We start from the raw sequence: 288,358 nt of genomic DNA on the forward strand, positions 1-288,358 counted from the left end.
TATTCAAAGCATGTTTTTCTTGAATTGATATCTGAAATAAATTGTTGGTTGAATGGAATAAAGAAAATGTGAAGTAAAAACAAGGCTTGTTTGTTATAATAACCAACACAAAGTGTTACTCCAATGCCACATTTACCCACTTTGAATGTTTCTTTCATGAATAATAAAAGTTAACAGACCCTGTGTCATGGAATGACAGACAGGGTATAACGTTTTTATGATATTCAAAGACTGTTATTCTTTGGTTCAGTTGATATATCTAACACTCACACCAGTGATTGATATGACACTGTCGAGGTATGACTACAGCAGACGACCAAGGCTAACACTCAACCAGTGATTGATATGACACTGTCGAGGTATGACTACAGCAGACAACCAAGGCTAACACTCAACCAGTGATTGATATGACACTGTCGAGGTATGACTACAGCAGTCAACCAATGCTAACACTCAACCAGTGATTGATATGACACTGTTGAGGTATGACTACAGCAGACGACCAAGGCTAACACTGACCCAGTGATTGATATGACACTGTCGAGGTATGACTACAGCAGACGACCAAGGCTAACACTCAACCAGTGATTGATATGACACTGTCGAGGTATGACTACAGCAGACGACCAAGGCTAACACTCAACCAGTGATTGATATGACACTGTCGAGGTATGACTACAGCAGACGACCAAGGCTAACACTCAACCAGTGATTGATATGACACTGTCGGGGTATGACTACAGCAGACAACCAAGGCTAACACTCAACCAGTGATTGATATGACACTGTCGGGGTATGACTACAGCAGAAGACCAAGGCTAACACTCAACCAGTGATTGATATGACACTGTCGAGGTATGACTACAGCAGTCAACCAATGCTAACACTCAACCAGTGATTGATATGACACTGTTGAGGTATGACTACAGCAGACAACCAAGGCTAACACTTAACCAGTGATTGATATGACACTGTCGAGGTATGACTACAGCAGACGACCAAGGCTAACACTCAACCAGTGATTGATATGACACTGTCGAGGTATGACTACAGCAGACGACCAAGGCTAACACTCAACCAGTGATTGATATGACACTGTCGAGGTATGACTACAGCAGACGACCAAGGGTAACACTGACCCAGTGATTGATATGACACTGTCGGGGTATGACTACAGCAGAAGACCAAGGCTAACACTCAACCAGTGATTGATATGACACTGTCGAGGTATGACTACAGCAGACGACCAAGGCTAACACTTAACCAGTGATTGATATGACACTGTCGAGGTATGACTACAGCAGTCAGCCAAGGCTAACACTGACCCAGTGATTGATATGACACTGTCGAGGTATGACTACAGCAGACGACCAAGGCTAACACTCAACCAGTGATTGATATGACACTGTCGAGGTATGACTACAGCAGTCAGCCAAGGCTAACACTGACCCAGTGATTGATATGACACTGTCGAGGTATGACTACAGCAGACGACCAAGGCTAACACTCAACCAGTGATTGATATGACACTGTCGAGGTATGACTACAGCAGTCAGCCAAGGCTAACACTGACCCAGTGATTGATATGACACTGTCGAGGTATGACTACAGCAGACGACCAAGGCTAACATTCAAACAGTGATTGATATGACACTGTCGAGGTATGACTACAGCAGACGACCAAGGCTAACATTCAAACAGTGATAGAAATGACACTGTCGAGGTATGACTACAGCAGTCAACCAAGGCTAACACTCAACCAGTGATTGATATGACACTGTGGAGGTATGACTACAGCAGTCAACCAATGCTAACACTCAACCAGTGATTGATATGACACTGTCGAGGTATGACTACAGCAGACGACCAAGGCTAACATTCAAACAGTGATAGATATGACACTGTCGAGGTATGACTACAGCAGTCAACCAAGGCTAACACTCAACCAGTGATTGATATGACACTGTTGAGGTTTGACTACAGCAGACAACCAAGGCTAACACTGACCCAGTGATTGATATGACACTGTCGAGGTATGACTACAGCAGACAACCAAGGCTAACACTCAACCAGTGATTGATATGACACTGTTGAGGTATGACTACAGCAGTCAACCAATGCTAACACTCAACCAGTGATTGATATGACACTGTCGAGGTATGACTACAGCAGACGACCAAGGCTAACATTCAAACAGTGATAGATATGACACTGTCGAGGTATGACTACAGCAGTCAACCAAGGCTAACACTCAACCAGTGATTGATATGACACTGTTGAGGTTTGACTACAGCAGACAACCAAGGCTAACACTGACCCAGTGATTGATATGACACTGTCGAGGTATGACTACAGCAGACAACCAAGGCTAACACTCAACCAGTGATTGATATGACACTGTTGAGGTATGACTACAGCAGACAACCAAGGCTAACACTTAACCAGTGATTGATATGACAGGGGTAGAAGTTTGACTACAGGAATTCTTTCCAAAATATTTGGTTTAACATATTCCAGTAACATGAATTTGTGGGACACCAGAAACAGCATTGTTTTCACACATTGTGGGGGAGTCGAGCTCAGATCTTTGACATGATGAGCCAACGTTTTAAACAAACAGGTACATCACAGTCCCACCATGGAAATCATCCATGACATTAAATATAAAACGTGTTCTGCTTGAAGTCGAACCATATCTTCTACGTTTGTGGTAATCCCCATAGTTTAACATAGACATACGACAGTCGTACAGCTGAATTTGCTTTGTTGAACATCGCCGGACTAATAGGGAGGTCGTCGGTGGTACTCATGTGCACGAATAGCATCAACGACAGTCATGCAGGAGTGAGGGTTTTCTTTGTCAAAATGCATGTACACAAACTTCAGAAGAACACCAGACCCGTGAAGATTCGGTCTTCAGCAACCCATGCTTGTCGTAAAAGGCGACTAACGGGGTCGGGTGGTCACGCTCGCTGACTTGGTTGATGCATGTCATCGTATCCCAAATACGTGGATCGATGCTCTAGATATCAATCACTGGATTGTCTGGTCCAGGCTTGATTATTTACAGACCGCCGTCATATAGCTGGAATATTGCTGAGTGCGGCATTAAACAACAACCAAACAACCAAACAACCAAACACACAGTTCACTTCTGGACTGTCCTTTCTGCAAATACTTCCATTGATTTCGTGTTTGAAATGAGTGCGGCGTTAAACAACAAACAAACAAACAAAAGAAGAACACGAAGCGGACATAAAATGTTCCAAGTTTAACAGCATTTCTCAAGGGAGAACTCCGGATGTGGAATATCGGTCGTCAGCAATCTATGCTGGTCGTACGAGGTGAGTAAATGGATCAGGTGTTTAGGTTCGGTCACTTCGTTGATTTTATGTCATTGTATCCCAATTGCGCGTATCGTTGCTTTCAATATCCATCACTGGATTGTCTGGTCCAGACTTGATTCCTTACAGACCGCCGAAAATATGAAAATACAAGTTGGGGACAAGTGATACTTGTACAAATATTTGAAATGCGTGTTATCAAATTTGACACAAAGTAGATTCTCACACTAAAATCATTTGTGTGCCCTTACGAGATCCAAAAAAGTATCTGGGAATGTCATGTTTGTAAAAAAAGAACACTATTAAAACCGACGACACCCAGTCAGTCCTTCATTGCGGGTTCCGTGAAGATCGGGGTTAGAATTGGTCTTCAGCAACCCATGCTTGTCAAAGAGGCGACTGACGGGATCGGGTGGTCTGGCTCGCTGACTTGGTTTGATGCATATCATCGTATCCCAGTTGCGTAGATCGATGCTCATGATGTCAATCACTGGATTCGCCGTCAAATTGCTGGAATATTGCTGAATATTGCTCAAGTTCTCTCGCACACCACCCATTTATATGACAACTAGCCGACTGCATCTAGACAATGTGTGTGTGTGTGTGTGTGTGTTGGTGTGTGTGTGTGTATGTGTGTGAGAGAGAGAGTGAGAGAGAGAGAGAGAGAGAGAGAGAGAGAGAGAGAGAGAGAGATGATTCGATTATGTTAACGCAGTAACCTGTTGCTATTTGACGTGTGTCTCGTGATGTACATACCAAGGACAATAAAAATATAACACCACTGTGGGAAGAAAGAACTCTCCGCTGACGACAACTGTAGATGAAGTCTGAAGTCTGGGTCGATGACGCAGATTAGGGTCGGAAATAGCCCAAGCAGACCAGTCTTGCGTCAATGGCGTCGTGTAACAGGTTGACCCCACGCTACGGTGCAGCTTGCTCCCCCCCCCCCCCCCCCCCCCCCCCCCCCCATCAGCCGATCTTCCGTCAGGTCACCATCAGGTTATGAAAATAGATCAGCGTTTTGGTATCACTATGGCGTATGATTCATATGAACACACAATGTCAGATCGCTGACTTTGAATGCTGGCGATTCGGTGCCTTTCTCTTGAAGTGTATAGGTTCGAATCCCGGATGGGACTCAACCCCAAAAAGTACGAGAACCTGTACTTTAATTTTGTTTGTTTGTCGTTTAACGCCGCACTCAGCAATATTGGAGCTATATGACGATGTTCTGTACATAATGGAGTCTGGACCTGACAATCCACTGATTGACATCATGAGCATCGATTCATGCAATTGGGATACGATGACATGTACCAACAAAGTCCCGTTCCATAGTCGCCTCTTACGACAAGCATAGTCGCCTTTTACGGCAAGCAAGGGTTGCTGAAGACCTATTCTAACCCGGATCTTCATGGTGGTGGGGGGGGGGGGGGGGGGGGGATTAATATTGAATAATGTCATTCGCATAAAGTGCACTCAGTGACCGACGTCAATAAGTGTGAGATTGCGGTTTATAGTTTTATTGAACCCTGCGATTGTGAATATTTGCCATGAATTGTTAGTCAAAGCTGTGCAGAAAGTCCTCCATGAATGTCACGTTTTTTTCTAGGTCGCTGATAACTGGGTAGATGGTGTAACGAAGTGAGTGAGTATGGTTTTACGCCGCTTTTAGCAATATTCCAGCAACATCACGGCGGGGGACACCAGAAATGGTCTTCACACATTGTACCCATTTGGGGAATCGAACCCAGGATTTCGGTGTGACGAACCCTTCAACCACTAGGCGACCCATCGCCCCCGGGTCATGAAATAATCGGATAATAACATGATGTAATCGAGATATACATGTAATCGAATAATGCAATGAAGTTATCGAGTAATATGATAACCACAGCACGAAAAGTCACGTTTTAGTTTTTGACGGAAACCTTCGGGACACCTTCACAGTTTGGATCCGGGGTATTCCTGTGCATGATACCCAACTGATACCTTCCTAAAATGACAAATATTTAGTTGGGTATCCCGTGCAATAAGTGTGAAACATTAAAAAAAATCTGAAAATTATCACATCGTTTGTGCTTCTTGTAAAGTCAGACAGAGCGTCACGTTTACCACACAGATTAGGTTATGACAGACCAGGGGCGGTCGGGTAGCCTTGTGGTTAAAGCGTTCGCTCGTGACGCCGAAGACCCGGGTTCGATTCCCATTCCCGACATGGGTACAATGCGTAAAGCCTATTTATGATGTCCCCCGCCGTGATATTGCTGTAATGTTGCTAAAAGCGGCCTAAAACCATACTCACTCACTCACAGACCAAGGATCTCAACTGAAGGAATCTAGGATTCGCAGACGAACAGCGGAACCTTGTACGACAAAGGTACGCAACTCTGCATAGCAGACCATCTACCGACCAGTTGATATTCGGGAGGAAGGGGTTGGGGAACAAACTGTCTGCCCCGAAACTACATTTTGCAACATGTTTTTTTAAGAAAAAAAAACTTCGACTCATAGTTTTAAATATATCCGATCTGCAAAAAAAGACATAACATTGACAACGGAACGCCTTGATGGATTGCAATTCATTTAACTCAATCAAACATCAAGAGGGGAGCCACCCTTCGCGTAATAATTTGAGACATCCGTGGCTACAAACACACCTATCCAGTAGTCTGAATTGTCTTGGGGATTGTCCTGTTATTGTCTCACAGAGGTGTGCAAGTTGTCATAGCTTGGGAAGAAATTATTTACTTAACCCTTGGGGTCCATGTCAACTGTCGCAAGGAGGTGCAATGTGCATTGCTACACATACCGCGCTGACGGCGTCTTAAGTCGCCCGATAACTGAGTGCTCTAGCCTGGTACATCACACCCACAGTATTGAGAACAGTAGACTGAAATGTACATTGTAATATGAACGGGACTGTGAATCTATTTAATAAAATAAATCACTGAGTATGAATACTTTTCTTGAACAGTAAATCATGAAATTGATGCTTTACTCGCAACTCCTGAAACAAATAAATTTATCGGAGTACTAGAAGAAGAAGAAGAAGTCTTTATTTGTACTAAGGCCACTGGCCCATAAACAATACATACATTTGATATAGTGTGGTACATGAAAAAAAGTTAATGTCAGGTACAAATTTACAAATTTACAGGCTTTTCATAATTACGTCTTCTTTCATAGCTGTAATACAGGTATTTACATAGTTTTCCAAGTAATTGTTTACATGAAGATGACAGGAGCGTTTTAAATTTATGCATATTTGGATTATGGCAAAAGGTTGTTGGTAAATACAGTTGTCTAATATCGTTGTAATATTCACATTCTAAAGTAAAATGATATTCATTCTCTATACTTGTTTCACATATGGGGCAGAGTCGTAAACGTAAATCAATATCAGCCCATCTACCTTCGTTTACCTTAAGTCTTAGTAGCCCGGCTCTAAGCCTTATCATAACATTTCGATACTTTATTTCAGTAATAATGGAAAGGTATTTTTCTGGTTCCAGGAGACTTTTAAACTCTTTATACAGAATGTACCTAGAACTAGCCTTGATAGTACTATTCCATGATTGGTAGAACATATTTATGAAAACGTTTTTAAAACTATTCATGAATGATGGTTTGTCGCCAACAGCTTGACTGAGCCAAACTACTCCAAACTACTAAACAAGTCAACAATAATTTGACAAGTCTATGTTTTGTTCAGTGAAGTGAAGATTGTTTGTTTGTTTGTTTGTTTGTTTGTTTAACGCCGTACTCCAGCTATATGACGGCGGTCTGTAAATAATCGGACCACACAATCCAGTGATTGACATCATGAGCATCGATCCACGCAACTGGGACACGATGACATGCATCAACCAAGTCAGCGAGCCTGGCCACCCGATTGCGTTAGTCGCCTTTTACGGCAAGCATTAGTTGCTGAAGAACTATTCTTCACGGGTCAGGAAGTAATGAGACTCCCAGGGATCCTACTGTATATTACAAAACAACTTAACGCAACAAAATCATCAAATAATATTTTACTTTCAGAGATCCCATGATAGTCTAATGCGACACCAATTTGTTGCAATTTCCGACCCCATGTCTATAAAATGCGTCATAAGATTATATTTAACGGCATGTCAGCTTGTTATGTGTTATAGGCATTTATCTCCGGGAACTTAGCGAACTACTGGATAGCTGCGTGTCTTGTCAAACATGAAGACGATCTGTTACAGTGAGTGAGTCAGTTTAGTTAACGCCGCTTGAACAGTATTCCAGTTATACCAGGGGGGCACGGGTGGCCCAGTCGTCTAAGGCGCCGCGATTCGCTGTGCAGAGTTGCGTCCCTTGGACACGCCAGAAACCTATGATTGTGGGTTCGAATCCCGGTTCGCCCCAATTATGTTTCTAGGTTTGTCAGCACCATACCCGTGCTCGTGGGTTTCACCGAAGTAGTAAACGTCTGAGACCTGCATCACTTCGGGCTTTCCTCCCACATTAAGCTGACACGCCGCGATATAACTGGAATAATGTTAAAAGCGGCGTTAAACCCAACTCACTCACACACTCACTCATACCACGGCGTGTCAGCTTGGTGTGGGAGGAAAGACCGAAGTGATACGGGGCTCCGTTCCAAAATGCGAGCGTTGCGCTACGACTGTGGTAAGTCTGGGTTAAAACATGGGAGCTACGATTGTCTTAGCGCTACGGTCGCTTTGTGAAACTGGGTGCGGTTGTACAAAACTTAACGCTACGGCTGTCGCAAGTCCATAAAGGTATGGGAGTAACGACAACCATGGCGCTAAGATCGCTTTGTACAACAGCACCCTGGGCCAGGTCTTGGAGTTTACCTCTTTGGTGAAACCCACGAGTACGGCTTTGGTGTCGACAATCGGGCGAACCATGCAGGGATCGAACCCCGTATCCAAGATGTTTCTGACACGCCCGTTGGGCCACCTGTGTCGCCGCTATCTGTTATAAGGTTTACTGTTAACGACCAATCATTAACATTCCGCCTTTATATTATGCCAATAGAAAATATGAAAACAGTCTTTGTCGTCAACGAACAGTCGTTTCCTATTTAGGGAGTCGCACGGTATCTTTTACAATGCGGTAGTGGGGCGGTCGGGTAGCCTAGTGGTTAAAGCGTTCGCTCGTCACGCCGAAGACCCGGGTTCGATTCCCGACATGAAGCCATTTCTGGCGTCTCCCGCCGTGATATTGCTGGAATATTGCTAAAAGCGGCGTAAAACCATACTCACTCACTCACTCGTAGAAGTCCATCAGTTTTGCCATGTGCCATTGAGATATGAAGTCAATAGAATCGTAGATACTGTATCATGTTTAAGGGTCATTGTGTTAATTCGCGTATGCAGGTGGACCCGTAAAGATCCAGGGAAGAATAGATCTTCAGCAACCCATTCTTGCCGTAAAAGGCGACTATGCTTGTTGTAAGAGGCGACTAACGGGATCGGGAGGTCAGACTCGCTGACTTGGTTGATGCACGTCATCGTATCCCAATTGCGTGGATCGATGCTCATGATGTCAATCACTGGATTGTCTGTCCCTACTCGATTATTTACAGACCGCCGTCATATAGCTGGAATATTGCTGAGCGCAGCGTTAAACAACAAACAACAAAACAAAACGTATGCAGGTGTGTTGCTAGGTCCAACACGCATGCAAGGATTGAACACGCAAATCGAACGTGGCTCACATCAAGATGGCGACCGTCTCCGCCATTCGATTAAAACACCAGTCCGCACTTTGTCTCACAAACTCAAACTCAACTCTATTGTTGAGGTATTTATAGCACAAGGTCTAAAAGTAACAGCATTTTGCAGGGACCTATTCACACTATAAGAGTGGTCATGTCTATTGATTTAAATCAAGAAATGTGTTAAGTCACGTGACCTGACGAATGACGTAGAGTGCGGGCGAATTTATTTTGGAGAGATCTTTATCGAGCACAAACGAATGCAATGGCAGGTCTCCCCTGCAAAGATAAAGTGACGGCGAAATGGAAACGACCGAAACAATGTCTGGCTACATGGAAATTGACCCTTTTTCATTCTGTCACATTTGACCTTTATAGGCTTCGTGCTGTTGTACTCCATAACTATACGGCAGGCGCTTTCACTTCGGAGTCATTCCGAGGCTCCCAATCTAACCTTGCATCCTCGAAGTTCATTTTTATAAGAGCATTAATTTATAATTCGTTACCACTCGCCCATTTAATTTAAGGAGGTGAGGGGAAATTGGGTTAAACGTCGCGTCCAAGATTATTGCACTTATATAGCGACGTGCATGCACGTGTGTGTGTGTGGCTGCTTGTACTAGTCCGGACTGATGCCGATTTATAGTGCTAGCTCACTGGGATACCATGCCGCAGTTTAACATGAATACCCCACTCAGACACAGTATACTGACTCCGAGCCGACCAGTCCTTGTTTTAGCCCCTTAATGTCGAGCGCCAGACAGGGTAACAACAAGTACCATCTTTTTACGTCTTTTGGTATGACGCGGCCGGGGATCGAACCCCGGACCTTCCGCTCTCCGGGTGGACGCTCTACCACAAGACCACGGAGGCGGCTTAATATAAGGAACAAAGCGCCCAAGCTGATAAAGGTATTGATGCTCTTATTTTATAGTCAACGGATCACAGATTTGTCACAGAACACAAACACATCAGAGCATTTCTAATGGGTGGACCCGCGAAGATCCGGGTAGAATAGGTCTTCAGCAACCCATGCTTGCCGTAAAAGGCGACTATGCTTGTAAGAGGCGACTAACGGGTCCGGTGGTCAGACTCGCTGACTTGGTTGATGCATGTCAACGTATCCTAATTGCGTGGATCGATGCTCATGATGTCAATCACTGGATTGTCGGGTTCAGACTCGATTATTTACAGACCGCCGTCATATAGCTGGAATATTGCTGATTGCGGCGTTAAACAACCAACAAACAAAGAAATAAAATCATAATGAATGAGTTTGTTTTGTTGTGGGAGGAGACGGAGGCAAAGGATAGACGTTTACCACGACGGGACCACCCGTGCCGCTATATAGGAAATGTTAAGGGATACAAAATGAATTCCATACACGCAAACAAGGCTTCTTCTGTGTCTGTTTATTTGACGAGCTTCGTATATTACGATATTACTGTCATGCGTGACGGTGAGTTTGGTCAACAATATGTCAGTTTGGTGCGGTGAGGTCAAAAGGGATTTAACGTCGCGATCTGCAAGATTATTGCGCTTACGTAGCTCCATACATGCACGTGTGTGTGTACTCCTAACTTATGCCGCTTTTATAGTACTAACCCACCGAGATAGGCTACCTTGCCGCAGTTTAACATGGATACCCCACTCAGACACAGTATACTGACCCCGGGCCGGCCAATACTTCTTTTATCCCCTTAATGCATCGAGCGCCAGGCAGGGTAACAACAAGTACCATCTTTTAACATCGTTTGGTATGGGGGCTCGAGGCACCAACCTTCCGCTCGCCTGTCAGACACTGTCCACTACACAACGGAGGCGGGTTTATGTACATGTTAAGAGAGGGAAGTGGTGCTTTTCTAAATGGAAATTGGTTCTCGGACGGTGAGTGTGTAACAGCTTACAGAAGTGTAAATATGAGTATGCACGGAAATGAAGGAAGGGCTGTTTTTGACTGGCGATAAACAATTAAGTTGGAATCTCAAAGTGAGACAGATTTCTTTTAACATCCTTGTGATCTCGTAATCGATTCCCCGGTGATATGTCTCCCACGTTGTAAATTTGGTCTGGTCACAGATTCTAAGAAACACGGAAATGGGAAGCTAGTCGAGATATTTGCAGTATAAGTGTGACGTCACGCATGTGCACGTGCTATTGAGGCGGTAATCCGTCGTTAATGGTGCGTGCGTATCTCTCAGAGCCGGTCGATATCTGCATATTACAAATCTATTATTGGCGGTTTTCAACTCAAGAAGAATTTGTTAACAGCGGAATTGTTCGCAGTATAATTGCCAATTGTTGCAAGCCACTCCGTAGACAATCCGGCCAATTAAGAGACAGAATGGGAGAATGGGAGTTATCTCCCTTTATCTTCTGATTGAACTTTTCTCTGACATGATCTGGAAATGTGCATGTTAATGTCGTACGGTGCCTAATATAACCCAACAGGTTAGAGAGAGAGTAGTGTGTGTGTGTGTGTGTGTGTGTGTGTGTGTGTGTGTGTGTGTGTGTGTGTGTGTGTGTGTGTCAGCGTAGAGTGTGTGAGATGCCGCTTTTATCAGTAATCCTATTATATCACGGCGTGTCAGCTTGATGTGGGAGCAAAGCCCGAAGTCTAGTACTTTACTTTAGTAAAATTAACAAGCACAGTTATGAGATAGAGACACAGAGAGAGAGAGAGAGTGTGTTTGCATGTGTGTGTGTGCTTGTGTGAGTTTGCGTGCGCGTGTGTTAACGCTACACTCAGCAACATCCCAGCCACGTCACGACGGGAGACTGCATTTCATCTAGTCCAGACCACACAATCCAGTGATTGATATCATGAGCAACATTCCCTGCCGTCGGGCACGATGTCGCACACCATCATCTAGACTGACCACCCGATCCATGAAGTCGACTTCTACGATTCTACGACCAACATCTACGTTGCTAGGGATCAGTTCCAACCCGAAATCCCCCAATTTACGGTTTGATCTTGTGTGCGGATCGGGAATTCCATATGTAGGTCACGTGTTACTACCAGCCTTCGGGTAAGGTTCGATGGCTTCCTATAAACCCCAATCAATCACTGTTCGGAATTTCGTTTCAGCTCCGATAAGTATACTGCCGTTCATATAGCCGACATCGGCAACCTTCGGCTGCATCCGTATAGCATCATAAGAAAAAGGTCCGAAGTTTTTTCTTCCTAACAACAGTATTCTGCACGGCAATTTTACATTGTCTTGCTGCAGTCGTTCGAAAGCTGCACATCACCAAAATCTTGTAACTGTTTAAATGTCTGTAGGCTGGCCATACGTGCATTTATAGCACGTGCTGATCTCGTGCCAAGTACCGCCTTCCAACGATTCATTACTGTCTATTAGTATTGATCCTTTGAACCCTGGCTCATCAACTTTCACCTTGCACTACTTTTCTTTCAATCAATACGCGATGTAATCCAGGATGAGTACAGCAAGGCTGTTGCGGCAGTATTCGTTTTACATAAGCTTAGTTTACAAGTCGGTTTCCATGTGTAGGTGGAACTATTTATATTGCTTTTGTGTGGTGTTGAGGTAATCATTGGGAACAAATACAAGAGGAAGGTTAATAGAATACTTTCTAATTATAACTTGTCATGTGTGTCGTTCCAATATTTGAGCATTCAATTATTCAATTATATATTGCATTGATGTTTCATGCACGACAGGTCTAAGTCGATGTTTGCATATGGTGTTTGTATAACAAGAATAGAAACATGCAAAAATGAGAAAACAGAATTCCAATGTACTTAGGCAGCTAAAGTGGAAAGTCTGTAGTGCTTAGAAATCGTCGTGTATGTGTGTGTATGTGTATTGTTTAAATGTTTCTGAGGGTGCCAACCCCCTCTCCCCCGAATCGCGAGTACCCTCTCCACTGAATCCCGAATATCTCCGCGGAATCCCAAATCCCCTTTCCACAGCATCCAGAATCCCCTCTCCCCTGAATCCCCACTCCCCTGAATCCCGAATACCCACTCCCCCGAATCACGAATCCCCTCTCCCCCGAATAACGAATCCTCTCTCCCCTGAATCACGAATACCCTCTCCACTGAATCCCGAATACCCTCTCCCCCGAATACCCTCTCCCCCGAATCCCCTCACTATAGAATCCCGAATACCCTCTCCACAGAATCCCATATACCCTCTCCCCCGAATCCCGAATACGCTCTCCACATAATCCAGAAACCCCTCACTACATGTGGAATCCCGAATACCCTCTCCCCTGAATCCCGAATATGCTCTCCACAGAATCCAGAATCCCTTCTCCCCCGAATCCCGAATACTCTCTCCACAGAATCCCGAATATCCTCTCCCCTGAAACCCATCTAATTTTCAATCCGAGTCTCATTTGCTCACCTCTGAATCCCAAATACTAGAATGTCAATCACAGACGAAAGCCTACAGACCACGTTCCTAGGTCATGAAAGGGTGCGATTTAGGTAAATATAGAAAGGAATTTATACCAGACCAATATGTTTTTAAAGCCTTGATTCTTTGTATCTACTACGATATTATTTGTTTCTGTTGATTCCCGAATACCCTCTAGACAGACCCTCGAAACCCGTACACTGAAAGGGGTTTAACAGCCTCTTTCTCATCCACGTTAGTTCACAATGGTCGATGGATGCTGTTTAACGCCGCAATCAGCAATATTCCAGATATATACCGACGGTCTGTAAACAATCGAATCTGGGCCTAATGTCATCAAAATCAGACCTGGGCCCACTTGCACAAAGGGATCGTAGCGCTAAGATGTTCGTAACTAGCATACTTTAACATAGGCTTACAATAGTCGTAGCACTAAAATCGCTTTGTGCAAGTGGGCCCTGTTCATTCCGCTGCGACGCCTCTCTGAGTGAGGATCTGACACCCCCGCCATAGAGATCCCCCAGTCTGAACGAAGGATGAATACGTTCTTGAGCCAATCAGATGTTAGTTTTCAAAAACGATTCAGCAAAATTGCTCAGACACTGCAAAACTATCATAAGGTATCTGTGTCGATCTCCCGCCATGATTTGTAACCAACACCCCATCTCGAGGTCAGGAAAGACATATCCACAACACTATAATAGTTCGGCCTTTAATATTTTGTATTCGGAACTGACCGTTTATTTTCGTTTTAGAAACACACGAATCCGATATGCGGCTCTGAAATGCTCGGGTACTCGTACTAAGACTTGAGAAACCTCGGAGCTTCTTGACTATTCTGTGTTCAGAAAGCTCATAGGGACGCGACCTTCTATGGGGGGTTTTCAAATCTTCAGTTTGAGCGAAAGACTGAAAACTGATTTTATTCGGGACAGTCAAACCAGTGACTGAATTCATGAGCAACGACCCATGAACGACGACACCAATCAATCAAGTCACCGAGCTTCACCACCCCGATGGGGCGGCGGGGTAGCCTAGTGGTTAAAGCGTTCGCTCGTCACGGGTTCGATTCCCCACATGGGCACAATGTGTGAAGCCCATTTCTGGTGTCCCCTGCCGTGATATTGCTGGAATATTGCTAAAAGCGGCGGCAAAAACTATACCCACTCACTCACTCACCATCCCGATCGGCTCTTAGGGCAATCATAGCGTGGGACAACAAGAAAAGGCTTCATTCAATGACACAATTGTGGAGAATCAAACCTTCCAGAACGTAGTAGGGCCACGGTGAATTTTTTTTTGTCTAAGTATCTCCTACGTAGGACTTATTATCTCCTACGTAGGACTTACTGAACGCCATTTCTAGCCCGGATCTTTACGGGTCATCGACCGTAAGTGTAGGGCACATTTTAATGTACCTGACGAGGCGATTCTGAGTGAGTATGCTTTTGCGTCGCTTTTAGCAATATTCCAGCAATATCACGGTGAGGGACACCATAAGTCAGCCTCACACATTGTACCCATGTGGGGAATCGAACCCGAACGCTATTGAGTACCCAATCGCACCCCTGAGACATTGCTAAGTAGTTTAACTCTGCAGAGTTGCCTCCCTTATTTGTCAGGGTTGGCTGATCGTGGATTCGAATCCATATTTACCCAGAAAATGGTCTTTGGGCTGTCTCGGTATTCACCAAAGTGACATAAGCGTTTCGGAATGCCCTCCCATACAAGCCGACACTTTGTGATATAATTGTAATGAGACGGTGAAAAACATGCAACACGACGCATATCATATTTATACATAAAACTGTGTGACGTTTTTTAATGTAGTCGTAAAGAGACCATTGTCATCATTAATGGACGACATCGATTAATTACAACGCGGAACAATGATGTACATTTCTCGCCGCGAATAGCTGCAAGATTGCTGAAACGTCATGAACTAATTTAACACACTATACATGCCGTGTACCAAACACCAAACACTGCCAAAATCCTACCCCCCCCCCCCCCCCCCCCCCCCCCCCCCCCCCCTCACACCTTATCCAATCGCCTGAGGGGGCACGAGTTGCAGAGTTGCGTCCCTTAGGCACGCCAGAAACCTATGATTGTGGGTTCGAATCCCAGTTCGCCCCATTATGTTTCTAGGTTTGTCAGCACCATACCCGTGCTCGTGGGTTTCACCGAAGTGGTAAACGTCTGAGACCTGCATCACTTCAGGCTTTCCTCCCACATTAAGCTGACACGCCGCGATATAACTGGAATACTGTTAAAAGCGGTGTTAAACCCAACTCACTCACTCACTCACTCACTCACTCACTCCAATCGCCTGTATCCCTTTGTTTATTTGTTTGTTGTTTCATGCCGCAACAATCTTAATCTATGACGTCATTTCTAGTATGACGTCATTCCGACCTTATGTCACGATAAGATTCGAATGACGTCAACAATGACGTCCGGATGACTGAAACAATACACCGGGCGGGAGAAGTGTTTGTTTGTTGTTTAACGCTGCACTCAGCAATATTCCAGCTATATGACGGCGGTCTGTAAGTAATCGAGTCTGGACCAGACAATCCAGTGATTGATATCATGAGCATCGATCTACGTAACTGGGATACGATGACATGAATCAACCAAGTCAGCGAGTCTGACCTCCCGATCCCGTTAGTCGCCTCTTACGACAAGCATAGTCGCCTTTTACGGCAAGCATGGGTTGCTGAAACCCTATTCTACCCCGGATCTTCACGGGTCGGGTGCCCCTATGTGTAGTATTATGAAATATACATCCCTATGTGTGTACCAGTACTACAACCAGACTACAAAAAAAAACAAAAAAACATCCAGACACGACTTCTTTGCATCTCTCGTGTTCCCCAAAACGGCATATAACAGTTCACATTATACAAGCCTGAATGAAATGTCTCAACCCTCTCGAAATAACGTGAAATACATGAATTTATTTACTCCGTAAAAACGTTCCTAATAAAATATTCATCGTATTGAAAGGAAGTTGGAATCGACTAAATCAAAGACCAATACTATCTCCTATCTCCTGTCTGAATAACGGGCACAGGGTGATTAATCGCCCAACAATTTAGGATCTTGACGTCATTTAATAGACGTACTACCCCAAATCGGTGACGTCACCATATTGTGTGTAAGTTAACCTTCCTTGTTCAGATCTCGTGATGAGCACAACAAACTATTCCGTAATGTAGGTATATTTGATCTTGAATACACACATATAGAGAACAAGCCTCGGATTTTTTTCACTTTTATCAACTCGTGTTGATATATTTGATATCAAAAGACACGAGGGTGAGATTTTATTTATCATCCAACATCATTCTTCCAACTTTTTCAGTTTGTAGACAGTAATTAGCAGTGTCTTCAGTGTAAAAAGTACTGCTAACAGCTTCACTAGCAGAGCCATTATGGTGATGTCATTTGATTGTGACGTGACAATGGTGTGCAAAGCATTGTGATGCAATTTCGTTGCAGCGATATCTACAGTGTAGATATCGCGTGATCTCATCCAAGCGATATCTCCTGTGGGAGCCAGTTTTGGATGATAAATAATGTCTCTACATTAACAGTGACTTATTGAAATAAAGGGATGAATTTAAATTGAATAATTTGACTTGTAGATAAATAATTTAATAAATGGATTCGTGTGAAAGCACTGAAAATTTAATAGAGACATTAAATTGAAGGTAATAGTATTTGAATGATTTAAAAAACACATTAACCGAAGCTATAGAAAGCTTAACGACAGATAAGCAGTGGGATGACAGTGTTCACGATTCTGTGTCGAAGATCAATCCTCGTTTCGACTTCCACGTTTACACTACTGTTCTATACACCATATACAGTAAACTACGGTTATAACGAACTCAAAGGGACTACTAATTTTAGTTCGTTATAACCGTAGTTCGTTATAAGCATATATACAGCATTACTACAGCAAATAGTTGGGACCAAAAAGTAAGTTCGTTATATCCGTCAGTTCGTTATAAGCGTGTTCGTTTTAACCGTAGTCTACTGTACTACATTATCAGAATATAGCGTATCACACACTGAATAAAACATCTATGTTTAGAAGAGGGGTGCTTAAAAAAGGAAAAGACTTCAACAAACATTGCATGGCATATCTAATAAGTTGTCATACAAGAATAGTTCCAGACCACGTGCTGGATATAGCGTTTGGTATTCTGGGGTTGGCTAGGACTTTTGGTAAATAATATTTTTAAAATACTGGAAAAAATAACTTTTCCTTTGGGTTTATAAGAAATATATATAGTCCAGTGATTGAAAAAAAATCTGTCTCGAACCAAAAGAATACCCTTTCCTTCAGAATATCACACAAACATGAAAGGGTCAGTTCCTAAATATTCGTAGTACAGTAGACTACGGTTAAAACGAACACGCTTATAACGAACTGACGGATATAACGAACTTACTTTTTGGTCCCAACTATTTGCTGTGGTTATGCTGTATATATGCTTAAAACGAACTACGGTTATAACGAACCAAAATTGGTAGTCCCTTTGAGTTCGTTATAACCGTAGTTTACTGTAATAATCTAGCCATTCAAAACTTTGGTCTCCTTATCGCTATGCAAAAACCATGCATCTCTATAATAGGGAGAATGTTTCACAGCCACATGCGAAATACCCACAGCAATGCGCCCAACGAAATACTTGTTCTATATTTGATTACATGCTTGACCTTTTCATTGTATTTATCGCATTGTTCCCCAAGTGCTATCTCGGCGGTAGAATATGACGTCAGAGAGTCAGGCGACGTTCCAGTATTTTAAGATCCTGTTCTGGATACATAATACACATAATGCTATCTATCTGGTAATCAAGGGAAGACCACGCGACGCTTACAGTCAGCTTGAAATAATGTAGCTTAAAAAATACAAACGTAAGAAATTAATATGTGTGGATATATGCAGAGTCACGCATACAATATAAATGACGCGTTGGGAATATTCCTAAATTGTCTTTCCTGTCTGACGTCAAACAGTTTCATTTAGAAGCAGAAGTGGTAGATATGACACAAAAGACGGCCATTACTCGTAAATGATTTAACTCTATTCCATGGCAATATATTAATTTCATTATCAGCGAAATAGTAATAATCCTACATTTTATTAAAAACCGCAAGAAGCAATAATACATTATTAATACGTCATAGTAACTATAGTAAGTGAGTATTGTTTTCCGCCGCTTTAAGAATATTCCAGCAATATCACGGGAGGGGACCCCAGAATTGGGCTTTACACATTGTACCCATGTGGGAATCGAACCCGGGACTTCAGCCTGACGGGAGAACACTTTAACCACTAGGCTACCCCAACGCCCCAATAGTTACTATAAGAATAGTTTGTGGTATATCATTATTCATTATGATCATCATACACGTTTTAATATAATTTTATGTACACATGATTATAAAACGTGGCTCCATATTCAGGATTTCCATTGTTCCTTATGAATATCGTGACAACGCCAATATAGATTAGGCATTGTTCAAGTTTTTGCGCTGCTGCACATGGCCAAACTGATGACTACATCACGAAGATAATTTAGTCCGCGCCTATATGTATCAATGAAAACACAAATTAAATATTTCTTCATTTGATCTCCATTTTATTACGATGTACATATTTATCATAATGGAATGGCTAATGATATGCTCAATGTGGATATGATACTTCATGTTCAGTGTATTAAATATATAATATAATTAGTGAAATTAATTGGATAGGAAATATGATGCTGAAAATATACTTTTCTGAACTGACTTAGAATACAGTTTAGGGGTAACGACTGTAGAGTAATAAAACATTTGTTGTTATCAGAAAATAATTAAATTTTCGTTGTGTTCATTGAAATTCCTGCATTCTGATTAGCTGAATTGGTCACATGTTATTGCATTCATTTCCCAATGAATGTAAAAAGGTAAGCCACGCCCACCGAAGCGGACTACTTTTATTACTGCGGAATATCGGGGAATCCCAATATTTCTGCTCACGTGTATCGTCATGCACAGGACATTTAGCGACATTCATGCATATTCATTGTCCAAACTAAACTTGAAACCAAAGGCCGAGAATGAATGAAACAGTAAACGTGCAGGCTCGCCTGTTTTTTTCCCCGCTCGCCTCGGTTCAACTTTCATGTCTTCGGGTTTCATTTCTAACTAGCATTTTTCCAACTGTGTTTTCCCGTTTTCAGGGAAGTGGTGTTTGAATCTGGCGGTAACTGACCATGTCATTTGAAACAGCCGCCTTCTCCCGGACATATTTCTTCCGGTTCGTTTGAGTCTGACTGTTGCAGTTCTTCTCTCCTCTTGCCTTAACTGACAGGTTCAATGAACATTGTTCTGATCCTACTCTCCGTTGATTGGCTACTGACAGTGTAGGCGTGTCAAGTTATGTGCATAAATTAAACGATCACCTGATTCATGTCACGCCACAGTATGTATTCATACACCTGGAATGTTTATCAATGGTCATTTGTGTCTGCTTTGATATTTACAACTGTTTTTTGTTGTTGCTAAACTATTGTAGATAAAACATGTTCTACGTTGTCGAATTTAATTATAAGCATTGACTGTGTATTGTTTTTCGCTTCATTGAGGTATGAATCGAAAAACCCGATGTGCAAACTTTTGTAAGAATCCGCTACCTCAATACCGAATACCTCAATGAACTCACGGACTTGTATAACTTATATAGGTCCGTGATGAACCGAAACAAATACACAGTCAATCTTTAAATGGCGTAGTGTGCAAGTGCGTCACAGTTAAACTAGTTCCCGCATCTTTCAGCGCGATGTCCATAAAGCTAACCTAAGCCGTATGAGACGTAAAAACCGAGCTGGGTGCCGTTGTACAAAACAACCAAAGCCCGAAGACGGCCGTAAGTCTATGTGAAGGTATGGGTACCATCGCCTTGGCAGTAGTATCCCTTGTACGACACCCTGGGCGTTATAATGGCGTATGCGCCTAGCTTGCGCAAGGGGACGACGCGCATCGGAAGCCGACAACCAGCTTACAAGAATGGAATCTGGAAGAAAAAAAACCAACCAAAATAACCCCAACAAAACAACATCAACAACAAAAAATGGAGTCTGCTACGCCAACAATCATACAAAGTACTGAAACCACGTGAATGAGTATTGTTTAACGCCGCTTTTAGCAAGTATTCTAGCAATATCACAGCGGGGGACACCAGAAATGGGCTTCACACATTGTACCCATGTCGGGAATCGAACCCGGGTCTTCGGCGTGACGAGCGAACGCTTTAACCACTAGGCTAAACCACCGCCCCCTGAATGAAATGAGGATCACACCCGAATGTCTTCTGATAAAACATATAGCACGAGTCAGGGTATTTGTCGATTGGTATTGATATCCAGTAAACTACGGTTATAACGAACTAAAAAGGACCACTGATTTTAGTTCGTTATAACCGTAGTTCGTTATAGGCACATATACAGCCTATATACAGCAAATGGACGAGACCCCAAAACAGTTCGTTATATCCGTCAGTTCGGTATAAGCGTGTTCGTTATAAACGTAGTTTACTGTATTTGGAAATATATTTGGTTATATTTATCATCCAAAATCCTCCTCCCAACTTTTTCAGTTTGTAAACAGTCCTCGCTTTCGATTTCAAAACCCCGGACAAGCCAGGTGAACCCGGGTTAACTGTGTAAACCCACGTTAACCTTGGTTGACCAGTGTTAGCAAGTGTTAACTGATTTACGCCATACATCGGTTGACCTAAGTTCCACATACCCAGTACACAGGCCAGTATTATAGCCTTCGCGTGACGTCATCGTTAAAGCTATTTCGTTTCGTTTATTGATTCAAACAAAATAAAATATACTTTAGAATCAATAATTAAACTTTGATGATGGTTGTGTGTCTCTGTTTCATGTTCTTTCGTACTTTCTTGTCGTTTTGAACACATTAAATAGAAAAGGTACAATGGCCCCTTTGTCAAGAAATGTACAACATGCAATACACATGTCTGTTGTGTTTTTCCCTCTCGGGTCGCCATTTTATATTATATCTACCGTTCGGATATTGCCTGAGTGAGTGAGTGAGTGAGTGAGCGAGTATGGTTTTACGCCGCTTTTAGCAATATTCCCGCAATATCACAACGGGGGACCAGCAGAAATGGGCTTCACACATTGTACCCATGTCGGGAATCGAACCCGGGTCTTCGGCGTGACGAGCGAACGCTTTACCCACATGGCTACCCGACCGCCCCTATGTTTGTTTAACATTAGTTAACTCGGGTTGAATCTAGTCAATCCTGGTTGCCAGGTATTTGGTAACATCTCGTGTGACTCAATACTTAATAATCCAAACCCAACCAGTGTCTTGAGTGTATACTGTAAAGAACCGATAACCAACTTCATTCGTCACCACTCGCCCTTTTTCCGTAACCTGCAAGAAGACTCGTCCCCCTATCGATGAATGTTATGTGCGAAAATACGACAATCCAATCAAAATGCGCGTATGAATCCAAGCACTTCGCTCAAAGAATACCCATGGAATTTTTTTTGATTTTACACATGTCTTGCATCTAAAAATGTACCCTAGATACAGTTAAATGTGTTTATTCATGTACTGACAGTGTATAAATACCGTAAGTCCCGATGTGTTTAAATAGTATCTTGAATATATATTACATGGGGGAAATATACGTGAATCATTACACAACGAGTATACAATTAAGTATGCCCGTTTTGCGCTTAGACGGAACCCAGTCGCAAAAATGGTTGTGACGTCATGATGGGGATCACATACCAATGGTCAGCAAAGCATTGTGATGCAATTTCATTACAACCTTATCTCCCAATCTGCCAACAGAGGGCGCTGGCATAACCACGTCTTTTTTAGGGGCTTGACGGAAATTGCACCCGACCCGTGAAGATCCGGGGTAGAATAGGTCTTCAGCAACCCATGCTTGCCGTAAAAGGTGACTTTGCTTGTCGTAAAAGGCGACTAACGGGATCGGGTGGTCAGACTCGCTGACTTGGTTGATGCATGTCATCGTGTCCCAATTGCGTGAATCAATGATCATGATATTAATCACTGGATTGTCTGGTCCAGACTCGATTATTTACAGAGGGCAGTCATATAGCTGGAACATTGCTGAGTGCGGCGTTAAACAACAAACCAACCAACCAAAGCAAAGCATTGTGATGCAATTTCATAACAACTTTATCTCCCAATCTGCCAACAGAGGGCGCTGGCATAACCACGTCTTTTTTTACGGGCTTGACGGAAATTGCACCCGACCCGTAAAGATCCGGGGTAGAATAGGTCTTCAGCAACCCATGCTTGCCGTTAAAGGCGACTATGTTTGTCGTAAGAGGCGACTAGCGGGATCGGGTGGTCAGACTCGCTGACTTGGTTGATGCATGTCATCGTGTCCCAATTGCGTGAATCAATGATCATGATATTAATCACTGGATTGTCTGGTCCAGACTCGATTATTTACAGAGGGCAGTCATATAGCTGGAATATTGCTGAGTGCGGCGTTAAACAACAAACCAACCAACCAACCAACCAAAGCAAAGCATTGTGATGCAATTTCATAACAACTTTATCTCCCAATCTGCCAACAGAGGGCGCTGGCATAACCACGTCTTTTTTTACGGGCTTGACGGAAATTGAACCCGACCCGTAAAGATCCGGGGTAGAATAGGTCTTCAGCAACCCATGCTTGCCGTTAAAGGCGACTATGTTTGTCGTAAGAGGCGACTAGCGGGATCGGGTGGTCAGACTCGCTGACTTGGTTGATGCATGTCATCGTGTCCCAATTGCGAGAATCGATGATCATGATGTCAATCACTGGATTGTCTGGTCCAGACTCGATTATTTACAGACCGCCGTCATATAGTTGGAATATTATGGTATTACGGTAGTGCGGCGTTAAACAACAAACAAAGAAACAAACGAAACGATGATCACAATTATTGTATTTCCCGAGCGAGAGGGAGGGTAATACATGCATTCTTGCGCGAGTTTCGTAAAATCAATTGGACACACATGCGAGTGTGATAATTTCTTTATTACCCACTATGTCTTAATCCTTTTGAGCTCCCTTTAGAAAAATGCACTGATCACCACAGCTGTCCTATAAAACCACTGTTTGACGAATGACGTCAACAATCTTAAGGTATTCCTATTTCATTTCTATTGTGACGTCATTCCGATCTTATATTAATATATGATTCGAATGACGTCAACAATGCCGTCCGGATGACGGAAACAATACACTGGTGCGCGAGAAGTGATATTTGCACATACTATTTTTATGAACTCTGTTATTTCTAATCCTATGGTTAATAAATGTTGAATATTGATGTCGATTACATGTATAATGTACATGTCACCGAGTGAATGAGAACGTTATATATTATTTTAGTCAAATAGTCAGCTTTTTCTCATTCACAAAAACACATACTTACATTTTAATTTTCATTTCGATAGCATTAGAAGGCAAATGGTGATTTCGGGGATTTTTTTCAATTTTCCAGAAATAATGTTTCTCGTGGCAATCCATCGCTTAGTGACGTCATTGTATTATTGGGTGACGTCATAGTGTCTGCAAAGAGACGATATCTGATATCACACCATTGTAAAGGGTGACGTTGTCAGTGCGTGGAGGATTGATTTGACCTATACAATATGCCAGGTATGCTTTTAAGGTAAATGTGTGTTCATTACGAAAGGGGGTGGGGGTTCGATACAGGGGAAACTAATTTCAGTACTTTCCACAAGAAATGTCACGTATAGGTTAATCTTCTGACGTTCGATTGTTCATATTGTTTGCTGAACGATCCCAAGCAACGTACGTGACGTCATACTGCTCTACTGTTGCGCAATGATGCCATTTCATGGTCGTGACTCATCTTTCGAATTAATCATGGGCCCAGAATACTAGTATTTATCAAGATATAATTGAGATACAACATACTGGATTATCAATGATGGTGAATCAGTTGCGTACGTGACACCATGCAAATGATCTCGCGGGAAGTCCGAGTTAGAATAGATCCACAGCTACCGAAGTATGATTGTCCTTCGGGGCCATAAAATGGATCGGTTGTTAGCTTGATTGAGTGTCATCGTACGACGTGGTATGATGCTCATAATATCAATCACTTGATTTTCTGGACTCGATTATTTATAGGCCATCGCTGGAATTACGACGTTAAACAACAAACAAAACGTTGCGATATTACAACGAAACAAATAAAAACAAATTGACCAAGTAATCTCTGATTAGAATATTCGACCAGAGAGTGTGGTAAACATTTATATGTTTACGATTGTCAGCTTAAATCACACAAATATCGCAGATTACGAGAATTAATATGATTGCTCCTGCTGTTGTTTCAGATTAATGACTAGGCACGAAACACTGTATCAGCCATGTGTTATATGTCTTTGATACTGGGCTTACGCGTGCTAGTTATTTATATGCCAACGAATAATTGAACGGAGACACGGAAGCGTAGATATATGATTTTATATATAGACTAACAAGTTGCAAGATGTTATTTATATGCAATTTGAACACATACACAAATTATTGATCAGGTTTTCACTGATGATGCTATAAGCGACACACAGCAAGGCCGTAGTTAACTTTTTTGACAGGGGTGGGGGGCAAATATTTGTTCAAGTATCACTTGTACCCAACTTGATTCAAATAAAACTGTTTTCTATTAACACCCCCCCCCCCCCCCCGCTCAACACGGCACTGTACAGTATTTGCAAACACGCACCTGTCTAATTTTATCATTGCTCCCAACATAGCTTATATATCCACGTTATGCAACACCAATCATGATATTATATAACAAGTTCAGCCCTTATTTCTGCCATTGAAGATACAGTATCGCCCCGTCTACTCGTGCGTGTTGAATACCGACCATGTCGCTATTGTGTATGCGACTAAGTATCTCGGCAGATGTAATCGTGAATATCATTTTGTTATTTTTAAAGTGCTACGAAGCGTTAAGTCGAGGTATTCTTGACGTGCCGGCGAGATCTCAAACTCAGAGCGCTGGTATTGAGGATATATCGGTTTGACGTACAACTGACATCGGAGGCGGCAAAGCGATTGACGTCACAGCAACTATAGCGATATGCCAATGAATGAATAATGCATTCACAAACCAATCAGAGTTCAGTCCCCTTAGTCACGTGACTATCTCATCCAAGAGGAGTTTTCTCAATTGGAGTGACCTTCAAGGTGAGGCTTTTATTGCCGCTTTAAAGCCCAATTAGGACTGTTTTTTCGTGCAACGTTAAAAGTAATGCTTCATGTACCCGTATACAAAAAATGGTAAGACATTGACCCGTATTTATGCAGTATCGGAAAATTCTACCGGCAACATCAAGTACTCGTATTCCATCATGGCTGAACTGTCTAAACAAGCGTGCAGTTAAGCTCATATAGATATGTTTAGCCGGCGTACGATCACAGTTTATGCTTCGGTGTCAGTTATAACGCTGTTTTGATACTTTTAACCAAACTTGTTTCAATCTTATGGCTACCATATCTCACCGATCGCCATTGAAGTCGCCGCGAGGAGTTAATGTCGTGCCCATATTCCCGGCTGTGTCGGAAATGGGTATTATGATTATCAGGAACTCGTTCCAGGTTCAATCGGAATTGTTTTGACATTTTGTTACATTTGCACATATTCCATAACCAATATGAATTTATTTATCTAACATATGTATTAGAAATGACGCTATTTGTATATAGTCAAGATTAGTCAGTGTTGCATAAAGAGGTCATGTTTATATTTTATTTTTGGCTGTGCCAAACTTGTGACATTTGTATTCGATATTTTTAGATCTAGGTGCTGAAAAAGCGCAAAGGTGGCCCAGAAGGTAGACATTTCGCATATTGCCCCAAACGAAGCAGGCTTATCGTTCTGAATGAAATACATGAATATTTAATGTATCTAAGAAAAGGTTTATTAACATATTTAACTAGAACTAACAGGATATTCTGAAATATTCGTACCAGCAAAGAAAAATTGCCCTGTAACAGATGTATTGTCTATGTCAGTATATACTGTAGAATCTGTTTTCATTTGTATTGTTCAGGCATTTATGTCATGTGTTCGGTTGAATTAGGTTTTCTTAATCTGATAGAATGTCCTCTTTCTGCCAAGGTTGAATTGGTAATTACACATTATAACAGTACTGTATGACTAGATTGTGTATATTGTTTCACTTGGTTATTTGAAACATGTTAAATATTTTGCCACAAATTATTGAAATGTGTAGGCAACGTTTAAAATGGAGTCGATATATGAGGTTTTCTGTCATAGCATTTCACTGTAATTATAGGAGCCTCCAGCTGTTTGATCGGTAACATAACGATTATGGCAAACACCCCCAGACATGTGATTGAATTGAACTGAACACTCTTTATATGCTTTGACAGTTCGAATGAACTGTATGTACCGATGAGGATGATGATGATAATGATGATGATGATTTTGTGTGTGTATAAGGTGTGCAGTTCTCAAACATTAAAAACAGGGTAATGACCCCTGCTGACTGTAGCTCACTAATTATCATCAATTAATGGGTGTAAATTGGTTCATCTAACAATGACCAGTGTTTACACACTGGCATTGCTCTGTCAAGTCACCCAGTGACAGGCATCATGTGAGCTGCAGATGTTTGATTGGTCAGTAGTGTATGATAAACAGTTGAAAAGTTTCTATGACTCAATCAGTCATACCATTTGGAAGGACTGTTATGATTCACTTGCGTATTTGGTGAACCGAACCGTATCGCTTCATGAATTGAATTTGTTATTCATGGTCACAAGAATCAAATATTTACCAAAAAAGACGTGTATTTTAGTTGAACTCATCTGTTATTTATAAAAGTGAGATATGCAAAATGGAATATATACAAACCATGTAGAAGCGTAATTTGTGTCGGTTTGGCAAGGCCCCTTTTGGTACTATTTTTCCCTCTGCGAAAAGACATTACCATCTGATTACCGAGATCACGTAACACCTGAGTACCAGTAAAAAAATCTGAACTGAATTTAATCCTATTATTTCACTATTTATATACCTACTATATATACTACTACCTGGATAAGTGCAGTATATAAATGTATAATAATAATAATTAACACTGACAACATTGTCAAACCATGTCAAATAATTATTTTTTTTATTGTTTCACTGATTATAACACATGATACATCAACTGCTGACTTGTTATTGTATTCGGAATAAATATTCATATTTGTTACCCTGTATTCGTGATACGTATCGTATTTGCCTCATAGTGTATTTGTAGCCCTTCCATTTGGTCGTCGCTATATCAGTGCAATAATCTTGGACGCGACGTTAAACCCAATTTCACCTCACCTCACCTCACCTACTATTTGGTGTGTCATTCTGTGACTTGCAGTGAATTGTATGATGTTCTCAGCCAAAGTATCATGATTAACAGATACCTGATATTTACCTGTAACCACGACCTGTGTATATCCGGGTTAGAATTGGTCTTAGCAACCCATGGTTATCATAAGAATAGACCATCGGGATTGGGTGGTCAGACTCGCTGACTTGATTGATGCATGTCATCATCCCGTTTTCGTGGATCAGTGCTAATGATGTCAATCACTTTTATTGTTTGGACCAGACTCTATTATTTACCGACCACTGTCATATTGCTGCAGTGTTGCTGAGTGCGGTAAACAACAAAGCAAAACCTGGAACCATGAGTATTCAGATCAGACTTTATATGTTTTTATGTGTCATTAATTATCAGTCATGTTCATTATCAAAATAAGTGCATTTCTGCAAATGGCTGATGCAGCATTAAACAATATTTACTCACTCATAAGCCAGACTCTCATTCTAATATATCTATATTCAAGTCAGGGGACTCTCAGTAAGAATTTGGTGCGGTCGGGTAGCCCAGTGGTTAAAGCGTTCGCTTGTCACCCTGAAGACCTGGGTTCGATTCCTGACATGGGTACAATGTGTGAAGCCCATTTCTTGTGTCCCCCGTTGTGATATTGCTGGAATATTGCTAAAAGTGGCATAAAACCATACTCGCTCGCTCACTCACTCACTCACTCACTCACTCACTCAGTAAAAATTTGAGTGTGTGGGTGGGTAGGTGCAGGTGTGGGTGGATGGGTGTATTGAATACACTATTCACTTATTTTCATAACATTACACCTGCTCAAGAGACTTATGTCCGTTATAGATGGTGATTTCAATATTAGACCAACCACTGACACTCAGAACGTGTGTATTTCCTACCAGAATAGAAATGCCAGATATATGAACAGCTATGCATTTTTGTCGCGTCAATTTGTGTCCTCCTCAATTTGTACACACCATTTTGCATCCTGTCAAACCCTGATATAGACTTCCCCACCATTGCTGTGGGAATGGGATTCACAGTTAACTAGCTGTCCAGTCTGGTGACTTCCTGAGAGAGGCTGGAGGTGGTTGAGTCCCATTTTGCTGTGTCCCCATTTGCCTAAACCCCAGTTTGCTTCATAGTAATTGAAGGGATGGTGGGGTAGCCAAGTGGTTAAAGCGTTCGCCCGTCACACCGAAGGCCGGGTTCGAGTCCCCACATAGCTGTGAGTTACAACAGCCAACAAATTTGGTGAGTACTAGAGTGTCACAAGACAATGAAACCCGTGAAGATTCCGGGTTTGAATAGGTCTTCAGCAACCCCTACTTGCCGTAAAAGGTGACTATGCTTGTCGTAAAAGGCGAGTAACGGGATCGGGTGGTCAGGCTAGCTGATTTGGTTGATACATGTCATCGATCCCAATTGCGTGGATTGATGCTCATGATGTCAATCACTGGATTGTCTGGTCCAGACTTGATTATTTTACAGACCGCCGTCATATAGCTGGAATATTGCTGAGTGCGGCGTTAAACAACAAACAAACAAAACACAAAACAATGATTATGAGTGTCCTCGGACCTGTTTGCAGACTATTACTTGTGTCAACTTCAGTTGGAAAACCTGGTCATCACGATTATTACTCTGTGGGGACCCAGGCCTGAATAGGTCCCAAGGTTTATTGCTTGATGCAAGACTAATGGGCGACTAAATTGGATCAAGTGGTCAGGGCTGGTGTTAAAGGTGAAATGATACACTACAATACATAGGCTTTGATACAATACACATACAGACCTATGTCGCATTACATGAGGATGCAGAAATACATATGTTTTACTTAGTGAAAGAATAACCTGATCTAATGTACAAAACATTCATTAGTCTACACAGAGGATAACAGCCTATACAACATACAACAGTCTATACAACACAACAGTATACAGAACATACAATAGTATACACAATGTACAACTGTCTACAAAATGTACAACTGTATACAGAACACAACAGTTTACACAATGTACAACTGTCTACACAATGTACAACTGTATACACAATGTACAACTGTATACATAACACAACAGTTTACACAATGTACAACTGTTTCCACAATGTACAACTGTCTACACAATATACAACTGTCTACACAACGTACAACTGTCTACACAATGTACAACTGTCTACAAAATGTACAACTGTATACAGAACACAACAGTTTACACAATGTACAACTGTCTACACAATGTACAACTGTATACACAATGTACAACTGTATACATAACACAACAGTTTACACAATGTACAACTGTTTCCACAATGTACAACTGTCTACACAATATACAACTGTCTACACAACGTACAACTGTCTACACAATGTACAACTGTCTACACAATGTACAACTGTATACAGAACACAACAGTTTACACAATGTACAACTGTTTCCACAATGTGCAACAGTCTTCACAATGTACAACTGTATTCAGAACACACAACAGTTTACAAAATGTACACTGTATGCATAGTGTACAATGCATAATGTGTCAATATAACTGTTATTCAACACATTCGTGACCAACTCGTGTTATTCCAGGACAAGCCGAATAGCGACTCGTGGCCATTTTTGCGACCGGGTTCCGTCTTAGCGCAAACGGGCATACCTAAAACAATTGTCAACTCGTTGCGTAATGGTTCACACATTTTCCCCATATATTATTTATATTTAAGATGCAATGTAAAGCGCATCGGGACGTGCGGAATTATACAGTATGATTGAACACATTTAACTGTGTCTTTGGTATATTTTTAGATACAAGACATATGTAAAATCAAAATTATTTCTGAGGGATTCTTTGACAAAGAACTTGAAATCATACGCGCATTCTGATTGGTTTGTCGTATTTTCGCGCATAACATTCATCGATAGGGGGACGAGTCTTCTTGCAGGTTACGGAAAGGGGCGAATGGTGACGAATGTTATTCAACAGTGTAACCTAACAATGGCTTGGTAGTGTGAAGTGGCAACGACTGAGTATCAAAAATGGTGATGTTTGGACTGTAATACTGATCAATATTTGCATGTATCATAAATAATTATATTGTACAACATCCCAATGAACCTCTGCCCCTGTCTGGCTTCCGACTAGGTTTAACCCCTAGGCCTTTAATTGTGTGGATTACGGTATTTATTTCAATGAGGGCCTAGGCTATTGTTTGTACTTGGTATTACCTTGAGAAATCTGAGAAGCTCAGTTCACAGGACTGCAGTTGGCATAGCTGTAATTCACTTGGTCGGCTCTATATATAAGTGTTACATAAGACATTGGGAGTTACTGATAGTGAAAAGTGATTATTGCCAAAATTATCTACAAAATATTACACCTCAATTTCTGCAAGGCTGAATGGACAGCATTGTATGTATGGGTTTTAGATCGGCCCATACTTTATAACCCATGGTAGTTGACAAGACTGCTTTCAACATTGTTCAAAATAAAGTTCACTTTTTTGTTGAGTTTTACAAACATAAATGCAATCTGATATTTTCTCTGTTAAAAGTAGGGGCGGTCGGGTAGCCCAGTGGTTAAAGTGTTCGCTTGTCACCGAAGGCCCGGGTTCGATTCCTCACATGGGTACAATGTGTGATGCCCATTTCTGGTGTCCCTCCGCCGTGATATTGCTGGAATATTGCTAAAAGCGGCATATAACCGTACTCACTTAGGCCTACTCTGTTTATAGCATCACGTCAGTGAAATCCTGCAGTGTATTTTGGTATTCTACCGTTGTTTTGTCTGTATCAGACCGCCTCCGTGGTCTACTGGTAGAGCGTCCCCCCGGAGAGTGGAAGGTCCGGGGTTCGATCCCCGGCCGCGTCATACCAAAAGACATTAAAAGATGGTACTTGTTGTTACCCTGTCTGGCGCTCGGCATTAAGGGGCTAAAACAAGGACTGGTCGGCTTGGAATCAGTATACTGTGTCTGAGTGGGGTGTTCATGTTAAACTGTGGCATGGTATCTCAGTGAGCTAGCACTATAAATCGGTCCGGACTAGTACAAACAGCCACACACTCACAAACGTGCATGCACATCACTATATAAGTGCAATAATCTTGGACGCGATGTTAAACCCCATTTCACCTCACCTCATTTGTCTGTATCAATCACCAATAAAGCTGATTTGTAAGTTAATAAAAATGAGAGAGAAAGTATTAATTTTTGACTCCGGTTGGTTGATCAGTCTGAAAACTGGTCATTAGTTCTTGCTATCAATGAAAAAATGGTACTTATGGTAAAAATATGTATTTGTAAGTTAGTAAATTCAGCTGATGTAATATCAGTATGTGATAAATATTGGGCAGTAATTTGTTACAATAACTCTACATACTGCAGATCTTCTGAAGTTCTCCATGGTCTAGTGGATATAGCCTCTGCCCTGAGAGCAGAAGGACGGTGGTTAGATTCCTGGCTGTGTCATACAAAAATATGTTAAAAGATGGTACTTGTTGTTGCCCTGGAAATAGCCTAGACTTGTTTAAGCGCTGATCACTATATCTATTAGTACATTTGATTGTTCCAGCATTGCTCAATTTCAAATCACTTTTATCAGCTCTACATTGAAATTGGAATTGATGTGCTTGTTGTTTAGGTATAATTTTCCAGATGTTTCAGAAGGGTAATTTCTGATAAAGTTAAAGGTTTCGTTATGGAGTGAAGTTTCCAGTGGACCAGTGTATTTGTCCAGTGGACTTTGTTTGTTCCGTGGACCAGCGTATTTGTCAAGTGGACCTGTGTATTTATCCAGTGGACCTTGTTTGTTCCGTGGATCTTGTTTGTTCCGTGGACCAGCGTATTTGTCCAATGGACCAGCGTATTTGTCCTGTAGACTTTGTTTGTTCCGTGGACCAGCGTATTTGTCCAATGGACCTGTGTATTTATCCAGTGGACTTCGTTTGTCCAATGGACCTGTGTATTTATCCAGTGGACTTCGTTTGTCTAGTGGACCAGCGTATTTGTCCAGTGGACAAGCTGATTGCACAGGATAATATTCGCATACATCAGTTGGTCAGCTTGCATGTTGATGTGATATACATTAATTATTGTTCATGTAACTCATCCAGCAATAAAATATTTGATATCATTGTTATCAATTTCATAATTAAAATCAGCTTGACGTCTATTTCCCTGTGGGCATTCTGATGGGAATGGCTCTCATGCTTGTAAAAGCCAAATCAAGTAATGTGTAAATATGTGACTACAAGAGCAACATCATTGACACTGAGGCTTGTCGATAGTTTCTTGCCCTTCAGGGGGCGGTCGGGTAGCCTGGTGGTTAAAGCGTCTGCTCGTCACGCCGGAGACCCGGGTTCAATTCCCGACATGGGTACAATGTGTGAAGCCCATTTCTGGTGTCCACTGCTGTGATATTGCTGAAATATTGCTAAAAGCAGCTTAAAACCATACTCACTCACTCACTGGGGGCATGGGTGGCCCTGTCGTTTAAGGTGCCACCCTTTGTCTGTCAGCACCAATCCTGTTAACTCGTAAATTTCACCCAGTGGTAAGCATCTATGATGGGCTTTCCAAAGCTTCCCTAACCCTTGCTGTGCTCATGGTGAACATGGGTGGATCAGAGGTTGAGGGTGCTGCAATTTTCTGTACGGAGTTACTTCTCTTAGCCATGCCGGATCTGCTTGTTTGAATCCCAGATTTGCCTCTGTTATGAGGTCCTTCATCATTCCCTACAAGGGTACAATGTGTGAAGCCCATTCCAAGTGTCCCCCGATGTGATATTGCTGGAATATTGTCAAAAGCAGTGTAAGCCTCACTCACTCACTCACTCACTCACTCCATATCCAAGGTAAGAATTGGTCCTATGCTGGTTGTAAGATGTGATCAAATGGATCAGGTTTTCAGACTCGGTGACTTGGTTCCATGTCATTATAGCCCAAGGAAGGCAAGGAATGGTGCTCACAATATCAATCACTGGATTGTGTGGTCCAGACTCGATTATTTACAGGCTGGGGTCATGTGCCTGGAATATTGCTGACTGTGGCATCAAACAATGACTCAATCCACATTGTCATGTAACCTCTGTATCCATGGTCCTGGGTCCTTTTTTGTCCGTGGCCAAACCAAACCAAACTGGCCCAGGAATGTTTGTTTGTTGTCTAACGCCGCACTCAGCAATATTCCAGCTATATGACGGTGGTCTTAAAATAATCGAGTCTGGACCTGACAGTCCAGTGATTGACATTATGAGCATCGATCCACGCAATTGGGATACGATGACATGCATCAACCAAGTCAGCGAGTCTGACCACCCGATCTCATTAGTCACTTCTTACCTTCTTCTTTCCTTACAATACCCGTGAAGATCCAGGGCAGAATAGGCCCTCAGCAACCCATGCTTGCCGTAAAAGGCGACTATGCTTGTCGTAAAAGGTGACTAACGTGATCGGGTGGTCAGGCTCGTTGACTTGGTGGACACAGTCGCCTTTCAAGGCAAGCATAGGTTGCTGAAGACCTATTCTAACCCGGATCTTCACGGGTTGCCAAGGAAAGTGGTCAGTATTGATAGCCCCATTGATTAATTGATCCTGTGGGTAATGCCAGGGTGTCAACTGCTGGCCTTATGCTCATTAGGACCCTCGTTTGTTCATGCTGAAATCCCCACAGCCATTTCAGTACAGATAGACAGTATCATGACCGAAATCTATAGGAATAAGGGCCTACCCATTGGCTTTGTTAATAACATGTGCCAGGTCATTCTTGTTTGATAATCCTTCAGCGATGGCACAGCTGAGACGCTGGCCCGAGGGGACTGATGACCATATATGGGCGTCTAGACAGGCCACATGTCTGGATCCCGGTAGTCATCACTACAAGATCAGTGGTTAGGAAAATACTATAAGTAGGACCATGGATGGAAGTGCTCAATGAATGGCAACAGTTTGTTAACAAATATCTTCTTGAATTGCTGCTTGTTACAATTAGCTCGAGACCAGTGGGGATTCTGGGTAAGAATACAGCTGCCCAGCAGGCTTTGCTTGTAAGGGCAAGGATAGCCACTAGTCCATTTGTCAGAGACTAGTGAGGTGAGGTGAAATGGGGTTTAACGTCGCGTCCAAGATTATTGCACTTATATAGCGACGTGCATATGTGTGTGTGGCTACTTGTATAGTCCGGACTGATGCCGATTTATAGTGCTAGCTCACTGAGATACCATGCCGCAGTTTAACATGAATACCCCACTCAGACACAGTATACTGACTCCGAGCCGACCACTCCTTGTTTTAGCCCCTTAATGCCGAGCGTCAGACAGGGTAACAACAAGTACCATCTTTTAACATCTTTTGGTTTGACGCCGTCGGGGTTCGAACCCCGGACCTTCCACTCTCCGGGCGGACACTCTACCATTAGACCACGAAGGCGGTTAGAGACTAGTGAAAATCTAGAGGGACTAGTTGTTTTCTGCCTAAATCTAGTTATTTTAAATCACCACTTGTCCAAAATGTGTAAGATGTGACGATGTGACAGAGGTTCTCAGCTGGCCACAAGGAACCCCGGGTAGGAGAGTGATTGGCTTCATACGACCGAGACATATTTATATTGTAATCTAGGCTTCTAATCTTATCAAGCCGGCAAATTGTATTTTGTAACTCGGCCGCAAGAAAAACACATAAACTGTCTCCCCATTTTGCCGCTATTAAAAAAACAAGACTGAAGCCAGTTTACTCTGCGCAGCACTTGACGGCTTCACTGTTCGAAGCTCTGTTGTTTTGGTTTGAGAACTGAATCAGGCACATGACGTCACACACGGACATTATTTACTGCATGATTTAACAACACAGCACCATCAACCTACTGTCCCTTTGTCGAAAGGGGGCGGTCAGGTAGCCTAGTGGTTAAAGCGTTCGCTCGTCACGCCAAAGACCCGGGTTCGATTCCCGACATGGGTACAATGTGTGAAGCCCATTTCTGGTGTCCCCCGCCGTGATATTGCTGGAATATTGCTAAAAGCGGCGTTAAACCATACTCACTCACTACTCACCCTTTGACAAAAAAGTGCTTGACCACAAGGAAATGTCCTCGTCCTGCCCGATTTTCGAACCGTGGTTTACTTTACAAGGACTTGTGTTGGGGGCGTGCATTTCGGATTTGCATTGTATCAAGTACACGGCCTCCTCGCTCATGATTCAAATAATCAATTCATAATATTATGTAATAAGAAATATGGATCTGGCCTAATATATAATGTCAAGTGTAAATTATTGGGTATGTTTGCCATTAGGTTCAATTTTCTCTATGGTTGATTTGTGAATGTGACATGATGTGAAACATGCCGAACATGAGTTTTATCTGTTTGCTGAAGTTGAAATTATGCGCCCACAGATGCCTATTTGCTTGTAGCCATGTTATGCTTCATGATATATGGGACCCTTGGTGATTCTGGGTAAGAATATTGGTTTACTTCAGCTTACGATTGTTGTAAGAATGCATGGATCAATGCTCATGATGAAAATCGTCGGATTGTGGAAGCCAAACTTGATTATTTACGGCCGTCACATAGCTGGTATGTTGCAGCTGGTATTAAGCTTTAAACAACAAAATCTACAAAAAATTGTAGACATATGGTAGAGTATGGTAGAATTGTTCCGTCCAACAATTGCTTTAAGACTTTTTTCTTCAAGCTAGCAAAGTGTACATGTATTGACATTGTACAACCTTCCAGTGGTTTGTATGTTAAAGCGTGGGTGTTTTCAACCATGGCAATAGGTACTGTTAAGTTTTTCAAGGCCAATAGATGGTGACAATCGCTTATCCAGACCATGAAATTCCTTCACTGGCATTGGCAAATCAATTGTTGCCATGACTACCAGATTCTGATATTTTGGCACCACTGAGTTCTGTTGATCAAGACTTTGTGTATAAATTGGAAATAATTCTGCTGAAGCTAGCAGTAATGCCAGGGAACTGTCCTGTTTCCTCGTACATACTTTCACGAACATGAAAGTGTATGAAAGAAAAATATCACCTTTCTCGGAGCACTTACTTGCCAGGATTGGTTTTAGAATTGTACATTCTGGCAGGGTCTGGGCAGAAGATTATTCTGTGAAATCATATGTGCTGTATCTATCATTGATGTTTGACCAATCAGATAGAAAATATGGAACTACTGAAGGCGATTGTATTGTAACCCCGTAAATAATTCTGATGGAACTGTTGTCATCTATCTACTAATTTTCAAGGTGTATTGTCAGATGTGCATGTGAAACTCATCACACTTTGAGCTTGTTATTGTTCTAACAGAGCATGTCGGGAAGAGAATCTGACACAACATGTATGTTGTGCCAAAACAATCAGATCCCCAAATCATCCTGAATTTTCTTTATTTCCAGTACAGTCTTTAAATGTGTGAATACTTGATTTCTACCTACCTTTGGTTTCAAGGTCACTGGGTACAATGTGTGAAGCCATTTTCTGGTGTTCCTCATTGTAATATTGCTAGAATATTGCTCAAAGCGGCATAAAATCATATTCACTCACTCAGTCACTTCAAGGTCTCTGAAATGAGGATGGATGGGTTGGTGGGTGAGAATTATACGCGAATAACTAAGTCTTGTGCACATTGATCAATCGGAAGAGGTGCTAATTGGGATTGTTCACGTGGAATACGGTATCCTCAATCAGTTATCAATGTCCCAGTCTGTCTGGTCAAGTTTTGAATCTAAAAAGGCAAAAACTTATGCTGTACAATTGTTAATTGTGTTTACCGTATTCGACGTAATAAGTGTCCCGCTCTAATAAGCATGATAAGCGCCCACGGCGATATTTGCTAATATATTGGCAAGTGAACAATTCCAATTAGCACCCCTTCCGATTGATCAATGTACACAAGACTTATTTATTCGTGTATAATACGCACTCGTGTGTTATATGCACCCTTAATTATGGGCAATTAAATTCTGGAAAATATATCTGTCGTATATAAACATTTCAGGCTGTCAGCATAAACCATGAAATTTATCTGTTTTTTCCACCAAAATAATATTCTAATAAGAGCCCCCTATTTCTAATTTTGAGAGCGCCCTGGGCGCTTATTACGTCGAATACGGTATGTCACTCACTAGTGCAGTCTTGCCGCTGGCTTTTGAAACTGCCAGTCCTTGTGGATGGTCAACTCTAAAAATTACCAGTTCCAACTTTCAACAAATAAAAAAACCATGAAAATTATTTGGTTTTAATTCTTTCAACATCATGTTCAGTGCAAAGATGTCATCTCTGAAGTAACTTAGATCTGTACACCATTCGCACAAACTTCAGTCACAATTTTCTCTTCTTTTATTTTTAATATTTCGAGACGAAGTCGCTACAAATGGATATTTAACCTAGAAATAGACAAGGGGAAACCCTGATGGTATCAGACAAGCTGACTTTGTACGATAAATGTACTTATCATCCAAAACTGGCTCCCACAGGAGATATCTACACTGTAGATATTACATCACAATGCTTTGCAGACCATTGTGACGCCACTGGTTACCATGACGTCACAATCAAATGACATCACTAGTGGCTCTGCTACTGAAGCTGTTAGCAGTACTTTTTTACTTTTTTTTCAACAAATTGAAAAAGCTGGAAGAATGATGTTGGATGATAAATAAAATCTCACCCTTGTGTCTTTTGATATCAAATATATCAACACTCGTTTTATAAAAGTGGAAAAAAATCCTTGGCAAGCATCGGAATTTTTCCACTTTTATCAATTTGTGTTGATATATTTGATATCAAAAGACACTCGGGGGAGATTCTCTACTTATATGAATATCACCTAAATTTTTCGGTAAAGAACTGGTAATTACTGGTAAATGGGAGCGCTGTAGTGTTTGAAATTAAGGGAGTCTTAGTGTCCATGAGGTTTGCGATGAAATATTTAAATCAAGACAACCCTAAATCTTCAGGTTGAAACCCTGGGCCATGACAGAACCCCTTGCTTTTCATAATTAATTTAGGGGCGGTTGAGTAACCTAGTGGTTAAAGTGTTCGCTCGTCACGCCGAAGACCCGGGTTCGATTCCCGACATGGGTACAATGTGTGAAGCCAATTTCTGGTGTCCCCCTCCGTGATATTGCTGTAATATTGCTAAAAGCAGCGTAAAACCATACTCACTCACTCATAATTAATTTATAACAGTGTGACATGATACAGATGTTGTCTTGGTTGATGCATGTCATCATATCCCAACTGTATAGATTGATGCTCATGATATCAATCATTGGATTGTCTGGTCCAGACTCCATTATTTACAGACCACCGTCATAGAGCTGGAATATTGCTGAGTGCGGCGTTAAACAACAAACAAACAACAAACGAACACACATATTCACCGTATTAAGCATATCAGTTTTGTACTTTTAACCTTGGGTTTGTCAAGGACTCTTGGCTTTCCTGGTAAAGTTTAATGTATTCACATACCATGCCTACATAACCATGCCTACATAACCATATCCATCTGCCTCATTGCATATGCAGTAACATGTTTCTTGTTAATTATTAGTGGTTTTTCATCATGCTCATAAAAGATATAAATTCTAAGGCCTAGTTTTGAAGGTTTATTTAGGAGGCCCAATTACACGTAGTAATTTATATGCTGTATGAAGGCCATGACAAACATTGACAAGCAGTTATAGCTCACGGCAAACTCAAGCACTCAACTGTGACAAACTTGGGACTCGACTGTGTCAGTTGACTGTAGAACCTAGCATGAACTCTATATTTATCATGTCCATTTTGAACCGACCCGGCCTTCCTCCCCCCTATCTGTGAATATAGTCACCGGTATTGTGAAATACCAACAAATCATTGTCTGTGATGAAGCAATATCTAGGCTGGATATATCTTTGTGTGTCAAGATATTTTTGTGGCCGTGTGTCGTCACCAGGCCAACCGTGTTTGACTTCTTGTACTGTAGGGGAGACCCGTGCTGGCCCAGGGTCGGCCAATGCCTGGCCTCCTCACTGTCAGTTAATCATTAAAGGAAGAACCGCCAAATCTATTTCTGGTCCAGATATGACAGTGAATAAGCGTGTGACGTATGTGCCTGAATGACAACAGAAAACAGCGTGTTGAATTACTCTGTATGTGTGTGTGTTGGGCCAAAGGTTATCTAGTGACGTTATTCTTGTCTCCTTAAGGAAGGTGTTGTAGTGTTTTCAAGATAAGAATATATTCATGGTAAATACACAGGCATCTATAAATACAGGCTAGTGTACAAACGGAACTTGTTAAATAAAAGTTTTCAGCCCTGTGTAATCTGAAGTGAACAGTTAAACGGTAAGGAGACAGTGCTAACAATGTTTGAATATTAGACTTTTCTCTTGGCTTTGTTTTCAATTGGTTCTTGTGTTAGTATATGAACCATACTTTTCAACATTTGTAAAATACCAAAATTGTTGGTTTTTTTAAAGGTGTAGTGCTTTGCAAATGTTGAGTGGTTAATTATTAGCAAAGCACCTATGTAATTCCCAATTTTGATTTTTACCATGTTTTTTCAGGTGAACAATTGACTTGCCTTTGCGTGTGTTTGTGACAAGTCCCACTGGTGGTGCAGGATATGCTCACCTTTTCGCAAACACCTGGTATCATCACTATTTAATAGTGATTCTACCTTGTAACATGGCCAGAATTGTAAAATGGTTTCTGCTTTTAGTAGACATTTCTTACGATTATGGAGATGTTTTTGGTAGCTATTATTGAACAAAGAGAATTGAACAAGACCCAAGCTAGTAGCTGAGGTCACAGAATGGGGCATTTAGTGTTTGCTTTTAGATTTGTTTGTTTGTGGTTAAATGCCACACACAGCCATATTTCAGCTAGATGACGTCAGTCTCTTATGAGAGTCCAGTGATCGACATGACCATCAATCTACCCATTAGGGATACGATGACATGCATCAACCCAGTCCGTGAGCCTGTCCACCTGATCCCATTAGTCACTTCTTACCTTCTTCCTGTGAAGATCCAGGGTAGAATAGGCCTTCACCAACCTTTGCTTGCTGTAGATAGCGACTATGCTTGTCGTAAGAGGCGACTAGTGGGATCGGATGGTCAGGCTCGCTGACTTTGCGTGGATCGATGCTCATGATGTCAATCACTGGATTGTCTGGTCCAGACTTGATTATTTACAGACCGCTGTCACATAGCTGGAATATTGCTGAGTGTGGCATTAAACAACAAACAAGTTAATGAATGAACGAACAAATGATATAGCTGGAATATTGCAGAGTATGGTGTTAAACAACAAACAAACAATCAAACTAACCATACCAATTCTCAAATGATTCTAACCCGCATCTTCACACGATGATTGGATTTGTGTTGGCTTGAGTTAATTTTGCTAAGTCAAGCTGAGCATTGGTGAGGCAAACATTTAATATATGTTTGAAACTTTTGAATATTCTACCATCACTGATGATTCCACAGTATCAATCAATTGCTCTGTGTCCTCTTACAGCATCTTCCAGTTTCAGGATGTGATGTCAATGCAATGATATTTTCAACTGACATTTACTTGCAAAAATGATGTGACATTATGAACATGGGGACCTACTTTTCCTCACGCCTACAAGCTTAATGTGTTTTTATTTTCAGGATAAACGGAGAGGACAATGTATACTGAGTGATACTGAAGCCCATGTGACAGTGGTGCCGCACTGAGCGTGGAGATATTGTCGTTATTCCCCACTGTGTTCTTCACTCCACATACCACCTCATTGACCAATCAACACTGAGTGGACCAGTCCACTCACTGGAGACCCTCTAAACTGCTGGTAAGTGGATGTGTTTTTTGTAACTATTGTATTGTTGCTCAATATAGAAATCTACCTTGCTATGTGAGGACTCCTCTGTCAAACAGGACTCCTTCCTATAATCTGATTCCAAAATTTCTCATAGTTTTTTTTGGGGGGGGGTGGGGGGTTGAGGTGTGGGGTGTTAAGGGTGTGAGATGTGGGGTGTTAGGGGTGTGGGGTGTTAGGGGTGTGAGGTGTAGTTGCTTTACTCATAATGCTGAGGGACGGGATTCAAATCCCACATGGGTTCAATGTGTAAATCCTCTCTCTAGCGTCCCCTGCAGAGATATTGCGCAATTCCAACCAACTCACTCACACATTTCAATGGCTTTTTTTTATTCATTTCATTTAAAGGATATGGAATTTACATATTATGTTTTCCCTTTTTTAAAGACGGTTCCATGTAAATCTTAGTAAATGCTTAAGGCCAGGTGTTTTATATTTTTCGGATTACGGACCCGCCGACTTTAATTTTTTAGAAAATGTAATTTTTTATATCTTATTTCCTTTTTTTTCCACACCGATAGCCGTGTTGGCAGTTATTTTATTTGTTATCATCATCTTTTAGTAAACATATGAATTTACCGTTGTAAACTAGTAAAGAGATACATGAATACCCTCCCTTGAAATTGTCCGTGTTATAAGAGGTAGAATTTTTTTTGTTACAAGGGGCTTTATCGTCACAAATGGCGGTCTTTTGAGCACAGAATATGTTCATAAAGTATGGTTGGTATGTTTGTACAAGTATTAAAGCGGAAGATGTGCCTTTGTGTTATTAGTTTTCTTGGTGCTATTTTCTCCGAGGTGTGGCAGAATCTTAGGATTTACGGTCCACCCTGCTTATGTTTATTGGTTTGACAGCACCATACCTGTGCTTGTGGGTTTCACAAAGATAGGAATCTCCTCTAACCCAGGTCTGCCTGCTTGTGTTTGTGCTGAGACAAGGAATAGAGTGCTTGGGACCCGTTCCAAGTGAGGTCTGCCTTCTTGTATTTGTACGGAAACAAGCAGTAATTGTTTCTTTGTTGTTTGACGTTCCTTTTAGCAATATTCCATCTATATAATGGCGGTCTGTAAATAATCAAATCTGGACCAGACAATCCAGTGATTGACATCATCATCATCATCATCATCATCGTTATCATCATCGTCGTCGTCGTCGTCGTCGTCGTCATCATCGTTATCATCATCGTCGTTATCATCATCATCGTTATCATCATCATGATCATCACCATCATCATCACCATCATCGTCGTTATCATCATCATCATCATCATCATCATCTTCATCTTCATCGACCTATCAACTGGGATACGATGACATGCATTAGCCAAGGAGACAACCAATGGCCTTAGTCCTGCACCATGACTGTGGAATATATTTATTTTATGAAGAAACAAACAATCTAGATATATATGCAAAAAGCAAATCTAGCCACCGCTAGCTAGCTCTAGTCCACATCAGCATCGGGTCGAGTTGAGAAGGGTATTGTTTAATATAAGATTTCATAGACTAAATGTTAGTCTACCAATGGCCTGTTTGGGACTTATTTCAACCCACGGCCATGTCTGTCTTCTTGTGTTTGTACTGAGACAAGAAACAGAGTGCTTGTGTCGTACTCTCACCCAGGTCTGCCTCCCTGCGTTTGTACTGAGAGCACAAGTCTGTCGTGGGCATGTTCAATGTTAGTTTTTGAGGATGAAGTTATACCTTGAAAATGTGTTGTAGTATTTTTCACAAATGTCCTGGAGAGATGGGAACACCGTGGTCCTGCCCTGCCATGTTAATGGTGATGTTGGTGATGTATTGTTTTTGTCAGGAGGGCCTTCCATTGGTCACGTCTTACGAGCATTCAGTACATTCGACAGCTTGTTGGTTGGAAGTTGTGGAGGACACTCCGTGTCTGTGTGGAGGGACGGAGGTCAGGGGGGTGCTGTGCTGTGTTCCAGGGGCAACTGTCCCCCTCTGTTTAACAACACATTTCCTGTGTGCAGTGGCAGTTGGACTTGGATCACTGGGCCAGGGTTGAAATAGATTTTCTGATGATTTATTTTGTTTTGGGATAATTTTTGAATGCCCATTTCTGGCCTACATCTTGGTGTTGTAATTAGTGTGAAATATTCACATATTTTCTCTGCAATGAGGGAAGTTAATAGCTGCTAGTTTGATGTACTCAATGTAGGTTGGACAAGTTGGTTCTGAATAACTTGCTAATGTTGCACATGATGCTGGTGACAGTGTTTGCTAATGTTGCACATGACGCTGGTGACAGTGTTTGCGTATATTGCACATGACGCTGGTGTCAGTGTTTGCTGATGTTGCACATGACGCTGGTGTCAGTGTTTGCTGATGTTGCCCATGACGCTGGTGTCAGTGTTTGCTAATGTTGCACATGACGCTGGTGACAGTGTTTTCTGATGTTGCCCATGACGCTGGTGTAAGTGTTTGCTGATGTTGCCCATGATGATGGTGTCAGTGTTTGATGATGTTGCCCATGACGCTGGTGTCAGTGTTTACTGATGTTGCACATGACGCTGGTGTCAGTGTTTGCATATGTTGCCCATGACGCTGGTGTCAGTGTTTGATGATGTTGCCCATGACACTGGTGTCAGTGTTTGCTGATGTTGCCCATGACGCTGGTGTCAGTGTTTGCTGATGTTGCACATGACGCTGGTGTCAGTGTTTGCGTATGTTGCACATGGCGCTGCTGTCAATGTTTGACTCATCACATGCTCACTACTGACCTGTCACGTGATCAATATTGACTTTGTCTGCTAGAAAACAATATACTGTCTGCAAGTAGCTATACTTGGTTTGCCAATCTTTCCAGAAGATCTTGACCAGACTTATATTTGTAATAAAACAGAAGACAAACAAAGGTGAAATTCAGTACTGTATAAATTAATTTCAGTATATCAAAACAACAGATTTCTCTTGGCAAGGTCAATATTATCAAACACAAGGACCTGAGGACCCAACCTTTCAGTGGTCTCCCCAGCCTTGGACCAGCTTTGATTCGATCAGACCAACGAAGGGATCATGTTGTCTGTCCTTGTTTTGGCATAATGACCTCGCGAGAGTAATTATTTGTATAATACGGTAATATGGACAAAATTTAATGGACCCTTGGACGACTTTCTTGGACCATGTAAAAAATGCAGTTAGTGGTGTACTTAAGGATATTTACGGTGAGGGTTACCCGCCTACCTGTGTGATTAGCTACCTGGGGTCACAGGTTACCTGCCAGGTGTTATCTCTGCTGGTATGCATGTGATCCTGGTACTTACACGTTACCTGATCATAACACTACTTCTACAGATTGCTATTCTAAGCAGGGTAAATATAGTTCATCAGCCTTTACATATTATGAGGAGCTTATCCATTGACTTTAGCTTGTAACAGTAACAGATTTGATGAGTCTTGTGTCAGTTAGTGTGGTAAGCTAACGCTTTCACCACTAGGCTACCCGAACGCCCCTGTTTTCTCCCAGGGTTCAATTCCCGACATGGGTACAATGTGTGAAGCCCATTTCTGGAGTCCCCCGCGGTGACATTGCTTGAATATTGCTAAAAGCGGCTTAAAACCACACTCACACCTCACTCCCCAAAGCAGAGTTAAACCCAACTCGCTCACTCGCTCACAATTATGCCATGCCATAATGTAACTAGAATACTGTCCAGAGCAGTGTTAAACCCAACTCACTCATTCATTCACTTTGTGGTAGTTTTGGCCACAAGAAGAAATTGATGATATTCAAATTTGGGACAGACTTTCAAAACAGTTCTGAGTGAACATTTTGATTTTATGTTTCCATGTCTCTTCGTCTGAGGCACCATGGCTCCGATTTGATTGTTGCTTGACAGAGAAACCCATTATGCCTATTGATTGTTGCTTGACAGAGAAACCCATCATGCCTATTGATTGTTGCTTGACAGAGAAACCCATGGTGCCTATTGATTGTTGCTTGACAGAGAAACCCATGGTGCCTATTGATTGTTGCTTGCACAGAGAAACCCATGGTGCCTATTGATTGTTGCTTGACAGAGAAACCCATGGTGCCTATTGATTGTTGCTTGCACAGAAAAACCCATGGTGCCTATTGATTGTTGCTTGCACAGAGAAACCCATGGTGCCTATTGATTGTTGCTTGACAGAGAAACCCATGGTGCCTATTGATTGTTGCTTGCACAGAGAAACCCTTGGTGCCCATTGATTGGTGCTTGACAGAGAAACCCATAGTGCCTATTGATTGTTGCTTGCAGGGAGAAACCCATGGTGCCTATTGATCGTTGCTTGCACAGAGAAACCTATGGTGCCTATTGATTGTTGCTTGCACAGAGAAACCCATGGTGCCTATTGATTGTTGCTTGGCAGAGAAACCCATGGTGCCTATTGATTGTTGCTTGCACAGAGAAACCCATGGTGCCTATTCATTGTTGCTTGCACAGAGAAACCCATGGTGCCTATTCATTGTTGAGTGAGTGAGGGACCCGTGAAGATCTGGGATAGAATAGGTCTTCAGCAACCCTTGCTTGCCGTAAAAAGCAACTTTCTTGTGGTAAGAGGCGACTAACGGGATCGGGTGGCCAGGCTCGCTGACTTGGTTGATGCATGTCATCGTATTCCAATTGTGTGGATTGATGCTCATGATGTCAATCACTGGATTGTCTGGCCCTGGATAGGATTATTAACAGACCGCCGTCATATAGCTGGAATATTGTTGAGTGCAGCGTTGAACAACAAAACATACGATACAAAAGTGGGTTGGTCCAAAAAATATTTGGTGCAAGTGAAGACTGTTTGAAGACTACATTGTTGTGATAACATCAAGTGAGTGTCAGGGTTTCACGTCATATTTTTATTAAGTTAATCATTTAATTTAATGTTTGTTTCATAGTCAGTTTGTATGCCAGTTTATGTTTATAATATTTTATGTCGACACGAGCATCAGTCAGCCATCAAAAACAGATTTTGGGTCCTTCTTTTTGTCTTTTCCAATGAGGTTTTCTGTGGCTATCTGCTGATCCATAAACCTGAAACTTAAAATCTCTGGATTATCAAACAAACAAACAAACAAACAAACAAACAAACAAACAAACAAACAAACAAACAAACAAACAAACAAACAAACGAACAAACAAACAATGAGTGAGGAAAATTTGCTGACCACACCCCACTGACTTGTTGACAGTAGTATCATACAAGATTGTGACTAAAAGTACGACCAAGATGGAGAACCTTGCATCTTTTTGTCTGTCCGTCCGTCTGAAAACTTTGTCCGCCCGATTTCTCTTAAACTATTCAGTTGATTCATCTCAAACTTAGTACATATAATCTGTGTCATATCGAGGGGTGCCGTCAAAAGAAAAAAATTGTTTTTATTAATTTTCCATTTTTTTATGAATTTTTCAAACCCTAACCCTATCCATTATTTAATTTGAAACTACTGACACACTAGGCGGGTCGGGGTATTAGTGAGCCACGCTCACTTTTGCCCTTGTTGTTATTGTTGTTGTTAATCAGCCATACAGTGAAATAGGGTTGACATTATCGTGATGATGATGTTTTTTATCTACTTGTAGAAGATTTAAGACTCCGTGTAAAATGTTAAGTAGATTGGAAATAGAACATTTGAGGAAAAGGCTTGGGCAAACAACCTCTCTAAATGAACTTAAATGATCTTTTTCACTTTGGTATAGAACTTGAATTAGCCGGAATCATGTTAAATGATGGCTTTTTTTCAACTTGAAGAAGACATCAGGGACCGCCGGTGACGTAAGCTCGATCACAGAGTTGGAGTAATTACATTACAGTGCTGCTCCTCAGCAAACCTCATGGTAGAGGTGGCAAACTGCGCATCTATATGAGGCAGGAGTGGGTGTATACTCTAGACATTTTCCTGTCACAAGATTCATTAAGCCACACGTCAGTCCAAGCTCCACGCAGTGCTGGTGGCTTCCCAACTTCCCTGTCTCGAGCCTGTCGCAATACTGTGACTCATCACCTGAGCTGTTTAGGAAAACAGAGGCGCATTAAATGTATGGATTTAGCTTCGCTTCTTAAATTGCTGCAGCAGATGAGTTGGCTTTGATCAGTACATGCACATGTTAAATTCATCTGATTTATTGAGGTAGCAGTGTTAAAAACTGTTTCTGAATAAGCTTCATGTTTTGTGATTTATATCTTTTAAGGATCCTTGCTCTGACTTTGTCCGAAATGGTAAATGTGTTTCTTGTTGGTATGTTTTTTTTTGTCAGGAATGAACATTTTTTCTTTTTTTTAATCAGCACTAAACAAGATATGATAATGTTAAAAATCGCTTGTGTGCTCAGAAAATAGCAACAAAGAGGACCAGTCTCTTAAATCCTTTGCGATAAAATGTCAACCATCATATGTAGTAGATTTATTTGTTTGTTGGAGAGAGAGAGAGAGAGAGAGAGAGAGAGAGAGAGAGAGAGAGGGGGGGGGGGGCTCATGGCCAAGAGTACAATTTCATTTCTTTCATATAATAGTATATATATATATAAATAAAACTATATTTTTGATTCAGATTAACACTTCTGCTTGGCGGTAAACTGGCAAATTTTTTCTCTTTAGATAAAGACCAAAACCTCTTATAACATTAACATTTTGGGGGGAAATCAGGGAGGCAAATTTCTGTCTTGATGGACAATGATGAAAATAACGAGGAATTAAACTATCTCTGCTTTTCTCATAATATGGGCAAACTAGGGCAAAATGATATTCATCTTCTATTTCTAATAAATCACAATTATCACAGAACATTAATTCAGGTTGTATAATCTGTTGGCTAAATCGCTGTTTTTGTACTTTTAAACCATGTGCTAAACATTGAAAAATAGAATAAATTAAACAAATTGTGATTTCATACACTGTGTAAGACTGTATAACACTGTATAACACTGCTAGTCACATGCAGTGACACATGCTAGTGTTTATTGCCTGTACGTGTCACCAACCTTGCATATCTTTCCTGTTGCCTGGTTCATTATTCATGGTATTACACAGGTAAATGATGCTCATGGCACACAGAGGAAATGAAATATAATGATACAACATAAATAGGTAATAACTTCCAGCTATTAGGAATCCCGGATGATATGTCATGGGCCTAGACGGGGGACTTTCAACATTAATTCATGAGGGACAGGGCTGTGTATTTGCATAAAATACAGAAAATAAGTCACCATTACCAAATTAATATTGAGTTGTTAGCGTAAAAAATTTCATGAGAATTTTCACAAACCCAATAGCATAACAGCTTTTAGAGTAATGAACCAATGCATCCTTTTCATTTTTGTACATGGACCATATTTTCTTGAGTATAGTGCAACCCAAGTATAATGCACATCCCCCTCTAGGGGGAAGTAAGACGAGTTCTATGGGTGAACAACTTCTTTATTACAATTAGTGCGACGTTTCGGTGTAGATCCTAACACCTTTATCTAGGGGATTCAGTATTTTTGAAAATATATTTTTTCGAATATTATGGGCAGAAAAAAATGACACCATACCACTTCAGCGAATTCAGGTAGACGAATGGGTGATAAGAAGCTTGGTCAATACAAATTTGAAATTTGAGGTAATGTCTTTGAGTTGGGAGAAAAATACATCAAAACTCATTATGGCTGTATAATGCGCACCCCCTTCTGCACAGCTGTGGGTTTTGTTTTGTTTTGTTTTTAAAAAGAGTGCACTATACTCAATAAAATACAGTGTTTGTTCACAGATCTTTATTTACAGGCTTCATACATCACACGTACATGAACATTACTGCAGTCAATCATGTATGAATAAAGATGCCTCGTCTCGCTGATTGGTAATTTGTAATGTGTATTGTTGTTGTGAGTTTATGTGATATATTACACACTTAGGGCAGCACACAAACATACAAATTGAATGTAACCTGTGACAGCATTTTAAGAAGATTTATTTAGACAATTGTCTACACGCTTGTGTAAAAATACCCACTAGACTAGACCGAGGGGACTACAAACACACTGAAGCTGCAAAGAAAACTATCAATACCCAATTTGTGGGTAAATACGCAATGTCTAAAAACTTGTCTGAAGCCCTGAGGGGTAGATAATCCATTTTTAGTTTTGAGAAGATTATTCTATATATTGCCTGCAATCCTTTTTCTAGGATAATGTAGAAAAATGACTTCGCAGAAGATCATCTGTGACATTATGGTTTGTTTGTTTGTTTGTTGTTTGAAGCTACACTCAGCAATATTCCACCTATATGACTGCGGTCTGTAAATAATCAAGTCTGGACCTGACAATCTAGTGATTGACATCATGAGCATCAATCCATACAAATGAGGTACAATGACATGCATCAATCAAGTTAGCGACAAGGCCGTAGTTAACTTTTTTTTACGGGGGGGGGGTAAATAAGAGTATTCCTTTCTTATTCAAGTTAACTTTCACAAGGAAAATAGTTTTCTATAAAAAATCCAGGGGGGCAGCTGCCCCTGCCCCCCCTGCCCCCCGACTGGCTAAGGCACTGAGTGAGCCTGACCACCCGATCCCGTTAGTCGCCTCTAACGACCAGCATAGTCGCCTTTTACAAGCATGGGTTGCTGAAGACCTATTCTAACCTGTATCTTCATGGGTTGTGATATTATGAACAATGGAGGGTGTTATCTTTAATAATATGTCACAATGCATTGATATGACATCATGTTGCTATCGGCCACTTCGCAAACATTGAAAACAATGTTGAAATTGGCAATCAGCATGAGGCAGTATGTGCAGTGGCTAGTAATTGCCCCTGTGGTAATATGTGGAGGTTATTAGTGGAGTGTGTTGTCAAATCATCAATATCATATATTATGAACCAGCGTTGCATTATGTGAGCCTTTGGCAGGCAATGTATATTTCATAATCCAAATGTGTGATATTTACAGAACGCTGTTGGGGATGTAACGATTCACCGGTATGTATGATATCAACCATACTTAGGTACACACGATACTTGAATTGTTGTTTTGTGAGATCGCGATATGCTATGTAATGGCAGAAGTAGCCTAGCGCCATCTGTAAGCATGGCAGAAGGCAAGGGCGTGGTATGGTAGCTGGGGAGAGAAAACTCACTCACTCACTCACTCACTCACTCACTCACTCACTCACCCAACAACCTACTCACCCAACAACTCACTCACCCCAAAACTCACTCATCCAACAACTCACTCACTCACTCTCACTCACCCAACAACCCACTCACTCACTCACTCACCCACTCACCCACTCACCCACTCACCTACTCACCCACTCATCCGCCCACCTACCCACCCACCCACCTTCTCACCCACCTTCTCACCTTCTCACTTACTCACTCACTCACTCACTCACTCACTCACTCACTCACTCACTCACTCACTCACTCACTCACTCACTCACTGACACCCACAACTTCCAGAATTAAACATAGACATACAACAGTCATAGGGCACAGGTCGCTGTGTTGAAGGAACAGAGTCCAGATCATCAGACATGCTGTGTATTAGTGTTGTGAGTTGATCAGAATAGCAGCACATAGGGGGGGTTTGGCCTGTCATTACCTTCAACACTGGTTACTGCTGTCACTCTTAGAAGTCGGCCTGTAATATTATTCAGATCCTTTTGGCATGTGAGGGGAGATAACTACTGATGCATCTACCAGTCGTTACAATGTAATGATACCCCCCACATGGAACATATCCCTGTGGTTTCCTTAAATTGATCATCTAGTGATGAGGCAGTGCAATCAGTAGCAAGTGTTTTACCCAGGTGAAAGCCAATCTAGATATCTGATTAGATGACTGGAATCAGGTTGTGGCCTCACTCTGTCGCACATGTGTAGTTTCAGGTTGAGGCTGGTGTATGGTACGTCCTGCTTCGTGGCAGTTGAAGTTTGATGTGGGTGCTTATTTACAGACCATAATTATGAATACCCACACACCACCACCACCACCACCACCACCAACAACAACAACAACAACAACAACAACAACAACAACAACCGCCACCACCACCAACAACAACACCCACCACCACCAACAACAACAACAACAACCGCCACCACCACCACCACCACCACCAACAACAACACCAACACCCACCACCACCACCACCAACAACAACACCAACACCCACCACCACCACCACCACCAACAACAACAGGCCACCTAGTGTCTGTTTTAATTACTTCCTGTGATGTCCGTGGAGATTCCAGGTTACAATTGGTCCCTAGCAACCTTGTTAGTCATTGCACCAACACCCATGAAGATCTTGGTTACAATTGGTCCCCGGCAACCTTGTTAGTCATTGCACCATCACCCATGAAGATCTTGGTTACAATTGGTCCCCGGCAACCTTGTTAGTCATTGCACCAACACCCATGAAGATCTTGGTTACAATTGGTCCCCAGCAACCTTGTTAGTCATTGCACCATCACCCATGAAGATCTTGGTTACAATTGGTCCCCGGCAACCTTGTTAGTCATTGCATCAACACCCATGAAGATCTTGGTTACAGTTGGTCCCCGGCAACCTTGTTAGTCATTGCACCAACACCCATGAAGATCTTGGTTACAGTTGGTCCCCGGCAACCTTGTTAGTCATTGCACCATCACCCATGAAGATCTTGGTTACAATTGGTCCCCAGCAACCTTGTTAGTCATTGCACCAACACCCATGAAGATCTTGGTTACAATTGGTCCCCAGCAACCTTGTTAGTCATTGCACCAACACCCATGAAGATCTTGGTTACAGTTGGTCCCCGGCAACCTTGTTAGTCATTGCACCATCACCCATGAAGATCTTGGTTACAATTGGTCCCCAGCAACCTTGTTAGTCATTGCACCAACACCCATGAAGATCTTGGTTACAATTGGTCCCCAGCAACCTTGTTAGTCATTGCACCAACATCCATGGAGATCTTGGTTACAATTGGTCCCCAGCAACCTTGTTAGTCATTGCACCAACACCCATGAAGATCTTGGTTACAATTGGTCCCCAGCAACCTTGTTAGTCATTGCACCAACATCCATGGAGATCTTGGTTACAATTGGTCCCCAGCAACCTTGTTAGTCATTGCACCAACATCCATGGAGATCTTGGTTACAATTGGTCCCCAGCAACCTTGTTAGTCATTGCACCATCATCCATGAAGATCTTCGTTACAGTTGGTCCTCAGCAACATTGTTAGTCATTGCACCAACACCCATGAAGATCTTGGTTACAGTTGGTCTCCGGCAACCTTGTTAGTCATTGCACCAACATCCATGAAGATCTTGGTTACAGTTGGTCCCCGGCAACCTTGTTAGTCATTGCACCAACATCCATGAAGATCTTGGTTACAGTTGGTCCCCGGCAACCTTGTTAGTCATTGCACCAACACCCATGAAGATCTTGGTTACAGTTGGTCCCTGGCAACCTTGTTAGTCATTGCACCAACACCCATGAAGATCTTGGTTACAGTTGGTCCTCAGCAACATTGTTAGTCATTGCACCAACACCCATGAAGATCTTGGTTACAATTGGTCCCCGGCAACCTTGTTAGTCATTGCACCAACACCCATGAAGATCTTGGTTACAGTTGGTCCCCGGCTACCTTGTTAGTCATTGCACCAACACCCATGAAGATCTTGGTTACAGTTGGTCCTCAGCAACATTGTTAGTAATTGCACCAACACCCATGAAGATCTTGGTTACCATTGGTCCCCAGCAACCTTGTTAGTCATTGCACCAACACCTATGAAGATCTTGGTTACAATTGGTCCCCGGCAACCTTGTTAGTCATTGCACCAACATCCATGAAGATCTTGGTTACAATTGGTCCCCGGCAACCTTGTATGTCATTGCACCAACACCCATGAAGATCTTGGTTACAGTTGGTCCCAGGCAACCTGTGTCTGTCCTAAGAGACGACTGATGGCATTTGGTGGTCAGGCTGGCGGACTCGGATGATGCCTTGTGTTAATCAGTGCTCATGATGTCAATCACTTGATTGTCTGGTCCAGACAGACCACTGTCATGTAGCTGAAATATGGTGACTGCAGCGTTGAACAGAGGACAGGCCTGACTGGCACAGGGGGCCCAGTCTTCTAACGTGCTTCAATACACTATTGGGGGGCAGTGGGGTAGCATAGTGGTTAAAGCATTTGCTTGTCATGCCAAAGACCAGGGTTCGATTGGTACAATGTGTGAAGCCCATTTCTGGTGACGCCTGCTGTGATATTGCTGGAATAATGCTAAAGGTAAAACCATACTCACTCTCTATACATTGGGCAGATTTGCATTCCAGAGTTTTTCATCTTTCATCGTAGGTTTGAATCCCGGTTTGTCTGATTATGTTTCTAGGTTTGTCGGCACCATACCTGTGCTGTGACACCGAAGTGCTAAACGTCACAGACCTGCATCACTTCAGGCTTTCCTGCTTGTCGTAAGAGGTGACTAACGGGATCGGGTGGTCAGGCTTGCTGACTTGGTTAATGCATGTCATCGATCCTAATTGGCGTGGATCGATGCTCATGTTGTCAATCACTGGATTGTCTGGTCAGACTCGATTATTTACAGACCGCCATCATATGGCTGGAATATTGCTGAGTGCGGCGTTAAGCAACCAACCAACCAATCCCACATTAAAGTGACACTCTGTGATACAACTGAAATCACAACTGTTCAAAGACAGCATTAAACCCTTCATACCCGGGTACATCAATTAGCAGCATGCTTGATGCCATGGTATCTCAGTGTGCTAGCACTATAAATCAGCATCAGTCCTGACCAGTACAAGCAGCCACACACACACACGTGCATGCATGTCGCTATATAAGTGCAATAATCTTGGACGTGACGTTAAACCCTATTTCACCTCACCTCAAAGACAGCATTAAACCCTTCATACCCGGGTACCTCAATTAGCAGCATGCTTGATGCCCCTTTTGTCCTGTTGCAGCAAGGTGATAACAGATGTATAGCTCACATGCTTGTAAACCAGACTCATGGTGTTACGGGCATATGGTAGGCTAGCCTGCAGTGAGCATTTCTTGGAGTGCTGGCAATACAGCTAAATATAGAGGGAAATGTACAACAGCTTGTCCCAGCTTCCAGGTTACTTTTAGTCCACACAACACAAGTATTGATTCCGGGGTTGACATTTGTTCAGTAGTCTGTTGTGCCACTATACTGCAGTGCTGTTCTTCATCTTGTGTTGGTCATGACTTCAGCTGTAAAGGGTTTTTATGGTGTGTTAGACTTGCACAAGTCGCTAAACCAAAATCAATAGTTTAAGTCATAATGTCGAGATTATATAAATAAGAACAAGATGTCCCTGTAAGAGACAGTTGGAGACCTATCCTATCCTGACCAGGAATCTCTATTGCAACAATGCTTAATGCAGCATGAGGAAAACAGAGCCTAGTGGTTAAAGCGTTTGCTCGTCACACCGAAGACCTGGGTTTGATGGTACAATGTGTGAAGCCCATTTCTGGTGTCCCATGGTGTTTAGGATAGGTCCTCTTCCACTTACACTGATCATTAGATCAGTGGTCAGGCTCAGTGGCTTGAAGACCGCCTCTGTGGTCTATTGGTAGAGCGTCCGCCTGTAGAGCGGAAGGTCCGGGGTTCGATCCCCAGCCGCGCCATCCCAAAAGACGTTAATAGATGATACTTGTTGTTACCCTGTCTGGCGCTCGGCATTAAGGGGCTAAAACAAGGACTGGTCGGCTCGGAGTCAGTATACTGTGTCTGAGTGGGGTATTCATTTTAAACTGCGGCATGGTATCTCAGTGTGCTAGCATTATAAATCGGCATCAGTCCAGACTAGTACAAGCAGCCACACACACACACACATACAGGTGCATGCACATCGCTATATAAGTGCAATAATCTTGGACGCGACGTTAAACACCATTTCACCTCACCTCAGTGGCTTGGTTAAATGAGTCCTCGTACCCCAATGATTGGATTGTTGAGTATCCATCACTGGATTGTCAGGTCCAGACTTGATTATTTACACACCATCGTGTAGCTGGAATGATGCTAAGTGCAAGGCTAAACGAACAAGAAACAAACACTAATACTTTGTTGTGTTTTTTCCAATCTGAAAGGAAAATTATTTGTTTTCTTTTGTCAGAAATGTTGAATAATATCACAAGAAGTGTCTTGTTTCATTGGATGAAAAGATTTGCATAATGATTTTCATTGATTGGACAAATTGACTGACATTGACTGAAGTTCTCTTTTTTTAGTACAATGTCCTTCAAATGAATACCATCGAGAAGTTGCACCGAATATCAGTGTTATCTGACCTTGGAGATACCAACAATATTGAACATGACGTGAAACACCTCGGTCGATGCCCCAGGTCTAATCCCTATTTTTTCCCCTTATTATCCATTGGGTACTGGAATACAAGCCACCCACGCAATCAATGCCAAGGGTGTGTACCAGTTGGAGCGGGCTGATGACTTCACTGAAGTCCGTGTTTGTGGCCTCCAGTCCAGATTCAAACCAATCTGGACCAAGAGATACCTGGCCGTAATGTTGTCATTTTCAACCTGATGACCGTATTCATAGCTCTGCTTTATGGAGGAGAGGGACAAAGGCAGATCCTCCATCACCTCGTTCTAACAGCTATAGATTATTGGACTTGGACCAGGTCAGACTGAAGCGCTATGGCTGCCAATGAACCACCTCCCTTCTCTCCAGCCTGCTAAATATTGGTTTACGTCTGGAATCAATACTGTGGGATCGGTGCAGTGTTCGTCTTGTTGTTGTGCGACTCCCATCTTTCTCCATCGGTCACGGTGTTTGTCTCTGCCTACACAGCAGGCAGCAGCTCTGACGAGTAGGCGAAGACCGATACTTCTCACGGTGGGGGATCTCGCCATGGTTTTTATATTCATAGATGACAAGACGTGGGCTTGGAAATAAGATAAATCATGAGTATATTGGCATATTGATCACACAGCCTTAGTCCTCAGACATGGATTGAAACACTAAATAATGACATGGTAGTGGAATATCTTCCAAAGTTCATCTGGATAAGCGATATTTGGCGGGGAAGAAGAAATGCATGACCTGGTTGTTACATGTGACTGTTGTCCTGTAGGTCAGCTGGCATCGTCAGTGTGTCCGACACTCATGATGACGACCAGGATTCCGTATTTAGGTCTGCGTGTAATTTCACTCATTAGCCTAAAAATGGAAATAATTCCATGTTTAGGTCCATGGATTTAAATTTGGATAGTTATTTTGGAGTGATCTTCCTTAAATTAATAACTTGCTCCCATTGAAAGTTAATATGTGGCGAAGCACTATACAAGCCAAATACCAATGTACAGTCAACAGTAAGTCTGGTTCAAAGTTAAAATTCACGTTTTATATATTTTCTCACTTAAAACAACTTAACGGTTAGTGATTTTATCAGTGCTCACTCACTCACTCACTCACTCACTCACTCACTCACTCACTCAATTTTTCTGGTGTTCCCCACAGTGAAATTGCTGGAATATTGCTAAAAGCGGCGTCAAACCATACTTTCCCATTGGTGGAAATAATCTCCGAAAAGTGAAAATCCTTAATTATCCATAAATATGATAATATTGCAATGCACATGAACTTTACAATATTATGATTTAGTTTTATGATAATAGTTGTATTTCCCTAGACCAGAGAGGGCTGTGGTATGACTATTTGTCATTGGCTTCTCCTGAGGGCGAGCAACAGTGTTAATGAGATAGGTATTGATTGATATGGGATTAGGGGGGTCTGTTTTCTGAAGGAGCTCCTTGTACCGATAGGAGCTGTGTCTTCAGCTCAGTGCTACAAGACGCCACAGTATTAACGCACCAATAAAGAAATAAGCTCCTTTTTCCTCTCAAACCCCACGACCATTTGCAGGCATGATCTGATATCCGTCCACAAACTGCAAATCTCCAGCAGTATTCTCCATAGTCATGGGTGTAGTATAGCCTTTTATAGCCTCCCTCAAGCCATGCCTGATGTGAATATTTTTAACTTCCTGACCAGAATGGAAACATCATGTGGATATCTAGATATATGGCGTACATTGATCCAGAAGAGGGATGCAGGGATGTATGCACCAAATTCCAACCTCAGTTTATCTTAAGCCTAATATTTCTCTTAGTGGGCTTCAAATGACTGTTACCAGTAGAAGGCCATCACTTGTACAATGAAGAGATTGTCTTGTCATAGATATATCCTGGCTGAGCTCACCAGGCAAGGGGGCACGGGTGGCCCAGTCATCTAAGGCACCATGATTCGCTGTGCAGAGTTGCATCCCTTGGGCACGCCGAAAACCTATGATTGTGGGTTGGAATCCCGGTTAGCCCCGATTATGTTTCTAGGTTTGTCAGCACCATACCCATGCACTCAACCCACCCAGGGGCGGGGGGTAGGCCTAGTGGTTAAAGCGTTTGTCATCACTCTGAAGACACACAGACGTGTTAAGCCCAATTCTGGTGTTCCCTTCTATGACATTGATAGAATATTGCTATAAGCGACATTAAACCTTACTGACTCACTCACCCTACACCAACAATATTATCATTCTGCTCATGGAATTGGTACTTGGTTTCCAAGTTATGCTGTTCTTGGCTTACTAATCTTCATTTATGTCCTGTCATGACTGTAAACTAAAGTGGTGCATTGTCTTGGATCAGCTAAAATCTTGTCGCCGAAAGTAATAACTGAATCAGTGCTCACGGGACTGCCATGATTGATGAGGGGGCTGAATGATTACCCTTGCTGCATCTAGATATGTACGACTGAAGATGGGGGTCAGAGGTCGATCTTGATGCCATATGTTCTTCTTCCCTGTATTTACCCTGTCAAGCTCTTGATTGAAGTCCACTACATACGTGCTTAATGTGCCTATACCCAACACAGCAGTGTCTGATCTGTGCAAGATTTCATCTGCCAGCTTCTTGTCCCTCCATCATCAACTAGCGCTCACACGGGACATGCCCAGCTGGGCAGCTGATGTGTTTGTGGACCAAGTTGTGGGGACCCGTGAAGATCCGGGGTAGAAAAGGTCTTCAGCAACCCATGCTTGCCGTGAAAAGCAACTATGCTTGTCGTAAAAGGCGACTAACGGGATCGGGTGGTCAGGCTCGCTGACTTGGTTGATGCATGTCATGGTATCTCGATTGCGTGGATCGATGCTCATGATATCAATCACTGGATTGTCTGGTCCAGACTCGATTGTTTACAGACTGCCGTCATTTAGCTGCACTAATGCTGAGTGCGGCGTTAAACAACAAACCAATCAACCAACCAAGATGTGGGTGAATAGCTTTTGTCCAAGAGCCTCTTCAGACGATGGTTATTAAGGAAAGAAACCTAGAGTTGAGAATGTGTCTCACTGATAAGTTGCAATGCAATGTCACTGTTTTGATTGCATATCTTACGGCCAGGCTAGATTTGGGAGTCTTCACATCAATGCTTCTGACACAACCATCAGCTTCTGATGCTGCAATGAGGAAGATCAAAGATGGCCGATCTGGGATTTGATTTTTCCGTCTGGAGGTTCAATGAATTCAGTTCAAATCTATTTCTAATTTGCCTCCAATATTCGGTGAGCGACATTTGTATACTTAAGTCCCTCCGACTAAGACTGCATGAAATTGGGTTAATGGGTCTTTACAAGAAATTGTAGGAGAGAGTCAAACTGGATAGATTTTTCCGATAGTGCCCCTTGAGTTGACCTATGACTGGAGGTGTAACATTTCACCGCATCACGCCAGGCCATGCTGAGAGACATGATACAAACATTTCTCCTTATAGCCTGACTGGGAGTTTAAGGGCATGGCATTTTATATATGCTTTCAAAATCAATACCAGAATTGCTTCTCGCGTGTAACAAGCTGTAGGATGGGAGGATTTGAATTTCAGCGTTTCTTTTATGCCAGAATAAAAATTGTGCGTCGTGTGCTTTCTGTAAAGCGTATCTCTCCCGTGGTGAATCAACAGCTGCTGCATTAGATGGCTGACCCTTATTAATCAGTCACCCTTAGGAAGCATCGGGGTAGCCTTTAGGGCTGGGACGGGTAACTCGGGTACCTGGGTCGGATGGGTCCTGAGTAGGACCCGGGTACCCACAGTACTACCCGGACCCGTGGTAAGTCACGAGACATATTGTTTAATGACAAAAACTCATCGGAACTCAGTGATTACACTACAAGTCGCTAATGTTGCCATATCTTTCTGATGATGCACACATTCTTTTGACTTGTATATGTTTGAGTAAAGATAAAGCTTCAGTCAACATCAGTGTACGCATGATTTGATCGTTTCATAAGAGACCATATATCTATTATTGTCTCTGGTTTCATACATGTATCGAAACAGTTTTTGCCAGGGCTACAGTTAAACTACTCCCAGTTAGACATTGTGTTCCCAACACTTTAGACCTACAGTGGGTACCCGGGTAGGGTCGGGTAATAGGGGGTTGGGTACCCGGGTAGTAAATTTGGACTCGTCCCAGCCCTAGTAGCCTTGTGGCTCGAGTGTTTGCTTGTCCTCGGATACCCAGGTTTGATTCCATATATGACTACTATGTGAGTCTTAGCACTATGGTGGGAAGGGTGTGGGAAGGCGCCTATAGTTTTTTAAGCATTTGCTTTTTAAGCCAAAGGATTGTGTTTGTTCCCTACAGAGCTCTTTTCTGGTCTCCTGCCATCCTATTGCTTACTATTGCTAAAAGCAGCTGAAAACCATATTCACTCACTCACTCACTTAGCACTATGGGTGTTGCAGGGTGGTGGGGTAGCCTAGTGGTTTATGCTTTCCCGCATCACGCTGAAGACCTGGGTTTGATTCCCCACATGGGTACAATGTGTGAAGCCCATTCCTGGTGTCCTCCACTGTGATATTGCTGGAATATTGCCAAAAGAGGCGTGAAACCACTCACTCACTCACTCACACACTCACTCGCTAGGGTCTGTTTTCCGTTTCCAGCTAAAATGAGCGTTTCAAACTTGTGGGAACCTGTGGTCAATTTGTCGTAAGAGGGGACTTAATTGATTGGTTGTGAATGATTGCGTGCCATAGTGCCCCGATGGTATCAGGCTTTGCCCAGTTCAACCACTGGTTTGTCTGGCCAGACTTTATTATGTACAAGCCATACCCGGAATAGTGATTGAGGTGTTAACAGGTGAGGTGAGGTGAAATTGGGTTTATTGCACTTATGTAACGACGTGTCTGTCTGTCTGTCTGTCTGTCTGTACCCCACTCAGAGCAGACACAGTATACTGACTCCAAGTCGACCAGTTCTTGTTTTAGCCCCTTAATGCCGAGCGCCAGACAGGGTAACAAGTACAATCTTTCAACAACTTTTGGTATAATGCTGCCGCGAATCAAAACCCTGGAGGGGGCACAGGTGGCCAAGTCCTCTAAGGCGCCGCAATTCGCTGTGCAGAGTTGCGTCCCTTGGGCACGCCAGAAACCTATGATTGTGGGTTCGAATCCCGGTTCGCCCCGATTATGTTTCTAGGTTTGTCAGCACCATACCCGTGCTCATGGGTTTCACCGAAGTGGTAAACGTCTGAGACCTGCATCACTTCGGGCTTTCCTCCCACATTAAGCTGACATGCCACGATATAACTGGAATACTGTTAAAAGCGGCGTTAAACCCAACTCACTCACTCACTCGAACCCTGTATTTCCGCCATCCGGGAGGACACTCTTCCACTAGACCACAGAGGCGTTCTGCGGTGTAACAACAAACAATCCAAAAACATGTTGTGAAACAATGGACTGCCATGTTGCTGAAGCCTCGTCCCCTTTAAACCTACAGGATGCACTGTTCATTTATCAATCATGATAATGCATGGTTTATTACACACGATATTCCTGGGAGACATCTACTGTGCACAGGATGCAATAGATTGGTATTTGTACAGGGAGGGAGCGGAGTTCTGTTTGACAGTTTTGTAATCTGGCTGATGGATGGCTTTGCTTTGTCAGACCATACCCTGTTGTTTATGATGGAGATTCTTGGATAAAACAAAGCCAATTTATCACATTACTTCGGCATCTTGTAAAGAATGGGGTGAATTTTCGAGTGACCATATCATTTATGCTGTATTTCTAGCATATTGATTTTTAGCATGTGTTCATTCTTTCAGTGAAAAATAAGCTTGAAACTGTTCAGCATTTTGGATTAGTCAAAATTGAGAATGCATTTATTGAAAGGTTGCACAATTAATCACCTTGCTTTATCTGTCTGAAGAGCCTGGGTGTTGGACATGTTTCTAAATACTGACTATCGATCATGGTGGTAGGTAGCTTTCTGGACAATAAAGTGCAAATCAGTCCTTTAGTTTCACATAATCTGTTTACAAATAACATTGTGTGTCTTTGTGGACTCTTCTTAAAACATGGGGCACGGGTGGGCAGTTCATCAAGGTGCCTCAATTTCCCGTGCAGAGTTGCGTCCCTTGGGCACGCCAGAAACATGATTGTTAGTTTGGAACCCAGTTCGCCCCGATTATGTTTCTAGGTTTGTCAGCACCATGCTCCTGCTCATGGGTTTCACAGAAGTGATAAACGTTTTGAGACCTGCATTACTTCCGGCTTTTCTCCCACACTAAACTGACACGCTCACTCACTCACTCACATGGGGGCACGGGTGGCCCAGTCGTCTAAGGTGTTGGATTCGCTGTGCAGAGTTGCGTCCCTTGGACACGCCAGAAACCTATGATTATGGGTTCGAATCCCGGTTTGCCCTGATTATGTTTCTAGGTTTGTCAGCACCATACCCATGCTCATGGGTTTCACCGAAGTGGTAAACGTCCGAGACCTGCATCACTTCAGGCTTTCCTCTCACATTAAGCTGACATGCCGTGATATGACTGAAATACCGTTTAAAGCGGCGTTAAACCCAATTCACTCACTTACATCTGTTTTTCTACAAATTGTCAAGGTGCAAAGAACATGGAGAAAGTAAATATTGTTCCTGATAAATTCATCTGAATTATACATGTGTTTCGTAGTCTCCCGCTGTGGACATTATGGTATTGGTGGATGAAATCGTTTCTGCATATTAGATAATTGGTTATTTTATGTATATTCAGACTGTTTCTGACTTTTGCAGATTTTCATCTTGTTTGCTGACACGCTATGTGCTGAAGAGGTAAGTTGCTTCATGCCCTCATAGCAGAGTTAGAAATGTTTGTTTCCCCACTTGCATGCACGGACTTTGCACTAAGATTATCCATACTTGTATGCTTATGATTAGACTTGCAATACTTGAAGGTCATAGTGTCTATGCAAGTGGCACTAGTGGCACCAGTGGCCTTCCTTATGTATGATCAACAGGGGTCTACTTGTGCAAAGTAGTTGTGGTGCTACGATTATTGCAGGTTTGTTTTTAACTGTAGGAGTTCTGATACTTGACGCTAATATATGTTAAACTATGGGAGATGCACAGTCCTTGCACAGTCTATTGTAAACTGTGGTAGTTATGATAGTCCTAGCACAACCTATTGTAAACTGTGGTAGTTACGATAGTCCTTGCACAGTCTATTGTAAATTGTGGTAGTTACGATAGTCCTAGCACAGTCTATTGTAAACTGTGGTAGTTACGATAGTCCTAGCACAGTCTATTGTAAACTGTGGTAGTTACGATAGTCCTAGCACAGTCTATTGTAAACTATGGTAGTTACGATAGTACCAGCAAGCTTATTGTAAACTATGGTAGTTACGATAGTCCTAGCACAGTCTGTTGTAAACTGTGGTAGTTACGATAGTCCTAGCACAGTCTATTGTAAACTGTGGTAGTTACGATAGTCCTAGCACAGTCTATTGTAAACTGTGGTAGTTACGATAGTCCTAGCACAGTCTATTGTAAATTGTGGTAGTTACGATAGTCCCAGCACAGTCTTTTGTAATCTATGGTAGTATGATAGTTGACCACTAATCAGTGTTAAACTCCATCTGTCGAGTGGAGAGAGATTCTGCCCAGAGAGTGGAACGTCTAGTTCAATCCCTTGGTTGTGTCGTACCAAAAGATGTTAAAAGATGTTACCTGTTATTACCTTGCCTGGTGCTGTAGTGGGCCCTGTACTCTGACACAGCCAAAAGGCAAAAGCTTTAACTGTCCAAAGTTGTCTCCCTTAGTTCTTCCAGGATCATGTGATCACAAAGGACAACCTGCTCTCTGCTGTCCCCTCTCCCCTTTTGACAAGCCATGTTATAACTGAAATACAACAATTGCGGTGTTAATTCAAGCTCACTCCTATTTTGTTTTTATAAATCTGTTGCCAAATACTGAATTATATATACTGTTGTCTGCATGTCATGTTTATCCCCATGATCTAATTACTACTCTTATTTCAGGCACTAATAAACATGGGCGTCCTTTAATCTGACCTTTGTTGGCGTTTTTTATATGGGACTATTTTATACATTATTTTGGCATTTTCCATTTTCATTCAGCAGCTGTCGCCTCCTGAATAGTTGTAGTTTTAGCCCTTGTTGTCATCTGGATGATGCCATCTTTAGTGTTTCTTCCAGCCTCATCATGGCATCCTGTATTAAATGATCCTTAATGAGAACATTGAGTGATTTTTAACATATTAACATGAAAGTACCATGTTCTTATTTCAGTGCATGATTTGAGGCGTTTTTATTGATGAGAATTAACCAATAAGATGTGATACTAATTACTGATACTGAAAACAAGATGCAGCTAGTTTGACGTAGTTTCCGGTTTTTAAATGTTAATTTAGGTACGTGTCTGGCGGTTAACACCTTATCGTAGCAATTATTTTCTGGAATAGAGCTGTAGGGAGTTGCCCTTAACAGAAATATACCTCGCATGTTAATGATCATATTCTCAAATATATTTTGTTTGGTTTCATATTTTCTCAAGCTTTACTTTTTCCAAATAATGAGGTTTAAGCACTGACAGTCTATTTTTAACAGTTTGGTTCACATTACACAATATTTTTGAGTATCTAATTTCCATTTATGACTTTGCCTTTTTTAAACTGAAATTTCTGACGTATTTAGAGCCATTACAGGGAATTATCTAGACCCGCTCAGAGGCCATTATTTAGCCCCAAGTCTGTAAAAATTCTCAAATTGGAACTAAGGTGTTTCCAGTTCATTTTAAGTATTGTTATTACTAATATTTCTGCTTTTTACTTCGTTTTATCCATGAAGATCCAGGTTAGAATAGGTCTTGAGCAGCTCAACCCTGCTTGCCGTAAGAGGCGACTGACGGAATTGGGTGGTCAGGCTGGCAAACTTGGTTAGAAGATGGCCATGTCAAATGGCCATGTATCGCCAACAAAACTGTGAGGTCAGTCAAGCCAGTGACTCAATAATACCGTATTCAACGTAATAATATGCACAGACTTTTCTTTTGTATCATTTCAGGCTGTCAGCATAAACCACGAAAGCTACGATCTTTCAACATCTTTTTTTTGCACCAAATTTTATTCTAATAAGAGCCCCCTATTTTTAATTTTGAGAGTGCCGTAGGCGCTTATTACGTCGAATAAGGTATGTTCATATTGTCACATGATGTGCATGAATGAGTCACACAGGAATATTTTTACGACTTTCATCAGTTATAATGCTGTTACTGGCATACATTATTGTGAACTTGTTTGTACATTCGGAAACAGCAGTTTGCTAGTGCCTGCTTGCCACTTGCTTATCTGACTGGTGCTATTTTACACTTCTCAGGCCATCTTGCAACATGTACTGTTTTTCAACTGATGTCCTTTGCATATACAGTGAAATCAGCTAGTCAGGAATCTATTTGTCGGGGGAAATCTTTGCTAAATGTTTATTGTTTGTTTGTTGTGTGGTGGCAGCATGAAAATGATTGCCAGGACCAGACAAACAAGTGATAGATATTGTTAGCAACTGTACTGTCGGATGCGATATCACCACGCCTGACCATGTGATCCATTAAGTTGCCTCTTATGACCAGCGACCGGTGAAGATCCGGGGTAGAATAGGTCTTTAGCATCCCATGCTTGTCTCCCTGTGAAGATCCGGGGTAGAATAGGTCTTTAGCATCCCCCCCTTGTCTCCCTGTGAAGATCCGGGGTAGAATAGGTCTTTAGCATCCCATGCTTGTCTCCCTGTGAAGATCCGGGGTAGAATAGGTCTTTAGCATCCCATGCTTGTCTCCCCCGTGAAGATCCGGGATAGAATAGGTCTTCAGCAACCCATGCTTGTCTCCCTGTGAAAATCCGGGGTAGAATAGGTCTTTAGCATCCCATGCTTGTCTCCCTGTGAAGATCCGGGGTAGAATAGGTCTTTAGCATCCCATGCTTGTCTCCCTGTGAAGATCCGGGGTAGAATAGGTCTTTAGCATCCCATGCTTGTCTCCCCCGTGAAGATCCGGGATAGAATAGGTCTTCAGCAACCCATGCTTGTCTCCCTGTGAAAATCTGGGTTAGAATAGGTCTTTAGCATCCCATGCTTGTCTCCCCGTGAAGATCCGGGATAGAATAGGTCTTCAGCAACCCATGCTTGTCTCCCTGTGAAGATCTGGGATAGAATAGGTCTTCAGCAACCCATGCTTGTCTCCCTCGTGAAGATCCGGGGTAGAATAGGTCTTTAGCATCCCATGCTTGTCTCCCTGTGAAGATCCGGGGTAGAATAGGTCTTTAGCATCCCATGCTTGTCTCCCTGTGAAGATCCGGGGTAGAATAGGTCTTTAGCATCCCATGCTTGTCTCCCTCATGAAGATCTGGGATAGAATAGGTCTTTAGCAACCCATGCTTGTCTCCCCCGTGAAGATCCGGGGTAGAACAGGTCTTCAGCAATCCATGCTTGTCTCCCCCGTGAAGATCCGGGGTAGAACAGGTCTTCAGCAACCCATGCTTGTCTCCCTCGTGAAGATCCGGGATAGAACAGGTCTTCAGCAACCCATGCTTGTCTCCCCCGTGAAGATCCGGGGTAGAACAGGTCTTCAGCAACCCATGCTTGTCTCCCTCGTGAAGATCCGGGGTAGAATAGGCCTTCAGCAACCCATGCTTGTCTCCCTCGTGAAGATCCGGGGTAGAACAGGTCTTCAGCAACCCATGCTTGTCTCCCTCGTGAAGATCCGGGGTAGAACAGGTCTTCAGCAACCCATGCTTGTCATAACAGGCGACTATGCTTGTCGTAACAGGCGACTATGCTTGTCGTAACAGGCGACTAACCGGATTGGGTGGTCAGGCTCACTGAATTGGTTGATGCATGTCATCGTATCCCAATTGCGTAGATCGATGCTCATGATATCAATCGCTGGATTATAGCAGCTGGAATATTTCTGAATGCGGTGTCAAACAACAAACAAACAAACCTTATGACCAGCATTGGTTGCTGGGGACCAATCTGACCCAGAATCCCCATGGGGATATGGATTGAGAGTGGATGAGTGAGTGAGTATGATTTTACACTGCTTTTGGCAATATTCCAGCAATATCCCGTCAGGGGACACAAGAAAAGGGCTTCACCTAGGAGACCTGTTCTAGCCCGGAATGCCCATGGAGTTCTACTCTTAATTTCCATTGCTTTGTTACTGCTGGATATTTGTTAAAACAAGATCTGCACACCCCTTAATTGTTTCAGGGGTAAAACATCACCTCAAACAAACAGCTCTGAATGTGAATGAGTGAAACCGATAACTTCCTGTTTCTGTACGGGGTACAGAAATTTTATGAAATATAAAAATATTTTTTATTTGTTATTAAACTCTGCACTCCAGCTATATGACGGAGTCTGCTGGGGACGTATTCTAACGTATTCTAACCAAGAAACCAAGTCTGACATCTGATCCAACTGGGGGGCACGGGTGGCCCAGTCATCTAAGGTGCCTCAATTCGCTGTGCAGAGCTATGTTTCTAGGTTTGTCACCACCATACCCGTGCTCGTGGGTTTCACCGAAGTGGTAAACGTCTGAGACCTGCATCACTTGGGGCTTTCCTCCCACATTAAGCTGACACGCCGTGATATGACTGGAATAATGTTAAAAGCGGCGTTAAACCCAACTCACTCACTCACTCACTCTGATCCAACTGGTCAACTCTTATGGCCAGCATGGGCTGCTGGGGACATATTCTAACCAAGAGTCTCAATGGGGTGTATGAGGGGGTCCTAATAACAAGCCAGACAAATTATCCTGAGTTTTATTCTTCTGTGCATGGCTGTCGACGATGCAGCTAGCCAGAAAATTGCATTTTGAAATATTATCTTTGAATTGGCTTGATGTTTTGGTATTTTGAGATATGAAAGGTGTTGGGCTCATTAATATTTGATTTTGAACTTTCCGTCTTAGACTGGCGTTCTACTAATGTAAGCTACTGGAGTGTCGGTGTCTGTGATTGGATCAAGCATCTACACGGTCTGTCAGTGGCCGTTTGACCTATTCAGAGCTTGGGATTTAGTGGTATCGTGATTAAGTTTCAAATACTCTGTTGAAGACGTGTTATATTGTCTACGAGGTAACGGTACAAAGGGAAGTCTTTTTTTAGAGATGGACTTTGGTATTTTATTCAGTGTTTGAAAAAAACAAATAAAAATTAGGGGATCATGGTTATTATGCTAAAGTTATTATTCAGGATTTAGGGTCCATAGATTAAAGTACTACAATATTAAGAGACCCTAAGTTTGAAATCCAGAAAAAAATATTGATTGCTAAGTTTTAGATTAATTTTAGAGGTCGGTTTGGAAGAATTAAGAAACAAATAATTGTTTTGGATGTATTCTTTTAAGAGGATGCTCTAATGGAAATAAAATGGACGATCCATCTTCGGCTGGCCTACTTTGACTTCACCTGATGAAGGAGTAAGAACATACTCCGAAAACTTTGTTCTTCATAATAAAGAAGTAGACATCCATAAATTCTCTTCCTTATGTGTATCACTTCTAGAAGCCTTCCAAAGACTTGATACTTTGATTTATTTATCATTTGAAGAAAGTAAGACTAAACTTTATATTTTTATGCTATTACACATTGAGAAAATTTTGGTCAGCTGATTTGGCAGTAAACAAAACAACAATAAAATACAGAGTACTTTATTTGCAGATAAAAAGCAAATATTACTTTTAATTTTTTTGTCAGTTTGTTAAATCAGTTCTGTTTATGAAGATTAAATTCCATTACCGTATTCGACATAATAAGCGCCCAGGGCGCTCTCAAAATTAGAAATAGGGGGCTCTTATTTGAATATTATTTTGGTGGAAAAAACAGATTTGAAAGATAAATTTCATGGTTTATGCTGACGGTCTGAACTGTTTATATATGACAGATATATTTTTCCAGAATTTAATTGCTCATAATTAAGGGTGCATATAACACACGAGTGCGTATTATACACGAATAAAAAAGTCTTGTGTACATTGATCAATCGGAAGGGATGCTAATTGGGATTGTTCACTTGCCAATATATTAGTAAATATCGCCGTGGGCGCTTATTAGAGCCGGGCGCTTATTACGTTGAATAGGGTATTGAGAAATGTCTTACACTTTAAACTCCAGATGGGCAGCCTGGTGATGTTGATCAACAAGTACAATTTGAAAATTGGATGTGTTATCGTTATTCTATTGTCCCCCCCTCCATTATCTATGTCTCATTCTCGTTTTGTTGAGAATTATGTCCCCTTGTGTAATGGCCGTGCAGACCTCCTCCTGAAGTAGCGAGGAGACGCCCCAGGGGAAATGTTTGAAGGGAGCTTTAATTGGATGTGAGAACTTTGTGACATCTCAAGGTCACAGAAGAGACACCCTGCCTTCCCGACGTCCCAAACTGATACAAGAGGTCCCAGAAGACAAACCGATACATTTACTGCAGTTGACATATTTAACACCCCCGGCAGTGGAAATTTAATTATAGGGATATCTATGCGAATGAGAAGAAAACAAGCAGTGGAACAGCTTTCAGGAAACATTTATTGATGTTCCCGTCACTGAATTTGATGTTTCTGTTGGTTTATGCCACGGTCAGCGAATAGCGACTATTTTTGAACAAGCATAATTCTTTTGAGCTCAGCTCCCCTTTAGAAAAATGCAGTGATGGTCACTCCTGTCCAAGAAAACCACAATTCGTCGAATGACGTCAACAGTCTTCAGCTTTGACGTCGCTTTTAGTGTGACATCATTCCGACCTTACATCACTCACTCACTCACTCACTCACTCACTCACTCACTAGAATAGATAAACAAGTGGTTGATAGTGAGACCGACCATGCTGTCAGTGGATGTGGGCCATTAGTCAGGTCTCAGTCTGATGCTCATCCATCCTCGTGATAATTGGTTCAGAGGTTGGTCTTGGATGATGTACAGAGTTGTGTCCCTTAGGTGTACCAGGATCATATGATCATGAGTTGGAATCCCATAATGGCTCTGACAGCAGAGTTTTGATTTGATGTACATAGTTGTGTCCCTTGGATGTACAAGGATCATATGATCATAAGTTTGAATCCCAGAATAGCTCTGACAGCTGAGTTTTGATTTGATGTACAGAGTTGTGTCCCTTAGGTGTACCAGGACCATATGATCATGAGTTTGAATCCCAGAATGGCTCTGACAGAATTTGATTTTTTCTAACATATGCATCACTTCGGGCTTTCCAACTACATTATGCTGACATGTTGATACGACTGAAATACTGTTTAAAGCAGCGTAAAACACTCACTTGTGCTGGGATACAGTATCGATACTTGAGAGGGGGCTTATGGGAGTAGCTCATCAAGTGTGTTGGTAAAAGGCTGATGAAGACCAATGAAATAGCTCTGACATTGTCTACACTAGAGTAAAATCTTCATCACATAAAGGAGATGCTCTCCAAGAAAAAGGGATTGAATTGCCAACAAGATTTCTATCCTTGATTGAATTTCACACTCACCATGGAACCATAAAAAGTTTTTGTGTGTATGCTGGAGCCTGTGTATTGATCTGCCGTTGAGAAGCAACTTTTTGTCTTTTTATTTCCTGGGAAAGTATGTTGCTTGCCTGTACATTTCAACATGAGATTTTGTACCTCTGTTCGTGATCAAGAAATCTCAACACAAGCTGTGGTGAAAAACACTTGTTTTCTATCATTTCGTTTTTAGGGGATTTTTTTCATTCTGTTGGAGAAATTGTGATGAGTTTTATTGTAATGGCTCCTGTGTGAGCGCTGTGTGTTAGTATATGTCGACTTAAGCTACTGTATTCGAGGTAATAAGCGCCCAGGGCGCTCTCAAAATTAGAAATAGGGGGCTCTTATTAGAATATTGTTTTGGTGGAAAAAACAGAGTTGAAAGATAAATTTCGTGGTTTATGCTGACAGCCTGAAGTGTTTATGTACGACAGATACATTTTTCAAGAATTTAATTGCCCATAATTAAGGGTGCATATAACGCACGAGTGTGTATTATACACGAATAAATAAGTCTTGTGTACATTGATCAATCGGAAGGGGTGCTAATTGGGATTGTTCACTAGCCAATATATTAGCAAATGTCGCCGTGGGCGCTTATTAGAGCGGGGCGCTTATTACGTCGAATACGGTAATTGATTTTCTGTCTGAATCTGAAGTCCATCATATGAATTAGCGTTTGGCGGATTGCCCTTTATGGCAAGGAAAATATTTTTGATATACTTTCTACAGTGATTTGTTAACTTAATGGTGGAATGTACTACTCTTTACCGCTAGAGGTTAAAATTAGGGCTGGGACAGGTAACTCTGGTGCTCGGGTCAGATGGGTACTGAGTAGGACCTGGGTACCCACAGGACTACCCAGACCCGTGGTTAATCACGTGATGTATTGTTTCATGGCAAAAATTCACCATATAACAACATGGTTACACAACAATTTTAAGTCTAGTAAATTTGGGCTCGTCCCAGCCCAAGTTAATATATATGTTTTCCTAAGAAAGTGATTGTGTCAGAATATATTCAAACACATCACAGAAATAAAAAGAATCGTCTTTTGGACATGGTTAAGTTTTGTATGTAGCGATATTAATTTTCTCTCAGTAAAATAAATGTAGGAATTATGTTTTGAATTACACAGGAATCATGCTTGTTTGTAGATGAATGTCAAAGAGTTACCTCCCTTCCATCAATTTTGTCTTTGCATGCTGAATGTATTATCAGGATGTCATAACACCATCCAATGCTATGGGATACTTGGCATATTGAAAGCAACCTACTTAAAACAGATGGTACCATCCAATCCATTGAAATATGATTGTATCATGCAGACCGTTTAAGAAAAATAATGTAGACATGTATTATTCATGAATCGCATATATTAGTTGTGTTGTCTCTAGTTTTTTGTGTGATATTTGGTAGCACTAGCATACAATGATACAGTGATCATAAAATATGTGGAAAATGCAGAACATTGCAGGTGATTTCTGTTAATGCAAACTGGCTCCTTGTCCACAGGTAATGTTTTATTTAGTCGCTATTAATGTCAGCACCATACCCGTGCTCGTGGGTTTCACCGAAGTGGTAAACGTCCGAGACCTGCATCACTTCGGGCTTTCCTCCCACATTAAGCTGACACGCTGTGATATAACTGGAATACTGTTCAAAGCGGCGTTAAACCCAACTCACTCACTCACTCACTAGTAGCTATTAATTGTTTTTGGACTTTATCCTGAACACAGATGATGCCAAGTTTTGAATGGTATTTTTAATATGGTGATGAAAATGTTTAGAAACTCAACTGTGAATGTATATGTCTGATGGTTTTGGGGGGCACGGGTGGCCCAGTCGTCTAAAGAGCCGCAATTCGCTCTGCAGAGTTGCATCCCTTGGGCATGCCAGAAACCTATGATTGTGGGTTCGAATCCAGGTTTGCCCCGATTATATTTCTAGGTTTGTCAGCACCATACCGTGCTCGTGGGTTTCACCAAGTGGTAAAGGTCTGAGACCTGCATCACTTCGGGCTTTCCTCCCACATTAAGCTGACTGGATTACTGTTAAAAGCGGCGTTAAACCCAACTCACTCACTCACTCACTCTGATGGTCTTAGTGTTTTTCGGGTGACTTGACTGCTTACATGTAGTAATTGTCTATGCTTGTCCAACAATGGTGGTCTGGCTCGCTGACTTGGTTGATGCATTTCTTCATATCCAAATTGTGTGGATTGATGCCCATGATATCAATCACTGGATTGTCTGTTCCAGACTCGGAATATTGCCGAGTGTGGCGTCAAACAAAAATCAATCAAGTTTTGGTCACTCTTTGTACTTCATACAATATAAGAATGTTTAATTCAAGACTTGTGTCACAATGTCAAGCTTGATTTTATTCAGGCCACCTCAGGGTACAGGGGGGGCGGTCGGGTAGCCTAGTGGTTAAAGCGTTTGCTCGTCACGCCGAAGACCCGGGTTCGAATCCCGACATGGGTACAATGTGTGAAGCCCATTTCTGGTGTCCCCCGCCGTGATATTGCTGGAATATTGCTAAAAGCGGCGTAAAACCATACTCACTCACTCACTCAGGGTACAGGAACTAGTCTCTACTGAAGATGCCTCGCTATGCAGTTTTACTTTATTTTGAAACAGTTTTTCCTTGTATCTTCTTACATTATTTAGGAACTACGTGCGTGTGTATGAGGTCTATATATATTTCAAAGGCAATGAACTAAAATGATACCACATTGTTTGTTTGTTGTTTGACACTGTATCATCAATATTCCAACTGTATGACGGCGGTCTGTTAATAATCAAATCTGGACCAGACAATCCAGTGATTGACATAATTAGCATCGATCTACGCAATCGGGATACGATGACATGCATCAACCAAGTCAGCGAGCCTGACCACCTGATCCCGTTAGTCGCCTCTTACGACAAGCATGGTCGTTTTTTGCGGCAAGCATGGGTTGCTGAAGACCCATTGTAATCTGGATCTTTGTGGGGTCTGTTGTTATTAATGAGACACAAAGGCTATTAACATGTGTTGCAAACTGAAAACGAATGTCTGAAGTGCAGCAAGTTTGACATTAACATAATTGTTCCATGCATGTAGATGTCCTGCCAGGTCCTGCCGAGTGGGGAGTATTCATTGTTTCAGCATTTACTTGTGTAATTATGTGTGTATAATTACACCTTATTATCAATCAAAATATGCAGAAAAGATAGTGTTCTTTGCTCGTTTGGATGATAATTATTTTGAAATAAATGTTAAATGTCATCAGATGGGTTTAGGAATTGCCTGTTTTGCATTTCTTTGTTCTTTTTCTTGTTTATTGAATAAGGACCATGCATTTCCACTTGTATGGTGATGAACATGTCCCACAGAGATCTGAACTTGTATTGGTATATTGGTGAAACGTTTAAAGTGGGCTGAATCTCACTATCAGTGATTTTCATGACCTTCGGAGATCTACACTTGTATTGGTATATCGGTGAAACGTGTGAAGTGGCCTGAATCTCATTATCAGTGACCTTCGGAGATCTACATTGTATTGGTATATCGGTGAAACGTGTGAAGTGGCCTGAATCTCACTATCAGTGACCTTCGGAGATCTACACTTGTATTGGTATATCGGTGAAACGTGTGAAGTGGGCTGAATCTGACTATTTTTGCTTCAGCGCAAATGTATGATTTCCAGTAATTCTTCAAATTAGAGTATGGATTCTCTCGAAGGGCAAATAGGTTACAGTTTTGTTGTTTAAATGAAGCTGAAGGTATTTGATTGCTTCATTACTCACTGCGGAGGACATGAAAAAACTGCCATGTATTGTTTTCTGTTGTTCAAAACTCCCAACTTCCTCTCTACCAACTGAGGCCTGCACCAATGTGCTTGTACCAATGTGCTTGTACCAATGTGCTTGTACCAATGTGCTTGTCAGCGGAGTTGAAGTATCTCCCATCTTGGTGTGACGTATTAAAATAACTTGACATTTTGGAAACAGATTGAACGTAATCAACCTTCCAGTGATTACGAAATTTCCAGTGAACTCCCCTGCACTTAAGACAAAGTTGGCGCTGAAGGAAAATAGTATCTGTTTGATACGGCCAGCCCAGCCTACACACGAAGATAAACCTAGAATAATGGTCAGTTATGGTAGACGGTGGAGTTCAAGCCCCAAACAGGTCCAGATTTAACCTGGTGAATAGACCATTATTGGGTTACCAATTTACTTGATGATACCATGATGTCTACCTGATTAGATACAATACTCTGTAATGGTAATATGATTTAATATTGGGAGAAAATTACTAAGTATCGATGAATATAATTTTGAACCATGGAACCTTCGCTGACTATCAATATAGTGCAGTGTTTTAGTCTCTCTTCTGGAAGTGCTGGAAACTTTTAGTCTCTCTTCTCGGAGTTTATAGTCCCTCTGGCGGCAGTGTGGGGAGTCTGTAGTTTCTCTACAGGCAGTTTAGGGAGTCTTTAATCTCTCTACTTTAATCCCTCTGGCGTCAGTGTGGGGAGCTTCTCTACAGGCAGTATAGGGAGTCTTCAGTTTCTCTACAGGCAGTGTGTGGAGTCTTCATTCTGTCTACTGGCAGTGTGGGGAGTCTCTGGTCTCTACTGGCAGTGTGGGGAGTCTTCAATCTCTCTAGTGGCAGCGTGGGGAGCCTTCATTCTCTCTACTGGCAGTGTGGGGAGTCTTCATTCTCTCTACGGGCAGTGTGGGGAGTCTTCATTCTCACTACTGGCAATGTGGGGAGTCTTCATTCTCTCTACTGGCAGTGTGGGGAGCCTTCAGTCTCTCTACTGGCAGTGTGGGGAGTCTCTGGTCTCTACTGGCAGTGTGGGGAGTCTTCAGTCTCTCTACTGGCAGCGTGGGGAGCCTTCATTCTCTCTACTGGCAGTGTGGGGAGTCTTCATTCTCTCTACGGGCAGTGTGGGGAGTCTTCATTCTCACTACTGGCAATGTGGGGAGTCTTCATTCTCTCTACTGGCAGTGTGGGGAGCCTTCAGTCTCTCTACTGGCAGTGTGGGGAGTCTCTGGTCTCTACTGGCAGTGTGGGGAGTCTTCAGTCTCTCTACTGGCAGGGTAGGAAGTCTTCATTCTCACTACTGGCAGTGTGCAGAGCCTTCATTCTCACTACTGGCAGTGTGGGGAGTCTTCAGTCTCTATACAGGCAGTGTGGGGAGTCTCTGGTCTCTACAGGCAGTGTGGGGAGTCTCTGGTCTCTACAGGCAGTGTGGGGAGTCTCTGGTCTCTACAGGCGGTATAGGGAGTCCTCAGTCCCCTTCTGGTGTTGGGAGTCAACAGTTCGTACATGTTTCCTTGAGCGTTATCAAAGGAGGCTCCAGTCCATGGCGTCAGAAGGGAAAGTCACAGATTGTCCTCTTAGTCAATATTCTATAAGATCAAATCACTTTCATGTTACTGGAAATCTTGTATCCAAATACTTTTAGAAAAACAGTATTAATTAATGTCCAGAGCTGTCCAGTTAACTGTTATTGTTGTCATGTCTGACCTGTTTGATGTACCGAGTTTTTGGGGTTGTTGAGAAAGTTTCCCGAGATCAGAGATTCCATGCATAGTGTCCTCTGCCTTGTCATCTTTGTGCACTATTTAGGGGAGTCCAGGGACATCCACAAATACTCATCTCGTGGCAACAGAAACGCTTCATAGGAAGAGTCCGTCTTTCATATTTCACTTCTTCAGGTGAGAATTTTTGTAAAGGATCGTCTGCAATATGTCTTGTTTGTCGTACAATTATGTTTTTTCAATGTCAGTTTCTGTGAAAAAGATGCATCACAGAGACGTCGCTCTATAAGTACGAGAAAAAATCACCCTGACGATCAGACGAGTCTTTGTTTGTATCAAGATGGCACACGTTATGGGATAGGCTGATCAGTAATTCAGAAAGATTGTGGTCATGTCAGTGCAACAAACAAGAACTAAAAATCATTGAACACTGCTACATTCTGAGGATGATTAGGATCTTTGTCTATCAGGGCCACAGAACTCTTCTACTTCAAATAGGAAACTTCCATATAAATACTTATTGATTACTGGAAGCAAATATTCTTGACAAAGATTCTGTTGAGAAGAAATGGACTCAAATTGCTGGCAACAGTGGAACGAGGCAGGCGTGTGTACTCTCGGTACCGCCATAACCTTGAGGCGCTTACATAATGACCCAGATTAATTGATACCGGTACCCATATTCAGTGCAGATTAAATTTTGCATCGTTGACTTGCTGAGCTGGTTGAAGTCACCTCTCAATCAGAAGCTTGTGGTTCACTTTAATTTAATCATAGTGAGTGATGCATGGTTTAATATACCTTTCCTCAGCCAGGAGATGACTGGGAGAACAGATGGAATAATATATTGGCAGTGTTTGGCCAACAAGCTGGGGAGCCCTCCAGATGCATTAACACGCTTAATCAAATCCTGGCCTTCGTTCTGATTGGACCAGGTTTACCAATCTGCAAGCTTGGCAACTGGTCCACGTCTACTGCAAGGTCCTCCGAGTCACTTTCAGAGCACAAAAGGATACCTTGGACAGAAGGACAGCCTTTTATTTCTTGAAAGTATTTCTCGGTGTTGGCATAGTGCTATGATTACCTGGTGTTACCCTTGCCGTGATATTACTTGAATATTGCTAAAAACGGCGTAAAACCATACTCACTCACTACTATGATTACAAGAAAGATGGCCAATTACATCACATGGAGGTGTCAATATTGAAATGATAAGTCCTAATAAATTCTTAAAACCTAGATAATCTGTGGTTTATATGTTTGGTATTGTCAAGTACAGCATGTCGTTTCTATCATCCAATTTCGATGTGCCGTTCACAGATTTTTCATCACCTTATGTTTTTATTGTGTAGGCTGAACAATGAGTTGACATAGTGCCACACGCTTTTCTCTGACTTGGCATGAACATGATTATCAGGCTCACATCAGTCCATGCAATGATTGTTACGTTCATTGAATGGCCTTAAAGCTGAAGTGAAATTTTTGTACAGGATTGTTCCTAGTGCAAGAGACAGTACTGGTAAGTGAGGTACGTGTTGCATCTGCAATCATCAAGGCTATCTTAGCAACAATCATAGGCAATGATAATTTATTGATTCAAGACTTGAAAACCTCTGCAAATCATACATAGGCTAGAAAGCCTTGCCATGTGTTAATATACTGGTAATGATTTGCATTAGCACATGGTCCAAGTCGACATCCTCAGAAGCTCTGATGACATGGTACGAGCAGGAGGACCTGTTATGCACATGGTAGCACATGGTAGCACATGGTCCAAGTTCACGTCCTCAGAAGCTCTGATGACATAGCACGAGCAGGAGGACCTGTCATGCACATGGTAGCACATGGTCTAAGTGTGTGACCTCAGTTCAGATGACATGGCATGAGCAGGAGGACCTGTCATGCATATGGTAGCACATGGTCCAAGTCTGTGACCTCAGTTCAGATGACATGGCACAAGCAGGAGGACCTGTCATGCATATGGTAGCACATGGTCCAAGTCTGTGACCTCAGTTCAGATGACATGGCACGAGGAGGAGGACCTGTCATGCACATGGTAGCACATGGTCCAAGTCTGTGACCTCAGTTCAGATGACATGGCACGAGGAGGAGGACCTGTCATGCATATGGTAGCACATGGTCCAAGTCTGTGACCTCAGTTCGGATGACATGGCATGAGCAGGAGGACCTGTCATGCATATGGTAGCACATGGTCCAAGTCTGTGACCTCAGTTCAGATGACATGGCACGAGGAGGAGGACCTGTCATGCACATGGTAGCACATGGTCCAAGTCTGTGACCTCAGTTCAGATGACATGGCACGAGGAGGAGGACCTGTCATGCATATGGTAGCACATGGTCCAAGTCTGTGACCTCAGTTCGGATGACATGGCATGAGCAGGAGGACCTGTCATGCACATGGTAGCACATGGTCCAAGTGTGTGACCTCCCTTCGGATGACATGGCACGAGGAGGAGGACCTGTCTTGCACATGGTAGCACATGGTCCAAGTCTACGTCCCCAGAACCTCTGATGACATGGCATGAGCAGGAGGACCTGTCATGCACATGGTAGCACATGGTCCAAGTCTGTGACCTCACTTCGGATGACATGGCACGAGGAGGAGGACCTGTCATGCACATGGTAGCACATGGTCCAAGTCTGTGACCTCACTTCGGATGACATGGCACGAGCATTGGAAGGACCTATGTCTGGCTTCAGACCAGAAGGGCAGATTATAGCCGGTGAAATCCAATTTGGCGTGTGTCATTGATATCCCCCTCGCAGTCATTTGATTAACCTGACATAGCTTGTGACAGGTGCATGTTGCTTGGACACCCTCTCGAGCAAAATCTGATTTATTTATTTCTGCATATGCATACGTCCTCCATTGGTGGCAAAGGATGAAATTAGAGTGTGTCGCAAAGCAGGTTTTGCCACCGACTCACACAGCTCCAAACATCTATATATCAGAGGACAGCCTCTTACACAGCCTTGAAATCATTGATTTTTGGGGGGCCCAATCACATTGATGGTAAAATCTCCAGATTTTACACCAACCTTACCGAACTCACCCCTCAATGTCTTTTCTCTCGACTTTTAGGTAGAGTGTTATTCACGGAAAGGATTTGGTCATATTAGTGTCTAGGTCAGATTGACTAAATTGCTCAGCTTTCCATCCAAGAATGCTTTTAAGACATTAATTTTCAAGATAAAGTATGCACATTGAACGGCTGACTTTGATGAATTGTCCATGTTCTTTAATGTGAAGAGTGAGTTGCAAGCCCTCCCTGAGAGGTTAATAATGATCAGAGGATGATTTGTCCAAGATTGGGAAAGACCCTGACTCCCTGGTTTTCAACGCTATTAAATGTTTTCCCATATGCCTAGTATTTCTCCGTGAAGTGCAGAACACATCATTTTCAGCCTCCATGTTTTTCAGTTCCCCATTTTAAGGGACTTGACATTACTGGAGACTGATTGTGTGTTTCCAGGAGTGGTGACATCGAGATCTGACACTTTGCCTCTGCTCTTATCCATTGTTAAATATTTTCAAAGCTTTTGTTTCCTAATTAAAGCGAAGTCTCTAGGGAACAGCTATGAAGTCAAAAACAAAATCCATTTCGCAGGGCTATCCATGACGCACATTTGGTATTGAAACAAAACAAAATGTAAGATTGGAAACTTCAATGACCTCTCAAACATTTGTTATATTCGGACTTAATGTGCTGCTAAATTAAATAAAGGGAATTATACCTTTTGTCATTTTGCAAAATTGTTCTGTCCATAACTACCAGTCAGTCTCTCTCGCTCTCTCTCTCTCTCTCTCTCTGAAATTTCAATGATTGTTGTGATTATAAGGTGGTGGTATTCTCTCTCTCTCTGTCAGGGTAGCCAAGTGGTTATTGTGTTAGCTACGCACCTAACACTGAGTTTGATTCTCCACAAGAGTAGAATGTGTGAAGACCACACTCGGTGTCCCCTGTTGTGATATTGGTGGAGTATAGTTAAAACGTTGTAAAACCCCGCCCACTCACTTTATCTTCTGTTTATTGGTCACCTACAGCCGTAACCACATTAGCGCTAAACTGATACCAGAGGTGATGTAGACAATTCGCAATCCATGTCATTTTCGCTCGTAAGTGTAAAACTCAAAATTTGTTCCCGAGGAAAACGGCAGCAGTTGATGATGATAATGATGATCTCATGGAGGACTCACTTTGTTTGATGAGGCGGCAAAGTGCACCGAGTCAGGCGAAGTCGTCATCATCTTGTGTAACGTTCACGCGAAATATTGATCATGGAAGAAGTTCCTTCTCTCCAGAGCCGAATTATGCAGTCGTGTGGTGTACCAGCTAGAAGGTCTGTAGCATAGAAGACAATATCTTGTCAGCAAATTAGGCTGATGAAAAATATCAAAATAGCTGGATACAAGTCAACAAGGCAGCTTTATTGTCTGGGCAATGAAATTAGGCAGATTTGGCCATTACTGACTGCCTGGGTGTATGTTTTTATGTGCAAAAATTTTATGGCAAAAGTTTCCGAAACAGGAACCCTGCCTGCTAGTGACCTTAATTAATATTAATAAGCACGTCACGTTTTAATCACTATCTGGTCAATCTGCCAGCACACACATTTGTGTATTATGATGCAGTGGACCTGCATACAAGGTCTGCCATTATTCTGAATGGGACATTCTTGTGAGGTAATCTGCACACATTTGGTTGTTAGAGAAATCAAAGAATCCTTGTGCTAAAAAAAAAATCCTTTTTGGTTGCAACTGTTTTGACATGAAGCAATGTTGTTTGGTTTGGACAATGGAAATGTTGTATTCATCAAGTTGTATTGGGGACTGTGAATGGGTAGTAACTAGTCTCAACATTATTTTGTCTGGAATGGGTCCGTCATAGCGTTGCAATCAAGGACAAATACGACCTCAAGGTCACAGAACAGTCCTGTGTGCAATTGTGTCATAGTTTGTTTTTTAAATCAATTTTTGTAACAAATGACAAAATTGCAGTAAACATTGCCTGTTAATACTAATATTCTATTATCTGTTGACTGTTTCTGTGAATAACTAAGCTCCAAGATCCCATCTAATCCACAGCAGAGGTCAGCCATGGTGATCCTGTTCCGAATCCCGGTTTGCTCCGATTATGTTTCTAGGTTTGTCAGCACCATACCCGTGCTCATGGGTTTCACCGAAGTGGTAAACGTCTGAGACATGCATCACTTCTGGCTTTCCTCCCGCATTAAGCTGACACGCCGTGATATAACTGGAATACTGTTAAAAACGGCGTTAAACTCAACTCACTCACTCACTCATTGCCATAATGTAACATTTAACATTCAAGACCCTCCTTTGTTCATCCAGCTATCAGTGATGAAGTCACAGTGACCAAGCCATCACATTAGTTGTAACTATATTGTCATTGATAGGGAAATTTTAATTTCCTTTTGCAAATTGTAACTGACATTTGCTGCAGACTTGAGGCTGAAAATCAACCGCAGAACAGGTCTGGCTAAATCCCCAAAGTACTGGAATAGTGGTTGAGGATATTCCAGTGCAGTGTAGTGTGTGTGAGCTGATCAAAGATGTACATTCGTAGGGTTAGTTGGCTGTTGATGCTCTGTTCATTTTCAACACATGGACAAGATATGTTCTCCATAATCAAAAGAAAAAGTGACAAGCCGGTTGAGCCGGCAGAGTTAAAGCTCTGATTAGCTTATTTCACATAGTAGCCATGGAACTGAGCTTCCAATGTGATCTGGCAGAACTGACGAGCAGATGAAGCAATCAACAATTATCTTTGAATTTAAATTAAGAATTGTATTTCAATTTCTAGACGTGGAGTCGGTATTATCAGTTCTTCTCTTCATTACGCCATGATTCAGTAGTTGCGATTGAAGACAAGAAAATGAATTATTTTGGTTGTATTCTAGTTCAAGCATTTGTTTCTTGTTGACGTCGCTCTCAGCAATATTCAAGCTATATGATGTCAGTCTGTCATTCAATAATCGAGTCTGGACCAGACAATCCAGTGATTGATATCATGCTCATCAACCCTAACATGATGACATACATCAACAAATTCACAGAGCCTGACCACTCGTTACTATATTTATAATGTTCCTAGCCACATTCCACAAAGGGGGGCACGGGTGGCCCAGTCGTCTAAGGCGCCGCGATCGCTGTGCAGAGTTGTGTCCCTTGGGCACGCCAGAAACCTATGATTGCGGGTTCGAATCCCGGTTCGCCCCAATTATGTTTCTAGGTTTGTCAGCACCATACCCGTGCTCGTGGGTTTCACCGAAGTGGTAAACGTCCGAGACCTGCATCACTTGGGGCTTTCCTCCCGCATTAAGCCGACACGCCGCGATATAACTGGAATACTGTTAAAAGCGGCGTTAAACCCAACAAACACACACACACACACACACACACACACACACACACACACACACACACACACACACACACACACACACACACACACACACATTCAACAAAGTGATGCAATTGTCCTAAGTCTATGTTAAAGTATGGTATTTACGATTTTCCTACTGCTGTGATGTTTTAAGGAACTGGGAACTTTGGGGAACTGAAATTACAGCAACATGTTTATGCAGCCTATGATAACCACTACGAAAACTAAGATACAAAAATGTTGAAATTTTTACTAATCATTCCGGCAATTTATGAACCTCTTTGATCCTAGTAATGAACTAAATATATTCTGGTTTATAAAGCCAATCTTAAAATAGCAAGGTATGTGTGGGGGCTTACTTTCCTGGGCCATAGGATTCCAAGTGATGTCAAACTACACACTATAGCCTGTTTCTTACCAGGCAAAACCATCTCACCCATCTGGGAAACACATACAACTGATGCAAGGAGGCCGGCCGGCCGGCTTGGGATGTGCACAACTGCATCCTATTCCCACACTGGATGTAGACGGTAGTTACCTCGTCGTGAGTCACAGCAGGTACAGCTTGTACAAAACCATTTTCCTGCTTCCATCCTTGTTTGACTTTACGTTTTGAGCTGTGTGTATTGCAAAAGAGGAGGAATTTTTTAATTAGGCTAATTAACAGATAGGACAGATGGGAGGATAAGGAATTATGAGTCTCGTACGTTCTACATGGCAGGTTGTTTTTGTGGCAGGTGGTTGATTGTGAGATATGGAGTGAGTAAAATATGTTTTGTGAGGCATAAGCTATTTTACAGCTATAAATGGGGGCTCTGGTGAGGAATAAGTCCCCAGCAACCTATACAGGTCGTCAGAGGTGACTGAATGGACCAATGGACAGATGGACAGACGTAAATTGGTTGCTGTCATTTTAACATAACCACAGCCATGTATTGTTGCTCATAATATCAATCACTGGAATGTCTGGACTTGAATGTGTACAGGCCGTCGTCATAGCCAGTGATTGATAGCTTGAACCATGATTTGATGACACATTCTGTAGCCAGGATAGGGGCAAAGAGTTGCAACAAGAACCTATGATCGTGGGTAGAATTCCGGTTCACCCCGATAAGTTTCTAAGTTTGTAAGCACCATATTGATTTAATAACCATGTCTGGAGCAGACAATCCAGTGATTGAATTCCATGCAATTTGGATACAATGATATGCATCAACCAAGTCAGCGAGCCTGACCACCAGATCCCGTTTGTCGCCTCTTACGACAAGCATAGTCACCTTTTACAGCAAGCATGGGTTGCTGAAGACCTATTATACCCCGGATCTTCACAGGTCTCTTCTTAGGTAGTATATTATAGCTCCCAGTAGAACAAAGTTTGAACAATGTTATCAAATAGTAAATGTGTTATCAACTCCTTGGCCAAATATGTGATTCAAACTCCTTCAAAAATGGACCCGTGAAGATCCGGGGTAGAATAGGTCTTCAGCAACCCATGCTTGCCGTAAAAGGCGACTATGCTTGTTGTAAAAGGCGACTAACGGGATCGGGTGGTCAGGCTCGCTGACTTGGTTGATGCATGTCATCGATTCCAATTGCGTGGATCCATGCTCATGGACTCGATTATTTACAGACCGCCGTCATATAGCTGGAATATTGCTGAGTGCGGCGTTAAACAACAAACCAACCAACCTTCAAAAATGGGTCAACTATTTGGTCAATATATGATGCTTATGTAACTGTATGGTGCATTGTTTGAAGATATTGTCATATGCAGTGTGTAAATGGGTCGGTAGCCCTTTTAAGGAAATAAACATTCTCTCCCTGGCTAGACAAAATATGAAAAGGCATTGAGTACACTTTTATCATGATTGTCCGGATTTCCAAGTGTTCATTTTGGTTGGTGTGTGAAAGATAAGACTTGGAGAGTTATCGAAACAGATGTCACACAGCATTTCAGTAGATAACTGGATGCAACATGTCACGATGGTGCTTGGATATGTGATGTGACAGCTTTTAATGCAGTGTAGGCACTCCAGATTAGAAAATACCATATTTCCTCTTATAGACGCGGGGCTCCAATACACACTGGTCTCTAATTGACGCAGGGCCATATGTTCTGTACAAAAATGGAGGCCGGGCCTTGATTAGAAGCCTGATCTCTAATACTGATATGTTGGTAATAAGAAATGATTGAATGATTGTTTCCTGCAAATGTACCCTTGGTGTTACTGTAGAGTTTGGATTTGTTAAGGTAGGGAGTTGCCACTGTGCCATCATTAAACAGAACTTACGCTCAGCCTCTAATACACACCAGCCTCCTACAAGTGCCAGGTTAACAGCTTGCTTGACATTATAGAGGACATACTGTAGGTCACCAGCAACTTACGATGGTTGTGAGAGGAGAGGCGACTTTATGGAATGTCAGGCTCACTGACTTGGTTGATGCATGTCATCGTATCCCAATTGTGTGGATCAGTGCTCATGATATCAATCACTGAATTGTCTGGCTTAAACTTGATTATTTACAGCTGAAATATTGCTGAGTGCAGTGTTGTACAACAAGCAAAAATAAGTCAAACACTGTTACAGTCAAACATTGTTCCAGTCAAACACTGTAACACTCAAACACTGTTACAACCAAACACTGTTACAGTCAAACACTGTGTGTAGAAATCTGATGTGTCCAATTTCGATTGTGTTGAACTGATTGTCAGGTCCCAGCGGATTCCTTCAATATTTATCGCTGATTTGACAAATTCAAATGGAAGAACAAAATTGCCCTGATAATAGGAGATGCACTTTAACTTCACGTTTGGGAATCTGAAGTGCATCTCCATTTATGTAAAACTTCAATGTTTCCTTTTTACTAAAGACTTTATTGGGTTTTTTTTAATGTGAACTATTGCGCTATTCCACTCCAGTTCACGTACAGCATAATGAATTTGATGTTGTGAATGATGTTGAGAAACGTTTTCAGATGTGTTGAACACTAAGAGGTCAAACTTTTTCTCGGGTCCCTTTGAGTTTGATGTAACAGTGATTGGCTACTCACTACACTTATCAGTGAATGTCCTGCAGGACTTTCCTGCTGGTACTAGTTTCCTGGCTAATATGAAAACGGCATGTCCTTCCTTGTGAAAGATTGCAGTAATTGCTGTATAGTAAATCGCTGATGATGCGTGAAGCGGTTCTTTATGGGTAGGATACATCTCTGGCGGGCTGTATCAGAGTGATGACTGCCCGTGGGAGGCTAATGGTCCTGCTAAACAATGCTGGTTATAGTGGTGGGTGAGTGGGGTTTAACGCCGCTTTTAACAGTATTCCAGTTATATTTAACATTTGAGGCGATAACGTCAATGTATCAGAGTACCACTGGAATAAAGGAGAACAGCTTCTATTGTCTCGTAGCTGATGAAGTTGACTCATTAAGTCATGTAGAGAGCTAGTGTGGTGTACCCCAGCCCCCACAGTGTTCCGGTTAGCATAGTAATCTCCACCCCCACAGGTTTCCGGTCAGCATAGTAATCTCCACCCCACAGGCTTCCGGTCAGCATAGTAATCTCAGCCCCACAGGCCAGGTCAGCATAGTAATCTCCACCCCACAGGCCAGGTCAGCATAGTAATTTCCACCCCACAGGCTTCCGGTCAGCATAGTAATCTCAGCCCCACAGGCCAGGTCAGCATAGTAATCTCCACCCCCACAGGCCAGGTCAGCATAGTAATCTCGACCCCACAGGCTTCTGCTTAGCATAGTAATCTCCACCCCACAGGTTTCCGGTCAGCATAGTAATCTCCACCCCCACAGGCCAGGTCAGCATAGTAATCTCCACCCCACAGGCTTCTGCTTAGCATAGTAATCTCCACCCCACAGGTTTCCGGTCAGCATAGTAATCTCCACCCCCACAGGCCAGGTCAGCATAGTAATCTCGACCCCACAGGCTTCTGCTTAGCATAGTAATCTCCACCCCACAGGTTTCCGGTCAGCATAGTAATCTCCACCCCCACAGGCCAGGTCAGCATAGTAATCTCGACCCCACAGGCTTCTGCTTAGCATAGTAATCTCCACCCCCACAGGTTTCCGGTCAGCATAGTAATCTCCACCCCACAGGTTTCCGGTCAGCATAGTAATCTCCACCCCACAGGCCAGGTCAGCATAGTAATCTCCACCCCCACAGGCCAGGTCTGCATAGTAATCTCCACCCCACAGGCTTCCGGTCAGCATAGTAATCTCCACCCCACAGTCATCCCAGCAGCGTATATACAACCTGGGGACACAACCTAGCCTCATATTTCTTCCATATATTAAGTAATGGCCGTGTGAAATACAGTGATGGTCTTGTGATGGGACACATGTTTAAATGAGCATGTTTCCTCCTGTAACTAGACATGTGTAGTTTTCAGTCTTGAATAATCAAGTTATAATATTTCTTGGATGAATATAGACCCAAATCAAGTATTTTGATCCCAACTTATTCATGCATGTCACTATACAGGCATGCATGGCAAATGTCATGTCAACACGCACAAGAAATGAATAAACAGGTTCTATCCTTCCCAGCACAGAGCACAAGGAAGGGGTCTCTCTGTCAGCTGTGTTATTGTTCCCATTAATCCATGCAGGAAGGTAGGCGGCAGGTCAGTCATGCATATCCCTCCTGACTGTTGCCAGCTATAGTACATACCGGGCATGCTTTCCCCAGCTGGTGCAGCTCTTGGTAACACTAAACCTGGCCTGTGAGTCCACCTGAGAATGCTGAGGGAGCAGATGCAGGGAGCAGCACAACGACAGCAGATGGACGGTGTTGTCTGTTGTTGACCAGAAAGTCACACCTCGTGGATCAGCCACTGGTCAGGCTTGCTACCAAACAGACTGGTCAGGCTTGCTTCCAAACAGACTGGTCAGGCTTGCGTACCAAACAGACAGGTCAGGGTATTACCTGAGTGTGGCCTAGTTAGGTTGGACAGGTAGAGGCAGGAGAAATCCTGATGCACTTCAGCTCAGCTGTAAGCACGTGCTGGAGTTAAAATTGCTTAATTGGTGCTTGCATTTCTTATGTTTGTGTTATTCACGCTACCTGTTCCGTTTCTCCCAGAGCATATGTGCAAGCTAAAGGTGTAGGCATTGTAGGATTTAGTTACGATTGTGGAGTAGCCCGAAGTGGAGCCGGCGAACAGCGAGCAGCCAGGAGTGAGAGAGAGCTTTGATCATCATCGGTGGATGTATGGATTGACGGTATTGGCATTGATCTGGAGCTACACTGCAGCCACCATTTGCACTGTACTGGGCTGGCTTGAACCACTGCTGCCTGCTTAGTCTGCTAGTGCTAGCGCTGCTGCTGCCATCTCCCACAACCGGTGAAGCTGGTGCCGTACTGACGCACAGACAACCGCTGTGTCACCCAGCATGGACGGACACACCTGTCGGGATGGTGGTACTGGTGTCGGGTGTAGGTAATTTATGATCACTCTTCCCTGCCCCAACAGCTTGGATTCGGTCAGTGAAAATCGCCACTGTGCTTTACTACATATTGGATGAAAATTACTGGGGACTTCACACTAAGGATTATTGGAGCTGGACACAGATTCATCGAGGTGAGATTTGCACACTTTGCTCTGGTTTGCTGCCTTGTAGGGCCAAAATCGGATTGATTTTGCGAGGTAGTGTTAGCTTCGTTAGGCGGTTACTATAGCTGGCAGCGTCTCTGCTCCAACATAGATAATGCTAAGATGCAAAGCAGGAGAGCATTTGGTGGGTCGTCGTCGTCAGCACAGATGGGAAGTGTGTGGGAGTTGAGGAGAAAGTCAGGCAGACATTCTGAAAATCTTCTGCTGTCTTGTCTGTGTGTACATTCTCACACAACTGCATCAGCTGTGGATTTAGCTGATGCCAAGCCTCACCGAAAACCCATTTTGAGTTACTGCTATGAGTATGTTACCGGTGTTCAGTGGTTGACCTTGACCTCCACGGCGGTTTACACAGTACGTTGAGATAACGATAAGATTAAGCCTCATAAAATTTCTGTTCAGTTATTGCATGTACATATTTCACATTCATAGATTTTAAAGTGCATGTCCGATTAGGAATGTGTGTATCGTACCTTGCAATGCCTGTGCAGTATAATCAGATTACTTGTCAGCAGCAGTGTCGATCTTGCTGCGGATAATGAAAGTTTATTTCCCTCTACAAGGGAATACGGTGTTATTGTATATGAAATATATTCCCCTCATCTAATGTCCTTCTAAAACCCTTTGGTTTGTGATTTATTTTTTAGATAATCATTGTTTAAATCTAAAGGGGTTAACAATGTGAGACTATATTTATTTTCTAGTATTTGTTGCTGAGCGCATGTCAGTAACACAGAATCAATCAAGCCAGCTGAGCTTCTACCTAATAATGACATACAAATGTCACCCACTTCAAAGAAAGCCTTTCAATTTGAAGTCGAGATTGACGTCATGTGATTTGAACTAAATACCAAATATGATCGTACCAGCGGTGTGTCAGATTAGCGTTGTGTATTTGGCCACAGTCATTTTCCATTATAAGGCCAGTTGTTTCCAGACTGATGCTCCATGCAGTGGATCAGCATCCCTGCATCACTTGTATCTCACGGGGAATTGGTCAGGCCCGCTCAGAGGTCAGTATATATCCAAATTGGAATTAAATAGTTGCCAAGTTGTGTTGTTATAGTAATAACTAATGTTATGGCTTTTCAGAATTTCCTTGCATTTCACTGAAAACGAGTCCAATAAACAAAAAGAGGCATTCATGTTCAGCTTCACATTTTTGCATTTAATGAAATATTTAGATTTAAGGAAAAAAAAGGACTATTAAGAAAATACTGATTTTTGACAAAATGATGTTTTTGCCTAAGGGCACTTAGTTTGAAATCGTAGGTAAACCTTTGTATCATTTGTAATAAGATTCTTATGGTGGGAAGTGTTGCATATATTTACATAAATTATTGATACGGACGTGTATTCAACAACGTGTGAAGTGTACACTTGATACTCAATCGTTCCATGAATCTGTTTTCTTGGCCAAACCAGTTTCAGGTTTTGTTCTATCTTGTTTTCCTGTCTGATTTACAAACAGTAATTTAAACATATTGTCAGTGTTCATTGAATGTCAGTTAATATATTTCTATGTGATATTATTTTTTAAATGTATGTGTTGGATACAATTGGAAGTAATAAGCTGTAGTTGGATATATTTAATCAATAGCTCATTGTATTATATTCATATATTCATGAACAAATTTGGTTTGTAAAATGAAATATGTTTTTAGTGAGATAAACTTAAACATGCTTTTAACATGATTACTTGTGATGTGAATGAAGCTGGGATGGCAGGGTATCCGTATGTTAATTGATGAATCATCATATACAAAGTGCTGGTTCCTCTCTATCCCATGGTCGGGTAGCCTAGTGGTTAAAGCGTTTGCAAGTCATGCTGAAGACCTGGGTTCGATTCCTCACATGGGAGGGGGGTGGTCGGGTAGCCTAGTGTTTAAAGTGTTTGCAAGTCATGCTGAAGACCTGGGTTCGATTCCTCACATGGGAGGGGGGTGGTCGGGTAGCCTAGTGTTTAAAGTGTTTGCAAGTCATGCTGAAGACCTGGGTTCGATTCCTCACATGGGAGGGGGGTGGTCGGGTAGCCTAGTGTTTAAAGTGTTTGCAAGTCATGCTGAAGACCTGGGTTCGATTCCTCACATGGGAGGGGGGTGGTCGGGTAGCCTAGTGTTTAAAGTGTTTGCAAGTCATGCTGAAGACCTGGGTTCGATTCCTCACATGGTAGGGGGGTGGTCGGGTAGCCTAGTGGTTAAAGCGTTTGCTAGTCACGCTGAAGACCTGGGTTCGATTCCTCACATGGGAGGGGCGGTCGGGTAGCCTAGTGGTTAAAGCGTTCACTCGTCACGCCAAAGACCCGGGTTCGATTCCCGACATGGGTACAATGTGTGAAGCCCATTTCTGGTGTCCCCCGCCGTGATATTGCTGGAATATTGCTAAAAGGAGTGTAAAACCAAACTCATTCCTCACATGGGAACAAAGCCCATGTCTTGTGTCCCTGACATGATACTGCTGGAATATTACTAATAGCAATGTAAAACCCAACTCTCTCTCATGACACCTTTTGTGAAAAACATTTCTTCCTGGTCGTGAGGGAAAACTTGCTCAATCTTGAGTTAAGCTTGCATCTGCATGATACTTGACCGAATTTGTTTTTAATTTCCTTGTTTATCTTGGAAATGTGTCAAGTCACACCCTGGCGTATGTTAAGTTATCAACAGAATATCATCTGTCTTATACATGCAGGACATTATTGATGTAAGAAAAACAAGCACCTGTTCTGCATATCTAACATTTGATAAATATGTATTAAATCATAAAGGATTGGTTTTGTGAACTGTCTTGACTGATTAATTTCCATAGTTAATTGTACTTGTTTGTTTCATGTCCATGAAAAAAAATCGTATTTAAATTTAATTTCACGAAATGTGTCCAGATTTGAAAAGCCAGTTGATGATCATGTTCCTTTCGGCTGTTGTATGGAGAACCGGGCAGATGATGCACTAACGAACAACTGGACCTACAGCTGCTTGGGACAATCCTCCAATTATCTCCACGTTATGCGTAACTTCCACGTTAATTTAAATTGTTGTAATTCTGCTGACCATATTGCTGTCTGTTTCCATTCTTTTCGGCTACACAGAAGCATGATTAAGCTGAGATATGTATTGATTGTATTTGCAATGAGGGAGTTTACAGGGCTCGATGAAATAATATGCACGAGTGTGGCGCCAATTTAGGAAATACTAGCCATGTCATCATTCATCAAATTTGAACAATTGTAGCTATTTCTAGACGCTAACTAAACACTTATCCCATATGGATGTGTACTTTAATGGTGTCATTCTGCAGGTAAGTGGCCAAAGTTGGCCGACTATTGACGGAGATGAGACCCAACTACAATAGCTAAAAAATCATTTGATGACAATGAAAAATAAAAATAGATAAAATGTATTGAAAATTCATGACAGTTTAGAAGCTTTGTCACGTTAGCAAAGCAATGGAGTTATTTTCGTATAAAACCGAAAATCGTGGTATTTACAGATATGTGCTGTTGGAGGGCATTTGTGTGTAATACTTGTGTTGTCATTGTGATGCATTTTGCTTATTCTATAGCTGGAAGTGGTAGTCAGAGTTGATGTGCATGTCTATTGTGTCATTTCCATGTCTATAATCCATAGAGACACTTCCCGCTGAATGATTTGCTTCTGGACGAATTAATTACCAGCACAAGATATGAATAAACATGTTCTACATTATTATCTCTTATCTATTTGGAATGATCTGTTTGAACATATTAACAATGCATTCTACTTTATTTCTTACAGACATGTTAGTTTACTTTCAATCTTAATTGTTTTGGCAAAAGCTTCAATACTTGTTATGCATATTGTCTAATATGTGTTGATGCATTAGGCTTTTTATTTTTATTAGATGGTTTACAAGAAATTTGGCCTAAAATTCAATGTAGGTTCAAATTCCGGATGGAACTCAACCCCAGGAAGTACTGGAATTTGTACGTTACTAAGAAAGTGTTATCCCAAATATAACATTTCTTATATTTGACCACTTTCTAAATGGCATTGTGTGTTCAAAGATTTCAGCCATAGGAGCCTTGCCAATTTATACTTGTCAGAGGGGTACACAAAGTATGTAATCTAGACTACCAGTTGTTGGATTCCATTCTTTGGAAGCCACGGTGGCTGAGTGGGTTAGATCGCTGACTTTGTGTGCTGGCGATTAGGTGCCTCACTCTGGCAGTGTGGTTTCGAACTTCGAATGGAAGTCAATCCCCAAAAGTACTAGAATTTGTACTAAGAAAGTGTTATCCCAGTATAAAGATTGTCGTGAAAATTTATATATTATAATTTTCGACTTCCACATTAGTACTACTGATGATAAATGAAAAACAAACTCATGGCTCTCACCATCACAGAAATACACTGGAGAAACAGTAGTACTTAGAAACAAGCATGTCTTCAATCACTCACATATTTCTTGGTTTGTCAGCACCATACATTGCTTGTGGTTTCCACTAAAGTGGTATAAAGCACCTAGCTTAAACCTACTTCACAAGGACTTTCTTCTCAAGCTGACATCAACGTCAAAGCAGTCTTAAACCCATCTTCCCGAGGCAAGAGAGTTAACTGACTATAAAAGTCCAGTTTCCACCCTTGCCAAACTAGGCTGGTATTATGGAGTTACATTTTGGCTGACTAACAAGTTTGGGCATAGTCATATCAAAATCGCACAACAGAATCAAAATCCATTTCGTAAACTGTCATGCAGATTTTGGTCGATTGCAGGATTTGTGCACTGCCAACTCGTTGTCAACATGTTTTCCAAATCTTTTTATGTTTTTAATCAAGGTGCTCACGTGACTAACAAGTTTGGGCATAGTCATATCAAAATCGCACAACGGAATCAAAATCCAGTTCGTAAACTGTCATGCAGATTTTGGTCGATTGCAGGATTTGTGCACTGCCAACTCGTCAACATGTTTTCCATCTTTCCATCTTTTTATGTTTTTAATCAAGGTGCTCACGTGATTTGATTCACTTCACGATGTTAGACCCGTTTTATCTCAATATAGATACTGATTATGGATCAGATCGTCTTGACTGGGTGCCGCCATTTTGTTTGAAGCAAATGTAATTGGTCCATAGGAGAGGAATAAAAGGGACATAACTCGTAATAGTCACTGGCAGGGCTACAATCGAGCCCAGGAATTCCAGCCTAGTTCGGCAAGGGGTGGAAACTGGGCTTAAAGTCAGTTTACTCTCTTGCCTCGGGAAGTTGTGTTAAATCCAGCCCACTCACTCACTCAAACACAGCATTACACATCATTGAACCGTATATTCATGAACCAATTTTGTTGATTGAAGCTCAATTATTTTTAGCTTGTCATTAAAGCAATAAGACAAAGTATGCATCCTTGCATAGGTCACAACACCATCAACACCGCCTGAGTGATTTTTACCTGAATGGGAAATACTCTACAGAGAATGATTTAAGTCAAAGGTGTGTTTTAAGAATAAACACACAGTTTAATAATGCATCAGAAATATAGAAATCAATGACTATCATGGAGGAATGCTTTGAATTATTCATGCCTTGTGTTTTGTGTGGTGGATAATCCTGGAGTAGTCATTACGATCGTTACAGGTGTTATACGTATGATAAGGTTTAAGGGTATTTATATACAATATCTCCCAGGGGATGATTGATGTTTTCACAATGGATATTATGAAATGTCAGTCAGACAAAACTGCGTCGGATTAATTGATTTAAGTATTATGCTGTTTCACTAATGTTCTGTTAGTTTTCTTGTCCATATTATGAAGCCTATTTTCTGGTGTAATTGAATACTAGAGTTACATTTACTTGTGAAATCTTCAAGCAATCTGTTGCTAAGTGTAACATGTGTTTTAAACAGGTTGGAGGCACAGAAGCTGACACCAAAATCCATAATATTGATATGTCCATATTACTCGTATAATATTTAGCTTCCCAGCTCCCTGAGTAGGTAGAATTGATATTGCATTGAGGGAGTGTGTTGTTTTAGCATCGTGTGTCCGTACTGTAAGTATGTGTTTTAGTTGTAGTGACGTTTTTGTGTACTGTCTAAACAGAAAGGCTGTTAATAAAAGCAGTATTGTTTAAACAAAAGTCTCTGAGGGACTGGTCATTATGTAATGGCATGGACGGTCAAGGGCTTTCCTAATTATCTAGGGGATCAATAGGGTAACTATCGTGTTTTTTTTGGAAATCGCCTTTAAGAGATCAAAGACATTTCCAGAAACACAATTATTTGTTTAATTTCTAATTTTTAATTATTTTTTTCGATGTGCCTGTTCCTGTTCTAATCATGAATGCTGGCAGGTTTAGGTGAATTTGTGATCTTTGTCACGAGTTAGGTTGTGGACCAATGCTGACAGGATTAGGTGAATTTGTGATCTTTGTCCTGAGTGAGGTTGTGGACCAATGCTGCAGGATCAGATGAATTTGTGATCTTTGTCCCGAGTTAGGTTGTGGACCAATGCTGGCAGGTTTAGGTGAATTTGTGATCTTTGTCCAGAGTGAGGTTGTGGACCAATGCTGACAGGATTAGGTTGAATCTTGTAGATCAGGGTCATTTTTGTCCAGAGTTTAGTTGAATCATGGACACGGAATACCAACGAGGTTGGCAGCTGTTCTAGACTTCCATAGATTTTCACACCAATGCTGTATCCCAGTCTTGAGTCAATTGTTTCACACCTTTACTTCAGCTCTAAGTTTAGTCGATTGATTCACACCAATACCATTAACCAGAGTTTAGTAGATTGTTTCACACTGAGACTGCGCCCAGAACATGGTGGGCAGAACCAGTGACCTATTGCTGTCTGTTGGCAGTCTGTGTTGGCAAGTCTCCCTCCACAACCCCCCACTGTCTCCTGGTAATATGGCATTGATTTGACAAGTCCTGACCCCAGTTCCAGAAGTGGTATTGATCAGCCCTAACATGATAATGTGGTCCTCATGCAATTTTCTGTTTACAGATCAATGGACGACTATGTTCTGAAGGAACTGGACCAATGTTTCTTTTGCTTCAATATAAAGGTTAAAAGTTACTTCTTGCTGCTAGAACCACCTCATGTCGAGGAACCTTTGTCGTATTCAGGTTGCAAAATGACTTCTGAGATCTTGCTCTTGACAGCTGAACCCTTCATCATTTTGCCATGAAGCTTTGAGCTTGTCTGTGCACATATATATTAACAATACTTTTGCATAGTTTTCAAGACTGAAGACATTCTCTGGGCCCCCTTCTATCATTTATGGAAAGGCAGTTTAACAAGGAAAATATTTAAATATTTTTATTCTCACACAAGTCTCATTCAAAAACCTGCGTTCGGGAGTCACGTCAAAGATGCTGTGACGACATGTCTGGAATTAAGCATGAAGGTCAAAGGGCCAAATAAACCCGAATATTAGATTTTAGGTTCTATAGCAGCCAAGCTCAGTGACCCCAGGATCCGCTTAATTCCAACTCGGCTTGCCTCACATCACCAAGAGCTTGTAGATGACCTCTGGTGGCATTGGTTTTTCTCTCCTTGTTACAATTGTTTCCACTAGAATACCAAATTCTTACAACATTTTCGAAATAAACTACTGAAAAGATGGTCGGGTAGCCTTGTGGTTAAAGCATTCGCCCTTCACGCCTAAGACCCGGGTTCGATTCCCGACATGGGTACAATGTGTGAAGCCCATTTCTGGTGTCAACGTGATATTGCTTGAATATTGCTAAAAGCGGCGTAAAATCATACTCACTCACGGATTCTAGTACTTTTTGGGGCTGAGTCACAGAGGGGTACACAAAGTATGTGATCTAGACTGCCAGTTGTCAGACTTTCATTTTGTGGAGGCCTTAGTGGCTGAGTGGGTTAGATGGCTGACTTTGTGTGCTTTGACTTTGTGAAGGGACAAAGGGATAAGTTTAGTTAATCTGTCATGACAATATAGGGTGTTCCTTAACTTCTTTTGAATAATATATATATATTTCAACTTGAACAATGTGGTATTTGGAGAGTAACACTATAGATGGCGATATTCTATGCAAAGGCACTGGTTTCCCTGCACCGGTCTTGATTACTTGTGCAGGTTGTCATTAGATAGTGGCAGTATTGCTGACTAAGATATTATTCCCACAGATTGCTCTGGAGACACTTAAGAATTTGCAACTGAAGAGTCTAACTCTCACTGAGATGGTTATGTGCTGCTTGGCTTTGAATATGTGGACATCACTTTTATCCCAACTGTGACACTTGGACTTAATCCTGGTAATGGCCATTCTACTTTTCAAATCATATGTTATTATATTGTCAAAGTCTTCGATATAATTGAAAATATTTCCATATCATGTTTGCTTGGAATTTGCTACCTTCATATATTGAAGAATCCGATACCCCATATTTGCGGTGAATATCAATGCAAGGTCACGCTGAATAAAGAGATTTGACTTCTTGCATGATATGAATTACAAGCCGTGGAAGGCTATTTGTGGCAACTTTGGAAATGTTAAATGTTATTCAATCTGGAAGGAAAATATCTGGGAATCCAATCATCAGTTCTTTGCTCTCGTCCTTGATTCTTCCTCTTCTGGACTTCTTGTGCAAGATCGGTAATTGTAAAAGAGTCTGATCTGGAATCAAAGACCAAAGATAATTGTCGGTGGGAGACACTGTTTGTTGTATGACACATTTGTGAAGACCTTGCATAATGGCCGCTTGCTCAGCCCGGTATTGGCTAAGAATGTGTGTTTCACAGGTTGCCGATCAGTTGGCATCACACAGAATTTGAGTGGGACCTAGCAACTTGGCATTTGAGAGTTTTACAATCAATACCAGGCCGGTTCAGCTATTGGTAGTTCCATTTAGGTTTGCAGGAAGACTAGCTGATACATAGTTATATTTAACTAATCTAATAGCTCTGCATTGGATGGAGTGGTATTCAGTTTGGTCCCAGATTTGTGGCAAAGATGTCTGGTCGATGCCCAACTGTTTCTGTAAGAGTGGAGATGGGAAAAGGATATTGAATTCTAGTTCTGGGTAGACATTTTTGTACACTGTTCCCATCTTGGCAGATGTGGTGTGTGTCTTAAACTGTGGCCCAGAGAAGGAGTCGGGTTTCAAACACCTCATGAACTGCAAGTTTCGGGGCAAGAAATAGGTTATATATGGAGCTCAGGGAGTGATCAATAACTGGCAATAAATTACATTCTCATAGATTTACATGTTTTACCCCATCCATAGCCACAGGCTAGAGAAATTAGAACTTCGGACTGAAATCCACTCTTGCTGAACCGACGCTGAATATCAAGCAATTGTTTTCCTCCATCCTTAAGTAGCGAAATGTATTAGATAAGGGATGAATTTCTTGGCTGAAGGCTAATTTTCAACCGTTTCACTACGAAGGCCAGCTGTGGTTCCAAGGGGGAGCGTTTATTAGTTTCGTGGGGGTCTTATAAGAACTGGGAAGGAAGTCTGTATTCTTGTCGTCAAATTGCCCAAAATGGCTAATTATAGTTTTCCCTTCTTTTTTTTTACTTCAACTTGCTATTTACAGTTACAATTTAATTTCTCCATAAATTATGGGAGCCATTTTAGCTAAAGTGCTCGCATCTGTCTTGATATTTCAGATAACACCTTTGTTCTGTTACACACTGTCTAATATTGCTTGTTATCACCTCCCTCCCAACACCCGGAGTCAGACAGCTCGGTATCTAAGAGTTGGCTGCTGTTTCAAATAGCCTGTGTTATTTCTAGGACGTGTCTCAGTGTTGTGTGGAGTATGCTTCTGTACATCATCTAAGCAGGGAAGAGTGAGGTGGCACTGGATGGCCACAGAAGGGCAGCTTTCAAGCACCTGCTACTCAAGTAGACATAGGTCAGGGTGGAAGTCTACAATACACGCAGCTCGTTCTATACCAGGAACTGCACAGTGCAGTGGGGGTCACTGGTGATACCAAGTATTGGGGTGTATCAGGGCCAGACTCTGTCCGCTCCACAATTACATTATGTGTATTTGTTCACGAGGCTGTAGTGATGACAGCATTATCTGGTGGGTAAAGGCTCACTCTGGTGGGTAAAGGCTCACTCTGGGGGATGAAGGCTGTAGTGATGACAGCATTATCTGGTGGGTAAAGGCTCACTCTGGGGGATGAAGGCTGTAGTGATGACAGCAGTATCTGTGGGGATGTCAGCTGTGTCGGACATGTCTATATGTTGTTCACTCTGGTGGGTAAAGGCTCACTCTGGGGGATGAAGGCTGTAGTGATGACAGCATTATCTGTGGGGATGTCGGCTGTGTCGGTCATGTCTATATGTTGTTCACTCTGGTGGGTAAAGGCTCACTCTGGGGGATGAAGGCTGTAGTGATGACAGCATTATCTGTGGGGATGTCGGCTGTGTCGGTCATGTCTATATGTTGTTCACTCTGGTGGGTAAAGGCTCACTCTGGGGGGTAAAGGCTCACTCTGGGGGGTAAAGGCTCACTCTGGGGGATGAAGGCTGTAGTGATGACAGCATTATCTGGGGGATGTCAGCTGTGTCGGTCATGTCTATATGTTGTTCACTCTGGTGGGTAAAGGCTCACTCTGGTGGGTAAAGGCTCACTCTGGGGGATGAAGGCTGTAGTGATGACAGCATTATCTGGGGGATGTCAGCTGTGTCGGTCATGTCTATATGTTGTATACTCTGGTGGGTAAAGGCTCACTCTGGTGTGTAAAGGCTGTAGTGATGACAGCATTATCTGGGGGATGTCAGCTGTGTCGGTCATGTCTATATGTTGTATACTCTGGTGGGTAAAGGCTCACTCTGGTGGGTAAAGGCTCACTCTGGGGGATGAAGGCTGTAGTGATGACAGCATTATCTGTGGGATGTCAGCTGTGTCGGTCATGTCTATATGTTGTATACTCTGGTGGGTAAAGGCTCACTCTGGTGTGTAAAGGCTGTAGTGATGACAGCATTATCTGGGGGATGTCAGCTGTGTCGGACATGTCTATATGTTGTATACTCTGGTGGGTAAAGGCTCACTCTGGTGGGTAAAGGCTCACTCTGGGGGATGAAGGCTGTAGTGATGACAGCATTATCTGTGGGATGTCAGCTGTGTCGGTCATGTCTATATGTTGTATACTCTGGTGGGTAAAGGCTCACTCTGGTGGGTAAAGGCTCACTCTGGTGGGTAAAGGCTCACTCTGGTGGGTAAAGGCTCACTCTGGTGTGTAAAGGCTGTAGTGATGACAGCATTATCTGGGGGATGTCAGCTGTGTCGGACATGTCTATATGTTGTATACTCTGGTGGGTAAAGGCTCACTCTGGTGGGTAAAGGCTGTAGTGATGACAGCATTATCTGGGGGATGTCAGCTGTGTCGGTCATGTCTATATGTTGTTCACTCTGGTGGGTAAAGGCTCACTCTGGTGGGTAAAGGCTCACTCTGGGGGATGAAGGCTGTAGTGATGACAGCATTATCTGGGGGATGTCAGCTGTGTCGGTCATGTCTATATGTTGTTCACTCTGGTGGGTAAAGGCTCACTCTGGTGGGTAAAGGCTCACTCTGGGGGATGAAGGCTGTAGTGATGACAGCATTATCTGTGGGATGTCAGCTGTGTCGGTCATGTCTATATGTTGTATACTCTGGTGGGTAAAGGCTCACTCTGGTGGGTAAAGGCTCACTCTGGGGGATGAAGGCTGTAGTGATGACAGCAGTATCTGTGGGATGTCAGCTGTGTCGGACATGTCTATATGTTGTATACTCTGGTGGGTAAAGGCTCACTCTGGTGTGTAAAGGCTGTAGTGATGACAGCATTATCTGGGGGATGTCGGCTGTGTCGGTCATGTCTATATGTTGTATACTCTGGTGGGTAAAGGCTCACTCTGGTGGGTAAAGGCTGTAGTGATGACAGCATTATCTGGTGGGTAAAGGCTCACTCTGGTGGGTAAAGGCTCACTCTGGGGGATGAAGGCTGTAGTGATGACAGCAGTATCTGGTGGGTAAAGGCTCACTCTGGTGGGTAAAGGCTCACTCTGGGGGATGAAGGCTGTAGTGATGACAGCAGTATCTGGTGGGTAAAGGCTCACTCTGGTGGGTAAAGGCTCACTCTGGGGGATGAAGGCTGTAGTGATGACAGCAGTATCTGTGGGATGTCAGCTGTGTCGGACATGTCTATATGTTGTATACTCTGGTGGGTAAAGGCTCACTCTGGTGGGTAAAGGCTCACTCTGGGGGATGAAGGCTGTAGTGATGACAGCAGTATCTGGTGGGTAAAGGCTCACTCTGGTGGGTAAAGGCTCACTCTGGGGGATGAAGGCTGTAGTGATGACAGCAGTATCTGGTGGGTAAAGGCTCACTCTGGGGGGTAAAGGCTCACTCTGGGGGATGAAGGCTGTAGTGATGACAGCAGTATCTGGTGGGTAAAGGCTCACTCTGGTGGGTAAAGGCTCACTCTGGGGGATGAAGGCTGTAGTGATGACAGCAATATCTGTGGGATGTCAGCTGTGTCGGACATGTCTATATGTTGTATACTCTGGTGGGTAAAGGCTCACTCTGGTGGGTAAAGGCTCACTCTGGGGGATGAAGGCTGTAGTGATGACAGCAGTATCTGGTGGGTAAAGGCTCACTCTGGTGGGTAAAGGCTCACTCTGGGGGATGAAGGCTGTAGTGATGACAGCAGTATCTGGTGGGTAAAGGCTCACTCTGGTGGGTAAAGGCTCACTCTGGGGGATGAAGGCTGTAGTGATGACAGCAGTATCTGGTGGGTAAAGGCTCACTCTGGGGGGTAAAGGCTCACTCTGGGGGGTAAAGGCTCACTCTGGGGGATGAAGGCTGTAGTGATGACAGCAATATCTGGTGGGTAAAGGCTCACTCTGGTGGGTAAAGGCTCACTCTGGGGGATGAAGGCTGTAGTGATGACAGCAGTATCTGGTGGGTAAAGGCTCACTCTGGGGGGTAAAGGCTCACTCTGGGGGGTAAAGGCTCACTCTGGGGGGTGAAGGCTGTAGTGATGACAGCATTATCTGGGGGATGTCAGCTGTGTCGGACATGTCTATATGTTGTATACTCTGGTGGGTAAAGGCTCACTCTGGTGGGTAAAGGCTCACTCTGGGGGATGAAGGCTGTAGTGATGACAGCAGTATCTGGCGGGTAAAGGCTCACTCTGGTGGGTAAAGGCTCACTCTGGGGGATGAAGGCTGTAGTGATGACAGCAGTATCTGGTGGGTAAAGGCTCACTCTGGTGGGTAAAGGCTCACTCTGGGGGATGAAGGCTGTAGTGATGACAGCAGTATCTGGTGGGTAAAGGCTCACTCTGGGGGGTAAAGGCTCACTCTGGGGGGTAAAGGCTCACTCTGGGGGATGAAGGCTGTAGTGATGACAGCAATATCTGGTGGGTAAAGGCTCACTCTGGTGGGTAAAGGCTCACTCTGGGGGATGAAGGCTGTAGTGATGACAGCAGTATCTGGTGGGTAAAGGCTCACTCTGGGGGGTAAAGGCTCACTCTGGGGGGTAAAGGCTCACTCTGGGGGGTGAAGGCTGTAGTGATGACAGCAGTATCTGGTGGGTAAAGGCTCACTCTGGTGGATAGAGGCTGTAGTGATGACAGCATTATCTGGTGGGTAAAGGCTCACTCTGGTGGGTAAAGGCTCACTCTGGGGGATGAAGGCTGTAGTGATGACAGCAATATCTGGTGGGTAAAGGCTCACTCTGGTGGGTAAAGGCTCACTCTGGGGGATGAAGGCTGTAGTGATGACAGCAGTATCTGGTGGGTAAAGGCTCACTCTGGGGGGTAAAGGCTCACTCTGGGGGGTAAAGGCTCACTCTGGGGGATGAAGGCTGTAGTGATGACAGCAGTATCTGGTGGGTAAAGGCTCACTCTGGTGGATAGAGGCTGTAGTGATGACAGCATTATCTGGTGGGTAAAGGCTCACTCTGGTGGATAGAGGCTGTAGTGATGACAGCATTATCTGGTGGGTAAAGGCTCACTCTGGTGGGTAGAGGCTGTAGTGATGACAGCATTATCTGGTGGGTAAAGGCTCACTCTGGTAGGTAAAGGCTCACTCTGGTGGGTAAAGGCTCACTCTGGTAGGTAAAGGCTCACTCTGGTGGGTAAAGGCTCACTCTGGTAGGTAAAGGCTCACTCTGGTGGGTAAAGGCTCACTCTGGTAGGTAAAGGCTCACTCTGGTGGGTAAAGGCTCACTCTGGTGGGTAAAGGCTGTAGTGATGACAGCATTATCTGGGGGATGTCGGCTGTATCGGCCATGTCTATATGTTGTATACTCTGGTGGGTAAAGGCTCACTCTGGTGGGTAAAGGCTGTAGTGATGACAGCATTATCTGGGGGATGTCGGCTGTGTCGGCCGTATCTATATGTTGTACAGAGAGGGCAGGGGAGTTGACTAGCTGGGTAGGATTACCTGAGGGGTCTTCAAACTGGAACAAGATCGCATTGTTTTTGGATATCTTCTGATTTGTTTATTGATCTGATCTGATGTTTCATTTCCTTTTTCTTCAAATATCTTTTTACGTTTTAGTGTTTGTTTTTTGTTTGCGCCTCACTCACTAATATTCCAGCTGTATGTCATCAGTCTGTTAATTATAAAGTCTGGACCAGACAATTCTGTAATTGATATTGTGAGCAGTGATCCACTCCATCAGCGTACAATAGAATAGAATAGAATAGAATATTGTACAAAAATGCCCACTTGGGACCTGGTACAAAAATAGAGTATTTATATGGTACAGAGATAAGAACATGATATATATACATAACATAAATGCATGAAAACATGATGGACATGTAAATACAGGTGATAGAACCCTATCCATATGTATGATTTGTGTGTTATTTTTGACGTTATTGGCAATGTTCATCAGGGTAGGGGAGATAAAGACCTATCTGATTCTGCTTTGTGCACAGATTTGTGGTCGATACAGACTTATCCAATTTGGGCCGTTATGTTGATCTCAGCTGAAACATGGGAAATATAGTCCTGGCAACAAAACTTGACCGTTCTTTTGGAGGGTTCCTGAAATTGGTTTGGTCAGCCTGGGAAGGGTCGCAAATGTACAGTGACATACAATTAAGAAAGTCACCAAACCGACCACCATTGAATTTGTTATGTTTCTAGGTTTGTGAACACCATACCCGTGCTCGTGGGTTTCACCGAAGTGGTAAAAGTCCGAGACCTGCATCACTTCAGGCTTTCCTCCCACATTAAGCTGACACGACGCGATGTAACTGGAATATTGTTAAAAGCGGCGTTAAACCCAACTCACTCACTCACTCACTCACTCACCACCACCTTTGTATTTGGTTCCATCTTATTGGGTGTCTGAAGATGGATTGAGCATGGTTGATGCATGTCATTGTATCCCAATTGCGTAGATCAATGCTCATGATTTCAATCACTGGATTGGTCCAGAGTCAATTATTTACAGACCGCAGTCATATAGTTGGAAGATTGCTGAGTGTGACACTTTACAACAGGAAAAACAAATATGAAAACAGCAAATATAGTTTATATCGTCTTGTGGCATAATAAAAATATAAAAAGTATGAAAGCAGAAAATATAGTTTATATCATCTTGTTGCATAATAAAAATAAACAAATATGAAAACAGCAAATATAGTTTATATCATCTTGTTGCATAATAGAAAAATATATAAAAAACAGCAAATATAGTTTATATCATCTTGTGGCATAATAAAAATAAACAAATATGAAACAGCAAATATAGTTTATATCATCTTGTGGCATAATAAAAATAAACAAATATGAAAACAGCAAATATAGTTTATATCATCTTGTTGCATAATTAAATAAACAAATATGAAAACAGCAAATATAGTTTGTCATCTTGTGGCATAATAAAAAAAAATGAAAACAGCTAATATACTTTATATCATCCTGTTGCATAATAATTTTTTTAATGAAAACAGCAAATATAGTTTATACATCTCCGCAGCCCTGGAACAATGGCCAGCATCTGTCAGTGATGTCACAAGGCCTGATTGTGAAACAGTGTTACCCTTATCCCACCATCCTTGCAGGGATACAATGATATATTGGCATGACACTTTCCAGTACAACAGATGGTGGTTGAATCATCGTGTCATCACAGTGAAGCATCTTAACGAGTCTTTGTTTCCTCCGGTATGTCCTGCTGTTGTGTACTGCAGGGATGATGATGCTGATGATGATAAGTCAGTTTGTTTGTGCATATCACAAAGATTTTGTCGATGGACATTGTTTTACATTTATTGAGCTTTCACATATGTTTGTTTTGCATTTGTTAAAATATTATTTTTGTCTTTTGCATTTGTTGAACTGTGAAGTAGAGAACATTTCATGTTTTACAAGTTATTTTTGGGGTTGATGCTGAAAGAAGTTTGCAGGTAAAAAGTATAAGATATTCTAGAAGTTAAATTTGTGTTAAATGAGACTGTTGGTGTGTGTATGACCAGTACATGTTGAAACAGTTGCTGATATGAAGGAATTCAAGTCAAAACTCACCACTTACTTACTTACTTACTTTTGAGATTTAACGTGCGCTTTCCGACTGATGCGTATTTCGCACATGGGCCCGGCCAGGCCATTTAATGTGTTTCCGAAAGGGGCGAAAGTGGTGTGTGCAACCCAAGAGGGGGCTTTAGGGGTTGCTTATATAGAATTTGGGAATTTTGAGATTTGGAATAGATGCCGATGGGGTTGGGGAGGAGAACTAAGGGAGCTGGGTATGGTGGATGTTTGTTTGTTTATGTGATTTTGATTTGGTAGATTATTTTGTTTTTAGATGCGTTTTATTAGTTCTCATCTTGTAAACATTTTATGACAATGTGAGAGGAAGGGTGTTTAAGTCAATAACTAGCATACTTTGACACATGTTCTATGTGATGTAGATTGCTGTGATAAACCCCCAGCGATGGATTAAGTCAGGATGCTAATGATGCTGTGTGGCTGCTGCAGCTGTAGAGGGGGGCGGGGACACCTTCGCGTGTTTTCTACAGTTTGTATGTGCCATGAAGCTGAGTATTGTCATTATCAGGGACTAACTGTTAATTGGCTAACGTAAATACCAACTATGTGATTAATTTCCACCAGTAAATGTCAGCTGTTTAATAAGAATATTTCAGCTTCATATATGGATGTGGCCTGTAGAATATTTTGTACTGCATTTCTGTTGGATTTGGATGCTTGAGGTAGGTGCTGGATCTAGGGGGTTGAAAACCTGACACGGTTTCTACTTTACGGTTCCACATTCTCTGTGTCAATGGGTGTTGTTAAAAAGAATTGTCAGTCTAGAGATATTTTGATATTGGTAAGAAAGGTATTTTTGTCTCGTTCCTAGTTTACTGTTTATAATTGCTTCCAAGCCCAATTTTTCTAGTTTCTAGTATACTGTTGAAAACAAATGTGAAGGCAGACTAGCTCTGTTTGCAGCCCCAACTTTTCTAGTTGTTTCTAGTTTACTGTTGAAAATTGGATTGGCAGGCTAGCTCTGATTGCAACCAATGTTATTAATGGTTCATTTTCAAAAATTTGTATCCTGGGATGTAGAATCCAGTAATTTTTTGTGTGCCAAATCATCGTTTTATCCTCATCAAGATTATGATAGTTCCACATAAACGCATCAAAATTGTTTGCATTGTTTATCCTGCAGTATGTAATGAGCTTGGACATTACGTAACTCATTCCATCAGCAGACTCCTGCTGGGTGCCAATCTTTCTCACTCTGCACTGGGGTTGAGATGAAAAGCTGGCGTTTATTGTTGTGTAATCCCACCCAGTGAGTCGACTCCTTTGATGGCGTAACGACCCCCTCCCCCACCTGTGTCTACCCCCTCCCAGACCCCCCCCTGCCCCCACCCCTGATCACCCCCAGGAACCACGGACCAGCATCCTCTCCTGCAGGCTGGGACGAGGGAGGATTCGACTCACGGGACAGCATCTATACTTAGCTTCCAGCCTGTTACTAAAGAACAAATGAGTGCCCAATTAAGTTTCATTGATTTTGTGCAGGCGGTAAGTTTGAATAATTTATCCAATTTATGAAAGATTTCTTTGGAGTGAAGGTAAAAACTAGGTAATGAAAGGCTAAGTGCTGTCACAGTATGTTCAGCGACTGATTATTAGAGTGGGATGAACGCACTCATTATTAAACATACGTTGTAGGCAGTGTGGATCCTTCTGCTGCCCATGGTAATCGTCTGGTGTAACTTGAGGCGATGCTAGAAAAAGATGATTCTCATTTTAGACGTCTGGCGTCTCATGTGAAAGTGTAGCTATTGTGGACAGCTTTGGATAATGCTGACCTGTCTGAAGGTGGAATAACAGTCAACATTGTCTGAAAGTGCAGTAATAAGCTATATTATCTGAAAGTGCAATAATAAGCTATATTATCTGAAAGTGCAATAATAAGCTATATTATCTGAAAGTGCAACAGTAATCTATATTGTCTGCATGTTGAATAATATTCAACATTGTCTGAAAGTGCAACAGTAATCTTATATTATGTGAGAGTTCCATAATAATCAACAATAGAGTAGTGAGGAAAAGATATATGGCTAAACAACTTCTTTATTACAATTAGGAGCGACGTTTCTGTGTGGGTTGACATTGCAATAATAATCCATATTGTTTGAAATAAATAATTGATGTGTTCTTTGAAACACATTAGTTAAAGTCTCAGATTGATGTATTCAGTCGACTCATTGTTCCCCGTTTAATGTCATTGTGTGTTTCGACCTGTGATAGTACACTCATGAATAAAGAATTGTGTTTTTGATACAGAATATAGGAAGACAGCATGAAGTCTGTTATTTCGGGCCATTGTCACAGAAGTCATTATCGAATCAAACTGTGTGAGAAAGGTCATGTTTCTTGTCATCCTAAGGGATACTCCCAAGGGAGCTGAGAATGATTCTTGAGTGCACATTGATCCTGTGACTGGGGTAAGAATGGTGCTTTGAGCATGCCCCTGAGTGGTGTAGAAATATGTGCAATATTAATAGCCGCCTATTGTTATTATTTTTATTTTATTTTTTTATATTATTATTATTATTATTATTATTATTATTATTATTTTTATTATTATTATTGTCAAAGGACCTACCAGAACACTTCTGTATTGATATAGGATCTTTATTGAAGAGTCTATGCTTCAGTGTCTCAAATGCTTAAAATGAGTATTATAAGGAAGTAGCTAAAGTTATGTCATTGTGTGTCATGTCACTAGGTATATAAAGGGGAACTAGGCGATGGCTATTTGACAGGCCTAGCAAATTTGATTTGCCTCAAACAGCACTCCGTCTGCAGGTCCTGGGTTATGATGTATATCCCCCATAGGGATGCCGGGTTAGAATTGGTCCCAAGCAACCTTTGCTGGTTGTAAGAGGCGACTCCGTGGATGGGAGACTTTGTTGATGGTGTGTTATCGTACAATTGGTCTTCAGCAACCCATGCTTGCCGTGAGAGGTGACGTTGTTTGTCGTTAGAGGCGAATAACGGGATCGGGTGGTCAGGCTTCGCTGACTTGGTTGATACATGTCATCATATCCCAATTGCAAGGATCAATACTCATGGTGTCAATCACTGGATTGTCTGGTTCAGGCTGGATTATTTACAGACCGCCGTCATATAGCTGGAATATTGCTCAGTGCGGCCTTAAACAGAAAATGGGTACCAGGCCATAGACCACTTTACCGAAATCTGGCCAATGTTGTGTAAAACATTTAATTCACAGATTTTGTGTGGTCACCTCTTAAAGCATAATGATGTGCGGACGTGTCGTGTGTGTGGTATGAAGGTCCTTCTGTGAGAGTGAGTATGGTTTTATGCCGCTTTTAGCAATATTCCAGCAATATCACGGCGGGGGACACCAGAAATTGGCTTCACACATTGTACCCATGTCGGGAATCGAACCCGGGTCTTCCGCGTGACGAGCAAATGCTTTAACCACTAGGCTACCCGACCATCCCCCTTCTGTGAGAAGGAAGACTTTGTTAAAGTCTTCACAAGGTTTTGTTCTCATTGGGGATGCTTCATAAATGGACATGCATATTGGACACTCACGAGACTGTTCTATAGATTTTGTATGCAATTCATAAGGTTAGACTTGATTTAGAGTGTGCGTTATGCCAACTGAGATTGTAGTCGGAAATAGTGTGTGCATAATTTAGGACTTGTGTGCAGTATGACGAGTATAGTTTCCCTTATTCATATTGATCGAGTGGTCCAGGAATTCAGACCACCTCTGACATTTCCCTTTGCTGGAGCTGTGTGAGAGATGAGTTTAACTGACAAGGTGAGATGGAACAGGCAGAGAGCCTGGACAGGTTCCAGGGAGGGGGTTGATGAGGATGTGCCAGACAAGGAGCCTGGACGTGTTGTAGGGAGGGGGTTGATGAAGATGTGCCAGACAAGGAACCTGGATGTGTTGTAGGGAGGGGGTTGATGAAGATGTGCCAGACAAGGAGCCTGGATGTGTTGTAGGGAGGGGGTTGATGAGGATGTGCCAGACAAGGAACCTGGATGTGTTGTAGGGAGGGGGTTGATGAAGATGTGCCAGACAAGGAACCTGGATGTGTTGTAGGGAGGGGGTTGATGAAGATGTGCCAGACAAGGAGCCTGGATGTGTTGTAGGGAGGGGGTTGATGAGGATGTGCCAGACAAGGAGCCTGGATGTGTTGTAGGGAGGGGGTTGATGAGGATGTGCCAGACAAGGAACCTGGACGTGTTGTAGGGAGGGGGTTGATGAGGATGTGCCAGACAAGGAGCCTGGACATGTTGTAGGGAGGGGGTTGATGAGGATGTGCCAGACAAGGAACCTGGACATGTTGTAGGGAGGGGGTTGATGAGGATGTGCCAGACAAGGAACCTGGACATGATACAGAAATAATAAGATTAGGGACAGTAGTTGGAAAAAATGGGTGGTACAGATTTTCATTGACAACAGTTTAGATGATGAGAGTGTCAGGAATATTTTGGGGCAGAGGATGATTTAATGAGAAATTCCCAGACAAAGAACCTTTGCTGGGATGGGTCGTCATCAGGCCAAGATTAGAGCGAAGGATGTGATTATGGACACAGCGAGCAAGAGGCGTGATGGAAGGCAAATTTATGCAGATTGGGGCAGGTTTAGTCGGGTAATGAAGAGAGTAATGAAATGATGGGAGGATGAATGCAGATGATTATCCAAACAAAGGAACTGGGACGGTGTGCAGGAGATGGTGATGACGACGGAACAGGACTTAAAGGCTAGGAGAAAGGACAAGAGGGATTAAGGTTTAGCGGTTAATCAGGACATTAAATTGATCAGAAAGGCGCTGAGGGAAGAGATTGAAATGGAAGAAAGTGTGTTTGTGGAGGTGTGGCGGTTGTAGGTACCAGGGCATTGTTGGGTCGGGATCCTCTGATTTAGAGGGTAGTGGTTCATTGGGACATGGCATTAGAGACTGATTGGGCGCTACAGATTGGAGCTGCAGTCCGACAATTTTGAAAGTTGGAAGGAGGATGTTGGTTGATTTGGAAACAAGATGGCAGATGATTAAGATAGGATGTCAGGAGGTAGGAGGGTAAAGAAGACCTGATTATGTGAGACAGGCCAAATTGTGACTGAAGGATACATATAGGTCGACGAAAAGTTGATAGAGGAACAAGGCTGAGTTAGGAAGTAGATTGGTCTACTACAAACCTGAATTATTCAAATATTCGTTAGACAGAGAGTCAGTATTAATTGTCAAAGCATGAAAACATATATGTTCTTCAGATCAGGATTGAAAGATAATTGAGAAATTTTGTTGGAAAGAAATTAAATTGCCAAAACCATAATGATAAATGTAGATATTGTGAAAAGAATTGTGAAATGTATGTCAATTTTAGGGACATGATGATTGACAAATGATAAAAAAATGAAAAGGCTGATTACCCTGGCTGATTTATCCGATCTTCAACGTTATTTTAGCGCTGTCAAAATCAAATCTCTGTGTAAAGTTGCTATGTTGAATGCACCCTGAAGTTCATGTTTGATGACTGTCTCTAAGTTGACATAATGTTAGTCCTGTACTATTACCCTGATCCCTGACATGGCAGAGAGATGTTTTTATATAAAATAGTCCAAAAAACTGTGAACTAATCACATTGCTTTGGTCCCAAATGTTGAAATGTGAGGATCTATCCTTATTAAAATTGTATGGCCAACTGTTTGCTGTTAGCCGGCATGGTTGCAATATTGCCTCTATCACCGTTAGCCGAGGCCCAGCCGACCAAAGGGATCGCCAAATCGGCTCCGCTCTTGTTCCTTCAATCAATGCCTCTGCCATTGATTTGCCTGATCTGAGCCCAACAGACTCGTATAGATTCCCAGGAAACATGGCTGCCAACTACCGGCAAGGAGGGTTTTGGGAATCTGCCACCACCTACCACCGTGGGGCGCCATCTGCTCTTGCATATAATGACAGACTATACTTTTGCAGAGATGTTTCTTAAAGTTTCAAAATGTTTGTCGCAGAATTCTAAGCTTGACCCTTTCCTTCAGTATGTGAGCTCGTTTTGGACAGGAATGTCTTCTTTGGAGCTTAATATTGTAATCATTTTGTACTTGTTTTGGAGTGTTTTTTCATGGTGTAAGATTCTTTCAGCAAAGGGATCTTCTTTTAGTTGTTTTTGCAATTGGTTCTGATTGCTCTGTCGGCACTCCCAACCAGATCTTTTGCATTTCGTTTCTTTTGAGTGCTTCTGTACCTCAGATGTACAAGCATTTGGAGCTTTAGGTGATGTTTGAACATACATCATTTATACATCAGTCTGGCAGTTAGTTAAATGTCAGCGTTGTGTAATACCAGGGAGAGGATTTGATTGGCCGACACATCTCTGATGGACCATGGACACAAGAATTGTGTTTGTATAAGCAGTGTTGAGTGTGGGTTGTCCTTGGATGGCTGAGTTGGGAGATGTGTCCATGTTGAAGCCATCATCTGCTGGTGCCTTGAAGGCATATCACTGTCCTTACCCCACCAACCTGCACTCCGTGGTGGGGACAATGGCTGAGGTGTTAGTCCCTCCAAGCTGTGCACCACAGTTAAGACTGGTCTGAATATATTATTAACCTCATTCACTGTAATAAGGCTTAGATGTCTGTTCATGTTACGACTTCTTGAAGTCACTGGAAAGAATATTGGTAAAAGTGTATTTTTTGTTGTAAATTTGAATATTGGATGCGTTTTAGAAATGGCGTGTAATTCATCCTAATTATTTGAAGGTGATCTCTATATTAGACTAAGTCCCAATGTATAACTGAAGCACAAGGGAGCACTTAGCAATAAGTGAGATCGTTTGACATCACAGATTTCATTGCTGATTATGTGTCTTGGGTTTCTCTTTGACACAGCAATATTTCAGCTGTATGAGCAGCCTGTATATAGCCTGGTCGAGACAATCCTGTGAATGATATTCGGAGCAATGATGCACATCATCAGTGTACGTTGACACCAGTCGACAAAGTCACCAAGTCTGACCACCCCCTCCATTAAGCCCCTTCTAACCTGAGTTCAGAACTGAGTTCCCAACTCTAGCTGCTAGCATTGCTTGAAACCCATGAAGGTACGGGTTAGAATGGGTTTATAACAACCCATGCTTCCCGTAAAAGGCGACTATGATTGTCATAAGAGGTGACTAACAGGATTGGGTGGTCAGGCTTGCTGACTTGGTTGATGCATGTCATGTCATTGTATCCCAATTGCTTAGATTGATGCTCATGATGTCAATCACTGGATTGTCGGGACTTGATTATTTCCAGACCGCTTTCACAGAGCTGGGATATTGCTGAGTGTGCTTTAAACAACAAACAAAAAGCATTGCTTGAAGTTTTGCAGTTTTCTAACCTTGTCGTGTGCTGTTTTCCCCTGGGTAACGTTCCTAGCGACACAAACGAAGAAAAACTCCATCGCAAACATCAAAGGAGTCGAAGTTGTTGTCTAAACTCAAGCCTCTCACTGTCGAGGTTATAAATATGCCACTTTCAGAATCGCAGTCCTTGATGGAGAGCTTCAGTATCGTTCTGAATGCATTACGCAGCCATTTAACAGTAATCTGAGTTTGTCTGTTGGGCATCAGTTGTGGACTTGACAACATATCAAGAGTCTTGTATGTAGATAGGGAACATGCTCCATGACTGTGGGCCCGCTGGCAGCTTGTTAAAAACCATTGTGGCTCATCATACAAAACATTGGTGAAGGGCCAATACTTGGACGTGCACTTGATGGGCAAATTTGTGCAATAAGTCTCTTGAGATTTCATGTGTTCGATCATCGGCTGCTGCTGCTGCCTACATGTCCATGTCATTACGTGAACATTGCATGGAGAATAGTGGTGGTTATGCATGTGTTTGTGCAAACATGAGCAAGACTATGGTTACATTTATCCACATACATACTTGAAGTATATTACTGCAGCAGGAAGGTTTTGTTTAATATGTATAGTGCATGCAGCTAATATCTTATAACTCGTGATGGGAATTATTCCATTTCGGCTCAACTGGTTACTATTAATATATTCGGCATAAAAGAAACTTACCTGTGTTTCAGGTGAGCCAAACGACCCATTGTTTTACTTGCTACCCGAATGTTTTTATCACAACTGGAAATGCCATCAAGAAACTTATAATTTACATTAGGGAAAAGGTTTTTGTATTTTAACATCAGTTCTAAACAAGCCATAGGTGTTAGACATTATTTTAAGAATAAAAAATAAGTAAATAAAAAGAAACCTACTCATTGACCTTATCTGTTTGTCTGTTTTACCTGTAACCCTAGTATTTGTTTTTTGGGCTTAAGAGTTTGAATGAAATGTCATGGTATTCCTAGTTGTCAAATGTTTAATTTTGGTTGGTTGTTTGTTTGTTTGTTTGTTTGTTTGTTTGTTTGTTGTTTAACTCCAAACTCAGCAATACTCCAGCTATATGACGGCAGTCTGTAAATAATCGAGTCTGGACCAGACAACCCAGTGATCGACATCATGTACATCGACCCACACAATTGGGATACAATGACGTGCATCAACCAAGTCAGCAAGCCTGACCAACTGATCCTGTCAGTTGCCTCTGGGGCGGTCGGGTAGCCTAGTGGTTAAAGCGTTCGCTCGTCACGCCAAAGACCCGGGTTCGATTCCCGACATGGGTACAATGTGTGAAGCCCATTTCTGGTGTCCCCCGCCGTGATATTGCTGGAATATTGCTAAAAGCGGCGTAAAACCATACTCACTCACTCACTCACTCACTCAGTTGCCTCTGACCACAAGCATAGTTGCCTGTTACGGCAAGCATCTTCACGGGTTTCAAACGTTTAATATACCAACAGATGTGATGTGGTTGTCCTGTGTGTTGATGTGTTGAAGTAGTTCGTGTGAGTTACCATGATAATCATGAGTACTAAATGCCACATAAATTCCTGCTTTCCAAGCTTGTTAGGCTGTTGTTTTCAGTGTCATGTTTTATACACATTCCAGTTTCGCCATTGATTAAGCGATTATAAGTGCATGAGTTAACAGCACAGTAAAGTTGTTTCTTGATGTATTTGTGCATCTCAAACTGCACATGATTCATCTAGTACTGCAAAATATGTCATTTTACATTAAAAAAAATCACGTCATTCAGCAGTGCACATGATTCATCTAATATTTCAAAACGTGTCCTCATGCATTACAAAACAAGTCGTTTAGCAATGCACATGTACTAGTACTGTAAAATGTGTCTTCTTGGATTGCAAAACGTGTCCTCTTGCATTACAAAACATGTCATTTAGCAATGCACATGTACTAGTACTGTAAAATGTGTCTTCTTGTATTGCAAAACGTGTCCTCTTGCATTACAAAACATCACTAAGAAGTGAACATGTACTAGTACTGTAAAATGTGTCTTGTATTGCAAAACGTGTTCTCTTGCATTACAAAACATCACTAAGAAGTGCACATGTACTAGTACTGTAAAATGTGTCTTGTATTGCAAAACGTGTTCTCTTGTATTATAAAACATCACTAAGAAGTGCACATGTACTAGTACTGTAAAATGTGTCTTGTATTGCAAAACGTGTTCTCTTGCATTACAAAACATCACTAAGAAGTGCACATGTACTAGTACTGTAAAATGTGTCTTCTTGTATTGCAAAGCGTGTTCTCTTTTATTATAAAACATCACTAAGAAGTGCACATGTACTAGTACTGTAAAATGTGTCTTGTATTGCAAAACGTGTTCTCTTGCATTACAAAACATCACTAAGAAGTGCACATGTACTAGTACTGTAAAATGTGTCTTGTATTGCAAAACGTGTTCTCTTGTATTATAAAACATCACTAACAAGTGCACATGTACTAGTACTGCAAAACATGTATTCTTGTATTGCCAAACGTGTCATGGGCCACTGCAAATCATCACGCGGCACATTTAGCACCAGGAGTTCTGTTGTGTTCCTGAAGACTGTCTAAGGGGATGCTGGTGATTCACCTGATCTCTGTGACAGGTGCCCTTCAGCATGGCTTGCCCTTCAGACTTCAAGCAGCTTCATCTTATTACTGATTCAAAACTCAATGAAATTCCTAAGATCTATTTTCACTTTCGTTGGTAGCTTCTCTTCAAGTGAAATATTTCTCCCAGCATGACTTACTGTTTTGCAGATATAATTTTTATTTTATGTTTCATATGCCAATTCTTCATAGAATTGCTGACTTGCATCATAATGCATCAATGCATATTTAGTTCAAATTAGATATGACTTTCACAGAAAATGACATGGTTTAATGAATGAGTGATGCTGCCAGAGTACCTGTTCAACTTGACTCGAAAAGGCTGGAAATACAACAGCTGTGAACGTGTAGACAAAAAAAAGACTTTCCAACATTAGAGTCTCATGTAGAAGGCAGCTAGTATGTCGGCTTCTTCCGCTTTGATCTGTATCCCGACTGATGGCAGACAAGTTGGTCCAGATTGCTGGGTCGACCACATCCCGTCTTCAGTGAGACTCCGTCAGCTCGGACTAATAGATTTTACCTGCTAAAGGCTGCCCATTGTTTTCAAAATTCCCAAAACAAAATAGCCTTCAGAGATTCTGTCATTAAGCCATCAACCAGAGGAATCCGTAGCTGGAAAGGACATCGTTTAATATCGGGTGATTGAAAGCGAATTGAGGTCCGAATTGAGGTCCGCAGGCTCTGCTTCCTCTGGGTGCTCATTACTCCGATCTGACTTGCCAGGTTGCCATGGTGATAGCACAATGGCTGCCACTTTAATTGATTGGAGACTCAGCAATCAATTTTGTGCAATTATTATGCAGCTTCATATATTCAAACGGCTGCCTCCCTCACCTTGCATTCCCTCCCGCTAACTGACCGCGATTTGCTGGCTTATCATCTTGAGTTGTGTTGTCCGTTCTAATGGTTGAGTGACGCGATGGACGTGTCAGCATGAGGATTAGATGCGTATAGGAAAAGCCGATGTGATACGCTAGACACCTGAAGAAGGTTGTGACTCGCGTCTGTCGGTAGCCGCATGAAGGTTATGAAAGCTGTCTGCTCTGCTAACATTGTGCCCATTGAGGACATCAGAGTATGTGCTTATGTGCTTATGTGCTTATGGCTGTTTATGCTCCCCCCCACTGTAGGACATGATCTGTTGCCATGGCCGTCAATCTCATTCTGTACCCATTAAGATCCGAGGTAGAATAGGTCTTCAGCAACCCCTGCTTCCTGTAAAAGGCGACTATGCATGTCGTAAGAGGCGACTAACGAGATCGGCTGGTCAGGCTCACTGCCTTGGTTGATACATGTCATCATATCCCAATTGCATGGATCAATGCTCATGATGTCAATCACTGGATTGTGTGGTCCAGCCTCGATTATTTACAGACTGCTGTCATATAGCTTGAATATTGCTGAGTAGTGTAACAAACAAATAAACAAACAAACCTGATTGTAACCAGGCAGGTTCTCATGTATTGTATGTATGGTCGGAAATGAGCTCGCATGCCAGTACGTTTTGTTGTGGTTAACCGAAAAGCAGCGTCAGCACATGGTGCTTAGGTATTTAATCATTTATTCATGGTCGACATCCTCCCTGGGGAGGTTGTGAGGACGATGAAGATCACTTCGGCAGACGGTTGTGTCACTCTTTAGAATGGCTTCACAACAACAGGGAAACAGGATCAGTCACACAACATTCCACCACAATCCCGGCCGTCATGTACTTGTTGTCCACCTGTCGTCTCACTGTTGATAAATGACCTAAAGAGTTCATCGGGGAATTGCCACCAGAGGTAACGGTGCAATGGCTTCTGGGACTGAAATAATGTATCGTGGCAGATTAAAAGCTACATACATCTCATGAGTATAAACTTGTGACTGTTCAGAGTCTCTTGTCTTGTCTTGTCTTGTCTTGTCTTGTCTTGTAAGAGGCGACTATCCATGTCGTAAGAGGCGACTAACGAGATCGGGTGGTCAGGCTCACTGACTTGGTTGATGTATGTCATCGTATCCCAATTGCAAGGATTGATGCTCATCATGTCATTCACTGGATTTTGTGGTCCAGACTCAATTATTTACAGACCACCGTCATATAGCTGGAATATTGCTGAGTGCGGCGTTAAACAACAAACAATACAACAATACAATGTAATATGTTTTGGATGATGGAAAGGAGTCAGTTGGAGAGCCCACTGGTTAAAGTACTGGCTTGTCACACCTAAGACTAACTTCAATTCCCAGATGCGTGCAATGTGTGAAGCCCATGCTTGGTGTTCCGGATGCTGAAATATTGGTCAGTCACTGATCATGGAAGGCGTCACGTGATAATTATTAGGATAAAATTGTGCTTGGATATTTGTTCGCTGTTTGACCTTTGTGAAGCCAGGAAGATGCAGCATGATATACCAAGCCTTGGTGAGTGGGAAGAGTTGTGAAATCTCGGAGATTAATTGTGAAACAGCATTATCAGAAGCAGCATGGTGAGGCTCACGATTTGTTCATATTTAAGTGATTTTGCAACATTCTGACATTTCAGCCGAGTGTACTACATTGTTCACATAAAGTTATAAGTAAAAGAATACAATTTCTTCATTTGCATAAAAACATTCTTTGAATTAAAGAAAAAGGGCAATTTAGAAGATAGTTTCCGGGTACCTCCTTCTAAGTTTTGGGGGAAGATTGGTGCATGGGTAAGCCAATGATTGGTGTTTTGGGGAATGATTGGTGTTTTGGGGAATGATTGGTGCATGGTTAAGCAACTGATTGGTGTTTTGGGGGATGATTGGTGCATGCCACAGTAAGCCAATGATTTGTGTTTTGATGCTCGAGTTGTTTGTTACACAGAATAATTGGTTCTGCTACCTTCATCAGTTTGTGCCAAAAGTTTTCATCCATTCTAGTTAAATATTGTGCGGTTTCATTTGTAGGTCTTAATCTAAAAATTATTTTATTTTTGTATTAAATTGCTACTGGAATCAGGCTTTGAGCATCAGAGCAGTTTGTGAAACCCATTTTTCATGGTCCCTTAGGAATTGAACCTGGGTCTTCAGCGTGACGAGTGAATGCTTTAACCACTAGGCTACCCCACAGTCCTCCATACTTTGGCATTTACTACAACTGTCGTAACTCCCAGACATAGGAGTAAGATGGTCAAAGTACTCTCATCTCCTTGTGGAACAGGGCCCTGAACAAATTGATCTTAGCACTACAACTGTCGTAACTCCCAGACATAGGAGTAAGATGGTCATAGTTCTCTCATCTCCTTGTGGAACAGGGCCCTGAACAAGATGTACACAAACATATAGACTCCAGATGCCAGACCATCATTGCCTTATGTTGTGATGGTAACAAAGGTTTTTGGGTGACCGTATGTGTATCTCTGCCGTTAATGTTGTACACTGTGGAGGATACAACGAGGACATAAGCACAAGATATTCTGGAATGTGCGTCTGTTTGGAGCCAGTACTGGGACATCTGCCAAGGACTAACTTCATTCACGTGGAATGTTAGTGCTTGGTGGTTGTACTGCACTCTCTCATGGGTGGGAGGTCGTCCGTGGATTTCATTTGTGGCAGTAAGTAAACGTGGTGTTTAAGAAACCAGGGTTAGGCATTGCCAATAATCTCAAGACTAGTAAAAGTCTAGTTTGTAAATGTGGTGTTTAAGATTAATCTGAAAACGCAACCATACCAAGGCTAGGCATGGCCAATAATCTCGAAACTAGTAAAAGTCTAGTTTGTAAACGTGGTGTTTAAGATTAATCTGAAAACGCAACTATACCAAGGCTAGGCATGGCCAATAATCTCGAGACTAATGAATGTCTTGTGGGGTGGTGTGGAGTGGGGAAAGGAGAGGTTGTTTTCAGCAGAAATCTAGTTCTAACATTAATCACTATTCTGGATTGAGCCGTGGATTTAGATCTGGTGTCTGTCCCTGCAAACCAGGTACCTTGATGACAAGCCCCAGTGTATGCTTGATAATGTGATAGAATGTAGGTGCACTGGCTGTTTCATCAACATCGAGAGCATCTCTGTGAGAGGAAGTCATCACCGCTGAAGACATCTGGCTCATCCACATCATACAACGCAGCGTTTTTTGTCCCCACGCTGGAAATAACACAGCCCTGAAATCTTCCAGCATCATATATAATTCTGCAAATAACGTAGCTGGTGACATTTATGGGTCCAGCATTGCAGGAGATACCTGTAGGCCTGGAGGAGGCTGGTGCTTCTAATCACATAATCAGATTTTCATTTCATAGATAGAGAGACGGCAAGTTGTGAATTGCCGAGTATGCAAAATGACAAGTGATTGGTGAGCAGTGGGTCCCAGTATTGATTGGGCAGAGTAGCTGCACACAAGTCTTGAGTGATGGTTTCGGGAGGATTCTGGGACCATTGAGTAGCTTCATCAGCCTCAGTTGGGGCTGTCAAGTCTCCAGCAAGGTCGGAAGACGCGGGCTACAGGACACCATGGGCTGGCATTACACAGGACACCATGGGCTGGCATTACACAGGACACCTAGGGCTGGCATTACACAGGACACCATGGGCTGGCATTACACAGGACACCATGGGCTGGCATTACACAGGACACCTAGGGCTGGCATTACACAGGACACCATGGGCTGGCATTACACTGGACACCATTGGCTGGCATTACACAGGACACCATGGGCTGGCATTACACAGGACACTATGGGCTGGCATTACACTGGACACCATTGGCTGGCATTACACAGGACACCAAGGGCTGGCATTACACAGGACACCATGGGCTGGCATTACACAGGACACTATGGGCTGGCATTACACAGGACACCATGGGCTGGCATTACACAGGACACCATGGGCTGGCATTACACAGGACACCTAGGGTTGGCATTACACAGGACATCAAGGGCTGGCATTACACAGGACACCAAGGGCTGGCATTACACAGGACATCATGGGTTGGCATTACACAGGACACCTAGGGCTGGCATTACACAGGACACCTAGGGCTGGCATTACACAGGACATCAAGGGCTGGCATTACACAGGACACCTAGGGCTGGCATTACACTGGACACCTAGGGCTGGCATTACACAGGACGCCTAGGGCTGGCATTACACAGGACACTATGGGCTGGCATTACACAGGACATTACACAGGACACCATGGGCTGGCATTACACAGGACACCATGGGCTGGCATTACACAGGACATCAAGGGCTGGCATTACACAGGACACCTAGGGCTGGCATTACACAGGACATTACACAGGACACCATGGGCTGGCATTACACAGGACACCATGGGCTGGCATTACACAGGACATCAAGGGCTGGCATTACACTGGACACCATGGGCTGGCATTACACAGGACACCATGGGCTGGCATAACACAGGACACCATGGGTTGGCATTACACAGGACACCAAGGGCTGGCATTACACAGGACACCATGGGCTGGCATTACACAGGATATTTTTCTCCCAATGGAATCGGGTGTGGCAGATTATTGAAACTAATTATTCTCTGGAGTTTACGTTTAATATATAATTATGTAGAGCCTCCGTGAAGTATTGAAAGACTTCTTTTTCTTTCCCTTTTTTCTTCCTGATGTGTTTTTGCTTGGCACGATCTTGCTGAATTGGTGTTCAAAGTGATGAAATCTTAAAAAAACCTATTGCTTTGATAATTTCATGTGTCAACTTTGTCCCAGTTGAAATAAAAAAGTTGTTCTCAAATAACGGATTGATAGCAATTGAAAAAGCTCTCATTGTAAGAGTCTAAAAATCAGATTAATTTGTGAATTTGTGAAGTTATTTCTTCATTCTTTGAGCTAGACCAAACTTATTGCTTCATTTCTATGAATAATGAATTCAAATCAGTGATGGCATTTAATTAAGCCCGTGCTTTGCTAAGAGCTGACAGTGTCGTAGGTGGTGGCATGTCTGAGTGATAAACGGCTAGTGAGACTAGCCATCAGGCCAAGGTGATCAATCGTTACACCTGACACCCGCGGACATCAAACCTGATCATGAGCGAATCATTAGGCCTTTCTCTCCAAGGTGCTGACTGGCGAACATACGGCCCTGCTTGCTGCCTGTCATCGGCCATGGCTTCAGGCTATGTGTAATCCTCCCAGGTGGTGAGGTCATCGGGGATGTGTGGGGGCAGTCAATTCAAGGAGGATCTTCTTACACTTTCCCCGCTCCATACTTTCCCGCTCCACACTTTCTGGATGTAAAGGTGGATTGATTTGGCCTTCGCCCATCTGGTGATTATGACATGGTTTAATGATGATTGTCCACATGTTGAAGAATTGTGCACTCCAATTCCCAGAACCTTGTCATATATTAGCCTCAGATTGTCTTAACACGATTGGACCGCCTCCATGGTCTAATGGTAGAGCGTCCGCCCGGATCCCCAGCCGCGTCATACCAAAAGACGTTAAAAGATGGTACTTGTTGTTACCCTGTCTGGCGCTCGCCATGAAGGGGCTGAAACAAGGACTGGTCGGCTCGGAGTCAGTATACTGTGTCTGAGTGGGGTATTCATGTTAAACTGCCGCATGGTATCTCAGTGAGCTAGCACTATAAATCGGCATCAGTCCGGACTAGTACAAGCAGCAACACACACACACACACACACACACACACACGTGCATGCACATCGCTATATAAGTGCAATAATCTTGGACACCCCATTTCACCTCACCTCACCTTAACACGATTGTAAGATTCTGAGCAGTTCCTAGCTGCCATTTGTAATGATTTCCGCTTGTTAGGGGAGTTTGCTTAAAAAATGTATGTAATTATTGACAGTTTCTGATTGCTACATTGTTTTATAGGCAGCAAACAATGAATAGTCTTGGAGTAGGTAATTGTATTGGAGAAATGCTTTGAAAAACATAACCAAGACGAAAACATGATTATTAAATCTTCTTGTTCTGGATAGAATGGCCTTCTGCAGAAAAACTAGTCCATGGAGATTACGGCTTTCAAGATGTATCTCGTGACATAATCAGGTTAAATCATATTGTTCAGCCAGGTGTTTTGATGTGAACAGATCCATCAGTGATAGCATGTTTGACATGAAGATAAATTAACAGTTTTATTCAGAATAAAGGCTTTTGATGCAGGCGTGTTCATTTGATTGCAAAAAAAACAGGTTAAAAAGTAATATATTATTCCTGATAAAAAAATAGTTTCAGATACATTTTTTGCCGATCCTTGCATTAAAATCCTGTAAAGTTATATCACTGGGCGTATCTTGACTGGTAGATTCCAAGAAAACGTGTGTGCAATGAGAAAATACACAAGATAATCTTAATCCCTGGATATAAAACAATGCGTAGCAGAACAAAAAAAAACAATTTAAACAGTAAATCAACATGTTTGGTGATTTTTTATCTCAAATTTCAAATTTGTACTGACCAAGTTTCTCATCACCCGTTCGTTAGCCGGACTTCGCTAAAGGGGTACGGTGTAATTGTAATTTTTCTGTACTTGGTATTCAGATTATTTTTTTTCAAAAATATTGAATCCGCTAGAGGGGGGTGCGCATTATACATGGGTGCGCACTATACTCAAGAAAATACGGTATCACAATTGTCATTTCAAGGATGGACTGCCTGAGGATATGGGACATAGATGTCATGAATACTGCCCACTTTCCTCATATGGGTGCTAGACGAGTCGTCATTCCCTTGCTCGAGGCAAGGAAGGAGCTTAGGAGACAGTGCATGGCAGCTTCGTGATTAATAACCCTGACATCATCGCATATGACTTGGACTGATGAGGGCTAGATCCTTACTGATATGTTTATAATGGTGTTACCTCCTGCCCCGATAAACAAGTGGAAGTGTTTGAATTTGCACCAATTAAAGTGGAGTGTAGTTTGTCATTGAGCTGATCAGAGGAAGGATGTGGGTGGTTGAATGAAGACGCATAGCAGATAAGCGACTTTCATATCTTGCTGGAGTGTTTGTTGAGGTGTGGTCGCTATGGTATCTGTCTCCAACAAACTGTTGTGATCTCCCATGGATTTGTTTGACCACTGTGGCTTTTTCATTGGTATTGGAGTTCATTCGGGGTAAGTATGGATGTGTCTGTTTTCAGATGTGATCGGTATTGTGTAGGGGCAGCTGTGTGCGTGATCAGTTCCCATCTAAAGGGAAACTGATTTACGATAAGTGATGGGATATATACTTCTAATACTCTCGAATCGAAGTCTTCACGGTTTGTATTTCCAAACATTAAAGAAGATGTAGAGTGCCTGTTTGACAATAAGGTATTATTAATTCTCTGATCTCATAGAAAATTGTACCATAATTGATGTGGCTCATCTGTTTGGTGAATGTTGAAATACTGATATTATGTAGGACAGATTTGATCTCATGTCGCTTCAAATCATTGTGCTCTATTGACTAAATTTATTGATGTATTTTTTTTTTTATCGGACTGGGTTTCAGAGAAGTATCATTTGTCTTATTAGGTGTGTAATGTTAGTATTTGTTATATGCTAACCCATGCTTGCCTTGAGAGGCGACATCAGGATCATGGTAATTCACACCAGCTAGTTCCACACATCAACACACAGGAGAACCACATCACATCTGTTGGTACATTAAACATTTGAGACCCGTGAAGATCCGGGTTAGAATAGGTCTTCAGCAACCCATGCTTGCCGAAGGCGACTATGCTTGTCGTAAGAGGCGACTCATGGGATCAGCTGGTCGGACTCACTGATTTGGTTGATGGATGGATCAATGCTCATGATGTCAATCACTGGATTGTCTGGTCCAGACTCGATTATTTCCAGACCGCCGTCATATAGCTGGAATATTGCTGATCGCGGTGTTAAACAACAAACAAAGTAATCTTGTTACATTTGAAAGGAGTTATTGTGTCCACGTAACTGTTGACAGTTTCCCTTTATGATTCTTTTAGTGATTATTTTTGCCCTGAAAATCCGGACGCTGCCTAAAAAAACCCTTAAATTTGGTGACTGGAACTCTGTATGGACTATTTATTATAATACAAGAAATAACCAACTTTAATATTTTGTGTTCTGGTTTGGTTACATTGTACATAGGTAGATTTTGGCAGTAGCCTTGTGGTTGGAGTAAGTGCTTGTCATTTTAAAACCCTGCTATATAAGATTGAATACTGCTAAGAACAATGTTGAACAATGTTGAACAATGTACTCACAAACTCATTGCATCAATGAGTGATGTAATCCTAATTTGTTTCGGCAGGTTCCCTAAGTGATACAGATGACGTAATTTCAGCTGTCATCGTCAGTAATTGTAGTATGCCTCTAAATGGGGAAGTATAAAATCACGGACTACTTGAGTTATTTGGTAATAATGACAAACAGAAATGTATTTGAAGTACTGGAGATTGAGTGTAATGAGTATTCCATTATGTTAACAAGCGACTTAATAGTTGTAATGAAGTCCTTATCAGCTAATGTTTCTATCTTTCCGCTTTTGTAGACCTTTAAGAAATTCAGTTGCCTGATGTGTCTATCAAGAGAACATACATTCCAGATGTGAAACCCAACCTCACCCCACACCAGCTTGGCCCCCAACACTATGGTGACACCACCTCACCCCACGCCACCTCACCCCACACCACCTCACCCCACACCACCTCACCCCACGCCACCTCACCCCACACCAGCTCACCCCACACCACCTCACCCCACACCACCTCACCCCACACCACCTCACCCCACGCCACCTCACCCCATACCAGCTCGGCCCCCACCACCACGGTGTACACCACCTCACCCCACGCCACCTCACCCCACACCACCTCGGCCCCCACTACCATGGTGTACACCACTTCGGTCCCCACCACCACGGTGTACACCACCTCACCCCATGCCACCTCACCCCAAGCCACCTCACCCCACGCCACCTCACCCCACGCCACCTCGGCCAACACCACCTCACACCATGCCCCCTCACCCCACACCACATCGGCCAACACTACCTCACCTGACACCACCTCACCCCACACCACCTCACCCAAGGCCACCTCGGCCAACACTACCTCACCCCACACCACCTCACCCCACACCACCTCAGCCAATACAACCTCAGCCAATACAACCTCACCCCACGCCCCCTCACCCCACACCACATCGGCCAACACCACCTCACCCCACGCCCCCTCACCCCACACCACATTGGCCAACACTACCTCACCCCACACCACCTCACCCAATGCCACCTCAGCATTCAGCATTTCACCCCACACCACCTCACCCCACGCCACTTCACCCCACACCACCTCGGCCAAAACCACGGCCAACACCACCTCACCCAACACCACTTCACCCCACGCCACTTCACCCCACACCACCTCGGCCAAAACCACGGCCAACACCACCTCACCCAACACCACCTCACCCCACACCACTTCACCCCACACCACCACGGCCAAAACCACGGCCAACACCACCTCACCCAACACCACTTCACCCCACGCCACTTCACCCCACACCACCTCGGCCAAAATCACGGCCAACACCACCTCACCCAACACCACCTCACCCCACGCCACTTCACCCCACACCACCACGGCCAAAACCACGGCCAACACCACCTCACCCAACACCACTTCACCCCACGCCACTTCACCCCACACCACCTCGGCCAAAACCACGGCCAACACCACCTCACCCAACACCACCTCACCCCACGCCACTTCACCCCACACCACCACGGCCAAAACCACGGCCAACACCACCTCACCCAACACCACTTCACCCCACGCCACTTCACCCCACACCACCTCGGCCAAAACCACGGCCAACACCACCTCACCCAACACCACCTCACCCCACGCCACTTCACCCCACACCACCACGGCCAAAACCACGGCCAACACCACCTCACCCAACACCACTTCACCCCACGCCACTTCACCCCACACCACCTCGGCCAAAACCACGGCCAACACCACCTCACCCAACACCACCTCACCCCACGCCACTTCACCCCACACCACCACGGCCAAAACCACGGCCAACACCACCTCACCCAACACCACTTCACCCACGCCAGCAACCTGTGCCGCTCGTAAGAGACTTAATGAATCTGATGGTCAGACTTGGTGTCATCGTATGTTTGAAAAAATACAGGCCATTGTAATATAGCTTGAATATTGTAGACTGGCGTAAAACAACATTCACGTGCTCCTAATGTGAGTCAGGCCACATGTGGGTTTGACTCACTGGACATACATCAAGAGGGCGGGGCACAATTTGACGTACTTCCGACCAGGATCATGATGTATGTTTTGATGCTGCAGCTGGTGTTGACAGTCTAGACTTCTTGCGTAACACCGGTGGACTTCTCCCATGGGAAGGAGAACAAAGAACTGTGTGACCCTAGCTGTTGATCTTTTACTGGTTTGGATCTGCAAGAAACAAAAATAGAGATCCTCTCTATATTTTGTGAATGTTTATTTATAACGAAAATTGCCAGAAATAGTCCTGAAACATTCTTGAACACATCTCAGAACCTGATGGTTTTATTTTGCTATTTTGTCACCAGACAGGTTATGTATTCATCATAGCCGTAGACGTGTATATTTTGGGATTTCCTTCCTCATTAGCAGACACGCCATGATATTTCTGATCTACTGTTCAATAAAAGTGACAGTATTCATTGCTTAATTCATAAAAAGAAAGTTGATTGTACGATTCCGACTGTATGAAGAGCATGTCTTTAGAAATCACTATCAAATAGTGATGACACCAGGTGTTCAGAAAGGGTGAGCGTATCCTGCACCACCGGTGGCACCATGACAAACACATGCAAAGGCAAGTCAGTTGTTCACCTGAAGAAACACAGGAACATAGAATACAAGTCAAAATAGGGACTTGCATCGGACATTTTTGTCACTGATGCGTCAAATTTGGAAATGTCCTCCACATGTCCATCAAACTTTTAGAAAGATTCACTGAAGTCATGATGATTGTTGTAGTCATCCCTCTTGTCAAACAGTCTTGTTGATATTTTTTTCTCACTGAATGTTTATGTTTAAATCATAATACGGCGTGAAATAAATGTCACTCACTTTTTCACTGACACTTCTTCCGATACATGAAGTTCAAAGTATTTCACATAAAATCAGGTGAAATTATTTAGTCCCCCATGTATAAGGGGGTGCTTTATTACCGGTTTATCGGTAAATTGAGGTTCATTCTTTGCACGATGCGTATCACAATATCATTTTTTCATTCTCAATATATCGGGTGATTATAAATAGCGATTTTTATCATGTGTTTAATGTTATATCCTTGTCAATTGCCATCGCTGTGACGCAGCATGCGTCCAGGGCCCAAGATGGCTGCGTATTTATTGACCGAGTAAACATTTTGTTGTACCAGCATCCTGTTTTGTTCCTCAATGTATCAGATTGCTTCTGAATTCATACTTATCACAATATATCGTGATAGGTATCGCATTACAGCCTCCAATACCCATCCCTACCAATGTATTTGTCCTTACAGGGTATCTCCATTCCCCCCCTGCCCCCCCATATTTGTCCTTACAGGGTTGTCCTCCTCTCTCTCTCTCTCTCTCTCTCTCTCTCTCCCTCTCTCTCTCTCTCTCCCTCTCTCTCTCTCTCTCTCTCTCTCTCTCTCTCTCTCTCTCTCTCCCTCTCTCTCTCTCTCTCCCTCTCTCTCTCTCCCTCTCTCTCTCTCCCTCTCTCTCTCTCTCTCGCTCTCTCTCAATCCCCTCCCCCCCCATATTTGTCCTTAAAGGGTTGTCCTCCTCTCTCTCTCTCTTTCCCCCCCCCCCCCCCCCCCCCCCAGGTGGCTGAAATATTGCACTGCCACATGAATATTCATCAGTTTTTGTTTATTACAGTCGCACGTGCTTCATGGAAGTAGCCCAGAGATGACCTGAATGTTCATTAACTGGAACAGCATAAATATGCTTATCAAGGCAATATGACTTACTGATTAATGTGTGGTGTTTCGTTTCAGGTATTGTGAGGTAGAGTGGTGAGGCAGAATGGCGGCGCCGGCTGATACTATAGATGGCCGCCCGGCCGAGTATGGCCTATCCCTAAAGGAACTCCGTGAGTTGATGGAACATCGCGGAGCAGAGGGATACGAGCTCATGCTTACAAAGTACAATGGAGTTACAGAAATGTGTAGAAAGCTCTATACGTCTCCAAATGAAGGTAAACAGAATCAGTGATGTGTGTTGCTTTTGAATAATCATTTTGATTAGGGTGCTGCCGTGGTATAGCTGGAATACTGCTGACTTAGGCGTAAAACAACATTCACTCACTACGTTGACGAGGGCTCTTCACATGATTTAGATGACCTTGAGATTTGATGGTCATGTGAGGGTTGTTAATATGGTTCAAAGAACGCAGTGATTTATCATGTACAGTGATCCCTCGCTACAACGGTACCTTGGGGGTCCAAATAATTGATGAGAGTTATGGACGATCTGCGGTTTAGTCGAAGTGGAGTTGTAGGGGGTAGATGACCAACACAACAGTACATGCTTCCTCTGCCTACCTAACATGGTCTATGCTGCACGTTTCAGAGTTTGAAAAAAGATTAGAATATAGTAGTTCTTATGATTCGTAGTTTACAAAAAGATTTATCTCGTGTTATGCTAAAAAAAACACACAGTATTCCTTCAGTGAGTTCAGGTGAACGAACAGGAACGAACAAACCTGGTCCAAAAAACTTTGAAAAAATTGAGATAAGGCATTAAACCAAACTCACTCACTCACTCACTCACTCACTCACTCACTCACTCACTCACTCACTCACTCACTCACTCACTCACTCACTCACTCACTCTTACAGCTGAGGCGATGTTTCGGAGTACAATCTAACACCTTCATCAAACAAGTCACTTTGGCTGTTGATCCAGAAGAGATTGTCCTTGTTCATCACACAAACTCCCTAATGCCACTCAGGGCGGTTGGGTAGCCTAGTGGTTAAAGCGTTTGCTCGTCACATCGAAGACCCAGGTTCGATTCCCAACATGGGTAAAATGTGTGAAGCCCTTTTCTGGTGTCCACCCCGTGATATTGCTGGAATATTGCTAAAAGCAGCGTAAAACGTAACTCACTCATTCTCTCTTAATGGCACTCAGAGTGAGTGAGTTTGGGGACACCAGAAATGGGCTTCACACATTGTACCCATGTGGGAAATTGAACCCGGGTCTGGGGCATGACGAGCTAACGCTTTAACCACTAGGCTACCCGACCGCCCAAATGCCACTCAGAAGATATGTGTCTTAGAGCTCTTCTCATGGTAGACAATTCTCTCTTGGATGTTGAACTAAGAAGTTAATCCTTTCCATCTTTGATTATTGTTTGTTCAGTTTGATTCTACTGAATCTTTTTATTGAGAACTTAGCTTGCAAACAAGCTCTGTCACTCTGTCTTGTTAAATGGTAGCTTAAACATGTGTGAAGGAAAATACTCCTTTGATGCTTAGCAAAATATCCTGAATAAATATCATCGCTGTGATGAATGTTAACTTGATTAGAATATGGCAGGGGCAGTCTCATGTTTGGTGTGAAAAGTATCAGAGCTGTGCGATAAGAATTAGAATATATCGGCAAATGTCAGTTAACTTGATTAGGCAATAGTGGGGGCAGTTTGGTGTGGAAGAGTTGCTTGAGTCAAAATATATGTGTTAATGTCAGTTTAATCAGAATGTGACCGGCACAATCCAAGACGTGTTTGGTAGGTGTCAGGGTGTTTCCTAGTACAGCATATGTAAGCATTTCCCAATCGATACGGAATGTCTCCGTCACAGGTTGTCACCTGAAATATCCACACTCCCAGGACCAGCTTACACGCAGAGATTGCCGCCAGTCGCGAAGAACGTATATTTATCTTCTTTTGTTGTCGGCTGAAAATAGCGCTCCTCTGTCACATGGCCTGTTGTATGTCCATTAAAAGAGTTGTAGGTCTATTGTGACAGTGATGGGGAGGCGAGATCCGTACTTAGCAGAGGTCTGCTGGGAGTGAGGCTCTCACCTGGCGCTAAACAAACTATGCAAGCTCTTCTCATCTGCCAGATCAATACTCCCGATGCACTTTTTGTCATTATCAACCAGTCTTTATTCCTCTTGAAGTTCCGAGCGTAGCTGATCAGCAAAATCGGTGTGCCAGCAGGTTCACATGCTGACCTGGCCGCCAAGCTCATAGGCTGACTTTCTGTCTTCTAGCCTTCCGATCGATATTCTACTAAAACTGTTTCTTGTTGATGCCCAGTGACCTCTGCCATTTCCGAGAATTGAGTTGAAGGTCTGGATAATCCATTTGAAGCCAAAGATCAGAGTTTGGGATCTATCTTAACATGGCCTGTTCTGTAGTGAGATGAGCGATCACTCTGGATTATTTGTGTGCGTGTCGACACATTCATATAAAATGTAATGAAGGTTACCCCTCCATTTACGTAGTTTTTGAAGTCTAATTTCGTCTTCAAAGTACAGTCAGGTTGATGTGATAATGACACGGTTTTCTTGTTTTGGTTCCATGAAAACAATCTCAGGATTCAGGAAAGAGATAAAAATTATATGCTTGCAAATATCTAATGGTCGTAATATGTTTGATAATGGATTTAAGGAAACTGCTTGTTATTTCGGATAGATTTAGATTGGACTGTGTTCATATCACAGGGACCGTTCTGTTTGAAATACGCCGATCTAAGACTGTGATTGATGGATAGGACATTTTGAAAGAAACATGGGAGGCAGGCAAGTTTTACTCAAGTCTAACCCTAATTAATAGTATAGTTTTTGTTGCTGATCTTAGAGTAAGTTTGGTTTAAAGTGGTACTGTAATAGCATGTGAGATTAATGTGGGAGGAAAGCTCAAAGTGATGCAGCCATGGGTTTACCAGTTTAGTGCAGTGTCAGAAATAGCTGCTTGCCTGCTATCCAATGGCTGGCAACATATTTGTCGGGCCAGGTGAAATTTCATTGATGAAAAGAAATTTTTGAATCTGACATTGATGTGTGACTCGCCTGAGAGCAAGAGCTATCTTTTGGATTATGAACCTGTAAAAGTCAAAAGCATAGAGTAAAGGACTTATGAGAAAAATGATAATTGATACCTACTCCAGCATGTATTTTATTATGCACTAGTTACATTTATGAGTAGCTAGCCCTGTTTTGTTGGGAGTAAAGCTTGTTTCAGACACTGCATAAGTGTAAACTTTCAGCATGGGTATGGTGCTGACAAACCATGCAACCATCACAATCAGGCCAACTCAAGATTCAAACCCATGATCAAACAGATCCTGGCACATTGCAAGTTGTACAACTTACACCACTGGGCCACCCATGGCCCCTGCTGATAGCATAACCAGAACGGTCCTATTTGAGTTGAAGGCTCATAGACCATTGTGATATGATTGGATACCATGACATGACAATCAAATGACATCACTATTCTCTCTTCCTCTGAGGCTAGGGCGGTCGGATAGCCTAGTGGTTAAAGCGTTCGCTCGTCACGCCGAAGACCCGGGTTCGATTCCCGACATGGGTACAATGTGTGAAGCCCATTTCTGGTGTCCCCCGCCGTGATATTGCTGGAATATTGCTCACTCCTCTGAGACTGATTAGCTGCTGGATGATGAATTTTGGATGATGAGTAGAACCTTGGCAGATCTCGAAGGTTTAAGTTATTACCAATTTGTGTTGATATATTTTATATCAAAGACACAGGGGTGATATTCTTATATACTGAATTTAAAAAAATAATATTTTCAAGGATATTTTTGTGTGGTTAAGTTTAAGCACTCAATTTCATTAAAAATAAATCCCCAAAAGTATGCATGATTCCTAAGTTTTTGTATTCAGTATGTCATAATGGGATTCTCATAACAACTAACATATCAGCGTTAGAAATTGGCACTAGTCCTGTAGTCCTTGCCAAACTGCCCAATAGTAAAGGTATCATAAGGACTAGTGAAAATTTGCCATTTTTAAGGGTTTTGCTATATGTTATCATTATAAGGACTAGTGGACTAAATATGTTAGTTTCTATCCCTGCATATGTTTCGTTTCAGATATTCCCTACCTTTCTCTGTATATATAATAGCAAAGTTTTCTTTAGAAAAACCTATCAATCATGAAGCCATTGACGTGCCAGGACATAGATGTCTTGAGGCGACTCGTTCACTTTACGTGGTCCTGATTGACTTCCGATGGTATATTTCACCATTGGTTATTTTGATGGTGCACATAGGTGAATAATTTATCCCAGTTTATCACCAGTGGTGTATAATTAACATATACAATACTCTACAGTTAGGTATTACATACTGCTAAAAAAAGAACAGATAATATCAGCCTCTCTTGAGCCAGTTACCGGTCCACTGAGTGTAAACTAGCCTCGCTCCAAGGCTGGACTGAAAGATAAGTCCATGGATGTGTAGTAAGTCTATCCTAATAGGCAAGTCTAGATATGTGGACAGTACAAAGGACTCCAGTCTCTTACAGGGACAACTTGTTCTTATTATTTTCAATATCTAGAAATTAGGATTTAAACAAATAATTATTGCCTTAGAGACTTGTGCAAGTCTAGGTGTACGCCAGCACTCTCTAATGCCCTTTAATTAACACCAGGTAAAGTTGGCAGGGTGGCAGTGATGGCTGTTATGAAACTGATAGGAGGATAGGGTTCCGCCATGGCTGCAGAATGTATCGGTATATACAAAGTTCAAACAGGTTGAATGGCCTCGAATTTGGCAACTTGGCCTTGAAATGTCCTTGATCTTGAATATGCCTTGAAAGGCCCTCAAATTACCTAAGTCTGCTGTTCGACAAATATATTAAAACTATGTGTGTAATGTGATCGATAAATAATATTGAAGAACTGCTGTGTGGACTTTTTGTTGGGTATTTTTGTGGGTATTCTGAATGTGAAATAAAATAAAATAAGAATGTGCTTATGAACCAGGGCCCTGTTCCACAAAGCGATCTTAGCGCTACGATTGTCGTAAGTCAGTGTTAAAGAATAGGAGTTACGATCGACTTAGCGCTAAGATCACTTTATGGAGTGGGGCCCTGGTTGAAAACACATTCAGCTCATGGTTTACCCTTTGGAAAGTGTCATCATGGCTTTTTTTAGTCCTTTAAAAGGTGGTATTTTGTGTTTACAAAATTTGTATGAGCCAGTGGTTTATTGGCAAAAGAAAATGGAAAATGGATATTTTCAGGATTTGATCAATATTTGATGGGACACAATTTTTGTCATGTCAAATTTTGAAATCTTCACTACATTTTTTCCTTGAATTTGAACCAATCTGAAACAAACCGTTGTTTTGTAGTAAGGTGACAGCTAGCTGTTACGCTTAGCTGATTGCTTGTCGTAAGAGGCCAGTGACGTGATCGTGTTGTCTTGGTCCGTAAATGATTTATCCCAGTTGGTATGATTGATGCTCATGATATCAATCACTGGCTTGTCAGGCCCAGACTCAGTTATTTACAGACTACCGTCATATAGCTAGAATATTGATGAGTGTGGCATTAAACAACAAACAAGCTAGCTAAGCTGGGATGTGGCTGAGCTAGCGGGTTGCTGTCACGAGGTGGTGTGTACAGGCTCTACGTAGGCCTGAATACTTCTAGTTTAAGTGTCCAAATGTACATTGCAACATTGCTTCCCTTATCCTTACCAGGATCTGCTGATCAATGGATAATGTCCTGGACATGCATCTTTTGTCTTTCCTCACATCCCTCGATCCCCGGCCGCGCCATACAAAAAGACGTTAAAAGATGGTACTTGTTGTTACTCGGGTTAAAGGGTTAAAGCAAGGACTAGTCGGCTCGGAGTCAGTATACTGTGTCTGAGTGGGGTATTCATGTTAAACTGCGGCATGGTATCTCAGTGTGCAAGCACTATAAATCGGCATCAGTCCGGACTAGTACAAGCACACATATGCATGCACGTCGCTATATAAGTGCAATAATCTTGGACGCGACGTTAAACCCAATTTCACCTCACCTCACCTAGGCATGAATTGATGCACACAATTTCACCTCACCTCACCTCACCTCACCTCACCTCACACACTTTGTAGTGAGACCCTGAGGTAAAACTGAACTACTTACCAAAGTCATCTAATTCACTCACACACTCACTCACTCATCCAGAACTAAAAACTCCTCCCCAACCCTACCTGATGGGGATCCTTAGCAGTTTAGCTGTAATAGTACTTCAATCTTGTCATTGGACTTGATATCCCTTGTGGAGGTTCTGGGTTAGAATGGGTCCCCAGCAGCCTATAAGAAGTGACTTAAAGGATGAGGCTTGTGAATTGGTTGATAGCGTTGCATCGCACGCCAACAGCGTGGGATGTTGCCCAAAATATCAATCTCTGGATTGTCTGGTCCAGACTCGATTTTTTTTTTTCTTCTTCTTCTTTTTACAGGCTGTTGTCATGTAGATGGGTTATTGCCATGTTTATAATAATAGGCTATTTATTTTGCGTGTATTTCCCCACCTCTCAGGGGGCACGGTGGCCCAGTCGTCTAAGGCGCAGCGATTAGCTGTGCAGAGTTGCGTCCCTTGGGCACGCCAGAAACCTATGATTGTGGGTTCGAATCCCGGTTCGCCTCGATTATGTTTCTAGGTTTGTCAGCACCATACCCGTGCTCGTGGGTTTCACCGAAGTGGTAAACGTCCGAGACCTGCATCACTTCGGGCTTTCCTCCCACATTAAGCTGACACGCCGCGATATAACTGGAATATTGTTAAAAGCGGCGTTAAACCCAACTCACTCACTCACTCACTCCACACCTCTCAGGGGCATGCTCAAAGCGCTATTATTACCCCAGTCACTGGATCATTGTGCACTTAAGAATCATTCTCAGCTCCCTGGGGAGTATACAACCCAGGCACGTGAATCTGAGCCTGCTGAGATTAGAGCCTTGAATCCATGATGCTTGTCCGTGGTGATAGTATTTAGATGGAATTCCGCTAGGTGTGTTTTGTGTAACAATCTTGTCCATGAAGTTTCTTTTCAGACATGATGAATGTCTTTTTTAAATGTCCTAACATCTTTCTTGTTTTTCATTGCAGGATTGTCGGGAAATCCTATAGACTTAGAACATAGAAGAAAAATATTTGGATCCAATATTATACCTCCCAAGGCTCCTAAATCGTTCCTGCGCCTGGTGTGGGAAGCTCTACAGGACGTCACCCTCATTATCTTGATTGTAGCTGCAATAATTTCATTAGGATTATCTTTTTATAAGCCACCAAAAGATCCAGCTTTGCGTAAGTACTCTTTTCTTTTGGTCACCTACAGTCAACTCTGCATCAAACGAAGGGACAAGCTCATTATTCCCCATCACTGTAGTAGAGGAACCATTTGACAGCGAGTTGGGGGAGATTTCAATTGGAAACTGAGATTTGTTCGAGTGTTTCATGCAGAGTTGGTTGTGGTTTCTTTTTGTTTCTATGTCCTTTCTCTGGATGTGCAAATATTTACTCAAGTCCACTGACAATAAGACTTTGTATAACAAAACCTCATAGCCTACAAACCCTGCCGAAGAGGAAGCCATTTTTCCCCAGTTTACGATGACATATGGACCATATAAAACCCATGAAAATGTATTTGTCTTGGAGCTGTCACGACATACCACTATAATCCCTGAAACTACAAGGCTGCTGTTTCTTGTCCTTCTTGAATGCCCAAGACCTGTCTGATCTTATGGCCGGTGTCTTTTTGCAATGAACAGTAAAGTGAAGTTAAAACCAATCCAGACATTAACTGGAGTCATGGGACCCTTTTATTATTTAGCTTACTTGGTCTGGCATTATTGCCAAGGATTATCAGAACTTTAAGTAGATGTTTCCAGTGATACGAACAAAACTGGAATTTCTAACTGATGCATAGCCATTAACCAAACACACAAAAAAGTATTATTTCATTAAACTACATCAGGTTTGATGTCCAGATTCACGTTCATCTGGGTCTTCTTGATCAAAGAAGATCAGACACAATTAGACCATTATCAGACACAATTAGAGCATGATCAAAGACTGAATATGTATCCAGAGTTACTATATATGTGTTAAATATGTGCTAGGGGAAAAGAATAATGGTACCCTGTGGTCTAGATGTGCATTTATTATGCATTGATTCATTTCTTGGATAGAGGGCTCACCAAGGGAACTTAGCAGTTTGGATTCTGAGTAAAATAACTCACTGATGCCTCATACTTGTCATAAGCACTGATTAAAAGAGGGACCCTATGGGGAGTCCAGGTTAGTGAGTGAGTTGGGTTTAACGCTGCTTTTAACAGTATTCCAGTTATATCGCGGCGTGTCAGCTTAATGTAGGAGGAAAGCACAATATCAATCATGGGATTGTCTGGTCCAGACTCGAGTACTGCTGAGTACGTCATTGAATAAAAAACAAACACAACGGTTTGATTTCCAATGTGGTTACAATGTGTGATCCCCATTTACGGTGTCCCCAGCCTTGACATGCTGAAACGCCATTTGATATTGCTAAAACCCAACTAACTCATGCATACACATAAAGGCATACCAATAGCTCTGTTGTATAAGTCAGAATGTTCTGCTGATGTCCGCTGAGTGTGTGATGGAATGTTCCTGTAGCATGTGATTCAGGAGATGATTTGCTATGCACATACGTTGACATTTGGAGAGTTGAGTCACAGTGGTAACAGATCGATGGACACAGGCGTTTTGGCCAGAACAGCCTGTAGTATCCCCGTACACACGGTGTAGCCTTTGATCCCCGTTCTGCTCCCTACACTCGCTGCTTTGTGCCGTGACATGGGCTGAGTTTCTGAAAGCCCCAACATTTATCCCGGATGTTGGTTCTGTGAGACCAGACACCCAAGTATGGAGTCCTTATTGAAAATCACTAGCGTGGTGTAACCCTGCCAGAAGTGATTGACGATGGCGGGATGTGTTCTGTAGTGCAACAGAATGGCTTTGTGAGATTTGGGGTGCCAGAAATAGAGTTCTTCTGCTGTGCATGAAGGGAAAGGTTTAGTGGAAGAGAAGCTTGCTAATGTGCCGAGTGATTCTGTTGCAATAAGCTCTCTTTAGGTGTAGAGGCGGTCGGGTAGCCTAGTGGTTAAAGCGTCTGCTCGTCATGCCGACGACCCGGGTTCCATTCCGGACATGGGTACAATGTGTGAAGCACATTTATGGTGTCCCTGCTGTGATATGCTAGAATTTTGCTAAAAGTGTCGTAAAACCATACTCTCTCACTCAAACACTCACTCACTCACTCACTCACTCACTCACTCACTCTTTAGGGGTAAATGTAGTCAGGATGTAGGAGTAGGTATTGTAACCAGTGTTCAAACTTAAAGGCTCCCTGGACTTTAAGCTGTGTGCCTATTGTATTTGTATGTAGGATGCCCTAAATATTTAACACTGGTTTAAACCAAAACAAATTCTATTGACACTGTATGAGCAACTTGTATGTTCTACAAATCAGGTTAGCCTTGTTCTCAGACTGTAGCGACATCTTTGTAAATTATTAGTCATTGAGACTAAATTTTCCAACACTTGCTGTAGATATGTATGTGCTGATTGAAAAAGTTCACTCATTTATTTCGTGGTTGTATGATTATGTCTGGAATTGATACAGGAGACTCAACACTCCTTGGTTTTAACCCAGGGATGTTCGCGGAATAATGTGACAAAATGCGAAGCTGTTGAGTCTTCAGATATTGATTTGTGTAGCATACATGACAGGCCCAAATGCACACGCAAGGTAATCAGCTTCTGTGAGGTATTACATGCATTCGGATGCAGTGCAAGTTGCGTAAGAGGATTTGTACACCTCCTCCGCACCGCTGCTGCCATGTGCACCGCTGCAACATTGTTTGTGATTATACTTATGTATTGCAGCCACTCCTGGTTCTTGTGGTTGGATGAATGCATCGTAGTACTAAACAACTCCATCCTTGAACATACCTGCCTCCGTTCCATTGATGAGGGCATGCACCCACGCTCTAATGACCTCACGAACATGCGTCTTTGACACGTCATGGAGGATTAGTACAATAGCTGGGAAACTGGTGCAGTGTCCGAGCCCTTGCGGAGGTCAGGGTTAGCATGAGTGAGTGAGTGAGTTGGGTTTAATACCGGAAACTGGTGCAGTGTCCGAGCCCTTGCGGAGGTCAGGGTTAGCATGAGGGAGTGAGTGATTTGGGTTTAATGCTGCTTTTAACAGTATTCCAGTTATATCACCGCATGTCAGCTTAATGTGGGAGGAAAGCCCGAAGTGATGCAGGTCTTAGGCGTTTACGACTTTGGTGAAATCCTCGAGCATGGGTATGGTGCTTGCAAACCTAGAAATATGATCAGGGCGAACTGGAATTCGAAGCCACAATCATAGATTTCTGGCACGCCCAAGGGACGCAACTCTGCACAGCGAAATGTTTACAACTGGGTTAGAAGAGGCCCAAGCAACCTGTGATCGTCAGAGGGCAGTCTCTCTCCCAGACCCGAGGGACTAAATTAAGATGAGAATGATCTGGCAAGTCTAGATTGCCTCAGCTTGAGGCCTGAAATTAGGCCTTGTTCTGGGCTCCGTTTGGATTATGTTTTATGTGTTGTAGATATATATGTATGATTAAGATAACTATAAGTCTGGAACCTAATGTTGGTCTAGTCGCAAGGGGGATGAATGAATTGAAGGGTCAGGAGACTTGTTTATTGTCAGCATTGTTACCTTCGGCATGGGACGTTGCTCGTATTCTCAATCACTGAAGTGTCTCCTCTCTCTCAAATCAATAAAAGAGGCAGTCGGGTAGCCAAGTGGTTAAAGCGTTCGCTCCTCGTGCTGAAGGGCCGGGTTCGATTCCCCACATGGGTATAATGTGTGAAGCCCATTTCTTGTGTCCCCTGCCGCGATATTGCTGGAATATTGTGAAAATCGGCGTAAAATTTAACTCACTCACTCACTCAAATCAGTTAAAGCTGGTGTGGTATGCAATGTTTTTCTGACTCTGAATGGGGTACAGTAGAGAAAAGACAAGGGTCTGATTTAGTCATTGGACTAAAGGGTATACGATAAAAAAGTGTACCAGCTTCGGTGAAACCATTTAGTATGTAACTCAGGGCTTCAGATCAGTTCATTTTCTAGGACATTGATTTATTTCTTATCCTAAATGTTCAAAAGATTTTTATGAAGATTGTTATTGAAAAAGGTTATTTCATGAAATCATGAAATCATGAAATCATCCTTATGCTACTGGTCTCCAACATAATCGCTGGCAATGTCAAGACATCAATAATGTAGACGTAGGAAGACTAATTTTTCCAACAGAAACTGCAAAAAGATCAACTAAGACTGTTGCAACCTCGGTACGCTTTGCCAAACGGAACCGACTTCTAGATTTGAGTGTTATTTGTTTCTTTGGGTTTATTCAGACGAAATCTTTACAATCTTAAACTTTTCTGGGAATTCGCTGCTGGAACTACCAACTTCCATTGAGATGACACACTGTATGGGTGTTACGGTTGTAGCTGTTAGAGCTTCTCAAACTTTTGATTCCAAGACTCATCCCCTTCTATATACGGGAGTAGGGTGGCCCAGTCGTCTAAGGCGCCGTGATTCGCTGTGCAGAGTTGCATCCCTTTGACATGCCAGAAACCTATGATTGTGGGTTCGAATCCCGGTTCGCCCCGATTATGTTTCTAGGTTTGTCAGCACCAAACCCGTGCTCATGGGTTTCACCGAAGTGATAAACGTCTGAGACCTGCATCACTTCAAGCTTTCCTCCCACATTAAGCTGACACACCTTGATATAACTGGAATACTGTTAAAAGCGACGTTAAACCTGACTCACTCACTCACTCACTCCTATATACAGACTGGATGTTTCTCTAGTTTGGTTTCTCTTCTTTCTTAGGGTTAACTTAAACCGAGTCTGACTGCTCCAACCAGAACAGGATGAGGATGTGTTGCTAACCTCATCTTTGTGTAAAAAGCCCTTAGGCATTTAGGTTTCAGCATGCTCATCGATTTCTTTTCACGAAAACACATCCATCTTTTTCTATAAAAATAATTTAAAGATGGCATCGATGAATTCAGTTTTTGTCAAAGTTGCATTTGCAATTACTTTTTTTCTATGAAGATAATTTTGTATTTCTTCCCACTTCCTTACTAGCCCCAAAAATCATCAATAAATTTTGGCCTAGCTATTGGGTTTTCTGATGCTCAGAAAGTTAAGTGTTCTTTAGCTTTGGAGATATCCGACCTTCTTGGCTGTTGAAACATAAGAATATCATTAAGGTTATTAAATACAACTAGAAATATGAAGTAGTGAGGTATATTTTGTATTAGATACTTCCATCATGTGATGCCAGTGATATTTTTAGAGACAGAAATTGTAATATCTCTATCAGGATTCTCTACCTAATGCTAGATATTTCATGCTTTAGTGCTATATTTGTAGTCCTTTGCAAACAAACAGTTACTGATAACAAAGTGGTCTGAAATGCTGCAATTTGTTTTTGTATGTACCTTGTCTGTCATGCTGGGTTCGAATCCTGGTTCACCCTGATTGTGTTGCTTGGTTTGTCAGCACTTTTCCCTGGCTTTTGGCTTTCACCGAATTGGTAAATGACTTAAGTCCTGCATCACTCCCAGTGTGTCATGTTGACATGCTTTGGTAGAACTAACATACTGTCCAAAACGGCCTTAATTCAAACCTGTTCTCTCACATTCTGTTTGTCACATCATTGTTTAATGTGAGAAGGAAGCCAAGTGTCCCAAGTTGTACACATTTCCTTCATGTTTAACTTTGCAATCAGCAATATTCCAGCTATATGATGGCGGTCTGTAAATAATCGAGTCTGGAATTGATCTATGCAATTTGAATATCATGACATTTGAGTGAGTGAGTGAGTGAGTGAGCGAGCGAACGAGTCCCAATTGCAAAGATCGATGATGTAATCACCGCATTTTCTGGTCTAGACTCGATTATTTACAGATCGCGATCATATAGCTGGAATATTGCTGAGTGCGGCGTTAAACAACAACGAACAACAATGTAGGAAATATTTAGGACCTGGGACCCTGGGACCCTGGGACCCTGGGCTTTCTTCTCACATTAAGCAATGATGTAACATACAGAATGTTAAAAGGACTTAGTCTGTCACTAAGACATTTCTCCAATGACAGCGATGAATGACGGAATGTCATCCCCAGCACTCAGGTGTCCCCATTCTTGAAACAGATTGCTGCATACCTGAAATTGTTATTGTACATAATCCCCCACTCATCCTGTAGTGTAATATATACATCTTCATGCCTTGTCAGCATTCATAACACCCACTCATCCTAGTGTATGCGGTATGTCAAGTGTCTATTATTCCCCACTCATCTCTTTATGTTGTATATTTTCCGCTGTTTGTCACTGAAAACAGTGTTCTGATTCTTCAAAGGTTAACAATGTGCAAATGATATCCCAAGAACTCTCTGTCATTGAAACACTCATCTCTATATGTTGTATATATTCCACTGTTTGTCACTGAAAACAGTGTTCTGATTCGACAAAGGTTAACAATGTGCAAATGATATCCCAAGAACTCTCTGTCATTGAAACACTCATCTCTATATGTTGTATATATTCTGTTGTTTGTCACTGAAAACAGTGTTCTGATTCGACAAAGGTTAACAATGTGCAAATGATATCCCAAGAACTCTCTGTCATTGAAACACTTTGTTCTTCTTGAACCAAGATATTTTCTGTTCTCCATTATTCTAGCGAGGTCATACCCTAAGCCTCTGGAAGATCTGATACCACTGTGATAATAAGTTGTGGGATGTGGGATGTTTTCTGCCTGGATTCATCCCCGCTTGTCATGGTCTACATCTGACAGGTGCCCTCACTGTAACAGAACAGGCTCATCATTCTCACTGAAATTCCCTTACCTCAAACTACACATTAATTCCACACCTAGATTTTGTCAAGACCTTCAAGCAAAATGTTTCAGTAATCCTGAACCTATTCTGGAATGTAGGCTTGACCAATATATTTTATTCTTCTTTTTTTTCAAAACTAAATTATCCTAATTATTCTTGCAATATTTTAAATAAAAGGAAAGTGTTCTGTTTTTTTTATAGAGCAGTCGGGTAGGCTAGTGGTTAAAGCGTTCACTCCTCACGCCAAAGACCCGGGTTCGATTCACGACATGGGTACAATGTGTGAAGCCCATTGCTGGTGTCCACCCTGTGATATTGCTGGAATATTGCTAAAAGCGGTGTAAAACCATGCTCACTCACTGTTGTTGTTTTTAAATCAAGCCTGACAGCATTTTTTTATATTTTACTTCTGCCATGTATTAACCAAGAAATTCCATAAAACAAAAAGAAATCAGATTGGCATTTCTTGAATAGTTAATAACTTCTGCTCAATTTGTAAAGGATACTAAATGTTGTCCTTGTCAGGATCCTACAAGGCAGAAATAAATAGACAAGACCAATAAACCCACAAGTATGATATCTGTGGCTGGTGAGTGGCGGAGGCTGGTGGGACATCTGGTTCCACTGTGGAAAGGCTCACTGCTCAGCTCCTCTTCTCTAACCCTCTTGACATTAATGTCCGGCATCTGGGCTGCCTTTGTCAGGTAATCCCCAGCTCAGTGGGTAGTTGGCAGACATTTGAAGAACACAAACGTAAACAGTTCCCAGACAAGAAGAAACTTTGTACCAAGTGGTTGCCATTTACCGTTATTCTTGTGCCATAATACGCCTAATGATGATAGGTCCTGTGCTAAAAGCTGTATGGCTTGTTAAGAGAGATTTGTTATTAAGTGTATGGGATGTATATATTACACATGGAATGTTGTGAGAGGACTTGTTGGACAAGCTCGACTTCTATTGGTTGGGTAGTCTTGAGGTTTTGCATTTACGTCTCAAACCAAAGATTAATGTTTGCTTCAAGCATGGGTACAATGTGTGAAGCTATTTTTGTTGCCCCCCCCCCCCCCTACAGCAATAAGTGTGGAATATTGAATAACGTGTATTTATGCCTCACTCACTCTCTTTATTAATGCTCTTGTCACAATGTCTATATTGGAAATTGAACATTGTGTGAAGCTGTTATATTGTCCCCCCTACAGCAATATAAGTGTGGAATATTGAAAAAAGCATATGTATGCCTCACTCACTCTCCATATTAATTAACTTGTCACAATGGATATACTGGAAATAGAACATTGTCAGTAAATACTCCATCTATGACATAATTAAAAAAAATATTTTGCAATTGACAGCTATACCACTGAAAAATACCAATTCTTTGATATTACTATATTAAATCTGTCGTGACGGATAAACTATAGTAATAAGAAAGAATTGGATCCTTGACATTTGTTAAGTTGTACAAGACTTGGGGTCCAGAGGACCCCAATTACTAATATCAAGGGTCCTTACAGAAAAAATGAGGATCCTGTAAAGTAATGAAATGGTGTAGTGTACAGTACTGTAAGATTTAATAACAACTTTAATTACAGGACCTTTGTATTTTTTGTCAAGAATTTGGTACTTTGAATATTATTGTGAGTCCCTTGGGGCGCACAATTTATTTTTCCTGCGTCCATTCTATACATTTGTGAGTATGGGACACACATTTCTGTGTCTCAATAAACCCTGGTAGTATATTTCATTGTCGGAGCTGTTTCTCCGTCCAGAGGTTGGAATAAACTATTTACCCTTCAGGAATATCTATGTGGCAATGTCTGGTTCCACAATGTATAGAGTGTTTGTAGAACTACCAGGGTTGTATACGATGTTTATACACAAGGAGGGCAACATGAAAGAGGAATGTTTCTGAGAGTAGTCAACCTGGTGATATCCCATGCTGCAGTAAGACAAGACTGAGACGGAATTGAGTATTTGTTGGTTACAGTGTGCGAGCTAGTTGCTAGCTGTATGATGGCGCAACTTTCGTACAATGTTCAAATAGTTATATTAGACTTCCAGTTGAATGAGCATCCCATGTGTATCAATGATGTATTGTTTGTTTGTTTGTTTGTTGGTTAATGCTGCACTCAGCAATATTCCAGCTATAAGACAGCAGCCTGTAAATAATCGAGTCTGGACAAGACAATCCAGTGATTGACATCTTGAGCATCGATCCATGCAATTGGGATACTGCCTCAACCAAGTCAGCAAGTCTGACCACCCGATCCCTTTAGTCGCCTCTTACATCAAGCATAGTCGCCTTTTACGGTCCAATGATATATTGTGATATCCATATTTGAACATATTCAGTTTTATTCCAAGTTCCAAGTCTAAGGCGCCGCGATTCGCTGTGCAGAGTTGCGTCCCTTGGGCACGCCAGAAACCTATGATTGTGGGTTCGAATCGCGGTTCGCCCCGATTATGTTTCTAGGTTTGTCAGCACCATACCCGTGCTCATGGGTTTCACCGAAGTGGTAAATGTCTGAGACCTGCATTACTTCAAGCTTTCCTCCCACATTAAGCTGACATGCCACGATATAACTGCAATACTGTTAAAAGCAGCGTTAAACCCAACTCACTCATTAACTCACTCCATTAGCAATTCAGGTGCTGAACAGTGTTCTCAATTTATGGCGATGTTGATATTGGGCGCCTCTCTCTGTTGAGCATGTGTATGAGATTCAGTGTTAGTGCCTGATATTTATTATCATGTATAGAAGCAGATGGTGGATATTGGCATCCACACATATGGGTCATGCATTTGTTTTTCAGCAGAGTCTTATCTGTATGACAGTCTGGGCCCTGCATTATAGATGTGATGGACTATTTCAATCTATGGTAATGTTTGGCGATACAGAGATAGGTTGATTAGCAATTCTCAAACTGCAAGCGTTGAGTCCCAGTTCTGGGTACAGGCTCTGACTCTGTCAACTGGTACTGGTTGTCTGTTGTGTATCATTAAAACCTTTTTATGCCTCTTAATTTAACAATTTAAAAAGAAAACAGATCAAGATGTATTTATGAGTACATGCTAGTCAGTCAGACATTCACTCCCTCATTGTGAAATCCTGTTATGTACTGAAAAAATTTTCAAAGCAGCATTTAGCCAAACCCACTCACTCACTCACTCACTCATACAAGATCCACCAACTCACTCACTCACTCACCCAGGACTCACTCACTCACTCATCCAAGATCCACCCACTCACTCTTTCAGGACCCACTCACTCACTCACTCACTCACAGGCACAAGAAAAGCTACTGTTTCAATTCTTGTATAAAAGTATGTGAATTACATCAGTCCTTATATCAAGGGCAGTATGTGGAATAAAGCTCAGAACAGGTAATATGATCAACATATACCGTTCTTTTATATTCAGTCAGCTCCATGAAATATAAGTATCCCACAGGTGTTTGGCCTTTCCAGCCATGTCTTCCATGAATGTGCTGCACTATTTCTATATAATAACAAGGAGAGTCAGCTTGTTGGTGTGGTGTCAGAAGTCAGGTCCAGTGAAGTCTTATTAAGGAAGTCCTGGGGATGAGCCAATGTACACTAAACAAAATAAGTTAGGGATCATTCAGGGGCATATTGCTTTCAAAATAATGTGATCAGTCTTCACTACAAAAACGTATCCGCAAAAAATATTCAAAATCCAAATCGACCGCCTCCGTAATCTAATGGTAGAGCGTCCGCCCAGAGAGCGGAAGGTCCGGGGTTTGATCCCCAACTGCGTCATACCAAAAGACGTTAAAAGATGGTACTTGTTGTTACCCTGTCTGGCGCTTGGCATTAAGGGGCTAAAACAAGGACTGGTCGGCTCGGAGTCAGTATACTGTGTCTGAGTGGGATATTCATGTTAAACTGCGGCATGGTATGTCAGTGAGCTAGCAATATAAATCGGCATCAGTCCAGACTAGTACAAGCAGCCACACACACACACATACACGTGCATGCACGTCACTATATAAGTGCAATAATCTTGGACGCGACATTAAACCCCATTTCCCTCACCTCAAAATCCCAATCTTTTTTTGGTCAATACATGTCACATTTTCTGTAGCGTGACGAGCGAAATGGCGTCATCGTAAAAGATATGTTGGGAGTTCAAATTCATGAGATTTCACTGGTCCAAAACACATCTTTCAACTAAGTGTGATGGATTGTCCAATTCTGATCAGAAAGTTAGCAACAGCCAATGGAATGCCGCGGACAAGGACCACCTCGAGATGTGCAGTTTGCTGCTTTATCTGATTCAATCTGTGGCCGTGTCCAATAACTGGAAGCCTCTGTGTGTTGGGAATGGGCAAACGATCTGAGTGTTGGACTGATAATGAAACCAGTCAATCTGTTGAGGTAGGACTTAATTTGAGGCCTGGTCAGCTCGGAGTTATTGTGTGCGATTGTCGGCGTCACATGACTGGAATTAGATCCCATCAAGCCGTGGACATCTTCTCTGTTCGTCCGTCCTGACCATTGCTAGTTTTGGCATCATCCCAGCTCCTCTTTGAGTCTTGGAGTTGGCGCCAGATTTGGCTTATTTGAGTTCTACCGATGGACCAACTCAGTCAGTGGAATCAGAATGCCAGTAGTTCCAACACATAATTACCTGACAGCCACCAAGACGCTCCAGGCCGGAGACAATCAACCACGAGACAATAGGGCAGTGCTCCTCTCTTTGAATAGAACAAAAATGAGACTTTTCAGCCAAATTGGCATATTTACTCAATTTCATTCTGTCAAATTCATCTGAATCTAGACAGTAGATGGAAATAGATCTCCAGGGTGTAAGTACAAGTTGTCTCCCTTGCCACAATACTCTCATTGGTTCTGAAACAAGCATAACCCAGGTTGTTTAGCAACGTGTAATCATTATGTTGCCTGCCAAATAACAGTCATTGAGGCGAAAATGACTGTTAAGTTTTACGTCAATTGCCTGTATTGACTACAGTAGGCATTGACTGAGATATAATTACATAAGCTGTAATCTTGGTTAAGTTGCTTCAGAAATTGAGCCAGGATGGGGGTAGTGTTCTGGTTTGATTCTCAAAATGGGTGTACTTCCTGAAGACTGTTGTTGGTGTCCCTGGCTGGAATATTGCAGTGCATAAAACATACATTTTCAGAAATGCAGCCTGTTGTCAAATGGTGTAGTTCTTTCAAACAAAACAAAAGGATTATCATTGTCAGACTCAGCGACTTGGCTTACTCTGGATTTGGTGGTCATACACTGTGACTTGGCTAATTGTGGATTGGTTGGTCAAAGACAGTGACTTGGGTGATTGTGGATTGGTTGGTCAAACATATGACATACCTGATTTTGGATTGGATGGTCAAAGAAGGTGACATGGCTGATTATTGATGTGCAATCACGACCAACAGCATCTCTAATCATTTCCCACCTTTTCTGTCACATGATTTCTTCTAGACTATTTCTGACTCAACCAGGGACGGTCGGGAAACCTATTGGTTAAAGTGTTAACTCATCACGCCAAAGACCCAGGTTCGATCCCCGACATGGGTACATCTCTGGTGTTCCCCCGCCGTGATATTGCTGGAATATTGATAAAAGCGGCGTAAAACCATACTCACTCACTCACTCACTCTGACTACAACATTAATCAACATTCACACAATCTGTTGATTTTGAACCTGCAAGTTTTTGTAAAGGTATTTTTGGAAATATCAATGAGGTCAATTGATAGTACATAGATACAAATTCCATGAATTCCAATTTTTGCTCTCCGTGGGTGTAGGGCCTGTCAGTGTATCAGCTTCTCCCAACAAACAGCAGCCGGGATGGACGTCTTCAAGCACGGCTTCATCAGGCTAGCCATGGGCTAAGCAGTTTAGCCTGAATGGCTCTGTCATGTTGTAATACACTTTGGTTTATGGGAAGTTGATGAGGGTCCCTTTCTATCTGATCTGGAAATCCAATTCTGTTAAGCTTTTGTTTATCTGTATCCTGCAAAGCCGTGGTAGATGAAATGCGGATCCAAATTTCTCCGCATCTTGAAAGGTTACGCACCACTGGGCCCATATTATTCTAGCATATTCTGAAGAGAATGCCAGTTACCTGATGACCTTTACAAAGGACTAGTTGACCTTTCTTGTTAAGTGTAATTTGCCGATCCCGCCTTCCAGGCTTTATTTCCGAGCTCCATGCAGTTTCTCATCTCGTACACCTACAGTTACTGTAATTAGGAATGTGTAGAATGTTATTGACTTTTGCTTTAATATGCTGTTCTTAAGTGTCCTTTTTTGCTATCTGTAAATGGCTATGAAATCAAATTACAGGGTATCTATATTACAGGCTAAGATCCACTTCTTAAAGTTCTGGATAGAAAATTATCCCACATGATTGAAGATTATATGGTCTGAGAATGGCAAGAAGAATCTAGTTTTCATTTTGAAGAGTCGGTGGTTATCTCCCTTGAATGCTTCTTCTGCCAGGGAGTGATAGACTGAGTGAACTTTCATGATTGAAGACTCAGGAAGGAGAGATAAAGAATTTACTGGTTCACATGCAATATTACTTGGAATTACCAAATATCATGTGCATATTACTGGGTATAGAAAATCAAGTTGTTCCTACATACTAATTTGGTATTGATCGCCAACCTCAGATGCTTTGGTAAAGGTTGCCTTGAGGAAAATCACACTTTAATGTATCCTTATTAATCTTGCAGTAGAATAGTGAAGACTTTAATTCAGTGGACTATCACACTGAGGAATTATTGAATAATTCGAATTTGGATGGAGGATAGCCAAATGGTTGACAAATGTTGAAATATTGGTTTGCAATTTCATCTGAAACTGAGACTATTAAAATTCTTTTTGGTCAAGGGGGCCTGGTGGCCAAGTCGTCTAAGGCGCCACAATTTGCTGTGCAGAGTTGTATCCCTTGGGCACGCCTGAAATCTATGATTGTGGGTTCGGATCCCGGTTCGCCCCGATTATGTTTCTAGGTTTGTCAGCACCATACCCATGCTCGTGGGTTTCACCGAAGTGGTAAAAGTCCGAGACCTGCATCACTTCGGGCTTTCCTCCCACATTAAGCTGGCACACTGTGATATAACTGGAATAGTGTTAAAAGCGGCGTTAAACCCAACTCACTCACTCACAAAAGGGTAAAATCGGGGACCTGAAGCCTGCATCACTTCTGACTTTCCTCACTCACTCACTCACTCACTCACTCACTCACTCACTCACTCACTCACTCACTCACTCAACATTGCTTCAAACAGTGAGTTCTTACAAATTTAGATACTTCTTGAATTTACAAGTTTCCAACGAAAAGAAACTGTGTTTAGGGGCTTTATAGCTAAAATCTATTATCAGTCCTTGTCAATTGAAGTATTTGAATTCAAGAAAAACGTACATTCACTTTAATCAATTTAACTGTCAATTGTTTACTGCTTTTGCAGATAGTTTTTATGTCGGCGGAAGGGAATTGGCAGCTTTCGCTGTCATCATTGCCAAGAATAGAAATATGTGATCCATAATAAGAACTGTTTTTAAAAAGCTAGAAGTGCTTAAAGTTTGTCTCCCACGATCTGTCTGAAGCCGGTAAGACGTCTTCCCACTCACTCCTTCACCTCGTATCAGGTTCTTCAGATCAATCAAACTCAGGCTGCAAGTTCTAGGGAAATTGAGCAGTTTTTGCCCAGTTTGACACGTTCTGTTACAGTATCTCATATCAATTGTATTTATTGTTTTTTGAGAGAAGATGTTTGTGAAATTCACTAAAAAATGCTTACGGATTGTCTCCCTGACGTCAAGATGCATTGTTTTCAACTTGAGGACTGAAATATCTGAAAAATTTGTTTTCTGTTGTTGTTTTTGAGTTATTTCCACTCATTCAACTGTGAAAATATTGTATTTGTTGGTAAACATATTTTTGATATTATCAATAAATGGGAACCAAGAAGTAGAAAAATAAATTGAATGTCAAATTTGGGGGGAAAAAAACCCAGTTTGAAATGATTTGGTTTAAACATATATATATAAACCCAAATTAAACAAATGTCATGACAATCAAACACAGCATTTTAGTTATTTTATTTGATTACCTTTCTTCATAAATCTATTAAATGTGCTTGTCGGGCTCAATGAAATCCTTTTGTTGCATTCAGTTACTGAGTGAGTGAGTATGGTTTTACGCAGCTTTTAGCAATATTCCATCAATATCACGGCGGGGGACACACAAATGGGCTTCACACTTTGTACCCATGTTCGGAACTGAACCCGTGTCTTTGGCGTGATGAGTAAACACTTTAACCACTAGGCTACCCGACCGCCCCTGCATTCAGTTACTAATGTCATCTTCCCCCCCCCCCGTGAAGATCCGAGTTAGAAGTGGTCTTCAGCAACCCATGCTTGTTGTAAGGCGACCAACGATCAGGTGGTCAAGCTTCCTGACCTGATGCATGTTATCGTCTCCCATTGCTCTCAATCGATGCTCATGACGTCAATCACTGAATTCTCGCGCCCAGATTAGACTATTACAGACTACCATCATGTAGCTTGAATATTGATGAGTGTGGGTTCCAACAACAAACAAATTGTTATACACTGATGACTTTCTGTTGACAATTTAATCTTGTGTGGAGTAACTTTATTTCCTCTAACCTCATGAAAGCATTGTAGATATAGGGTGTATACTTGCCAGCATCTTGGACATTGTTTCAACATTTTCTGGCAGTGTTCGTGAGTTGTACAGGGTCAGATGTGTCTGTTATGGTAACGTGTACTAAATCAAGGTCGTCTGCTTTTCCCAAGGTCACTGTCACAACAGGAAGTAAACAAAATAATAGTGATTGTATTGATATGTCATGAAATGAGTTATAGTGTTATACCAGATCGCCTGTTAACCTACTGAACATATGCGCTGCCTCCTTCAGCATGAGAGCAGAAGTTCGGTGGTTCGATCCCCTGGCCGCGTCATACCAAAAGACGTGTACAGTACAAGTTGTTACCCTGCCTCGTGTTCAGCATTGTGGGGATAGAACTGGTTCCCTGGTTGGCTGGGTCGCTCAGAGTCAGGATACTGTGTCTCAGTGGGCCATCGCTATAAAACAGGTTCACTGGTTGGCTGGGTCGCTCGGAGTCAGGATACTGTGTCTCAGTGGGCCATCGCTATAAAACAGGTTCACTGGTTGGCTGGGTCGCTCGGAGTCAGGATACTGTGTCTCAGTTGGCCATCGCTATAAAACTGCACACACATGCACACACATGCACACACACAACCACATGCGAACATATTATCGTTGTTACTAGCTCCAACGGAGACTCAATTTGCTTATTGCTTACCGTGAAGATCCGGGGTAGAATAGGTCTTCAGCAACCCATGCTTGCCGTAAAAGACGACTATGCTTGTCGTAAGAGCCACTAACAGGATCAGGTGGTCAGACTCGCTGACTTGGTTGATGTATGTCAACAATATGACTTGATTGTCTGGTCCAGACTCGATTATTTACAGACTGCAGTCATATAGTTGGAATATTGCTGAGGGCAGCGTTAAACAACAAACAAACAAACAAACAATTATTGCAACCAGGACTTATTCAAACATATCCGAGCATAAATGAAAAAAACATTTCTACTTCGAGAAGCATGAACAGAAGACATCACTTTCCATAAACTTTAAACTATTTTTGAAGATTACGAAGTACTTCAATGGTAATTTGTTAATCTTGTGTATATAGGTGAACATAATTCTAACTGACGAGCGACATTTTGGGATTACGAAATTTCTATTTTGTTGAACATTCTGATTAGGGTGGCATTGGATCACACATTGGTTTGATTTGCTGGCATGTGTGTGTATGTGCTGCCTGATTGAAACATGCCATTAATGTCAGACATCCCTCTGAGACTGCAGCAAATACAATATGTGACATTACCTAATAAGGAAAACCGGTGTCGGGTCTTCTGCAAGGAAGCACTTGGATAGCGCTCATGAAAAATTAGTTATGTTGGCGAGTTATGAAAATGTCAAATTCCATCGATTTGTAGTGAGACCGAGATTCGGCACCGAAACTGCTATAAAGTTTGTACCAAGATGTAGTGATTTTATGGGAGATCAATACTATGCCTGGCTTTTGGCGCTAATAAATTTCTGCTTTCATTTGATGGAAGTAATGCCTTCAGTGTTATTGATGGAGGTTAGTCTTTGTTGATTCGTGTTTGTGTAGATGGAGCGCCAGTGTATTGAATGGATATGATCAGGTGGAGGGTACAAGCAGAATTACATGTTTCAGCCATTAAATAGACTTTCATCTTTCAGCCATTAAATGGACTTTCATCTTTCAGCCATCCGTTGTCACCTTGTTATCGTGGAGGATGTAGAAAGTGTTGTTTATGAAGATGAAACTGCAATAATCAGGTTGCTAGGCAACAGCTTGCATTGTTGAGCGGTCATTGTTCCTTGAGCAGTGTGCAGGAGGAAGGAAGTATGCCTTGAAGTGCAGTGACAGTGGTGCACATGTTGTTTTGGTAGCTAGGTTTAGATACGTGATTAAGTAAAGTTAAAAAACCCTTTCCATATCCAATAGAAATCTCTGCAGAAAGCAGAGTCGATTGTACGATTCCGACTTTATCATGAGCATGTGTTTATGAATCACTGTAAAATAGTAATGATATCAGTGCATCCTGCCCCACCGGTGGCACCCATCACAAACACATGCAAAGGCAAGTCAATTGTTCTGAAAAGACATGGATACATGTCAAAATAGGGAATTGCATCGGATATAATTTTTGTCACTGATGCAACAAAATCCACACGTCTACCATAAAACCTTTTGAAAGCTTTATTGCTAAAAGCGACGTAAAACAAAACTTGTTCACTCACCAGTGATTGGTGATGAGCAAATATAACACGTCCTTTCAGGGAAAACAAATGAAAGTGGACACAAATCAACGAACACTCGCTGAAAATAAACATTGTGACAAGAACATATCGGACAAGTAGATTTTAATCCTGGACAAGTAGATTTTAACGGTTTATTTGCTCAAGGATAAGCAAACATTTGTTTCATTCCACACCTGTTTGATAGTATACTCACCACTGCAAACATACTGAGGACAAGAGTGCAAAGAAATACCAAGGGAGATTCCTTCATCAGTGCAAACAGAAGAACACTGTGAAATAACATGCGCTTTGAAGATTTACTTTCAATTTCCTGACACTTGATATTCATTTGATGAAATGGCTCTTTAACAAGTAATGGATAAATATGGATGAACTGACTCTATTGCTGTTTAAGAATAGTGCCCATTATCATTGTGAAAGGTTACCCAATTATTTCCTCTGAAGATGAATTAATTATGTTCCACAAAGCTTTTTGTCCTGTCTGAATGTGAAAGTAATATGTCGTCCTTTTAACTGCTTTTCAGATAATGTGTATGTATGGTGTTCCTTTGTGATATAATGTTTGCATTTCATAAGCTATCAAAAATCAGGGTGAAAATGTGAAAACGTGTTTAGCTTGTGCAGGAGAGGAAATTGAATGTTTTTCAACCAGAATTGGGCAGACGTTAATGGCACTATTCCTAGACTGGAAATTTGAAGAAAATGTATTTCACCATGAGGATATATTTAACCTTTTTCATGTCAATCCTTGGGGAATTGGTTTTGAAAATGTCATCAGTATCGGTATAATTATCGACAAAATCATCTGCAGAGCAACTAACTGCAAATATTGATTTTACAAGATAGTCAGTCATTTAATAACATTCCCTTTTTGAGACGTCTCTATGGATATTCCTACCGCTCAATGGGAACGCGTGGGAGAGAGGCCATTGATTTGGTTTAGTGCACAGAGAGCATGGGCACCCGATCATGTCATTTGATCATGGAAGCAATGACAAGCTTAACGTTCGTTCATCAACCCTTGTTTAGCAAGATCCATGTTTTAAATTTGCAGTGCTGTGTTCGCCATATTAAAGGCCCCTGACCAACTTCTCGACCAATCGGTGAGAGAGTAATCTAAATGTCTGATACTAACCCTAAACATTTACATAATGATCCATATTTTCATGTGCACACTACAGATCTTTTTACGGAAGGAGAGGGGGGTATGGGTGGCCCAATCATCTGAGACCCGAGTCACTACAGGATTTCTTTCCACAAAAAGGGGCGGTCGGGTAGTCTAGTGGTTAAAGCGTTCGCTGGTCATGCCGAAGACCGGGGTTCGATTCCCCAAAAGGGTACAATGTGTGAAGCCCATTTCTGGTGTCCCCAGCCGTGATATTGCTGGAATATTGCTAAAAGCGGCGTAAAATCAAATTCACTCACTTTCCACAAAAAGCTGACATCCCATGATGTAACTGGAGTACTGTTCAAAGCAGAGTTAAACCCAACTCACTCACTCACTCTCACACACACTCCACCCACCTGTCCACCAACCCGTTCGTTCGCTCGCTCGCTCTCTCGCTCACTCACTCACTCCACTCACTCACTCACTCACTCACTCACTCACTCACTCACTCACTCACTCACTCACTCACAGTATACAACTATTATAAAAAAAAGTTAAAGTTTAATGAATGTTTTACCTAAGTCTGTTACCGCTATATCTCTGACAACAAACTTTTCTATGGTTGCAATAAGCAGCCACCTTGCATCAATTTCCTAAGTGCCCAGAGCGTTCTTTATGGCGAATACGGTAATTTGTGTTAGCTTAAACCCTTAATGTACAATCAGCTATGCATTATACTCGTGCCGTGTCCTTGTAATGCCCTGGAATATGCAGACCTCATATTACACGTTATTGAAAGTCCAAACTGATTAAAATTCTTGTAGACTTGAATTTGACAATTAGAAAACTGAAGAAGCTTCAACTTTGTTTTCATGATGACATAGAATTACAAACAAATTTTCAGCTTAAGAGATAAACATTTCAACATTATGTTCGTGTTCTTCTTTGAAATAAATCGGTGCCTAGGATATTTGTTAATGATGTTTTCATTCTATGGATTAAACCTAACAACAGGTTCACATTTCTTTGATTATTTGTTCGAATTAAATTTAGACCAGTTATCGTCATGTCGGCATCACAAGTGTGATTAAACCCCCTTGTTGTTGAACCCAAAGCAATTTGCTATTGTAAATTGCAGTATGGTTTAGTCATATGAGAACATTGTTGATGTCAATAGTGGTTCTGTCTATGTCATCGTTGTTGCCTTTTATGGACTTCAGACTGCAGGAAGCGTGTCCACAGACTTGGCTGTGTGGGAGGGCATTGCTAAATTAATCAAAAACGGCTTCAGTAAGGAATCAAGATTTACAGCTTGCAGTAAATGTCACATTATTGACAGCTGAATTGGCTTGGTTTGTGTATTTACTAAATGAGATGTTTGTTTTTAAAAATGTTTTTCATAATTTGTGAACCTTTTCCTTCTTTAACAATTGTTTTCAAAGAAACAGAAATATTTGTTTTTACAGGTTTTTTTAGTTGAATATACTTGATTTTCTTGTTTGTTTATGCGGGTTACGTTTACTTTGTACGTGGTTCACTCCCTACTTCTGTTTTCGGATGAAATATGTAATTGTATCTTTCTTAGGTTTTGTTCCTGTAGGTAGTTGAGGCTTTCTGTTTAATTTCAAAATTTGTGTTTAATTCTGTGTTCAGCAATATTCCAGTCATGTGACAACAGTTTGTAAATAATCGGACTAGACAATCCAGTGATTGATATTGTGTTCATCGTCCCTGATGATTTCATTGGGGGAGGATGAGATGCAATCATCCAAGTCACCGAGCCTGTACCCCCAGTCCATTAAGCTGCATCTGACCGCAAGTGTTTCCCAGTGGAATGACAATAGGTCCAAAGTTTTCTATTCATCTTTAAGTGTTACACAATTACATATTTACATGTTTATATACAAAACCAAAATAATTGAAGGCAGAACACTTCACAAAAAAAGTAGTATTTCCTTTATGAAATCAGTCTGAATATGACTGAAGGTTAAACTATAAACAACGATGTCATGCTGACTATGATGTGCACCGTCAGTCTAACGATGTGGGGGGCGGTCGGGTAGCCTAGTGGTTAAAGCGTTCGCTCGTCACGCCGAAGACCCGGGTTCGATTCCCGACATGGGTACAATGTGTGAAGCCCATTTCTGGTGTCCCCCGCCGTGATATTGCTGGAATATTGCTAAAAGCGGCGTAAAACCATACTCAGTCAGTCAGTCAGTCTAACGATGTGTTCTAATGTCTAGTCACACAATGGTTAAAGCTAGACTCCTTTAGAGATCAACCAACATGCTTATATAACACAGACATTCAAAGAAAGTGTTATCCCAAATATAATTTTTGTTACATTTGACCACTTTCTAAATGGCATTGTATGTTCTAAATGGCATTGTGTGTTCACATAGCATTGTGTGTTCACATAGCATTGTGTGTTCACATAGCATTGTGTGTTCACATAGCTCAGGCGTGGGATATTTCCATCTAAAGCTGGAATCCTTCTTTGTTTTAAATCTTTTTGATTAATATAATGTTGAACGTGCATCTTTTGTTTTGCCTTCATCAGCAAGATATCGTCTTTTCCATCAGTTTTACCATTCTTCAATCACATGCCGCGAAATAACGGCGAGTGAGGCATTAAACAACAACAAAATCACTGCAGTCTCTTTGAATTGTATGTCAGTATTTTCTTATCATCTTATTAAATAAATAATCCTATGTTTCAATATATTCAATACTCTTTGAAATAACGCCATAAACTTGACTGGGTTGTATATTGCCCATCATCAATACATGGCGATCTTGTACACGCAATGTTCCTTGTATACAAAACCGTATTGATGGTGCATATTGCCTATATCTCACACTGTGATTTTCTCCACGTTCTGTATCATGTTGGCAACATTGTTGCATCTCACAGTGACAGAATGAGTCACTTATGCTGAAGCTTAAAATGGTGGAAAAATGAGTACCCAAGTGCATAAGGCCTTTTCAAATGATACTGTCCTAAATAAATTGTGAAGATTTGTACACTTCCTAAAGGTAAAGTTTCTTTCTACGTGTAGGATTAATTCACTCGCGTTCCGTTGAAAGTGGGTTTGCGGATATATGTCGATGGATGTGGATTTCTTCTTTCACTCAAAGCAGTAAGGGATCTAGTATTCCTATGTATGAGAGAAATCACTACTTGGTTTCCTTTAGGGTATGAAGGCCTTCCTTACCACCGAGCTTCTAAGGAGTCCGATGTGGTCTTACGTTGATCGATTTCTTAATGCCAGTTGCTAGAATCAGATGCACAAACCGGGAGATCAATAATAACAGGACATTTGAATGGCAATCATCAGGTTAGATAATATTTATTTGTGCAATTCTGTAGAATATGTTTGCCTATAATAGTCACAGTTAATGTGATGTCATTAAACTCACGATCAATCGGAAACAACAGTTTCATGTTTTTTAGAGATATAATATTAATGAAGAAATTTTGCAATTGCCACAAGAGATACAAATAGTTTTACCAGTTTCATCGGAAATTTGGCTGTTCAGTAAATAATGTGTATTGTCAGAGTAAACAGCTGGTGAATTGAGAAATGGTCCGTATTCTGGTCTGCAAGATTTTCCCTGGTTCTCAGTACTTCTCATCATGGTACACTCAGGACATGGTTTTCTCACAAAATGACCTTCATTCATGGGTCTGGCAGGAGACCTACCTGAGGTGATCCCCCAGGTCTCACCAAAGTGGTAAGCGTCTGAGACCTGCATCACTTCTGGCTTTCCTCCCACACACCGTGATGTAACTGTTAAAAGTGGCGCTGTTCCCAACTCACCCACTCCTCTGGTCAGACCTCACTGCAAATAGCAAAAAAAATTCAGATGCAGTGTGAAGCAATATTCTCTGACTGGTTCAGACTCGTATTGCTGGAATATTGCAGGAATATCGCTGGATATTGCTGGAGTATTGCTGGAATATTGCTGGTATATTGCTGGAATAGAGCTGGTGTATTGCTGGAATAGAGCTGGAATATTGCTGGTATATTGCTGGAATATTGCTGGAATAGAGCTGGTATATTGCTGGAATAGAGCTGGTATATTGCTGGAATAGAGCTGGTGTATTGCTGGAATAGAGCTGGAATATTGCTGGAATATTGCTGGTATATTACTGGAATAGAGCTGGTATATTGCTGGAATAGAGCTGGTATATTGCTGGAATAGAGCTGGTGTATTGCTGGAATAGAGCTGGAATATTGCTGGAATAGAGCTGGAATATTGCTGGTATATTGCTGGAATAGAGCTGGTATATTGCTGGAATAGAGCTGGTATATTGCTGGTATATTGCTGGAATAGAGCTGGTATATTGCTGGAATAGAGCTGGTATATTGCTGGAATATTGCTGGTATATTGCTGGAATATTGCTGGTATATTGCTGGAATAGAGCTGGTATATTGCTGGAATATTGCTGGAATATTGCTGGTATATTGCTGGAATAGAGCTGGTATATTGCTGGTATATTGCTGGAATAGAGCTGGAATAGAGCTGGTATATTGCTGGTATATTGCTGGAATATTGCTGGTATATTGCTGGAATATTGCTGGTATATTGCTGGAATAGAGCTGGTATATTGCTGGAATAGAGCTGGTATATTGCTGGTATATTGATGGAATATTGCTGGAATATTGCTGATTGTAGCATTCAAACAACAAACCCTGACAGACAGAATACTTTCTCCCAAGCAGACACGGGGAATACTGTTCAAAGTGACTTTAATGCCAACCCTCTATTCAAAGATGTTATGGCAAGCTGTGAAAGAAACCCTATCAAGATCCCTTGCTTGTAAGCATCGTTCAATCTCGTGACAATAAACACCAATCTCCATCTGTCTATTTAGAGTAGCCTCCCCTTTGCTTGTGTGTTTTAGTGCCTGTCAAGTTGTATGATTTCATCAGATAAGCCATCTTGTAATGAAGAACACGATGTGTCCATATGCTGGCAGAAATGTGCCCAGAATTGTCTGTGGAGGATGAAGTTGGTTGCTGCACTGGTTAATGTAGAGGTGTGGATCTGTCGGATCCAGTCGCAGACAATGAAAACACAAACAGAACTTGAGATGTGGGAACAGTTTATGAGTGCAGTAGACATTTGGGTGTTGAGCGATGCCTGAGAGCTCCGTCTTTGTGAAATGTAAGGAGTGCCTCTGACAGGCCTATAGTCTGTCTTACAGACCCTGATACAAATATATCAAATACAGCCCATGCAAGTCTATAATGTTTGGCAAGTCTTGATTACTGCAGTATCTGAAAATGAAAAGAGTCACTGGGGTTATTTTAATAATATTTTTATTAAGATAATTGAAGAACTGTTTTTGTTCTGTACAATATGTTCATTTCAGAGACTAGATGTAAGTCTAACAAGCTAACTCAGTGCATAGATGTTCACTCTAACATAATTTGGGGTGAGAATTATCGCAACCTTTCTCCTTTTCATAACATCAGGCAGCAAAATATTTGTTTATTGCTTCATCTGATTGGGGTCTAAAGTCACAATCAGATAAGATACGAATGGTGTTAATTTAATTATATTTACCAACAGGCTCTCTGTCGGATTAATAAGGAATTTAATATAAACTTGAGTAATAATTGTATAGATAAAATTAGATAGATAATATTTATTGCAGAAACATTCCATTATGGAACAGATGCAATTTATAACAAATTTTTTATTTAGTCTTGGCATTGCAGACCCCTTAAAGAGAACAATAACTACATATCAATAGAGGCGGTGGGTAGCCTAGTGGCTAAGGTGTTAGATCATCATGCTAAGGTTCCGGGTTCATTTCCCCACAGGGGGCATGGGTGGCCCAGTCGTCTAAGGCGCCCCGATTAGCTGTGCAGAGTTGCGTCCCTCCGGACGCGCCAGAAACCTATGATTGTGGGTTCGAATCCCGGTTCGCCCTGATTATGTTTCTAGGTTTGTCACCACCATACCCGTGCTCGTGGGTTTCACCGAAGTGGTAAACGTCTAAGACCTGCATCACTTCGGGCTTTCCCCCCACATTAAGCTGACACGCCGCGATATAAATGGAATACTGTTAAAAGCGGCGTTAAACCCAACTCACTCACTCACTCGTTTCCCACATGGGTCGAGGATGTGAAGCCCAGTATTGGTGTCCCTTGCCATGATACTGCAGCAAAATTACCGAAGTGAAATAAAAATCAACACTCTCACTCATTCACTACATCACTTGTCCAGGTGAGTGAGTAGTGTTTTATGCCGTTATTAGCAATATTCTAGCAATATCACGGCTGGGGACACCAGAAATGGGCTTCACACATTGTACCCATGTTGGGAATCGAACCCGGGTCTTCGGCGTGACGAGCGAACGCTTAACCACTAGGCTACCCCACAGCCCCCTTAAGCAAGAGTGAACCTTGCGCTTGGTTAGGTGTATCAGTTTATTTTAATCGTTTATCAAGTTTTCAGGCAACCTGATAGAGCCACATGTCTAAGTATATGACTACATCAGCACAGGTGTGTAATTGTGTGGCAGCTTAAGTAGCCTTTGCTGTTAATTAGTGTTAAATCTAAACTCTTAAATTAGAAGGATTATTCTCTTCTCTTATGGGTTGCTAGATACTGGTTCTGCTGGGAGAGAAATGTTTTGGTTGTTGGTGGTTTTGAGCCTTGCTATACGGCTATGCTTGGCCACCTTACCTCATAACTATTCAATAAATCTTCTTTTTCTTCTTCGAACAAACTCCCACCTTGTACAAAGTTTGTCTACAGTTGCCATGGCAACACACACACTGGTGTGAAACTCATTATCCTTGATTGATCTAGGGGCAAAGGGAAACAGTTGGGGGGGATGGAGGATGTGGTCCTGGAGGGTGGGGATCTGGTGTTGAGGGAAACGGCAGGGGGTGGGGTTGTCAGTGTAATAGAATGTAGTTCTAAATGAGGGTAATGCTGTCGAGGGTATGGAAATGTTATACTGAAGTGATGTGTGTAGAGGGGGAGGGGGGGGCCCTATAGGTTGGGGGGGGGGGGGGGGAGGTTCTAGGGATGATGGGGGTCTTGGGTAGGCAGGGGGGAGTTTTGGACATAGTTTCTAGGGTGGTGGTGGTGGGGTTGATGGATTAGGGAGGGGGGGGGGGGGCGGGGTCAAGAGGTGGAGGTGGCCGTTAGGGTCGGAGGTTTGTTTGTTGTTTCATGCCGCATTAAGTTATATGGCGGTTTGAAAAATAATCGAGTCTGGACCAGACAATGCAGTGATTGACATCATGAGCATCAATACACACAATTTGGATATGACGACACGTTATCAACCAAGTCACAGTGTTGGACCAACCGATCCATTAAGTCGCTCTTACAACAAGCATAGTGGCCTGTTATGGCAAGCTAGGACCTACTCTAACCCGGATCTTCACGGCTAGTATTATCCATATGCGTAGGTAGCTGGTGACCTACATTCTTCCCCGGAATCCTCCCAATGTAAATGTGTACTGGTTGTCTGATCATCCTATTGTCATCCATCCTGTAGACGTCAGCACGGTCACGTTCCTGCATGTACAGAACGCTGCAACAGATGTTGGTTACTATCTGTATTCTCCACATAGACTGTGCTACTTGAAATATAAACAGCCTCCCATGATTGAATTGTTTGTATATAGGTCAGAACATGTTTTGTTATGTGTGAGATCTTTCTTAAATCCTACAGAGTTAATTGCTGAATCAGCATTATGCAATGCTTGCTCTCTCTCTCTCTCTCTCTCTCTCTCTCTTTCTCTCTCTCTCTCTCTCTCTCTCTCTCTCTGTTTCTCTCTCTGTTTCTCTCTCTCGTCTGAGACCTGCATCACATTTGGCTTTCCTCCCACATTAACTTGAAATAATGTTAAAAGCAGCGTTATACCCAACTCACTCACTCACTCTCTTATGATGTTAAGGACTCTCAAGTCCACTGTTCCATGCCCTGGTGAATACATGTTATTATGAGAATGTTTAACGGAGCAGGCCCAATCCCAAAAGTGAAACATAACCTTTAACACTTTATACCTTAACTTAACTGTACACATTCCTCCTACCTGAAGTAGGTACACACAGGTCTATAAAACACAACAACCTCCCGAGACAGGTAGATAGGCATCTGTGTGACGACGCATGGAGACCAGGTCACCAGGCCACATTCCTGTCACTGCTTGACGGGTTGGTCCTGTTGGTTTACATTGCATAGATGTTCCGGCCCTTGGGTATCATCACTGGCCTCAAGGGTCGATTTAGTATCGCCACCTTGTCTGTCGACCCGTGAAGATCCAGGGTAGAATAGGTCTTCAGCAACCCATGCTGGCCGTAAAAGACGTCTATGCTTGCTGTAAGTGGGGACTAATGGATTGGGTGGTCAGGCTATCTGACTTGGTTGATGCATGTCATCGATCCCAATTGCGTGGATCGATGCTCATGATGTTAATCACTGGATTGTCCGGTCCAGACTCGATTATTTGCAGGCCACTGTCATATAGCTGGAATATTGCTAAATGCGGGGTTAAACAACAAACAAACAAACAAAACCTTGTCAACCAAACTATTTGCTGGTATGCATCTCATGTCAAACATTGGTCAACATTCATGTCAAAATTATGCTAAAAAATAATCGAGTCTGGACCAGACAATGCAGTGATTGACATCAAGAGCATCAATCCATGCAAGTCAGCGAGCCTGAAATCCTGATCCCGTTAGTCGCCTCTTACGACAAGCATAGTCGCTTTTTATGGCAAACACGGGTTGCTGAAGACCTATTGTAACCCGGACAAGCACATGATGAATTTTGATTTCAAACACTGCAAATCAGAATTTCAATTTTTTAACGATAATTTACTTGCAGTTTATTTTTGCCTGCCATCATATTGATTTAATGTGTGGGTATCCAAGCATAAGTTCTATATTAATACATAGTTGAACAGAGCTGACAATGGTAAACACACACGACCGTAAATACATGCTTGATTATTGAGCACTACAGCAGCTGTTAGGTGTTGCTCCATGCATCATTGTGAGGTGTTCTTATGCAGTCACACATACAAATCACACAATAGGTCATTACGAATGGCCACACAATGTAGCATGCTAAAGTATAGTAATGTGTTCGTCATGCATGTTACACAGGGATGATTAGTGTCGTTTTTAATAATCCGTAAAATCTGCCAGAATCATAAAATTTTGAACCAAATTCTGCCAATATGATTAAGTGAAATTTGTAACATTTTTGGCCAAATGCATTTCCTGTAATTTAAACTTTAAATGTCATTAAACAACTCGCACTTGCACTCAATCACCCACCCACCCACCAACACACTCACCCACCGACTCACTCACTCACTCACTCACTCACTCACTCACTCACTCACTCACTCACTCACTCACTCACTCACCTAAACACCCACTCACCCACAAAAACAATACAAATGACTACAACAAGCCCTGACAGAGAGCCAGCTGGCGCTGGTGTTTTAGCTTTGGTGCTAGACAGGCCTGTATTGTACCGAAACATGCATGACATTGCTCCCTTCCTGATTGTCAAGGTCAAAGGAGTTGTAAACACAAAATGGCTATAAATAATATACATCTGCAGTGCTGGGAGACATCACAAGCATTTCCTTCTGTTGCTTTTTGCGCAGTCGACTTCATGTTATAGTTGACAATTTTTTAGGAGTCTCTAAAATAACAAGATTAGCAGCATGTTGTGTCATGTTAGCCTGTGATGGAAATTCTTCCTGCACTTCCTTTTTCCTAGTACACAGTTAATGCTTGTGTTCATATTGCTATTCTCGTTCCTCTTCTTACGCATATGTGCGTTTAGGTACATGAGTATATGTGTTAATAATCTCTCCATTATGTGCGTATTTGACCTTGTCATTAATACATAATACCACAAAAACCCATTGGGATTCCTGGTTAGATTAGGGTCGCAATCCATGCTTGTCGTAAGAGGTGACTTAATGGATCGGGTAGCCAGGCTCAGAGACTTGGTTGATTTCCTGTCATCGTATCACGACGACGTGATCATTGCTCATAGTATCAATCACTGGATTGTCTGGTCCAGACCTGATTATTTACAGGCGGTCGTTATATAGTTGAAATATTGCAGAGTGCAGCATTAAACAGCAAACAAACAAACAAATAAGTATAAAATAGAACCCAAATGAAGTCAACATAGACAATTGCTTTGTACTTTTTATGCACTTTTTTTGTGAACCAACAACAGAAAGAATTTGTGTAACTCTTTTTCAAACGACATACAAGATTGATTTCTTATGATCAAGATAAGCATGCATATCAGCTACTTAGGGGGTACAAAGGAATGGCTCATCTATTGACCATTCTGTTTGCCTCCGCCTGTTCTCAATGTGTGTTTTCCATAGGAAGATGGCATATTACTTTATAAGGCTCACAATTGTGAACAAGCAATTACAAAAGATAAGATATCGAACTGCAGTTGGGAATGCGGCCGCAACTTCTTGTTCAAACACTTAAATGCAATATATTGATGTTGTTCATTAAATATTCACCATTTCCAATTCTACAATGATTCAAAATGAAAGGTTTTTTTCGGTGTTCAGGAGGAAGGGCAGATGTAGCATATTTCTGAAATTGGATTTGAAAGCTTTTTCCGTTGATCAATTACAATTGGCTTGAGAGAACGAGGAAAGTAGCTACACAGGAAATGGTTATTTTACAAACATCACCATTGTGGGTCACACATGACTGACTGCTAAATGAATTTGTAATAAGTTCTCAAGTTTTGTAAGACCAAGATAAAACAATATTAATTATGACTGATGATAGAATTGAAGGGGCACAAGGTCTAGGCGAAATGGCAGTTCCTGTAGGTTTGATTCAAGCCTGTGAGAATACTACTTTTTCATGAATATGAAAGTAGAAATTAATAATTCTCACTCACTCACTCACTCACTCACTCACTCACTCACTCACTCACTCACTCACTCACTTTGTTGATTGGCTGATGGTGTTGTTCTTAGTATCGATGCCCTGATTGTCTGATCGATAGTTACATGTATTTACCGGCCACTACCATAGAGCTGGAAATTTACTGAGAGGGACCCAGTGATACACACACAGACACACACACATAGGCACACGCACACACACACACACAGAGACACAAACAGGCACGCGCACACACACAAACACAGAGACACAAACAGGCGCGCGCACACACACACACACACACGGACACACACACGCAGACACACACACACACACACACACAAACAGGCACACACAAACAGGCACACACACAGGCACACACAAACAGGCACACACACAGGCACACACACAGAGAGAGACACTATAATAAGGATAGAAATGGTCTTTTGTTATTCCCCCTGCATATAATGCGAGGGGGTAGTCATCTTGTCTGTCTGTCCATCCATATTTAATTTCTGGAGCATAACTTGAAATCCATAACTTGCAAATCTGACCGTTTGTGTTTTGTCCTTGCAGTAGAGCAGGAAGAGGAGGAGCATGGAACAGATTCAAGTGTGGAGGAAGCTGCTGGTTGGATTGATGGTCTGGCCATCTTGGTGGCAGTGGCTGTGGTAGTGTTAGTGACAGCTTTCAATGACTGGAGCAAGGAGAAACAGTTCCGTGGACTTCAGAACAAGATAGAGCATGAACATCGCTTTGCCACAATCCGTGCGGGAGAGTTGGAACAGATTTCTGTAGGAGATTTAGTAGTGGGAGATATTTGTCAAGTAAAATATGGTAAGTTGTCCTCATAGGTTGAGCAACGTTTGTGGATTTTACCAACAGGCGGAATTTCTTTTGGAAGAGATTTTTCTTTCATGGAGTAGTTTGTTTGTGTTTGTTTTGTGTTTTCCAGCTTTTGGGGAATTATTGTAAATATGTCGACGCTGAAAAATGACGATTCATTGAGTGGCCTCTGGTTTACAGTCAGTGGGATTTACCTGGATTAACACATGCTGATATCACCCAGTTCTTCAGAAACAAGTCCATCAACGTCATTTACAGCAATTGGACATCTTTAGGAATTGAAGAGTTGTCTCCCTTGACATACGAAGCTTCTGCCCTGATGTACGGCTGTTGATGCCTGCTTGATAGTCCAGTGCAATCTTGAACACAGTCTAATGGATATCTAACAGAATTCTATCTTGACAATGGATTAGTCTTTCCTCATTTCCATAATCCATCATATCCATGGCCATCGTGGCTATTTTTTATTCTGTAGGTTAACGACGGGCAGATGTATTGATGTGCAAGTTGGCAGTGTCAGCTCTTTGAGTGAGGGGGGGCACGGGTGGCCCAGTCGTCTAAGGCGCCGCGATTCGCTGTGCAGAGTTGTGTCCCTCAGGCACGCCAGAAACCTATGATTGTGGGTTCGAATCCGGGTTCGCCCCGATTATGTTTCTAGGTTTGTCAGCACGATACCTGTCTTTCCTCCCACATTAAGCTGACACGCCGTGATATAACTGGAATACTGTTAAAAGCGGGCTAAACCCAACTCACTCACTCACTCTTTGAGTGAGCTTACCCAGTTGGATGAATCGATATGTTCCCACTTGCTGCTTGATCTGTACACTTCTCTCCCCTCATCATCACCACCCCGCCGGAAGGCCGATGCAAATTTAATCACTTTCCATGAGTGGGATGTGGGCTGTTGTCAAACTACAAGCGACATCAGTTGTCAATCAAAACCCGAGCCGTTTTGGTCGTTCTGTTCGGGGAGGTTTGGAAACGTGTATGGTGCTCCCCCTGGACAGAAAGAGGAGCAGATGATATTAAAGGAATGACTTAACCACCTTCCATGTTAGCCGAGAATGCGTCAATGCCGTACTATCCAGCCAGCGCACTGATCCATACTGAGATAGCCGGCTATTCCCTCCTGGTCCAAGTCGGCTATAATTAAAGCCTTCTTGCACATTTGCCCTTCACAAAGTAAAAGCTTTCATTATATAGGCAGCTGGCACATGCATACCAATTCCAAGCTTAGGTGCGAAGAATACAGATTTATTTACCAGAGTTACGTGGGGTATAATAAGCTTAAACATCACCATTACCCTCCAGTCTCTGGAGAAATTCCTATAAACAGGATTGGAAAGTACATTAATTCTTAGAGAAACTGCACTTGTTGCTTGGTTGAAAAAGCATTGACAAATATATAGTGGACACTTAATTCATCTTACAGGCTGCCTGCACGAGAGACAGTTATTTACAAGGACTTTGCCTGACGTTAGTAATGCCTGTATGTTGCTAAACAGGTCATGAGTGATCGGAATTGTCGGCCCCGTAATCATACTGGAGATTTAGCTTAGATCAATATTTTATATTCTGTCCTGGTGGTTGGCAAGACAGGCTAGGATGGTTGATTCCTTGTCGACTCTAAGAAACCTCATGGGTTATTCATCAAGATAATGCCAAGCTTGGATGTAACTGTCCCAGGACCAGATTAATGGAAACATGGAGGCCTGAGCCCAGGGGAGAGCAGGTTAGGGTGGGGGAGAATCGGGTGACGGCAGGGGGAGGGGGGCAGGGGGCAGTTAGTGTGGGGGAGAATCGGGGGGGAGGGGGTGGGGAGAGAATTGGGTGAAGGCAGGAGGGTTATGGGGACCCTTAGGGTTGGGGAGAATTGGTTGACGCAAGGGGGGGGGGGGGGGGGGGGGGTTGAGGGGGTGATGGCTGGGGGGGGGGGGGGGGGGGAGAATGGGGTGTAGGCCGGAGGGTTATCGGGACCCTTAGGATTGGCAGTGAAAGGCAGTGGTGTTTCTAAGACACAGAATTTTGGGATTTCCGCATTTGCAAGACGTCTTTGCGGCCAAACCTGTCAATACCTTTTTAATTTCAATACAGAAAGGTCTTAACTGTGTTGAAACAAGGAATTGAAAATGTGGTTCATTTGATTGGTTTTCATATTGTAGCGGTCCAATCGTGATTGTCATAGCAATACCTGAGCTTTTTCACTTACAAACCTTCTGACAGTCCAATTGTGCCTCTAGCCCAATCACAATTTACGTACTACAATCATCTGTTTTGCAAGTTTTCTGCGATGCCTACATGTCATGTGTGTTTTTAAATATTACTTATACGGATGTTTACTGCAGGTGTTTCGTATATATGATATTGTTCAAGTTATGGAACAAACTCGGTTAGACTTCAAGTTTTCCAAAGAAAACAGTAAATCTTGTTCAGCCAAAGATACATGGCAAGCCGCAGCAGACGACAGTCACATGTCGTCTGATTCTAGTGACAGTGATTCCAATAATGCGCAATCTCATTAAAATCAGATCTTAGTTCTCGCTATCGCTAAACAAAGATCTGAGGACATCCCATTAAGTGTCACGTCAGAACGACCTTTCATCCAACCAATCAGAGCGTCGCTTACCAGATCATGAAAGTGACAGTCGGAATGTGTTTTCTGATCATGCAACCACGAAATATTTAACACGGGGTATTCCGAACGACAGTTACTGGTTTTATGATTATATCCATACAATCTAGGCAATAAAAAAGCCATTTCAGAATGTTCTTCTTATCAGTTTTAATATTTTAATCGAGAATACGTCAAAATATGTTTCGAAACGTAGTCGCCAGTTTGAAACTAGTGTCCTAAAGCTCGAGAAAGCTGCCTTCTGATTGGCCAATGTCGATTCTTGTCTGTCATTTCATTGGTCGGTCAAAATTAACGAAAGGTCGTTCTGACGTGACCCCTAATGGGATGTCCTCAGATCTTTGTTTAGAGGTAGCGAAAACTAAGATCTGATTTTAATGAGATTGAATAATGCTGCTCATGGTCCGAAACCGAGTAAAAAAAGAAAAGAAAAGAAATTATTCCAAAAGTCATGGCTTCGTTATGCCCGTGGACTGAAAGACTGAAAAGGGATGCTTTGTGCCGTCTGTACTGTCCACAAAAGAAAAAACACATTTACTGGGGGATGCATCAAGAACTTTGAATTGTTGTGTGAAATCGTCTGACCACGTGGAATCGGTTTGCGTTGAAACTTTGAAGAAACAACAGCAGGTATGTAATTTTTTAGAACATTTAATATCTGTCTAGTCAAAGGGCAAGTGCAATTTCATTAGGTTGAGTCAATTCATTTCAAACTTGCTCTTACTCTTTCCCTAACAATCTTTCAAATTGAATTGAAATAAATAATGTGGCAACATGTTACATAGAATAAAAGAAGATGTTATCGTTAAAAAATGTCATGTATTAATATAGCAACGGTAAATAATAGGCAAATCAGTAATGTTAGAATCCTTTTTTCAGTTCTTCTTGGTAATGTATGTCCAAAGTGTGTTGGTGTATTCAACTTATTATTAATATTGTTGTTATTTTTGTTATCATTCATAATTATTATTACATGTTATTTTGGTTATGGATTATCGTAATTACAATATTAGACTCTAGTTATTATACTTATCCAGTTTATGAAACTTGCACATTTTTATTTTTATTAAAGTTAGTAAAACTTCATTCAGTAGGTGACTATTGTCCTGCCTACCGTTTAGCATATTCATAATTTGATAATTAATGGTTGCCATGATGCTAATCAGCACAACTAACATTGTTTTCGGTACATTCTATTCCAGGCTGCAGATGAGGGCGTAGGGAGGAACACATGTGATGAATGTGTGATTACAGCTCGGAGGTCTTTGTTTTTGATGACCAAAGTGGACATACCAATAAAGAATAAAGAAGTAGACAAGTTTTGTGGAACTTCAATCATTGCAGGAATGTGGTTCTATTAAAAAATTAGCAGGTGCGAAAATGCTACTTACACTTCAAGATGGACAGGAGAGGCATTTCAGCGTGTTTGGCAGATGCTGTTCCTGGAGATATATGAAGCAAGATTAGCGATTCTGACTTATTCTCTCTATTTTTGTGGATGGGAGTAGAGATATTTCTGTGTAAGAAGATGGTGGTGTATGCTTGTACAGTGGATCGTTCCAAACTCCCGCTGTGATATTGCTGAATATTGCTAAAAGCAGCATAAAAACTATGCTCACTCACTCCCATTCACCCTACAAACATTACCATTGTGGATTCTAAGTAAGATCCAGAATAGGTCTTCAGCAACCATTGCTTGGCTTAAAAGGCGACTATGCTTGTCGTAAGAGGCGACTAAAAGGATCTGGTGGTCAAGCTCGCTGACTTGGTTGATGCATGTCATCGTATCCCAATTGCGTGGATCGATGCTCATGATGTCAATCACTTGATTGTCTGGTCCAGACTCGGTTATTTACAGACCGCCGTCATACAGCTGGAATATTGCTGAGTGCGGCGTTAAACAACAAACAATGCCATAGAAAAGTGTTTGAGAGAGTGAGGCTTGGATATCAGTAAAGTCAAGTGTGGATCAGTTTGAGCCTCTGTGATGGTTGGAAGACACCATGGCACTACAAGAGTCTAGGATGAGTCCCCCCCCCCCCCCCCTCATTGTGTTCACATCCACTGTATGGCACATTGATTCAACCTTGCGACGTCCCGAACTTCCAAGAACATATTGTTTTTGAAGGACTTTGAGAAGATTCTGAATGACCTGTACTACAACAAATCTGGAAACAGAAAATGTGAATTGGAAGAAATACAAAGAAACCTGTCATGAAAGAAGGTGGATTGCTTTCTATGAGACTGTCAAAGCTGTGTATAAGTGCTGGGCCTCTTGGTGACTTACTGCAAGAGACATGATGATTCAATGTCAAACGTTTTCACAAAGAAGCTTGCTGACGACATGTTTGTGTTTGTTCTCCTTGTACTGATGGACATGCTGCCTCTTGTGGCACAGATGTCGATGGTGTTGCAGAAGCAGGATGTCGTTGTTGCTGCTGTTCACCCAGCCATTTCTGACCTGAAGGACGGAATAAAGTTGACAAAGAAAGGAAGAACACTACTAAGCTGAGTTTCCAAGTAATATGCAGAAGTTAGGATGGTGAAATAAGGAAATAGTCTACAAAGGTCACAAGTTTGACTTTGGTAATTTGAAGAAAACCTGTAAGGAGGTATGAAGTAAGAGTGAAGTTCTGTGACCTCACTAGAAACAGATGATAGATTCCCCCAAGAATCTACCAGTGTTGCTTCAGTTTTCAGTGTCTTTGACTTGAGACCTCTCCCTACTGTCAAAAGAAGATAAGGGAACAATGGTAAAAGAGAACTTCTGCTACTTATTGATTGCCATGGAGTTGATGCCAAGAGGCGGCTGTACAAGGCGGCTATGGTTGTTGAGCCCAGGTGTCGTCGAGAGTGGCTCCGTGAATAGAAAGGAGTTTTTGGAACAAATGTTTCCAAGAGACGGCACCAAGATTCTTTGGAAGTTGGGATATGACTTCCACAGAGATATGTTCAGGAATCGGCTCACTCTTGTTGTGCTTGATCATGCCATATCAGATGGCAGACTGTGATTGTGGCTTCAGTTGCCAAAATGAAATCAAAACCTCACGGGGGAATAGATTGAAGGCACCACATTTAAATACATCCGGATGACTATCAAGTGTGGTGGGGATTCTTTAAGGACTCTGACTTCAACAAGGCTGAAAGAGAAGAAAGATAGAAGAATTTACAAGGAGTAGTCTCTACTGTTGCTATCATTTGCCAGTGTATATTTGTGGCTTAGAATAGCAGTGTTTGGAATTAAAGTTTCTGAAATATAGAAATTACTGAGGTAAGATTGTTCTTTTTGGGTATTGTCATCCAACTTAGAAACTTGGTCCCAATCAATTTAAAGAATGCCTCCCCCCCCCCCCCCCCCCCCTTTTTTTTTCAAAAATGGTGCGGGTCCACATTTTGTAAGAATCTAGAAGCACCACTAAAGGGGTGTATGGACAGGAGGATTATGGGGCCCCATTAGGGTTGGGGAGTATCGTGTGATGACAGGAGGATTATGGGGCCCCGTTAGGGTTGGGGAGTATCAGGGGGGTGAGGGGCCAATTCTGGTGTTTTGGGGTTCGGGGTTAGGGTATTTGAGGAGGTGTTTGTGTGTTGAGGGTTGTAGGTTTGTGTGTTGATGGTTGTAGGTTTGTGTGTTGAGGGGTTTGTGTGTTGAGGGTTTTGTGTGTTGAGGGGTTTGTGTGTTGAGTGTGTAGGCAGAGTTAGAAATTGGCACTAGTCCTGTAGTCCTTGCCAAATTGCCCAATAGTTAAGGTATCATAAGGACCAGTAGAAATTTTCCATTTCTAAGGGTTTTGCTTTATGTTATCATTATAAGGACTAGTGGACTAAATATGTTAGTTTCTACCCCTGTTGTAGGTTTGTGTGTTGAGGGGTTTGAGTGTTGATGGTTGTAGGTTTGTGTGTTGAGGGTTGTGGGGTTTAATTTGTGTGTTGAGGGTTGTAGGTTTGTGTGCTGAGGGGTTTGTGTTGAGGGTTGTAGGTTTGTGTGTTGAGGGTTGTAGGTTTGTGTGTTGAGGGTTGTAGGTTTGTGTGTTGAGGGTTGTAGGTTTGTGTGTTGAGGGTTGAGGGGTTTGTGTGTTGAGGGTTGTAGGTTTGTGTGTTGATGGTTGTAGGTTTGTGTGTTGAGGGTTGTAGGTTTGTGTGTTGAGGGTTGTAGGTTTGTGTGTTGAGGGGTTTGTGTGTTGAGGGTTGTAGGTTTGTGTGTTGAGGGTTGTAGGTTTGTGTGTTGATGGTTGTAGGTTTGTGTGTTGATGGTTGTAGGTTTGTGTGTTGAGGGTTGTAGGTTTGTGTGTTGAGGGTTGTAGGTTTGTGTGTTGAGGGTTGTAGGTTTGTGTGTTGAGGGTTGTAGGTTTGTGTGTTGAGGGTTGTAGGTTTGTGTGTTGAGGGTTGTAGGTTTGTGTGTTGAGGGTTGTAGGTTTGTGTGTTGAGGGTTGAGGGGTTTGTGTGTTGAGGGTTGTAGGTTTGTGTGTTGAGGGTTGAGGGGTTTGTGTGTTGAGGGTTGTAGGTTTGTGTGTTGAGGGTTGTAGGTTTGTGTGTTGAGGGCTGAGGGGTTTGTGTGTTGAGGGTTGTAGGTTTGTGTGTTGAGGGTTGTAGGTTTGTGTGTTGAGGGTTGAGGGGTTTGTGTGTTGAGGGTTGTAGGTTTGTGTGTTGAGGGTTGTAGGTTTGTGTGTTGAGGGTTGTAGGTTTGTGTGTTGAGGGTTGTAGGTTTGTGTGTTGATGGTTGTAGGTTTGTGTGTTGAGGGTTGTAGGTTTGTGTGTTGAGGGTTGAGGGGTTTGTGTGTTGAGGGTTGTAGGTTTGTGTGTTGAGGGTTGAGGGGTTTGTGTGTTGAGGGTTGTAGGTTTGTGTGTTGAGGGTTGTAGGTTTGTGTGTTGAGGGTTGTAGGTTTGTGTGTTGAGGGTTGTAGGTTTGTGTGTTGAGGGGTTTTTGTGTTGAGGGTTGTAGGTTTGTGTGTTGAGGGGTTTTTGTGTTGAGGGTTGTAGGTTTGTGTGTTGAGGGTTGTAGGTTTGTGTGTTGAGGGTTGAGGGGTTTGTGTGTTGAGGGTTGTAGGTTTGTGTGTTGAGGGTTGTAGGTTTGTGTGTTGAGGGTTGAGGGGTTTGTGTGTTGAGGGTTGTAGGTTTGTGTGTTGAGGGTTGTAGGTTTGTGTGTTGAGGGGTTTGTGTGTTGAGGGTTGTAGGTTTGTGTGTTGAGGGTTGAGGGGTTTGTGTGTTGAGGGTTGTAGGTTTGTGTGTTGAGGGTTGTAGGTTTGTGTGTTGAGGGGTTTGTGTGTTGAGGGTTGTAGGTTTGTGTGTTTGAGGGGTTTGTGTGTTTGTGTGTCGAGGGCGAAGGTTGTTTCAACAGTTGCTTAAGCTGACACTCCTGAGTTTCAAGGAGGAGGAGCGTGTATTGATCTTCTGCTAAGTAGGCCATTTCTACTGGGATGGGGGAAGGTGATCTGTCAATAAAGACTGGTAATGAGGAGTGTTCCTGGGATTAGTCATAGATCACAATCATAAAAATCATTAAAAAAATAACTGCTATCAATATGAATGGCATTTAAAACATAATTCTTCCAAGATACAATCAAGTAGCAATGTGTTTTTTCAAACTCTACAGTGTTCGTGCTCCATTGGGTCATTCATATGGCGGCATTGGACCTGATTTAATGTTGCCAAATTTGTTCAATGGGTCCAGTGAGTAAGTAGGATTATAAGCATAGTTTCGCAAATACTGGTATGAGACTAGGCCTGGAAATATGAATTTTGGAAAGACACCATATATGTATATATGTACAGGATTAGTTCTTGTGATACTTTGGTCGAACAAGTGAACACACTTACTGATCTAGGGGCGGACGGGTAGCCTAGTGGTTAAAGCGTTCGCTCGTCACGCCGAAAACCCAGGTTCGATTCCCGACATGGGTACAATGTGTGAAGCCCCTTTCTGGTGTCCCCCGCCATGATATTGCTGGAATATTGCTAAAAGCAGCTTTAAACCATACTCACTCACTACTACTCACTTACTGATCTGCAGAGTTGTGGCCCCTGGGCGTGCCAGAAACCCCTTATTGTGGGTTGAATCCCAGTTTCACCCTGATTATTTCTTTAGGTTTGTCAGCACCATACACATAGTCGTGGGCTCCACCAAAGTGGTAACTATCTAAGACATGGATCACCTTTGCTTTCTTCCCACATACAACTGACATACCGTTCAAAGTGGTTATCAGCCAACTCTCTCAAGACTATGTCTGTCGGGGCGGTCGGGTAGCCTAGTGGTTAAAGCGTTCTCTTGTCACACCGAAGGCCCGTGTTTGATTCTTCACATGTGTGAAGCCCATTTCTGGTGTCCCCCGCCGTGATATTACTGGAATGTTGCTAAAAGTATTGTAAAACCATACTCGATCGCTAGCTATTTCTGCCAGGTCCAAGGGAGAGAACTTTGCATATCACTCTTCACGATTGGCACATGCTTGTGGGTTTCAATGAAGTAGAGCTTCATGTCTCGTTGGGCTCTCCTCCCACATCCAGCTGACATGCCATGATATGCTAAATACAATTCAAGGAGATGTTAAATCTGACTCAAAGTCGAGCCTATTTCTTGTGTCCTGTGCAATGATATTGCTGTAATATTGCTCACTCACTCACTCAACCACTCAACCACTCACTCAACCACTCACTCAACCACTCACTCAAAACCAACCGACCCACCCACCCCTTGGAAGGTTTTGTTTCAGACATTTTCCAGGTTTTATGTACAGAAAGAACTGCTTTTACGCCATCTTTACATAATGTTATTTGTATTGCCAGAAACTACAATGATAGGTGACAAAGTGTAACATTGTTGAACATACATTGGGATAAATATGTGAACTATTGTCCTATATTTATTGCAGTGTATATATAATATGATACATCAATACATGTATATACCAGCAACACATGTTCAAAATAAACAGACCCATGAAGTTCCGGTTTAAGAATAGGTCTTCAGCATCCCGTACTTGCTGCAAGAGGCAACTATGCTTGAGGCCACTAACGGGGTCAGGTGGTCAAGCTTGCTGACTTGGTTCATTCATTTCATCAAATCCCAGTTGCATAGATCAATGCTCACTGGATTGTCTGGTCTAGACCTGATTATTATTCCCCCGACAAAATCTGTGTCATATGGAGGGGTGCAGTCAAAAGAAAAAAAATGTTTTTATTCATTTTTCCATTTTCTAATGAATTTTTCAAACCCTAACCCTATCCTAGCTATTTAATTTGTAACTACTGACACACTAGGCGGGTCGGGGGTATTAGTGAGCCATGCTCACTTTTGCACTTGTTTACAGACTGTCATCATATATCTGGAATATTGCTGAGTGTGGTGTTAAACAACAAACAATTAATCATGAAAGTCGAGGGTTCTGTGTCATAACCCCAATTTAAGAGATTAAGGGGCCTCTAGATTCAAATGCAATACTCACCCTTAGATCCCCAACTTTGGTTGTAGTGTAATTTATTGAGAGCAGGGTGTTCGTTATAGTAAGTTATCATCATTGTACTCTTGTTCCAGGTGACCTTTTACCAGCTGACGGTGTTCTGATTCAAAGTAATGATTTAAAAATTGATGAAAGCTCGCTGACGGGAGAATCAGATCATGTCAAGAAGGGAGACAATGCAGACCCTATGTTACTCTCAGGTTAGTAACGTTTAACAGCTGCCATCACTTACACTGACACATGCAGGTTCGAACATCTTTAGGGCTAAACCCTGTGGTGATCACGAGTTAGAAGAGGTCCCCAGGTAGGAGAGAAACCTATAGGGGCTCGGGGGCGGTCGGGTAGCCAAGTGGTTAAAGTGTTCGCTCGTCACGCTGAAGACCTGGGTTCGAATCCCGACATCGGTACAATGTGTGAAGCCCTTTTCTGGTGTCCACCCTGCCCTGATATTGCTGAAATATTGCTAAAAGCGGCGTAAAACCAAACTCACTCACTCAGTATAGGGGCTCGGGCTAGGACGAGTTAACTACCCAGGTACCCCCTATTACCCGCCCCTACCTACTGTAGGTCTCAAGAGCTGGGTTCAAAATGTCTGCTTGGGAAATGTTTACTTGACCCGGGCTAAAAGTATTCAGATACACATATAAGATGAGCTGGTCATGCACTGAAGTTGACTGAAGCTTTATCTTTATTCAAACATTTAAGAGTCAGAAAGAAATACCAACATTTGTGACTTGTTGTGTAACCATTCAGTTACAGAGAACTTTTGTCATTAAACAATATATCACATTGCCCACCATGGGTCCGGGTAGTCCTGTGGGTACCCAGGTCCTACTCAGTACCCACACGACTCGAGTATCCAGCCCTGAAGTATTGTCGTAAAGGATGTTAAAATTAAGCTTTCATAAGAGTTGTTAAGCTCACTCATTCACTCACTTTTGCAGGTAGGGTGGTGGGGTAGCCTAGTGGTTAAAGTGTTCGCTCAATGCTCTGAAGATCCGGGTTCAATTCCCCACTTGGGTACAATGTGTGAGGCCCATTTCTGGTGTTCCCCGTCGTGATATTGCTGGAATATTGCTAAGAGCGGCGTAAAACGATGCTCACTGTTGCAGATGGGGCAGTCGGGTAGCCTAGTGGCTAAAGTGTTTGCTTTTCTCACTGAAGATCCGGGTTCGATTCACCACATGTGTACAATGTGTGAAGCCCATTTCTGGTGTCCCCCGCCGTGATGTTGCTGGAATATTGCTAAGAGCGGCGTAAAACGATACTGTTGCAGATGGGGTAGTCTAGTGGTTTAAAGGGCAAGTTCACACGGAAATTAACCTATTTTTCTTGTACTTTTTCCACTTTAAAAGTGTTAACCTAGAAGTGTCATAGACAAAAATATAAAAATATCACAATTAATTAACATATTTCTCGCATTAAAACGATTTATATCTTTCACATTTACCAAGTGTTCTATTTCCACAACAAAAACACCATGGCTTATGCCCCTTGCAATATGACGTCATTGGTGCCAATTGATAAACATTATGACGTCATCATGCTTTGTTAGAGCCGCTTCACGTGGTGTAGGTCTAGGTGTGTGATTCTAGCGTCTCAGATGCCAGCCAGAATTGTGTTATACTGAGTCACCACTGCGCCGGAGTGTGTCGTAGGCCATGTTGTTTTACCGCAAACTGGTACTTGATATCTTTTGCGTTGAGAATAGACAGGGACCCAGTTGAATTGGCACCAATTACGTCATAATCTAAGGGGGATAACTCAGGCCTGTTTAGCTCGAAAAACGAAGGCCTCATAACGGCATATCATTTTAACACTATTGTGAGCTTCCTACTTTCACTGTGAAAAAAATGAGTGTATATTTTCAAACACAGATACTAATTAATTCTAAAACTGCGTTTTGTTTAGAAAAAGAAAGAAAGTGATTTTTGCGTGTACACTTCCCCTTTAAGTGTTCTGTTCTGCCGTGATATTGCTGGAATATTGCTAAGAGCGGAATAAAACGATACTGTTGCAGATGGGGTAGTCTAGTGGTTTAAGTGTTCTGTTCTGCCGTGATGTTGCTGGAATATTGCGAGGAGCGGCGTAAAACGATCCTCACCCCGTGTTGCAGGTACTCATGTCATGGAGGGGAGTGGAAAGATGCTGGTCACGGCAGTGGGCGTCAACTCTCAGACAGGCATCATCTTCGCTCTTCTCGGGGCATCACAGGAGGAACAGGAGAAGGCGAAGAAGAAGAAAAAGAAGGGGGATGAAGAAGAGGAACCAGGTAAAAACTCGTTAACATTTGAGCGACCGGTGAGAGACAACACCTGGTCGTTTCTTAGCGTTGTTGGTCAGTGGTCATGTAAAACTTTCATTTTGTAAGCAATCATTTCAATGTAAATATCATGATCTTTTGAGGATTGATCATGATTGTTATCATCACCTCTGTGGCTTATGGTAATTCAAAATAGGAAGGCTTGAAATTTATGCAGATTGGAAGAGATCGATGAATAGTCGTACACATGGGCCCCAATGTGAACGCAGACCAAAATGAATTATTCTTCTGGGAGAAAGCAAAATTCTGAAATAATGGATTTGAAATGTCAGAAGTTGACATGGGTTCATCTGTTATGTCTTCCATGACCACTGTGCTGCTTGTTCCGTTGTCGAAACCACATTTCTTCTTCATAGAATATATAATTTTCCGTAGCTGATAGAATTTGAATTTCTCTGAACGTTTAGGATAGGTGATGAAGGTTGTCATGTGTACTTTATGCATGGATAATTGACAGTAGACCTGAGGCAAAGATATGTGGCACTCTTCGAGGTCTTAGTACACGATTCGTTCAAACGCAACTCGAATGATTCAAATTTTTATCATGCTTGCAGTTTAATTACTTAAATGTACATCCTAAAAAAAATATTTTTTTTAATCCTAAGACTTGGATGTTGATCTTTTTTTAAATGTTTTCTTAAATGTTTCATTGCTTTTTCAAAGTGTTTTAATATCTCTGCCTCCAGCCCAATTTGTTGATGCGTGTGTTCTAAACTAAGAATGAGATATCTTTATTGGTGCATTTTGTTTGAAATCTCCTGATGCATGTTGCCTGACCTCCGACTGAGTGGTATTTTCTCATCACCTTGTCCGTAGTCGAACGTATTGCTCTGGAGACACACGCAATAGATCAGTCAGACATATTGAAATCTGGGGATCAAATATCGTGGAAATCTTGACACATGTATCCATCAAGTATGGCCTGGGTTGTTAGCGTCTTTGCTTCTAGTTCAGTCTGTGCCCATAGCTTTCAAGTGTACTTGTCCAGACTTGGCCTTAGCATCAGATTGTTGATTTTAATGTTTAAGCATTATTAAGTCAAGTGTTGAAAATTAAGTGTGTTCAATTATTTTTTTTAATTATTTTAAATTTTATTTAAAAAATATTTTTTTACTGATTTTGGCCATTTCCATGGTTACATGTTGTTAGAATTCATAGCTTTCTTCCATTTTAAATGTTCTTTTGGTAGTTTTACATTCCATTCTTAATATGCTTTACAAATAGAATTATGTCCGTAAGTGAGGAATTGTCCACAAATCTTATAAACACTTTACGTAATATTTTTTAAAGGTAGGGCATCAGTCTTTTAACTAGAAAGATATAATTAAGTGGGCTTTAGTTTTGATATTTAAAACTTATGCTGGGTATGTGTGTCAGTTTCCAACTTGTCGTCTTTGTCTGTTTCATTGTAGAATGATCATCTACGTTACTAATATGGATGAAGTTAATAAGATGATGTTGCCAAGGATTGCCAGATCCTATGTTGTGAAGCTTATCATTCAACTCTGTCATGCATTCTGTCGGTGATAAGTGCGGTACACGCCTTGGGACAGTGGTTGCACCTGGTGTAGGGCTGCAGCAATTCGCTCATCATGGTAGAATATCCCCAGGTTGCCCGTAGTAAATCAGCTATATTTTGTCCTCTATTGCTTGAGTAATCAAAACTGCATACGGTCATACAGACACTGTAGCCAGACTGTGACATCATACAGACACTGTAGCCAGACTGTGACATCATACAGACTGTGACATCATACAGGCACTGTAGCCAGACTGTGACATCATACAGACTGTGACATCATACAGACACTGTAGCCAGACTGTGACATCATAAAGGCACTGTAGCCAGACTGTGACATCATACAGACTGTGACATCATACAGACACTGTAGCCAGACTGTGACATCATACAGGCACTGTAGCCAGACTGTGACATCATACAGACTGTGACATCATACAGGCACTGTAGCCAGACTGTGACTTCATACAGGCACTGTAACCAGACTGTGACATCATACAGGCACTGTAGCCAGACTGTGACATCATACAGGCACTGTAGCCAGACTGTGACATCATACAGACTGTGACATCATACAGACACTGTAGCCAGACTGTAAGACTGTTTCAGAGCAGTTGTAGCAGCCCTACAAGTAGTGGCTCTTTCTCAAGCAGCATTTTGTAATAATTTTTGTCTCCTTTTACAAGCAATTGTCCAAAATGTATAATCGTCACGAAACACTGTTGTTGTTTTTTATAAGATTGATATTTTGATAAAATATGAAGTAAGTCAAAATGCATTTTCTTGGCTCGCCTGTGATATACGTGTATTCATCATTTTCACAGTAACGATAGCAACGGGGACACATACAAGTGACAATATGTTTTTGCTGTGTTTTCAGCGGTTGAATTCTCCGGTGACTATTTGTACTGTTTCAACCCTTTTCATCTATCGTATAGACACCACCACCCCCCTGCTCATCATGTCACACTAGAGGTCCAGATGACTCAGGCACTCCAACCTGCTTTTCAGAGTTGTGTCCCTTTGCTACCTGGATCCTCCGGGTTCAAATCCCATATCCCAATCATTCTCATGGGTTTCACCAAAGTGGTACCCGTCTACGACCTGCTACACTTTGGGATTCCTTAACATTAAGCTGATACGCCGTTAAGTAACTGAAATAGTTTCAAGCGGTGTAAACTCGCCTCTCCTGACATCACATCCATTATTGCTCACACCTCACTGTTTCTATATGACGAATTTCTCTTACTCTGCACACACACTAGACGTGAAGCTCGTAGCTGTTACAGGTAAAGTACTCGCAATAAACGTTTGGTATTTTCAGTTGTAGTGGCTCAATGAAGTGCCTTCTCTGTCACCCACCCGATCTATTTATAGTACCTGTCTTGTACCTCTGCCGTCTGTGTAGATGTGGTCTGTTCTTATTATTTTTCTAAAAGTAATTCATTGACCTAACACATCATCTGAGTGCATCATTTCTTGGGGGAAAACAAATGTAAACATTAATACATTCGGCAGATATATATTGAGTTAAATTGTTCAAATTGACTTCAATTTAGGTAATAACGACTAGCCTGTCACTGGTCTGGTTCATATTTATACAGTAAAGGTTACAGCCATATCATATGATTATGACATGCGTTATTTTCTTCTAGCCCGACACTTGGCTTTTTCTTTTTTTGTCGGGATGGATTTAGTTATGAATTACTCTTATTAGCCAAGAGATTAAGATTACCTGAAAGTTCACAGCACCAAGAACGAGCCTTAGGAATAGAACATGTTGAAAATTTAATCCCCGGCCATGTCATATTAAAAGACGTTCAAAATGGTGCTTGTTGTCTCCTGGCACTCGGCATCTACGGGATAAAACAAACAAACAAACACAATTTGGAGACTGCCTTTGTGGTCTGGTGCATAAACCCCTTTTCAGGACCATTAAACTACAACCTATATGGTCTAATTGTCGAGCATCCGCCTGGAGAGCGGAAGGTCTGGGGTTCGATCCCCAGCCGTGTCATACCAAAAGACGTTAAAAGATTGTACTTGTTGTTACCCTGTCTGGCGCTCGGCATTAAGGGGCTAAAACAAGGACTGGTCGGCTCAGTCAGTATACTGTGTCTGAGTGGGGTATTCATGTTAAACTGCGGCATGGTATCTCAGTGAGCTAGCACTATAAATCGGCATCAGCCCGGACAAGTACAAGCAGCCACACACACACGTACAACCACATGAACACTTCTTAAGATATACAACAATTTCTTAACTTGATCTTCAGAATAAAAGTGGTTAAAGTTTCAGTCAGTGTAATGTCTTTGAAATAATTTCATATAGAGGACAGTGTGATGCTATAACTGACCTGTGTTAATCTTAACTCATACAGAGTGATGCAGAAAAGTTGCCATGTATTAAGAAGATTTTCATATAAGACAAAACAAAGCTACAGCAACATGCACAAACGTCCGCCATTACCGGGCGGTGTGGTAGCCTAGTGGTTAAAGTGTTTGCTTGTCACGCTGAAGACCCGGGTTCGATTCCCGACATGGGTACAATGCGTGAAGCCCATTTCTGGTGTCCCCCGCCGTGATATTGCTGGAATATTGCTAAAAAAACGGCGTAAAACAATACTCACTCATCAGCCATTACACCAGCGTTACTACAATACAGTCATCAGTGTAATCTTTCACGCAATGAACTGGGAGGTCGGGTAGCCTAGTGGTTAAAGTGTTTGCTTGTCACGCTGAAGACCCGGGTTCGATTCCCGAAATGGGTACAATGTGTGAAGCCCATTTCTGGTGTGCCCCGCCGTGATATTGCTGGAATATTGCTAAAAGCGGCGTAAAACCATACTCACTCACTCACTCACTCACTCACTCACACAATGAACTTACGTATATCACTGAAGTCCCAAGAGCAGAGTCGGTGATCTGTGTCACTTTAGGAGATTCAGTCCTATAGGTCAGCTAATTCAGGAGATTCTACAACGTGAATCAAGCCAAATAAAGGCAAGCATGTGAATCGTCAGGAAAGAGGGTGAAATACCATATCTGCTCATCAGGAAGGAACTACTTTATCAGACCGAATTACATTTTTACAAATTCTGCGAAGTTATCTCGTGTCGTTTTCCCGCACACAAAAAATCCAAATGATTAAACATTTCAGGGGTGGTATCATGTTTTGTCGAGTTGGGTATTTTGGACCGGTTATTGCTGTGCCTTCTTGCCCTTTTAACCTGTGGAGCATGTATGGTATTAACTAACTTGGCTGTGTGTATAGCCATGTGCTTGCTACTAATTTTCACTGATATCGTATGTGCTAACTCTCTAACTTTCAGGACCCCGATCAAACAATCTGGGACAGACGGAACCATGTAAGTCTGACAACTCACTCGCTCACTCGCGTACTTCTGTCATTCACTCCACTCATTCTGTCTGTTTGTCTGTCTGTCTGTCTGTCTGTGTACCCACTATTTTGTCATCCATTAAAGAATGTTGATTTTGTGTTGTGGTGTTGTTACAGTTGCCTCCCCTGGATGCATCAGGAACTTGTGTTTGTTGCAGATATTCTTCTATAGAATTTTCCTGCAACATGGAAGAAATATAACATTAACTTTGTAGCAACAGAATTTTTGAATTGTTTATTTGTTGTAATTGATTTTACATATTCTTTTCCTTGTCCATGGACTTATATGTGCAATCGCAGCATTCATTTCTTGATTTCATAACAATTCAACAGTACTTTATCTTGTTTTAATGAATTATACAGTTCAGATATCTTACTAAAGTTGATGCCATTTTTCTTATAATAAATTCAATCGGACTTCATAATGAAAACTGAACCTAGTATTTGAAAATATATTCATCCAATTTTCACATTTGGACATTATCCAAACAGGGAACTATTTCTTTCATAGTTCTCCGATGCATCGATCACCATTTATGTTTTTGCCGATATTACCCCAAATTATGTGCAATGCCAAATTTTACTTTCCCATTGTTGTTCCAACTCATGCGTACCTTGATTTTAGCGATTGTTACCGAACGGTATACCTGCATGAGATCGGTGGAAATTGCTGGTTTGCATGCTATAGTTGCCTTCTCCTTTGTTGTACTGTTATATTCTTATCGAAAACATTTATCCACAGCTGACAGGTTTGTGATTTGTTATTGACAATTTTTGGTTTCGGAATATTTTTTGGGTTTCGTTTAATTAGATCATGAAATGACTGTTACATATATGATTAATTAAGACATGTCAGGTTTTGTGTTTTTTGGTGTGTTTTTTACAATAAAAAATGTAATATGTAACTTGAGGGTGATCGATTCCGCATACAAAAGTTTGATATGAGAAAATGATGTTCTTTTTGTCGAAGCTGAAAAGAATGGTTCACAGGTATTTTTGTTAATTTGTGTTTTCAACGAAAACTGCTAAAAAATGGGTTTCATGTTTTCATTTTGATCCTAAAGTAGAAATGAAATTCAGCTATGTTGAATGTTTTGACAGCAGTGCCTAAAAAGTGTTCTAAATGGTTTCGGTTGTCCTTTGGTGATTTTGATTTGTTGAAATGGCATTTTAACCAGGTAACCATTAAAATGATTTCTTTGATTGTATCATTCTTTTGTATGCCAGCTTGGTGACAGGATGTACTAACCATGACCGTTTCAGGAATTTGAGAAGAATTCTGTTTCAAGCAGATTATTAGTTTCATGGATACACTTGATAGGATTTATGATGTGAAAAAAAGCATCCAGTGATGTTTTTTTTGGAAACAAAATTATCATTAGTAAGTATTTTCAAGTAGGTGTGTTATTTTTCTAGTCATTGATTAAATTCACAGAACCTGTGTCACAGCTCCCTACAGTGAAACGCTGTCAGGCACAGCGTGGAGTTGGATCACAATAGAACATTTAAACACATTTAAGTCCACTAAGCATGTGATTGTGCAGAACATTCAGAGCAAGAAGCATGATGTACCCTTCATCTATGATTGTGATAAGCATGGTAGCATTGTATGTTTTCTGTTTTAGGAACATGACATCAAGCACTTGAGTTTTTCATTTTGAAATGCGTGTACAAGCACTTAGACTGTACCTCACTGAACAAACTGTTTGTAACGTAGGCCAAAAGTTGCACATTTTGATTTCAGCTGAGTTACCTGCAATGGAATTCTTCTTAAATACTGATTTATAGATTGTGCAGTGTTAGCGTTTTGGTTTGAATGTTAATTTAATTTCTTTTATTTTCCTAGTGCTCTCTAATGAGGCAGATGCAAAAGTGGGTACGTTGATGAGCTGTGTTGTTCTTCTGTACGCGTGGCTGGAGCTGCGAGCAGCAGAGTGCCGCCGCCTCCGTTTGTGTGAAGCATAGCGCTAACTCGGTCTGGTCACACAACTATGGAGATACTTATAGCTCACATTCTCGTAGACCCCGCATTGTCCTCAAGTCGGAAGACGTCCACATACACACATATGGAAACCTTTGAAGGATACTTTTACGAATCAAATAACCTCCACGGTTTCATGATTTATCATTTTCAACTAATTTATCTCATCACCTTAAAAATTAATCGAAAATAGACCTTTTGGTTTGATGAAGTTCAGGCTAATTTTTTCGAACTTTCAAAAATTGAATTCCAGTTGATAAAGTCCCATGTATGAATATCAATCGATGGGGTGTTTAATATGTGTCAATATTTGGGGGGTAAATATTTGTTTCTGTTAGACAATAGGACCCTGAAGTATTTGTTTTGTTGAGGCTGATGGAGATATTTCAAGGAACCCTGGCTGTATGCTTCTGCCATGGTTCTTGAGGTGTGACCAGACCTCATCTTGTTCTGTCTCTTGCTGAAAACTCTTTTAACTTTTAACGCAATTTCTCAACTCTCTCACAATGGTTTTACAGTAAAGGCCACCACAGTCTAAATCTGTTCTATCACTTAAAACTATCTGGCTTAACATTTCTAGCACTAACCTTTCAGCACAATCGCTTGTCCTCCTCAACAAAAAGGACCAATCTTTGATGATGTCTGAGCGCAACGAGCTTAGGAGTAGCATAGAATGAAGAAAAACTAAGGCTACCGTCTAGCTTGATTAAAGTGCCTCTTTTGTTCTGTAGATTATATATCCTGCCTTCTCACTGTCTTGCCTTTTGCTTCCAAGTCTCAGAAGAAAGACTGCCAATAGCCATTTTTGTAATATTGGGCTTTTGAAACTCATTTGATATATACGAGTGGACGTTATCATATCATGGAATATTGTAAAACTTGGAACCTTATCGGTAAAAATAGTTTGATGAAGTTTCATCCTGAAGATATTGGCAGTTCTTCTCTTTGAGATGTTCCTGTACCTGGCACTCTCTGTAGTGTTCACGTGTATGATTATGTACCTTCTCTGCTAGTCATATGTTGTTTTAAAACATGTCCGTAAGAAATTAATTCTTAGAATGAATATGGGTAAGTAAATACTGTTTGAAGTGAACCATTTTCTGTTTACATATAAATTGAATGAACATGCTGTTGGTGTCTGAATTTTTAAGTGTTTTTTTTTAATATGTGTTTGGGAAAAGTTTTGAGTTACATTGAGGATGTCACATGCATGGATATTTGAATGATATTTGAACGAAAGATTCACAATACAGCCTGCTTTGACTGCAACAGATGTCTTTCAAGTCCCTGTATGAACACTCAGATGTACTGCTTTTCTATTGTGACAGTATACATAAGGCGTTCAAAATCTCATTTCCCACAATTTGGAGGCGACTAAGCTTGTTCTAAAAGGCGACTAACGGGATCAGGTGGTCAGACTCGCTGACCTGGTTGATGCATGTCATCGTATCCCAATTGCGTGGATCGATGCTCATGATGTCAATCACTGGATTGTCGGTCCCAGATTCGATTACTGACAGACCGCCGTCATATAGCTGGAATATTGCTGAGTGCGGCGTTAAACAACAAACAAACAATCACAATTTGGAGACTGTCTTTGTGGTCTGGTGCATAAACCCCTTTCAACACCATTCAAACTACAACCTATGTAACTCCTACCAGCAGTTAGAACAGGTTCCAAGATAGGGTTTCAAAAAACAATATGTATACCATATTCAAAATAATAAGCACCTAGGGCGCTCTCAAAATTACAAATAGGGGGCTCTTATTAGAATATAATAGAGTTTGAAAGATCGTAAATTTTGTGGTTTATGCTCACAGCCTGAAATGATACAAAAGAAAAGTCTGTGCGTATCATACACGACAGAATTTAATTGCCCATCATTAAGGGTGCATATAACACACGAGTGCGTATTATACACGAATAAATAAATCTTGTGTACATTGATCAATCGGAAGGGGTGCTAATTGGAATTGTTCACTAGTTCACTAGCAAATATCGCTGGGGCGCTTTTTTTTACTGTGTCTTTCAAACTCAATTAACAAACTGTGCGACATCTGTTCCCTAAACCCTGAACATACCAAGAGTCCAGTTTCAAGAGGCTTTATTAACATGGGAATCAAACAAAGCACACCTTTTTCAATTTCACTAACAGCATGTTGTTCAATATTGGTTACTGAATGTAGGATATAGGCCACAGGGCCAGGCTAGGAGCATTCTCTGTTTTACTGACTCTGCTCTCTCAAACATGCCCGTCTGTCTGGGCACCCTCATCTGCACAGGGCCTACTTCTGTGGCTGTTATTACTGCGATTGTGTTCTTTTTCAAGTCACGTGGTTTGTATTCCTACTGACATTGATACTATTTTCCTCAAGTTAACGTAGCCTGTATGGATCTCCTAGTGCATGGGTATCCAGACCTTAGTGTCAGCAAGTAATTGTGTAAACCGCATGACATACTTCCATGTGAATATGTTTTTGTGAGTATGAATATTGTGTATAAATTTAAGTTAGCTTTCTTTCTTTATGTCCTTCTTATGTCGTAATGAATATTATCGGGCTTATTGTGGGAAGTTTCATGAAGTCAATACGGTTTTTTCCTGTAGAATTGTTGGTTCTGATTTCAAGTACGGCTGTTGACTTTTCAGATATTCAGATGAACACCACCAATGCACCTACTGGAAACTCCCACAACACTGTCAACAAGCATGTGCCCAACAAGGCTCCGTTGCCACCCGTGGATGAGAAGGTTCCCGAGGAGGTCGTCAAAGAGGAGAAGAAGAAAGTTTCACGCAAAGAAAAGTCGGTGTTACAGAGCAAACTCACACGTCTAGCCATTCAAATAGGATATGCAGGTTTGAAATTGTCTTAATGTTTGCCCTGTCATGGTTAGAAATTAGTATTTCACTAGCCTGCAAAAGTTTGTTGTCCATATTTACTGTTGGTGAACAATCATGTTTGTTGCCACTGCCTAGACAGTCAGTTTCTGTTTGTTGAACGCGGTCTAGTAGTAGAGGGTCTGCCCGGAGAGCGGAAGGTACGGGGTTCGACCCCGGCCGCGTCATACCAAAAGACGTTAAAAGATGGTTCTTGTTGTTACCCTGTCTGGCACTCGTCATTAAGGGGCTAAAACAAGGACTGGTCGGCTCGGAGTCAGTATACTGTGTCTGAGTGGGGTATTCATGTTAAACTGCGGCATGGTATCTCAGTAGGCTAGCACTATAAATCGGCATCAGTCCGGACTAGTACAAGCAGCTACACAAACACACACACACGTGCATGCACGTCGCTATATAAGTGCAATAATCTTGGACGCGATGTTAAACCCAAGTTCACCTCACCTGTTTGTTGAAACAGTGCTTAGAGTCAGTGTAATGGCGGCTCCCAGTCAAGATAATTTGATCGATGATCAAGATCTATATTGTAATACAAGGGTCTTACCCTGTGAAGTGCATCTAATCAGGTGTGCATCTTGATTAAAAACATGAATAGATTTTGAAAATATCTGTCGACGCCCAGTTGACGCTACACATCTTTAGCAAATCCTGCGGTCTACTGAAATCTGCACGCTGGAATGTCGATTTCATTATGCGGTTGATTGGACAATGCATAGACTTGTTAGTCCAGCCAAAATATTACTCAATAATTGCAGCCTAGTTCGGCAAGAGTGGAAACTGGACTTTTACAGTCAGTTAACTCCTTTGCCTCGGGAAGATGCAGCCAAACTGACACTTTGTATATTTCAGGTACATTCATCGCCGTGCTGACCGTTCTCATCCTGATCCTTAAGTTTTGTATCCAAGAGTTTATCATCGATGAAAGGGAATGGACGTCTACACGGACCGGACGTTATTTGGAACTGTTTGTCAACTACTTCATTATCGGTGTCACCGTGCTCGTAGTTGCTGTACCAGAGGGGCTTCCACTTGCTGTTACGCTTGCTCTTGCTTACTCTGTTAAGGTAAACATATGAAGCTTATGTTTGATTTGTTTATTGTCTTTATACTGTGTCGGGGTGGTCGGGTAGCCTAGTGGTTGAAGCGTTCGCTCGTCACGCCGATGACCCGGGTTGGATTCCTGACATGGGTACAATGTGTGAAGCCCATTTCTGGTGTCCCCCGCCGTGATATTCCTGTAATATTTCTAAAATCGGGTTAAAACCTCACTCACTCACTCACTCACTCACTCACTCACTCACTCACTCACTCACTCACTCACTCACTCACTCACTCACTCACTCACTCACTCACTCACTCACTCACTCACTCACTCACTCACTCACTCACTCACTCACTCACTCACTCACTCACTCACTCACTCACTCACCCCAAAACACTGGTAGTCATTAAACAAATAGTAATTTATTTTAACTCATGTATCGTCATGAAAACTCAAAATGCATCGATGTATTGTTTCACCCCTGTAGATTACCCAACTCTAGCCATTTGGATCTAGAGCCTGTCCCATGTCATGTTTACTGTTGTGTAATGCTGGTTGGTTGTCTTGCAGAAAATGATGCACGACAACAACTTGGTGCGTCACTTGGATGCGTGCGAGACGATGGGTAACGCTACAGCCATCTGCTCAGACAAGACAGGAACGCTTACAACAAACAGAATGACAGTCGTTCAGAGCTTCCTTGGTGGTGCGTATATTTCAGTGATGATCATATTTAATTGATTTTGAAGACTGATGTCGTAATACCTCTGAATTTTAGAGAATATGCACTTTAATAAATTCCAAGTTTGAACAAACTTTTTTCTATTTTTTTTTTTTTTTCACAATTTTTACCTGCCGAGGGCACTTAGTTTGGAATCCCAGATTAAACTGAAGACATGTCTTGTTAGAGATGAAGTTCACAGCATAGTTAATGTCACCTCACTCTCAAAGTGGGGGACGGGTGGCCCAGTCGTCTAAGGTGCCGTGATTCGCTGTGCAGAGTTGCGTCCCATGGGCACGCCAGAAACCTATGATCGTGGATTCGAATCCAAGTTTGCCCCAATTATGTTTTTAGGTTTGTCAGCACCATATCCGTGCTCGTGTGTTTCACCGAAGTGGTAAACGTCTGAGACCTGCATCACTTCGGGCTTTCCTTCCACATTAAGCTGACACACCGCGATATAACTGGAATACTGTTAAAAGCGGTGTTAAACCCGACTCACTCACTCACTCAATGCTGCTGTTTATTTTCAGGAATGCACCATAAGGAAACACCAAACCACAGTTCCCTTAATGAAACTCTGGTGGAACTTGTAGTGCGTTCGGTTTCCATCAACAGTGGCTACACGTCAAAGTTGCTGGTGAGTAATGCCTATAGAAGCTGGGACGGTGGGGGTAACCTCGTCGTTAAAGTGTTTGCTCATCGCCCCCAAGGTCCAGGTTCGATTCTCTAAACGGGTACAATGTATGGAGGTCATTTCTGCTGTGCCCGCCATGATGTTGCTGGGGTATTGCTAAAAACAGCGCGAACCCAACTCATTCCCTCACACCCTATTAGCAGCCAATCTCATTCAAATCAAATCTTTATCTCCAATTTATTATACCTCTCTACACGACGGGGCAGTCGGGTAGCCTAGTGGTTAAAGCGTTCGCTCATCACGCCAAAGACCCGGGTTCGAGTCCCCACATGGGTACAATGGGTGAAGCCCATTTCTGGTGTCCCCCGCCCTGATATTGCTGGAATATTGCTAAAAGTGGCACAAAACCATACTCACTCACTCACCCATACCAAAAGACATTAAAAGATGGTACTTGTTGTTGCCCTGTCTGGTGCTCGGCATGAAGGGGATCAAACAAGGACTGGTCGGCTGAGGGTCAATAATTTTGAACGCGATGTAAAACCCATTTCACTTCATTCTACTAGAGGCCCGTGAAGATTCCGGGGTAGAATAGGTCTTCAGCAACCCATGCTTGCCGTAAAAGGTGACTTTGTTTGTCGTAAAAGGCGACTAACGGGATCGGGTGGTCAGGCTCGCTGACTTGGTTGATGCATGTCATCGATCCCAATTGTGTGGATCGATGCTCATGATATTAATCACTGGACTGTCTGGTCCAGACTCGATTATTTACAGACCGCCGTCATATAGCTGGAATATTGCTGAGTGCGGCGTTAAACAACAAACAAACCAAATCATTCTACTAGAAATTTGGACAAATCACAAGCCGCAGACTATGGTATGATCATAATAAAAAACATCTTTTATGACTGTTTACTTCAGCCGGCAGACGAAGGTGGTTTACCCAAACAGGTTGGCAACAAGACGGAGTGTGCTCTGCTGGGGTTTGTCAAGGACTTGGGTCTGTCGTATGAAGCAGTGAGGGAGGACGTCCCCGAGGATGCCTTGGTCAAGGTGTATACCTTCAACTCTGTCCGGAAGTCCATGAGCACGGTCATCAAACTGGAGAATGGTTTCAGACTCTTCTCAAAAGGAGCTTCAGAAATTGTGCTTAAAAAGTAAGTCAGTTTGTCAGACCATGTGGGGAAGCAAATATTTCTCCTTATTGTATGTAGGGGTGGCCTAGTGGATAAGACGTGGGCTCATCATGCCGAATACTTAGGTTTTGATTCCCCACGTGGGTACAATTTTCGAAATCCATTTTGAGTGTGATCCTTGCTAATGCTGGAATAATGCCCAAAGTGATGAAAGCTAAACTCAGTTACTGGTTCATCTCAGACAATATAGTTCTTGCTTTTAGATACGTTACCTACATGAAAGCACTTATGCACAGTGAATGCTGCGCTATACAAATGCATACATTATTATTATTATTATTATTATGAAAGGTTTGTTATATTAACAAATGTTTTGATCTTTTATGGAAGGTTCCCAACATTGATTTAATCGGGACAGATGATCCGTATTTCTAAGTTGGACAATTACTCAAAATAATTTCTCCTATATCCGTACCTCTATAGGTCGTGGTAACTTTGGTAGCATCAATGGTGTCACAGTAACCCACATTGTATCTCCCTAGATGCGATTTCATCCTGGATTGCAATGGTCAGCCGAAAGCGTTCACAGCCCGTGAGGCGGAGGAGATGGTGCATCGAGTCATCGAACCCATGGCGAGCAACGGCCTGCGGACTATCTGCGTAGCCTATAAGGACTTTGTCAGAGGTAATGGCATACACGGCTAACACCTGGTGTTAATGTAACGTAATATGACTGTGTTGTTGATATATAAAGAGGACCGCCTCCGTGGCCTAGTGGTAGAGCATCCGCCCGGAGAGCGGAAGGTCCGGGGTTCGATCCCCGACCGCGTCATACCTAAAGACGTTAAAAGATGGTACTTGTTGTTACCCTGTCTGGCGCACGACATTAAGGGGCTAAAACAAGGACTGGTTGGCTCGGAGTCAGTATACTGTGTCTGAGTGGGGTATTCATGTTAAACTGCGGCATGGTATCTCAGTGAGCTAGCACTATAAATCGGCATCAGTCCGGACTAGTACAAGCAGCCACACACACACACGTGCATGCACGTCGCTTTATAAGTGCAATAATCTTGGACGCGACGTTAAACCCCATTTCACCTGATATATAAACAATTGTCTCACAGGCGAGAAATTTAACAAATCTTCACTAAGTTCGAAGTTCAGACTATGAAAAGGTTACTAACCTACAGGAAAATGAAATGCTGCAAATATTTTTGCCTGTTTTGTTTATTTTCTACTTGCTTCCATCAATTCTACCCCGGTGTATTGTGTACTTTGATTCTCATGTTTTTGTCATCATGTGAAGGCTATGTGGTTCTCACTCGAATATTGCTAAATGCAACGTAAAACCATACTCACTCACTCACTCATGGTCTTTGATTCTTGTGGACGTTGTTTCTCATGTTTTTGGCATTCAGTGAAAGCCATTTCTTGAGGTCCCTGCTGGAATTCTTAAAAGCGAAGTAAAACAATACTCACTCATGGACGTTGTTTCTCATGGATGTTTCTCATGGACATTGTTTCTTATGGACATTGTGTCTCATGGACGATGTTTCTTATGGACATTGTTTCTCATGGACATTGTTTCTCATTGCTGCTGTTTTTCATGGACGTTGTTTCTCATTGACGTTGTTTCTCATGGACATTGTGTCTCACTGACATTGTTTCTCATGGACATTGTTTCTCATTGCCGCTGTTTCTCATGGACATTGTTTCTCATTGAAGTTGTTTCTCATTGACGTTGTTTCTCATGGACATTGTTTCTCATTGCCGCTGTTTCTCATGGACATTGTTTCTCATTGCCGCTGTTTCTCATGGACATTGTTTCTCATTGATGTTGTTTCTCATTGACGTTGTTTCTCATGGACATTGTTTCTCATTGATGTTTCTCATTGACGTTGTTTCTCATTGACGTTTCTCTTGGACATTGTTTCTCATTGATGTTGTTTCTCATTGACGTTGTTTCTCATGGACATTGTTTCTCATTGACGTTGTTTCTCATGGACATTGTGTCTCATTGACATTGTTTCTCATGGACATTGTGTCTCATTGACGTTGTTTCTCATGGACATTGTTTCTCATTGATGTTTCTCATTGACGTTGTTTCTCATTGACGTTGTTTCTCATGGACATTGTTTCTCATGGACATTGTTTCTCATTGACGTTGTTTCTCATTGATGTTTCTCATGGACATTGTTTCTCATGGATGTTGTTTCTCATTGATGTTTCTCATGGACATTGTTTCTCATGGATGTTGTTTCTCATTGACATTGTTTCTCATGGACATTGTTTCTCATTGATGTTTCTCATTGACGTTGTTTCTCATTGACATTGTTTCTCATTGCTGCTGTTTCTCATGGACATTGTTTCTCATTGATGTTTCTCATTGACGTTGTTTCTCATTGACGTTGTTTCTCATTGATGTTTCTCATTGATGTTTCTCATTGATGTTGTTTCTCTTGGACATTGTTTCTCATTGACGTTGTTTCTCATGGACATTGTTTCTCATGGACATTGTTTCTCATTGACGTTGTTTCTCATTGATGTTTCTCATTGACGTTGTTTCTCATTAACGTTGTTTCTCATGGACATTGTTTCTCATTGACGTTGTTTCTCATGGACATTGTTTCTCATGGACATTGTTTCTCATTGATGTTTCTCATGGACATTGTTTCTCATTGATGTTGTTTCTCATTGACGTTGTTTCTCATGGACATTGTTTCTCATTGATGTTTCTCATTGACGTTGTTTCTCATTGATGTTGTTTCTCATTGACGTTGTTTCTCATGGACATTGTTTCTCATTGATGTTGTTTCTCATTGACATTGTTTCTCACTGATGTTGTTTCTCATTGACGTTGTTTCTCATGGACATTGTTTCTCATTGATGTTTCTCATGGACATTGTTTCTCATTGATGTTGTTTCTCATTGCTGCTGTTTCTCATGGACATTGTTTCTCATTGACGTTGTTTCTCAAGGACATTGTTTCTCATGGACGTTGTTTCTCATTGACGTTTCTCATGGACGTTGTTTCTCATGGACATTGTTTCTCATGGACGTTGTTTCTCATGGACGTTGTTTCTCTTGTATCAGATAATGTTGGTGGGAACATGGTGAAGATCGAGGGTGAAGTTGACTGGGATAATGAGGATGCTATAGTGCAAGGACTCACCTGCATCTGTGTCGTGGGTATCGAGGATCCAGTCCGAGACGAGGTAAGGGGAGATAAGTTGTAAATGTGGGTTTTGTTTTGTTTTGTGAAGTTGGCAATTTTGTAAGGTGACGTAACGTTATAAATATTTTGACAAGATTGAAAGAAATGTGTCTATGTTAAATAACCTGAAGATAGGGTTAGAATAGACCTTCAGCAACCCATGCTTGGTGTTAAAGGTGACTGACGGGATCGGGTGGTCATGCTCGCTTACTTGGTTGATGCATGTCATCGTATCCTAAATGCGTAATCGATACTCATGATGTCATTCACTTGATTCTGGGTTATGGACCACCGTCATACAGCTAGAATATTGCTGAGTGCAGCGTTAAGAAACAAACAAACAAACAAATAACCTGATTTAAGAAGAAGCATGTAGATTAAATGTCAATTTCCTTGACAAGAAGGTTGGTTCCTTGAGCTAGGTTGGCATGGGTGGCTGTCTTGGATCCTGATGAATCTTGATAGATTCAACACTCTAGGCTAACGGATACATATCAGTCTAGCAATTAATGATATAACACACAGAGCAGAGACAGGGTCAGTATGATGTATACTACAAATTACAAGACCCGTGAAGATTCCGGGGTAGAATAGGTCTTCAGCAACCCATGCCTGTCGTAAAAGGCGACTAACGGGATCGGGTGGTCAGGCTCGCTGACTTGGTTGATGCATGTCATCGATCCCATGCGTGGATAGATGCTCATGATATTAATCACTGGATTGTCTGGTCCAGACTCGATTATTTACAGACCGCCGGAATATTGCTGAGTGCGGCGTTAAACAACAAACCAACCAACTACAAATTACAAGGCCTGAGCCTGCCAATATGGGGTTCACTTGATGCAATCCAGCCCACCCTAAATGGTGTTTAACCCAACTCACTTCTAGATGTTGCGTTGCAGGTCCCGGCAGCAATCAAAAGCTGCCAGAAGGCAGGCATTACCGTGAGGATGGTCACCGGCGACAACATCAACACTGCTCGATCTATCGCTTCCAAGTGTGGAATTATTCCCCCTGGAGAAGACTTCCTGGTGATGGAGGGCAAGGAGTTCAATCAGCGCATCAAGGACCCAGCGACAGGAGAGGTATAGTACAAGCACTCCGTGACTTAAGCCCCAGGGACCCATTCCACAAAGCCATCTTAGCGCTAAGGTGATTGTAACTCCCATTCTTTAACACTGACTTACGACAGTCATAGCGCTGAGATTGCTTTGTGGAGCGGGGCCCAGGTCAGAAGCCATCTAGTAAAATAAAGTTTGATTAGATAACTCAGCCACCAGAAGTCCTAAAATATACTAAGAAGGATGCTAAGATCCAAGTTTGGTTCTGTAGACTTTTTTGGCACCCTGTACAAGGGAGATAACTCATTGATAAAAATCGTTTGCGTCCAAGGATCAGTCAGTTTCTTTAATATTGTTACAAAATTTGTCAATTTATGAGTATGGAAAAACTCTGTCTGTTTAACATGTGATATGAGCTGATGTTGTAAATATATATGAATAATAGGGACCGTTGGGTAGGCTTGTGGTCATGGCAGACACGGGTGGCCCAATCATCTAAGGCGCGTCCCTTGGACACGCCAGAAACCTATGATTGTGGGTTGGAATCCCAGTTCGCCCCAATTATGTTTCGCAATATTGCAGGATTGTTGATAAAAGCAGTGTAAAACCTTGAACACTCGCAGTGTCCGAATTGTGCTTCGTTAAAACTGACCTACCTGTTGCAGGTGAGACCGGACCTGTTTGACCAGGTGTGGCCCAAGCTCCGTGTTCTGGCCCGATCTTCACCCCAGGACAAGTACACTCTCGTCAAGGGCATCATCGACAGTAAACTCACCCCCAACAGAGAGGTTGTCGCGGTAACCGGAGATGGAACAAATGATGGACCTGCTCTGAAGAAAGCTGATGTCGGATTTGCTATGGTAATCCTCTTTTCATTCATTTGAGGGGCAGTCGGGTAGCCTAGTGGTTAAAGCGTTCGCTCGTCACACCGAAGACCCGGGTTCGATTCCTGACCTGGGTGCAAAGTGTGAAGCCCATTTGTGGTGTCCCCCGCCGTGATATTGCTGGAATATTGCTAAAAGCCGCATAAAACCATACTCATTCACTCATTCATTTGCTTTCATAGGTTGTTAGAAGATGGAACAGCAAAGCTTTAGAGCAACAAGGAAGAAAACCTAATTATCAAATTCATCAATACACTAAAGCAAAGAATCTGCTAATACTGTATTAAGTCTGATGTTAACTGTGTTGTCTGATTTGTAGGGTATATCTGATACTGTATTAAGTCTGATGTTAACTGTGTTGTCTGATTTGTAGGGTATATCTGATACTGTATTAAGTCTGATGTTAACTGTGTTGTCTGATTTGTAGGGTATATCTGATACTGTATTAAATCTGATGTTAACTGTGTTGTCTGATTTGTAGGGTATATCTGTAACTGTATTAAGTCTGATGTTAACTGTGTTGTCTGATTTGTAGGGTATATCTGATACTGTATTAAGTCTGATGTTAACTGTGTTGTCTAATTTGTAGGGTATATCTGGAACTGATGTAGCCAAGGAGGCTTCTGACATCATCCTGACTGACGACAACTTCACCAGCATCGTCAAGGCCGTCATGTGGGGTCGTAACGTCTATGACAGCATCGCCAAGTTCTTACAGTTTCAGCTGACTGTTAACGTGGTTGCAGTTCTTGTTGCCTTCTTTGGCGCCTGCACAATCAATGTAAGAACTGGAGTTTTTCATATTATATACACACTCTCGACATTTTGATAGATACAAGACTGATCTCTGATGACTTACCCCATGAAGATCCAGGTTGGAATTGGTCTTCAGCAACCCAAGCTTGTCATACAAGATGGCTAATGGGATCGAATGGTCGGGCTCGCTGACTTGGTTGATGCATGTCACCATATCCCAATGCGTTGATCGATGCTCATGATGTCAATCACTGGATTTTCTGGTCCAGACTCGGTTATCTACAGACCGACGTCATATAGCTGGAATATTGCAGTGCTAAGCAACAAATACCCAGAAGCCTGTTGATACAGACAATTCTTCCTCAGATGGGAATGTCCATGTTGACAGGGATTTACTGTATATGTAAATAACATGAAATATCTCACGATCCATCCCTGTCTAATATTGTACTGTTGAAGGGCAGCACACATTGCTCGTTATCCCTGTATATTATGACTCTATTTTATCACAGGCTCTGTGTTATCACAGGCTCTATGTTATCACAGGCTCTATGTTATCACAGGCTCTATGTTATCGTGGTATTGGTAAATCTCGTAATCCACACCCCTGTATATTATGACTATATTATCACAGGCCCTATGTTATCACAGGCCCTATGTTATCGTAGTATTGGTAAATCCTGTTTACTAAATGCAAATCTAAACACAATATTTCATTGCTTGATCGAATACAGGACTCGTTTCGTTACTACTCATAATTATAAACGTTAACACACACTTTTTTATAGTTTCTGTAATGTTTTTGAAGTGGAACTCCATTCGAAATTGGTTAGAAAAGAACCCATTTGTTTAGACGATGTCCCTTAACCAACCTAGGTCGTATGTATACTGATTATGCACAGTCCATACCCGGAAATGATGTAAAACACACATTCCACACATATCATTAAACAATACTATAGAATTGCCTCCCCTTGAGACACTAATGACAGGTACTTTGTTTACCGAACACGGTTTAGAAAATCAGCATCGATCAATCCTAATAGATGTGTCATAAAAGTTGAACAAAGAACAAGAAACATTTTCCGTATGACATATAATAGGTTAGTCAACGTGGACCATTATGATCCATTTTTAATTAACTTCCGCAATAATATAGCGTAAAATTCTACTACTGAATGAAAAGTCATTTTGCTTTCAAATTTAGTTTATTTGGTAATGTGTGACCTGGTTATCTGTTGTCGTACCTCAAAGTATTTTTTCAAAGAAGTATTTGATTGGACCTGACTCTGTTAACATGCCACCTTCATACACCTCATAAAACATAGGGGCGGTCGGGTAGCCTGGTGGTTACGCTTTCGCTCGTCATGCCGAAGACCCGGGTTCGATTCCCGACATTGGTACAATGTGTCAAGCCCATTTCTGGTGTCCCCCGCCGTGATATTGCTGGAATATTGCTAAAAGCAGCGTAAAACCATACTCACTCACTCCTAAAACATAATTCACTCATGTTCCCATTTTATAGTTAAACATATATTTCTAAACGACAAATATCCATTCTTACCCTGCTTCTAACAGTTTGTTCTTCCTCTTACAGAACAGTCCGCTCCGAGCTATCCAGATGTTGTGGGTAAATCTTATCATGGACACCCTGGCTTCCCTCGCTCTCGCCACCGAACTTCCTAGCAAAGAACTCCTAGATCGTAAACCATACGGCAGAACAAAAGCTCTCATCTCCAAAACCATGTATAAAAACATTGTTGGTCACTCTGTATATCAGCTGACAGTCATCTTTACTCTACTATTTGGTGGTAAGTTGACAAACGGTGGGAATAACGATATGCGATAATATATAATACCGTATTCCACGTATTAAGCGCCCAGGGCGCTCTCAAAATTAGAAATAGGGGGCTCTTATTAGGATATTACTTTGGTGGAAAAAACAGAGTTGGAAGATAAATTTCGTGGTTTATGCCGACAGTCTGAACTGTTTATATATATGACAGATACATTTTTCCAGAATACAAATGCCCATAATTAAGGGTGCATATAACACACGAGTGCGTATTATACACGAATAAATAAGTCTTGTGTACCTTGATAAATCGGAAGGGGGGCTAATTGGGATTGTTCACTAGCCAATATATCAGCAAATATCGCCGTGGGCGCTTATTAGAACGGGGCGCTTATTACGTCGAATACGGTATATGTAATTGCCTGTTTAAACATTCAATCTGATCTGTGAATAGGGATTGTGGGGTGGACGGTACCCCAAGACACCATGTTTGTAAGTTGCTTGATGGTCACAATGTGTGACTTGCTGCTTATGTATCACCGGACCCCAAACTTGTGGGAAATTCTTTTTGATTCCACCCGAGGGTAAACATCTCTGGGTGGGAAATGCTTTTTGATTCCACCCGAGGGTAAACATCTCTGGGTGGGAAATGCTTTTTGATTCCACCCGAGGGTAAACATCTCTGGGTGGGAAATGCTTTTTGATTCCACCCGAGGGTAAACATCTCTGGGTGGGAAATGCTTTTTGATTCCACCCGAGGGTAAACATCTCTGGGTGGGAAATGCTCTTTGATTCCACCCGAGGGTAAACATCTCTGGGTGGGAAATGCTTTTTGATTCCACCCGAGGGTAAACATCTCTGGGTGGGAAATGCTCTTTGATTCCACCCGAGGGTAAACATCTCTGGGTGGGAAATGCTTTTTGATTCCACCCGAGGGTAAACATCTCTGGGTGGGAAATGCTTTTTGATTCCACCCGAGGGTAAACATCTCTGGGTGGGAAATGCTTTTTGATTCCACCCGAGGGTAAACATCTCTGGGTGGGAAATGCTTTTTGATTCCACCCGAGGGTAAACATCTCTGGGTGGGAAATGCTCTTTGATTCCACCCGAGGGTAAACATCTCTGGGTGGGAAATGCTTTTTGATTCCACCCGAGGGTAAACATCTCTGGATGGGAAATGCTCTTTGATTCCACCCGAGTGTAAACATCTCTGGGTGGGAAATGCTTTTTGATTCCACCCGAGGGTAAACATCTCTGGGTGGGAAATGCTCTTTGATTCCACCCGAGGGTAAACATCTCTGGGTGGGAAATGCTTTTTGATTCCACCCGAGGGCAAACATCTCTGAACCTTGTCACTTGTTTCCCTATCTTACAAGCCAACATGCCAAAACTGAAATACTGTTCAAAGCTGGGTTAAAATCATCTCCCTTCCTCACCAAGCATCTTAATACCTTTATCAAGACTTCCTTGACTCTGTTGGGCATCCAGGTTCAAATAGGTCCACAGCAATCTATCCTTGTCTCACCAGGCGACTTAATGGATCGGGTGGTTCGACCCGTGAAGATCCGAGGTAGAATAGGTCTTCAGCAACCCATGCTTGCTGTAAAAGGCAACTTTGCTTGTCGTAAGAGGCGACTAACGGGATCGGCCGGTCAGGATCGCTGACTTGGTTGAAGCATGTCATTGATACCAATTGCGTGTATCGATGCTCATGATATTAATCACAGGATTGTCTGGTCCAGACTCGATTATTTACAGACCGACGTCATATAGCTGGAATGTTGCTAAGTGTGGCATTAAACAACTAACCAGCCAACCAACTAACCAACCAACCAACCAACCCTGGTTGAAGAACAGATAAAACGCTAAGGTTGACATGTGTTTGTTTCAGGGGCCGGGTTATTTGACATCGATGACGGTCGTGATAACCAACAAGTTCACGCCCCACCCACACAACATTTCACCATCATCTTCAACACCTTTGTCATGATGACGCTCTTCAATGAGATGAATGCTCGCAAAATACATGGGCAGAGAAATGTATTTGAAGGCTTACAAAGAAACCCTGTCTTTATAGGAATCTGGATAGGAACTATGGTAGCACAGGTACGATACAGCCGAAGATGTATTGTGACGTCTTGTGTAGTGATGGAGTTGGCATAGTTAATCTATTCCGAGTTTGACAGCAATGGCGTCACATGTTATCTTGGACAGATGTGGTTTGAGGGTTTCTTTTGGAAATATTTATCAGTTTCCTTCACGATTTGCTGGTCATGTGACAAGGATTGTGACAATCGTTTAGTCGATGAATGAAATGTGAACATATTCATATTCAAAATGATCAAGAGAATATTGTAGCCATCGTTCGTGGTAACTCTGAATTGTAATTTTTTGGGAACTATTGACATTACTGCAAAGCAAAGAGACCCAAGAAGATCTGGGTAGATTAGGTCTTCAGCAACCCATGCTTGCCATAAAAGGCGACTATGCTTGTCGTAAAAGGCGACTAACGGGATCGGGTGGTCAGGCTCGCTGACTTGGTTGATGCATGTGATCGTATTCCAATTGTGTGGATCGATGATCATGCTGTCAATCACTGGATTGTCCGGTCCAGACTCCATTATTTACAGACCGCCGTCATATAGCTGGAATATTGCTGAGTGCGGCGTTAAACAACAAACTAACAAACAAAGAAAGCAAAGCAAAGGAAAAAGTTAAATGTGCGTTGTCTTGCGCTTCAGGTTTTCATTGTGCAGCTTGGAGGAATAGCCTTCCACACCAAAGGGCTGTCATTAGAGCAGTGGTTTTGGTGCCTCTTCTTTGGTTTCGGGGCACTTTTATGGGGGCAAGTAAGTATCGCTTTTATTTACCTAATTTATTTACATGTAATTCATCGGAAAGCGTTAAAATTCTGTAAGGACATTTTCATGGCACAAGATAGTTCTCATGAATTCTGATGGCAACGAGATAGATCGCCAGAATACATAGCATGTACGAGCGTCTCACTTTCATGTATTTCTTATTTCGTATAATGAGGATCAGAGTGTTGGACCTGGCTGTGCGCCCTGATAGCCCATCACCGACGGTTTGTCTGGCCCAGACTGCCATCATGTAGCTGTAATATTGCTGTGCTGTGGTGCAAAATCAGGTTCTCTGACTAACCCACTCTGATACAGTCAAGTCTCGTTAATCCAACACTGACAGTTGGTTTTATCCGGCACTAATGAAGGGAAGGGAAGGCTATATATATATGCTGTATATATGCTAATAACGAAACTACGGTTATAACGAACTAAAATTATTGGTCCCTTTGAGTTGGTGATAACCGAGTTCCTTAGTTCCTTTGAGTTCGGGGCGGTCGGGTAGCCTGGTGGTTAAAGCGTTTGCTCGTCACGCCGAAGACCCGGGTTCGATTCCCGACATGGGTACAATGTGTGAAGCCCATTTCTGGTGTCCCCCGCCGTGATATTGCTGGAATATTGCTAAAAGCGGCGTAAAACCATACTCACTCACTCACTCCGTTGAGTTCCTGTATATTTTTGAAAGAAATCCCAGGTGGCACCATTCTCATACTGTACTCTGCATTTGAAGGTTATAACAAGTATTCCATCTCATAAAATACCGAGGATATCCTGCCCTTGCATTAAGCATGAGGAAGAGCATGAAACAGAGGATGACATTGACGGCGTAAACGCCAACGAGGACTCGGTAGGACGCCGCGGCCAGATCCTATGGGTGCGCGGCCTGACTCGCCTGCAGCAACAGGTATGTTCCTTTGTTCACTCTGTCTCTCTCTCTTTAGTCTCTCGTAGTCTAGGAGCGCAGTCGGTTTTTTATTTATGTTGCTAGTTATAAGTAGTTCAATATTTATTTCAAGCAGCCAGTGTTAAATTTAAACTGCATGGGTGCTACTTCACTTGTATACAATATATATATCATCTGTATCAGATGGTTGATGGTTTGTAGACGTCAGATAATTGTCTTGTGTCATTTTACTACCGATTTGTTTGATGATAATGTGAATTTATGTATATCATTTTCTTACACTCTCACTGGTATGTTAATATCAGTTAAAGCCGATTTTTAGTTTGTTTTGCTCAGATTGTTTTGCAACTGATGAGTTTGCTTATAAGCGTGGTTACCGTGATACAAAACGGACAATGTGAGACTTCACATAAGAAATCTGTTTGAAAAATTTGTGAAGCATTTTGCGACTTTTGTGCCACTAAACAAAATTTCAGTTTGGTTTTGATGTAGGATCTAATATTAATCAAAAATTCACCTAGTAAATATGTAGCATTTGCATGACATCGTTTCCAGCAGAATAGAAAAATGAACACACTGAAACAATACAACTATATACATCGGCTTACCTGATGACGGAAATCGTTTAATATACTTGGTGGGTTGCCATGTAATCAAAGCCTCTTTTTCAGCCAAAAAAAACTATTCATGAATACAGATATTTGAATAAGTCTTTTCCCAACTGAAGATGAACAAAATCTGTCCAAGTTGTAAACTTGAGTGTTCTCTGCTTCTATTTGCCACTGTGTGGGAATGCCGATCGCAATCTAGTAGGTCACATCGACCCCTGGACGTTTCTAACGGCATGATGTATCTTAGTCTGTGGTTTAGCGTGTGGTTACTACGTGTTGATCAGCAACACAGTCATGTTGTTGTTGTTGACTTCGTCGTCGTCGTGGTTGTGTTGGTGTCGTGGTTGCTCTCCATCTTTTTCCAGGAGTTTTGTATGATTTGATGTGATTACTAACATGTAACATCGTGACTTTCATCCCATATTGGAATATGACAATTTGTGTAATGTCGCCTTAATTGTTGAATGCTGTTATTAGATGAAGACAACTGTGGCATCATTGGGGCCACCAAACTCTTCACCAAATCACACATTCAAATAAGGGGAGATAACTTATGTATGACAATGTTTTTCTTCCAGCTGTTGTTTGAAGTGTAACTGAAGAGGGACTACTTGTTTTTTATGGTTTTTTGTGACTGATATTTCATCTTTTATCTATTATCTTATATGGTGTGCAGGTTCCAGGGCCTGATGTAGCACATCATGCATGTTCAGGGAGCTACGGACCGTGGTCAGTCGGACCGCTCCCTATTCTTCAACGGCTCTTCTCGGTCACTCTCAATTATTTCATGCAGCAAGTGAACAATACTGCCATTATAGACAAAGTTACGTTTACTGTATTTTTAGCAATAAGGCTTCCCCAAAGAGTAATGTTTCAAAATCTTTGCATAGTCAGTAAGCCTCTGGATTAATTCATCACAAACAGATTTGAAATTGTTGTCACAACCAAAGTAAAAATCTTGAAAATAATTGGAACTTGTAATGTTCATCGTCAGTGTCGTGTCCAAAGTTGCTTTGTGGGAATCAAGTTAAGAATCTTGAAATTATTTAAACTTGTAACATAAACGTCATTCTTAAGTCTTGGGTCAATCAGGTCAATCAAATCATTGGAAAATGGAAATCTTTGAACATTCTGGGACGTTCTTTAATTTTCACCAGCTGTCCATGATGTTCGTTAGGCAGTCCCTTAATTTACTGAACAGGCAATGTGAAAAATCTTAGCATGTTTGATTTCGAGATGGAATTCACATGCCTGAAACATTTTGCAAAATGCTCAACAATTTGACCTCTGACCTATGAGACATTGCATCTCTCCACTGGAGATTTGTTTTTGGGAAAGTAGTTTTTTCTAGAAATATATGATTAAGTCTCAAAACATCCTCTGTAATCGACTCAATGATAATATTAACAAAATGGTCCATGCATTAGCATGCTCAAAATGTTTATTCAATGTAAGACTAAAATTGTAAGTATGTATTAATGTAAATTTACCTTATGCATTAAGTAGGTGTTTTCTCACATGATGGCAATTTAATAGTAAAAGTTTACTTAAGGGGGACAAAGTTGTCAATGTTTGCATGTGAACTGAGTCAGAAATAATGCTCGTTTTGGTACAATTCTAACACATACGATAAAAATATCATGTTGGAACATAGCATGGCTGGAAATAATTGACTGTCACCGAGTCTTTTATTATATGTGAAATCATAATTTTTTTCTTCATCTTTCACTTTGAGTTTTCTCTGAGGTGGGATGTGTGTTTGTTGATTGTGTTGGGCTCTGGGTACATACCTACCTACATTCATACATACATCCGTAGTCGTGTTCTGTGGGAGCTTGGGAATCTTGCCGCCTTCTCGCCGCCATCGCCAATTTGTGTTGCTGGCTGGTTTCTCTGGCAGCCTGAGTAAATGTTAATTCTTTTTTGTTGACAGCTGCGAGTAGTGAGAGCATTTAAGAGTACACTTGAGGATCTGGAGGAGAAACGTAGCGTTCACAGTTTTCACAGTTTACACAGCATTCGTAGCTCCCGTAGTCACCAGGGGCCTCGTACTATCAGTGAAGAGGCCAACTCACATCATGAAAAATTCTTACGTACCCCTCCTCCCGACCTCAACTCGCCCCAGTCGCCCGATTATGCTTCCCCCCACTGTGACCAGCCTTTTAAACTTAAGAGCCAATCATACGAGAATGTACCCCTAGTCTCTAAACAGCCCTCCCCCATAATGGCCTCGACCAACCCGGCACACAAGGCCTCGCCTCCAAAGACTCTCAGTCACTCTGACATTGTGGGCGCCCGACACGAGACTACGATCTGATTGGCTGACAGGCTGCTGCCTTCACTGGCTCCTCCCCCCATGGCTCACGGCCTGAACATCGTAAAATGGGACTGTCGTCATTGCTGTCGTGAACCTGTGCTGGTCGGCCCATGACCAGCAAACATGGATGTGTTGTCAAGCACCAGGGTGACTGAGCGGTTCCAGAGTGATTCACTGTGATAACAAGTTGTAGTAGTTGTTAAACCATGTATGTGTGCGTCTAGCACGTATGCCAAAGGGTTACAATGGGCAGGACATTATTGTTGCATTGATGTGGGATGTCGTCGTCTCCTGGTTGCGTGTTTCTTTCTGCGTATGTTAGTACGTTCACACGTGTTGCAGGGACATTCCTAGCACTGGGGTTTGGTCCAGTCACATGACAGTCACATGACCAAGCTTTGATTTCACCTCACTCGACCTGCACAATTCAAGTGTACTTACTTGTCCTAAGTCCTTGGTACTCTATTGTTTTCTAGTTTCTAGTCCACTAACCCCGTCGTACCTCTTGTTTCCGTTTTGTGTATGTGTTAAAATACTTTCAATGGTTTCTTTTGGTTTGTTTTCAGATACGTGTAGTTAATGCTTTCCGCATGAGCTTAGATGCTCGTTACGACAGTCGTAGTTTGTCATCAATCCATAGCTACCACTCACTGCAAAACTTTAGAATGATGTCCAAAAAACCACCCACCACCATGTCCTCTTCTATGCTGAGTAGCCACGACACTGAGGCAGCATCATCTCGTCCCTCGGATTCCCACGCCACCGCGCCCATTACTGAGCAGACTGCACTGTGATTGGCTAGCTGTGTGTCCCGCTATCCAATCAATGGCCTCACTTCCCGTCTGCTCATCAATTGTGCACCTCAGTCGTGTTGCCTCCTCCTCCTGTCCGCCCGCCCGCTGCTGTCTAGATTGGAGGACCCTCACCCCTGTACATAATAAGATCCTGTGTGTGTGGTCATCGTCGTCATCTCTGCTGCATCATCATCGTCGTCTGCATAGTGGTGGTCGTCGTCAGCGTAGTCATCACTCTGGTGTCGTGTCACCTGTGACCTTTCACCCTGTCTCGGCTTTAGCGGCCTGCTATCAGCAGCCATCTTACCTTATGTAATTTGCCACCTTGTTAAATATGTGTTTTTCTCATGTCCTTGTTTTTTATATTTTTTTCCTCATGATTATTTTCAACTTGGCATGTTTTTATTGTTGTTTATTGTCAATAAAACCAGCCTGCTTGTGACTGTCTGTACCGGCCAGGCAGAAAGGCGAACGTGCCGCTGTCCACAACTCACCTGTAGATGCCGAGAAATAGATGTAGTTGAACTCAATCATGTACAGGAGCTTTGCACTCTCGGTAACCTTGTACATAGCACCAATGTCCTAATGATGTGTATGTGTCGCAGGCTCCCTATAAGGGTTAGCTCCTGTTTGCTGGTTATAATGATTCATCATACTATGGGGTTCGATAGGATCCGACTCTCTAACCATTCCCACTCACCTCCACAATTCATCCAAGCATACCTCCACATTCAATCACGTGTGTAAATAACGGATGGACACACATCTTTTCTGTTCACTCATACAGTGGCTCTCAGATCACGTTTCAGATCTTCATTATCAACTCGGCATAATTTTATCTCCTTTTTTTTCCATTTACGTGAGTCACTATTGCAAGTTTATATTTTGTATTTTATCTTGTAGTCTTAAAACCGAATCTGGCCACTGTGGTTTTCACATGCTGTGTGTCTTGATTGACTTTTGCATGTTGTTGGATGAGAGTTATCTCCCCCTAGATGCCTGCATAATTTGATTACTGATGGTATTTGAATACAAGATGTTGAACTCTGTGCTGTGTTTCTATATTACCTGTGATACACAATGCTACTGACCTTTGATGCATATTGAGTGGAGTTTGATGACTTATATCGTCTGCTGCAGTGTGTGTATATTACCTAACAGCCATGCAAGCATGCAGTGAGTTTTTATGTTCAAAGTATTCTAGCCTCCAGTTTGGAACAAGGGCGTACCAAAATGATTGAATTACGTGCTCAGCGAGGAGATAGATCTTCCAATGTTGTTTTGCTGATATAGAGTAGCGAAGCGATAGACTGAAAAGAAATTCTTGGTTGATGACAATCAGTGTCCCCGGGTATTATATGTGTCGTAAAGGTGTCCTGATGAAGTGGTTAAGATGAAAGAAAACTGAACCAAAGATATGTACGAAAACCCAGATCCCTTAACCACTATCATGTAGTTACTAATTTATACGTTGGAGTAAGTGGATGACTCCAGTCTCAGGATATCTCAGCATCCTTTTGTCAACTGACTTCAGTTTGTTTTTTAGATGCAAGGTTTTTTTTTTGCTTGTTGGCAAATCTGGCAGTATTTCAGCAGGATGTGAAGCAAAACCGTCTCTCTCCACATGTTGAAAATGGAATCTCATTGTTTCGTTCTCATTACGTAAGCTTCACTTTTGACCAAAGTACAAGACGATGGTGTAATTGGTTTTGATATTCTTTATATGCTGCAGGCAATTTTGAACAAAGGTTTATTTTAATTTCCGTGTGTTTCGAGGGAATCTTAATGTACAGTGTTTAGTATGACTTTTTGTACAGAATGTTTTTAACCAGATATTATATTTAAAAGGGAACAACAGTTGTTGAAGTAATTTCTCAACAATTATGATTGACATGTAGTTTCGTTTCATTCTAGACTGGAATATGACACTAAGACAGTTAAATCTCATTTTCTCAGTACTGTTCTCGAAAACGTTCCAGTCACACTGTGCTTCTTTCAGGGCGAAAATCATCAGCATCCCATTGAGAGCACGCTTTCAAAGTTCACATTCCTTAAAGTCCAGTTTTAGGACACTTCTTACACGAAATCAGTGATGTGAAAGCATGTTTTCATGTTTTGAAAGAAATGTCTGTTAAAATAAAAAATGCCCTGTTACTGCCAGATCCCGTAATGTCCTCCACGAGTGTTTGTCGAGATCGGTAATGGCGAGGAATTATCTGTTGGTACGTAATCTCAGTGAGAGTTGTCGAGTCTCGGTGTAGGAGGTTCATATGGGTGGAACTTGCAGTGGCCAGATTCGGTGGTAAAACATGCCCCGTTATAGACTGCAGTATTCTGCCTCGTCAGCAAGGGGCGTTTGCCTGAGCATCCGGAACAGGCACATCATTCATGGAGAGAGTTTGCAAGTTTACATGTTCACAGATTAATCTTGTCATACGGAATTCTGATTTATAGTTCACTCAAGTCTTGTAGGCCGATAGTTCACACAAAACACTCTTCAGTTACCAGGTTAGATCTTTGTATTAGTGGAAATATGTAAAATGTGAAATGTCTGATTTTAATTTAGAGAAAGTTGGATTTGTAAACTTAGTGTGTTGTAATTTCGGATTGATAGATCACCAGAAATATTTTCAGTTCACGTTAGGAAACGATCTTTGTAATAGTGACAATGAAAAGTGTAAAATTGTCCCATTTTTGAACCAACTGTCCGAGTTTGTGACACAGTTAGGATGAGGTTGGGAATGTGAGGATGAAGATTATGCTAACAAATTGACTCAATGCACACGATGTATAAAGTCGTTTCAAGACTGCCCATTCCATTGTACACAGTTTCCCCATCAACTATTGGTTGTTACCCTATTGATGTTGGGATGTGGTTAAAAGATGTTATTCTAATGAGAAAGTTGAATTTTCACAACTATATTATTATGGCTTGTTATCATCATATTTTACGATCCATAGATAAAAGTATTTTTTTGTCAGTGTAGATTTTCTTTGCAAGTCTTCATTTGTACATTGCTTCCATGGTATGTTATTCCCTACACAGCATGATAGTGTTCAGTGTTTCTAGCACTGGCTTAGTTTCAGATAAATATTACAGACTTTGATATTTCAAAGTGTGTTTTAAAATGTACTGGGTAGTAATACACTGACTGTTAAACAAATGTATAACGTTGTTAATACTCTGCTGGCTCTCGGCAGACATTAGGTTCAGATTCGAGAATGTCGTAAGCTGTTTTGACAAGACATGTTATTCACAACTGTAGGTTTTGTAATACTTTTTCGTTTAAAGTATAAATGTTCATGCAATTATTTATGGTTTTTAAGAAATAAACAAATTTTAATCTGATAGAATAGTTGGTTATGATTCATGATAATATAAGTGACAGATAAATTTGGTCTTGGACATTTTTTTCATAAATTGTTTTTAATATTTCTCTTCAAATCGATAAGGTGGGGACTGGGATTACTTTTCATGGATTTTTACCTTTTCCTGTTTTTTCCCCTTTTTATTGCTTTTTCATTCAAAATCTCAAAAGCATGAAAACTTTAATACTCCCTGCCTGGACTAACTCCGTTTATACATTTGCAGGAAATGTTGTCCGTATTTTTGCATGATGGAATCATAACGTATATGTTTGTAAACGCAAGACCAAGTTTATTCAGAGTAGCAGACTATTAGACATTTCCAACTGTATCCAACCTCAAGAAATCAAAATTTAGATTGAACATTGACGGTAATCAATTGTTTGGATTTGAATTTGAATTTTTCTAAACAGCTTCCTGATTGTGTTCAAAATGTTATGACCTACAATTCATTTGGAAGGTTTTAGAATGAGGTTGGAAGATATCAATAATCAGGGCTAGAAACTACAACAAATGAAGTCGAAATTTCTCGGTGAATACATTTTCAAAGGTTTGTCCAATGTTCATGATTGAGCATATTACAATTACAACTGAAAAACTATCGGTTTTTCCCTTTCTACACAAATGTTCATTTCACAACTTGGACATGACATGTGCCGTATATGTCCGCAGATAAGCCGAATTGGGAAGATCAGAAAAAACATTCTGTAGAAAGGGGTCGGCTTATCCACGGGATACACTTTCATGATAGTATTTTTTCATATCGTGATCTGTCAGAAACATCGCCTGAATGACGGTCCGATAGATTACAATTTCCCGAAAGTTTGGAAGTTGCCACGACTAGAGCCATTATTGTTATAAATGATCAATAAAGTTATTATTATACACCAATGTTTCAATATAATTACAACGCTTTTCATGTTATATTATTGAAGTACCATACCAGTCTGACTTCGCGGTGTGTCGTTGCCTTTCACTTCCTGGTTCGGCTTATGTTCTTTCATATTTCAATGGTCAAGTTAATACTTCGGCTTATCTACGGGGTCGGCTTATCTGCGGTCATATACGGTATTCCATAGCTGACTTTGTCGGCATGGGTTTGGTTTTATCTAAAGTTGTCTCTAGGGAAGTAGTTTCTAGCCCTACATCGTGGTCCTCGGCAGGTCTCTGTGTAATGCAGTCGGTGTTGTGTGTCATGCCTGTGCTCCGTTAAGCATCTTGAAACCATACAGTTCTCTTTTTCCCTTCTGGAATTTTTTTATTTTTTCTAAATTTTGTTATTGTTTTGGTTCAAGTTTAACATTGGTGAAGGGTTATCCAACTTTAGGGAGCCCATATCTCGCCAAACAAAACATGGTCGACCTTTTCTCAAGGCTGCATTGCAGACTTCTGCTGAGATCATTCCTGCTCAGTCAATCTGACTTCTGAGAGGAAATGTTAAAATATTTCATGGTACCAGATACTAATGAAATGTCTTGAGATTTCTGCTGGGAAGAAAATCTGAAAAACTCAAGAAGACGTGAAGAAAAGTGATCGAAATCTGCAGCCATGACAACCACAGAAGAGGAGCCAAAATATCGCAAGTCACGTATGGATGTAACAGCACTTCTGATTGGTCACCGACCTAGTATCTGGATGTGTCCTCACCTATAATTGGTCACGGTCCCACTTGTCCGTCCCACTTTGTCTCACCCCGCCACATACCACTCACGTCTGCTTTGCTTGGTCAAGGGGCATAACTGCACCTCAAACCCTTGATAAGTGGAGTGCCTTGCACTCCAGTAAGAATCTTAACCAGGGCCCCATAATCTCTGTATCCCTTTTCCAGATCAGTAACGGTTACCATGGAAAAGTGACTATACGCTTTTCCCGTTTAATTGTATATATGTATTTACTCATGTATATCTATTGCATTTTAATCACATATCATCCACTATGTTCATTCTCGACTAACATGGAACACTAACACATGCTAACCTTTTAACAATAATTATTCTTCTACAACTTGGACAAAATTGTTTGAAGGGAACTGAACACTCCTCACAATTGTTGAGTCAAAAGCACAGTTAGTACCTTAGCTCTCATTGCTGGCGTAAAAAGGTTCTGTGGTTTATGCTGCACGATTTTGCTTGGGTTTATCAAGGCATGCTGCATGGTTTGCCTGCTTTTTGGCTTCAATTTGGTAGTTTGTAGACTTTTTAGCATGCTCTTTTCTTTACATAGCGATTCTGCTGCATGCAACACCATGCTTCTAGATAGAACTTTTCTTCGTTTCACAGTAATTGGTTTACAAAACCAATGTTGGCATTCTTAATTTTTTGCTTTTTCTTTCTGTTTTCAGATTCGTGTTGTAAATGCTTTCCAAATGGACTTAGATACTCACTTGGACAGTTATGACAAGCGTAGCAGGCCCTCTGTTATTAGCCTTCAGTCTCTTCAGGCCCAAAGAGTTGGGGTTTCAAAGAAGCCCACTCTTACAAGTTCGCCCGAGGCGGACGAATCGCCGTCTTCACCTTGGTTTGGGCGAAGCGAAAGTATCCCTTATGCCGATGAATGAACCAGGGATTCCCTTATTTTTGTGTCTTTTTTCACATCCCGGCTCGTGAGAGTTACAAAAGAAATCTTGGACAGACTTACTGTCATCCCTACACCTTTTCCTTGCTTTCTCTTTTGGAGAGTTCCCAAAGGAAAGACAACTCTTGAGAAAGATCGTGTAGAGCATACTGATAACACGCATTGACTGCAAGCATGATTGGTATGTCGTACGTCGGTGTCTAGACAATGTAACATGGCTTTCGTTGAGATAACTGAATGCTTTTTCGGTGCCAGGTCATCATTCTCAGGGACGTTGAAGATATATTTATGAACAGATTGGTGACCTGCCCAGTGGTCAAATTTCTACCCATTCCATCACATGTACAGGCTCATTGGTTCGTCAGCCGATTCATGCTGCAGTATGTAGGCACAAGGTCTGTAGCTCAAGAGGGCTTTCCTACCAAATTATTTTACAATTTTACTATTAACACTTTTTACCTTCTCTTTACTGCTTCCTTCTTCTATGCAAACTGAGGGCGCTGTGTGAAAGACGTGTGCGAGGTTCCCACTACCCTCTCTATGTTCATACTGTAATTATTGTAAATGATGTCACGTGTATAAAGACTCCTAGATCAACCAGTGTGTAATATGGAAAATTCAAATCTTGCCCATAACTCATTTATTTATAATATTTAAGCATAGCTAGAAGGCTGTAGGGTAGAGCATTGTGTATATGCCTAGTCTTTCAATTCATTGTAGATACATTTTCATTTTTTTACAGATATTTATATTGGGTTTTTTTCTATGTTGTGAAGGACGGAAGCAGTAGAGGGTTGAAATGCTTGTATTAATATTACCTCCCCCTCACCTCTACATGTTTCTTTGCATCTTTCCAATGCCTACAACGTGTGAGCGTCCTATCCCGTCATGCCTTGCTCTTGCATGTTACCGATCTGGTCCGCTCGTCTGTCAATGTCTGCCATGATATGCCCCCTCATTCCTGGGCTGCTGCTGCCGCCTGATTGTTGCTTGTGTGGACGTGTCCTCCTCGTGCTCGCTGTCACTGTCATGCCTAGAGTATTTATTTAGAGTAGATTTTTTTCATCTTCAGATGATTTTTTACATAACACTCTTGCAACTTTCTTTAACCTGCCCAATGGATGCGTAGACTAGACTTATTTTCCCTTACCATTTACTAATACGAATGAACACCCCATCCCACCCTTCCTTAATAACATAACCGGTTAGTCCCGACAGACAATTCGGCTTGTTAACGAGCGAGACCCCGAGATGTGTCTGCTGCCTCTGAGCTCAGTAGCGTCGGCGTCCACGTCAGCACCCAGGCCGCCGGTGTAGGAGGGAGTTGCCGCCGACGCCGATGTCAGGATGAGAAGACCAACCACTACAACAAGTCTGCCTACTTTGTGTCGTAGATGTACCGGGTGGCGATGGTGTCGCCGTCGACTGGGCTAGCACACTAGACACTACCGCATATCCATGATGCATTTGTGTGTTTAGTACTCATAACTCATTTCTTGTTTCATCTTGGATAATAATGTATGGAGGTTTTTGGAGCTATATATAAATTTATATATATGTGGTGTTACCATCCACTGGAACTGTGTGTTGTAGGAGAGAGAGTATATATGAATATCATGGTGTAAATTCGGATCTCTATACCCTGTCTCATGTTATATATTATAAGAAATTACTACACCATTGGCAATTGATGAATACTTTCACATACTCAGTGGTTTTTTTAAAATTATTATTAACAACATCTGTTGTTCTTGTTGTGTTATTCCATTCATTGCCAAACCGTTTTAGCTGCTGCTATGTTTGGTTGAGCGTTTGGCAATATAGGATGTTTGAAGACTTTTTAGTATGGGACATCTTCTGCAAATGGCTCCCCTTCTCGCCACTAGTTTGAACTTTGCCATATGTAGTTTTGCAGGAGTGTTGGTACTTTATTGTAGAGTAGCTCAATGCATGATGCTGGGGTGGTGGCGCCCATTATGTGATGTCAATCCCATCACCCCCTCCACCTTGTACATACTTCTACCTTCATACACCCTACAACAGGCTACTGGTGAGCCTGTTCCCCGGGCAGGGGAAGGGTGTGGCACATTGCCAACTCCCAACCCCACCCCCCTTGATTGTGATGAGTAGTCATGGCAACAGACGAGTCTTGCCTCGTGACTGGCTGCTGTGGTGCTCGAGTGATACTTGGCGGGGCTGTTACCAGGCCCACCCACCTCCTTTGTCTTGTTACTTCTCTCGGGGCGAGGTCGGATGGGGCGACTCGTCACTTGGCTGGCTTGGGGTCGCGCCAAGCAGTGCAACTCGACCTCGGCGACCCCGCCCGTTCCCTCGGGTCCTGATGCAGCAGTGTGTTGTAGTAGAGTCATTGTTATAATAAAATTTTTTGTACAATCTGATGAGTATGTGTTTTTTTCTCAAATTGGAACAAAGAGTTTTGTCCTGTGACAGATGTTTCTGAATAAAAACAGGGTTCACATGAGATCCGGTCCAGTGTTTGAGAAAATTGGGGGAAAATAAAGAAAACAACAATGTCTTCACTCGGAAACGAACATTGAGGTAGCTCAACCCGTGCTCGTGCGTTTTACCACAGTCATAAATGTCCAAGACCTGCATCACATCAAGTCGACACACTCTGTTTGTTTGTTGTTCAACGCCGCACTCAGCAATATTCCAGCTTTATGATGGCGGTCTGTAAATAATTGAGTCTGAACCAGACAATCCAGTGATTGATATCATGAGCATCAATCTACGCAATTGACATGCATCAACCAAATCTGCGAGCCTGACCTCCAGATCCCATTAGTCGCCTCTTACAACAAGCATAGTCACCTTTTTACAGCAATTTTTCCTGTCGCAAGAGGCCACTAAAGGGACTGACACACTGTGATATAGCAGACATAAAGATCAAAGCGGTGTAAACCGACTCAGTTTACAGCCATATAACCTAATATAGGGCTGGGATGAGTCCAAATTAACTACTCGGGTACCCGCTGTAGATCTCAAGAGTTGGGTACAAAATGGCTGATTAGGACTCGTTTTACCAGAGGCTCGGCAAGAAGTATTTTGATACACATACAAAAAAGATCTGATCATGCATACACTGAAGTCGGGAAGAAATGCGAACGTTAGTGACTTGTAGCGTAACCATGGACTTGGTCTATACACTGGTTGGGGTAGCCCTGTAGGTACTTGGTCTATACACAGGTTGGGGTAGCCCTGTGGGTACTTGGTCTATACACAGGTTGGGGTAGCCCTATGGGTACTTGGTCTATACACAGGTTGGGGTAGCCCTGTGGGTACCTGGTCTATACACAGGTTGGGGTAGCCCTGTGGGTACCTGGTCTATACACAGGTTGGGGTAGCCCTGTGGGTACTTGGTCTATACACAGGTTGGGGTAGCCCTGTGGGTACTTGGTCTATACACAGGTTGGGGTAGCCCTGTGGGTACCTGGTCTATACACAGGTTGGGGTAGCCCTGTGGGTACTTGGTCTATACACAGGTTGGGGTAGCCCTGTGGGTACCTGGTCTATACACAGGTTGGGGTAGCCCTGTGGGTACTTGGTCTATACACAGGTTGGGGTAGCCCTGTGGGTACTTGGTCTATACACAGGTTGGGGTAGCCCTGTGGGTACTTGGTCTATACACAGGTTGGGGTAGCCCTGTGGGTACTTGGTCTATACACAGGTTGGGGTAGTCCTGTGGGTACCCGGGCCCAGTCAGTACCCTTCTGACCCCAACACAATCATAGGTTTCTAGTGTGCCCAAGGGATGCAACTCTGCACAACGAATCTCGGAGAATACTAAAAAGGTTTAGCATCATTAATGCCATGGTTCTTTTATTTTTTTAATCAGTTTGATACAAGAGTAAAAGTGTCTTTACCATTTAAACAGCCATGATAAAGACCCAATGGAACCAAAGTTTTCATCTGCAGTATCACACTGTTTGATATCATAATTCTATGATCCATTTCCGCATGAACTAATCCCAGTGTAGGGCTACATGTAAGAATATAGGTCCCCAGGAACGTATTGTGTGGAGTGAAGTTCATGTCAATCAGTTGATTGTCTGGGCCAGACTTTGATTATTCACAGCATTAAACAATATCTCCAAACAGGAAGATTTTATGCTCCTCTGTATGGTTTGCTTGAAACATTTATTCAGGTGAGCTAAAAAACAACAGCATGAAATGCTAACAGATGGACAAACTGAGTGGACTTTTGCTAGAAACAGCTGTTAAAAGAACCTTTAATTTCTTGTGCAAAAATTGTTAGGGATGAACTCAAAACTTTCATGGTTTTAACATATTCTGTTTTCATTTCAACAACTATCTGGTTGGATGCACAAGAAATCTGTAAAATAACCTAATAGTATGTAGCTCACCTGGTTAACTAGCGCTGTTGAGGGCATCGTTAGCAGGTACTACAGAATGTTCTCAAGGTACCAAAGGCTATTCAAAGCAATATTTTCACAATGCACAAAACCGGTTTCAGTATGGCCATCACTCGCGCGTGCAATACGCCACTAATGTGCTTAGGGAGGACGGGTGGCCCAGTCGTCTAAGCCGCTGTGATTTGCTGTGCAGAGTTGCGTCCCTTGGCACGCCAGAAACCTATGATTGTGGGTTCGAATCCTGGTTCGCCCCAATTATGTTTCTAGGTTTGTTAGCACCATAGTCCTGCTTGTGGGTTTCACCAAAGTGGTAAACGTCTAAGACCTGCATCACTTCGGGCTTTCCTCCCACATTAAGCTGACACGCCGTGATATAACTGGAATACTGTTAAAAGCGGCGTTAAACCTAACTAACTCACTCACTCACTCACTCACTCTGCTGTACTTGAGCGGACAAGCCTAACAGACAGTTTTGATGACCTTATTAATATGCAGCCCTATTCAAATACTTCCATCAATTATTATACACAGCCGATTGTTGAGTCATCTCAAAATTCTAAAAATATAATTACAAGAAAACTTTTGATGAGATGCATCAACAAGGCGGCAAAGACTTTTATTGTAAATAAATTGGACGGACAAATAACTTCCTCTAAATATTTAATCAACACAAGCATTTAAAAAACTTTATGAACAATATTGGTTTCAAATCATTTCTCGTCTTACATGTTTACCCATGGTTTTGACAACTACGAGTATGCCTTTCACCATCTTTCCACAGTAAATGAGCACAATAGCATATTTCATATAGAACAATTTTCATATTGGAGATATCTTGATGCCTTAACATTTGAGCCGGTTTCTCTTAAAGGCACAATAACACAGTTATATTATATTTCTAAGTTTAAAACATGAAAAAAGCAACATTCTCAGAAAATCCACTTATTTTTCCAAAATTCCAAATGATGAAAGCAAACTTCACACTGTACCTCTCCTATTGGTATAGAAAGTGTGCACTGAGTTTCAAAAGAATCTGTGCAGTAGTTGTCAAGTTATAGGTCGCACACACAAATGTCATCAGAAAGACGTCCCTTTCATGTTGGGGGTATATAGTTATACCCAGGAATTCCATCCACTTTTTTGTGCGACCTATATTTGAAAACTAGGACATTCTTTTCAAACTTGGTGAACTATCTGAGAAAATATTACTTTTTTTCATGTTTTGAACTTATGTTTGGAGCCGAAGTTTTGAGCATTAGTGTCATTTGGTATTGATAGATCTGATTTGAATAAAAAACACTCTGGGAACCTTCTATGAACTGTACACTGAGTAAGCATAATTTTTCTCTTTGGGCATGTCAGTGTATCTTCATTCATCTTTCACTGCATCCTGCATACAGGGGTCATAAGAGTGAGTGAGTATGTCTGGAATCGAACCCATGTCTTCGGCGTGATGAGCGAAGTGTCATAAAGCACTCCAAATTATCACAGCTGTTTTATGTAAACCATGAAACTTGCTATCTTAATGTGAATAAACATTCTCTACTTGCATGCTTTGTTTCTTTATTTGTATTTTACCGCCGCACTCACCAATATTCCAGCTACATGACGGCATCTGTCAATAATCGAGTCTAGACCAGACAATCCAGTGATTGACATCAAGAGATTCGATCCACGCAATTGGCACGATGACATGCATGAACCAAGTCAGCAAGCCTGACCACCCGATCCCGTTAGTCGCCCGTTACGGCAAGTATGGATCGCTGAAGACCTCATCTCTACCCGGATCTTCACCTGTCTCTACTGGCATGCAGCAGTTACTATGATACTCAACATTAGCTAAGGACCAAAACGTTTGGTGTCCAAGATACAGTTGCAAGGTGTAGTGGTATCACAAGGAACACTTGTCCATGTCATTACCATGCTTACCCATGAAATTATACCATTAAATGATTGATGCCATTACTACTATCTTTGTTTCTCATTGGTAGACTACCAGCGTTAGAAACTAAAATTTTTAGTTGGTTGGTTTGTTGTTTAACGCCGCACTCAGCAATATTCACGCTATATGACGGTGGTCTGTAAATAATCAAGTCTGGAACAGACAATCCAGTGATTGCCATCATGAGAATCAATCGACTCAATTGGGATCAATGACATGGATCAACCAAGTCACCTACCCTGACCACCTGATCCCATTTGTCGCCTCTTACAACAAGCATAGTAACGATTTTAGTCCACTAGCCCTTATAATGAAAACACATAGCAAAAGGCACCTGGTTGCCTCTTTAGAAAAGCATAGTCGCCTTTTACGGCAAGAATGGGTTGCTGAAGACCTATTCTACACTGGATCTTCACAAAAATGAAATTCCTGAACAAAAAGGCACATGTCTGATGTGTGCACAATCCTTCCCTATATCCCCTGGTGGACCCCTTTGAAAGTTTTAGATGATCTTTTTTTCATGGTTTGAACAAACTTCACATCACGTTTCGGGAATAAAAAATAATAGATCCGTTGCCTACATCATACATTTGTTCAGGTGAGCTTCATTAGTCACTGCTAAACTCTAGTTGCACACAACAGACAACATTGTAGATTTCATCAGTTTATTAACAAATGGAATTGACAAGTACCAAATGATTTGACAGTTAAACATATCACGCATACAAGATTTTCTTAAGGTTATTGCAACAACTATAAATAAGTGCACATCGAACATGCACTGCATGAAGTGGTCTGGAGAGTGAGGCAGAGGCAGATCAAAATGAAGCAATACTAGAAGCTTTTTGTACATAGCTATACAACCAAGACGGTTGTATAACAAGGTATCCATCAGCGCAACATTGTCAACACACAGACATCTTATACACCGAAATAATTTACATCTCTTTTTGAGATGTCCGAAAAAAGTTTCAGGCGGGCAAAAATATTCGTTTCATTTTAAAATATGAACACCTAATGTGAATACAGACTTTTACAAAAAGAAAATATTGTCTTACTGTATTTGGCTGCAATGAGGCACCAAGTCTACTGGAGAAAAAAGGGCAACTACAGCCTCAAGACCTCTCCGTTAACACAGCACAATGGCAACCATGGTGGGTCGCTTCATCTTACAACCAGCTACAACCTCTGTCAAACAACCAACTTTCCAACACAATTCAAACTGTTATTTGTGCCTGCAACTTATAACGATGCATAGTCGACACTTTTACAATCTGCTTTTCATCAAGTGGATGAAACATATTGAGATTATTGTGAACAAAAGATTGAAATTGTGGTGGAAACTTGGCATGGCGCTGATAGAATGGTAAACTGAGAATAAGTTACAGACAGTAAGCATCATTGCATTTGGAACTGGCGTCTCTGCTTGTCAGATGAAGCGACAGAAGTGCGCGATGGACGTGAGTGAGTGAGTGAATGCGAGCAGGCTTGCTGTTCACGTGTCTATCTGGGGAGGTTGTACTTGACGTAGGGCACTTCAACGTCTTCACCCTCATCGTCATTACAGCAGATCTCCAGCACCAGGGCTCGCACATGCGGTGGGATCTTCTTCTTGGAGACCTTCTTCACTACCTCGGAGATTCTATAGAAATCAAAGCGATCGATTACATACACAATGTTACATAACCAGTGTTTGTTTGTTTGTTTATTGTTTAACGCTGCACTTAGCAATATTCCAACCATATGATGGCGGTCTGTAAATAGTCGAGTCTGGACCAGACAATCCAGTGATTGTTTGTTTGTTTGTGTAACGCCACACTCAGCAATATTTCAGCTATATGACGGTGGTCTGTAAATAATCGAGTATGGACCAGACAATCCATGCAATTGGGACACGATGACATGCATCAAAGAAGACAGCGAGCCTGACCACCCGATCCCGTTAATCACCTCTTATGACAAGCATAGTTGACTTTTACGGCAAGCATGGGTTGCTGAAGACCTATTCTACCCAGGATCTTCACGGCAAGCATGGGTTGCTGAAGACCTATTCTACCCCGGATCTTCACGGCAAGCATGGGTTGCTGAAGACCTGTTCTACCCCGGATCTTCACGGCAAGCATGGGTTGCTGAAGACCTATTCTACCCCGGATCTTCACGGCAAGCATGGGTTGCTGAAGACCTGTTCTACATTTCTATTCACGGTCCATAACCAGTGAGAAGAATTGACCGAGTTGTTGTCAGTATTCCAGCCTTATCACAGGGGAGACCAAGAAAGGCCTTCACACATTAAACACCTGTGAAGATCCAGGTTAGAACTGGTCTTCAGCAACCCATGCTTGTCGTAAGAGGCGTCTGACAGGATTGAGTGGCCAGGTTCGCTGACTTGGTTGATGCATGTGTGAGTGAGTGAGTTGGGTTTAATGCCGTTTTTAACAGTATTACAGTTATATCATGGCGTGTCAGCTTAATGTGGGAGGAAAGCCCAAAGTGATGCAGGTCTCAGACGTTTACCACTTCGGTGAAACCCACGAGCACGGATATGGTGCTGACAAATCTAGAAACATAATTGGGGCAAACCGGGAAAAAATCGAAATTGAACGAGACACTAGTGATTGCCACCATGAGCTATACAATTGGGATACGATGACATGCATCAACCAAGTCAGTGAACCTTACCACCCAATACCATTAGTCGGCCCTCACAACAAGCATGGGTTGGTTATCAAGGTGACTTACAAAAACTGACCAAAAAACCTTGCTAAATAAGCAGGGGGAAATGTTGGTTTTCACACAAAAAACAACCCATCAAAGACATATATAGACCTAGGTGAGGTGAGGTGAAATTGGGTTTAACGTCGCGTCCAAGATTATTGCACTTATATAGCGACGTGCATGCACGTGTATGTGTGTGTGTGGCTGCTTGTACTAGTCTGGACTGATGCCGATTTATAGTGCTAGCTCACTGAGATACCATGCCGCAGTTTAACATGAATACCCCACTCAGACACAGTATACTGACTCCGAGCCGACCAGTCCTTGTTTTAGCCCCTTAATGCCAAGCGCCAGACAGGGTAACAACAAGTACAATCTTTTAACGTCTTTTTGTATGACGCGGCCCGGGATCGAACCCTGGACCTTCCGCTCTCCGGTCGGACGCTCTACCACAAGACCACGGAGGCGGTCTATATAGACGTAGAGTACTTACGGTAAATTGAGTCTTTCTTCCCTTTTCGCAGGCTGCATGAAGAATGAGTACAGCATACACACCCCCTGTGACAGCATGGTGATCTCCAGCTTGTGTTTGTCCTGGGAACAGCAGCAAAAACAAACTTCCATCAACAAGTCAAACATTCGCAGAGCGCCGCATAATGTTGTGAACCATCGAGTATTTACTTGCATGTTACAATTCACATTGGGTATTGTTTAGTTTGGATATTTAATCAGTCTGTAACTCTGGCCACTTGTCCGGTCCGTAGTCTGAGTCTAGTATAAGTGCAATCTCATTAAAATCAGATCTTAGTTCTCGCTATCGCTAAACAAGGTCTAAACTAAGATCTAAGGACATCCCATTAGGGGTCACGTCAGAACGACCTTTCATCCAACCAATCAGAGCGTCGCTTGGCCAATGTCGATTTCTTGTCAGTCATTTCATTGGTCGGTCAAAATTCGTGAAAAGGTCTCTCTGACTGACCCGTAATGGGATGTCCTCAGATCTTTGTTTAGCAGTAGCGAAAACTAAGATCTGATTATAATGAGATTGGTATAAGTGTTTGGTCTAGTAAGCTCAGCTTATAATAATACATGAATTCTAAATTCTACTGACAGCTGTGATAAGAGCCCTGCTCAGCTAGTACTGGAGTACAGGGTCGATTTAACTGCTGGCCCGTCGCCAGTTAAAATTACTGGGCTTGCAGAAATGTAAAGAAGATGGCAAGTCTTGCTAGTCCAAATTCCATCACTTCTCGGTGTATGATTAATGGTTTTAATTGAATCATCCCAGTTGAATGACAACCAGGCACCATTTGCCTTTTTTGCTCATAAATCGCCATGAAATGAGGAAAATGAAAGCCAAGACTTAAGAGTGCAGGAATAAACGTCATAGGGTTGAGGAGTTCTAAAATTTTCAGAGCCCTGCCAGGTGGCTATGCGACCTCAGGTTCAGCCACTTCACGGCATCCAACATTGAGTTGTGGGGCAGTTGGTTTGGAGAAGGGCCAGTAAATTTTAAAAGGAACAAACCCAGCTGGCTACATGCGAATTTGTTGTTAAATCTACCCCTGACGTAGTCTCAAAAGTTTCTGCAAAGACTGTTTAATATATTTACTCCTTTGGACTCAGTATAAGGGTTATTATAAACCAATGACCAGACCTTTTTCATTTTTTCGCACTTATAATTAGCACCTGTCCATGTGATGCCCCAAGCGTGTCACGGGTTTCATAAGCTCACTACTGCAATACATGTCTTAGTCACAACTATCGAGATGTAACACTTTTTAACACTGCAGTAGAGGTCGTATATACATGATGCCTGAATTCGATCAGCAAATAAAGGTCATTAAAGACACCAAAGTATGCAAGCTGGAAAGGCTACATTGAAACCTAGCCTAGAAACATAATCTGGCAGACCGGGATTCAAACCCACAAACATTGGTTTGTGGCGTGCCTAAAGTAGCAACTCTGGTCAATGAATAGCGATGCCTGGGACGATGAGGCCACCCGTGACCCCACGTACAGAATGAAAACATGAAGGACCCCTCACAGTCCAGTGAGCAGGTGAACCAAGTGTAGAATGAACACATAGAGAACAAATCGCAAATACCCTCCGATAAAAATCATAATTCTAATCCCCAATGTCACATAAGTGTAGGGGTGTAACGATAAGTTGAAATATCGATATATTGCTATTGGTAAGAAATTAAAGTCAATAAATCAATTGTTAAATCAGTTTCCGATCAATAGTATAGATTTCAGTTAGGAAAATCGATAGTTTTGATTGTATTTACCATATCAATAAAATACATGCAATGCTGTTCAAATTTGTTTTTCTTTTGATCATGAGTGGTAGTAATTTACACATGGTAATGTTGAAGTTTCTTTTTCTTGAATTATTAGGGTAGAGAAAAAACAAATCTGTCATATCTCAAACTTTACTTTTTATTTGTTATGGTTATCACATTCAAATGAAACTTCAGTTCCAAGGTCTAAAATCCATCTGAAATGATACACTGAAAACCATCGATATTTATCGCAATAGTTGCTTGCAATATCAATAGTTCTCGCAATAGTTTCTTTTAATATCAATAGTTCTCGCAATAGTTTCCTTCAATATCAATAGTTATCACAATAGTGATTTCCAGACAAATAGTCACCCCTACATAAGTGTGTCCTCTGAAGTACTACATGGACAAAGTGTACTGGCATTACCTTGAAGTAGGCCAAGAAGTCTTTGAGAGTCATCTCCCCTTGAACTTCAAAGCGATCCCACAATGTGAACTCGATGTCATAGTACTGCAACAGAGAGAGAGCAGTTGGTCAACTACAAGCAGAGAGCCAGACCCGGTAGGGCAACACATTTAATAGTTCCAGCTGGAAAAAGTTTAAGGCTCTGCTACCCTGCATAATCAACCTCCGAACATTTTCAAAAATAATTTTACATTTACCATACACCTCATGATGATGAGTTGAGGAGAAATGGGGATCAACGTCACATGGAAGATTGTTGCACTTATATAGCGATGTGCATCTACCAAACCACCCACCTTTCCAGTCTTCGGACAGATGCTTATAAAGATTACTCACACAACGGGTGCTTAATACGGTGAACACAGAGTATCAAATATCTAACAATGACTACGGACTATTTGCTATATACCCACCTTGTTCTTGGGGGCTAGGATTGGTTCAGAGAATGCAAAGAATGGCAGCGCCAAGTTTGCAAATCCATTTTTGAACACCTCTACATTCCTATGTCCTTGAGCAAGCTGAAATATCAATAGTATCCTGCATCAAAACTGGTCCATCAGTAGAGCAAACATAATCAAAATAGGCTTGGTTTGTCTTTTATGCAGATTCAGCAATACTTCAGCTATAGGAAGGCATGGTATGAATAATCAAATCTGGACCAGACAATTAGGTGATTGATATTCATTATGAGTAACCATCCACTGGGTATGATATCACGAACCTGATAACCCAATTTATTAAGTCACCTCATACAACAAGCCTAGGTTGCTGGGGACCTATATTAACATGTAATCCCCACAAGGGGCATTTAAAAGCGTCGAAGGGTCCATTTGGATACGATGACATGCATCAACCAAGTCAGTGAAACTGACCACCTGATTCTGTTAGTGGCCTCTTACGACAAGCATGGGCTGCTGAAGACCAACTCAAACTCGGACATAACTTTCATATCACAGATAACTACATACCATCCAACTACAAGAACATGCTTTGCCAATTTTCTACACATTACTCACTTTGTAGAGTTCTAGACCAACAAGACCTACGACCATGGCAGTCGTCGTAGCAATAGCAGGAATGATTCGACCAGCAATCAGCTTGCTCTGAAATAAGTCGTATGAAAATGGTCAGAAGCTTCTCAAGTTATGCATATCAAAATTAAAATCTGATGAATTGGTTGTTTTGTTATTTAATGCTGGACTCAGCAATATTCCACCTATATGATGGCGGTCTGTAAATAATCGAGTCCGGACCAGACAATCCAGTGACTGAAATCATGAGCATCGATCCACACAATTCGGATCGATGACATGCATCAACAAAGTCAGCGAGTCTGACCACCCGATCCTGTTAGTCGCCTTTTACGACAAGCATAGTTGCCTTTTAAGGCAAGCATGGGTTGCTGAAGACCTATTCTACCCCGGATCTTCACGGGTCTAAAAAAACAAAGAGAACCTGAAAGTCATAATTCAGAATAAAACAGTTACTGACATCAAGTATTTTTGTAATTCCCCTGACATACTGCAAAGTAGTTACAGTTATTTCAACACAGAAATAAACTTATCTTGCATATTTAAAATTAATAAAAAAAATCCTATGGCAAAATATAAAATACCAGCAGGCGCCAAACCTATTAATTGAAGCTTTGGATTAATCAGTGGGGTAAAAATGCATAATTTCATGTGAAAAACGTAGACGTAAGTTGTCATGGTCAAAACTAAACAAATTCATCATGTGACACTATTATATGTGTTTCAGAAAGACAATGTGGTGTTTCGAGTTCCGAAGTAATATCGGTTTGTTTGTTTGTTTGTTGTTTAACACCCCACTCAGCAAAATTCCAGCTATATGACGGGCGGTCTGTAAGTAATCAAGTCTGGACCAGACCATCCAGTGATTAATATCATCAGCATCGATCCACGCAATTGGGATACGATGACATGCATCAACCAAGTCAGCGAGCCTGACCACCCGATCCCGTTAGTCTGTAATAACGGTGAACATGGAACTAGCTCTAGTTCTCTATCGATAAAATGACGTGTGTTTCAAGAACAACCAATCAGATACCTCATATCACTGACCATGCTTCATGTCACCGGTACATTAACAATTTGATCTCCATATTTTACTCACATAATAAATTTGTTAAAAAAAAAAGACAAAAATCGGGGGAGGACAGGCGTAACAGCTTAATTTTAAGGCTTCAAATTGTAATAGTTGGTATCTGTGTAACTGTTCCCCCTGTACAATGCACAACAGGTCACCTTGTGTCTGTCTGCTGGAGGGATCTCATAGTTTTCTGCTCTGAGATTGGATGCCGCCACGATGAAGTCCATGTGGAAGTTAGTATCATCATCCTTCTCGAACTCGATGGGTAAGAGATTGATCCCCTTGAAAGATTCGGCAGATGGGAGGGACTTAAGCAACGTCTCAAGCTGTTCTTGGTCTGCATAACAAAAGCGCACCAAATTAGAGTATAAAAAATACCCCAAAGGCTGAAAAAAAGAGAGAAAAGAATTGGTCCTCAGGCAATAGCTTTTGAAAATATCAGGTGGCTTTGTTTTTTGTTTTTTTAAAAATACTAGCACAAACTAGTAAGAATCCAACTCGTATATCGCTGTGTATAAGGCGATTTTTTCATAACTAGAATTAGGAGGCTTTCCGGGTAGGGGGGAGAGACACATCTTATACATAGAAGAGGATTTTTTTTATGTTTTTTCCCCCAACGCAAACACATTACTGTGAGCATGTAACACCAATACCATGTCAGCAAATCTGTTCTGAAGTACGCAAACTCATCATGTAATTACACTGTCTGGTTATAAAAAGAGTTCATCATATTTCTGGATTTTTATTTGTAATCTATTTTATTAATTTTATTCAACATTTCATTCAATATTGTTTAAATTCATTTCGGCATAAATTAGCACTTCCCGCTTATTTTACAAGACAAATACACATGTAATTGTAAATCTTAACCTCTGCGTATGAAACATTGTCCGGCATACAGTACACAAATACCATTGAATTTGTGAATCATCATGTCTGGTGATGTTTTATTACAAATTTAATGTTTTCCTTGACAAAATTTGTAAAAAGCAAAACAAGCACACAAACACCTATATTGCCGCCATGACCAAAACCATGATAAAACACAAGATGCGCAGTAAAATAGTGCGCATAAAAACTTAAAAGGGAAGTAACTTTACATTGGATCGCATTGTTTTTAAGCATTGTAGCATTTCACTTTTGGGGTCGTGTGTTCGAGATGCGGAATATTTAAGGATTTTTTTTTTTAAATGGAAATAAAAACGAAACATGCGTTGGTCTTTCAGATGATGCGGCGGTGCTAAGAATTTTTATTTTTTTAGCCAAATAGAAATGTTTCTAAATCAAAGACAATTTTGTTTTTACCAACAGAGCTTGTAGGCTGATGCTCGTTCCTCCTTCAGAGTTGCTTCGAGGCTCCCCTCTTAAATCATAATCTACCTATTCAAACTTTGTTCATTAGAGTATTTTCTTCACCTTGCATGATTCAACAGTGACTATATTTGTACAATTAATTACCAGTGCTCCTGCACATAATGTCATAAATTATATTTTTGCAAAACAATAAGCTAGTTGCAGGCAATTACTGTTTGAGCCACTATGAGAAATTGGAAATTCTGATCAGTTTCTATGGACTTTCCTGGTATATCCAGGACAATCTTCAAGTGCTAATAGTCTAAGACAATATACTGCATCTGATTGGTCAGTTCAGTTCCTCGAGGTTACAGGTTCAAAGCCCACAAAGAGGAACAGCAAAACTTCCATTGACTGATGACTAGTGTCACAGAATTCTAAAATAGCTTAAAAAATATTTTGGTTTTGCAATTTTCCAAAGTACAAGCATCAACTCACCACATCCCTCAGACTGCCTTGACTGAGCTTCAGCATCTGTAACGTCAATTTTGACACCGCTCCTTGGCTTGAAGTCAGGTACAACCACTTTGGACACTAGGTCCTTGATGGTCTGACGATCTCGCACTTGCTTCAAGCCGTACATCTCAGCTCGAAGATTTGCACAAGCCATGATATAGTCTATATGCATCTCCTGAAACCGTGACCAAGAAAAACTTCAGCTGCGTTTTGAGGACAACAATCCAATTCTTCAGCCAGATAAAAATACAAGTTCACACTGCAGCTCAGCAATCAATCAGTTTGGCACTGACTCTATGTGACACATAAGCTACATAAAGAAGCATGTAAAATAACTAATTTCTACAATTTGTATATTTTCAGAGAAAATTCTTTCAGAATTAATATTATGTAGGACTTCACATCACATATATTCATACACTGATGTTTTGATCTCTTTAAATTTACTCTTTGCTTGTCAACCATGTATTATGCTCAATGCAATAGTTATAAGCAATGTTTTGTTTTTGTTTGTTGTTTAATGCTGCACTCAGCAATATGCCAGCTGTATGACGGCGGTCTGTAAATAATCGAGTCTGGACCAGACAATCCAGTGACTGACAACATGAGCATCGATCCACGCAATTGGGATCGATGACATGCATCAACCAAGTCAGCGAGCCTGACCACCCGATCCCGTTAGTCGTCTCTTACGACAAGCACAGTCGCCTTTTATCGCAAGCATGGGTTGCTGAAGACCTATTTTACCCCGGATCTTCACGGGCCTATACAAGCAAAGTATTAACAAACATGACATGACACTCACATTTTCTGTATCAAACTTCAGCGGATGCGGACACCTCTTGTGACCAGACCAGAACAGGGCTCCCGAACTTGTAAGCTGAAAATATCATTTGCCATTATTGTTACGTTAGACAGCTTGTACAATTACAATTATCAGAAATGCTTTTATTGTTTTTGATAACAAGAAGACAAAGTCATTAACATTCCCTGTTATGGCAAATATTTGTCATGAATATGTCAACAAGTTACACTGACTGCATGTCAAATGTAATGGTATTTGTCGGGTAATTGTAATATGAGAAAAAATTCAGAAAACATTTCCAGTCTAGATCTAAGTCAAAGTTGCCATGGAAACTCAAAAAAATAATTTTGTCCTAACCAATCAAAAGGAACCAGTTCACCACTAGGCCTTGTGCAGTTTTCAAGATCTGCACTACCCCAATTTTCAGTCTAAGTCAAAGTTGTTGCCATGGAAACTTGAGACAAACTATATTTGTATGAACAGAAATACTCCAGCTATGTACCAGGGATGGAAATTAACTCAAAAACCATACAAGCCGACAGGGATAGTGGGATTTTATTTCTGCTAGCCCTGCAAAAGATTACTAGTCCTCATAAAATAAGAAGACATTCAAATTTCAGTATTCAAAGACTCTAAAGTATTGGGCCAATATCTAACATGGCAAGGGGATTTATATATAATGTACAACATATGTCAAAAAACAAGTAGAACTATATTTCTATTAGCCAGAGGTAATTTCTACTAGGCTTGAGCCTACAGCCAAGCATTAATTTTGATCTTGTTTACCAGCCTGCAAATGTTCGACCACCCAATCCCTGCACTAGTAGGGTCTTACAACAAACATGATGTACTGAGGACCTATTTGACGTAGAAACCCTACAGCTACAGCAAATAAATAATGATTCACATTACATGGGTACACCTGCATGAAAGTGAACTTAGTGCTAAGACTGGAGTATGGGAGTTAACGCTAAGACAGCTTTGTGCAAGTGAACCCAGGTTAGACATTGCCACCACCTGACCTTCAGTTTAGTCTAGCCTTATGACAAGCACAGGACAACTTTTTGTTTCCATGGAAGCATAACAAAAATACAATAAAGTGAGTGAGTGAGTTTGGTTTTAAGCTGCTTTTAGCAATATTCCAGCAATATCACGGCGTGGGGACACCAGAAATGGGCTTCACACATTGTACCCTTGTTGGGAATCGAACTCGGGGCTTCGGCGTGACGATCGAATGCTTTAACCACTAGGCTACCCGACCACCCCCAAATAAAATTTACAACAATTTCTAAATAACAAAAGGCACCAGTGAAGCTGATGAGCAATGCATATACCAAGTTTTGTTGAAATATGCTGTACAGTTTTCAAGTTAAGGCTCGGAATAGGATGGGAACACTGCTGCCATTTCCAAAGGGAACCGAGCCCCAAACAATGTTTCCCTTCACCACCACCTGACCTTCAGTTTCAGTCAAGTCCCGTGACAAGCACAGGAGTGAGTGAGTGAGTGAGTTGGGCTTAACGCCGCTTTTAACAACATCCCAGCTATATCGCGGCATGTCAGCTTAATGTGGGAGGAAAGCCCGAAGTGATACAGGTCTCAGACGTTTACCACTTCGGTGAAACCCACGAGCATGGGTAGGGTGCTGACAAACCTAGAAACATAATCGAGGCGAACCGGGTTTCGAACCCACAATCATAGGTTTCTGGCGTGCCCAAGGGACACAACTCTGCACAGCGAATTGCGGCGCCTTAGACGACTGGGCCACCCGTGCCCCCAACAAGCACAGGAAAACTCGAGGGTAATCAGACTGAACTACTTGGTTGACAGAACCAGGGGCGCAGGTCAATGTTGTAAAACAATAATACTTTGAAACAGGGCTTGATTTATTGAGTTTAGTGTGTTGTGTGAAGCGGACTTAGCTCACCTGATCGGAAGGGAAATTGAACAGCAGCTGTGCAATCTGATTGTAGTAATTCCTCTGAAAGACATTTCGGGCCCATGTGACACAGTCCTCGAGGGAAGCTGGACGCTCATCTACGAGTGCTCTCTTCACTGCATCAAACGTTTCAAACTGTGAAGTAAAGGAAACCACATGAAATACATAACCATCATGAAAGTCTTGGTGATAAAGTAACAGTTAACATTAGAGTGTGTGAGCATGGTTTTACACAATTCTTAGCAATATTCCAGCATTATCGTAGTGCAGGACACAGAAATGGGCTTCATACATTGTATCCAAGTTTGGGAAGCAAACCAGGACTTTCTCCTTGGGAATGCTTTAATCACCAGGCAACCCCAACGCCCCCTTTAAGAGTGAGTGAGTGAGTGAGTGAGTGAGTGAGTGAGTGAGTGAGTGAGTGGGATTTAACACCGCTTTTAACAGTATTCCAGTTACATCGTGGCGTGTCAGCTTCATGTGGGAGGAAAACCTGAAGTGATACAGGTCTCAGACGTTTACCACTGCGGTGAAACCCACGAGCACGGGTACGGTGCTGACAAACCTAGAAACATAATCGGGGCGAACCGGGATTCGAACCCACAATCATAGGTTTCTGGCGTGCCCAAGGGACGCAACTCTGCATAGCTAATCGCGGCGCCTTAGACGACATGGCCACCCGTGCCCCCTTTCAATATTAAGACTATGACACGGACCTCTTGACTTTCATGCTGACGAATGAGACGAGGAACCATTGTCCTGTTTTTTATCAGTGTTTTCAGCAACATGCCTTTATTATTGTACACAACGATGTTATTATATCTTTTTTAATGTCTCATGTTAACAATGTTGTCTTGTTTTTTCAACAAAAGGTAAGTACAAGGAAAGTCTTATTTTTTTGCAATATGCTTCAACAAGGGGACAGACATTGCACGCTTGTGACAGTTGTCCTTGTGTCTTGGGGATGAGAGGTGACCTTTATGCTGTTTGAACAAATACATTTTGCTGCATTTTTATGTAGTCTTACATACTTCAAATGTCTTTTTTATGTGTATAGACATCATATAGTTGTGTTTAACGACGCTTTGAACAGTATTCCAGTTATATCACGGCGTGTCAGCTCGATGTAGGGAAAGCCCGAAGTGATGCAGGTGTCAGATATGCAGTGATGCAGGTGTCACCAATATCCTCCCTTGTGCTCACCTCAATCATTATTATGCATTTATCTTTCCTACTAGCTGCAAATTTCCAAAATCATGACATGGAAAGAAACAATATTCTTCTCTTCCTTTTTATCAACATTCTTTTCATCCCAGTAGACATGCTACATGTTCACAGACATGTGACTATTTAAATTCTGGTTTTCTATAAGACAAATTTCTTTTCTCTGGCAACTTACAGACTGGTATCCTGGTGTTTTGAGAGTCTTTTCTGTAAACTTGGGATCTGTAACATACTGTTGGGCACTCTCCATTGGCTGCTTGAACATGCCTTCAAAATCCTCACGGGCCCACTGCAAAAATCACACATTTGTCTCAAACAAGCGCACCTAGCACAATATTCAACATGTTCAAGTGGTCAGGAAAACAAATCGAGTCTGGATCTGACAATCCAATGATTGGCATCATGAGCATCAATCTATGTAATTGGAAACAAAGACATGCATCAACCAAGTCAACAAGCCTGACCACCCGATCCCGAACAAGCATTTCTTGCTGAAGACCAATTCTGACACCAAATCTTCACGGGGTCACAGTACAAGTATGAGCTCTTGAGGAGCACCATTGTTTTTATGACCCAACCCCTGGAATATCAAATTTCTAAGTGATATAATTCAATCCCAAAGCTGTGATAACTCTACAAAATGAAAATAATTTACAACAATTATCTTAACATATTACAACATTGTACAGAAAGCTTGACAATGTCCTGCTTGTGTATCACCATACTAGGCAAAATTCCAGCTTCACAGCGGAAAATAATCTAGACTGCACAAAACAAACCAGAGGCTGATATTATAAACAACATCCAACGTTGTCGGGAGTAAAGTGATGCAAAATCAAGCAAGTCGCAGAGACTTACCACCCAATCAATGTATTTCATATATATATTTGTTTGTTATTTAACGCCGCACTCAGCAATATCACAGCTATGACAGCGGTCTGTAAATTATCAAGTCTGCACCAGACAATCCAGTGATTGATATCATGAGCATCGATCCACGCAATTGGGATTGATGACATGCATCAATCAAGTCAGCGAGCCTGACCACCCGATCCCGTTAGTTGCCTCTTACGCCAAGCATGGTTTGCTGAAGATCTATTGTACCCCGAATTAATATACATGTAATGTTTTAAGTGAACATACCTGAAGAGTGTGTTCTATGGCATTGGGGAAGTTCTTTAGAGTACAGATGGGTATAGACCTCTCTGGTGGATCTTGGGATGAGGAGTAGGATTCTGTTACACCAGGAATGACGACCTGCAACAAATACATCGCATTGTCAGCATCAGCTGAAGCCCCCATGTCGCCATGACAACCATATAATGTTCAGTCAGCATCTTTAGCCACAAGTCCGAAGAATGAGTATAATAAGAGTCCACATACCAACACTAAAATCCTCCAAAATATGATGCAAGAGACAATTTGCTTTAGTAGACTCAAATGGTTTGGGCATAGACAGCATGTTTACAAATTAACTGGACAGCATCACCGCTTGTGAAGTACTGTACAAACCAAATGATTTTGAAAGTACTAGCACTATTTAGGTAAGAGTGAGTGAATAGTAGGGCTGTAATGATTCATTGAGACCTACAATATCATCGATACTTAGGTACAGACGATACTTGAATCATCTGTTTGTGAATCATGATACGACAAAAATAGAACAGGTACCTCTCATAATGGCAGAAGTAGCATAGAGCAAATTTTAAGCAACTCTAGTCAATACAGTAAATTTATCCGACCTGACTGGAAATAATATGTGCATCTGTCAATTGACATGTCACTGCATCCTATGCCACTGAATACATATCCCGAGGCAAGGGAGTTTTACTGACTGTAAAAGTACAGTTTCCACCCTTGCCGAAATGTTCCTATGTCACTCCTATTGACAAATCGGATTCCACCTCATATAACTTGCATTTGCTTCAAACAAAATGGCAGTGCACTGGCGAGAAGATGCGATCATTAATCAAAATCTATATTGTACTAAAATGGGTCTTACTTCACAAAGTGCATCAAATACTGTGAGGATCTTGCTTAAAAACACGAAAAGACTTCGAAAATATCTGTTGATGCTGAATTGACTACACAAGCTTTGCAAATCCTGCAATCGACCGAAATCTGCAGGGCAGTTTACGAACCGGATGTCGATTTCGTTACGCGATTATGATTGTACTATGCATAGACTCGTTAGTCCAGCCAACCTGTAACTCAATAATTCCAGCAAAGTTTGGCAAGGGTGGAAACTGGACTTTTTAACTCCCTTGCCTCAGGAAGATGACTTTACATTATGTAATAATACAAAACAGTGGTCGAAAGTATGAAGAAAGTCAAGAAACTATCTACACCATCAGGACATACTATCAGCCAAGGCCCATTTGTAAACACCCAACAATGCTTAACCAAAAATTTGATGCTTAAATAAATTGAACAGAATTAGAACTTGACGTTAATGTCAATACAGCACCACTATTTGGCAGCTGTCGCTCAATGCCTACCTGGACATTAGCCTTTGTTCCCAGTGTCCCTGACTCTAACAGGGGCTTGCTGTAGTACACACACCGTCTATCCATGTACATTCCTGGAAGTGGGACATTCAATAAATTAGAACATTTATGACATCATTGAGTGAGTGAGTTTGGTTTAACAGTATTCCAGTTATATCGCGGCGTGTCAGCTTAATGTGGGAGGAAAGCTCGAAGTGATGCAGGTCTCAGACGTTTACCACTTCGGTGAAACCCATGAGCACGGGTATGGTGCTGACAAACCTAGAAACATAATCGGGGCGAACCGGGATTCGAACCCACAATCATAGGTTTCTGGCGTGCCCAAAGGACGCAACTCTGCACAGCGAATCGCTGCGCCTTAGACGACTGGGCCACCCGTGCCCCCTTATGACATCAGCCAACTTATCCTGATGCAACACAGCACAATTTCCATCTCAGGAACCAAAACATGCCTCACCACTAGGGGGAGCTCTCCACCAGCTTACCCCAAAGTTACCTCCCTTCCAGCCCTCACTTTCCTTCACATGCAGCTTGTAGCATAGCACATATGGTGGGGAGTTGGTTTTGATATCCTTTACAATCATACAAAATGTGTGGTGTGTCTTTTGAGTACTGAAGCATACATATGAGAGGCTCATTTGCCAGCAATACCATACTTGTATGGAGAGGATATGCCCATTTTCACCCATGCAAGTTTTAGCATTACTTGCATGAACAAATTCAAACAATCTCAATTCAATATATCTGTCAGGTTTGGAGAAATCAAACACTTTCAATTTGCACATGATGAAGTGAGCATCACCACTTGAAGCATCCTGAACCTTCTACTGGTCGTATCATTCATACTTGGTCCAAGCTTTTTCAGACTCGTTCTATTTTTCATGCAAAAACACTGGTAGAGATCCAAGTTAGAGGGCTAGGCTCTACAATAGCTGCTGTACCTGGCCCTAGTGTTGAGGGACTTGTTACAAAGATCCAGGACAAGAGTCGGTGAGTATGGTTTTACACTGCTGTTAACAAAACTCCGGAAATACCCAACGGTGACACCAGAAATGGGCTTCATGTTGTACCCATGTCAGGAATTGAACCATGCCTTCATCTCGAGGAACAAATGCTTTAACATTTAGATTTAGACTACCCCATCCAACCATGAGTGAGTGAGTGAGTGAGTTGGGTTTAATGCCGCTTTAAACAGTATTCCAGCTATATCACGGCATGTCAGCTCAATGTGGGAGGAAAGCCCGAAGTGATGCAGGTCTCAGACGTTTACCACTCCGGTGAAACCCACGAGCACGGGTATGGTGCTGACAACCCTAGAAACATAATCGGGGCGAACCGGGATTCAAACAGACAATCATAGGTTTCTGGCGTGCCCAAGTGACACAACTCTGCACAGCGAATCGCGGCGCCTTTTTAGACAACACGGCCACCAATGCCCCCCCCATCGCACCATGACAAGAGCAGACTTCAAAACAAACATATATGTCTGTTGGTCCGAGACAAGTTAAAATCAAGGAATTACATTTACCATAAGGGAGAAGGCAATATTGCAGATCACTTTTCAAAACTAAAGAAAAGACATATATATTTCTAACACTGAAGAGAGTGGGTGCATGTAGTGTTATTCCGCTGTCTCGGCAATATTCCAGAAAAACAAGGCTTCCAATAATGAGCCTCCTGATGAGATGCTACTCACTTGCGTCTACATTATCCAGGGCATTGGTGACGCCATCCAGTTTTTCGAAGAATTCATCTGTGTACACATTCTCTGTTTCTGGTCCCACCCGATCCTCTCTGGACTCAATGTTGAAACTGGGGTTCATCTGCTTCACAGCATTAGCTGCAGTCGAGGCCTTGGTTTTCTGAAACATTTTTTGTAATTCTTGCTATCATGGCAACAGAGTGAACAAGGATCGAGCATCACTGCAACAGAAAAAGTGGCTCTATCATGTCTGTTTCTGCTAACAGAAGTCATTCACTTTGAACATTTTTAGCACATTTTCTTTGTCATAGATGGCACGATGTTGTTTGGTAGGTCAGTTTAGCAGGCATGAAACTGCTACACATGTTAAAAATGCAGGATGTTATCTATATTTTCAGTGACATACTTGTACTGGAGAAATAAACACAAGTGGAATTTGTTTATCGTTGAATAAAACACTGCAGGAAGAATTTGTCATGAGGGATGCAGCCGCAAGTGGTTTATTCTCCCTGCAGTGCTTTACTCTAACTTGTCGTTATTTCTTAAGGTGGGGGTGGGATGTAAGTTTGGTATTCTCACAATTTTCCTGTCGCTTATGCGCACCTTTTCTCCCTCTTTTGGGTGTGATCGTTTAGCCATTGTGTTCATCTGCGCTATCTAGCTACATCTATTGGGAACAACTCACTAGACACTTTTGTCTCAAACATAACATCATCCAATTTATGACGTCATCAATTTGCGAGTGCATGGTCGAATCTCCAGAAATGACGACATGATAGAACAATGTTTTACCATGAATTAAAACACATCTGTGACGTCATTCTATTGTTTAAACACTCCATTATTTTTCAGGAATGGAGAGTTGCTTGTCAACTGTTCATTATCTTGAAGCAGCATTTGAATTTTTCAAATATTTTCAACTACAGAATATTTTGTCAAAGTGTAAAAGTAGGGATGAGTTTTAAGTAGGGATGAGTTTTAAGTAGGGGAATATCCTCGTAACTCTCCATTCCTTAAAAATAATGGGCCTCTGCTCCATTATTTTTAAGGAATAGAGAGTTACTCGGACATTCCCTTCTACATAAACCTTTGCGATTTATCACGTAGCTATCTTATAGTGTATCAAAAGCATCAGAGGTGGCTTCGTATCATTTAGAGGAGTTAGCATTTGCCTCAGACAAACTGCCTTCAATTAAATACAATTCAAAACGGAGCCATTGTACAAATAAAATAACTGTTAGGGGCTATTATTTGTGTGTACATTCACTATTTTGTTATGGCATGTATCACAAAAGTGACCATTGACATAACAAAATCCACAGCAGATTCTCATCTATGAACATCATAGAAACTAGGCTTAAGTGTATTGGCAGTCCCAGAAAGTTTATTTACAATTCCAACTCCATCCCAGGCTGCTTTGTTAACGCAGCACTCAGCAATATTTCAGCTACATGACGGCGTCCTGAAAACAATCAAGACTGGACCAGACAATCTAGTGATTGACGAGCAGCAACTCGGGATATGCCGTAGATCCCCATCGTGTTCCCAACTGATTTCTGTCCATACCTGTACATCCCAGGGTCTGAAGAGAAACTGTCTGTTGAGGTTGGACTTCTCGATGGTGTCCATGTCTGTGACAATCACCTTCCCCTTACGACATCCCAAACCAACCATTGCAAAGTTCTTGAGCATCTCACAGCCAATAGCTCCTGCTCCAACCTGGAAACAACCATGATGAGGCATACTGAACACTACTGGAAACTTCACAATTCATCAGCAGGAACGTGACAACACACAATGGACAAACAGGCCAGGATACTCACGCGAGCTAGAAATCCAAAACATTTCATTTTCCGTATTTGACGTAATATGCACCCCGCTCTAATAAGCGCCCACGGCGATATTTGTTGATATATTGGCTTGTGAACATGATTGATCAATGTACACAAGACTTATTTATTCCTGTATAATACACACTCGTGTGTTATATGCACCCTTTATTATGAGCAATTAAATTCTGGAAAATATATCTGTCGTGTATAATACTTTTCTTTTGTATCATTTCAGGCTGTCGATCTTTCAACGATCTTTCATTTACGATCTTTCAACTTTTTTTTCTTTTTTCTCTCACTAAAGATATATTCTAATAAGAGCCCCTATTTCTAATTTTGAGAACGCCCAAGGCGCTTATTACGTTGAATACGGTATTTCAGATTGAGAAGTCTACACTAATGATCAATCACAAAGAACTCAGAGTATCTCTTACAAAAACATTAGAAAGAATATTACTGAAATAAAATTAGAGTAAGTTTCAGTGACTCTCAACAGGAATTCTTCCTTCAAGCTTGGCATGAGTCTAGTTCTCCTGGCAGAAGTCGATATGCCAAGCAAGACCCAGGAAGTAAAAACACAAACCTAAACCAGAGAAAAAATTGGTCTGACCTACTGAGTAAGGGTGCGAGGTAATACCGGTATATTGGTAAATTGAGGTTTATTCTTTCCACGATACGTATCACAATAAATTTTTACATGTTCGATTTATCGGGCGATTTCAAATTGGGATTTTTATCATGTGTTTAAAGTTATATACTTGCCAAATGCCTTCACTGCCCAGAAGCGAGCATCCGGGGCCCCAAGATGGCTGCGTATTTTTTGAATTAGTAAATGAGTGAGTGAGTATGGTTTTACGCCGCTTTTAGCAATATTCCAGCAATATCACGGCGGGGGACACCAGAAATGGGCTTCACACATTGTACCCATGTCGGGATTCGAACCCGGGTCTTCGGCGTGACGAACGAACGCTTTAACCACTAGGCTACCCGACCGCCCCTTGAATTAGTAAAACATTATATTGTCCCAGCATCTTGTTTTGTTCCATTTATGAACCTCAGTTCACACCTTAATGTAACAGATTGCTACGGAATTAAAATTTAGAATGACACAATATATATCTTGATACGTATCGCAATGCGTCCTAGTGCATTGCAAAATATTGTGATACACTTTAAACCTCCAATACCCATCCCTTCACCTGAGCAAGTTTTTAAGACTACTTACCAAGAAGTACCTGAGATCACCGATCTTCTTCTGAAATTCTTCTCCAAACACAACCCTCTGACCATCATAGCGTGTGTCCCTCTGTAAGACAGAATTGTAAAATAAACTTCAACCTCTGACCTTCAAATGGAAAATATTAAATAACTCAAGATTCTAAAATATCACTGTTCATGCAAAACATTTACAAGTCAGAGACAGTGTTCTCAGCCTCAGTCAGCAATATATGGCCAGAAAAAATAAAGCTTCTCAGCGATTTCAGATTTGAAAAATGGCAAGGTGACCAGATTCTTTCTCTTCTTTATTTTTTTGTAATCACATGGTCAACATCATGTTTGCCTGGACGAGGACAGAAAAGTCACCAGCCATGGGCAGGCAGGCAGCTATTTCGGACACTGAATGCCTTAATACTTTTTGAGAAATCCACAAACTGTTTCCGTGATTCTTTATTTTATCTCTTGACCATGACCCAAAGAATTTCCCAAAGGCCAATCAGAAGAAGCCAAAGGAAGAACAACTTCTGCTGTCAATAATCTTTGCCCAGTAGACATTAGAAAGATCACCGGTGGTGGCAGCCTAACATTTCAAGAAACACAAAAGCAGTTCCACTTCATGGGGCTGATTACACAAAAAGTAAATGTTTCTGACCCCACTGCCATCGTTTCAGTGGTTGGTTGGTTGGTTGGTTGGTTGGTTGGTTGGTTGGTTGGTTTGTTTGTTGTTTAACGCTGCACACAGCAATATTCCAGCTATATGACGGTGGTCTGTAAATAATGGAGTCTGGACCAGACAATCCAGTGATTGACATCATAAGCATCGATCCACGCAATTGGGATACGATGACATGCATCAACCAAGTCAGCGAGCCTGACCACCCGATCCCGTTAGTCGCCTTTAACAACAAGCAAAGTCACCTTTTACGGCAAGCATGGGTTGCTGAAGACCTTTTCTACCCCGGAATCTTCACGGGTCTCGTTTCAGTGGATGCTGGTTGCTCTGAAATGTCACAAAGAATCTCTCGACTTACAGGTTTGCATTCCTCCTCTGTCAGGACACTTCTGTCTTCAGGCAGACACTCAAGGGCATCAAAGTACATGTACTGGAATACAGGGCTGAACTTCCCACTGCACGCCTGAAACAACCAATTGCTTGCATACAGAAACAAATACATCACAGCAGACTTAAACAAGAGTCATCATAAAGATAAATGCCCCCGCCCTAATAAATTTGAAAGAACAAATCATTTGACTGTTACTTTTAGTCACGCTTGATGAGAGAATTTCTATCTAATCTGTCTGTCAATACAAGAGTAGTTATTGAGCTATCGAAACAATACCATGGAATTGGGATTTGGAACTTAGTATTTCTATGTCAGGTCCACACCAATATTGAACAGAGTCAAAGTGAAAGTCAAACCATGCAAATCGAAAAAAAATATAAATACCAAAAATCCCTAAATAGCAAAAGGCACCAGTTTACAACCTGGTCTTTGTGTGCAAAGTGTCATGAAAGTATACCTATTGCTTATAGAGATATGGGCCGGACAAACACACCATTATGAACAGAGGCAAGTCAAACTTGTTGCCATGGAAACAGGAATTTGTTATATTTTCTTAAAATCCTAAAATAGCAAAAGGCACCACTTCATCCCCTGATTAATACATGTTGGATGAAAAATGATGAATAGTTTTTTAGTTCTGCTCCAGAAACGACACCTGCTTCCGTTTCTGCTAAGTCTAAGTCAAAATCAATATTTTGAAAACTACCTTTGTAGCAAAAGGCCCTATTACAAATTACAAATTTGTCTCCAACATACAAGTGAAAGAGTGGTGACCTAAACCAAATGAGACCGCACTGTGCCCTTGAATGTGGATTCTGTCATGGAGAAATCATGAGAATCTGTGGATTCCGGAACACATCAAATCTAGAGGTCAGGGCTGGCTCATTATTCTACTTCTGGAATCAAACAATTCTCATGATTTCTGCAGCTTAAACCAAGTTATGGTCGATATATAATTTCTCTACAATCCTGCATTATGACCTACAGTTGCATCAGTTTTACTTGGCCAGAATGAATCGCCAGGGGATTCCTGGCTCAGAATCGGCAGCAACAACAACAGCCTGACGTTTTCATTTGGGTATAAAAGAGGTAAACTAGACAAATCCTACCTTCATGATTTCTTGAGCCGTGACGCCACCAATCATTGCAGCCATTGGGCACACATCTCCCTGACATTCCTCGGCAAACTCCTTCACAAGTTTCTCATCAAACTCATCAACCTTTGCAGCGGATTTGGAGTTGACCTCTTTGAACACCGCCAGGAAGGCATCTGCATCAGCCTACAGAGAGGAGAACCTTATTGTATCAGGACAACCTAGGTGAACAAACTGGCAACGCTTCTTTTACCCACGCTCTTTTGTCATTACAACATATCCCACACTCTTTTGTCATTACAACATATCCCACACTCTTTTGTCATTACAACATATCCCACGCTCTTTTGTCATAAAAACATATCCCACACTCTTTTGTCATTACAACATATCCCACACTCTTTTGTCATTACAACATATCCCACGCTCTTTTGTCATAAAAACATATCCCACACTCTTTTGTCATTACAACATATCCCACACTCTTTTGTCATAAAAACATATCCCACACTCTTTTGTCATTACAACATATCCCACGCTCTTTTGTCATTACAACATATCCCAAGCTCTTTTGTCATTACAACATATCCCACACTCTTTTGTCATAAAAACATATCCCACACTCTTTTGTCACTATGTCAGTATATACCACATGCTGTATTTGTCAGAATATACCATATGCTATATTTGTCAGAATATACCACATGCTGTATTTGTCAGAATATACCACATGCTGTATTTGTCAGAACATACCACATGCTATATTTGTCAGAACATACCACATGCTGTATTTGTCAGAATATACCACATGCTATATTTATCAGTATATACCACATGCTGTATTTATCAGATATACCACATGCTGTATTTGTCAGTATATACCACATGCTGTATTTGTCAGAATATACCACATGCTGTATTTGTCAGTATATACCACATACTGTATTTGTCAGTATATACCACATGCAGTATTTGTCAGTATATACCACATGCTATATTTGTCAGTATATACCACATGCTGTATTTGTCAGTATATACCACATGCTGTATTTGTCAGTATATACCACATGCTGTATTTGTCAGTATATACCACATGCTGTATTTGTCAGTATATACCACATGATGTATTTGTAAGTATATACCACATGCTATATTTGTCAGTATATACCACATGCTGTATCGGTCTGGTTCTCTACCTTGTTCCTTGGTGCTGGCAATGCCCCCTTCTGTTTGACAAACTCGTGCAATGCTTGATAAGCTATGTGAAGCTGTCCAGGTCGATCAAACTTGGCGAAATCTGTAGTCAAACACTCAGGAGCTTCCAAGGCCGCTTTGATCGATTTCTGCAGTAGAAGTGAAATACATAAATACTTTCCGTGCTGTCATGGATAACAATGAAACAATATTATCCTGCACAAAGTGACTGAGTGAGTGAGTGAGTATGGTTTTACGCCGCTTTTAGTAATATTCCAGCAATATCACGGCGGGGGACACCAGAAATGGGCTTCACACATTGTACTCATGTCGGGAATCGAACCTGCGTCTTCGGCGTGACGAGCGAACGCTTTAACCACTAGGCTACCCGACCACCCCTATCCTGCACTAAGGGGCAGGGAAACTTAACTGTAGTAATGGCCGGTGTTCAAGAGTAAAACTATAGTTTACATTAAGTATTAACTATTCAGTAACTATACCGTAGTTCACAAGTTACATGTTTTAGATACAACCAGACCAATCTATTTTCTCGAGCCTAGCTTACAAAGGTCAAAACATGATGTTTGCAATATTTTTACATGGTTTTCTAAACTATATTTTCAAAACTACTATTTCAAGATTTCTTGAAGGGAATTAACCTCATATCAACTGTGATAACATTTATCAGAATTTGTCTGTTTTGAAACACCATAAGTTAAATGGGCCAGGCTTTAGAAACAAAACAATGGCTACCACATCCTCCTAAACAGTACTTACAAAGTTCAGAGTCTTTGGCAATTTAACCTTTGTCACCACTCCTCCTCGTACATAGTCGGACAGGCCGCTTGTGTCACCAATACTGAATGTGTAGGGCCCTGAAATAGGATACAAGGAACTTGTACTACAAACCACCACTACCACAAGAAAAAAGTATAAAAAAATAGTTGGTTGGTTGGTTGGTTGTTTTACGCCGCACTCAGCAATATTCCAGCTATATGACGGAGCTCTGTAAATAATCGAGTCTGGACCAGACAATCCAGTGATTAATATCATGAGCATTGATCCACGCAATTGGGATCAATGACATTCATCAACCAAGTCAGCGAGCCTGACCACCCGATCCTGTTAGTCGCCTTTTACGACAAGCATTGTCACCTTTTACGGCAAGCATGGGTTGCTGAAGACCTATTCTACCCCGGATCTTCACGGGTAATTAAACAAATAGACTGTATACTACAACTATATTCACATATTTGCTGTATAGGAACTCTGTACCAGTCAACATCTCTAGATTGGCTTATTATTTGTATTACTGAAGAAATATTATTTTAGTTGCAAATTTATAACAAATATAAGTGAGTGAGATGGGTTTAACGCCGCTTTTAACAGTATTCCAGTTATATCACAGCGTGTCAGCTTGGTGTGGGAGGAAAGCCCGAAGTGATGCAGGTCTCAGACGTTAAATACATCGGTGAAACCCATGAGCACGGGCTTGGTGCTGACAAACCTAGAAATATAATCAAGGCGAACTGGGATTTGAACCCACAATTATAGGTTTCTGGCGTGCCCAAGGGATGCAACTCTGCACAGCAAATTGCGGCAGCTTAGACGACTGGGCCACCCGTGCCCCCATAACAAATATGCAACATTTGAGACGTTGGCAGCTACGCAACATGTAATGCCCCTGAAACCCACAATTAGCAGTTTTAGTGGTCAATTTAACCCCACATTATGAGGTGAGGTGAAATGGGGTTTAACATCGCGTCCAAGATTATTGCACTTATATAGCGACGTGCATGTACGTGTGTGTGTGTGTGTGGCTGCTTGTTTCAGTCCGGACTGATGCCGTTTTATAGTGCTAGCTCTCTGAGTTACCATGCCGCAGTTTAACATGAATACCCCACTCAGACACAGTATACTGACTCCCAGCCGACCAGTCCTTGTTATAGCCCCTTAATGCCGAGCGCCAGACAGGGTAACAACAAGTACCATCTTTTAACGTCTTTTGGTATGACGCGGCAGGGGATCAAACCCCGGACCTTCCGCTCTCCGGGCAGACACTCTACCACTAGACCACAGAGGCAGTCCCCACATTATGACAAGAGACAGACAGTCGCCTTACCTAACACCTTGATTTTTCTCGGTTCACATTCATTGAGTTCAGTCATGCCCTGGACTTCATGGAATGTGACGTGGTCTCCGTCCTCAAAGCCATGCCGAGTCTCGTCAACACTAGCCACAATACCATCTACTTCCTGCAACATAGGAATACATGTACATGCAAAGAGATGGCAACACATGCAAGGTTTTGGTTTGTTTTGGTTTGGTTTGGTTTGGTTTGTTGTTCCAGCTATATGACGGCGCTCTGTAAATAATCCAGTCTGGACCAGACAATCCAGTGATTGACAACATGAGCATCTATCCACGCAATTGGGATTGATGACATGCATCAACCAAGTCACCGAGCCTGACCACCCGATGCCTTTTATGGCAAGCATGGTTTGCTGAAGACCTATTCTGCCCCAGATCTTCACAGGCCATGGAAGGAACAGGATCATCATCAGAACTACACATAGTTTTGTCTCTGTATGGCATGTTTCATCTACAAATATTTAACAGTTTTGGAGATCAACTCGGGAAACAATCACTACCCTCATTTTCAGTAAAGTCCAACTTGTCGTAATGAAAACATAAAAAAAATTAAAATAATTTTATTTGTTGTTTTACGCCGCACTCAGCAATATTCCAGCTATATGACAGAGGTCTGTGTAAATAATCGAGCCTGGACCAGACAATCAAATGATTCATATCATGAGCATCAATCCATGCAATTGGGATTGATGACATGCATCAACCAAGTCAGCGAGCCTGACCACCCAATCCTGTTAGTCGGCTCTTATGACAAGCATAGTCGCTTTTAACGGCAAGCATGGGTTACTGAAGACCTATTCTACCCCGGATCTTCACGGGTCAAATAATTTTGTAAAGTTCTTACTTTGTTAAATTTAATAACACTGCATTCAATGCAATACTGTAAAACCAAACGTTATTACACACTGAGGAACTATTAATTCTACTATCAGAATTTTACTGACATTTGCCCTTGGTGGAAACCGTAATAGCACAGAATAATCTGGACCTGCTCAGAGGCTGATATTCGGCACCAAGTCTCTGAGCAGGTCTCGATAAATCCCTGCTATTATGTTTCCAAGAGGGGTACATTCCTACATTTTGGGGACATTCCAGTTTTAAGCACAACACATGCCATACCTTAGTGACAGATGCCACCATAGTGCTGTTTGGCTGTTCTCCATCTACGTCAGCAACAACAAACCCTTCACCAAAGTCACAGAAGATCTGACTGCAATGGAAACGTATCGACATGTTACATTTACCTGACCAGCATAAGTAAAGGGTACTTGAGGTTTCGCGATGCACAAGGCCGTCTTGCGATACGTATCACGATATATTAGGTATATGTATATATTTTGAATTTAGAAAAATCTGAAACATCAGTGTATGGATGGGAGTTCACAAATAGAACAAACAAGAGTCATCAGAAAGATGACATATCCCCCCGGCAGCTGTCTGTAAAGTAACCACTAGTAAATGTGCAATTCTGTATGTAATGAGTCAACAGTTGAATGTTCTTTTAGAAGCATACATTGTTTACCCACTGAATGGTTTTCGAATTCTTAACTCTAACCAAGGTATTCAACAAGTTACATGAGTGAGTGTGTGAAAGGTGTTTTCTGTCAAAGCAACATTCCAGTCACATCATGTCTGCCTCGATATAATCAAATCTGGCCCTGGAAATCACTGAGTTGTGATCAAGCACTGGATCCAGCCGAGTTTAATCAGCTCTTCGTCTTACAACAAGCACAGGATTCAAAAGCAGGGATATATCAAGGATTTAAAACCAAGCGCTTTTGGCAGGTAAATTATAAAAAACACACACATAATTTTGTTCAAAATTAGCATTTTTTAAAGGTTTGAGGTGTTCTAACATTGCAATAATCTAAACACAAGCATCAAAGCCTCTTCCTCTTCATTGGTCCGAGACCCACTTGCACAAAGCGATCGTAGAGTTACGATCATCGTAGCACTACGATCACTTTGTGCAAGTAGGACCTGTTATCAGTCATATACAGTTACCGCTACAAAGCCATAACATCAGTTGTAAGTTTAATAAATTAGTTCTGGAGTCTTCAGTTGCTGTATACGGCATCAGCCCGCCCAATATTTTTCTGCTAACCTAATATGACACTGTTTACGGCAACTAAAGACACCATAACAAATTTATTATGCCGAAAAGTTTACATTCTCTGGTATCTATATGGCACGTGTCATGTCAAAATGAAAACTTGACACTTACAACCGCACATTGATGTCAAGGGTCAAAGGAAGACTACTCTTCAAACCTTAGAGGCCAAACCTTGTTGACAATTTTAACTATAATCTTTATTTATAAAGTCACGAACGTGATCTAAAAAACAGATTATTGTCCTTGCACATCACAATTAAAAATAGTAAAACACAAAACAGTGTCAAAATAGTGAATTTCGGTACCAGAATTTTCATGTGAAATATGTGAGATAGGTGTTGGAAAACCCAAGATGGCTTTACTAGCGGTATACGGGCTCATGTGGGGTCAGTAGTTCTGCTCTCTGATTGGTCAATCTCACTTTGAGGCATAATAACATGAACTGGAACAGTTATAATTCCAATTTGGGAAGTTTTACGGACATGTCGTCCTGCTACAGTTATATCCCATAAAATGAACATCTCAAAACATTAATTCCACTTCCCCATTACAGCTAAAACACTAACTTACCCAAACAATCCTCTTGTGTCTGCCACAATGAACTTGATGTCCTTTGAGTGACAGAACTCTCCAATACGGATTTGTTCATCTTGTGTAGAGTTTGTCAAACAGATAACCTGAAAGGAAAGGGAAAGTACTCTAATAACCATTTTCCATTCATTAAAGTACAGTCAAGTCTCGTTAATACGACAATCAGCTTTATCAGACGCTAATGATGGGAACCGATTAAATCAGTGCTATTTGGACCCGTTAATCCAACAGTCTCACACTCCGACTCCGACACACCTAATTTGCAACGAATTACCGAAATCAGGAAGTCGACCTTAGACACTTAGAAAGCAGCTTTCTTAAGCTTTAGGTACCAGTTTCAAAGTTGCGACTTCCATTCCAGACTATGCTTTTTAAAGTATTTTGAATAAGTCATACAGTCCGTAACCATGGTAACAGTTGTTTTGTGTTAAACCTTAGAGGTTGATGATTAGAAAACATATTCCGCCAACAATGTAACATAACAATATGAAAATGAATATTTATTTTATATTTTGTATTACGTGTTTGAGTCCTTATATCTATCGTGTAGTTGTCCGATTTTCGATCACGAACGTTGATACTACTTAATTTTGTTTTTCCGACATACTCGTCAATCCGACATAATCATATGCGACCATCGATGTCGGATTAACGGGACTTAACTGTATGCACATGTTATTCTTGGATACATATAGGATATTTGTTTTTTCTTGTACAATAACAATTTATCTCATGTGACCAAGTGACGAAGTTGATATTTATATCAGTGGTCCTAAAGGTTGCTGCTGTAGTAATACTCTTATCTGAATCACGGGACCAGATAATCTGTAACTTTCTGCATTAGGGTTTTCCCATTGACCCTTTCAATTTCATGCTTAATTTCAATCACTGGTGTCGTAGAGCATCTGCTAGAAAATGTTCTACCGTCTCCGAAACAACTGCCTGCCCAGCTGCCCGTGGCTGGCAACGTTTCTGACAGGTTGCATGTAATTTTCCTTCACCTGCCTGACTATTTGGCAGATAATTTTAAGCCTACCTATGTATTCACTTTTATTACTACTTGTAGATTCTCAAGTAATTGTTGGCAATATTTCAACTGTATCAAGACATGATTTCTGTCTCATTTTTGCAAATTTTCAATAATAATAATGTCTGAAAGTGGGCAGGTAACGTTGAAGATGGGCAGGCTACACTTATGTGTAACCTGCCCGACTGTCTTGTTGGTTTTAAAATTATTTCAAACACTGGTTCTACACATTGCTTAGTTCTCTCACCTGAAACTGTGTGAGGTAATCCTCCGATAGGTCCCCTGTGTAGGCCGAGACAGGAACGTAGCTGTTCAGCTCTGCCAGACGAGGCTGAATCACCTCTGCACGGTTCTTCCCAATGTCTTCCTCACGCAGGAAAAACTGGAATGGAGGGTAGGGTGGTACTGTCGTTACTTTTCAGTTTCTGCATGAAGCCTTTCTCCCTGGGAGTACTACCATATCACTTATACAGGGTGAGGTGAGGTGAGGTGAGGTGAGGTGAGGTGAGGTGAGGTGATATTGGGTTTAACGTCGCGTCCAAGAATATTGCACTTATATAGCGACGTGCATGTACGTGTGTGTGTTTGTGTGGCTGCTTGTACTAGTCCGGACTGATGCCGATTTATAGTGCTAGCTCTCTGAGATACCATGCCGCAGTTTAACATGAATACCCCACTCAGACACAGTATACTGACTCCGAGCCGACCAGTCCTTGTTTTAGCCCCTTAATGCCGAGCGCCAGACAGGGTAACAACAAGTACCATCTTTTAACGTCTTAAGGTATGACGCGGCAGGGGATCTAACCCCGGACCTTCCACTCTACCACTAGACCATGGAGGTGGTCTCACTTATACAGGGAGTAAGTGAGGGAGTTTCGTTAATGCTGCTTTGAACAGTATTTCAGTTATATCACAGTGTCTGCTTGATGTGGGTACATGCAGGACTCTGTGTTATTCATATTTTGCTCTTTTCAATGCCACAGTCAGCAAAATACCAGCGGTCCAGGGGTTGAAAATTTATGGAAAATGTTACTTGACCAAGGGCAAGTATGACCAACATTTTTAAAATTTGGCAATATCGAAGAACATCCTATCAAAAGTACATAAATGATCTGATTATGAAAATGTCAGAGTGCCACTTTTCTCTAACCAAATCTCATTGGAGGTTGGGTAGCCTAGTTGCTAAAGCATTAGCTCGCGTCACGTTGAAGGCCCAGGTTCGTTTCCCCACAGGGTACAATGTGTAAAGCTCATTTCTCGTTTGTTCCGCCAAAATATTGCTAAAAGTGACGTAAAACCAAACTCACTCATGAAGAAAATCACTGCAAATTTATCAAGCAAACATTCAATGTAAGTAACAAAGCTAGCATCTTTCACTAGATGTGACTGAACATACCTGACTAGACAAGTCCATCCATGATGCATTGCCAGTGTCGTGCACAGTGACAGATTTTACACCGCCTAGCACAACATTTTTGGCAATCTCTATGCCCAGACCTCTCATCCCTGCGATAAGGATATTCGAATTGGCCATCCGCCGCATAGCTTCATGTCCAAGGACATACCTGCAACACAATCATCGTCACAACTTAAAGTCTTTATCATACCTGAAACACTCATTGTCACACCTGCAACACAATCATTGTCACACCTGCAACACAATCATCGTCACACCTGCAACACAATCATCGTCACACCTGCAACACAATCATCGCCACAGCAGCAACACAATCATTGTCACACCTGCAACAGTCATCGTCACACCTGAAACACAATCATCATCACACCTGCAACACAATCATCGTCACACCTGAAACACAATCATTGTCACACCTGAAACACAATCACTGTCACACCTGAAACACAATCATTGTCACACCTGCAACACAATCATTGTCACACCTGCAACACAATCATTGTCACACCTGCAACACAATCATTGTCACACCTGCAACACAATCATCGTCACACCTGCAACACAATCATTGTCACACCTGCAACTCAATCATCGTCACACCTGCAACACAATCATTGTCACACCTGCAACACAATCATTGTCACACCTGCAACACAATCATTGTCACACCTGCAACACAATCATCGTCACACCTGCAACACAATCATTGTCACACCTGCAACACAATCATCGTCACACCTGCAACACAATCATCGTCACACCTGCAACACAATCATTGTCACACCTGCAACAGAATCATCGTCACACCTGCAAAAATCATCGTCACAACTGCAAAAATCATCGTCACACCTGCAACACAATCATCGTCACACCTGCAACACAATCATTGTCACACCTGCAACACAATCATCGTCCCACCTACAACACAATCATCGTCACACCTGCAACACAATCATCGTCACACCTGCAACACAATCATCGTCACACCTGCAACACAATCATCGCCACAGCAGCAACACAATCATCGCCACAGCAGCAACACAATCATTGTCACACCTGCAACAGTCATCGTCACACCTGAAACACAATCATCATCACACCTGCAACACAATCATCGTCACACCTGAAACACAATCATTGTCACACCTGAAACACAATCACTGTCACACCTGAAACACAATCATTGTCACACCTGCAACACAATCATTGTCACACCTGCAACACAATCATTGTCACACCTGCAACACAATCATCGTCACACCTGCAAAAATCATCGTCACAACTGCAAAAATCATCGTCACACCTGCAACACAATCATCGTCACACCTGCAACACAATCATCGTCACACCTGCAACACAATCATCGTCCCACCTACAACACAATCATTGTCACACCTGCAACAGAATCATCGTCACACCTGCAAAAATCATCGTCACAACTGCAAAAATCATCGTCACACCTGCAACACAATCATCGTCACACCTGCAACACAATCATTGTCACACCTGCAACAGTCATCGTCACACCTGAAACACAATCATCATCACACCTGAAACACAATCATCGTCACACCTGAAACACAATCATTGTCACACCTGCAAAAAAACATTGTCACACCTGAAACACAATCATTGTCACACCTGAAACACAATCACTGTCACACCTGCAACACAATCATTGTCACACCTGAAACACAATCATCGTCACACCTGCAACACAATCATTGTCACACCTGCAACACAATCATTGTCACACCTGAAACACAATCATTGTCACACCTGCAACACAATCATTGTCACATCTGCAACACAATCATCGTCCCACCTACAACACAATCATTGTCACACCTGCAACACAATCATCGTCACACCTGCAAAAATCATCGTCACAACTGCAAAAATCATCGTCACACCTGCAACACAATCACTGTCACACCTGCAACACAATCATAGTCACACCTGCAACACAATCATTGTCACATCTGCAACACAATCACTGTCACACCTGCAACAATTGTCACACCTGCAACACAATCATCGTCACACCTGCAAAACAATCATCATCACACCTGCAACACAATCATCATCACATCTGTAACACAATCGTCACACCTGCAACACAATCATTATCACACCTGCAACACAATCATCGTCACACCTGCAAAACAATCTGGAAAAACTAGGGCTGGTTATCGATAATGATCACAGTTATTGATAAATATCAGAGAAGTATCATTAAGCAAATGTGCTAGAAAGTCCTGAAAGAAATCAACATATTTCACACCAGAGTGACACATTTATGCATGGAATACTTTGTGGACATGAGATATAATAAAAACAGCTGCTTTCCATCTTCAACAATTGACATGATTGACAATAACAAGTCTGTTTTGGGAAAATCTAAACTTTATTTCATTGCAATAGTTTATGTAAGTTATTATCGCTGACAACAATTTCATATGGATAATCGATAATATTTCTTCCCATCAACGATAATTCCGATTATCAATCTTTTTAGCCAGCCCTACACTTGACACAGAATTTGATGATAAGCACTTTCTAAATCTAGCGTTCAATTTCATTGTTTATTGTGAGTTCTCTTATGTTTGTCATTGATTTTGCACATGTGGAGTGAACCTGACATGAAAATAAACTTTAATATATGAACATAAAAATTTGTCACTCTCTCCTGCGAGCAAGAGACACTTGCATTTTTTTTCATTAATATCATGATTTACACACTGTAATCAAGTCTACATATTGCCATGCACCTCTGCATCGGTTGTCTCATGCCAAGCCCAAGACTATTTTTCTCTCTCGGCAATTGACTTAGTGTACCTAGGAAAATTTATATTTGCAATCAATTTTATCCCAATACTTGCACTTAAACCAGTTATACAAGTTAAACAAGCAGGCTGATAGATAACCTCTTGTTAGCTGGGATGGATTTTAATCACAAATGACACAAACTAGTTATTTAAATAATTACTGATATATGAAGCTAGTGTATCGTGATGTCATTATTTTTTAAGGTCAGCTTTTGAAACAAAACTTACTACCGTATTCGACATAATAAGCGCCCAGGGCACTCTCAAAATTAGAAATAGGGGGCTCTTTTTAAAGTACTCATGGAAATGAAAAAAAACTGTTTTTTCGACCTCAGATCTTAAATTATTGCAGTTAATATACAAAATATGTAAATATTCAAACAACTAAATTAGTACTAATTGGGCCGTGGCACAAATACAGCGTATCAAATGTTTTTATGCCTTTTTACACGTAAAAGTGTGTAAAAATGTGAATAAAACAGACTATTGTGAAACAGGGCATAACCAGGTGTAAGTAGATTAAGGTGACCTTTGACACCTTGACGACAGGTGAGAACAGGTATAGTCTGTTTCTGCTATGTCAATTTTGACTTAGTTTTATTTCTGAATGTTGAAAGTGCCGACAAATTACCTCCTGTAAAGTACATTTCGTATTGTTCACTGAGATCAAACTAGCAAATCCAGACTAGTACTTCATGGGTTGTTTTGTTATTTCGTATTTACAGCTACGTAACACTTTCTGTCGATTTTTAAATTGAGAAAAACAGGTTTTTTTCATTTCCGTGAGTACTTTAGAATATTAATTTGGTGGAAAAAACAGAGTTGAAAGAAAAAAATTGTGGTTTATGCTGACAGCCTGAAATGTTTATATATGACATATATTTTTCCAGAATTTAATTGCCCATAATTAAGGGTGCGTATCATACGCGAATAAATAAGTCTTGTGTACATTGATCAATCAGAAGGGCTGCTAATTGGGATTGCTCATATTTGCAATATATTAGCAAATATCGCCGTGGGCGCTTATTACGTCGAATATGGTATTACTTAAATCTCTGTCCAAATTGTTCCATCTAACAGGCAAATAACATACATTTATAAATCCTCTCAAACAAGTAAAATGCACCACTTCAAGTAAATATGAGCATAGGGTTCAAAGTTCAGGGAGAAAATAAACAATATCATCACAATTAACATCCTTATACTCCATTTTTCACAACTGTTCTCTCTGCAAACTCTGAATGAAGAAAATCCTACTTACAGCTGTCTGGAGTAGAGGCCTTCATCAATTTCATCTGTCGCTCCATTCTGCGCCATGTCAACCTACAATAAACACAATTAATAAGTAATCATGCCAATATTCAAACACAAAAGAATAGAATAAAGTTGGAATGACTGTGCTGTCTCTGGTCCACTAAAATATCTATCACAAGTATCAGCATTCCAGATGAAGCCGGATCCTGGTGTCCTTTAATTTGTTTTTCACAAAACTATGCCACCATTCCATTCTTTCCAGAATGGAGTAAAACAATACATGATCACAAAACATTCCTCTTTAATAGATTAGAACATAGATTCCTTTTAAAAGTTCTGGTTGTCATGTCATGTTCTATTTTGTTTGAGTTTGTATACACGAATACATGACACTTTATGGACTGCAACTTCTTTTATTCTCTGTCAAAGCCTAAAAGATTTGTTTTTTGGTTTGTTGTTTAACGCCGCACTCAGCAATATTCCAGCTATATGACAGTGGTCTGTAAATAATCGAGTCTGGACCAGACAATCCAGTGATTGACATGAGCATCGATCCACAAATTGGGATCAATAACATGCATCAACCAAGTCAGCGAGCCTGACCATCCGATCCTGTTAGTCGCCTTAAACGACAAGCATAGTCGCCTTTTACGGCAAGCATGGGTTGCTGAAGACCTATTCTACCCCGGAATCTTCACGGGTCTAAAGCATAAAAGAAGTTGCTATCCATAAAAAGTGTCATTTATTCATGTTCTTCCAACTTCTAAATGCCTATCAAAGACATCTATATGCACATTTCCACTCTAGTGCTCTTTATAATGTACAGAGATAGATGTTAATTCATATCACCTGGAGGTCATTGTTGTTTGTTAACCATGTAGAATCCAGTGTTAGAAATTGGCACTAGTCCTATAGTCCTTGCCAAACTGCCCAATAGTTCAGGTGTCACAAGGACTAGAGAAATTTGCCACTTTTCTGGGTTTCGCTATATGTCATCATTATAAGGACTAGTGGACTAAAAATGTAAGTTTCTACTGCTGGAATCTGTAAAGATTTTTGGGTTTTTTCGTTTTGTTTGATGTTTAATGCCGCACTTGGCAATATTCTAGCTATATGACGGCGGTCTGTAAATAATCGAGCCTGGACCAGAGAATCAAGGGATTGACATTATGACCATCGATCCACCCAATTGGGATACGATAACATGCATCAACCAAATCGCGATCCCATTACAACAAGCACAGTCGCCTTTTACAGCAAGACCTAGTCTACCCCGGATCTTCACGGGTTAAGTCAGAAAGGGGTGTAATGACAACATAGAGGTCATCGCCATTACAACGTGGAACCAACACCAGAGGACACTAGATGGCCTGCCCTGTTCAACCAATCACCAGAGGGGTGGCATCAATGTCTTCCAACCAAAGTCACCAAAGTATTTGGTGTTTCTTGGATGTCCAAGTCCTGAATGATAAGGTCATCACCAAAATGCTGGCAGTGCAGAATGTGGCCAACCATTGAAAACAACATAAGGATTGCCAACAGCGACTTCACACAATTGCGTCCCAGACACAGCATGAACAACCTGCGCTCTGGGCTAACAACTACAGATTTTGAACTGTTTTCTCTGTTGTACTTGGGACAGTTGAAGTATTACTTTAGACATGCAGAGCTCCAGATAAGCTTTAGGTGTTGTGGGTATTTTACCCATGCATTTTAAAATCATTGGGTATCAGTATTTCTATCCGGGTATTCAAATTTCTGTTACCCACTAGTTTTTACACAAGTGGGTATTTAAGTTAAATATTTAAAAACACTATTCATCTAGTCCCTGCAAACTGGTGTCGTGTGGGTCAGAGAGCTTTTTAAGGACTCAAAAATACCACGATACTTCCACAAGAAAGTGTGATGGCAAATGATCATGATGTAACTGTCATCGTGGAGTTTGGCAAAGTTGACAGAATGCCCATTTATAATTTCAAAATAAGTTGCTGATTCGCTAATCGAATACGCAGGGTTACTTCACAATATTAAGATGATACGCACAGGTTTTATTTTAGTAGTGTATCTGTAATGTTCGTTGCTCATTTGATACGCTTGGATATTATTTTACTGCGTATTTCCGCATTTCTGATGCGTATTTTACGCAGATACGCAGCTTATCTGGAGCTCTGGACCTGACTTTTCTCCACAATTATCCATGTTAAGTTTTTGTATAATTAACTGAGTAAAGGATTCATGACATGTTAATGACAATTTTTTATGGGGGGAAATTGTCCAGGTGGCAATTGTCCAGTGGTAATTGTCCTGCTCCTGGGACTCAGCTGGGTTACCTGAAATACAATTATGCTTTTTCTATTTGGCCTTGACAAGTGCACAAATGCAACCACAAATACATATCCCCATACAGTATATACAACTAGCAGGGACACGTTAGTAGGGATGTCACGATTCACTGATAGTACCAATGCATCGGTAGATAATTCTCACGATACGAGATTCATGTAAATTTATATCCATACGAAATTTTATTGAAATCGGTATCCATTTGTTTGCGTATCGGTTAATTATTTTTTAGAATCGAAATGTCATCATCATATTTTCTGAATTTGACACATACGAAAACTTGTTAGTGTCTGACATTTGTTTGAATAAACAGAATCAACCTTTTCTAAGTATTATTATTTTGCAAAATTTTCTACTGATAGTGATTAGAACACATAATTGTGAATGTGACATGTTATTAAAAAGCTTGCTTCTAAATTTATGCATAAAAGGTCCGTATAGCTGTATCGAGATACATATCGTATCTTGACCTCAAAATTGAGATATGTATCGTATTGAGAGGTACCTGTATCGTGACACCCCTAATTTCAACCTTGTCAACACTGAAGAAAATGTAATTCTGATTTAACTTACCCTGCTATTTGAAGCTACACCTGAGTTATTTGTGCAGTTTGCACCCGTATTGGACTCAGTTCTAGGTTTCTTGGCCGGTGGAGCGTCCGTATTACTGGACATCTGAAACACAACACGATAGGTCACTTACACTGAACATAGTGTTCAAATTTACTGCGCAACCAAGAGACTTTGCCTCACTTGTCATGCTTGCGAGATATGACGCAAGATATGCCACGAGACAAATCCTTCCATTGAGGAAGTGAGGCACGTACTTCATTTACATTGGATTCCAATACACTTGTTACAGTTTGTTTGTTTTTTGTTTAATGCCGCACTCAGCAATATTCCAGCTATATGATGGCCCAACCCTCGTACTGTAACGCTAAAGCTCTAGATGAAGCAAGTCCACAGGTTCAAGCTCTGAACCCCCAATCTTACGAGGGATTCAATTTAAATGGTGTTGTTTGTTTCTATCAAAATTCTATATTTTAAATATTTTTGTTGTTGGTGTTTTCTCGTTTAACAATATTCCAGCTATATGACGGCGGTCTGTCAAAAATCGAGTCTTGACCAGACAATCCAGTGATTGACATCATGAGCATCAATCCACGCAATTGGGATACGATGACATGCATCAACCAAGTCAGCGAGCCTGACCACCCGATCCTGTTAGTCGCCTCTTACGACAAGCATAGTTGCCTTTCACGGCAAGCATGGGTTGCTGAAGACCTATTCTATCCCGGATCTTCACAGGTCACACTTGTTAGAATATCACAGGTGAGCACTGTCCTTACAGCACATTTCAAACCAAGCTCATTCCCCATGTGTGAAAATTTGGTTAATTCTCAACAAAGGGTGCAAAGAAGGAGGTTACGTTGTAAGCATTACCGATTGCAGTACCAGACAAGTGAAATGGGCCAACATGGGTTAATTTTGTCTTCTCTGTCAATATGTTAAATAAAAATAATTAAATTATGGGGTTTGAAATATTTAGGGATGCAAAAGGTGGGGTGTGTGTGGATTCTACTCCACTTTATCAATAATCCAGATAGCAACATCGTGGCAGGGGACATCAGAAATGGGCTTGACACACAATACCTCTGTAGGGAATCGAGACTGGGACTTTGGCAGGATGAGGAAACGCTTTACCACTTCCCCCAGGAAGTATGTTTGTCATCAATTCCTACATCTTGGTGGGATGTTTGTTGAAGGAAAAAGGTTTCAACTGATAGACCAGTTGAATCTTTTTCACAAACGCTGAATATGAGAAACGTTCAGTATTATTGCCTCAAGCTTGAGTCACACTAGATTAAATGTGAACTTAAACCAGTGTAGAGAATCAATTGTGATTTTATTTACCAATAATTGCTCTCAATCAACTTTTTGCTATATACTAAATTACTAATCAGTTAATGAGTGAGTTTGATTTTACGCGGCTTTTAGCAATATTCCAGAAATGGGCTTCACACATCGTACCCGCCTTGGGAATCGAACCAGGGTCTTCGGTGTGAAGAGCGACTGCTTTAACCACTAGGCTATCTTGAGGACAAAGGACAAAATTTTCATCATCTATTTGTCAATGCTAAGAGCATTCTTTGAGTGATATGTTTAAACATGTTCAAGGGGTATCATTGTGTTAACAAAACATGTACCATAAGTAAACCTTTCAAGGAAAGTTCAAACATTATTTGAACTACCTGAATATTAAATTTGACTTGATGGATACCCAACATTATCAACCACAGCTGCCATAGACCCGGATTGCAGTGTATTGCTTAAAATTGGATCCTATTTTCTTGAATATAGTATTAGTTCAGTAGGGTTTTGACTTGTCCCCAAACTATCAAAAGTTTTTTAAGTGTGTTGAAGCTTCTAACACAGAAGAAATGTTACATAAACACAGAGCTCCAGATAAGCTTTTGGTGTTGTGGGTATTCTACCCATGCATTTTAAAATCATCGGGTATCAGTAATTCTATCTGGGTATTCAAATTTCCCAAATTTCTGTTACCCTCTAGTTTTTCACATGTGGGTATTTAAGTGAAATATTTAAAAACACTATTCACCTAGTCCCTGCAAACTGGTGTCGTGTGGGTTCCAGAGCTTTATAAGGACTCAAAAATACCACGATACTTCCACAAGAAAGTGTGATGGCAAATGATCATGATGTAACTGTCATCGAGGAGTTTGGCAAGGTTGAAGGAATGTCCTTTTATAATTCCAAAATAAGTTGCTCATTTGCTAATCGAATACGCCGGGTTACTTCACAATATTTTGATGATACGCACAAGTTTTATTTTTGTAGCGATTCTGTAATGTTTGTTGCGTATTTGATACGCTTGGATTTTATTTTACTGCATATTACTGCATTTTTTATGCGTATTTTACTCAGATACGCAGCTTATCTGGAGCTCTGATAAACAACAAGATCTATGGATTTACTTCAAGGTGTCTTGCCCAGGGCCCACTTGCACAAAGCGATCTTAGTGCTACGACTATTGTAAGCCTATGTTAAAGTATGGTAGTTACGATCATCTTAGTGCTAAGATCCCTTTGTGCATGTGGGCCCTGGTCATATTATCTTATAGTTGTAGTCATTCAAAAATGCTTCAGCTTTATAGGTCTTCTAACGATTCAGAATGCCGTAATGAATGGATGTATTGACAGACAAACTCAGTTCAGGGGAGCTGAAATCTGTCAACAAGCTTTCACAACAAATTAAGTCATGAAGTAAACGTAACAAATACAACAGAATGAAAATGTTCGAACATGTCTGTAGGCATTAACACCATCTAACCTTGGTGTCCTAAATCTGGGCCCCTATTTCTGGCAAATAGTGATTTGTCAGCCAGCACAAAAGATTATGTATGATCTCATAAAAAAATTCAGAATAATATTCTAGGTAGTAAAAACGACCATTGTGGTTTTATATTGTAATGAAAAGGATTTATCTTGTTAAAACCTACCACTGTTACCAATCTATACCTGTGCTTATGTCAATTCCTGCGGACAACTACCTTGCTGTCCACTTTTGTATCTAGGCCTAACTCAAAACACATATAGACACCAGCAATATTTGTAACGATTGGACTGGTGAATGACAGTTCCTAACCAAGTGGCGTCGCTAAATTTAGACCTACCTGTACCAGACACACGTATATATATGCCACCAATGTTGCATTGGCTGCAAAAATAGATCAGAGACATACGTATTGCTAAACAAACTCAACAATAAACCTGACGAAACTCTACAATAAAGCGATCGAAGCAATATCTGAAGTTCTAGAACATTGCATGACAAAGCACCACAAAGAGACCGCCGTCATCCGACCGCTTTACTTCAAGCTATGCGGTCCCTTTACACATGCATGCGTTACTATATGTACACACAACGTCAAAATATCCCCAAATGACTTAAAAACCTGAAATTTGCCGGAGAGATGTAATGATTTCCTCTTGATTTGGGGGTAAGACCCAACAAATATGGCGGCCTATTTCGACACGTGCGGCCGATGGGAGTGATGCATAATGTTGAGATTTGTTTGGACTGCATTTTATTTTTAAATTGATCACAGAATACATAAGTCGATTCAAATAAATGATATCCTTATTATGCAATGGCACAAATTACATATGTCACCCTTGTTTTTTCTATTTTTATCATACCGTTCCGTTTCAGTCACGGCGCCTGCGCATTGGATACACTGAATTCTCCCAACTTACCAAATGACATGAAGCTTGATCGCCGACCGACTCTCAACCAAAATTTTATGGACAGGATAGAAACGCCCGTTTTCTGTCAGACCTCAGAATGAAAATCCAATCACAACATAAATATCTACAATTTCAAAGATTGAAATTGCAGATAACAAATTTGTATAAAATTCGACAGCCGGTGATTCCCGAGAATAAAATCCAACAAACACTTCCTGTTTTCAATGCTCGACTGTGACGAAGATGAGAAAGAATTATGGGAACGCTGATGAAAGGTGTATATATAGCCCGTGATGTCATAACATTTACCGAGAAACTCGATTGCTACAGGTGTAAATGACACGTGTAAGGTTCACGTGAACAGTTACCTACTCAAATAGGCTAGTATACAGCGGGCAACCATGGCAACATCGCCTACATTTTCGCTAATGGTTGCGAAGCGACACCGTCGTAAAGGGATTACGATATTGTCTAGACGACTGCAAGAATTATACATGTACGTGACCATTTATTTTGAACACTGACGGAAGCGTTATATAGCAGATAAATAAATATGAATTTTCTGAAATCTTTATTTTTAGTTAAATACCTGGGGATTTCTTTGATATAGATATGAAAGGCATTAGACATTAGAAGAAAACTTTATAACCATGCGTCAGCACTGCGCCAAAATATTCTTTTTTAAATATAAAGAAACACCTTCTGTTCTAAAGCAGAAATATTGTTTTAAAAATGCGCGAAAACTGTAGCAATCAAGTGCACCCGTATGCTCTGTCACGTTACTACGCAAGACCGGTGTTATCGCCGAGTCCTGCCGATCTACGAATCGAGTGCAACCATACAAAATGTCTCCATTTCATTATTGTCGCGAAATGTAAGCCTGTAAACAAACGTGATGTTTATAAATAAATAGACTCCATGTAAATACAACATATTTCACAAGATGTGAAAACAGGCTTTGAATATATTAACAATACACATAATTTTCATTCACTTACCCATAACATGCATAAGCATCAATTTGTCGATGGGCATATTGTTCGATATTACAGTCTTTCCTCGTGAATAGTCGCTATATGGCTGAAAAAATGCTGATGCGACCTTAAATTCTAACTCACTAAATTTTAACTCACCCTCGTGAATAACAAAATCTATTGACCTTCCTGTGACGAGTTGTATGTATGACGTTAACTAGTTTCGACGTCTTTTTGACGTCTACATTTTGACGTCTTTGAGGAAGTGAAGACACGCACATATATACTGTCATTAAATTTCATCGTTGTTATTTTTCAACCAATGAAACAAGCTTTAAAATACTAGTATCACTGGTTGCAGTATCGGAGTTTGTTTCTGGGTCGAAACTTAGATACAGCTTTCAAGATATCTTCATGCATATATACACATGCACAAAAGTTAAGCGCCCACCATTTTTGTGAGCTGTTACTTTTGACACTTAATGATGACTATTATAACGAGATGTACGATTGTTATAAGCCGTATATGTAAACCTCATGTGATGCAAAGGTTGTCCCAAAGCAAGTTTATCTTGTGTTCCAAAAGAATATGAGCATTTTACCGAATTTTACCGAAGACCAGAAATTGAAGGATTAGAAAACATTGAAAAACCTTTTTTGTCATGTAACTGTCATGATATCAGCAGACCATATCAGGTGTCACATAGACACCCTAGGGGGTGCGGAGTCTATTGCAAGATAGAAACGTCAGTAACGTGTGTATGATCCACGGACATTGACCACAGCTTCAACCCTACGCCTCATACTCATTACAAGTCGTTGAATGCTTCTCTGAGGCAAACGGATCCATTCTTCATGAAGTGCGGCTTCAAGTCCAGCGAGATTTTGAACCGGGGCATCACGATGTCTGATTTTCCGGCCAAGAATGTCCCAGAGATGCTCAATCGGATTAAGATCCGGACTACAGGCCGGCCAAGGAAGAGTGGTAAAAGCTTCTTGACGCAAATAAGCCAAAACTGCCCTAGATCTGTGTGGTCTAGCATTGTCGTCCATGTAAACAGGTCTTGTCTGAAGAGGATGGTTGTCAAAATGAGGGACTACCACTGGACGAAGAACGGCATCTTGGTATTGTTGGCCATTCAGGTTTCCACGAATTGTCACCAGTGGAAGTTTGCAGCCGAAGGAAACACAACCCCACATCATGACAGATCCCCCGCCACATGCTGAGGTCTTTTGGATGTTCCTTGGTGCAAAACGAGTGTTACGTTGCCTCCAAACACGTATTCGACCATCAACAGTTCGTAGCAGCATTCGACACTCGTCAGACCAATGGATCCTTCTCCAGTTGGCCAAGTTCCATCGACTACGGGCACGACACCATATCAGACGATTCCGCATGTGCCTCTCAGTCAGTTGAGGACGTTTTACTGGTCTTCTGGCGTTATAACCAGCCGCTCTGAGGCGACGCCTTACGGTCATCGTCGAGAGTCTCTGATGGGTAATCCACAATCTGTTGAAGTGGCAAATATATTTCGTCTGACTATCCTGAAAAGACGTCTATCCTCTCTGTTAGAGGTCTTTCTTGGCCTACCAGACCTATGCCTGTCATTGAGATCATTGGTTTGACCATGTTTGACAATCAAACGAGTGATAACACTGTGATGACGACTCATTTATCTTGTAAATGACATCATGACATGACAGCATTTTTCATGCCTATCACTTGCCATCTTTCAGCGTTCGTTAACTTTCTCCTCACCATGGCTGATTTTCAACCACTATTGGAAGGGGAATCGCACACAGGAGCAAAATGCAACCACGTGTCTGAAACTTGAATTTCACTATTTATAGGGTAGGGAAACTGCAGCAACACGTAAAGCACGCTTTCCTTGTGGTATCTAGACAAATTTGGGTTCATGAAACTATGGAAGCCTAATTCAGTCATAGATCATCATATTTCGTATTTCTGATTCCCACACGTGAAATCAAGAGGCTATGAATATGGTGGCGCTTAACTATTGTGCATGTGTATATAAACCATGTGTTCAAAGATGTCATTTGAGATTTAAAAAATGATACATTTTTATTATTTCCCTAAAAACAAAATAATTATGATGATGGGAAATTAAACAAGACTACTAAAAAAAATAATTATATCTCGAAAATTAGTATACTATGTAATTATATTAAACTTTCTCTTCCGTTGGGTTTCAGTGTGTCGGGTGAATACTGGCTATAACTACCCGTGACGATCTGGGTAAAATAGGTCTTCAGCAACCCATGTTTGTCGTAAAAGGCGTCTATACTTGTCCTAAAAGGCGACTAACGGGATCGGGTGGTCAGGCTCGCTGACTTGGATGATGCATGTCATCGATCCCAATTGCGTGGATAGATCTCGTGATATCAATCACTGGATTGTCTGGGCCAGACTCGATTATTTACAGACCGCCGTCATATAGCTTGAATATTGCTGAGTGCGGCGTAAAACAACAAACAATAGTATACTGTCCATAGACGACAGGTTATTCAGTTATTCAGTTTAATTATATTCAGTACATATAATTAACTTTCCCGTTATTTTGTCGGATGTAAAGAGAGGAAGACCATGTCTACGTACACAATGTTGTTTCATTCGACAGAATTGTATTGATTGCAGGGCAAGGTCTTGTTGAAATTTGCCTGGCGTGGATATAACAAAGGTTATTTTGACCTCACATGTACATACGGAAATGCAATAGGGCCTAGTGTGAGGGAGGTGTAGACGGAAGACAGATGTGATTTAGTTTGAAGGCAGAGCCTATTGCAATGAGCTTATACTTCGCGGAAAACATATATACATACATGCGAGAGTCCCTTTTCGATGAAGGAAGAAAGCGTTTGACCTTTTATATATGGAATATATTTCATTTAACTTACTTCAATCTTCAACACGGATATGGTTTGTAGAACACACGGAACACGAATGAACATGTCGACGGGCATAAAGCTAAGTGAATAGTTTATCAGTAACCTAGTACTTCACAACAACTTAAACATGTCCCCGTTTTCAAAGTAATACGACCGTCGACCTCCGACATGCAGTCTCATAACTCTTCGAAAGCCTTGTGATTTAGGAAACGTACCTCGTTTCACAAGCAGAGTTTGTGGTTAAAATACGGCTGTCGTAAATCGGTATATTTTAGGTTGGTAGGTCGACAAAATAAAAATTCCAATTTAAAACATTTCAAGTTTTTAAACAATTTTGGTTTGGCCTCACAGCTCAATTATTGACCTACATCAGAGTCAAGTATATTCTACACGTTTACATGCAAGATATTTCGTGTCGGCCTGTTTCCAAAGTGCTGCTTGGCAAAATATCGTGTACGACTATGTTATGTTTGTTTGTTTGTTTGTTGTTTAACGCCGCACTCAGCAATATTCCAGCTATATGACTGCGGTCTGTCAATAATCGAGTCTGGACCAGACAATCCATTGATTGACATCACGAGCATCGATCAACGCAATTGGGATACGATGACGTGCATCAGCCAAGTCAGCACGACTATGTTAGGGTGTATAACGTATACGACACTCCCTGCCTATAGGAGAATAGACTCAGGCTAAATGTCAATCCTTTGGCAACAAAAACAAAATGTAAATCTTAAAAATTAACTTACCGTGGCCTTATATTTTATATCACAGACTACAATGAGTTTACATTTGTAGTATTTCTGTACAGAATTAAACACTATATTCAAGGAGCTCCCCAACAAAACATCTGAAAATAAATTAAAAAACCAAGGATACACAGACGCGTAAACACCACCATCTAGACCTGCTTCAATGCTGTACTGAAAGATAAGTCCATGGATGTGTAGTAATTCTATCCTCCTAATAGGCAAGTCTAGATATGTGGACAGTACAAAGGACTCAAGTCTCGTATAGGGACAACTTGTTCTTATCATTTACATAATCTAGAAAATTATGATTTAAACGAATACTTATTGCCTAAGAGACTTTGCAAGTCTAACCACCATGCATGGCATCAAACGCACGGCCGGATGGATAGAGACGGGCTGACGGGGCATCAATGATTCACGTGCTGACGGCGGCAGAGTCCCACACATACAAGGGCTAACGCAATCTGTTTATACCTCGTCAGTGCAGTCTCGTATTCATAGACTAATTTATATGCTGATCGAAACAATGTGAAGAAGGTTAAAACACATGTGTAGATGTTCCGTTTGTATATGTTGGTTTAAAACAAAGCTTTTTACGTCAGCGGGGATAGATTAAAATACATGGTTGTTAGCATCGGAATCTATTTACGTCTGTTGGAATAATTCTAGACCAATGCTTGGTCTTTAAAATATAACCCGTGAAGATCCGGGGCAGGATAGGTCTTCAGCAACCCATGCTTGTCGTAAAAGGCGACTGGGCTTGTCGTAAGAGGCGACTAACGGGATCGGTCGGTCAGGCTCGTGACTTGGTTGATACATGTCATCGATCCCAATTGCGTGGAACGAGTCTCATGATGTCAATCAGTGGATTGTCTGGTCCAGACTCGATTATTTACAGACCGCCGTCATATAGCTGGGATATTGTTAAACGAAAAAACAACAACACTAACAACAAAAATATTTGAAATATAGGATTTTGATAGAAACCAACAACACCATTTAAATTGAATCCCTCGTAAGATTGGGGGTTCAATGCTTGAACCTGTGGACTTGCTTCATTTAGAGCTTTAGCGTTACAGTACGAGGGTGGGCGGAAGGGAAAATAATATGGTTCAGGAAGTGTGAAACAAACCAGATTTTATCAGTGATTTCTCTTTATGTATCAGGGTCTTCCTTGTATGCTACAGATACAGTTTAATGCGTTAGATCCGGCGTATCTATTTATAATACCGTATTTCCTCTATTAGACGCCGAGCCTCTACTAGAAGCCGGGTCAATTGTTCAGTGCGAAATATAGAAGCCGGGCCTCTAATAGACGCCGAGTCGATCAATTGATACTATTAATGATCCGGGACATTTGTGGTCATAGTGAAATGGGGGTATAATAGAAGCCGGGTCGATCAATATCTTATGGATATCTACGAACACAAAATATTTCCATTTCGTGACGATTCGGGACATTCGTGGTCATAGTGAAATGGGGGTATTAATAGAAGACGGGCCTCCAATAGACGCCGGGCCTCTAATTGATGCCGGGTCAAAGGCTTGTCCGAAATAAATAGAAGCCCTGGCGTCTAATAGAGGAAAGACGGTACGTTGGGAAGTGCGTGCACGCGTTATCGCTGCAACAATGAATAAACCAGCGAGATCTACCAATTTGAACTTTGACGTGGATTAGTTGGGTCGATATTGTTGTGTATGCATGTTGCATGAGTTGATGATGTCTGGGTTTGATCACAATGATCAAACTGTTCTACACTTATAAAGTTTTAGACTGAATCTGTGGTCTAGTGGTACAGCGTTTGCGCGGAAGGTCGGGGGTTCGATTCCCGGCCGCGTCATATACAAATAGACGTTAGAATATCGTACATGTTTAGGCTATGAAGGAATACCTCATATCATGTGTTTAGACCCTAAATGTGTTTAGATAGAGCACACAAAATGAGTATCCCGTTTAGGATTTCTTGTTTACGTGTTTACACATTATTTACAGTGCATAGTCCATAAATATCACCGCCAAATACTCTACAACACATAGAGAGTAAAACCTATGATTTCCATAGCAGTTTATAATTTTGTCCTTTTGTGACTTTATTAAAGAAAGGGGGTATATTCCAGGAACGATTCATTGTTGGCATATAGTAAGAGATTCAATTGTGTGTTAAAGCCGCACTCTACAATATTCCAGCTATATGGCGGTGGCCTGTAAATACTCATCTTCCCGAGGCAAGGGAGTTAACTGACTATAAACGTCTAGTTACCACCCTTGGCGAACTAGGCTGGAATAATGGAGTTACGTTTTGTCTGGACCAACGAGTCTATGCATAGTCTAATCAAAATCGGGAAGATGGTAAATAATCGAGTCTGGACCGGACAATCCAGTGACTGACTCCACACGCTCCGTTGGGGTACGCCATCAACATTGTCAGCAAGCCTGACCACATAGTATAGGTTGCTAGGGACCAGCTCTGACCCTGAATTCCCAAGGGGTGTCAGGGATGGTTTGTAGTCATGTGACCCACTGGTGGGATAGGTTTTGAAAGACGAGGGTCATGATGGAGACTCATATGGACAAGTGCCGCCTACCATTCTGTCAGTGTTGCATTTACAATACTCTTTAACACGAAACATTTTTAACATGCGAAAGGGCTGACCGATTTAACACATAGGATTTGAATACGCGACATAAAAAGATAGCCACAAAGGTTAAAAAGCAAATACGGTTTACCAATCATTAAAAAGACGAAAGCTAGATGGGATAACATATCTATTGAGTGAGTGAGTGAGTTAAACTTTAACGTCGAATCGGCGTTATTTCAGCACTAAGAGCTCTGTTTGGTTTGAGGTGAGGTGAAATTGGGTTTACGTCGCGTCCAAGATCATTGCACTTATATAGCGACGTGCATGTACGTGTGTGTGTTTGTTTGTGTGGTTGCTTGTACTAGTCCGGACTGATGCCGATTTATAGTGCTAGCTCACTGAGATACCATGCCACAGTTTAACATGAATATCCCATTCAGACACAGTATACTGACTCCGAGCCGACCAGTCCTTGTTTTAGCCCCTTAATGCCGAGCGCCAGACAGGGTAACAACAAGTACCATCTTTTTACATCTTTTGGTATGACGCGGCCGAGGATCGTACCCCGGACATTTTGCTCTCCGGGCGTACGCACTACCACAAGACCACGGAGGCGGTTGTTTGTTTTGAAGCGTAGCAAAAGCTGTCGTCCTTAAAAGAGGTCTGGTGCAGTTAAAACGTCATGAGATAAGTCCAGAACACGTTTTTCATATAGGATGGTCATTCGTCACCACTCGCCCCTTTCCGTAACCTGCAAGAATACTCGTCCCCCTAACGATGAATGTGATGTGCGAAAATACGACAAACCAATCAGAATGCGCGTATGATTTCAAGTTCTTCGTCAAAGAATCCCTCAAAAAATAAAATAATTTTTGATTTTACATATGCCTTGCATCTAAAAAATATACCCAAGACACAGTTAAATGTGTTCAATCATACTGTATAACTCCGCATGTCCCGATGTACTTTTAATTGCATCTGAAATATATATAATATATGGGGAAACAAATGTGAACCATTACGCAAAGAGTTGACAACTGTTTTAGGTATGCCCGTTTGTGCAAAGACGGTACCCGGTCGCAAAAATGGCCATGATAGGGGCACGAGTTGCTATTCGGCTTGTCCCGGAATAACACGAGTTGGTCACGAATGATAAGATGGTAAGATTGTCAAAAGGTAATCCGTCAGTTTTGCTTACCAAGAGATAATTTGGGTTCAGACGTGATTTTTAGGATGTGACAGAGTCAATACCAGCACGAAAGGGAAAAAGTTAAAACACTTTCAACAAATACAATGGGTCAACGCCAGAGAATAACCAGTCTCGCTTATCTGCCGAAACAGATTCCATTGGGCGATATAAGTTGTGAATGGATCACTGAAAATCAGTGATGGCATCAAGTGTTCGCGAAAAGAGTACACAAGATTGAGACGTGTAACACGTACATTTAAAAGAGACATATAATCTCAATAATATTATTCAAATGGTGAACTTTCTTAAAAATAATCTTCACCAGCGCCGAGTAGTATTGATCCAACAAGGTAATCTGACGATAATGCAGAAACATCATGGTCTTTTCTCATTATGGACGGAAATAGTTGTATGATTAATACTGCAGACGTAAGGCTATTTGATGACATATGAATTATTTTTTTCCAGAACAGAAGAACCATTTTAACGATCGTAATCTGAGGTATATTAACCGATAAACCAAAAATTTTATGTGTGACATGTAGTTTGGTTATGTAACGCCATTTTGCGATTTACTGCTATTTTGGTCAGAAGTTCTCGCACAGATTGTACTAAACCCTCTGGATGCCGAGGGTTTTTTCTGACGCACATTTTCCTAAGATCGGAAAAGTGAAGGTTGTGCGAGAATTGCTCTCACGCGGCACTGGATCTACCTCTGGCTATAAAATTACGCAGAGGTGGAGAATTTTAAATTTCCTCTTTGATGGTGTAAATTTAACTACACATAATAAATCGGTTTTTAAAAAAAGACACTTCTAAGTGTTGTCCGAGAATTTATTCTGCGTTAGGTGCGGTCGGGTAGCCTAGGGGTTAAAGCGTTCGCTCGTCACGCCGAAGACCCGGGTTCGATTCCCGACATGGGTACAATGTGTGAAGCCCATTTCTGGTGTCCCCCGCCGTGATATTGCTGGAATATTGCTAAAAGCGGCGTAAAACCATACTTACTCACTCACTCACTCATTATTCTGCGTTGAAAAACAGTAAATTTCTCCGCTTTTTATCGTACACCGATAAAAGTACTGTGCGACGAGTTTTTTTATTTAGAAGCTTTACGGAAACTGTGAGCGAACAAAAAACTTCCTAATATCTGAACGACATAACTACATATCAAATGGAGTTATATGCGTATGTATAACGAAATACATTCAATGCCAAAAATAGCATGCCGTAAATGACGAAAACTGATTTTTCTCTATGACGTCAAAAAGGGACAGAGAGGTTACTCACGTACAAAGAAAAGGGGCATAACTCCGCTATGCTTAGCACTAGTTAATTGTAACTCAGGTAACTTGATGAGAATTAGCTGTGGGTAAGGACAATATATTTTCGTGGTGTTTTGTTCACGAGGAACCAAACTATTCCAACACAAATATCAATATTGAAACTGTATACGTTTAGTTATAAAATATACCCAAAAGAAATGATGAAATCGTATTTAATAAAATGGAGGAAATAGAGAAATGGATGGCCTTATCTAACCTATAACTTAGTCCTTAGATTCTCCTGATTGTGTAAGTGTAATTTAACTAATGTTGCATCATTATTAATGGAGCACTAGCCTTATCATCAAATGTAATGAAATACCCAAAAATAACACCATTCCTTTTGACGTCATAGCTGGTTTTATGTCTTTGATAACGTCGGAGAAAGACGACACTGGTATTTTGATTAATATATATCCCCCAAAGTTTTCGTTCATGGTATGGAAAATCTCGATGTGTAAAACGGAATTTGACGCTTTTTCGACACAGCATAACATGACTGCTTTCACCAAGTAAATAATGTCTTGAATATGTAAACAATTGGATAGTTTATGGTGTATTTTAATTTGACAAGACACGCAGCTGTTTGGCATCAATTTACGTAATGAAATACCCCAAAGAATATTTCAAAACAACCAAAATTATATTCAATATTGGACATATATTTGTTCATTATTATGTTATTGTTTCTTACACAATAATAGATGCGAAGAAAGCTCTATTGGTATACAATTATCAGGATAATCGTCTAAGTTTGAACAAACGGGGTACCTGGCATGGGTTTTATTTTTATACTTTTTACAATTCTAGGAGAGAAAAAAGTAAACAGTTTACTATCCTGTGATCACAATATTGAAAAAAAGAATGAACCCATTGATTATATGCAAAACGAGAGGAATAATTCGTAAATTGTTTGTGACTAATATAACGAGCACCTGGCGAATCGCTAGATATCACTGTTCTGTGTATCAAACGACATAAAAAACAATTCCAAGACCGAGGCAATTCTTTCAAAAATGTGTGCATATATTTTACCGTAAAATATTATCCATTTTGTTAAAGTAATATATTCAGTTTTTGTTATAAAATAAAATGAAACAGCTATTCAAGGACATTGGTTATATGAACTTATAATATTGACTATTGAACATCCCAAGAAATACGTACATGCTGCAGTTACATTTACACTTTATCTTGTAACACTTGTCCAAAGGAAAGAAATATCGTATTCGACACTAAAAACCTATCAATTGTTATGTAAACAATGTTCCAATCTCATTAAAATCAGATCTTAGTTCTCGCTATCGCTAAACAAAGATCTAAGGACAACCCTTTACGGGTCACGTCAGAACTACCTTTAATCCAACCAATCAGAGCGTCGCTTACCAGATCATGAAAGTGACAGTCGGAATGTGTTTTCTGATCATGCAACCACGAAATATTTAACACGGGGTATTCCGAACGACAGTTACGGGTTTTATGATTATATCCATACAATCTAGGCCATCAAAAAGCCATTCCAGAATGTTCTTCTTATCAGTTTTAAAATTTTAATTGAGAATACGTCAACATATATTTCGAAACGTAGTTGCCAGTTTGACACTAGTGTCGTAAAGCTCGAGAAAGCTGCCTTCTGATTGGCTAATGTCGACTTCTTGTCAGTAATTCCATTGGTCGGTCAGAATTCGCGAAAGGTCGGCCTGATGTGACCCGTAATGGGATGTCCTCAGATCTTTGTTTAGCTGTAGCGAGAACTAAGATCTGATTTTAATGCGATTGACAATGTTCAAACAAACAGGAGATTATCAAAGGTTCGTTCATACATGTTGTGGCCTATTTTTACGTATGATATCATTTTGAACATTGACAAATATCCAAAGTGAAATTAATTGTGTGAAAAAATGCATAAAATATATGCAAAATCTACATTATAACTGAAACTGTAAACAGCATGATACAATGATCGTGTGCACTCTCATTCAAGGACGTTCACCTTAAGAAATTACCAAATATGTACAACAATGTTAATTGACGTATGACATCACTACCTGTGACCGACTTTCACAAAATGGCGTGTTCACTGTCAACAGTACGCGGGATTTTACGAGGGGACTTTCGTTGATTCAGGGATCGTATATACATAAATGTGACATGTAAGTAATCAGAAACATTCTGACAATCTATGTACTGTTATTTTTTGTTATAATTTTCATTGAAACAAACCGAAATAGTCAGAAATTCCGATAAATACCGTTGTCGTTGTGCGTGATTTTGCGTCAGTCATGGCGTCACACAGTACGGTAACTTTGACAATTTCTGTTGAAAATATCAAATCATTGCAATGTATCTATTTTATATTCCCTAATTCTTCCTACGATTCTCTTCACATGCATATTCTGAAAATGTTGAGCCAATATTTTGAACGAATGGACGAATGGATAGCTCAAAATAGGAGAAAATGCTACACTGTGTAAAATCTGTATTTTGCTTTGTTTACATTTCAAACAAGTGTAGTTTTTCCAGCACAGCGTTCGTTTTCACGCCTAGCTTATTTTGCTTGATTTCATCCAGCCACTTTGTATTGGTGACAAAGACCATTGGTCATTTGATTCTAAAATGTATGAGGAATTCAAGGATGTATGTATCGCAGCTAAGTTTGAAATATACGTGATGTTACAGGCGCCTCATAACCAATGTACCTGAAACGTGACACTATCCAATATGGCGGAAAGCTTACTTCGGCGTTCGTGTTTGCGTATTTTCCAAAACATTCTAAACGATTCTAGGGTTATCGGATACGTTTTGGAATGGTCATTGGTGATTTCATAAAAGACAGATACCCGTGATCACTAATATGCTATTTTTGAAATTCATTTCTCCGAGTAAGTATCCGAAATTTAGATTTCAAAACTTGCTGTAAATAACGCCGTGAGTGGTGATTTAGTAATGTGTAAAAATGGCGACTTTTACGATGTACCTAATTTTCAGAGGTCATTTTCAGTACTTTTGCAAGGCCTAAAATGCCAGTGGATGATATCACAGAACAGGGAATTTCTCACCTTATTCTAAACTCGTTTGCTGTTTAATTCATTCTCGGCCTTCGGTTTCAAAGGGTTGTTTTATGAATATGCATGAAAGTCGCGAAATGTCCAGTGCATGACGATACACGTGAGCAGAAAGGGAATTCCCTCGACTGTAATATTGGGATTCCCCGACATTCCGTAGCAATAAAAGTAGTCCGCTTTTTTTACATTCAATGGGAAATGAATGCAATAACACGTGACCAATTCAGCTAATCAGAATACAGAAATTTCAATGAACACAACGAAAATTTAAGTTTTAAGGATTGACTGTGTATTTTTTTCGGTTCATTGAGGTATGAATCGAAAAACCGATGTGCAAACTTTTGTAAGAATCCGCTACCTCAATGAACCGGAAAAAAATATACCGACAATGCATATAATTAAACTCGACAACGTGAAACATGTTTTATCTACAATAGTTTAACCCAAAATGACGACATTGATAAACATTCCAGGTGTAGGAATACATACAGTGGCGTGGCATGAATCAGGTGATCGTTTAAATTATGCACATAACTTCACACGCCTACACAGTCAGTAGCCAATCAACGGAGAGTGGGATTAAAACAATGTTCATTGGACCTGTCAATTAAGGCAAGAGGCGAAAAGAACTGCAACAGTCAGACTATAACGAACCGAAAGAAATATGTCCGAGAGAAGGCGGCGGTTTTAAATAACATGGTCATTTACTGCGTGATTCAAACATTACTTCCCTGATTACGGTAAAACACGGTTGGAGAAATGCTAGTTAGAAATGAAACCCGAAGACATGAAAGTTGAACCGAAGCGAGCGGGAAAAAAACAGGCGAGCGAGCCTGCACGTTTGCTGTTTCATTCATTCTCGGCCGTCGGTTTCAAAGGGTAGTTTGGAAAATGAATATGCATGAAAGTCGCTAAATGTCCTGTGCATGACGATACACGCGAGCAGAAAGGGAATTCCATCGACTGTAATATTAGGATTCCCCGTATTAGTAGTGCGCCGCGGTGGGCGTGGCTTAATTGTTTACATTCATTGGGAAATGAATGCAATAACACGTGACCAATTCAGCTAATCAGAATACAGGAATTTCAATGAACACAACGAAAATTGAAAGTTAAAACAAATCAGGAAATCCGAAGGCAATAGCATTTTAAACAAGTTCCAAATTCAGATGAACAGCATAAAAAAACTGCCGGTCCAAAAGAAAGTATACACCAATGTTTGATGGTGGCTAAAAATGAAACAAACAAGAAATAGTTATCCGATGCTTTGATACCGGTATTATAGCATTCGTCACCACTCGCCCCTTTCCGTAACCTGCAAGAAGCTTGTCCCGGAATAACACGAGTTGGTCACGAATGGTATTATAGTTGTGTTGTGTTTTGACCTGACGTTTGTAGTGTTTCGGCGACTGTTTTCAGTCTCGTAAACTTTTGATTCGTTTTTATTTTTTGGTCAAATCTAATTTTCACGTGTATACTTTCTTTTGCATGGCAGTTTATATGGCCGTGCATAAAACTATGCCATGTACAGGGGTAGCTGAGGGCAATACTGTCCCTAACGTAATAAGGGTTTCTCTATGTGTTACAATTATACTGTTTGTTTGTTTGTTGTTAACGCCGCACTCAGCAATATTCAAGCTATATCACGGCGGTCTGTAAATAATTGAGTTTGGGCCGGACAATCCAGTGATTGATATCACGAGCATCGATCCACACTATTGGGATACGATGACATGCATCAACCAAGTCAGCGAGCCTGACCACCGATCCCATTAGTCGCCTCTTACGACAAACATGGGTTGCTGAAGACCAATTCTAACCCGGATCTTCACGGGTCGTCACTCTTCTGGGATCGACCCGTAAGTCTGGAAAATAGGATATTTTTTAATCTTTATAGAAGTCTCTCCATTAATCACTTACATCCAAATACGTTTACTGTATTTAATCGAAATTAAACTTTAAATAAGGATTCCAGTTCGAAAACAAAAACCTGTATGGGTTTGGATAAACAAGATGGCGCCTCCTCGAAAACTCCACCGGTCTATGTTTTCGAAAAACTGATGAAAATGGATGAAAGGTTCAGGGAATAAGGTAACCGCAGCTAATTTCTAATAGTTCTCAAAGAAAGAAAAATGAATTTATTTTACCAGTTTATACTTCTGTGTTTAAACATGTTTTGTTATGTTTGTTTGTTTTGTTGTAACGGTCAACTAAATAGGGGATCGGGTGGTCGGGCTCTGTGACGTGACTGATTGAGTGTCATCGTCCTCGACGACGTGAAACGTTAGTCATGCTTTAGCCCCCCACGATAAAATGTCTGGCATGTGTTTGACTGTGAAACACAATACAAACAAACATTGTTAGGGAAAACCCAACACAGACAGGACATTTGTCGTACCGTTCACCAACGGGATCTCAACACTCCATTATAAATACATGGTGTGTAAAAAAAACTCCCACTCATTTATTTACTTTACGCTACGTATACTTAATGCCTCATTACTTGCATGACCCATACAAGTTGACCAGTTAGAATTGTGAGTGAGTGAGTTGGGTTAAACGCCGCTTTTAACAGTATTCCAGTTATATCGCGGCGTGTCAGCTTAATGTGGGAGGAAAGCCCGAAGTGATGCAGGTCTCAGACGTTTACTACTTCGGTGAAACCCAGGAGCACGGATATGGTCTGACAAACCTAGAAACATAAACGGGACGAACCAGGATTCGAACCCACAATCATAGGTTTCTGGCGTGCCCAAGGGACGCAACTCTGCACAGCGAATCGCGGCGCCTTAGACGACTGAGCTACCCGTGCCCCCTGATCAGTTAGAGTGAGTGAGTGAGTTTGGTTTTACGCCGCTTTTAGCAATATTCTAGCAATATCACGGCGGGGGACACCAGAAATGGGCTACACACATTGTACCAATGTCGGGAATCGAACCCGGGTCTTCGGCGTGACGAGCGAACGCTTTAACCAGTAGGCTACCCGACCGCCCCTGATCAGTTAGAAAGGCAAATTCCTTACATAGACTCGTGAGTACAACTTATCCAAAGGAGTGACCTAGAGCATAGATACCAACCTAAAGAACACCTGCATCAATCTAAGTGACATCGATTAAATCATTAGCATTTTGGACCCGTGAAGATTCCGGGGTAGAATAGGTCTTCAGCAATCTATGCTTGCCGTAAAAGGTGACTTTGCTTGTCGTAAGAGGCGACTAACGGGATCGGGTGGGTTAGGATCGCTGACTTGGTTGACGCATGTCATCGATCCAAATTGCGTGAGTCGATGCTCATGATATTAATCACTGGATCGTCTGGTCCAGACTCGATTATTTACATACCGCCGTCATATAGCTGGATCTTTGCGGCGTTAAACAACAAATAAACAAACAAAACATTAGCATTTAATGCCTAGATAAAACAAAAAATTTCAAGGCGTGTGAGATCGATACAAAATAATTTAACCTCAACTGGTATATCTGGTAGTGTTACATTTGGAGTATTTCGGATAAATATTAACGAATTGAATACTATGAAAAGATGTGGTATCCATGGCACCATGCCAAAAGCCACGTCTCCTCAATATGAAACATTAAACTTTACATATCATGATATTTTACCCCGGCCAAACCCCTTTTGAAAATGTGTATTAAAAAAATACAGAGCAGCACACTTCCTTTCATTGACCCCCTCTGTGGTCTAATGGTAGAGCGTCTGCCAGGAGAGCGGAAGGTCCGGGGTTCGATCCCCAGCCGTGTCATACCAAAAGACGTTAAAAGATGTTACTTGTTGTTACCCTGTCTGGCGCTCGGCATTAAGGGGCTAAAACAAGGACTGGTCGGCTCGGAGTCAGTATACTGTGTCTGAGTGGGGTATTCATGTTAAACTGCGGCATGGTATCTCAGTGTGCTCGCACTATAAATCGGCATCAGTCCGGACTAGTACAAGCAGCCACACACACACATACACGTGCATGCACGTCGCTATATAAGTGCAATAATCTTGGACGCGACGTTAAACCCCATTTCACCTCACCTCACCTCACTTCCTTTCATTTTATAAATACGATACGAGTGAGTAGGGTTTTACGCCACCTTGAACAGTATTCCAGATTCATCACGGCGTGTAAGTTTAATGTGGGAGGAAAGCCCGAAGTGATCCGCCCGGGTGTGATGCTCACAAACCATGAATACTTATTGGAGCTAACCGGGATTTGTTAAACCCAATTCACTCACTCACTCTTGAGGTACCGTATTTCCTCTATTAGACGCCGGGCCTCTAATTTAGAAGCCGGGTCAATTGTTCAGTTAAAAAAATAGAAGCCGGGCCTCTAATATACGCCGGGTCGATCAATTAATACAATTAATGATCCCTTTTTGGGACCTAAATTCGTGGTCATAGTGAAATGGGGGTATTAATAGAAGCCGGGCCCCCAATAGACACCGGGCCTCTAATTGACGCCGGGTCAAAGGCTTGTCCGAAATAAATAGAAGCCCGGGCATCTAATAGATGAAATACGGTATCCAATTTCTTTATCAATGCGCTCAGGGATATGGGTACATCAGGGTGTCTGAAGGAAAACCGCTCAATATTTCCCTCATGGACCTAGTGCATGAGATAGTACACTGTACCTACTGCACTGGCATCCAAATTTCCTAATCAACTCCCATGTATTTTTTTTGTTGTTGTCTGTTTGTCGTTTGACGCCGCACTCAGCAATAATGAAATTAGTTGTTGGGAGACCTGTCTTGTATATGTCAGCAATATCCCAGCTATATGACGGCGGTCTGTAAATAATCGAGTCTGGACCAGACAATCCAGTGATTGATATCATCAGAATCAATCTACGCAATTGGGATACGATGACATGCTTTGTTGACATTATTTCACAGCCCTTGACTCTGTGATGTAATTTTATATACTTCACAATATTACAAGTATTCAACTTATTTTATTCAATCAATTGATAAACTTGTGATTGTTTTGTTTGTTGTTTAACGCCGCACTCAGCAATATTCCAGCTGTATGTCAGCGGTCTGTTAATAATCGAGGTTGGACCAGACAATACAGTGATTAACATCATAAGCATCGATCCACGCATTTGGGATACGAAGACATGCATCAACCTGACCACCCGATCCCGTTAGTCGCCTCTTATGACAAGCATAGTCGACTTTTACGGCAAGCATGGGTTGCTGTAGGCCTATTCTACCCCGGATCTTCACGGGTCACGATGACATGTTTCAACCAAGTCAGCGAGCCTGACCTCCCGATCCCGTTAGTCGCCTCTTACGCAATCAACCCCGGATCTTCACGAGTTCCCCGTTATGTAATCTAAGACCGACCCCTCAATCTCGGATCAGCTGATTATTGTGCTACAGGAAGTCGAACTTGCCTCCAGCTGAACACTGTCAAATCAATAAACGTGTTTATGCTTCAAAACACGTTTATTGATTTGACAGTCACATTGTAAATCTCCGAACCTCGAGCGCGACAATCACCTGTCTTTTGACACAAGCCATCGTTCAACAGCACCCAGGGAAGAACAGTGTCTGACTATTCATATATTAAAAACGCCATGGCACCACTGGGGGCGATCGACCATTATACAACGTAAACATCGAAACAAGTCGGGTAAACGCATGCTTTTCTCTACTGGACCTTCAAATCATAGTTTGTACAGGTATCATATTCCTTCATTATTTACCTGGGGAGGGGTCGATGTGCACGCTCCCATTGTCAACGTCGCCATCCACGGTTATGTGGTACGGACGATAATGGGACCTCCATCTTGGTGTCGTCTGCTTCTCTTGGCGTCGTCTGTTTGGCGCTGTTTACAAAACTCCATGGCAATAGTCCGGCCTCTGTTACATACCATAGCGGCCTTGATGTCGTCAATAGAAATGACACTTGAGTACCATTAATCAATGTCCTGTATGATTATTCATATTAACTGGGTTTTCTTCAAAACAAAAAACAAAACAAAACCATATGCGCTTTTAAAATAAAGGTATAAATTATGCGACGATTGGATGCACATTTTGGACAGACTGCTTCAGGCCTTTGACGACAAAGGACATAATTGCAACTAAAACTTTGGAATATTGGTGTGGAAAATGTCAGACACGTTAAAATGACTAACTACCAGCCTTTTTTTCCATCGAAGACGTGAAAGTGTTTGACGCCTGACATGATCAAACCCATAAATGTGGCTTAAATGTGTGATTGTTGCCGAAAATCAAATGAATATTTAATAATGAGCCTTTCCGTTACCAAAGGAGATTTTAAACCACACGTTTGACGTTTGTACTGATTTTCTTTAACATCTGTGAAAATATTTGGGGTTAAAGACTTGCTCATTTTCAAACATTAGAAAAATGTTTCCTGCAAACCTCTAAAATGAGCCTTTTGACATAAACTGACGACCAAAAGAAACTTTACCATAGTTTAAAATCACTCTATTTTTTAAAAAAAGAAAAAAGATATAGATGCTTGAAGTAAAATGTATTGAAAAGATAATTCTCACTGTATGCCGACACTGATGACATCACTGTATACCGACACTGATGACATCACTGTATACCGGCACTGATGACATCTCTGTATACCGACACTGATGACATCACTATATACCGACACTGATGACATCACTGTATACCGACACTGATGACATCACTGTATACCGACACTGATGACATCACTGTATACCGACACTGATGACATCTCTGTATACCGACACTGATGACATCACTGTATACCGAAACTGATGACATCACTGTATACCGACACTGATGACATCTCTGTATACCGACACTTATGACATTGCTGTATACCGACACTGATGACATCACTGTATACCGACACTGATGACATCACTGTATATCGACACTGATGACATCACTGTATACCGACACTGATGACATCACTGTATACCGACACTGATGACATCCTTGTATACCGACACTGATGACATCTATGTACATACCGACACTGATGACATCTATGTACATACCGACACTGATGACATCACTGTATACCGACACTGATGACATCACTGTATACCGACATTGATGACATCACTGTATACCGACACTGATGACATCACTGTATACCGACACTGATGAAATCTATGTACATACCGACACTGATGACATCTATGTACATACCGACACTGATGACATCACTGTATACCGACACCGATAACATGCTGTGTGGGTACGTCACTTGACCCGTGAAGATGCGGGTTAAAGTAGGTCTTCAGCAACCCATGCTTGTCTGTAGGCGACTAACGGGATGGTCAGGCTCGCTGACTCGTTTGATGCATGTCATCGATCCCATAAATCGATGGTCGATGCTCACGATGTCAATTACTGGATTGTTTGGAGTGCGGCGTTTAACAACAAACAAACAAACAACGTAACCAGATACATCTCCGGCGTCAGTTGTATGCAAGTCTCCACACTGCGTGGATCGATGCTCATGATGTTAATCACTGGATTGTCTGGTCTAGCCTCGATTATTTACAGACCGCCGTCATATAGCTGGAATATTGCTGAGTGCAGCGTTAAACAACAAACAAAACAAACACTAGTTTATCAATTGATTGAATAAAATCAGGTGAATAATTGTAATATTGTGAAGTATATAAAATTACATCACAGAGTCAAGGGCTGTGAAATAATGTCACCTCTAGTCACCGTCAGAGTCCAACTCCTCTGGAGAGGTAGGTACGTTCTTTCTGTTTAGGCATGACATAGCACAACTGCATCCAAGGGAACATCCTGGATGAGGAGCATCTGCTTGTTGTGCATTTACAGATGAGCAATTCTAGACACACGGCTGGCATTCGTTCCTGGGTCATTGGGATGAGTTCTATGACATCCTCAGTAGACGTCCACCTATACTCTTCTGGTGGTGGCATGTCAGCCTTTCCTTTGTGTGCAGACATCTGTGTGGGGGTTGTGTTAGTGCATCTTGTGGGGGTGGGAGTTTCTCTAGATCTCCAGGGGGGCACGGGTGGCCCAGTCGTCTAGAAACCTATGATTGCGGGTTCGAATCCTGGCTCGCCCCGACTATGTTTCTAGGTTTGTCAGCACCATACCCGTGCTCGTGGGTTTCACCGAAGTGGTAAACGTCTGAGACCTGTATCACTTCGAGCTTTCCTCCCACATTAAGCTGACACGCCGTGATATAACTGGAATACTGTTAAAAGCGGCGTTAAACCCAACTCACTCACTCACTCTAGGTCTCCAACTCTGTGGAACATGTCAGCCTTTAGCGTATTATTGCTAGTTGCAGTAGATGCTGGATTGTACACTTTGATGACAAATGCTTCTGCCCTTTTCATGTAGAAGTACCAGTTTCTTCTGTTGGTTGCAACAAATTTGGTTATGCGGTATGTACGTTCTAGGTCGACTTCCTGCCATGGCCACTGAACTGGCTTGTTGTGTCACAACCTGTGACCATCTGGAATGCTGGTAGAGCTGCTACAACATCTAGAGTGCATGGGAGATTGATGTTCATCATTAACTGGTATGAATCGAGGTGACAAGCTTTTGTCAGAGTTCATTGTCAATCCATCGGTAGATAATGAACAAAGAGTATTTATGACAAAATACCACACAATATGTCAAACAGTACATGCTCCACACTGTACACCATGCAGGTATCAAAGAAGTCAACTCAAACCAATACCTTTAAGCAAGGAAGAAATATGTTCAGAAGGTTGCTGTGTGCCACCCACAGTGGAAGAGAAGTAAACGTACCACATCTTCTAACACATGAGCTGTCCCAGACCCCACCTTCCCTGGCAACAATAGATGGTCAACTTCGCACAACAAAGCTGCATTATCACATTTGCTTGCAGATTCTCATGCTGTTACAAAGCTACCAGCAACTGATGACACAACATGCACGTTATTTATGGCATGGATCTTGTACAGGCTATAGGCAAACCAAGCAAAGCTAGGACCTTTGGAGATTTGGCTGATGTTTTCAACTGGAATGTGCTGAAGAACTTCAGTGAAACCTGTACCGGGGTTGATGTTGTCTTTGACCAATATGTTGCAAAGTCAGTAAAGTCTACAACACAGACAAAAGGAGGTGATCGATCAAAGACAATTCGAAGAAAAATCGATAAAAGAGAGATCCTTCTGCCGGCTTCATGGCCCAGTTTTATTGGAATAAACGACAACAGGCAAGATACAGTTCTTGAGCTCAGACTTGCGCACACAGGCACATCATATCCATAATAATTAACAGATCACCTTTGCAGATGGATTAAGCAGCCATGAGACATCCATAGATCAATCTGCGGCAATGCCAAATCTGCCATCAACAGATGAAGAGGCAGATACGCGGATGATGAGTGAGTGAGTGAGTATGGTTTAACGCCGCTTTTAGCAATATTCCAGCAAAATCACGGCGGGGGACGCCAGAAATGGGCTTCACACATTGTACCCATGTCGGGAATCGAACCCGGGTCTTCGGCGTGACGAGCGAACGCTTTAACCACTAGGCTACCCGACCGCCTTCGCGGTAGATGATGCCTCCTGCAATGGTTCACAGCCGAGACACTGATGTGTAAGTGCTGTTGGTACATCACAAACATCGGTTTTCTGCTCAGATATAGATGTGTGCAGGTACTGCAAAGGACCCTCGATTCACACCAGTTGAGGGCGGTCGGGTAGCCTAGTGGTTAAAGCGTTCGCTCGTCACGCCGAAGACCCGGGTTCGATTCCCGACATGGGTACAATGTGTGAAGCCCATTTCTGGTGTCCCCCGCCGTGATATTGCTGGAATATTGCTAAAAGCGGCGTAAAACCATACTCACTCACTCACTCACTCACTCACACCAGTTGAAGGGGGCACGGGTGGCCCAGTCGTCTAAGGCGCCGCGATTCGCTGTGCAGAGTTGCGTCCCTTGGGCACGCCAGAAACCTATGATTGTGGGTTTGAATCCCGGTTCGCCCCAATTATGTTTCTAGGTTTGTCAGCACCATACCCGTGCTCGTGGGTTTCTCCGAAGTGTTAAACGTCTGAGACCTGCATCACTTCGGGCTTTCCTCCCACATTAAGCTGACACGCCGTGATATAACTGGAATAATGTTAAAAGCGGCGTTAAACCCAACTCACTCACTCATACCAGTTGATGATGTACATCAATCTCTCACTCCAGATGTTGCAGCAGCTCTACCAGCATTCCGCCTAAAATGTGTCATGTTTGATTTGTTTGTTACCAGACAATCCAGTGACAGACATCATCGATCAAGGCCATTGGGATACGATGACATGCATCACCCAAGTCAGCGAGCCTGACCACCCGATTCCGTGAGTCGCCTCTTACGACAAGCATGGGTTGCTGAAGACCTATTCTTCACGGGTCGTGTTGTATATATATAATACTTGCATTGATTCCATGTATGTCACGAGTATGGCTAGTGATGGCGTGTCAAGTAACCTTTATTTAACGTGAATTATATAATTCTAACAATGTCAGATATTTTCCTTTTAAATTTTAGGGGCACGGGTTCCACACACATCCACCCCCTCAATCCGCGCCGTGTTCTTTGTAGCCAATTAGTGATATTTAACCAGAACGGTATCTGTCTCACCTGAAGTCACCAATCTTACAACAACATGTAACTGTAGTAGATTATTGCATAATGTATGTCAGCAGTCAGTCCAGGCATCATAAGACCGCCTCCGTGGTGTAGTGGTAGAGCGTCCGCCCGGAGAGCGGAAGGTCCGGGGTTCGATGCCCGGCCGCGTCTTAACAAAAGACGTTAAAAGATGGTACTTGTTGTTACCCTGTCTGGCGCTCGGCATTAAGGGGTTAAAACAAGGACTGGTCGGCTCGGAGTCAGTACACTGTGTCTGAGTGGGGTATTCATGTTAAACTGCGGCATGTTATCTCAGTGGGCTAGCACTATAAATCGGCATCAGTCCGGTCTAGTAGAAGCAGCCACACACACACACACGCTATATAAGTGCAATAATCTTGGACGCGACGTTAAATCCCCATTTCACCTCACCTCACCTCCAGGCATCATAAAACACTCAGCCATGTGTATAGCGTAATGTAACACGTTAACAAGTGACCTGGATTCACAGAGTCTATGACATGTCGCTTCATCTTTGTAGTGATTTTTTTAGGGGGGCACGGGTGGCCCAGTCGTCTAAGGCGCCGAGATTCGCTGTGCATAGTTGCGTCCCTTGGGCACGCCAGAAACCTATGATTGTGGGTTCGAATCCCGGTTCGCCCTGATTATGTTTCTAGGTTTGTCAGCACCATACCCGTGCTCGTGGGTTTCACCGAAGTGGTAAACGTCTGAGACCTGCATCACTTTGGGCTTTCCTCCCACATTAAGCTGAAACGCCTTGATATGACTGTAATAATGTTAAAAGCGGCGTTAAACCCAACTCACTCACTCACTCACTTGTAGTCCAAGATGAGGATCTTTCTCATTTTTAATTTAGCACATCAACGTATTTTTCAAATATTTTTTGTGTGTGATATGCTTACAATATTCGTATCTCAGATCGACATTGCATGGAAGTAAACACTACACCTTGTTAATGTTTGTTTGTTGCTTAACGCCGCACTCAGCAATATTCCAGCTACATGACGGCGGTAGTTTAAGGACTCGTGAGGATCCGGGGTAGAACAGGTCACATGCTTGCCGTAAAAGGCGAGTAACGGGATCGGCTGGTCAGGCTCACTGACTTGGTTGATGCATGTCATCGTATCCCAATTTCGTAGGTCGATGCTCATGATGTCAATGACTTGATTGCCTGGTCCAGAGACGAATATTTACAGACCGTCGTCATAAAGCTGGAATATTGCAAACAACAAACAAACAAACAATAAAAGCGAGATCAAAATCCTCGCTAAACAATAGAAAATCCAAAAGTGGCAAACTAATTACCACAATTCAAATTCTTAACCAAAATAGTTTCTCCAAAAGCCACACAAAAAATAAAATCTACCACAAATTTGGAAACACCAAACGGGCAAATACACACACTGCAACCAAATAGAAACTCCTGATTTGGTTGGTTGGTTTGTTGTTTAACGCCGCACTCAGCAATATCCCAGCTATATGACGGCGGACTGTAAATTATCGAGTCTGGACCAGACAATCCAGTGATTAATATCATGAGCATCGATCCACGCAATTGGGATCAATGACATGCATCAACCAAGTCAGCGAGCCTGATCACCCGATCCCGTTAGCCGCCTCTTACGACAAGCATAGTCGCCTTTTACGGCAGGAATGGGTTGCTGAAGACCTATTCTACCCCGGATCTTCACGGGTCAGAACCTCCTGAACACGTCCTACTGCACTGCACACACTCAAACAACACAGGATGATGCTTCAGAGCAAACTGGACATCAACACACACCTAACATTACAAACACTCCTTAGTCCGTTAAACAATACAAAAACCTTTAAAGCCTTAGGCATCTTCCTACTTAAACTGCCCTTATAGGCCGTATATAACCACACACACGCACGCACGCGCACACGCACGCACACAAACACACACACACACACACACACACACACACACACACACACACACACACACACACACACACACACACACACACACACACACAACACACACAACACACACACACACACACAAAATCACCACCAATCTAATAACCCAAACCAACAACAATAAAAAAAGCAAATCACATCATCCCTACTCTCCCTTCGTCCCTCCACCTACGGCAAAATACCGAATTCCGAATTCTATAAAATCTAAATACATGTATGCAGCCTCTGTCTTTTTATTCTTTCGGACAAACCCCTACGTCCAATTTATGGCAAACCACACCAAATGGCCTGGCGGTCCCGTGTGCGAAATACGCATAACCTCGGAAAGCGCACGTACAATCTCCAAATCATCATCGTACTGACTTTGATTCTTTTTTGCGTTTTCCTTATCACAACTTACGATATGTCCGACCCTGACAGTGGCAATAGTTTTCGAGTTATCATGAAATGTCAATTTTTCTCGGAGGATGCTGAAGAAGTACAAATGAACCACTCCCCTTGATCGTCAATAGCGAATAATCAGAAAGATATACTCGTGACATACATGGAATCAATACTAGTATTATATATACCACGACAAGTAAAGAATAGGTCTTCAGCAACCATGCTTGCTGTAAAAGGCGACTATGATTGTCGTAAGAGGCGACTAACGGGATCGGGTGGTCAGACTCGCCGACTTGGTTGATGCATGTCATTGATCCCAATTGCGTGGATCGATGCTCATGATGTCAATCACTGGATTGTCTAATTCAGACTCGATTATTTACAGACCGCCGTCATATGTTGAGTGCGGCGTGGAACAAACGAACAAACAAACAAGCAAACGTCCATCTCGCAACTCGCACACCGTAAAAGTTAAGGAAACACCATCACACTGACTTTATGTGTGTTTTGAGAATGGAGTTTAATTCTGTCTGTAGGTACAACTGAAATGCTTCTTCTATTTACACCACCATCTGTACAGTACAGACAACACGATTTGTAATTTTGTTTTGATGACAATGCGTGAGTGAGTGAGTATGGTTTTACGCCGCTTTTAGCAATATTCCAGCAATATCACTGTGGGGGACACCAGAAATGGGCTTCACACGTTGTACCCATGTCGGGAATCGAGCCCGGGTCTTCGGCGTGACGAGTGAACGCTTTTACCACTAGGCTACCCGACCGCCCCTGATGACAATGACAATATATTTGAACGAATTTTGGTCATATCTTCAAGATGATACTACAATACTACAATAATAAGTATTTACAATATTTTTTACAAGTGTATATACAAACTCTTCAAAGAAAATAGGCTTATTAAGTTCTGTATCCATGACAAAGCATCAACTCTACAACGCATTATGTCACGTGACAGACAATTCCAGGAACCTCTCTGAGAAATGACCTGTGACTTTTTGGCTTCTGTTGACGATGTTTTCTTGGTTTCAAAGCTTCCGTCATCTCCGTTTCTGTGACTGAAAATATATGACATGAAATTTGTTCAACTGTGTAGGAACAGTCTACAACCTTCATGGACAAGGTGGTGCGTGTGTGAGTTGGGTTTAACGCCGCTTTTAACAGTATTCCAGTTATATCACTGCAGGTCAGCTTAATGTGGGAGGAAAACTCGAAGTGATGCAGGTCTCAGACGTTTACCACTTCGGTAAAACCCACGAGCACGGGTATGGTGCTGACAAACCTAGAAACATAATCGGGGCGAATCAGGATTCGAACCCATTATCATAGGTACCCAAGGGACGCAACTCAAAACAATCTTATTTACAATCCTATATCCTATATAATTTACTCTATGGAGGTGTGACATTTCAAAACTATTTGTCGATATTAATAAATACCATGAATAAGACCAGTTATATTATTCACGTATATTTTTGTCATTAAAGCCTAAAATACTTTCATATTTGAAGAATTCGGTATGTAGGTAAGCATTGTATGTTATTAATAACATGGGCAATCATAAACAAATAATTCAATAAAAGTTTGAAATCAAATTTCTATCGGCAGTCAGTGCAAAGTATGCAGCCTCTGTCTTTTTATTCTTTCGGACAAACCCCTACGTCCAATTTATGGCAAACCACACCAAATGGCCTGGCGGTCCCGTGTGCGAAATACGCATAACCTCGGAAAGCGCACGTACAATCTCCAAATCATCATCGTACTGACTTTGATTCTTTTTTGCGTTTTCCTTATCACAACTTACGATATGTCCGACCCTGACAGTGGCAATAGTTTTCGAGTTATCATGAAATGTCAATTTTTCTCGGAGGATGCTGAAGAAGTACAAATGAACCACTCCCCTTGATCGTCAATAGCGAATAATCAGAAAGATATACTCGTGACATACATGGAATCAATACTAGTATTATATA

At 41.7% G+C, this 288,358-nt stretch overlaps 3 protein-coding genes across 18 annotated transcripts; 2 read left to right on the forward strand and 1 right to left on the reverse strand.

The window, feature by feature from the left end:
• The first annotated feature begins 25,521 nt into the window (after positions 1-25,521).
• LOC124133838 (plasma membrane calcium-transporting ATPase 2-like) lies at positions 25,522-214,733 on the forward strand. Of its 12 annotated transcripts, XM_048397025.1 has the most exons (27): positions 25,524-25,740; positions 41,550-41,728; positions 62,878-62,916; positions 127,728-127,927; positions 134,813-135,010; positions 165,189-165,449; positions 175,622-175,747; positions 177,664-177,819; positions 180,655-180,678; positions 182,721-182,756; positions 184,635-184,664; positions 187,418-187,624; positions 188,516-188,730; positions 189,279-189,414; positions 189,963-190,069; positions 190,988-191,223; positions 191,745-191,887; positions 194,296-194,417; positions 195,319-195,501; positions 196,143-196,337; positions 196,951-197,142; positions 198,715-198,928; positions 200,804-201,018; positions 201,654-201,761; positions 202,504-202,677; positions 212,107-212,299; positions 213,549-214,733. In XM_048397025.1, exons 4-27 carry the CDS (start codon positions 127,756-127,758, stop codon positions 213,572-213,574), a joined length of 3,669 nt encoding a protein of 1,222 aa, XP_048252982.1. In that variant the 5' UTR covers positions 25,524-25,740; positions 41,550-41,728; positions 62,878-62,916; positions 127,728-127,755; the 3' UTR covers positions 213,575-214,733. The 12 variants fall into 12 exon arrangements, with proteins under 12 accessions (XP_048252974.1, XP_048252977.1, XP_048252978.1 ...); XM_048397017.1 differs by lacking the exons at positions 212,107-212,299; positions 213,549-214,733 and adding an exon at positions 205,222-206,278 and having other exon boundaries at positions 25,522-25,740; XM_048397026.1 differs by having other exon boundaries at positions 212,107-214,733.
• Positions 124,554-125,885, forward strand: LOC124133876 (salivary glue protein Sgs-3-like). The gene has a single exon (XM_046498461.2). It carries the CDS (start codon positions 124,554-124,556, stop codon positions 125,883-125,885), a length of 1,332 nt encoding a protein of 443 aa, XP_046354417.2.
• Positions 214,734-219,326: 4,593 nt separating the features above from the next.
• On the reverse strand, positions 219,327-279,184 carry LOC124133837 (ubiquitin-like modifier-activating enzyme 1). Of its 5 annotated transcripts, none has more exons than XM_046498402.2 (27): positions 279,125-279,184; positions 256,934-257,035; positions 254,025-254,086; positions 249,915-250,083; positions 248,766-248,900; positions 247,471-247,577; positions 245,907-245,997; positions 244,759-244,891; positions 243,414-243,511; positions 242,639-242,785; positions 241,458-241,628; positions 240,316-240,420; positions 239,292-239,372; positions 237,801-237,953; positions 236,229-236,394; positions 234,524-234,606; positions 233,169-233,282; positions 232,201-232,314; positions 230,790-230,936; positions 228,865-228,939; positions 228,042-228,234; positions 226,406-226,587; positions 225,158-225,244; positions 224,555-224,659; positions 224,103-224,186; positions 221,884-221,984; positions 219,327-220,317 (listed from the first exon to the last, which is right to left on the reverse strand). In XM_046498402.2, the coding sequence occupies exons 1-27, from the start codon at positions 279,167-279,169 to the stop codon at positions 220,179-220,181; spliced, it is 3,189 nt and encodes a 1,062-aa protein (XP_046354358.1). In that variant the 5' UTR covers positions 279,170-279,184; the 3' UTR covers positions 219,327-220,178. The 5 variants fall into 5 exon arrangements, with proteins under 5 accessions (XP_046354358.1, XP_046354363.1, XP_046354360.1 ...); XM_046498407.2 differs by lacking the exon at positions 279,125-279,184 and adding an exon at positions 273,412-273,430; XM_046498404.2 differs by lacking the exon at positions 279,125-279,184 and adding an exon at positions 260,638-260,874.
• Positions 279,185-288,358: the final 9,174 nt, after the last annotated feature.

This window comes from Haliotis rufescens, unplaced genomic scaffold (assembly GCF_023055435.1).
Source record: "Haliotis rufescens isolate VD_foot unplaced genomic scaffold, xgHalRufe1.0.p SCAF_16, whole genome shotgun sequence".
NCBI lineage: Eukaryota > Metazoa > Mollusca > Gastropoda > Lepetellida > Haliotidae > Haliotis > Haliotis rufescens.

Bases quoted from the DNA above. Each gene is read 5' to 3' on its own strand.
- LOC124133876 (XM_046498461.2), top strand. From the start codon at position 124,554: ATGGTGTACACCACTTCGGTCCCCACCACCACGGTGTACACCACCTCA.
- LOC124133838 (XM_048397017.1), top strand. From the start codon at position 127,756: ATGGCGGCGCCGGCTGATACTATAGATGGCCGCCCGGCCGAGTATGGC. The intron at 180,679-182,720 runs GTAAAGTACTCG...TCTAACTTTCAG, and splicing joins GAAGCTCGTAGCTGTTACAG to GACCCCGATCAAACAATCTG. The intron at 197,143-198,714 runs GTAAGAACTGGA...TTCCTCTTACAG, and splicing joins TTGGCGCCTGCACAATCAAT to AACAGTCCGCTCCGAGCTAT.
- LOC124133837 (XM_046498402.2), bottom strand. From the start codon at position 279,169: ATGGCGACGTTGACAATGGGAGCGTGCACATCGACCCCTCCCCAG. The intron at 254,087-256,933 runs GTAAGTTAAATC...TGTTTATTGTAG, and splicing joins GTGTAGCTTCAAATAGCAGG to GTTGACATGGCGCAGAATGG. The intron at 237,954-239,291 runs GTAAGTAGTCTT...GGTTGTTTCCAG, and splicing joins GTGATCTCAGGTACTTCTTG to GTTGGAGCAGGAGCTATTGG.